The 288,358-nt window shown below is 41.1% G+C and overlaps 1 protein-coding gene and 1 pseudogene across 5 annotated transcripts; one reads left to right on the top strand and one right to left on the bottom strand.

Annotated features, from left to right (window-relative positions):
• Window positions 1–154,149: 154,149 nt before the first annotated feature.
• On the bottom strand, window positions 154,150–180,021 carry LOC148037492 (uncharacterized; annotated as a pseudogene).
• Window positions 156,520–275,570, top strand: LOC148037491 (uncharacterized). Of its 5 annotated transcripts, XM_087676440.1 has the most exons (10): window positions 156,520–156,821; window positions 253,722–253,841; window positions 270,311–270,351; window positions 270,448–270,655; window positions 270,738–270,883; window positions 271,035–272,677; window positions 272,945–273,195; window positions 273,306–273,396; window positions 274,037–274,279; window positions 274,378–275,570. In XM_087676440.1, the coding sequence occupies exons 3-10, from the start codon at window positions 270,330–270,332 to the stop codon at window positions 274,966–274,968; spliced, it is 3,195 nt and encodes a 1,064-aa protein (XP_087532566.1). In that variant the 5' UTR covers window positions 156,520–156,821; window positions 253,722–253,841; window positions 270,311–270,329; the 3' UTR covers window positions 274,969–275,570. The 5 variants fall into 5 exon arrangements, with proteins under 5 accessions (XP_087532566.1, XP_087532567.1, XP_087532565.1 ...); XM_087676441.1 differs by lacking the exon at window positions 253,722–253,841; XM_087676439.1 differs by lacking the exon at window positions 270,311–270,351.
• Window positions 275,571–288,358: the final 12,788 nt, after the last annotated feature.

Below are 288,358 nucleotides of genomic sequence, written 5' to 3'. Positions count from 1 at the left end.
AAAGTACAAAGTACAATAGCATTGCATTCAAATGGTTATTAAGTACACTCTTTGTAGTTGTAGGATGGTACCACTTTTCTCCAGAGTGCCTATGGGATAAAGGAAACTATTCCTAGATTGAGTTGCATGTTCCTTGCTTAGCTATTCCATACAAAGAGGCACATATGGGTGTGATTTCATATTTCTTAACAAGAGCAAGTACCTAAAAGGATGTGGACACAACCTAGGGAGGATTTTACTTTGACGTTTTAATAGCGTGTCATTGCTTTACATGGGTCATGATTTGATAACCCTCTCTTTCCCATTGTGCCTCGTAGAGTAAACCACTCCTGCAAGAATAAGGAATTCATATGTGTAAGGTGATTGATGTTGGCTAGTTCATCAAGTGCGAGCACAACATAGATTTGTTTGAGGACTTGATTAATTTTCCTGTCAAGGCCTACTCCTGTGAAACCTAAGTTGCAAGAAGCTCCTTTATGATTAAAGCAGCATTGGTGAAAATGAGTTCATATTCTTGCCATGAGCATGGTAGAGACCTCACATCGTCGGTGATGTTTTCATCAAGGAGGCCTGAGTCAAGCCATTTGTAGTTGCAACGAAAGAGCAAAGCTATTATCAAGTAGTCAAATACATGTACATGACTATGTCCTTGCCAGTATTTGCAATCATGTTGGTAGCTAGTTCTAAGAGAGACTATCTCTCATAAGAAGATCTGAGGCTGAGAGGGGCATCTGTCTTTATGTGGCTGATTTGATCAAGTGGTGTGAGCACTTGGCTTTGGCTTGTCATAGGCATTGAATTGAGGGTACTTCTAGGCAATGGTGGGAGTCTACCATCCACTAAGTGGTTTTGGTCTAATGAATGAGATTGGGCATATGAGTGATCTTGTGTTTCCTCGCAGGTAGGGACAATCAGTCCGATGGGGTTTCAACAACTCATTGGACTATGATTCTTTGCAAGTTAGTGGTTTGATTTTAGAGACTTGACTCTATATAGCTTAGCTTGAGGACTATGATTGGGTAAAGGTGGTTGTGGTGCTTATTTGCTCAGTTGTGGGGGCTTGACTGTGCATGAACTTCGGCACCAAATGAGATTGTTGCCAGTGTAGTAGACTTGTGCTTTGAGCAAGGCTTTAGAAACCCACCGAGTTGGATTTGGGGCACATAATCTGTGTTGCCGCTGTGCTTGGTTAGGGGTTGGTCCATGCTGAGGATGAGAGTGGGTGAGTGGGCATCTTTCCTTTTCTTATTCAGTGTCGGCACCCAACATTAACCGATGTATATATCTCAATGGCTGAAATATCATGGGCTACCTAACTTTGAGCAACTCATTGAGGAGAGCATCATTGCTCTTTTTAAGGTGTGAATTGGGGTATGTGGAGAGTGTTGGTGGTACTATACTACCTTCTCCATTGAGGCATTAGTACCCTTGCTAAACGTCGTGATAATCTTGATGTTGGGCAGCTCCAAATAGATACATTGTAGTTTGAGATTGATTACACACTTGGTCACTGTCATTTAAACACGTATCAAAAGTACTTCCTTACCAACTCCTTTGGTGTTAGGTAGCACACACAAGAAGGCGGGTAGACTTGTAGTCTCGACAGTTAAGGCAATCTGACATTTTCCTAATAATGCATAAGGAGATCCCCCGTATGGATTTACTTTTGCCGTCTCTCCTAGACATAAGTGTTCTATGTCAGGATGTCACAATCAACACCTTTGTCGATTAGGGAAGTGACATGGTGAGATGTCCTTATAGTTAGGGTAGGTATGGGGCTTTTCTCCTTAGGTTTGAGTTCAGTAATTCTGACAACCTATATAGCAATGGGTGGTGGTGCCATTGGGGCTTCATGTAGAGGGTGCACTTGGGGATAATAATTTGTGATTCAACTGCCATTAAAAAAGACTAAGCCTTCATTGTCGAGCATCTTGAATTCAACATTGCTAAATCTGTTGTGGCACGCACATAGAATGGACCTAGACCTTTGAATTTCACTTTTATACTTGTGATTCCTAATGGAGTACAATAGCACAAGGTCAGTCTTGTCGTTGCTCAACATGTTTGTCAAACCAAGCCTTTCCACACACTTTTTCACAAATGAGCACATGGGTAGCTAGTAATCGTGTTTCAAAAAGTCACTCTAGCTCAAGCAAGTAGTTAGTCCATGCTACTCATCCCTTGCATCTTTCCTGAACAACTATCCTTAGACTTGGAATAAAGAATTCTATAGCCATGATTGTGTCTATGATGTATGTCAATCTAAAGGGCATTTGATCAGCCACCACCATTTTGTAGGCTATCCCATTAGGGGAGTTTTGAGGTCTTGAAAATGCCTGGTAAGTGATCTTAGAGAGAGAAAAAAGTTAGAAAATAAAATTATTTTTTAGATTTTTAAAAAAAATTATATTTTGGTAAGTAAATATATAAAAAATTGTTAATAAGTCATTGTCATGATATTCTCGTGGTCACATCAAACCTAGAAATCTAGGCCACCATAAAGGTGACAAAGGTTGTCATAATGAAGATCTTACTCATCCTCATTAAAGTGAAAACTAATATTCAATTTGAATTTTGTTCGACGTTTAATTGCTTTCCTCCATTCTCACTCTCTTCTTTCTTTCCCATCCTTAATAGTTTCTTCTTCGTTTTCCTTCTTGTTTCTAATTCACATAGTCTTTCAATCCAATCTTCTAATCACATCCTTAGCTATGGATAGGTCATCCAATGATCTCTGTAGCTCTAGTAAAAGAGCTCTCTATCATCTTCATATTGAGTTGGATAGTAAGTATGAAGCAATAAGGAAGATAACAAAACCCATTACTGTTACAGAGTCTACAAAACATATACTCATGTTTGAAGGAAAGAAGAATCTTGATCTTTGGTTAGATGGCAGGTTATATCCCAAAGATCCTAGCAAAAATAGCACTCCACCTTTCTATAATAGCTCTTCATTGTTGAGGTTCATTGGTTGTGGTTATAATGGGTTTCTAGGTTATACACTTTTTGCAGAAAATGACGTCCTCAGATTGGAGAACCATCTTTTATCAAAACATAACAATGAGTTGCTGCAAAAGCTAGAGGGCTCTCAACAGAGGATTCATTTGTTGGAGAAACGCATCAGATCTTATCAATGAAAGTAAACTATTTTAGGCTTTTGAAATCGACAAAATGCTCTTAAAAATATTGAGAGTCTCAAATGAGGAGGAGGTGGTTGTAGTAAAAGAATCAAAGCAGCAAGGTACATTTTTTTCCATTTTAAAAATTGTATAATTAATTGTATTAATTTGTGATGTTGATTTTGTTTAGGTCTCTTCTTCAACCGAATGCAAGTGAAAGAGATTCTTTAAAAGCATATCAGTTTTATTATCATCTTCTTTCTTCAGTAGTTTCAAAAGATATTTTGGAGAAGAAGAAATTTAAAAAGGCAAAGAAACAATGCTTGGAGTCATTTATAAAGGATCATACTTTGGATACTGAGTTAGTGTAGAAGACACTAGATAATATTGGTATCAGTTGAGATGCCAATATATAACTTTTCCAGCTCTTACAACCAAATATGAAGCAAGGACAAGGACACAATTGCATACTTCTAAGGCCATCTGTGGTTAGAACTATTAGACAGAAAGTGAATAACAAAGTGATGGAGATTCTGGGTTAGCCTTTCCATATCAAGGCTAGCTTCAAGGGTAAGAAAAAAGAAGTTGTATTCAATGAATTTAACAATATTTTCTGTGACTTACCCACCCTACAATGTTTAATGATTAGATTCTATGACTTTTCACTAGAAGAGGCACAAGGAGTGGCTAGATTTGTGGTCCAACTTGATGAAAGTGAGATTCTAAAATGCACAAAACTAGAGAGGGTCTCTATTACCTGATGAATAGAGCACTTTCATCATATCATTGCAATCACTCAATGTCATTTAGTATTCAATCAGAACACAACATCTGGTGGCTAGGAGCATTCAAAGTAGATACCCGGGGGGTTCACTATAGATGTTGTATGGTATCACGTGAGTATAAGAGGGAGGGGGGTTTTTGGAAGGGGACACTTAAGCATATACATTAGAGGTAGACCCCTCTTAACTATATTGAACTTAAATTTAAGGAGGGGATAGAGGAAAAAAAGAAGAGGGGGGGATGCATTTGATCACCTCTCTCCATAGATTGGTTTCTCCATGGCATACAAGAGACCTTGACAAATAAGGTTAAAACCCTAAACCCTCACATAGTAGGGTTATTGAAACTAAGGTTTCTAACAAAAAAAAACATTAGCAAACTATGAATAAGTATCGACTATTGTTTCTCCTCCCGCCGCAACTTTGGATCATTGTCCTTCGTAGCTATGAACCTAAGGTTTCTAACAAAAAAAAACATTAGCAAACTATGAATAAGTATCGACTATTGTTTTTCCTTCCGCCATAACTTTGGATCATCGTCCTTCGCAGCTCTAGGTTCTTTTCCTTCATTTGCCAGCTTGAGCGTGAGTACTTTAGACTTGCAAAAAAAGAATGCCTCACTTTAGACTTTGTGATATGACCATTTTGATACTTTTAATTGCTTAGGATAATTTCAACTTTTAAAAAGAAAGTTAGTATATGTTCTATGAAAACTTACATTTAAGAAAGGGGATACATAAAAAGTCATACATGTATATATCTTAGAAGCTTAAATAGGGGGATATATTAGTCTTACAAGCTTCATAAATAGGGGTTTCTTTAGAAGTCCTTGCACGCAGGTGACATGTTTTCTTTACTATAAGTGAATCCCCCGTGAGTAGATATAGAGGATTTTGATATATTGTATTGGGTTTTTCATCGAACACCAATACCTGATGTTATTAAGAGATAACAAGTAGGAAAAGAGCTATTTTTTGAAGGATTTGGGTACTATAAGATTGAGTGGGACATAGCTGGTGACTTAAAGACACTCAAATGTATGTACAATGTATCAAAGGGAGCAAACTCAAGATCTCCTTGCCTTTATTGCAAGTCCCTAGCCATAGAGTTGAACTCAAGCAATTGGAATAGAGCTCCCTCTAGGTACAATAAGGATCCGCAATTTAAGCCAGTCCTAGATTTAGTGAATCCCCATATTTGTATACTTCATGTGCTTTGTAAGACAATTGAAAAGCTTGTTCATCTTTATATAGGATTTGCATGGAAGCTGAAGCCATTATTAGCTAAAACAAATGCTATAACAAAGATTGAAAAAGTTTTATTTGCAATTGGTCTGCATGGTGGTAAGTTGTTATTGAACCAAATCTTTAAAAGTCTAAGGATGCCAATTGTGTCCCCAAAAAGCCATCTATTGGTGGAGTGAAGGCTCGAAGGTTCCTAGGCTTTCATGGGATGCTTGGTAAGATATATCTAAGAATGGTGGCTCAACTATTAGATATAATCAGTGGAAGTCCCTACATAATGCAGTTAAGGATCATGCTGATAATAGACAAGCTTGGAATAGAAAATCTAATGTTTGGGAAACACTAGACAAAGTATTATTTTATTGTGATAAAACTGAGTGGAATGATAATGATCTCAATGACTTCAAAAACCAATTGAGCCTTTTTAAAAAGGCAATGACAGAAGCTTAGGGCAATCAACACTTCACTTAGTATATGGTAAGAAGTTTGCATATGTATGTCTCTTTATTGTGTGACTCATATAAGATTTTTTAATTGACTTTATTTATTTATTAAATATGCATCATATTTTATACAACTATGCTCCATATTTTATCAAGAAATTTGGATCTATATCTATCAAGTCAACCCAAGGTATGGAAAAATCACATTATCAAGCAAGAACAAAATACTTTAGACACACAAGACATGGAGGTGGAAGATACAAAGCAAATAGTTTATTAGAGGTCTTTCAATGGTTCTATAGACAAATTCGACACAAATTCAAGCTCAAAGACACAGTTGCATCATGTAATACACCATCTTTGGTAAGGACTATATCCACTATTACCCAAAGAAGAAAAGAGGGATATTTAAACTCTTGATCATTTTAGGTAAAAGTAAAGTGGTGAATTGTGTGCAAGAAATTGTGGAACCATTGTTTCAAGTGGAGAACCTAAGCTAAAGCACCGCAAATAGATAACGGAGAGCCAAGAAGAGGAATTTTTAGAGTCGATTGAAGGGTTAGAGAAGAGGGATATCAAGGCTTTTTCTATCATGTCCAATCATGACCCTTTCTTCGGAGGTAGCATCCATTATTCATGAGCCTTACTTCAAAGGTAAACATCCATTGTTCAATTTGGAAATAGCTTACAAGATTTGGGGATTGCTATAGTAGATTTATGAATGGAGTTCTTCTTCTTCTAACAATTACTCTGTTAGATTGGCCAAAATACAATAGCAGTGCCTTTAAAAAGTGAATTCGCCCTTTGAACAACAGAGGAAGCATGCAATTTTGTGTCTCATTGATCAAATTTTGTTTTACATTCAAGACTCATGATACGTGACAATAATGATCCAAACCACTTCGCAGTTGATAAAATCGTGTTTCATACATCCAAAAGATTTGTTTAAGATAATGCATCTAGAACATCAAAACCACATCATTTAACATATGTACAAGATTAGACCAAGATTGATAGAAAAATTTAGTTAAACCCTTTATAGAATTTCTAACTTCCTGATGTATCTTTCTCCTCTTAAACCAACAAACGCATAACATGTCCAAAAATGTCACCTTATTTCATTCATCTTGCATGTCCAAATCCCTAAGATATCACATATTAAATTGATCAAAATACAATAGCAGTGCCTTTTAAAAAGTGAGTTGACTATTTGAGCAACAGAGGAGGCATTGTAACATGTCCGCTTGACTACTTGTGGGACACGTCTTAGCAGCCCATCGCGGGAGGGGAGTCTAGAAAGCGCCACCTAGCACTCGCAAGGAATGTCACAGGGTTTGTGATCTAGGTCTTCCGGAGTCTGCCCCGAAGCGGAAGTATCCGGCCGTTCCCACTTAGGACCGACCTGAAGTCAGGGTTTCTTTCCTATCAGCCAAGTCTCTAGGAAGTAGCTAGCATCGAGCTCAAGATGAACCACTTTGCGTAGGAACAACAGAGTTGAAGCGGATTTATGGTGCACTTGGTTCATGGAGAATGGGAAACGAGAGGGATGCAAAGCTCAACCTCTCTGCCCATAAGGCATAGTCCCATTCCGCTCCCCTAAAACAACATAAATCGGGATTGTAAATCTACTGACTCTAGGTCTTCACAATTTCGTTATCACGTCTTTTGAGAAAAGTTCCCAGCTAACTGGGACCACCCTTCCATAGGATGGACCCAAGTCGTGTCCACTGCACTTTCCTTGGGTTGCTTAGTTATGTAATTACCTACCACATTATGTTTGACATGCAAAGGCAGCTTTCTTAATTAATCAATTTAAACACAGGTTCCTTCACGTAACTTAGGCATTGACACAAAAACAATGTCAAGCAAGTTTCTTTTTCAAATATCTTATCTTTATTTATCATAGTCCTGGAATACATTAAGTATCTTGCTCGAAGGCTATCCCAACAATCAACAAGATTGCTACTCCAATTTTTGCCCGTGGGCTAGTACACGGGCCTCAAGATCCCATCTCGAGTCATGTTGACCTCTTGTGCAGGATCCAGAGGCAAGGAATTTATAGCCACAGCCTCCCTTGGTACCCAAGCATCCTCTCACTCCAAGCAGCACCCACGGAGAGACCTCTCACGGTGGGTTTGGTCCATGTACTCGGTGTGGCTAACAACCCCCTTGGATAGGGCCAGGTAGGCAGTCGGAGGTAACTGAACCTGCCTCTCCCTCCAGGCTATTAACCTGAAGCATTAAGTGTTTGGCCTTGAATTACTTCCTTGAGCAAAGAAGTTCAAATAATATACCTAAGTGTATAATCACGATCATTTCTGTGGTCATTCGTACAACCAACTGCTAACGTGTGATTCTTTTTTTCCGAATACTCCCAGCATTCGATCCTGGATCGTTCATGACTTGGCGAGATTCCAAGGGCTTGGCAAGCTAGGTTGTTTGTTTCCCATTTTTCTTTGGGTTAGGGATCATATCCTACCGACCCTAATTATCCTTACCTTAGGTCTCCTTGTACTATAGTCAAATAGATCTTGGACAACCCCGTCATCCTCGGTTGGTCAATTTGCTTCTTGGCAATTGGCAATTTCCCTAAGTTTGACAAATCGGTCCCCAAGAGAGAGTTGTAGCAGGGCGACTACTCGACTTCTAACTTGTAATTAGATCTCGCCTCCCTTGGCCTAAGATGTAGTGCTAGCATCTTATGGTTTAGTTGCAATAGCATCTAACCTTGCAGACTAGTTGCTTGAGATAAGTAGCAGTGCCTATCTTGAGGAATTACATCCCTTTGTTTGTCGATATTACTAGTATTTGTGTCCTAAGGCCTGGTACCTTTTCTTACTTGCAACATAGGATGATCTAAGTATGAGAACGCTAGATTAACTCTGCAAGCGCAATACTAAGCAACATTTTAACTTATCTTACCCTATCTTTCATATTGAATGTAGCTATCATTACATGCATATTGCATCCTATATGCTTTTCATCAAATGAAATATAACCCTTTTTCTTTTCATACATTTACTTATGCATGTAGGTTATGCTTATGTACAGTTACAATGATATTGAAATAAAAACATAATATTTTCCTTTCCCATGCAAGTCATGCGAAATAGAATGCAGTTGCTTATGCAAAAATATAACGCATTTATTCCTCTCCATAGCAACTACCTATTCTTTAATTAAACATCCTCCTACGAATCAACCTATTTATGGTCGTCATAAGGGATTTTTTTTTAAAATTGCACAAATGCATTGTGTACAACTTAACTCATTATTACCAACGTAAGTTACCCAATGCAAACCTTCCAATGCACGTGAGCATTGCAATATATATTTAACCTATGTGCGTGATGCGACTAGGACATTATTGCATGAGTGCATCTTTTAACACATGAACCATATATTCACGAATGCAATAGCCTTTCATCATGATGGTGTGGGAAATATAAGTACCTTGTGATGTGATCTAAAACTTTCTTGAACATTCCTATGATCTTTTTAGAACAAAGCGTTCAATTATAGTAAATTTTCAATGCAATTAAGACTACCCTATGCGAATTTATACTTATTGCACCCATATCATGCGGAAACGAAAAGGGTGCATTTGATGGAACCTGAACTTCCGTAGGAGGGGTATATCGACTTTGGCGCTTCGGGTGGGGACTCCTACATGTGCCCCTCTTACTCTCGCGTGTGCTCCTCTTGTGTGGCGCTTTGGGGCCATCGCAGTCAAAACTTGGGAATAAGTCAGCCGGGCAGATGGAGGGTATGCGGAAATTTTTTGCAAGTTGGTAACTTTCCCTTCCCGCAAGGAACTCCCTTCACAGACAAACTGTGCCCCTTTACACGATCCTGGTGAAGCACCCTTAAGAAGGCACTTTGAGGAAGCTTCTTAAGAAGCTTCTTTAGCTTCTTTCTTTCTGACAGTCGTCTGCATCTCCTCCTCCTCAACCCGTTATGATGGCGAAAATGATGGTGGCGGGGGTATGGCGGCCTGTGGCGGAGTGTTGGCTAAGTAGGGGGGGGGCATGGCACGTAGGCAGAGTAGGGGGTAGCGCTGCGTTTCAGCCCCGAGGGAGGGGGCCTCCCCTTTTATAGAGGGGGAGGAGGTGGTTTATGGGGGGGGACAGCCGTTTAACTGCCACCACCCCTCCACCTGGGGGGTGCATGCCCCCCTCTCCCTCTCTTAACTCCCTCTCTCTCTCTCTCTCTCTCCCTGAAATGCTGAGACGGTGGGGAGAGAGAGGGGGAGGTAAAAAAATTTAATTTTTTTTTAAAAAGGGGGTTTCTCATGGGGGGGAGGTACAGGAGGGATATTACATCATCTCCCCCTTAGAGGAATTGAGATGCCCTCATCTCGAGAAGACCTAGGGGTATTGTTGGTTGAGAGTATTTTCATCCATCTAGGTGGCATCCTCTTCACGATAATCTTTCCACCGGATGAGGTATTCTCTCAAGGTCCTTGATCTCAAATGCCTCTCCCTAACATCTAGGATTGTATCAAGCCGTAGCTCAAGGACTCCTTGGCTAGGCATTACAATTTGCTGATCATCAAGTATATGATTCGGATTAGGTAGATACTTTTTCAATAGGCTAATGTGGAATACATTATGAATCTTTAGAGTTGTGGGCAGCTGTAGTCTGTAAGCATTAGGCCCTAGGCACTTGATGATCTTATAAGGTCCACAATACCTCGGACTTAGCTTCTTGTACTCTCCCAAGGACAGTGAACTCTTTTTAGGGCATACACGGATAAAGACCATATCACCTTCGACGAAGGATCTGTCTTACCATTTCACGTCAGCGTAGGCCTTCTGTCTATCTTTGGCAACTTGAATGTCTTGTCTTATTGATTTGATTTGATCATCCATGTCTTCTAGCATCTGTCTTGAAGCTTCTACCCTCAAAGTTGGATCTGAGAAGTTCAAAGGGGTACGACAATCATGCCCATACAATGCTTGGAAAGGGGTCATCTGAATACTCTATTGGTAAGAAGCATTGTAAGCAAACTCAACCAATGGTAAGTATTGAATCCACTTTTTGGGTTTGCGATAGTAGTATGCCCTAAGCATATCTTCAATGATTTGATTGACTCATTCTGTTTGACCATCAGTTTGGGGATGGTAAGCTGTACTAAAACAGAGTTGAGTTCCAATAGCCTCAAAGATAGCCCTCCAGAAGTGTGATGTGAAAAGAGAGTCACAATCACTAATGATTCTTTTGGGTAACCCATGAAGTTTGAATATTTCCTTGATGAATAATCTTGCGATGTCTGAAGCTTTATAGTTTGTCTTGACAGGGATGAGATGTGTGACCTTGGTGAGCATATCTACTACAACCAAAATAGAGTTATATCCTCCCTGAACTTGGGGTAAGCCAACAATAAAGTCCATACTAATGAACTCCCATTTCATTTGTGGAATGTCAAGTGGTTGCAATTTCCCAGGCATTTTAACATGTTCTGCCTTAATGCGTTGACAAGACAAACATTCCATGACATATTTGAGTACATCTCCCTTGAGCCTTTCCCAAAAATAGCTCTTCCTGATCGTGTTAAGGGTCTTGGCATAACCAGGATGTCCTGAGAAAGGGGAGTCATGGGCTTCCCAAAGTTTCTTCTGCTTGAGAGTTTGGCTTGCAGGGATACATAATCTTGTCCTAAAGTAGACAAGTCCACTACTGATGGAGAATTCTTGATACTTCGTCTTTAGCTTCGGGTCTTGATCCTTGATGGGGATCTCCCTTCGCATTTTCTGATAGACTGGGTCATGATATGCCCCCTCTTTTGCTAGCTCAAGAATCGGGTTGTTTGGCATTGATACCTTTGTGGCTAGAGACCTTGTTGTTGATGGATCTTGCAAAATGAGAGAATTTAGAAATGCCTTGCGCGACTGAGTGCATCGGCAACTACATTCTCTTTTCCAGGCCTATATTTGATTTCAAAATCATATTCTTCCAGTACTTCGATCCATCGACGTTGCCTCATATTGAGCTCATTCTGAGTAAAAATCCATTTAAGATTCTTGCGGTCCATTACTAAGGAAAATTTGTTACCTAGCAAGTAATGTCTCCAAAGTTTAAGAGCATGGATGACAGTCAATAGCTCCAAGTCATGGACAACATAATTCCTTTCATGGTTCTTCAATTTTCTTGAAGAATATGCTACGAGATGACCTTCTTGCATAAGTACACATCCTAAAGCAAGTGCGCTAGCATCAGTTACCACTTCAAACTCCTTACTAAGATCAGGAAGTTTCAGGATGGGTGCTGATACTAAGCTTTTCTTTAGTTTGCCAAAGCTAGTCAGTAGGTGACCATACGATTGCTACTTGCTTCTTTAGTAGATCTGTCAGAGGTGCTGCAATCAAAGCATAATCTTTGACGAAAATTCTATACCACCCTGTCAACCCAAGAAAACTACATATTTATTTGATAGAAGTTGGTGTTGCCCATTCCAGAACATCTTTGACCTTAGCTAGATCTACTGAAATTCCTTCTACTGATACAATGAATCCCAGATATTCAATCTATTGCTTGAAAAATGTGCACTTCTTCTTAGCATAAAGCTTGTGTGCTCTCATTGTTTTAAGAACAATGTGAAGCTGGGGTTCATGATCCTTTCCCTATTTTGAGTAGACTAGGGTATCGTAAAAAAGGACGAGTATGAAGTCATCAAGATAGGGCCTAAAGATATCTTGCATTAACCTGTTGAAGGTAGCAGGAGCATTCGTCAACCCGAATGACATCACTAGGAATTCAAAGTGTCCATACCTTGTACTGAATGCAGTCTTTAGAATATCTTCTTCTTTGATCCTTATCTGATAATATCCAGATCTGAGATCTATGTTTGAGAAGATCTTCGCCCCTTGAAGATGGTCAAGTAATTCATCTATTCTTGGAATGGGGTATTTATTTTTTATGGTTGCTTGACTCAACCCTCTGTAGTCAATGCATAGGCGAAGCATTCCATCTTTCTTCTTTTGGAACAGCACTAGAGCTTCCCATGGAGAACTGCTAGGATGGATGTAGCCTTGATCTAACAGCTGTTTGAGTTGTCTTTCAGTTTGATAGCTTCCGGGATGGACATCTTATATGGCCTCTTTGCAATCGGTGCAGCTCCTGGCACAAGTTTGATTTTGTGGTCGACTTCCCTTTGGGGAGGAAGTTCCGTCAGATCTTCAGGGAATATGTCTGCGTATTCCTTTAACCATGAAGGTTCTTCTCCAGATTCCTGATTCTGATCTAGCTTATTCAGTTTAATCAGATAGACAGGTAGAACCTTTTGAACACCTTTTATTATCCGTGTTGCTTTTGCCAACTATATTTTTGGCTTACAGCCTTACCTTGAGATGTGACTAGTTCCCCTTCAGAATTTCGGAAGGAGACTTGGCCCTTTCCACAGTGGATGTGGGCATCATTGGGTATTAGCCAATCCATTCTGAGTAAACATTCGTGGAAACCTAGGTTCATTACCTTGAATCTCACAGAAGTTGGCTTCCCACCCACTAGGAATTTCACCTTAGCAGTTTGCCTAGTGCAAGTGACCTTATGACCATTTGCTAATTCCACAAGTAAAGTAGGAGCATCTATTGTGGCTATCCCTAATCTATTTGCACAAATTGATGAGATGAAGGAATGTGAACTACCACAGTCAATCAAGGTTTTGAAGCTTTTACCTTGATATTTTGATGGAGTTTGAATCACCGAGAATTGGCGATTTGGACCCTTCTTGTGAAGAGTGGCATGAACCGTTTCCCTCTCAATGTCAGCATCCATGGATGGATCTTCTTCATTGTCCAGCTCCTTGTTGGAAACACTGGAGGTTCTCCCTCTGGCCATAACGGTGGTTCCTTGGCCATGAGTGGCTTTGTTTTGACCTTGGAATTGCCTTTGGCGATGCCCTTTGCCAAGCTTGGGGCACTCCCTCTTGAAGTTTCTGGGTTCGTTGCAATGGAAGCAAAGCGGATTGCGATCATTGCTTTGTATTGGAACAAAGTTGTTAACAGCATTCACCCTAGCTTTCCTTCTTTGGCCCTGATTCTGACCCTGTGCTCTCTTAGTCTGAGCCTTAGTCATGCCCTTATTTTGATCTTTGTAAGGCCAAATCTTGTTGTTCATTGGTTTTGTCTGCACCTCCTGTATTATTGGAGCAGCTCGAATGAGTAAGTCTTGTAGGTTTGATGGGCGCATTGATTCCAATTGAGTGTTTATGGGTGGATTCAACCCAATACAAAATTTTGACACCTACTGTGTCATATCCATTAGGGGTGCATACTTTAGGAGTGAAACGAACTTCTAATAATATGCTTTAAGGGATAATCCTAGCTGCTTCAAGTCATAGAATTCATTCATCTTTGGTGTGCGGTAGGCAGGTGCCAGATACCTCCCTCGCACAGCTTCCTTAAGCTTATCCCAAGTGACTGTCCCCTCCGAGATCACTTGGTTACCCAATGCATGTGAGCATCGCAATATTTATTTAACCTATGTGCGTGATGCAACTAGGACATTATTGCATGAGTGCATCTTTTAACACATGAACCATATATTCACGAATGCAATAGCCTTTCATCATGATGGTGCGAGAAATATAAGTACCTTGTGATGCGATCTAAAACTTTCCTGAACATTCCTATGATCTTTTTAAAACAAAGCGTTCAATTATAGTAAATTTTCAATGCGATTAAGACTACCCTATGTGAATTTATACTTATTGCACCCATATGATGCGGAAATGAAAACGGTGAATTTGATGGAACCTGAACTTCCGCAAGAGGGGTATTATTGGCTTTCACGCTCCAAGTGGGGACTCCTACATGTGCCCCTCTTACTCCTGCGTGTGCTCCTCTCGTGTGGTGCTTTGGGGCCATTGCAGTTGGAACTTGGGAATAAGTCGGGCAGATGGAGGGTGTGCGGAAATTTTCTGCAAGTTGGCAGCTTTCCCTTCCCGCAAGGAACTCCCTTCACATACAAACTGTGCCCCTTTTTACGATCCGCGAGTGAAGCACCCTTAAGAAGGCACTTTGAGAAAGCTTCTTAGAAGCTTCTTTAGCTTCTTTCTTTTTGACAGTCGTCTGCATCTCCTCCTCCTCAACCCGTTATGATGGCGAAAATGATGGTGGCGGGGGTATGGCGGCCTAGCGGAGTGTTGGCTAAGTTGGGGGGGGGGGGGGGGGGGGGCGTGCTGCATTTCAGCCCCGAGGGATTGGGGCTCCCCTTTTATAGAGGGGGAGGAGGTGGTTTATGGGGGGAAAGACGGCTGTTTAACGGCTGCCACCCCTCCACCTAGGGGGTGCATGCCCCCCTCTCCCTCTCTCTCTCTCTCTCTCTCCCCGACATGCTATCGGTGGGGAGAGAGACGGAGAGGTCAAAAAATTTTTAAAAAAAGGGGGGGTTCTCATGGGGGGGAAGGTATGGGAGGGATATTACAAGCATGCAATTTCACATTTCATCAATTAGTTTTTTTAACATTTAGGACTCATGAAATGTGATAACAATTTTCCAACACTCTTTGCAAATGGTAAGATCGCGTTTCATATGTTAGTGAATCATTTCACAGGAAAAGTAACAATTTTGATCATCTTTAATGCCTTGAAATTCAGGATTGGAGAGAAAAAGTGACAAGAAAAAGTTTGATACCTGAGAATTGTATTCCTTGCTAAGAATAAATGGGTTTTTGTAGGAATACACCTGATTTGGCCTTGTGATGCATACGAGATAAATGTTTTGTGAAAGACAAAACAAAATGCATGGAAGAAATATTAACATAAACTTGACCATGCGTTGTTGTATATATATGCCAACGATCACTGCACATTTGTTCAAGAAGTACTGTGCACTCATTCGAAAGAGCTGCGTTTAAAATGAAAAAGAAAAAATTATAAATTATATTTTACCTTTAAAAAGTAGAGCCATAAAAGTGTTATCATGCCAAAAACATTAGTGACACATTGTTGAAGGGGTTTTTGTCGAAAGGTCGTATCCATATTGGGGATCAGAGATAGAAAGAAGTAGAGATAGGAGATGGAAGAGAAGAAAAAGAATAGAAAGAGGTAAACACGATAAAGACAAAACACAACGAATTGATTCAATATGTATTGATAGAACCTGAAATCCTTTGTCTAGCACTACTTAGAAACAATCTCCAGGCATTAGATCTCATGGAGCTTCTTCATAGCACAAAAACGTGCTTTAAAATAATAGCTCCTTCTCTACTGCTAAGAACCCAAATTTGATGGCTCCGTTGACTCCGAATGGGGGGTAAAACCCCAGGACACTTGATCAGGGATCTCTGAGTTCACTCCTTCTTCTCCTTCGAGTTCAAAGTGCAGTTTTCAGCATGTCAACAGCGATCACGACGCGCGCGATTTCGCCCATCTGTTTTTTTAATGAAAAATCCAAAACTGACTGAAAAAGCAACTTGCTTTTTGCATGCCATCCTAATCTAGAAGCTTTTCTAACTTTCTAGGATTTTTACAATAAATAATAAAAAAAATAAGCTAAAATTATCCAAAAATCTAGTATTTTTGGACCATTCATGCCACTCACACTAGTACTAATGACTCAGATCACATTGACTCTCTTGATCAATAAGAAAGTCGGATGATGATGCACTCCAGAGTTTTTCACATTGTGTCCTTATAGTGGCACAACATCTACCCCCTCTGAATCTGTACATCCTCCGGTATGTGCCAAAATCCTAGTTGCCACCTGTTTCTGAGTCCTCCTCATCCTCTGTAACTATATCCTTTGATTCTTCATCTTCCATGTCTTCCTTGCTAGCCCTTATATCATGGCCACTATTTTCTTCCAATTCTGGCAATTCATAGGCATTAGATTCCTGCCTCTTGAATAATTTGATTTCTTTCCCTACTACTACTGGAAGTTTTATGGTTGTCCCATCCACCTCACTTAATGCATACCTCTCTTACCACATAGGGTCCAAACCATCTTTTAGAAACTTTACGCATGACACTATGTTGGTTTTCTAAACTGCTATCATAAACCAATACCCAATCTCTATCTTGTATGGTTCTTGGCCTCAATCTATGTCTTTTGTTAAATCATTTCTTGTTATGTATCCTTGTTGCCCTCAACTTTGCAATTGCTGCCTCTATGTCTTCTAACTTTCTTTCCAATTGTCTAATGTGTAAGGCCAACAACTCCTCTCGATTCAACTCCTCCTCCCAAGGTAGCACACTCCATGTGATTGTCATCTCTTCTATCGGCATGATAGGTTTTTGACCATACATCAATTCTATTGGCATATATTCTGTAATAGCACTATGAGTAGTTATGTCAGTCCACAAGGTATAAGGGAGCAATCGTGGCCACTCTTTTACCTTCTCTCCACATGCTTTTGCCAATGCCTTCACAATAGGTGGGTGACCTCTTTCAAATTTGCCATTTCCTTCAGGATTATAGGCTGAAGTTAAAGCAAGCTTTATCCCCAACCATGCAAAGAAATCATGAGCTTCATCTGCATCTAGCTCACCCCTATGTGCTGTAATTTTTCCCACACAGCCATATCAACTAAAGATCTCTTCTAAGAGAAAAGCACACACTGCATTTGCTGTCTTAGTATGTAGTCTTCATGGGCAAGCACAAGATATCTCATTTGCCAAAGACCCGTAAACATCGTGACTAAATCCACCACCCACTTAAAATGAAGAGGCAATGGATATGTGGGCTACAATCCATCCCGATGTCTCATAGATGAATACATTTGGCATGCTGTACATGTTTCCACAAAGTGAGCAACATCCTTATACATACCTTGCCACCAATATCTTTCTTTGATCTTTGCAAAAGTACCCCAAACACCTCTATGACCAGCCCATAAGCTTTCATGAAATTCTTACATAACATTTACTTGTGAAGTTTTGTCATCCAAAACTCGCAATGACATACCTTGTTTCTTTTTAGCATGTTTCCATAAGTATCCATCTTTTAAGAAAAACCCATAGGATTTCCTCTTGATCTTCTTAAACTCCTCATCTGACCATTCATCTCTCTTTGTTAATGTACTTAGGTATTGACCAATTCTCAACCACTCTCCTGCATATTTGTCTTCTAGAAACACTTATACATAAGATGCAAAACATCTAAAGTGTCTTCTCTTTATTGTCCAAGCTTCTGTTAATGCTATAGCAATGCCTTGCATTGCTAAATGCACTCTTGCAACATTATTTTCAGCCGCCGCAAGAAAGTCATATTCTTCCTTCTCATCCATCATCCACTCTTCATTCTCATAGCGTGCTCAAGATAACATGTCTGTCACTTGATTATCTCTTCCTACAATATGCTAAAATTCAGGGTTCAAAGTTTTGATGTATGCAATCCAATAGAGCATAGCAATGTCTGGGTTTGCACAACGAGTAATCATACCCAATATCAGCAAACAATTGATCTCAATAACTACACGAGCACCCATAAAATACTCCTTATCACATTTAAGGGCTGTCACAATTCCCCATAATTCTCTTTTAACATGTGGATACCTTCTCTGTCATTTAGTTAATACTTTAGCACCAAAGCAAATTGCATATATTTGCCCTTCCTCATCATCTTGCCCAATTGCCCATCCAATCCCAATTGGGCTTGTATCAATAGTAATAATGATAGGCTTTCCATGTGAATAGTCAGCCTTTCTCAATGTAGGAGCAGATTTTAAGAGCTACTTCAATTTCTTCATTTCTTTCTGATGCTTCCTTTCCTAATGAAGTCTCTGACCTTTCCTCAGAAGTTGATATAGAGCATCGGCTACATGTGCAAAGTGAGGAATCCATATCAAATAGAACACACATGCACCCAAGAATCTACGTACCCCTGATACATTCGTACATACATCTTGAATTCTATCAATCCCATCTATTTTTGTTGGTGATGGTCTTCACCCATGGACCCACACATATGACTAACAATCAAAACCTCTTCAACTCTAAAGACAGACTTTTGTCTAGAAAGAGTTAAATGCACCTCTTCTGGACACGTCAAAATCCTCTCACAATCCACAATATGGTCTGCAACAAACTGTTTGCACCCATGAGCATCCATCTCTTCATTCTTTTCATCCACTGCACACCCTTTGATTGGAACATCATCCAAGAAGGGCATTGCCAATTGTGGTATAAAATCCGTGAGTACCCTATTCATATCATTTGTCATGTGTGTCACTGAGTTTGTTGCACCCTGCGGGAGAGTACACATCCGTACTAACCCCAAGGGAGTCTTCATGGTTGTGATATATTTGTTTTCAATTGCAAGGTGAAACTGATCATATCCTAAGTAAAGATCAAAAGCCATTGCAAATTCATCAACCACAGTACCTGCACCCACATTTCTTATGGTCACTTTATTGACCGGTTTCATATCTTGAATAAATCTCAAAGCCCCATTCTTTTTGGGCATAATAAACCAACAATTTGAGTACGGGGCTGAAGAGGGCTCCAATATCTTCATGTGAATCTTTTCATTTAGCAAATCCATCAGCTTTGGAAAGTAAGCTTTAGGCACTAGAATAGGCCTCAAGCTCCATGGTACATGTGGCACAGTAAATATTACCGTAGGAGAGACAACATTTAGATCCACACAACCTATTTCAATTGGCTGAAATGAAAATGCCTTTCTATGCCTAGCCAATATCCACATAAAACAGTCTCTTTCAATAGGCAAAAGAAACCCTTCTGCACCAACTTTCAATTCATGTAATGTTTTAGATGTAAATTGATTACCTATATCTTTAGGATCTCGTAAGCTTGGCTACCTTGACACTTTTTCATACAAACCCTCACTTTCTGGTGGAAGTGGCAAAGCAATTGGTTTCACCTTTTTATCAACTATCTTATACTTTGTCTCCACAAGTGCATCAGCCCATTGTAATCCTTCCTATTGAGCAAACAATGCTATAATATCATACATGTCCAAAGAACATACTAACAACACTCTCTTTTCAACCTCATTTTCTGCATGTATAGTTGCTAAAATTTCAGCCATAGTGTCGTTAATATTCAGCCCATAAAATATGCCTGAAATGCCTTCATTTTCAGCTAACAGCCCCAATGCTCTCAGTTCCTTAGTAGCCCGTTTCATAGATATGCATTCAGCCTTGCACATAGCTTCCATAGGCTTAAACCAACATGAACTGTTTTTTGTAAACTGAGAATAATCAATAGTAAATACATGCTTCATTCCATCAAGAGGCGAGTACATCCTCTAATCAGTACTACTGTAGCCCCGCATTATAACAGTGCTTAGTGAAAATCCAAGTCTTTGAATTCCCTTTTATTTGGAACCAAAGGAGACTCTCGAAGCGTATCCCGATTTCTAGGATGGTTAACACAAACAGTAAGAAATTGGACTACTTTCCTCCCATCCTTGCTTCTGACTCTTGCATAAGAAAAACTATCATCAAGCATCTTTGTTTCCATATGCACTCTTGTAATATAGGGTTGTCCCAAAATCACTACATATGAGGAATTATCTTACACAAATAAGTGTTGCTCTTCTTGTACATCACCAATCACCACTTTCACATTAGGACATGTAGCATAGAGCTCTCCCGAGGAATTATTTGCAGTCCTCATACATGTATATATCTTATAAGATTAAATAGGGGGACATATTAGTCTTACAAGCTTCATAAATAGGGGTTTTTTTAGAAGCCCTTGCACGTAAGTGACATGTCTTCTTTACTATGAGTGAGCCCCCTGTGTTTTTGATTGAGTTTTTTCAAGATTCTTATATCTGTGTTGCTCATGCACATAGGCTTACACTTATGGATAAAGACACAATAATTCTTAGGAGGTTGAGATACAGATTTTCAAAGGTCCTTGAGCTAGTCCCCCTTTCTGATGTAAAGGCTTTCAATATTTTAAATGTGCCTCCATATAGAAAAAGGAAAGGTGATCTAGGTCTTAAGGTTGAAGATGTCACCCATGAAAAGAACACAAGACTACATGAGAAAGAAGAAAAGGCCACAGAAGAGCAGGCATATAAATGGAGGGAGTATAAAAGAAAGAAGGAAGAATAATAATTCCCATCTTTGAAGAATAGCTATCTACCCTTCTTGAAAGGGCTGACCCTAAGGACTTCAATGTCTGTTGCTTTTTACATGGTGATATTAACAAAAGTTCTAATATAGTATATTTTGACTTTGATTGTGTTCAAATTCTCAAGAATAAAATGAGAAAAGTAAATGACTCTATTCTTCTTGTTCGGATGAGATATAGTATACCAAAATTTGTTTTACTCACTATATTTTTCTAGCAATAGACTTTCATGTTGATGCTTACTATCTCCATTCCTTTACTAGGTGTGTAATGCATGAGCTCCCCTTTGATATACAACAAAAAATTGAGATTCTTGATCCATCTATCTCATATTATATGAGGAGTAAGCTTGATGCAAGTGCATTTGATCATTGGTTCAATCCAATTGACTTTGAAACTCTGGAGGTTCTTCTAATTCCATACAATGAAAAGTAAGTAATTTGATATTTTGTTAGATTTTACGAGATCTTGTTTTGCTAGATTATTAAAATATGTTTGTTTTCAGTTTTCTCATTAGAGTCTAATTGGAATAGACTATGTGGAGAGGCAATGTTTCCTCATCAATTCTATGAAAGGAAGCCATGGAAATACCAAGTTGTAAACTATATAATCTAGGGTCTCCTTAATATTTTGATATTTTTTTGCAAGTACTCTATATATTTTGATCTTTTTTTTTACATTTTAAATTTTATTTCCTTTTTGGTACAGAGCTATAAAAAGATTGATTGAAGTGCTAGAGAAAAAGCCTCCCATGCCTTCTGATTTACTTGCAAAAATGCAATATAGACAAGTTGTGGTAAGGTCTTGATTAAGAAAATTTATTCTATAAACTACCATAAACAAGTTTCATAGTTTTACTTTATATTGTTGATTACAGTGTCCTCATCAGGATGATAGTCACTCTTATGGACTGGAGAGTAATTGCAAATGCAAAAAGATTGGTTAAGTTTATTTATCTCAATGATGGTGAACTTATAAAGGTAATGTGAAAGATACTAAACTTTAACATAGAGGTTTATTGTAAAATAGTCCATTGATGATAATAATATTGTCCACTGTAAAAAATAACAATAAACTAAAAATCTTTTCTTACAAATGTATGATAGTTTACAAGGGATTGCTATACAAGTGAGCATGTTTGGTATATAAGAGCAAAGGTCATGAAGTACATAATGGTTAATTGTATGCAACAATCGACAAGAATGGACAATAGTGGGGGACTTGGAAATTGAAGGAGAGGGGGTGTATGTAACTATAGTAGGTGAAGCTATGCCTTCAACACCCAAGGCAACCAAAGCATCAAAGAAAGACAAAAGGACTCCTAGAAATGATGTCCCTTCTCCTAAGAAAAGTTCTTCAAAAAAGAAGTAGCTGTGCCTCATTGCTTGTAAGCCCTTATGTGTATAAGTCATGGAAACAACTAACAAAAATTTGACATAAATTTATACATGTATTTTATATTGAAAGAGATATTTTCTTTAATATCCTTCCATTGTATATTCTTCTCTCTCCTCATTGATATCTATGAAAAAAACATGTTACAAATGTTTATTAATCAAGAAGTGAAATCAGATATACACCTAAGTGGATATAATATGATATAAAAACTTACTCATTTGTTATTAAGTTGGGACACAAATGAGTATGGTAGTTCAATATCTTCATTTTGTAAATCCATCCTCACTTGATGTAGTGTACATGATGATCTAACCTTTAGGATTGCAATAATATCCTCATTGTACCAAACATCAAGATCCATTATAGGGTCTTTGCTAAAATTATCAAGATTTTGGTCTAAAAAGTAACTAGACTTCCATTAACATAATGTCATCTACTATAATAAAAGCTAGAGAGAGAGAGAGAGAGAGAGAGAGAGAGAGAGAGAGAGAGAGAGAGAGAGAGAGAGAGAGAGAGAGAGAGAGTACTAAGCTACCACAAAAGAGGGAAAAACACGAGAGGGATAAAAGAAAGGAGGGAAAAAAATACGTGCCAAGCTCTTTACTAATTTGAATTTAGATTAAACATGTCATTATCATTAATCCAGATATATCATTAAATAAAAGTGGCCGATACTGTATATCATTAATGCAAAGAATGTCATAATCATGAATATAAGAGGCTAAAAATAAATATTGATAATACAAAATCGTATTATTATTATATATATATCTTTTTGTAAAATGATTTTTTGTATTTTTCAAAAGAAAACTTATGTTATGGAGGCTCTGCTCCTATTGGTCTAGATCACTCTCTCTCTATCTCCTAAAAGGCATTTGAGACCTCAAAACTCCCCTAATGGCTATGCCCATAGAGTGGCCATGAGTTTTTTGTTCCAATTGCTCCTAGAAGCCGAGACAAATTTGGCCAACATTTTGTTTGTGGACTCTACCTGGCTATTAGCTTGGGGACAAAGGAGAACATATTTTCTATGAATGATCATAAAGGTGGACAATCAATGTGCAATCACCTCATTAATAAAGTGGGTGCCTTGGTTGCTTACTATCTCAATTGGACAACTAAATTGAGAGAACACCTATTCTCACAAGAATTTAGTTGTGGTCATTGTGTCATTATTTCTGGTAGCTCTAGCTTCCATCCACTTGGTTAGATAATCTATGGAAAAGATGATGTATGTTGTGTTGAGATATCGAGCTCCACTCGTGATACGCCAGGGTGACTGTTGTGTATTTATGTCACCAACTTGTCAGTTGCAGACACGGTTGGTACACCGCCCATGAATAATAGCTACATGATAGCTATCCTTATCTACTCTAGTTCGTGGCTCAGTTAGTATGCCACCTTAGTTAGTTGAGTTTGGTTTGAGACCCATATATAGGGTTCTTCTATTTCTTTGTATGAGAGTTCTTTTGGCTTACACAACTAAGAAGAGGAAAACTGTTTTCAGCCTCCACCCGTGTGTGTATTCCCCCATTGTGCAAGCAAGAAAGCTTCAAGTGAGACTCCTTCCTTCTCTCCCACAATCTTGACATGGTATCAGAGCCTTGTTCGTGGTAAGGAGCTCAAGAAAGCAAGCCAAGCTCGCGGTGTTCTGGTAAGAGGAGCAGTGTTGCTTTCATTTTCTGTTTTGGGAGCAGATCTCTGCAGGTAGCACAGCCGGAAATTGCAAGAGTGCATTGTCTCAGGTTGAGACGCCCTTCGCGGTGAAGTAAGAGGGCAGTATATGCTGCGGGCGAGGGCTTTAGCCCTCAACGACCTTGTTTTTTTTATTTGAGGCCATTTCGGGGCTTGTTTTGGAGACGGAAGTTTTCTGCACGCACTCAGGAAAAAGCCCTGTTTTATGCAGTGCGACCACTGTTCTACAGGTCGATGAACAGTTACCACAGAAATTGCATCGTATGCTTGTGTGCAGAGACATTGGGAGTTACAGAATCATCCCTGTTGCCTGTTGATGCAATATCGTCACTAGGAAGTGACTGTGTGGTCAAATACCACTTTCGCCAGTTTTGCAAATTTTCCCTTGTGAGGATGAAGCTGTGTTTTTGCAGTGATAGAATTTTTTGCAGTGTTCTGTAATGGCATCTGATTCTCTTTCACAGATTGTCACTGAAAAGCTTGACAAGAACAACTTCCAAGCATGGAAGTTTAGAATGACAAATTTCCTTATGGGAAAAGGATATTGGGAATTTGTTGCAGGAAATGAAGAAGAACCAGTTCTTCCTGATGTTCCCAATCAACAGCAAATGTAGGCATTTAAAGCATGGCGTGAGAGAGCCAGGAAAGTTATGTATTGGCTGTCTATCAGCATTTCAGACTCTATGATTGTTCATATTCAGGATGCAAGTACGCCAAAGGAGGCATGGGATACTTTGTCAAAAATATATAGCACAAATACACAAGCCAGGAAAATGCAGCTCAAGCAAGAGTTGCATAATGTGCAAAGAGAAAATATGAGCATCAATGACTACCACATGAAGGTGAAGAAGATTGCAGATGCACTTGCTTCCATTGGGTCGCCAGTGGAAGATGATGATTTAGTTTATGTGACCTTGAATGGTCTAGGAAAGGATTATGCACAGTTTCGGACATCCATTTCAGTTCGTGAAAGATTTCCTGATTTTGAGGAGCTGATTGCTCTTCTAATTTCTGAGGAGCAAAGAAATGGTGGTGCATCTTCTTTAGGAGGAACTTCAAAAGAAGATGTCTTCTACTCAAATGCTGGAAGAGGTAGAGGCAGAGGTAGAGGAGGCCGATATGGAGGCCGTGGTAGAAATCAGAATATGCAAGAAACTCAAGAAAACCAGTCCTATGGAGGAGGACATGGTAACTCTAGAGGTAGGGGGAGCCAAAGAGGTCGTGGTGGATGGCAAAGAGGCCAAAATGCAAACAGTAATGTTGAATGCTACTACTGTGGTAAAATGGGTCATATAGCTAAAGACTGCTATAAAAAGCAGAATGACATCATGAATGGAAAACTGCAACAAGGGAATTATGCATCTTCTAGTAGACAGGGTGATGACAGAAATGAGGACTTGTTTATGGTGTAGCACATGAACAATTCTGTGACAAGTGCAGAAGAAAGCAATGATGTATGGTATGTTGACTCAGGTGCATCAAACCACATGACAGGTCATACAGAATGGATGGAGGATGCAAGAAAAATGGAAAAACCAGGATTTGTGGAGACTGGTGATGATACTGCACATCCTATTGTGCAGATTGGAAAAATTCATTTGTCTATGCAGGATGGGAAAAAGAAATACCTGTCCGATGTATTTCATGTCCCGAATATCACCAAGAATCTGGTTTCTATTGGTCAAATGGTTGAGCAGGGCTTGCAGGTCAGATTTAATCCTCATGGATGCTTTGTTGAGGATATGAAAAATAAAGGTCGCTTGATAGCAAAAGGAAAGAAGAAGGGCAGAATGTTTACATTGGATGCAGACATGTCTGAATTGAGTGTAGCAATGTTTGCACATGGGACCGGTGTAGTTGCAGATATTGATATCTGGCATAAACGCATTGGTCACGTTAATGTACAGCGACTTAAATCAATGCAAGCCCAAAATATTATTGCAAGTTTGCCGAAATTCAAGGTTGTAGAAATGCATAAGGTATGTGAAGCCTGTCAGTTTGGAAAACAGGCAAGGAAACCATTTCCTAGACATGTTCAAGAGAGTAAGAAGCCATTGGAATTAATCCACTCTGATGTGTGGACAACTAAAGCTGCATCTCTTGGAGGCTGTCATTATTTTGTCAGTTTTATTGATGACTATAGCAGAAAAGTTTGGGTGTATTTTATGAAAAAGAAAAGTGAAGTTTTTGGGCATTTCAAAACTCTTAAAGCGATGGTTGAAAAAGAAACATGCCTGCAAATAAAATGCCTAAGGTTAGATGGAGGGGGAGAGTACCTCTCAAATGAGTTTGCAAGGTTCCTGCAGGAGCATGGCATAAAGCAGCAATATTCATGCAGTCATACCCCACAACAAAATGGAGTTGCAGAAAGAAAAAACAGGCATATTGGAGAGGTATCTCGTGCCATGCTCAACGAAAAAGACTTGCCAGATTTTTATTGGGCTGAAGCAGTTGCTACAGCAATCTACATAATGAACAGGACTCCCACTGCAACAATACATGGAATGACTCCAGAGGAGAGGTATACTGGTAGGAAACCAGATATTTCTCATTTGAAAATTTTTGGTTGCATTGCCTATGTACATGTGCCAGATGAGTTGAGATCAAAGTTGGATCCAAAAGCTGAGAAGTGCATCTTTATTGGTTACTCTCTGCAACAAAAAGGGTATAGATGCTATAACCCTTCTACTCGTAAGTTTACAGTGAGCAGAGATGTTGTTTTTGATGAGATGAGTAGCTGGTATAAACCAGTAAATGTGATTGATGATGTAGATGCACAAAATGGTAATGCTGCATAGAATTCACAGCAGTAGTCACAAAATATTAGTGGACCTAGAGCATCCTCTAGCAGTGGTTCACATTCTTCGCCATGGATAGGCAGATTGAGATCAAGAGAATCTTCTCAAAGCAATGCAGATAGTGGTATGCAGGTATCACGAAAAGGAAAAGAGAAGGTTGATCAGCCCATGTTTGATGTGAATGCAGATCACTCTTATGTGGATGGTGAATCCAGTGGCTCAGAACAGAGCATTGATGATGAGTTGGGTATTCCTTCTATTGTTACACCTGGAGTAAGGAAGACCAGGGATGTTTTGAGAGCACCTGGGAGTGAACCTACTTTGTGCAGGTCTACCAGAGCTAGGTATCCTGTGGATAGGCTGAAATATGATGGATTTATAGCCATTCATTATGCATATATGGTCAAAGTGATACAGGAACCAGAACCCACTTCTTTTGAGCAAGCCATGGGAAAAGAAAAATGGGAGAAAGCCATGGATGAAGAAATGGATGCCTTGGAAGAAAATGCTACATGGGAATTGGTACCTTTGCCTAAAGGTAAAAATGCAATTGGTTGTAAGTGGGTTTATAAGGTGAAGCACAATGCAGATGGTTCTGTGAACAGATACAAGGCAAGATTAGTCGTCAAGGGGTATGCACAAATATATGGCATTAACTATGAAGAAACATTCAGTCCGGTTGCAAGGATGGCAACCGTAAGAGTAGTCATTGCTATGGCTGCATCAAAGGGATGGTCTTTACATCAAATGGATGTAAAGAATACCTTCTTGCATGGTGATTTGCAAGAAGAGGTCTATATGGAGCAGCCACTAGGTTCTGTGCATGTTGTTCATCCTGAGTTTGTTTGCAGGTTGAAGAAAGCCTTGTATGGCTTGAAGCAAGCACCTAGAGCATGGTCTGACAAGATAGGACAGTATCTTGTCACTATTGGCTTTCAGATTTCCAAGGCAGATTTCTCACTTTATGTGAGAAAAACAGAGAAAGGTATTATGCTACTTGTCATTTATGTTGATGATTTGATTATGACAGGTGATAGTGATGAAGATATCCTTCATGTGAAAATGCTATTGAAGCAGAAGTTTGAGATGAAGGATTTGGGAGAGCTACGTTATTTCTTGGGCATTGAGGTGATTAGATCACCAAGTGGGATACAGCTCTTGCAAAGGCAGTATGGATTGGACATGCTGTCCAAATATGGGATGACAGGCTGTAAGCCTATTTCAGTTCCTTTGGAGCAAAATGTGAAGCTGAGCACAGATGCAGGTGAGCTTCTAGAAGACCCTACTATGTACAGACGCATAGTAGGAAGTTTGATTTATATGACTATTACCAGGCCAGATTTGAGCTATGCTGTTGGATTGGTAAGTCAGTTTATGCAGGCTCCAAGGAAGCCACATTTGGATGTGGCTAGACGCATACTCAGGTATGTGAAGTCCACATTGCAGTATGGACTATTTTATGAGACTGGGGTTCAGATACAGTTGCATGGATACACTGATGCTGATTGGGCTGGTAGTATTTCTGATAGAGGATCTACCAGTGGATATGTGTTCTCTTTTGGGAGTGTTGCAGTCACTTGGAGCAGCAAGAAACAGCCTACAGTTGCCTTGTTGAGCACAGAGGCTGAGTACAGGGGTGCAGCAATGGCTGCATGTGAGGTAGCTTGGTTGCATAAGCTACTTTATGATATGCATCAATCTATAGATGGGCCAATTGTCATTTATTGTGACAACATGAGTAGTATACACTTGGCAAATAACCCAGTCTATCATGCTAGAACAAAGCACATTGAGGTGCATTATCACTATGTGCGAGAGAGGGTTTTACTAGGTCTTATTGATCTAGGTTATGTCAGCACAGAGGATCAGGTAGCTGGCATATTCACGAAGGCATTGGGCGCAGAGAAGCTGCGCAAGTTTAGAGACCTGCTTGGTGTGCAGGAATTGGGATTGAGCTCGAGGGGGAGTGTTGAGATATCGAGCTCCACTTGTGATACGCCAGGGTGACCGTTGTGTATTTATGTCACCGACTTGTCAGTTGCAGACGCGGTTGGTACATCGCCCATAAATAATAGCTACATGATAGCTATCCTTATCTACTCTAGTTCGTGGCTCAGTTAGTATGCCACCTTAGTTAGTTGAGTTTGGTTTGAGACCCATATATAGGGTTCTTCTATTTCTTTGTATGAGAGTTCTTTTGGCTTACACAACTAAGAAGAGGAAAACTGTTTTCAGCCTCCACCCGTGTGTGTATTCCCCCATTGTGCAAGCAAGAAAGCTTCAAGTGAGACTCCTTCCTTCTCTCCCACAATCTTGACATGTTGCCCACGAGTATTGCATTGTAGGGCTTATGGGCATGGCAAAATCAATTCCCTATTTTTCAAAAGTCTGCTTTACTATTACTAGGTTAAGCTCCATTCGATCCTTTCTTATTGGAGTTTTGGTGTGTTAGCACTCGTCACAATGCTTCACAAACCTTGCAATGTTGCGAAACAAGCTAGGCCACCACAACTAGGATTGCAAGATTTTTTGAGTGATGGAATCTCCATCAAAATGGCTTCCCATAATTCTTACATGTGCTTATGTTAAGACTTCATGCATCTCATGTTCACAAACACAACATCTTAGCAACCCATCCTAGTCTAAGCAATACAATTGTCTTGCAATCAATTGATTATGGCCGTGCTTTGATCATGAGGCAATATAGCCTAGATTTTTCTATCGATCTATTTGGTATTCATTTTTCTAATATTTGTTGAACAATGTCATTTGTCTAGCAAGGAGTGATATTAGCCTCCTTAAAAAGGTCTTCATCTTTCAAAATCCCAAATAGATGAGGTTATCCACAATGCCCTCTTCAACTGACTTTCCATTAGGAATGCGAGAAAGATGATTAGCCATGTAATGCTATTTTTCCTTTTGCACAACTATTGACAAGTTAAATTCAAGGAGAAGTAATAGCCATCTAGCTATGCATCATGTAGCACAAGGCTTATTTACAAGGTATAATAGAGCTTGATGGTCCACATAGAAAATAAAAGGGGTCATTAATAAATAGTGTTAAAACATTTTCACATCAAACACCATAGCTAATACTTCCCTCTCAGTGGTGGAATAATTCATTTTTGTATCCATGAGTTGGTGGCTAGTGGAACTCACAGGATAATCCAAATGATGTTCTCTAGGTTAGCACAAAACTGCTCCCATAGAAAATTTTGAAGTGTCAGTGTGCACATAGAAGGTTATGCTCCAATTTGGGCCTTATAAGATTAGTGTGGTAGTTAGAGCCTTTTTTAGTTCTTCATAGGCACGTTGGCATTCCTCAATCCACTCAGATATACAAGCAATAGTTTGTAAAGTGGTTGTGCAATGAGTGTATAGTTTAACATGAACCATTGATAATATCATGTGTGTCTAAGGAAGCACTGCACTCCCTTGTAGTTTATTGGTGAGATTAGGGCTTTTACGACCCAAAGGAAACTAGAAATGTGCCAAATTTTGTCAATTGGAAGTGGAAATTAAAGCTTGATGGAAGGGGCGGATGCGGATTCGACAATTTTTAGCAGCCGTAGAAGGTGGGATTTAAAATCATTTTGGAAGACAGATCTCATAGTAGTTTGAGATTTTTAATAGTTTTTTCAAGTTCCTAAATAAAATGGAACAAGTTTAAGGTAGTGTGGGACTCCAAGACGGTCAGGTAGTAATTTTCAAATCGAGAATCGACTACAAGAATGGAATCGCCAAAGGCATCAGGTAGGGTGAAAGTGAATGTAAAGAAGCTTTAACATAGAAGACTTGTAACCTTTAGGGGCTCAAAGGCCCCAAAAATTTTCACATGGGGGGCGAAGCATTTCTTTTGACTGAAAAAAAAACATGAAGATCCTGCACGACAACATCAAGATTTGAGGGGGGGGGGGGGGGGGGGGGGGTATGGAGGCAACAAACAAGCCTATACTCTGATCATAGCACCATGATCCTCAAAATTTTCGCTCTATTTCACTGGTCTCGGATTCAAAGATGGTGGCATGAGCATGCAGTTGCAAAATCAGTCTTTCTCTCTCCTCCCTCCCTCTCCTCTTGAGGGGCGATTTATGTGGGAATTGATTAGAGAAGATCAGGATGAAGATCGGTTGGCCCGGCTTGAATCGGATTGATGTGGGATCATGCCAACACTGAGGATTGATGAGCATCGCTATTTGGAGATCAATGGCAAATCCATCGTTGTCCGTAAAATCAAATCTTGAGACTCGAAACATGAAAATTTGTGGTAAGCCTCTTTTTAATAGAAATTTGGATTATTTTTGACATTTCATGGTGTAAATCTTGTTCATATGTGATGCAAACTTGTTGAAGCTTGGTTGTGATGTGTTTGAGGGCTATGAATCATAAAATACAGAATCTGTGAGTTATTAATTTTTGAAAACCCGAAATGCGTGTTTTAAGTGAAAATTGATGTTTTCCTTGATTTTGGGTGATCAAATCATGTTCATATGGAATAAAATTAAACGTGATGATGGACCAGAGTATGATTTAATTTCTTGAATTTGAGAAATTGAAAAATAGAGCATTTATAATAAAAAATAAGAAAAAAAAATTAAAAATACGATTTAAGCCAAAGAAAATAGGAAAAAATAGGTTTTGTGTCCAAAAAAGTATAAAAATTTAGAGGTATATTTGTGCAAGTATAATGGAAGTAAAGCATAAGGATTCTCCTCAGTTTACTACCATTTGTATGTCATAGTGTGTATTTATCACTTTCTACATAAAGAAACTTTACATGAAAGATCATTTGAACCTACCCATCGAACGCAAAATTTTAAACAGTAGGGGAAAGGAGATTATGGGAGTTAAGTATCATTTAAATTTTGATTTATGCATATTCTAGCATATAGGATTCGTTTGATTTAAGTCCTAAAAAGGGTAGTAGCACGTGTTGTTCCTGTGCTGCCTTAGCAACAAAACAATATGCTAGAGTGAAATCATGAAAGGACTATTTATGCACATGCACACAGGTTGATTTATAAGTTTACTTGTTTGAACACATATGTCATTCACCTTGCATCCACATTTTCATACATGGTATCAAGAGAACTATCTCGTGGATGTATAGCACTTGATTTTGAGCTATTGACCCATGATGAGTGTGAGGCTCCCCATACTATAGGTTTAGTTTAATCATTTCCTTTGGGGATTGATGTGGTAAGGATTACATTATCCCCTAAAACGAATAATGCGAAGAGAGGACTATGTTCCATATGTGTTTTATATTAAAACAATGCATCTTGGGGCTAATCCATGGGGTATAGGAGAGCCGTAGTGGGGCATAGCAATAAGCTGGGGGGGTGCTCCCTTTGTTTGTATTACAAGGTGCCAGCCACTAATATGTTTGGATACTCCGTGTGCTTGGAGTGGCAAAGGGCATCACATTGGACTACAATCTAGAGATAGTATCTACAAACGCGTTCTTTGGACAAATCAATTCATACTATCTAAATGTTCCTGGGGCCGCGAGGCCATGGGATTGTTTAGGTGAGTATAGGAGGCCGACTAGAGACTTGGAGCTAGTGTCGGACATATTATTGGTCCCAATTGGTGGTGTGTTTGTAGATAATCGCTAATAAGTGGCAGTTTTTGAAACTTGGTTAATTAGGGGACTAGTTAGTCAGTTTATGCCAAAGAGCATCAAGATAGACCCATTATTTTGGATAATATTGTCAAGACGAGATTGAAAAACAAGAAAGAGCTGAAAGGGCTAGATGGCATGCAAAAATACTTAAGAGGCATTCCCCTCAACATACCAATCCGATACCCCTATGAGGGAGAGGTCTTAGTGACCCTAATGAGACCCTAGTGCCACAAATTGTCCATTAGGAGGAGGAGGAAGCTCTAATATAGTAAGTCAATCCTCTTCAAGTGGAGTTGTAGTCACATTGTTACAAACTTCTATAGCAAATCTGATTGTTATTATGGCACAATCTATTGCAATTCCTATAGGTGCACAGGATTTGCCAGCTTTAGGTTTTTGTCTACCCATCTTTAATATGTTAGCAGAGGAGGATGCAAAGCTTCATATTAGTGAGTTCCAAAAACTCATGTTTAGTTGTCGAATTCAGGCTGGAGGATATCTTATGATGTTTTTTAACATGACCCTAAAAGGGAGGGCTGCAACGTGGTATCATGACTTAGAAGCCAATACCATAATCACAATCAATTTATTCTTTATAGCTTTTTAAAGGAAAATTTTTCCTAAGAGAGGTGGACAATATTGGCTATGTGTTCTAAATGCGACATGTCAAGAGCCCCATGAAAATGCCTGAGCATATACCAAGAAGATGAAAGAGGTCTTTCACAAGTTGCAAGCCTCTATCCCTATTAGACTTGTTGCCCAACTGTAATATTTCTTGCATGGATTGAAATTCAATATCCAAGTGTAGTTGAGTAAGAAAAACTCTACTTCCTCTACTCAAGTTATAGCAATATCCAAGTTTTGCTTACAAGTGGCCTATGCATCGAGGGAAAAATTAAATTTGAGCCTTAGTCTTGGAAATAATTTGGGATTGGTTAGTGGAGATCAAGGTGCTATCAGTATCCCTATGACCAACCCGAATGGTAGAGGAAGCATGATGCAAAATGTACTTGTGTTGCCAGCTCCTCTAAATGTCATGAAGCCGACAACTAGCCAAAGAGCTCCTTTTGTAAACGAAGGTTCAGTACAAATAGCATCCCTTTGCAAGTTGTACAACCTAGTGAGAGGGTAGCTCTTGAAGCCACTGTTTATGAGTCCTTTGCATCAAATATTGTAGAGAAAGTAAAAGATATCATGAAACATTACATGGATATGATCATTGAGCAATACTGCAAGATCGTTATAGATGTTACTTTTTTAAAGTGTCAGTAAAATCTGATGGGTACTAGAAAGCTCGATGATGGGAGCCCATCACAATTCAACTATAAGTGGTGTGGTGGGTAGCTTTTTCCTCATAATTGTCCTAATGTCAAATGCAATATATGCAGGAAGTATGGTCACTTAGCCACTAGTTGTTGGAGTAGGGTTAGTTCTCTCTAGCAAGGTAGTTAGCAACGTGGGCTTGTGAAACATCATGTGAATAACAAGAACACTAAAGGAAAGGACCCTAAGAAAATTTTGCAATGGTAAGTTTTGTTGAAACTTTACCAATTAGTGAGATTTTATCTCTTAACAATGCTAGGGTAGTAATTAGGGGTTAGAAACTCAAAGATGCTTAGAAAGATGACCTTAGTACAAGCAAAGTTAGCCCTAAACCTAGCAGGGATGATAAGAAGGTGTTGGATGCCTAAGTGGAGCCTCTTAAAATGATGGTATTTTAGAGGAGCTTGTGATCAAAAGAAAACAAAAATTGAAAGAAAAGAAGGTTATTAAGATTATCAAGAAGCCAAAAGAGTGGTTGATGTGGAAAGAGAAGAGAGTAGTGGCACACTTTCGTGAGTTTGACCTAGCAAACATGCTATGTGAAGTCAAAATGGATGTGAATCTGCTATAACTAATCCAACTATCACCAAAAGTTTGTAAGGAGTTTAAGAAAATCCCATGAATGGGTTTCGTCGTAGAACCTTTTGATGTCCATCGAGTGGATAGTGAATGGTGGGATCATGTAGAGAAGCACTACGCTAAGGTGCATGCATATGTTGATGGAATCTTGATAGACAATGCAGTGGTGGATCCCGTCTCATCCATAAATATTATGAGTATGGATTTCTTGGAGAGGCTAGGTCTACCAATCCAAAAGGATGTCACAATGATTTTAAAGATGGCTGAATAGCATAAGACAACAAGAAGGAATGGTAGTGCGAGTACATGTGACGATTACTAATATTAAGTGCATCCTTGACTTCTGTGTTGTCCGAATTGCTGGGAGACCAAGCTATCAATTATTGTTTGAACATCCATGGATATTACATTTTGATTTTTTGGTGGACATCCCAGTTGATCAATTGATTTTTGGGCATGGGTTGAAGAGAATAATTTTGGATGCAAGGAACCTCAACTATTGGAACCTCAAGTTCTAGTGATTCTGAAGAGGGTTCTACCACTGAGGAGGTTTATCAAGTATATTTAAATGAGCTAATAGAGGAAAATGGCAGGATTCCACAGGAGACATGACCAAAATGGCTACTTTGTCAAAGGATACCCTCCTTTACCCTCAGTTTATAGAGTCTTAGAGACAGATAAGAAACCCCCTTACTTTGTAAATGTACCATTACATGAAGTCCATGATTGATCTCCATTGTATTTCTTCTTTTGATAAATAAAGATTATCTTATTTTCTAAAGTTGACTAAGAGAGAGTAGGTAATTTAACTCTTAGAAAATCAAATCTAACATTCAGCTTGTGTGGTAATCAAAATTGCCAACTAGTGCAAATTGACGAAACATAGAAGGAACTATAAGAGAAGAAGTTTCTTCTCAAGTAGACACCACCACCTAGGTTTAGCAGTGAAGGACCCAAGGTGGAGCAAGATGCAAAAGCTTGGATTGAGGCTATGGATGGCTATTTCCTAGCTAGTGAATCTGCTGCTGCAAATCAGTCCATGACTGCTCAACTTTGTCTTACTGGCAAAGCTAAGCTTTGGTGGAAACAATTTTGCCAAGATAAAGGGGTAACAAAAGCTCCCCAAACTTGGGAGCAAATCAAAGAAGCTGTGAAAGGACATTATCTTTTCCCATCTTTTGAATCAATCAAGATGAATCAATTCTACAACTTACACTAATTAAACCTAACCTTGGAAGGATACCATTCTAAGTTTGTGAGTCTGCGCAAATATGCACCCCCAATGACAGTGTCTCAATAGATTGCAATGTTCTGCCCAAGGACTAAATCCACCCATGGACACTCACCTTGAATCAATGAGACCAATGACTCTCGAAAATGCTCTTATGCAAGCAAAGCCTATGGCTAAGGAAATCGCTTGAAATGGCCAAAGGAACTGCCTAATAAATAACTATGGAAGGGGCTACCCAAACCGTGGTATCAGCATGGCCAATGCCAGAGGGAATGGTAGAGCTAATGCAATCACCCAAGAACCAAATGGGATAGGCAACAGGCAATGATACCAGTGTGGAAGGAATGGACACCTAAGGGAAAATTGTCCTAACCATCCTCAAAATCCTAACCCAAATCAGGTTGATGGAAGAGGCCGAGGGAACGACAACAACAACCCAGGCCATGGATGTGGAAGAATAGCTTGGTACCCGGGTAAATACCATGATAGGACAGCTTGAGGAATGCACATTAGGTGAAGAAATTGAAAGAGGATCCATTCATGCTGCCATGGAAAGGAAAGAAGTGGACTACCAATGTTTAGTAATTCAATCTCCAGCTACTTACAAGGGTACGTCGTTTATAATCTTGATTGATTGTGGTAGCATTCATTCTTTTCTTACATCCAAAACAGTTAAAAGATTGCTTTTAGAATCCAGGAGGACAAGGAAAATGATAGTGGAATTGGCTAGTGGGAAGGAAATCCCCTCAACTGAAACTATAGGGAAACTTCAATTTGAGTTAGATAGCCATACAACAGAAGCAAAATTCCGAATCCTACCACTAGGATGCTACAATTGCATTCTAGGAATGGTTTGGCTCAAGAAGAACAAAGCCCAGATTCTATGTGCTGAAGAGGAAATAATCTTTCAAGACTTGGAAGGAGAAACTGTAAAGGAACCAATCTACATGATCCAATTGAATAAGGTCAAAAAGACTAATGAAGGCACTCTACCTTCCTGGATCAATGACTTTGAGGATGAATTTCCAAAAGAATTGACTCAACTACCTCCAAATCATGAGGTTGATCATGAAATAGAATTGGTTGGAGCCAAACCAATATCAAAACGACCATAAAAAACATCTATTCCTGAAGTTATTGAGCTTAAGGAGAAATTGAGGCAACTGATAGAGCAAGGATTTATCCACCCAATTAATTCTCCTTGGGGAGCACCTGTACTCTTCCAGAAAAAGAAGGATGGAACACTTAGACTCTGCATTGACTTCAGAGGACTAAACCAGGTTATGGTCAAGAACAAGTATCCCATACCCAGGATAGATGAACTTTTAGATCGCTTACATGGAGCTAAGGTTTTTTTCAAGATTGATCTAAGGTTTGGATACTATCAAATCCGAATCAAGGAACAAGATATCCCAAAGACTGCCTTTAGCACTAGGTATGGCCATTATGAATTTTTAGTCATGCCATTCCGATTGACTAATGCCCCAGTCACATTCAACCATCTAATGCAAGACATCTTTCGACCATATCTAGATGATTTTGTGCTAGTATTCTTTGACGATATGCTAGTGTACTCCAAATCAATAGAGGAACATGAAGGTCACTTAAAGATCTCCCTAGTAACACCATGAAAATCAGCTCTATGCCAAGATGAGTAAATGCATATTTCTCACTAATAGGATTGAATATCTTGGATACATTGTTTTTGCTAATGGAATCTCAGTAGATCCTACCAAAGTAAAAGATATCCTAGAATGGCCAATACCTAAGATAGTAAAAGAAATCCGAGGATTTTTGGGACTGATAGGATGGTACCGAATCTTCATCAAAGATTATTCCCTCATTGTTGCACCCTTGACAAATATTTTGAAGAATTATACAGTAATCATCAGGATCATTAAGCATCAAGAAAGCTTTGATAAGCTTAAAGAAGCTGTAACCACTGCAGCTATGCTAAAACTCCCTGACTTCACAATCAACCATCTAAGGTGATCACTGATGCAAGTGGACTTGCAATCGGTGGGGTGCTAGTACAAGAAGGAAGACCAGTGGCCTATACTTCCAGAAAATTGAATCCATACAAGTCTAACTGTGCCACTCGTGAGCTTGAGTTACTCACAGTAATCCATGCCTTGAAACTATGGAGACACTATCTATTAGGAAGGAAATTCACTTTAGTGATAGATCATAAAAGTCTTAAGTGGATCTTCACCCAATTGCTGACCTAAACATGAGGCAAAGAAGATGGATAGAGATACTACAAGAGTTTGATTTTGAAATCAAATATCGTCTAGGGAAGGATAATGTTGTTGCAGATGCCTTAAGCCAAAAAGCCTTTCTTAACAGCATTGTCAAAGTTTGAAGCTTAAGAACCGTATCCATACCTGATAACCATATACTTGAGCTTGTATGCCAAGCTATTTCTCAAGATAAGGAATATGAAGGACTCATGGCTAAGGTACTTCAAGGAGGAAGCTCTGACAAAGAAAGGTCTAAGATTAAGGATTATCATGCTAGCAATGTTTGTCTATATTACCATGATCACCTTTGTGTTCCAAAAGGACCAGAAGTGAAGGCCAAGATCTTATGGGAGGCACATGCTGATAGCCCCATTGTAGGAAATTCAGGGTGTTCCAAGACACTCAACACAGTTCGTAAGAGCTATCACTGGCCAGGATTGAAAAGGGATATATTAAAGTATGTAACTCAGTGCTTGACTTGTCAAAGAGTCCAGGCAGAAAGGATCAAGATGCCTGGAGAGTTACAACCCTTGGACATTCCACAAATGAAATGGGAGTCAATAAGTTGCCTACTACTACTAGTGGATATGATTCCATCATGGTAGTGGTTGATAGATTGACAAAAATTGCACACTTGATCCTAGTCAAAACAATCTATAAGTCATCTAACATTGCTCGAGTCTTTATCAAAGAAGTATTTAGGTTACATGGATTGCCAAAGAGAAAAATCAGTGTGACTGAGACTCCAAGTTCACCTCTAAGTTTTGGACTTGCCTATTCCAAGCAATTGGAACGCAGCTATGCTTCAATATTGCTTATCATCCTCAAACTGATGGCCAAACTGAGAGGGTGAACCAAACCATTGAAGATATTCTAAGGTCTTATTGTGGCAAAGAACCGAGACAGTAAATTGAACATCTACCTTTGGTGGAGTTTGCTTATAACACTGTCTTTCAACAAACTAACAAGATGTCGCCATTTCAAGCCTTGTATAAGCAAGAATGTCGTACACCTCTAAACTTCTCAGATCCCACTCTCAAGGTAGATGCTTCTAAGGCTATGCTTGAAGAGATGGACTAACAAATCCAATTGATCCGACATGACATTCAAGCAGCTCAAGATCGGAAAAAGTCCTATGCTAGTCTTGAAAGATCCATAAGAACATTCAAGGAAGGTGACATGGTATTTCTAAGGGTAAGGCCCGAAAAGCGCTCATTATCCTTGAGGAAATACAACAAGCTTAGTCCAAGGTACTGTGGACTATATGAAGTAATCAAAGTAATGGGAAGGCAAGCCTACAAGCTTAAATTGCCACCCCATGTCAAGATTCATAATGTATTTCATGTAAGCCTACTAAAATACATAAATTGAATGTTTCTTCATAGTCCAAACCATAAGTTTGTGCATATCCTTTTGTAACCAGCCTTGCTTTATACCTCTCAAGAGAACCATCTGACTTACATTTGACCTTATAAACCCATTTACATCCAATGGATTTTTTCCATGATGTAATTTCACCAAATCCCAAGTCTTGTTTTTCCTTAGGGCATCCATCTCTTCATCCATTGCTTATCTCCACTCTTTGCTCTCTACTGCTTCTTCAAAGCAAGTAGGCTCAACATGTTGTACATAAGAAACCATGTATGCATAATGGATCTTCATGAACCCATTATAAGTCAATCTATCAACTGGATACCTTAACCTTTTTTGCCTTCTCAATTGAGGTACACTACCATGTGTCTCATCTGATGTAGCATGTGGTGGAACATACTTTCGTGCACTTCTAGTTCCAGGTGTTTTAAAATGCAGAATGCCATACTCGTCATCTATAGATTCATCTTCTGAACTTTAAGTCATAGGTCTCTTTCCTTCTGCAACTTTTGCACTCCTTTGTGCATTTCTCAATCTACCACTCCATAGACTGTAGCTGCCACTGCTTTCCACATTCCCTTGAGGTCCTGAAGCATCTTCCACATGCTGATTTTCAGCCTTCTTGTTTGCTGAAATTTTCCTTCCATAGCCATCATCATCATTGCTTTCATAGGAATCAACATCCACTGCAATTTTGGGCTTGTACCATGATTCATATTCACTGAATCTAACATCCCTGCTTATGTATACTTCCTTACTCACTGGATCATAGCATTAGTATCCCTTCTTCTCATCAGGATATCCAAGAAAAATGGATTTTGCAGCCTTTGGTTCCATCTTCTTTCTCAAATCATCCAGAACATGAACATAACAAACACATCCAAAGACTCTAAGGTATGCAACAGTGGATGTCCTGCCATACATTCTCTCATATGGTGACATATTATGAGTCAAGGTTGTAGGTGTTCTATTCATAATGTGAACTGCAGTATGCACTGCTTCTGCCCAATATGGCAATGGCATGTTCATTTGGTTCATCATTGCCCTTGCAACCTATGCAATAATCCGATTCTTCCTTTCAGCCACGCCATTTTGCTGAGGTGTGTACCTGCATGTTAATTGTCTTTTGATACCACGATCTCTCAAGAAGTCAGAAAACTCATATGACATGTACTCTCCACCATTATTTGATTCAAGCATTTTATGTAGCATCCAAACTGCTTTTCAGCCATAGATTTAAATTCCAAGAACTTTTCAAATGCTTCACTTTTATGCTGCATAAAGTACACCCAAGTCATTCTGCTAAAGTCATCAATGAAAGTGATATAGAATCTACATCTTCTACTCATGGAAACATTCTGACGTGGGCCCCAAATATATGAGTGTATTATTTCTGAAGGATAGCTGCTTATTCTCCCCCTCTTTGGAAATGGCAATCTAGACTACTTGCCAAATTGACAAGCCCCTCACATACATGATCGAAATTCACATATCCAAAATGCGGTAGACCACAGATTATTTGTTTCGATTGCATTTGCTTCAATCTTTGCAAATTGACATGACCAATCCTTCTATGCCATAATTCCACATCCTTATCTTGCCCATGTCCTCTCTCAACATACATAGAGTTTTGAATCACTGGGGTACCTGCATCTAAAGCAAATAATCTCCCTTTCTTTCTACCATGAGAAATCACCCTGCCAGTTCTCCCATTATGGAACTCTTCAATGAAACATCCAAACTTATTGAATCCCACCTGCAATCCTTGATCTGTCATTTGACCAAGCGATGCTAAGTTCTTAGTTATTGTGGGCACATAAAGTACATCACCAAGCTTGTTCTCAATCCCATCTTTAGTAACAAGTGGCACACTACCAATATGAGTAATTTTATGTAAAGTATCATCACCAATGGCAACAGATTCCTCATTCTGCATTTTCTTCTTGCTATCAAACCACTCAGCATGATGAGTCATGTGGTTTATAGCTCCTGAATCCAAAAACCAGTCATTCTCATGAAGAGGGTGAGTCATGCTCCCAAGCACATGCTCCATAGCAAATAGGTGACCTCTAGGCGATCCACCTCTAGGTCCATAACCTGTACCACCATAAGTGCCTGCATAATGGCCATATTGGGTCCTTCCATGACCCCTAGACATGGCATTCTATTTCTGATAACAATTCCTCTGAAAGGGACCAAATTGCCCACAATAATGACAAGTGCCATCTCTCTATGAAGAAGGACTAGACCATCCTCTACCTCTAGGGAAAGATCTCCCCCTACCTCTATACATGAAGTCACAACGACCAAAGTTACCTCTTCCACAAGAAAAACCATAATTAATATGACCAAGTGAAGAGCCTCTAGCTCTAGATGAGCTGCCACGACCTCTCTGGTGATAGAAAACACTATCTTCACCTACATTTTTTCCACTGCTACATGCATTCAATCCCAACTTGATTTCTTCTATAAGTAGCAATCCAATAAGCTCCTCAAAGTCAGGCATAGAGCCTCCTCTAACTAAAATAGACGTATCCAAAGATTTGAAAGCTGGTCTAAGTCCATTTAGTGTCACTGACACTAAATCATCATCATCAATAGGTGCATTAATGGATGCAAGGTCTTCTGCAATTTGCTTGATTTCCACCACATAGTCACTGATACTGCAATTGCCTCTCCATGCACCATGTAATCTCTGCTTGAGTTGTATCTTACGAGCCTCTATACATGTTCCATACATTTTTTCTATGATTTCCCATGCCTCCTTACAAGTGCTTGCCTTTTTTATATGAGGAATCAATGTTTCTGAAATATATATGGAGATCCAATGCAAAAATTTTATGTTCTTCCCTGTCCAATCCTTGTACGCTTTCTTTTGCTCTTCAATTGGATGTTTAGGAACTTCTGGACATTCATCATCACCTATTATGAGGTCCCATAGACCTCTACCCAGCCATTAAAAATTTATCCATCCTGTAAGACCAAACACTATAATTGTCATTGGTCAATTTGTCTCCCACAATCTCAGTGATCTGTGTCGTGTCAGACATTATGGCTACTGCAAATTCAGAAAAAAATAGCAATACAAACTTTCCACAAATTATATTCAATAGTATGCCCCAATCCGGAACATCAATGGTCCAATTTAAAACCAAAAAGCATAAAAAATAGTCCAAAAATGCATGTGAAAATAGCTTCCAGCAATATGATTGTCATACATGTGTCCAAAATCTATCATATACATCCATCCATGATGCCAACATGTCACACATTCAGTTCCAAACAAGAAACATCCAATTCGGACCCCAAACGATGTCTGTATGACCCAAAATGCATCATGGCATCATGACCCAAAATTACAAGTAAATCATTCATTGTGGGTGTAGCAGAATGCTGTCCTTCTTGAATCTCTAGGATTGCTGTTATTGGTGATGACAATATTGGCTCAGCTAAGCTGTAAGCATGTCCAAACAAAGCCAAAGATTTTCCTCAGTTTACTGTGTTAAAGCTCTGCTCTTGTCCCTGCTCTTGCGTTCACGATGTAACAGACGATAGTCAGGCCAAACCTATCATTAGTTACTCTGTTAGACTTCTGGACCTGCCTCTAGGTTATGGTAGAGTGCAGAAAAGTGAGGACTCGATTCAGTCCTTTTACTACCTACGGCACAGAACAGACTGGTTGTTCTTCTTGACTCCCAAGATAAAGCATCAAATTGAAAGTCCTTGCTCTTTGCAGGAATCAAAGCACTCTCTTTGCAGCATTTTGAAGAGAAGATATTGCTAACAGAAGGCAAAACTATCCGCCGCCAAAAGGACAAAACTAATGCTTTGCTACGCACGAAAATATTGCGTCGGCCTAGTTACAGAATCCCCTCACAAGCAACTTGCTCGAAACCAAACAGAAAAAGATCGTCAGCCGGGAGGCTGCAAACCTGGCACTCACCACATGGTACAGTTGGCAAGAAAGGACGGTGTTGCCCAATAAGCAGGCCTTGGATGATGACGACGACGACCTGTGAGTCAAACGAAAGCTCTCTCTCTCTCTCTCTCTCTCTCTCTCTCTCTCTCTCTCTCTCTCTCTCTCTCTTCTCTCTCTCTCTCTCTCTCTCTCTCCTATGTCATTAGGCAAAAATTTGACCAATCATGATGATCAGTCCTCTTCAATCCTCAAATTCTGCTCTGATACCAAATGATAAACTAAAGTGGAGAGAGCTCGTGAGATAGATCGGATCAGAGGTCAGGAGCTCCATGTTATCTTCTCCTCCATTATTCTTCTTCCATTCTCTAAGTCAACTACAGCAAGTGGTATCCTCAAAAGATAGATACCCCCAACTTAAGGACACTTTACATATGCTTCTATTTTAGATACATACATCCATAGGGTATGGCTTAGGATATGTCATATTTATCAACATTGCACTTGTTGGAACTGATCAGATCTATATGACAGAACCTTCAATGTGCCAGAACTAGTGAGAAAATGAAGTGGAAAATAGCTTGAAGAGTACTTGGCTATGGAGTCTTTGTTTAGGGTTTTTCACACATATGGTTTTTTGCCTCTAGCAGGAACTGTAGTACATCATTTGAATTACCCTCTATAGGTGAGAGAGCTCATACAATGGAATTCAAATAACCTATACTTGCATAGAATGTATCATGACACACAGAGGTAGATCAGGCTATACAATAGTAAACAGATGGTAGATATGACAGTGAAGAAAAAATCACACAATGTTAGCTGGTTTGTGCATCAATCAACTCAATTTTTGTGATGGGATGAAGCAGCATGGATTGTAGAGAAATTATCTAGAAAAAATTGAGTTGAGATAGGGCATGTAGAGAGAGTTATGAAAACTCCAAGTGCTACTAGTCCAGTCTGGCTATGGTAGATAAGAAGGTAAAGTGGAGATGGAGGTGAGAAGAAATTAAATCATGAGCTAACAATGAACTGACTAGAGGTAAAGAGAGGCTGGAGGAGCAAAATAGAGCTAAGCCATGCTTAGTTGAGCTTTGATACCATGTCAAAAAGATGGATCTAGAGCATGGCAGGAGCTATGGAGGTTGGAAGATGAATACAAGAATCATGATGACATAGACAATGGACTAACTATTACACAAGTGAATTAGGTTCCAAAATGGAAGCTTGGACTCATAAACACAATCTTGTGTAAGACATTGACAATGAACTAATTGAAAGAAGAAAGCATCATGATATATTGCATTCAACTCTTTGAAATTGACAGTCAAGTACAATGCTTTATCATCCGAAGATGATTCTTCCGTCCTTAAGTATAAGGGTAGCTCTTGGGACATGTTCATAGTGGACTACCTTTTCACTTGATGATAAAGTGGAGAACTTGCCTTCTCCTCCTTCGATGTATGCGGTTGCTCCTTAAACACCACATCACTACTCACTATGATCTTCTTTGACTCTTGGCCATACAAATTTTAAGCCTTTTGGTCATCACTATAACCCAAGTAGATACATTTTCAGCTTTTTGGCTTGAACTTGTTTCTTTTCTTATCAGGAACATGTGCATAGCATTCACATCCAAAAGTTCTAAAATGTGAGACAGATGGTTTCTTAGTAGTGTAAGCCTTATCAGATGTTTTATCCTAAGAGCCTTTGTGTAGCTCCAATTGAGAATGTAGACTTCAGTATTTAAAGTATCGGCCCAAAATTGGTTTGGTAATCCCTTGCCTTTTAGTATGCACCTTGCCATCTCCACAATGGTGTGATTCCTATATTCCACAATACTATTCTATTGAGGTGTATGAGGTGTCATCAATTGATTCTTGATCTCTTTGCTCTTCAAGTTTAGCCATTCTTTAAACTTACCAAAATCTTAAGCCTTATTATGAAGGAAGTACACCCACATCTTCCTACTATAGTCGTGGATGATCAACATGAAATATGAAGATCCTCCCAAGGCTTGTGTAGGCATCTTACTGCACAAGTCAACATGTATCAGCTCCACAATAGGAGAATTTTCTCTATTCTTGATTTCTTGTGGAAATGCATTTCTTCATTACTTCCCCATCATACAAGCTTCACATGGATCCTTCAATTTAGTAAAATTGCAAGTAGGTGAGCAACCATACATTGCTTATGCATCTCCTTCAAAATTGCAAATCTAATGCATCCAAGCCTTTCATGCCAAAGCTTACTTGTGCCCACTTCAACGGTGGCTATGAGAGCACTTAGCTCATACAGGTTGTTCCTCCTTTCTCCTTTGCTAATAAATTTGCAAGCACTATCAAGAATTTTTAGACATGTCTTGTTGAATCTCACTTCATGACCAAGATCAGTTATGGCAGCAACTAATAAGATATTTCTCCTAATTTTTAAAACATACAATACATTTGAAAGCTTTTTGACTTCACCATTTGTAGCAACAAAGGAAGTAGTACATGTGCCCATAGTAGGGCATTTCACATCATTTCCAACCGTCATAGTGATGGATTCTTGTAGAGGCTACATAGAACTATATAGACCTTACTTGTTGGCCATGTGATGGGATGCACCACTATCCAACACCCATGAATCAGTGGTGGATTCTTCTTGTGTCAAGGAACACACTTCCTTGATGATTTCCATGAATAACTCTAGCCCTGCTTCAGTCGTGTTGGCTGTCTCCTTTCCCTTACTTTTAAGGGTACTATTCTTTTCATTTTCCTTCTTGACATGACAATCTACAGTTGCATGTCCTTTCTTCTTGTAGTAAAAACACTCTCCTTAAAACTTCTTCTTACTACCCTTCTTCTTTTGGTCACCATCATTTTTGGTGGAGGAGCCACCTTTACCTTTTGCATTGGTGGACAATGTAGCATCTCCATTGCTGCTTTCTTCTTAGGCTTTCATCCTCAACTCCTCCTCTATTAATAATGCACAAAACTCCTCAAAAGTCAAAGCTTGAGATCTCACTTGAGTATTAAGGGCAGTTACCAATCCATCAAACTTAGGTAGACAAATTCAAAGAAGACACCTCTGAGCTACCTCCTCGTCACTAGTCTTTTGTAGCCTAGCGCCAGCCATTTGGTCATGCAGATTCTTAATTCGAGTGACGAATTCTTTAGCCATCTCTCCTTCAGAAAAATTCTCTGTTGCTAATTGTTTTTCTAGATTTTGAATCCTTGTTTGATTTCTTGTTTCGTATTGACTTCTTAATACAGTCTATGCTTTTGATGCCTCGTTTGTGCTAAATCAAGGTCAAAATAGTATCAGAATAGCTTGTAACTAAGGTAAGCAATGCATTTGTGTTCCTTCCTTTCCAAGCTTGTAGAAGATTTGCATTTTGAGGAATCATCACACTCAAATTTGATGGGTTGGGGATCGGTTGTGGTTTTGGGTCAATCCCAAGCACCGTCTTTAGGAGCTCATAAGAATCAAGGATTGTAGTGATTTTAAACTTCCACAAAGTATAGTTTGTACCATCAACTTGCCTTTGCTGAAGATTGGTGGACAAATCTTCAATGTTGGAATAGCCAGTACAGTAGCACCACCTCTAGAATTACTTTTCCTGATGCACCAGAATTGCTTGTGGAAGTCAACATTGCTCCTCCTTATTATTGAAGCTTTTGCCTCTCAAGGAATATTTGATCCCTAGAGCCCCTTGGGCTCTAATAGCATGTAAAAATTACACAGTGCAGTGAATAGAATTTGACCAAGAGATATAGAAAGAGATTACACAGTAGACAAGAGGAGAAAAAGAAATTCTTTAACTCTAAATAAGTTGATACGAAGATAGCTCTATTCACATGTGTGCTTCCAATGTGAAGCTTAGATGGCGATCTAGATAGAAGATAGGTGAAGAGCTTAAGGCTAGTTGGAATAACTTTGATTGGGTGAAAGGATGGATCATGAAAGCTATGAAGGGATCTACCTTTTATAGCCTATGAAGGGGGTCATGATGGATAACCTTCCATATGCACATATTTCTATTGACTTTCCATGTGCACATGTGTTTGTTGACCTTCCATATGCACCCCCATTAGTTGGCCAAGGGATATTCCCTATCCCTAGTCAAGGGCTACTTCCGCAGCCCTCGGACCCAAAATAGGGGTCCTTGATAACTTCCTTACCTTGAAACTCGATGCGTGTACCTTGAGTTGCTACCATCTTTAACTACTATATCTAACCCAAAGGCTAGACCCACAATGGTCACCTTTTGGACATCCATTCATATACACCTCATTTGACATAAAAGTAAAGACCCACCAATGTCTAGGCTCCACACATGGCTTCTCCTCATAATGGGGACCTTACAACTTTGGGCACCATGGATCATTGATGGCACCTTACGAGGGCAGGGCATTGAGAATATCTAACACATATCACCCATAGTCCATGTTGCTTGCCTCCTTTTCCTACAAGTAATCTTTATAGGGGACTAGTGAGGAGGTGGGAGAGACAATACATGAGACTCATTGGGCTAGTTGCCACGTGTTGGAGTGGATGGACCACTTTTCTTCTTTGATGGTTTAGGAGGATGTGTTCTTTTGTAATGCAAACAAGTTGGTTTGGGTGGAGCTATTGGTGTGCAATTGTGTGGTCTACAAACCACCTTATTGAGCTACCTTTGTATATTCGGTCTCTTGGTCGGCATATTGTAGAGGGATCAGACAATAGGACGTGGTTATAAAAATACAATAGAGGAGTAAATGTCGAGAAATTGATGTTAAAAAACACAGTAGTAAACAAGAGAAGTATGTGCTAAAAAACACTTGGGAGATTCCCAAATTCTCTAATACGGTATTTAATGCTTTTATTTAAGCCTTCTGTCCGAATGGCCAAGACCAAGTCACCTTGGCAAATCAACATCCACCTGAATGTCAGTGAGGCATTAAGCTTTTGTCCTCTAAATTTGTTCAAATGAAGGCTCAATTGAGCTTTTGATTCATCCAACTTGGGCTAATCCTTGACTTGTGTGCCTCAAGCTACATGCCACAAAGTCCTCTCAAAATCCCACAAGAAGGCCACCCTAGTTGCCCCACTCAAACTTATGCAACAATCAAGGGAACATAACTCTAATGAAGATACATAGAGTTGAGGTAGAGAATGCATTGAAATGCCACTTGATTTACTTACACTAAGCAAAGACCTTGCACTTGGGCCTGCAACTACTAGCTCACAACTCATTAGGTAAGAGGGCCTTGCAATGGGGCCCGAAAAAAAACAAGGCAACTATTGCATGATGTCCAAGAGGACACATCTAGGGGTACTCTCTAGTCATTTCTCTTTTCTCATACCAATTCGTGCTCTTTGTCATCATTGCTCTTCTAGAAGGCAGCATATGATCATATCTTGCATGTTCTCACATGAAAGGTCATATTGATAGTTTGTGAATTGGCTCACAAGATATGGCTCACATGAAAGGTCATATTGATAGTTTGTGAATTGGCTCACAAGATATGCAATGAGCTGGAATACAAGTCTCAACATTCTTAGTCTCATTGCAACTGCTTGTCCTTTCTACCTATGAAACCCTGTAACTCAACATCATAGTCTTGTTTCAAGACTAAAGGAGCCCTATTTATCACTCTAAATCAACAAGAAGGCCATTCTAGCTTGATATTGACATGAACAATGCCTTGAGCATAGGTGTGCTTTGTACCATAGTTTCACATGCAACCTTATCTCTCAACCCTGACACTATCATAAGAACTAGTGCTATTTGAGCCAAGAAGGAAGCTACAATCTTTACGGTAGTTGCTTTGAGAGATAGTGTCAAAACCATCAAGCGTACTCAATGGAGTATCACCACACCTAGGACATCCACCTATGAATGACAACTCTGTAAGATCCCATGCACAAGTGGCATGTCGTGTCACTTCACATGAGTAACCTAGCTAAAACCTAGAGTAGCAACCTTGATCTAGCCAAGATAAAGACCACAATGGCTTGATTTGCAATCACTCAAGATATTTATTAAGGCATATTTGGAAGCGTGTTGTATCTTTCCCTACATTTCCTTGGAATCTTGATCCCACACCATTTGGAAGATCTTACAATAGAAAATCTCATCATACTAGCATCATAAGAGCATTGTGTTGGACTAAAGACTTTATACTTGGAAAGGTCATACACTCTTAAGTTCAAGCCATCAATAAGTTAGCATTGGGAACACTTGAAGGGTTACCATAAATGACTTCTCATTGCCAGAAGATCCCATTCTTGCCTTGATGAGTTGGTACTCATGCAATTGGAATACATCACATTCCTAGGAGTGACATAACTTGTTCAAGCTTGGAAGGAGATGTCACAATATGGGCACTAGCACAAGCTTAAGTTGTTTCCATCACATCAATTGGCTCTAGTCCCCAAATTGTTATTTCAATGGTACCCAATTAATTGAGCCAATAGTCACAAGACCTTTATATCAAGGGGCCTAATTCACATTGAAAGTCAAAGTATGAATCCACTACATGAGGAACTTGGTTGTCATAACACTTAACACCTCAACCTCTTAGACTATGGCCTTTGTGAAAAGTACTGTGAAATTGAATGCACCCATGACCCATGTAGACTGATCAAAAGATCCAACCTAGGACCACAAGTCATTGAAGACATAAATGCAATAGTAACTGAAATACACGAGACTCTCAAGAGGCCATACATACCTTAGGCTAGCATGCCTATGAAGGGTTGAATAGGCATCATCATATCAACAGTATGCATCTAAAAGTTGTGATTTCTCTAGACTCATGCATTAGGAGAACATCCTACATAAGACTCAAGCATGCCAATGCTCCCACAAAAGAGCTACCAATTCTTAGAGTTAGGCCACACAAAATATTGTTAAGGATACTTGAAAGCTTATAGCACACCACCCCTTAAATTTCAAATTTTCCTAGAAAAATTTGGTGCAAGAAGTATTGGGTGGCATATCCCATTAAGAGAGGCCAAGTGCCCTTGAATACATATGCTCAATACATCGTAAAGTCAAGGCCTTTAATAATATGCAAGGCATCAGCTTCGGTTACCTTTACCATTGACCAATATATAAGCAGAGTTCTAGGGACACCTAGCTAATTTAGGCCTTGCTACACCATCTTGGTCATAAGAAGCCATACCTATCCAACATATAGTGAGAATCCTCAAAGCCAAGACTCTAGTGATATCATCATAGCATTTTGTCCATGCATCTAAGTGATATTCAAAACCAACTCACACTTGAGCTAGTATGTAGCACTGGAAGCATCATCACCCTAGCATGATTGGACAATCTAGTGCTTAGCAAGGGCCAATCCTCAAGGTGTAAAACCAACTTTCAAATCAAAGGGGATTAGCAATCCCTAGATTTTTAATAAGATCAAGTGCCTTGATTTTGGAAGCCGATAGCAAGTTCTGAGTGTCACTTTACACCTTCTTGAGCTACTTTGATGATTGGACGAAGTTTTGAATGAAAATGAAATTGCACAAAAATTAATTGAAAATTTTCATTGAGCATCCCTAAAAGGAAAAAATCACATTATATTCATTCACTTTCCTTGAGAAAGAATTAAAATCCTATTTGTGCACTATTCATAGTTAATTACACTTGATAAGAAAGGGATTGTTTGCTATGAAAAGAAGCATGTGTAGGTGTTAATGTCAAGATTGTGGGAGAGAAGGAAGGAGTCTCACTTGTAGCTTTCTTGCTTGCACAATGGGGGAATACACACAGAGGTGGAGGCTGAAAACAGTTTTCCTCTTCTTAGTTGTGTAAGCCAAAAAGAACTCAAGTACATAGAAATAGAAGAACCCTATATATAGGTCTCAAAACCAAACTCAACTAACTAAGGTGCCATATTAGATAAGGATAGCTGTCATCTAGCTATTATTCATGGGCGGTGTACCAACCGCATCTGCAACTAACAAGTCAGTGACATAAATGCACAACGGTCACCCTGGCATATCACGAGTGGAGCTCGATATCTCAACACTGCCCCTCGAGCTCAATCCGAATTCCTGCACACCAAGCAGGTCTCTGAACTTGCGCAGCTTCTCTGCGCCCAATGCCTTCGTAAATATGTCAGCTACCTGATCCTCTGTGCTGACATAAACTAGATCAATAAGACCTAGTAAAACCCTCTCCCACACATAGTGATGATGCACCTCAATGTGCTTTGTTCTAGCATGATATATTGGGTTATTTGCCAAGTGTATACTACTCACGTTGTCATAATAAATGACAACTGGCCCATCTATAGACTGATGCATATCATAAAGTAGCTTATGCAACCAAGCTACCTCACATGCAGCCATTGCTGCGCCCCTGTACTCAGCCTCTGTGCTCGATAAGGCAACTGTAGGCTGTTTCTTGCTGCTCCAAGTGACTGTAGCACTCCCAAAAGAGAACACATATCCACTGGTAGATCCTCTATAAGAAATACTACAAGCCCAATCAGCATCAGTGTATCCATGCAACTGTATCTGAACCCCAGTCTCATAAAATAGTCCATACTGCAATGTGGACTTCACAAATCTGAGTATGCGTCTAGCTGCATCCAAATGTGATTTCCTTGGAGCCTGCATAAACTGACTTACTAATCCAACAACATAGCTCAAATCTGGCCTGGTAGTAGTCATATAAATCAAACTTCCTACTATGCGTCTGTACATAGTAGGGTCTTCCAGAAGCTCACCTGCATCTGTGCTCAGCTTCACATTCTGCTCCAAAGGAACTGAAATAGGCTTACAGCCTGTCATCCCATATTTGGACAGCATGTCCAATCCATACTGCCTCTGTAAGAGCCATATCCCACTTGGTGATCTAATCACCTCAATGCCCAAGAAATAACACAGCTCTCCCAAATCCTTCATCTCAAACTTCTGCTTCAATCGCATTTTCACATGAAGGATATCTTCATCACTATCACCTGTGATAATCAAATCATCAACATGAATGACAAGCAGCATAATACATTTCTCTGTTTTTCTCACATAAAGTGAGAAATCTGCCTTGGAAATCTGAAAGCCAATAGTGACAAGATACTGTCCTATCTTGTCAGACCATGCTCTAGGTGCTTACTTCAAGCCATACAATGCTTTCTTCAACCTGCAAACAAACTCAGGATGAACAGCATGCACATAACCTAGTGGCTGCTCCATATATACCTCTTCTTGCAAATCACCATGCAAGAAGGCATTCTTTACATCCATCTGATGTAAAGACCATTCCTTTGATGCAGCCATAGCAATGACTGCTCTTACGGTTGCCATCCTTGCAACCAGACTGAATGTTTCTTCATAATCATTGCCATATGTTTGTGCATACCCCTTGACTACTAATCTTGCCTTGTATCTGTTCACAGAACCATCTGCATTGTGCTTCACCTTATAAACCCACTTACAACCAATTGCATTCTTACCTTTAGGCAAAGGTAACAATTTCCATGTAGCATTTGCTTCCAAGGCATCCATTTCTTCATCCATGGCTTTCTCCCATTTTTCTTTTCCCGTGGCTTGCTCAAAAGAAGTGGGTTCTGGTTCCTGTATCAGTTTGACCATATATGCATAGTGAATGGCTGTAATTCCATCATATTTCAGCCTATCCACAGGATACCTAGCTCCACTAGACCTGCGCAAAGTAGGTTCACTCCTAGGTGCTCTCAAAACATCCCTGGTCTTCCTTACTCCAGGTGTAACAATAGAAGGAATACCCAACTCATCATCAATGCTATGTTCTAAGCCACTGGATTCACCATCCACATAAGAATGACCTGCATTCACATCAAACATCGGCTGATCTACCTTCTCTTTTCCTTTTCGTGATACTTGAATACCACTATCTGCATTGCTTTGAGAAGATTCTCCTTATCTCAATCTGCTTGTCCATGGCAAAGAATGTGAACCACTGCTAGAGGACACTCCATGTCCACTAATATTTTGTGACTGCTGCTGTGAATTCTGTGCAGCATTACCATTTTGTGCATCTACATTATCAATCACATTTACTGGTTTATACCAGCTACTCATCTCATCAAAAACAACATCTCTGCTCACTGTAAACTTACGAGTAGAAGGGTTATAGCATCTATACCCTTTCTGCTATTGCAGAGAGTAACCAATAAAGATGCACTTCTCAGCTTTTGGATCCAACTTGGATCTCAACTCATCTGGCACATGAACACAGGCAATGCAACCAAAAATTTTCAAATGAGAAATATCTGGTTTCCTACCAGTATACCTCTCCTCTGGAGTCATCCCATGTATTGCTGCAGTGGGAGTCCTGTTCATTATGTAGACTGGCTGTAGCAACTGCCTCAGCCCAATAAAAATCTGGCAGGTCTTTTTCATTGAGCATGGCATGAGATACCTCTCCAATATGCCTGTTTTTTCTTTCTGCAATTCCATTTTGTTGTGGGGTATGACTACATGAATATTGTTGTTTTATGCCATGCTCCTGCAAGAACCTTGCAAACTCATTTGAGAGGTACTCTCCCCCTCCATCTGACCTTAGGCATTTTATTTGCAGGTCTGTTTCTTTTTCAACCATAGCTTTAAGAGTTTTGAAATGCCCAAAAACTTCACTTTTCTTTTTCATAAAATACACCCAAACTTTTCTGCTATAGTCATCAATAAAAGTGACAAAATAATGACAGCCTCCAAGAGATGCAGCTTTAGTAGTCTACACATCAGAGTGGATTAATTCCAATGGCTTCTTACTCTCTTGAACATGTCTATGAAATGGTTTACTTGCCTGTTTTCCAAACTGACAAGCTTCACATACCTTATACATTTATGCAACCTTGAATTTAGGCAATCCTGCAACAATATTTTGGGCTTGCATTGATTTAAGTCGTTGTACATTAACATGACCAATGCGTTTATGCCAGATATCAATATCTGCAACTACCCCGGTCCCATGTGCAAACATTGCTGCACTCAATTCAAGCATGTCTGCATCCAACGTAAACATTCTGCCCTTCTTCTTTCCTTTTGCTATCAAGCGACCTTTATTTTTCATATCCTCAACAAAGCATCCATGAGAATTAAATCTGACCTGCAAGCCCTGCTCAACCATTTGATCGACAGAAACCAGGTTCTTGGTGATATTTGGGACATGAAATATATCAGACAGGTATTTCTTTTTTCCATCCTGCATAGACAAAGGAATTTTTCCAATTTGCACAATAGGATTTGCAGTAGTATCACCAGTCTCCACAAATCCTGGTTTTTCCATTTTTCTTGCATCCTGCATCCATTCTGCATGACCTGTCATGTGGTTTGATGCACCTGAGTCAACATACCACACATCATTGCTTTCTTCTGCACTTGTCACAGAATTGGTCACGTGCTGCACCATAAACAAATGCTCATTTCTATCATCACCCTGAAGATGCATAATTCCCTTGTTGCAATTTTCCATTCATGATGTCATTCTGCTTTTTATAGCAGTCTTTAGCTATATGACCCATTTTACCACAGTAGTAGCATTCAACATTACTGTTTGCATTTTGGCCTCTTTGCAATCCATCACGACCTCTTTGGCTCCCCTTGCCTCTAGAGTTACCACGTCCTCCTCCATAGGACTGGTTTTCTTGAGTTTGCTGCGTATTCTGATTTCTACCACGGCCTCCAGATCGGCCTCCTCTACCTCTGCCTCTACCTCTTCCATCATTTGAGTAGAAGACAACTTCTTTTGAAGTTCCTCCTGAAGAAGATGCACCACCATTTCTCTGCTCCTCAGAAATTAGAAGAGCAATCAACTCCTCAAAATCAAGAAATCTTTCACGGAAGGAAATCGATGTTCAGAACTGTGCATAATCCTTTCCTAGACCATTCAAGGTCACAGAAACTAAATCATCATCTTCCACTAGCGACCCAATGGAAACAAGTGCATTTGTAATCTTCTTCACCTTCATGTGGTAGTCATTGATGCTCATATTTTCTCTTTGCACATTATGCAACTCTTGCTTGAGCTGCATTTTCCTGGCTTGCATATTTGTGCTATACATTTTTGACAAAGTATCACATGCCTCCTTCGGCGTACTTGCATCTTGAATATGCACAATCATAGAGTCTGAAATGCTGATAGACAGCCAGTACATAACTTTCTTGGCTCTCTCATGCCATGCTTTAAATGCTTGCATTTGCTGTTGATAGGGAACATCAGGAAGAACTGGTTCTTCTTGTTGAGATATCGAGCTCCACTCGTGATACGCCAGGGTGACCGTTGTGTATTTATGTCACCGACTTGTCAGTTTGCAGACGCGGTTGGTACACCGCCCATGAATAATAGCTACATGATAGCTATCCTTATCTACTCTAGTTCGTGGCTCAGTTAGTATGCCACCTTAGCTAGTTGAGTTTGGTTTGAGACCCATATATGGGGTTCTTCTATTTCTTTGTAAGTGAGTTCTTTTGGCTTACACAACTAAGAAGAGGAAAACTGTTTTCAGCCTCCATCTTTGTGTGTATTCCCCCATTGTGCAAGCAAGAAAGCTACAAGTGAGACTCCTTCCTTCTCTCCCACAATCTTGACACTTCTTCATTTCTTGCAACAAATTCCCAATATTCTTTTCCCATAAGAAAATTCGTCATTCTAAACTTCCATGCTTGGAAGTTGTTCTTGTCAAGCTTTTCAATGGCAATCTATGAAAGAGAATCAGATGCCATTATAGAACACTACAAAAAATTCTGTCACTGCAAAGAACACAACTTCAGCCTCACAAAGGCAAATCTGCAAAACTGACGAAAGTGGTATTCGACCACACAGTCACTTCCTAGTGACAAATTTGCATCAATAGGCAACAAGGATGATTCTGTAACTCCCAATGTCTCTGCACACAGGCATACGATGCAATTTCTACAGTAACTTTTCACCAACCTGTAGAACAGTAGTCGCACAGCATAAAACTGAGCCTTTTCCTGAGTGCGTGCAAAAAACTTCCGCCTCCAAAACAGGCCCCGAAATGGCCTCAAATCAAAAAAACAAAGAAACCGAGGGCTAAAGCATGTTCCCACAGCATATCTTGCCCTCTTGCTACACCGTGAAGGGCGTCTCAATCTGAGACAATGCACTCTTGCACTTTCCGGCTGTGCTACCTGCAGAGGCTTGCTCTCAAAACAGAAAATGAAAGTAACACTGGTCCTCTTACCAGAACACTGCGAACTTGGTTTGCTTTCTTGAGCTCCTTACCACGAACAAGGCTCCAATACCATGTCAAGATTGTGGGAGAGAAGGAAGGAGTCTCACTTGTAGCTTTCTTGCTTGCACAATGGGGGAATACACACAGAGGTGGAGGGTGAAAACAATTTTCCTCTTCTTAGTTGTGTAAGCCAAAAAGAAATCAAGTACATTGAAATAGAAGAACCCTATATATGTGTCTCAAAACCAAACTCAACTAACTAAGGTGGCATACTAACTGAGCCATGAACTAGAGTAGATAAGGATAGATGTCATCTAGCCATTATTCATGGGCGGTGTACCAACTGCATCTGCAACTAACAAGTCAGTGACATAAATGCACAATGGTCACCCTGGCATATCACAAGTGGAGCTCGATATCTCAACAGTTAAGTCATTCAAAAAGTGGGGGGGGGGGGGGGGGGGAAGAATCAATTGACCACTAGAAACTAGACAAGAAAACAAAATCTAGAAACCATAGGAAGTTGAACCATAGCAATGTTGGCACAAGGGGGGAAAGGTGACAAAAATTAGACTCGTTAAGTACATAAGTCAAGGGAATCCTATTGCAATAAGCATCTAGATGAAGTGTCTCTTAGAAGAGAAACTGTTGTTCTACCAAACCTCATCAACATCATTGAAACCTTAGTTTCATAAAAATGAAAATTAACCATGTTAGCATTAGAATTAAATGCTAGCAACCTAGATTGACCTTGAGAGTTTTCAGCTAAAATCCAATAGCTCCTAGCATAGTATGAGCAAAAGGAATAGGTACTGCATGCGGATAGACCAACGCACTAGGTCATCATTGAGATAGAAGACGAAAGAAGGCTAGGTTGCAATAGGTCATGCGATTCATGCAAGCGCAATGAGTCAATAGGCAAAGAAAGGAGGCTGAACTTAACCAAATACAATGCACCTTGGCATTAGCAAAGGGTGCATGGGATCAAGGGTTAATGCTGAAATAGAACAATCGCTCGAAGCAAACCTTACTTCGACTGAACTCCTAATCAATAAGTGACTAATGGACAATTTAGCAATTCAATCCAATGGGTGGAATAGTGCTAGACTAATTGCCTCGATCCTAGCTAGATTGGGGGTTATGCCAATTCCAAAAACTAGACTAAAATCTCAATAGTCACAAAACAAGTTGAGAAATACATAGTAGGAGATGACCCATATGGTTTCATGGAACAATTCAAGCAGGTCTGCAAAGCCAATAACCTCCAAGATCCCAATCAATATGCACAGCTGTGGATTATGGCTAGGGAAAAAGGGTTGCCGAACTTGGTTCACCAACCTACCAGACAATGTCGAGCACAATAACTTGACACATTGAAAGACCTTTTCATCAAGAGGTTTTCTGAAGCAAGGTATACAGATAACTTGACTGTGAAATTGATGGACTTCAATCAAAAGCACTAGGAAGAGATTCACAATTATGTCACTCATGTTAGGAGCTTCTATAAGAGAATTCCAATGACTGAGCATTCGAATGAGAAGGCAGTATCCACCCACAATGTTTATTAATAAAATACAAAATGAGCAGCTCTATAAAGCCCAAGCGGCTAACAAAAGTCTACAAGGGACGTGTTAGCAAGGGTCTTTAAAGAAGCAATATGCATGGATAACTTGTTGAAAGAAAGAAGCTCAAAGGCCATTCAACTAGCAAGTGCCACTTCTAGCTATGGTGAGAGAACCACTTTTTGCAGTGAATGAACTATACTTGATGCTTAGGGGAGAGGGAAAGTATTGACCAATCACAAGAAATAGTAGGCATAAAACTAGAACTAGCTAAGCCTTAAGAGGCAATCCAATACTTGCATCATCTCATATGCAATGCATCCATTGTGAGAAAAACCACCTTCCAGTTGAATGCCTTGACCCTAGGCCACACACTTGCACAACCTATGGTAGGTGTAGGTATGAAGTAATACATTGTCGCTTTTGTTGCTACTGAGGAGGTTGTCTTATCAATAAGCCCGCCCACTACCATTCTATCTAGGAACATGCAATTTAATTTTGGAAGAGGAGCTCTGTTACACCCTCGGAAGACCAAGATGAAAAAGTTGAAAAATAAAAAATGGAAGACAATCCCAAGGCAAGAGGAAAATTGAGGAGAAAGGTGCACTTAGAAAAATCTGAAGACACGAAGTGTATGAAAAAGTCTCAAATGTAAAAGGAAGTACACAATAATAAGCGCACCTTAATATGCTAGCAAGAAAAGCATCGAGCGCATTGCAATCCATCTTGTAAAAGAATGTCGGCCGTGCAAGCTGTAAAGAATGAGAGGTGTGGGTTGAGGCCTATATTGATAGTAGGAAGGAGAAGAAAAGAGAGTAGAGGAATGGACAAAGGCCTGACAAAGGCCTGACCAAAAAGGGGATGGCCACCCAAGGAAGGGATTTGGACATGTATAAAAGTCAAGAAATGAATAAAGAAGCTCATTTTTGTGTATGGCCAAACTTGCTCTTCTCTTACTTCTTGCTCTTACTTCCTTCTTGTGCATGAGAGAGGGAGTGTGAGAGAGGGAGAGAGAGTGTGTGTAGGAGTGAGGGACCATGGAGAACCTCTTCTTCTCCTCTCTTCATCTTCATCTTCTCTCTTCCCCCTTCTTGTGCACATGGCTATGGAGGTCAAAGCTTGGAGCTTGGAGACGGAGCTTGCTTGAGGGTGCATCTTGAATCGTAGAGCTATCAGCGGATTGGTGGGAAGAGGTACTTGATTGGATTTGAAGGTAAGCTCACTACATTGGTGTGTGGAAGAGTGTGCATGGCTATGTGAGAGGTAGCCATAGCTCTCAGCTTGAAACTCTTGAAGCAATAAGGGGTCCATGTGTCTTAATGGTTTGGTTGCAAGAATGATGACATTTTGGTTTCATTTTTCCGAGACCAATAGATTCAAGCTTACGTGCTTGTGTGCTCCAAACCACGTGAGAAAGTGAAAGTTCATCTCCAAAATGGCACTTGGTTTTAGGTAGGAAGCAAGGGAGTCAGAGGCCATTTGATCTCTCTTGTGGATTAGTTTAGATTTAGGAAACTTTTTATGCATTGGTTAGAGTAGGAGAAGTGTATTTTAATCAGATTTGAGACTTTAAGGTTTGAAAAATAAGGAAAAACAAGGAAATGATAACTCTCTATGTAACCAGGAAATAAGGGAATAGGGGAAGAAAGAAAAAATATTTTTTATATCCAAGAAGGAAAAGGAGAACACAAAAGGTAAAAAAGGGGAAGAGACAACTCATTTGCACTCTGTGAGATTGAGAGAGAGACAAGGAGTGACAAGTCCATAGGTAGTAGGAGCACCTACAATCTTTGCCATTGACAAATTCAGGCCTTCCGAGTATGCTCTAAGTCCTTATTTTGCTGATTAGTACATTGCTTCAGAACCCTCGATGCATTGGGTATTGATTATCAAGTCATTAAAGTTGATATTTATGCCCTTTGGTGTGTTTCCATGTGCCGCTTGGATGGCGACTCCATAGGCCGTGAACGGATCGGGCTCGAACATCCGAGCCACTTAAGTTGACATACTTGGATGGATTGGGCTTGGACGTTTGAGCCACTTTAGTTGACATACTCAAACATGCAACTCGTAGTCGAATCTTGGGCCTTAGAAGGCACTCACATGCTCGACGAGCACCCCTCATCAGAGTCCGAGTTTGATCACTTAGATAGCCATTTACCTTTAGGAGCTTCCTCAGATGGCCAAATATGGAACTCTGACAAGGGACTCAGAAAATCAAGTCTAGGACTCAAACAAGCTATCCAAATCCTTATTTTTTGACTATCTTCTCTCACTTTGAGACATATTAGGGCCTATTGCCAGAGCTTATCAGTAGCCAAGTTGAAATCTGGACGAGTAGGTGAAACCATAGAACTATTTGCACTCAAAAACCTTAACCTAGCAGTCTGGGAGTGACTGAAAGAATTGACCATTGGCTGCTACCATGGATAGAGACCTAAGTTGACCCATTTGGCTGAATGCCCATCAAACTAGCTGTCACAACCCATGAAAGACCCAATTTCAACTGTTAGGAGTGATCAAAACCCACTCAAAAAAGTAGCAATGGCATGAAATTGAATAGATGCACTGGACTTCATCAAAGGTTACACCTTGCATTGTAGACATTAAAGCACATGTGAAAGCTAGAAAGCTGGATTTCGCATAGCTCATGTTGAGTCGTACTACTAGCGTATAAGTATTGTACATTGGCAAACTATCGGATTAACAAGGAATACGCTAAGGGGGATTAAGCTAAAAATGAACCCACCAATAGGAGTGTAACCTTGAGAATTAGATGAGTGACCCAAGACACTAAATACAAACACCTAGAGAAGCATCTTTAGCCGGCCTAGTTGACCTCATAGAAGCACTGGTGGATTAGGAGACAACCACCATGGTAGGCACCAGCTCGAATGAGAACAATCTCAACCTTGAGATTGACCTTAACGTTGTCATGTCGCTATGAAAACACAGCGTGAAAAACCTTGGAGTGCACCATCATCTAGCTTTCTTACTGATCTAGAGAGTCAATGCCATATTAGTCATTAGCATTAGTGTCCATAGTATGAATAGTTCCAAAATACATGATTTTTTGGACAAGTTTAGCCTATTTTTGATATTTTGGATATTATTTCTTATAAATATCCTTAAAATATGAAAAAAACTTCTAGAATAGAGTGACATGCAAAAAGCAAGTGACTTTTCACCCAATTTTAGGAGATCTCGTGCAAAAAGAAGGGGCTTCCAAATTCACACAGCGCTCGATCGCAGTTTACAGGTAGCAAAGAGCACTCCAAATAGGGAGAAGAAGGAGTGATCTGGGAGAATTTTGATAAGGTATCATTGGGTTTTATCCCCCTTTTGGAGCCATGGAACCATCGGATTTACCGTCTACGTAGCAGAGAATAAGCTAGTTTTTGGTGCGTGTTTTTGGTCTACCATGGAGCTCTAGGAGATCTAATGCTTGGAGATTTCTTTCAAGTAGTCCCAAATAAGGATTTTGTTTATCTTCTCAATTTCTATCAATACATAGTGCTTTGATTTATTGAGCTTTATCTTTATCCTCTGTACCTCTTGTCTATTCATTTTCTTCTCTTCTATCTCCTATTCTCTACTTCCTTCTCTCTCTAATCCTCGGTGGATATGACCTTTTGATTAAAACCCTTCCAACATCGATGAACGTGATGTGAAAGGTCATGGAAGGAAAGACATGATGGGAGAACTTTCAAGCATAATTTCTAGTAATGTTTTGCAGCAGTTAGTACAAAATATGAACATGCTTATGCATGTACAATAACAACAACAGGTGATATAGGCTTCTGCTCAAACAAAAATTGTTGTGATGAATGCTCTACAAGCAGTAGAGTGTGAGATGAAGTTGTTTAATGGTAGGAATGTATCTACATATTTGCATACCTATGCTCAAAAGATAGAAATCTTTGGGGTGGCTCAACTTCCATGGAGCCAATATTTTTTACAGGTCACTATACATGAATTGAAAGCCTGAGTTACTAAATTGTACATGCAGGATGCTAATTGGGTAGCTTTTAAGAAAACACTCTGGGAAGAATTTTACATTGAAGACATTCATTTGATTACCCGCAAGACTTTCCAGGAGTAGGTTCTAAAACCCAATAAGGGTCTTGTGGCTTACAGAGTTATTAAGAGAATTTGAAAGTCAAATTGAGCAGTTAGATCTTATAGAAGAGCAAACTCTTCCAAGTCAAAAATTGAATTGTTTCTACAAGTAGTAGATCCTGAGCTTCAAGAGAAACTTGATGATTTGTTAGAGGATCTGACTACAGAGACATGGCTTAAAACAAAGTGGAGGCATGTTAAGGAAGTTGTTACTGCATTGGTGAAAAAGCATAGAAGGAGAGAAAGATTGCATGTATCTAGCTTGCCTACTGTTATGGGAAAAATAGTTGATGTATCCAATAAGCCACCCATTCTGTGGCTAACCATATGGCTGCACCTATTGTTCCCACTGTTAGGGAAGATGTATTAGATGAATTGGTTAAAAGCATGCGCGATCTTCAGTTGAAGGTTGCAAAATTGGATGAAAAAGGACAAGAGGAAAGGGGACAGGCAGAGCCCCTAAACCAGGAAAAAGATGTATGTGGTGTGATAGTTTGCAGCATGAAAGGAAGGATTATGCTACTTATCAGGAAGCCTTGGCATGATAGCTCATCTTTTGGAAAGATGGCAAGATCCATGCACGAGAAATGGGATTGCCTCTCTTGCTTTGAATTTTGGAAAGGGAGATATGCAAAAGTTATTGGAAGACTTGGCTGTTCGAAATGCTTATGCAGCTATACATGCTTCTACTTTTGGTCTATACTTGAATAAAATGCCTAGCCAAAGTGATGGTTGGTCTGAAGAGCTGCAATATGGACACATGCTTTGCAAGCAGCTGAAAAGAGGAAAGTTACATAGTGAAATGTCCCATGCAGGGCAAGACATTCGTGACATAACTGGCTTGGAATCACTAGTAGATGCATATTCAGTGTACGCATATTTAACAAAGGTGCAAAACACGGATGTACTTGTGAAAGAGAAACAAAAGAGAGATGAAGATAATGTAGGGATATCTAAGAGAGTGACAAGAAGAAGTGTTGATCTGCCTAAAGTTGCAAATCAGCCACCTCCTGAGTATGTTATGGAAGAGGTTGGTTAAGAGCAAAAACAAGACAGCAAGCAAGAGAGCAAAATGAAGGGAAACCAGCCGAGATATAAGTTGCAATTTGATATTGAGAGCCACTGATGCCTTAGAAGATCCTATAATGGAAGAGTCAACCATTGCATCTATATATTTTCTTAATACATCTGAAGAGGTTTATGAAGCTCATATTTTACTTGATGCAAGGACTAAGAGGGAGATTGGTAAAGTATTGAATGCACATGATTTGCAGGATACAATTATTGTTTTTCTGAGACAATTCATGAGCTCAAGGATATGCCTTTAGAGGATGTTAGATGTAATGCTCCATAACTAGAAACTATTTCAGATGCTTTGTCAAAGGCCTGGATATGCAATTCAAAGATACATCAAGATATAGTTTGCTTCACTATTTTCGGTGATGGTTAGCATGTGTTGGATGCAAGTGAGGCTCAGTTTATATTTGATGTGGTACACAATTGTCAATATAAGTAGATTTTCATGTGCTACACTCTGAAAGAGCATGCATTTTGCTATGCCTTTGTTGATTGGTGCATTAATAGCTTGTATATGGAGATTCAACAACCTCTAGTATATGATGCACACCTAAGGCTTAATGACCTTGGAGTGGATGCTTGGTCTCGTATTAGAGTTATGCAACTACTAATCATTCGGGTCTATGATCAAGGGGGATGCCTTCTTATATGCATGATGGGCAACAAGTTGATGCTGTGGGTGTTTGACCTGGGTGGTGCATCGGTGGCACATATAAGAGGATGTGTAGGTTCAAAGGGGGTGGATGCCATGTCGCTACGCAAATACAGTGTGAAAAACCTTGGAGTGCATCATCATCCGACTTTCTTGACAACACCTAGAAACATGTTAATAATTGCTTAAAAAATTAACAAAAGTGTATACAGCTAAGATACTATTACCATCTTTTTACATTAATTTAATGCAGATGCAGTGTTCAAGTTGTTGTCTCTTCAGAGGATGGTTCAGCAGTCCAACAAGAGGAAAAAGAAGTATGTTGCATTAAGCATAGTGTTTTAGGGCTTGTAGTGGGGAGAAAGGGGGGCTATCACTAATCTTCGTAGTAATGATAAGTTGCAAGGCAAGTTAACGGAAGAGAGAGGGATTAGAGCTTTTCTAAGGATGGTTGCTAGTACATTTAGGGAGTTGATACAAGTATCTAAAGACTGTTCTTGAGAGGACATAAGAAGTCTGGTTAAAAGAACTCTTAGTGCAAGTTCTATCTATCAATCATGATTAAGAAAATTACATCTTGATTATGAGTAAAATGCTTGAGCAATTGTTTAATACCTCTGCTTTACCGCTTTACCACATTTTACATGCACTACATGATTGGCACATAAGTTGCTAAGATTGAATGGGGATTTTAAGTATTAATAGGTGCTCAGGTCCTCTTGAAGATTGGCTATTTGCTTGGCCCTCATGAGGTGAGTAAAACCCTTTGAAAGAAGTTCCAACGTTCAAATTTGAGGGCATTGTATATAGAGTGACTTAAGATTTACAACTTTGACCAACAAGAGTTTTAAATATGAGCACAACCAACTAACCCATCGGTACTTTAGCTTCTCAAGCTAAATGTTTATCTTCCCTATGGCAAAGATTTGTAGCTACCATATTCTGAAGACTTACATGTTGAAGATAGTGGTGGCCTTACGAATGAGAGGTTAGAGTACATACATGAAGATTTGTAAGGTTTATCATAGTTCAAAGGCAGGCTCAGAGAATTTGAATTAGAACTTTGTTGTAAATTTTGTGTCAGTCTAAAATGAAAGGCTATGATATCAATTACCAGATCATTTGCAATTTTGAACTAGAAAATCTAGCTTCAATTGTGGGGAGGGCCAAAAAGTAAACAATAAAGTGTAAGATAGTAATTGTCATACTTTTCTTTGAAAGTAATGTGTCCTTTAATTAAGGGGGGTAAGTAAGAAAAAGATAAATACATCAGCCAACTAGTGGTAGCACGTCAACTAGGACTCAGTTGGATGACTCTATAGCTAGACCTCCTCTTACCAAGTTCACTAAAGATCTATCCTCAATTCCCCCTCGCACTTTTCAGATGTGGATGAGATCTGATGGGATGGAATGCCATTGGTGAGCATCCCCATATCTCTATAGGAATTTTTGAAGGTCTTTTCTAGGTCATTCCAGCACCTTGCACTAAATCCAAGGATCCCTAGTACACAAATTGTCCAAGCCACCAACATGTAGTTAAATGTTAGGAGCCTACCCTGCAATGTTGCCTTCTCCTCGGCCCAAGCATGAAATTTGTTTGGCTTTGTGAAGGAACCAGTCAAACCTCTGCTGATGTGTGAGGCCTGGCCCTATTGGGTAGCTTAGGTATCAAAAGAATTCTCCCTTCTTGATTATTTTGAAGCCATAGTCAGCCAGCCAATTAGGGGAATCATCCAACCTCAAGTAGAGTATCTCTGTTTTGTACCAAATTACCATGGATCTTGACCCCTCAAAGAAGAGCTAGTAGACATCAAGTAGTTCATCCAGTTGTTCCTTCTTCGCATCCACCATGTTGGAGTTGTCATCTGCAAAGAAGTGTGTGATAAAATGCTCATGCTTGGGCAGGCTTAGAGGCCTATGAGTGCCCCTATGGGCTAGCCATTCTATGCGGTGTATTAATGGGTCTATTGCCATGGCAAAAAGGAGTGGGGTTAGGGGGTAGCCTTGCCTTATTGACCTCTATAGAGAGAAATTGATGCACACCTAGGCCGATGAGTTGAAGAATAAATTCATGACCATTCCCACACATTGGTGCCCGAAGCCTAGAGCTTCCATGGTTGACAAGATAAAATGCTAGTTGACATGATCATGTGCCTTGTTGAAGTCCATGTTCACCAGAATTGCCCTCTGACCGCTTGCAATTGTCTAATCCATTGAGGTTGCTAAGTTTAGTGTGGCATCTTGGATTTTTATCTTGTTAATGAAGCCGTATTGCCTCGAATGGATGATCCTGACAAAATGTATTTGAATCTTAGTTCTATTGTCTTAGCCATCAACTTATATGCCATGTTGAGCAAGATGAGCAGTCTCCATTGGTTCATGGTAAGCCGTCCATGACTTGGGGATTGGCTTGATCAGTCTAGCATTTATTTCCATGGCACACTACCTTTTTTCCACAGAGACATGAAATTTTTCAGATGCTTTAAACTTACTAGTAACATTCATTAATGTAATAATCAAATGTGCAAAGTTGTCACGCACATGTGATGCACATGGCAGTTATTTTATCTCAGGGCGGCCTAGCCAATTTAACTGTGATGGGCACATTTATTTTTGGGTGGGGTCAAAAGGGATAAAATTAATTATCAAAAGTAATTAATTCTAAAAATGAATTAATTGACTAAAAATTGCTGAAAATGGGATTGGAAGGCTGCCACTTGGCAAAAATACCCATACAATGGGAGAGAAGGTTGTTTAGCGATGGTGGAGAGCCATTCAGTGTATGCAGGCTGTGGGGGAGAGAGAGAGAGAGAGAGAGAGAGAGAGAGAGAGAGAGAAGGCTGTAGGTTTGATTTCTTATTGTGGGAGACCCTTTGGAGGTTGGTGACAATACCAAATACCCCATCTAGAGCAAGCAACAACATATTTGGTGTCCATAAGAGCCGGCGACAACCTTATTGATCAAGTGACAACATTTTGCGGCCTTAGGATAGCATGCAACTGCATTTAATGCAGGCTAAAGCAAGTAGCATGCAGATCATAGGATTTTCTTATGAAGAATCTATGATTTCTCTCTCATCTCAACATTTTCTCTCACCTTCTCCAGCTTGTACTTAGCAATTCTCTGCCATTTGGGACAAATCTCTGCCAAATTTGGTGGATAGCTATGAGAATTCTTTTGTAAATCCTAAATTTTCGAATCAGACAAAGGCATTGTACCACTGAAATCAGCACTTGGAAGTCAAGGGATTATCAAGGATTTCAAGTGCAAGCACATCCATTTGATTTGGGATATCATTTGGCCAGTTTGTGGTTCCGTTTGTACAAGTCTTGGGTGAAAGTCAAGGGGCAATTGGCCCAAATTGTTTGCTGATAGGTTATACACCAAAGGGATTTTGGATCAACAAAGGAGATTGTGAAATCTCAAATTGTACTCCATCCATTATCAATACAAGTTAAAGAAATACCACAAGGGACACCAATTTTGGGCCCAATAGGGTGTCCAATTGTAACGTGCCCACCCATCGACTGTCCAAGCACACTTTTAGCCGTCTATCGAGAAACAAATCTAAGTGTCGTTGTCTCGCACTCCCATGAAATGTTTCGGGTTTTGTCACCTAGGGTTTTTCGAATCTACCTTGGAATGGAATGTTCACGGTCGAATCCACTAGGATCGACTTGAAATTTGGGCTCCTAGTGGCCAAGGTCACCTAACAGCATTCTAGCATCGGAACTTGGACATTCTACTTTATGCAGAGATATCCAAACCTAAGCAGAACCATGCCACACTTGGCTCAAAGAGAATGGGAAATGAGAGGGATGCGTTGCTCAACCTCTCTACCCATAGGGCATAGTCCCATTCTGGTCCCCTAAAATGGCATGAATCGGGGTTCTATCAGAAAAATTCCTAATGTCAAAGATGGTAAAACCTTGCGAGAAGCCTCCCAGTTCTCTGGGACCACCCTGCCGTAGGACGGACCCGTCGAGGATTCCCCCCACCTGCTTTCCTTGATAGCTTTAGTTTTCTAATTAAGTCCTACCACATTTATGTGCGACACTTAAAATCATCTTCTTTAATTAATCCTTTTAGGGAACATGGTTCGTTCACGTAATTTATAGCACAAACATGAATACAGAGCAAGCAATCTATTGACAAACAAGTTCCTTTTTATGTTCCAAGTGATGCCTACTGTGTGTAGACTGCGATCGCGGTGTGCACAATTTCGCAAATCCCTCTCTTTTTTTTTCTTTTTAAAAAATCTACAAACTAACTAAAACATCACTTGTCTTTTTCTTTTAAATGACATTCAGTTCTAGAAATATCCATATCTTTTTAGGATAATATCTAAAATATACTAGTCTTGTCTAAAAATCTAATATTTATGATCCAAGCCTCTTGTAGCGATAACCATGATCCCCTTGGAGTAGGGTCTCGCCGCTAGTTTGGGGGTAGCCTAGCATGATCCTTCCTTAATTAAATCCTTTAAGAATCAAGCACAAACAAGGCATTGAGTGCTAGTATCATTTTCCAAGAAAACATTCCTTTATCCCCATGGCAACTTGTCATCATAGACCCTTGCCATGCATTTACCATAAATCACCAGCACCTGGAATAATCATCCAAACAACAAACTAACAACTAGTTGAATGTAAAAGCATTTAGGATGTTGTTTGTGTTCTTCCCAAACAATGCAGAATAGTGGCGATAACATTTCCATTGCATATTTGCTCTCCCCCTTGGGATCAACGAGCAATTCTATATAAAATTTACTTAACACTTGTATGCAAAATTTTTAATGACATGATTATGCCATTCATAACCCTTGACCAATTCTTCCTTGTAATTGCTCTATCAACGAATAAGCCATATGCACGTAGGTGCAATTAACTTTCCTTGATATATGCACTTCGCAAGCTCCATCTTACGAATATGTGAGATGAAACGATCTATACTCGTGCATCATAGTATAGGCCTAACACATCTCATACGAGAATCAAAACAAGAATCTACCAATTTTGAAATAAATTACTTACGGCTGGTACCACAATTGGATTGATAGTGATGCCTTCATCTGAAGCTTCGTTGTTGGTAATGGGATTGCCATCCACACGTGACATTCTTCGCCATCGTCCACAAGTAGACTCAAGGGATTAAGAAGGTGGAATAGATTCGAGATGGGAGAGCGTAAGAGAAGGTGGCTAAGTCGAGGATCAAAATAGAGATATTTGAGCTAACTCTCTCTCTCTCTCTGTCTCTCTCTCAAGCTCTCTCTCACAATCTCTTGGAGGGTTATCCTTCTCTCTACATCTCTCTTGTAGTCTCTCGGAGCCTCTCGGGGTCTCCTTATGCTTCTTGTGCCTCCCCATGCCTCATATTTATACCGAATTAGAGAAGAGGGCTTGTGGCTGAGAAGTGGAGCTCTTTGTGGAGAGGGATCTTGGAAAGATCAATAAAATATTTTTAATTAAATAAAAATTATTAGTTATTAATGTTAGTTAGTTTTTACCTTTAGTTAGTCTTTAGTTAGTAACCTTACTAACTTATTAATTGACTAACTAACTTTCGAACTAACCAACTAACTTTTAATTACGTGGAGACATTACATCCTCCTCCCCTTAGAGAAATCGAGATGTCCTCATCTTGAGAGAAACCGAGGGTATCATTTTGGAACCTGTGGGTTATGGGCCCATCACGCTTTCGCTACGCTACTCTGATCACTCATAGGCATGTGATCTTTTGAAACAACAACCTATTATATTTGATACATCCAAGTTTGGTCAACTAACTTAAGTTTGGCTATCATTGCTTGATTGGTAGAGGCAATTCTCGAAGCAAAAAAATATTCATCCATCAACTCAATCCATATCTTTGCCTCTGCTATGACGTATATCCCTTCTCCATCAAACTCGGGTGTCTTAATTTACTTGAGAAAGAATTCCTTTTCTTGCATCAACATTCGTGGGTGTAGAAGGTGCCTAACAATCAAGCCATACTGCTTAGGTTATTTTGTTTAGGATATGTCTACAAACCATACATTAATCAATCACGTATCATTACGAAGTTTTGCTCTGATACCAACTGTAACGTGCCTGCCCATCGGCTGTCCAGGCACGCTTTTAGCGGTCTATCGAGAAACAAATCTAAGCGTCACTGCCCCACACACCCACGAAATGTTTCGGGTTTTTTCGCCTAGGGTTTCTCAAAACCGCCTCGCAACGGAATGTTCACGGCCGAACCCACTAGGATCGACCTGAAATTTGGGCTCCTAATGGCACGGGGGGTTCACTATAGATGTTGTATGGTATCACGTGAGTGTAAGGGGGGGGTTGGAAGGGGACACTTAAGCGAATACATTAGAGGTAGACCCCTCTTAATTTTCTATATTTAACTACAATTTAAGGAGGGGATAGAGGGGAAAAAGAAGGGGGGATGCATTTGATCACCTCTCTCCATAGATTGGTTTCTCCATGGCATACAAGGGACCTTGACAAGCAAGGTAAAAATCCTAAACCCTCACATAGTAGGGTTATTGAACCTAAGGTTTCTAACAAAAAAAAAACATTAGCAAACTATGAATAAGCATCGACTCTTGTTTCTCCTCCCGCTACAACTTTGGATCATCATCCTTCGCAGCTCTAGGTTCTTTTCCTTTATCTGCCAGCTTGAGCGTGACCACTTTAGACTTGCAAAAATAGAATGCCTCACTTTAGACTTTGTGATATGGCCATTTTGATACTTTTAATTACTTAGGATAATTTCAACTTTTAAAAAGAAAGTTAGTATATTTTCTATGAAGAATTACATTTAAGAAAGGGGATACATAAAAGTTCATACATGTATATATCTTATAAGCTTAAATAGGGGGATATATTAGTCTTACAAGCTTCATAAATAGGGGTTTTTTTAGAAGTCCTTGCACGCAAGTGACATGTCTTCTTTACTATGAGTGAACCTCCCGTACCTAGTGGCCAAGGTCTCCTAACAGCATTTTAGCATCAGATCTTGGATATTCTACTTTATGCAGAGATATCCAAACCTAAGCAAACCCATGCCCCACTTGGTTCAAAGAGAGTGGGAAATGAGAGGGATGCACCGCTCAACCTCTCTGCCCATAGGGCATAGTCCCATTCCGCTCCCCTAAAACGACATGAATCAGGGTTCTATCCTAACAATTTCTAAGGTCAAAGATAGTAAAACCTTGCGAGAAGCCTCCCAGTTCTCTGGGACCACCTTGTCGTAGGACGAACCCGTCGACCCTCTTCCTTTGATAGCTTTAGTTTTCTAATTAGATCCTACCACATTTATGTGCGACACTTAAAATCGGCTTCTTTAATTAATCCTTTTAGGGAACAGGGTTCGTTCGCGTAATTTGTAGCACAGAAACAAATACAGAGCAAGTAATCTATTGACAAACAAGTTCAAACAAGTTCCTTAACTTATCTTTAGGTTAATCTTTGTCTCCTGCCCATACAGGAGAAATTATGTATCCCTTCTATCCAACAGAAGTAACTGGTCCAAATCACATGGCACCGCAAATTCCATATCTTTCCGACCCACCGGAAGATACACAAAATTCCACGAGTTTATTTTGCCCACCAAGATTCCACCCTTGTAACTAGTATTTAGGGTTCCAGGATCCCATCCAAGGTCACAAAGGGGCTCGTGAGATTCTAGGAATAATGCAGGATTTACAGCCAGATCCACACCCACATTTCCTACTCCTCGAGACTATCCCTACTGACAGACCTTTCGCCTATGGAGTTGGTCCAAGCCTCTCGTAGCGATAACCATGACCCCCTTGGAGTAGGGTCTCACCGCTAGCTTGGGGGTAGCCTAGTGCGATCCTTCCTTAATTAAATCTTGTAAGAATCAAGCACAAACAAGGCATTCAGCGCTAATATCATTTTCCAAGAAAACATTCCTTTATCCCCATGGCAACTTGTCATCATAGACCCTTGCCATGCATTTACCATAAATCACCAACACTTAGAATAATCATCCAAACAACAAACTAACAACTATTTTAATGTAAAAGCATTTAGGATGTTGTTTGATCAACCAACAAAACTAATTATGTTATTCCCAAACAATGCAAGAATAGTCGCGATAACATTTCCATCGCATATATGATCTCCCCCTTGGGATCAACGAGTGATTCTATATAAAATTTACTTAACGCTTGTATGCACAATTTTTAATGTCATGATTATGCCATTCATAACCCTTGACCAATTCTTCCTTGTAATTGCTCTATCAACGAATAAGCCATATGCAACTAGGTGCAATTAACTTTCCTTGATATATGCACTTCGCAAGCTTCATCTTACGAATATGTGAGATGAAATGATCTTTACTCGTACATCATAGTATAGGCCTAACGTATCTCATACGAGAATCAAAACAAGCATCTATCAATTTGGAAATACATTACTTACGACCGGTGCCACAGTTGGATTGACAGTGATGCCTTCGTCTAAAGCTTCGTTGTTGGTAATGGGATTGCCATCCACACGTGACATTCTTCGCTTGGGGCCATCGTCCGCAAGTAGACTCAAGGGATTAAGAAGACGGAATAGATTCGAGATGGGAGAGCATAAGAGAAAGTGGCTAAGTCGAGGATCGAGATAGAGGGAATTGAGCTCTCTCTCTCTCTCTCTCTCTCTCTCTCTCTCTCTCTCTCTCTCTCTCTCTCTCTCTCTCTCTCTCTCTCTCTCTCTCTCAAGCTCTCTCTCACAATCTCTTAGAGTGTTATCCTTCTCTCTACCTCTCTCTTGTAGCCTTTCGGGGTCTCCTTATGCTTCTTGTGCCTCCCCATGCCTCATATTTATACTAAATTAGAGAAGAGGGCTAGTGACTGAGAAGTGGAGCTCTTTGTGGAGGGGGATCTTGGAAAGATCAATGTTCTAATGCTCAGATCATAAATTCGATGGTTCCATTGGCTCCAAAAGGGGGGTAAAACCCTAAGACACTTGGTTGGAAAGCTTTCAGTTCACTCCTTCTTCTTTTTTTCTGTTCCAAGTGTTGTCTACTACCTGTAGAGTGTGACCGTGGTGCATACAATTTTGCAAATCCCTCTCTTTATTTTTTTATTTTATAAAATCTCCAAACTAACTAAAACATCACTTGTCTTTTTCTTTTAAAAATGACATCCAGTTCTAGAAATTTTCATCTTTTTAGGATAATATCTAAAATATATTAGTATTGTCCAAAAATCTAATATTTTTGGACCATCCATACTATACATATTAACACTAGTAATTAATATAGCTCATAACTCTCGTTCACGTTGTAACTTTCGTGAAGGGTGGCTAATGTCCTTGTCAATCCAAGAAAAGTATCAGATTTACGACTCTCAATTTTTCTAAATAAAATATTTTTAATTAAATAAAAATTGTTACTTGTTAATATTAGTTAGTTTTTACCTTATTTAGTCTTTAGTTAGTAACCTTACTAACTTATTAATTGACTAACTAACTTTCGAACTAACTAACTAACTTTTAATTACGTGGAGAAATTACACCAACGTCCAAGATTATGATAGTAATGTATGAATTTCAATTTATGTTCTATTATTAATTTCTATAATTAAGTGCTTGATCAGGTTCTACCACCCTCTTTGAGAAAGAAGGCTAGTTTCATTGTTCCATTGCCAGGATACCACTCAATCCTTTCATTTGGTGGGCCTGAGGCACCTAATTGCAAGCCAAAGCTTTGTGCTAATGTTGATTTTTGTGCTCAGCTAAGTAATTATAGCAAAATGTCCTCATACAATGAGATGGAATCAAGTAATGATGATGCCTCTCAGTATGAACATTCACTGCAATGCCTAATCTTGGAAAGACTCACGTGATGCACATCAAGCCAAAAATGTTGTTGTTGGGCAAGATGTAGGGCCTTCAAGGCAAAATAATACTAATGACTAGCAAGAGGAAGATGAATTTTATTATCAGTTCAAGAATCAAATGAGGACAACAACAAATCTCTTTGTTGAATTGGCAAAGGATCCTTAGTTTCCTCGATATTTGAATGCTTCTACTAAGGACAGCAAGGGAAAAAAGAAGAAGTCATTTTCTACACCTTCAAGTTAGCAAGATGCACTGAAGAGAATGCCGAAGCCTTCACTTGAAGCACCCAAAGAGGCCAATGAAGAGAAGCAGTTGGTAACTACATGGCAAGGTGTGCAAATGCAAGGCCATCATGGAAGTGCCAATCCAATAGATTTTGGATAGCCAAGCATGCATACAATGATGGGTAGCTCGGATACTTTGATGGTAGCATGATTTTTCATGCAATGATTGGTCAAGGACAACATACGGGAATGTATGGTATAACTCCCTATGGTATACAATAGCCAATGCATGGTATGGAAGGTCCAATGTGTTTGGGTATGGCTGAAAATGTGCATAATCCTATGTATGCCAACATTGGCTTGATGCCTAGGGCACAAAGTGGCATGTTTGGTAATGCAACTGTATCCCGAAATGCTTATGGGGCTCAAGGAATGAGTGTTGGTCATACAAATCATTCTTTTGGACTTGGTCATGATGTAAATATAGCAAATGGACCCTTTTTTCAATAGTCAATGTATGATAACTTGACTCCCAAAGGGGTAGCAAAAGACTACGATGAGGGTGGAAAAGAGGTGAGTTTGAGTCCTTCAATGGTGCACAAGATTGGCCAAAAGCTTTAACCTTCATTCAGCAGTTTGATGTAGCCTTTTCAGGGGGAAACTTCACCGAATCCTCTAAGATTCGAAAGGCAACCACTTTCTTAAAGGGGAATGTATTGAAGGGGTGGTCCACACTGTTGATGCAAGGTAGAGCACTGTCAACATGGGTGCAATTCAAGCAAATGTTTGCATCAAATTGGTTGACAAGTACTTTTGAGGTGGACATCATGATGGCTTGGAATAAGCTTGATACAAAGAAATGCAAGAATTTAGAGCAACACAATAAGAAGTTTTGGGATACATTGCTACCAATCACTTCTTCTCGTCCTGCCCAAAGGAATTTGGGATTTTTGGATAAAATCCACCGTGTCTAGCATGTCTCAACTCATAGAGACTACTACTACAGCCAATGCTATGATGCATGGGAAGGATTCAGGCTTTCAAGAGAGTGGGGAGAAGCATAATAAAAAGTTTTCAAAAGCTGAGAAAAGAGAAATATCTAAAAATCAGCCTAAAAAGAGGTTAAAACAACAAAGAAAGGGCTGAAAATCATTGGCACAGCAACATAGGGAATTAATGGCTGCAAATGAATGTTTCATTTGTGAATATGAGAGTCACATTGCAGAGGACTGTCCCAATAAGTAGCAAGCTGGAAAATCAAAAAATCATGGAGGTCCTAAGGGAAAAAAGCCCACAACATCAATGGGATTGGTGCTCAATGTTGTTAGTGACTAGTAAGATATGTAGAGCATGGGGCAAAATCAAGGATTAGCATGCATTGATATTCTTTGATAACAATGCACGATCCAACTTCATCTCTACATACATGGCAGCGCATCTAGGCATCAGAGAGGATGAGATGGGACCCATGGGGGAAATTCGAATGGCATACAAAAGCTATGGAGATCCTATCTCACCACTCATTGAAAAGCTTCGGTTGCACATTCAAGGATATATAGACAGCGATGAAGAGTTCTTTATTGCTTCACTTGAGGGTTGTGATGTCTTGCTTGTTGGTATGCCATAGTTCGTATGCATGTATTGATTGATTCACATGCGAAAGTGATCACTATTCCGCCAAGGGCAAGACCCATAGACTTAATGTAAAGTTGAAAGGGTAATGTAATGAAAAATCACCTTTCACTATACTTGGTTTTTACTAAGGATAAGGTTGATAATGTTAAAGAGAGGGGTTGCATTTCATTTCTGAAAATGTATATTGATTGCTTCTTTGTCACTTCTAGGGTAGCTACTGCCTAAAAGACCTAAAGCCTAAAAGACCTAAAGATCATAGCATAGATCTTTTTTATGGAAGTATCCTACCTAAGGTGCCACCCTCGTACAAAGTCTGTGTAGCCTATGGTTTCCTACCAGTATACTTCTCCTCTGGAGTCATGCCATGTATTGCTGCAGTGAGATTCCTGTTCATTATGTAGACTGCTGTAGCAACTGCCTCAGCCTATTAAAAATCTCACATGTCTTTTTCATTGAGCATGGCACGAGATACCTCTCCAATATGCCTGTTTTTTCTTTCTGCAATTCCATTTTGTTGTGGGGTATGACTACATGAATATTACTGCTTTATGCCATACTCTTGCAAGAACCTTGCAAACTCATTTGAGAGGTACTCTCCCCCTCCATCTGACCTTAGGCATTTTATTTGCAAGCCTCTTTCTTTTTCAACCATAGCTTTAAGAGTTTTGAAATGCCCAAAAACTTCACTTTTCTTTTTCATAAAATACACCCAAACTTTTCTGCTATAATCATCAATAAAAGTGACAAAATAATGATAGCCTCCAAGAGATGCAACTTTAGTAGTCTACACATTAGAGTGGATTAATTCCAATGGCTTCTTACTCTCTTGAACATGTCTAGGAAATGGTTTCCTTGCCTGTTTTCCAAATTGACAGGCTTCACATACCTTATGCATTTCTATAACCTTGAATTTAGGCAATCTTGCAACAACATTTTGGGCTTGCATTGATTTAAGTCGCTATACATTAGCATGACCAATGCGTTTATGCCAGATATCAATATCTACAACTACACCGGTCCCATGTGCAAACATTGCTGCACTCAATTCAGGCATGTTTGCATCCAGCGTAAACATTCTACCCTTCTTCTTTCCTTTTGCTATCAAGCAACCTTTATTTTTCATATCCTCAACAAAGCATCCATAAGGATTAAATCTGACCTACAAGCCCTGCTCAACCATTTGACCAATAGAAACCAAGTTCTTGGTGATATTTGGGACATGAAATACATCCGATAGGTATTTCTTTTTCCCATCCTACATTGACAAATGAATTTTTCCAATCTGCACAATAGGATGTGCAGTATCATCACCAGTCTTCACAAATCCTGGTTTTTCCATTTTCCTTGCATCATGCATCCATTCTACATGACCTGTCATGTGGTTTGATGCACCTGAGTCAACATACCACACATCATTGCTTTCTTCTGCACTTGTCACAGAATTGGTCATGTGCTATACCATAAACAAATGCTCATTTCTGTCATCACTCTGTCTACTAGAAGATGCATAATTCCCTTGTTGCAATTTTCCATTCATGATGTCATTCTGCTTTTTATAGCAGTCTTTAGCCATATGACCCATTTTACGACAGTAATAGCATTCAACATTGTTGTTTGCATTTTGGTCTCTTTTCCATCCACCACGACCTCTTTGGCTCCCCCTGCCTCTAGAGTTACCACATCCTCCTCCATAGGACTGGTTTTCTTGAATTTGCTACATATTCTGATTTCTACCACGGCCTCCAGATTGGCCTCTTCTACCTCTGCCTTTACCTCTTCCAGCATTTGAGTAGAAGACATTTTCTTTTGAAGTTCCTCCTGAAGATGATGCACCACCATTTCTCTACTCCTCAGAAATTAGAAGAGCAATCAACTCCTCAAAACCAGGAAATCTTTCACGGATGGAAATGGATGTTTGAAACTGTGCATAATCCTTTCCTAGACCATTCAAGGTCACAGAAACTAAATCATCATCTTCCACTAGCTACCCAATGGAAGCAAGTGCATCTGCAATCTTATTCATCTTCATGTGGTAGTCATTGATGCTCATACTTTCTCTTTGCACATTGTGCAACTCTTGCTTGAGCTGCATTTTCCTGGCTTGCGTATTTGTGTTATATATTTTTGACAAAGTATCCCATGCCTCCTTTGGCGTACTTGCATCTTGAATATGCACAATCATAGAGTTTGAAATACTCATAGACAGCCAATACATAACTTTTATGGCTCTCTCATGCCATCCTTTAAATGCCTGTATTTACTGTTGATTTGGAACATCAAGAAGAACTAGTTCTTCTTCATTTCCTGCAACGAATTCCCAATATCCTTTTCCCATAAGGAAATTTGTAATTCTAAACTTCCATGCTTGGAAGTTGTTCTTGTCAAGCTTTTTAGTGACAATCTGTGAAAGAGAATCAGACGCCATTACAGAACACTGCAAAAAACATAGCTTCAGCCTCACAGGGGAAATCTGCAAAACTGACGAAAGTGGTATTTGACCACACAGTCACTTTCTAGTGACGATTTTGCATCAACATGCAACAAGGATGATTCTGTAACTCCCAATGTCTTTGCGCATAGGCATATGATGCAAATTCTACAGTAACTTTTCACTGAACTGTAGAACAGTGGTCGCACAGCAAAAACAGGGCCTTTTCCTGAGTGTCTGCGGAAAACTTCCGCCTCCAAAACACGCCCCGAAATGGCCTCGAATCAAAAAAAAAACAGGGCAACCAAGGGCTAAAGCCCTCTCCTACAGCATATAGTGCCCTCTTGCTACACCGTGAAGGGCGTCTCAATCAGAGACAATGCACTCTTGCACTTTCCGGCAGTGCTACCTGCAGAGACTTGCTCTCAAAACAGAAAAATGAAAGCAACACTGGTCCTCTTACCAGAACACCGCGAACTTGGTTTGCTTTCTTGAGCTCCTTACCACGAACCAGGCTCTGATACCATGTCAAGATTGTGGGAGAGAAGGAAGGAGTCTCACTTGTAGCTTTCTCACTTACACAATAGGGAAATACACACAAAGGTGGAGGGTGAAAATAGTTTTTCTCTTCTTAGTTGTGTAAGCCAAAAAGAACTCAAGTACAAAGAAATAGAAGAACCCTATATATGGGTCTCAAACCAAACTCAACTAATTAAGCTGGCATACTAACTGAACCACGAACTAGAATAGATAAGGATAGCTATCATCTAGCTATTATTCATGGGCGGTGTACCAACCGCATCTACAACTAACAAGTCGATGACATAAATGCACAATGGTCACCCTGGCATATCACGAGTGGAGCTCGATATCTCAACACAACTATCCAAGTGTGTTTTCATCTAGCGAATTGGGGTATGGCATTGGGCTTAGGGTTTATATCTTTCAATTCATAGCATTGGGTATTTCATACAACTTTAGAGTTTGAACAACTATCTAAGCAATGATTCAAGGAATGATCAAGATACAAAAGATCTATATTTTTAAGATATTGATTAGCCTAGAAAAGTTCCATGCACACATTCTCATAAAATACCCAATCCTTGTGCTTTGTTTGCACATTTGGTGGGGAGAGCTATGCATATTGGTAGCTCCCAATCAATGACATTGAAACACTAAATGCGCATGATGAAAGGGGATTATTTCATCTTAAGAAGCAGAGGAGGGTAAAGTGGAATCTTTGCTTTATCCAACTTAATAATGGGACCATGTCCATTTACTTGAAAGAAACTCCAACAATCTCCATTGCATGCATGGAAGATCAATGTTTTTTGTTTCAAGAACCTACTTTAAAAGGTGGACATAACCAATCTAGTGAAAAGATGTTGCTAATATATAAAAGATGCATTGCTTGATTGTTGAATCAATCGTTCTATCTTGGATTTATTCCATCCGCTTTTTATGGGGAATTTTACATTAGGATTCAAGGAAAGGGTGGGATGGGGGCATCAAAGTCATTCAAAAAAGGAAAGAGATCGATATATTCCATAACATCAAAACCTCTCCTTTTTCCAAACCAAATGTGGAGCTTACTTCAATAAATGAAATGATTGGGTTGCAAGTAACTCAAGGGATTTATAGCATCCATAGGTCAAGCAAAGCATAGACCAAAATTTTGGCATAGGGGGACCAAATTTTTAAAGAATATTAGGTTTATCATTTCTCTATTGACATCTTAAATTACTCTAGCTTATTCTTTGAAGTGCATAGCACCTAAAGCCAAAGCACATGGTATCATCTTAGTACACAATCTACCTATTATGATTGCCCAAATTGAACAAAACATACAATCACTTGTCTAGCCTGCAATTGAGACTTTAAAAGCACTTCACACAATTCAGTATTAATTAATTCATGTTTGAAATGTGTCTACCTTCTAGTCCACTCCAAATATCGTAAACAATATTCACATAGTTGTCATGTCCCCTTAAATCAAGTGGAACCACATTGAGCATGTATGTACTTCTTTTTTTTCTATAGTGAATCAAACTCTAACTACATGGCCCTTTTTCAAGAGGGACTATCACCACTACATATAACCTTCCCTCATAAGCAAGAGACTTACTAGAAATTGTCACCATAACATAGTCCAAAGACAGCACAAATCAATCCCTAGTAGATCATCACAAAGAAGGATGTGGGACTTGTACATCTTGTCTAACATCATGACCATGGACTATGCAACTTGTCTAGCTAGTTATGTGGTAACATGAGGCTCCTCCTGAAACATCACCTTGCGAACCTCAACTACCTGCTTAGGCTGCTTATGCATCTTCTCCTCATGTAGAAAGATGCATTTCGCTAACTTAGAATCCATCTTATTATATTTTTCCTTGGAAACATGGCAAAAAGCCTCAGATCCAAAGATATACAAATGTGTATATGATGGAGGTTTTCCAAAGCATACCTCATCTATAACATGACAATCAATAATAGTACATGGAGATTTATTTATCAAGTGTATAGCATTAGTAGCTATCTAAACCCGAAAATGCTACAATAAGCCTGCCTAACTAAGCATACTATGAACTTTCTCTTAAATTGTCATGCTTATGTGCTCTGCAACCCCATTCTGGGATGGGATGTAGGGGGTGATCAACTGACCCTTAATACACCTCTCATTGCGAAAATATTTTGTCTCCTTAATCTTTACACTGGACTTATTAGGGACAATGTTGCGACCACTAGATTTTTCTTATACTTTGCCCTTGCCACTTATCATCACGCATCTTATGGCGCTATGGTCAAATATGACCTTGCTTCCCGTAATAATGATGTGTAAGAGAGGCCTTGTGATCAAAAGACATACTACAAGAATGCCCGCAAGACTAAGACCTCTGTGAGTCTCTAGCATGGTCTCATTACCACTCTTACCATCATGTCTACCCCTTATAGTCAATGCATGAGAAATATGGGTTGCATCCATATTCTTTCTATTTATATCCTCTATAAGTAAGACACCCTCAATATCCTGTAGTTTGAAATTATCTCTACGCATATTAGTACACATGTCAGTATGAAAAGTGTCCCATGACTTAAGAAATGTTACAAGCAAGAACAAGGGAGGGAGATTATTCTTAAACTCAATGCCCTACGAAGTCAACTAGCTAAAAATTAAATGAAACCCATTCAAATGCATGGACACACTAGTCCCTTCCTTCATGCCAAGGTCTATGAGTTGTTTCAACTATACATCTATGAAGCAAGACTTTGCTTATCATAATAATTGCATATCTTCTCCCATAACTACCAAGCACTATCTTCAGGTGCCACTACATTGAAATAAACATGATTTGACAATGACAAAATAAGAGTGTATTTACATAGCTCATCCAACTCATCCCAAGTATCATGATCAATGCCTTCGGGCTTTACACTCTTGGTTTTCAAAGGTCAACCCTGCTTCTTTTGAACCAGTACCTCAATACTTGCATCTTCCAATAGGTGAAATTAGTGCCATCAAGATTTACAATATTGAAAACAGCACTATCATTTGAAAAACCAGTCATAATGACAAATACCAATGCAAAACACAAGAGTACATGCTATTATAAATGACTACAGAACAACCCAAAACTCAACTAAAGCAAGGGAAAAATAGAAATAATCAAAATAGAGAGTTGTCCATGAATTGCAAGTAATAGACTATTAAATCCAAGTATGTACTCTCATAAAGAATGTTGAGAAATGTAATTACAACACTATTGTAATAAATACACCAATAAGGCAAGAACCAACTATGGTAATAGACTGTCAAATCCAAGTATCTACTCTCATAAAGAATGTTGAAAAAATGTAATTACAACACTATTGTAACAAATACAATAATAAGCCAAGAACCAACTATGGGCAACCGATACAAGAAATCCAAGCTTCCACTACCAGCAATATTCGGGAACAATGGGGATATATAAAAGAAACCAGCATTGAATGGGCATACAACCACTACCAAGATCTGTCACCACCTCAATGTGTCAATAAACCATATATCCAATAATCATAGATGTCATGCATGTAGTAGGTCTCGAGAGTAACAGAAGAGAACTACCAAACATGACTAAGCAAGGGTAACGAGGCATCCGAAATCCAGAATACATCTAGCATATAGTGAGGAGTATAAAACCTCAATGAATCTTCATGCTTGTAATGTCAATGACTAAAGTAAGTGAAGTATAAAGCCAAAGTTCCAAAGCATCAAATGTAGTTCAAACCAAAGTGTCAAATGTCACTGTAGAAATGTCCAAGTTCGTACATCGATGCCAAGCTTTCACATAACCATATGTCATACCCAAGAAGCATGTAAGCCTTCAATACATAAGTCTTTCCAAGTTAAAAGCTTGTTTCCCAATATGTATATAGCAAAGAACCCTACTTAAAATTGAGCTAAGAAAGCTCAAACCAATCCAAGAAGCATCTCAATACATGTATCAAGCACCCTAACATCAATACATAGATGTATGAGTATCAATGGAGCTCAAACAACGAAGCAATGGCTATTCTTGTTTGTATTACAACAAATTGTCTTATGTATACAGTCAATGTGAAGTACGCACTTGCAAAGAATGCTCAAATAGGTCCCAAAAAATTTTGAGAGAGTTGCTAAAGCTTTGTCAAGTGGTACAAGAGCTACAAGAACTACTGATGTCTGCAATAGTGCTAGGTCTAAGGGTTGAAAAAGTAGCACAAATCACGTTGATCTACTACTATTGTTTGCTAGTGTTGCTGCTCAGTATTGAGCCCTAGGCAATGGTAAACAACGTGTCTTGGACCCTTGGAAAAAGCCTAATGGGTGGAAGCAAGCAAGGAAGAAGAGGGCTCAGTTTCCATGGAACCTTCAAGCTAAAGCTTTATCACAGGCTGAAGTGAATGATGGAGAAGCTCCTTGAATGGTTGGCTCTGTACCAATTGAGAAGGGAGAAGCTTAAGAAACAAATAGATATAATTGATCAAGTGAGAAGCTAGGTGAAGGAGGCTCATGTGCATTTCCAAGATGCCAAACTTAGTGGAAGAGAAGTTACATGACTTGTCAACAATGAGTCTACCTACTTCTCCTACACATCTCCTCTAGAGGCAAGTGGTACTATAGTTGAACATCAGCCATAGCATGACCACTCAAAACAAAATATAAATGGATATCAACACAAGAAAGTGAGTACTAGCTTGTTGGCTACTTTGACCTCAATGCTAATCTCCCTATTGCTTAGGACAATTATTAAAGCAGAGCCCTTTTACTATGAAATACATTGAAAAAGTGGATAGAATAACCAATGTAGCCAGATATACTAAGCCCATAAGTCCACAATGATGATAGACACATACACACTCTAACCCTAAACCCCACAATCGAGAATCTTCAAGTAAATACCTTTTGGAAGGGAACAAAGATATACACAGTCCTTTGTGTCATTGCACTAGGAGATTCCACTAAAAAGGGAATGGTGGACAAAGAAGTAGGGATTACTATCCTTAACCATGCAATTTTGCAAGTGATGGATGAGAAATGCACGAGCAATCAATAATTGGGGTAATGGCTTAATGTGCTTCAAAAATTGCATAGAAGCTGTTAGGATTGAGATGATGGATACCTAGAAGATGTCACCAATTGACCTAGACAACATCTTTGCCTTGTTGAAGGGCAACTCATGTTGCTTTACTCCATCAAAGTGCATAAAAAGAAGATGAATTCAAAGGCCTAATCCTTTTCATGTGCATACAATTAGTAAAACTAGCGATGTCGAGCTCAAACCCCTAATGGTACTACTATGTATTGCCATAAGGTCTATTAGAATCATTGAGCTTGACCTCAAATATGAAAACCCCATACTTGCTACTTAGTTGGGAGTCACACTAATTGCAAATAAATCCCACACAATCAATGCCCTAATCCATGAAGGTCCTAATTGTAATAACTCTGATAACAACAAGAGTGAATCCATACAAAGGAAGTCTTTATGCGCACTATTGGAAAAAGTCAAATTGATCATCGAGACTAAAAGTATACCAATTATCTTCTATGTACTACACACCAAAGGAGTTGGAAATGAAGTACTGTTAGGACACCCATTTAAACTACTAACCAAATGTGTAGTCAATTTCAAAATATGATGCATTTGCCTAGAGTTACCCACTGTCAAGATTATCATAACTTTCAATGAGGATACTAGCACTTCAACCACAAAAACAATGCTGTCGATGCCTTCAATATCTTCCAATTCACCTCCTAAAGGAGAATAGCAACAATCTCCTCAAGGATGTGCTCAAAGATCAAGTAGACCATAGCAGGCCAGTTGATAGTCATATACTTAAGCCAAACATGAACCACCAAAATTGGATTATAAAAACATCATGTAAAAAGGTACATGTCCCCTCAAGTGCTAGCAGCTTGTGAAAATCAATCCCCACACAAGCATGGTGACAACACGTGCATTTAACTCTCACATAATGCTCCCACAATATCCTAGCCACCCAACATCACCAAGTTCCAATTTCCATGACCAGAAAGATAAGCTCCACAATCACCAACATCGACTATTATGCCTCAATAGGTCTATAAAAGGAAAGAACCACAATCATTACTAATCATCCCAAGAAGAGTCTAGACTTGGAACATTTTTAAACAAATCGAAATAATTAGTAGACCACTGAGCTGTCAAAGTCAAACTACCCATTATCACACTAATGACCCCTAACTATGAGACAAAGCCAATGGTTGTTAGCATTTTGGCCCACTCTAATTCTCAAGCTTGAAACCAACCAACAAAAAACCCATTTGACATTTTTTCTCATAACATTGCTTCCTTCTTATCAACTTCCTCAGACTTTGCCTGAAGTGCAATCTCCTTTTCTCTCATCTTTCTCTAGAACTCTTGAGCTTTCTTCTTTGCCTAAATGATGAAGTTTCTGAACTCCTCCCGAGTCTCTTCTATCTTCTCTTGCAGCTCTTGTTTTTCTTTGTGCACCTCAACTTTACCTCTTTTTAGCTCCTTACACTTATTTTCCAAGGCGACTGGTCCACCTGCTCTGTTGTGCCACTCTGGATGATAATGAGTGCTCTTGGTGGACTCAACCTACTATTTCTTTTCTTTTTACAGTTCAATGGTGGTTTGCTATGAAGATTGGCGCTTTGTAAGCTCACAAACACAAGAATGTAGCTACTCCATTTGCTTAATTTAGGCCTACATTTACTACGTCTGCTTTTGTATGTCAAGCCTAGAGAGTTGGAGTAACATGCACTTTTGCTTTTTCCTTACCTTTCCTAGAATTTCTTTCCTTTCTTTCATCCAAGATAGTGTCTATTTGATTATGCATCAAGGATTCAATGGACTCCCTGATAACCTTCATATAGTCTTCTTTTTCCTATCTTGAAAGTTACTCTTTTTTAGCTTTACACTTGTCAAACTCCATCTTAGACAACTTTGAGATATTTTCTATTAGTCTCCCATCTTCTTCATCCTCATCCCCTCCTTTGTGGAATTTTTGTCTTTCTAGTTGAACTTTTGATTCATTTTCTTGTTCTTCTAGGCTTTCTCTTTTGGGTACTAGTAGTGGATTGTGGCTTCACATGTTGTGAAATGGATGGGGTTGCATGAGGCTTTGACATTGGTGCCCAGTTTACATTTTTCTATCAATTCTCCGAGTGACTGGTGATGTGCTATTAGATTATCTAATATGCATGTACATTGGAATCGAATGTATCCCTCTTTGTACATACTCACTTTGATGCCAAAATTGGTTTGCTACAAGATCAAGAATATATTCTTGTATTCATTAAGAGAGTCTTTGACGAGGATGGGCTTGTTCCCAAATTTGGGCTATTCGAATTTTTGCAAAGCCATGAAAGTATTCATGATTTACTCATAAAATCCCAAATCATGCTTCCATATTTATATAATAATAATGCTACACCAATATTCTATACATGCATATCATTGCGTAATTCAAATTCACAACTTACCCACCTCTTACCATCTTATTACAATAATTGTTACTTGTTTGGCGGCCTTGGTTGGTCAGTTTTGACCATTTGCTTATCAATCATTTGTCAACATGGTCATTAGCGTGGTCATTGTCATCAATCACATCATTGGTCTCCCTCTCTCTCCTACAAAAGTGAGTCAAGCTTCTCGGCTAGGGAGAGGAGGTCAAGTGTGTATGGTAAGATTTTTTTAAGTTTTCGATTGTTACAGCATTATTGTTAATCCAAACCATTTCTTGTTTATATAAACATTTAGTCTACTTTAGCTCGTTTGAGTCACTTCTTTTCAACTATACAAAAGAATGAGTGGTTTTTATTTATGTATAGTAGGGGAAGGGTCAAGAATCCACTAGTCATAGAAGTTCAGATTATACTCTAGTTTTGCTAGAGAGTCCAAGTCAATAGGCTGAACAACTAGCTTGCAAAGGTATGATGTGAGATCATGTCTATGAGTGATGGTCCATTGAAATAGCTTTTGATGTGGAGCTCTTCCTCAATCAGCAACACATGAGACTTGATGATTGCACAAAGGGATGTTGTCTCATAATATGTTGTTCATACTTTAAGATGCTAACTATCTTTCGATGCTTGCATGTGGTGATGATTTTGCATCCAAGAGTCATAGCTTCATGGTGAAGTGTGTACCATTTGTTTAGGAAACAAGTAGTAGAGCGGCATAGTTGGTGCAAGTTTTCAACAACATAAGAGTCCTTAAGGATTGCATTTTTCACATATATGGTAGGTAAAGTGCTAGTCTCTCCCCTCCTTTTGCACCAACCCATGCCTAACATGGGTTGGTGGAGCTACAATACACTCTTGCATGGGCATGGTGGATGAAGTGCTAGTCTCTCCCCTCATTTTTGCACCTATAACCAAAGAAAACCACAATGTAGAGTAAATATCATTATATTACAATTAACAAAGGTAGTATACAACTAACAAACATCATTAGATTCCATGCACATGAGAAAATAGAAATACCTAAATTGACATTCTTGGATACTTTGTAGGAGCAATATGACCTTGATATATGATGACAAAACAACAAAAGTCCTTACTTTTATGCTTTTTTCAATTGATGGGTATCTTATTTGTAAGAGATCTTTATACTTGTGGTTTTGGTTAGGCAAAACCAAGTGAGCATGAAAACATTGAATGTAACAACCTACATGTGAGATCTCAATAAATAGGGAAAATATAATTTCTATATTGTCATCAAAATCTAGGCACTAAATGACTTTGGCCAGGATCCTTCTTATAATAACATGCTTAGTGACAACACATAGAGTACGTTGTAGTTTCTTTTAATACTCAAAATCTAGATGATAGATATAACTTAGAGTATAGCTAAGAAAATACTTAAGAAAGAGAGAGGTCTATAATTAAAAAATATTTTTCAAAAATGTCATAAAGAATAACTAAAAAATGCATGATGCAAGTGATCTTGTGATTATATCAACAAGTAGATCTCTTAGAAAAAGTATTTCATACCATTATACTTTCTGGCATACATCCTTACACATGATGTTTATTGTGGCATTTGTAGCCTCTACACTTTCTTCCAACAAGACTTTCACACACTAGATGATGATTTTAGCTTGAAAAATGCTACATATAACTAACCATGATTGAACACTAGTGCTTTCAAATAAAGGCCACAAATAGACAAATTTTGGCCTTACGACTTGTTGATTGTGATAGAAGATGCCAATTGAATAAAAAATTCCCTTCATTTAACCTCTCCTTATATCTGTCCTTATTATTATTTTTCATCTATTAGCTTTCTATTAAAATCCTTCCATATCAATCTTGTGCCATTACATAAATTGTTTCCTAGATTCAAGTTTCTAAGGAGAATTATACGTGCATTGATCTTTAGAGAAGGGGGGCATCACCTTTAAGATCCAATATATTTAAGTTCTCTGCATAGTCAAAAAATGAGTTATCATCCATGCCTACATTTGAATTCGGACTATAATAATGTGCAACCTCCCCTAGCATCAATTGCAATGCATCATGATTTAAAGCGGCAACCTTTGTAGTCCACAATGCAAGTATGGCATGCTCTCTAAAATATACTCTAAAGTTACTCACCAAGTGTCCATTTTGATATCCATTATTAGCAAGACTTCAATAAACCACCTTTCAAATACCATGTTGATGGAATTTGCAACTTGTAACAATAATCTATAATGCCCACCCCATCCCCTATCTCTTGAGTCAAACTAAAGCCATAATCTTGTATGCTACCATTTGTAGACACACACATATTCTCATAGTTTTAAAACACCTTAAATATGGCCATAAATGAAAGTAGCATAGAGTCCCATTGATAATATCCTCATGGGAGCCCTTGATCACAACTAGCAAGATTTGTCTAAAATCTCCTATAAACAAAGTAATCTTTCCACCAAATGGTTTATCTCATCTCATAATATCCTCAAAGTTCTATCAACTACCTTAAAGCATATTGACACATCATAGCAGCCTCATACCACAAAAGAAGACTTGATTATCTCAAAAAAACTGGGTGAGACTGACTATCTAGTTTCAAAGTTATTTTGAACCTCGAGTGAGTAGTGTGACCACCTAGTAGAAGTAAGGCGCAATGATGCCAAATGCTACACATCCATCTCTTCACAAATTAGCAAGTAAACACTAATAAAGAAAAGTATTTCTTGACCCACCAAGACCATCAAAAAAGAATTATCCCTAGAGTTAGAATCCATAATTACACAATAGACAACTCTCTATCCATTATTTAGCATTGTCTCCATAGAAACATAACCTCTTTGTTCTCCATAATATCATATGTATATTCATATTGTAAAAGTGGGTTGATTTGTAAAATTGAGCATTTGGTCTGTGAGGAATAGCAACTTGGGAAGGTTAAACAATCATAAAAGACCAAAATTGCAACATATAAAGTATGGAATTGAGTTCCAACTTGCCTAGATGTAGCTTTTTTAAGGCACAAAGTCCATTCATAATCACTCTTTAGCATTTCATTTGTAATTGAAGCCTCCTTAAAAGTATACTAGTATGCAAATCCTCAAAAGGAGTACATCCTCAATATATAGTCAAAAGCATTTGTAAGTAGTCAAGCTCACCATACATAGGTGCCTCAAAGTATATCTGACCAACAACATCTACATGTTTTCTCTTGGTCCAATCTTTTGTTGTGCATCCCATACCTACTACCCCCTTGATGGTCACTATGTTTCCATCATCTCCCCTTCTATAGATAAGATAGCCAGTATCATCAACAACTGTCATATAAGTGGAATTTTGAGGAAATATCTTAGTATATCAACCATCATACATGCAAGAACTCTTGGGATTCATTGCATTGCAAGAACCATGAATGTTGTATCTTTTAATTGTCTCAAATAAATCCAGAGTCTATTGGTACTCGAACCATTTGAGTCCTAAGCCTAATAGTTTGACTCTATCTATACCTTGTACCATACGCCTATGAACAAGTTGTTGGGGAGCAATGCCCTCAATGGTTGGCTGGAAGACACATGGTCTCGTGAAGCAGGCATGGCAAGCTGTAGGGAGCTGGTTCCTGTGAAACATAAGATAGGAAAGCTAAAAAAAGCACTAGTGAAAACACACTGTTTTAGATCATTTAAACCCAAATCTCATTCTCATACGAGAACACCATAAAAATCACACTTGATTGTTAGCCCTCCACTTCATCCAAGAAAACTATTGCTTAGGAGTGGTCACAGCTAATTCGAAACTTTGCTTAGCCTCCACTTTAATGTCCAAGTAAACTATTGATCAAGAGTGATCGTAACTAAGCCGTCAAAATGCAATCTTGATCAAAGATGATGGGACCTGAAATGGTCCGGCATTGGCTATGGCACTAGCCGGACCTCATGCTCATGACTGACAAACACACCCTCAAGGCCTCGCGGACCAGGAGCGTTTATCTACTGCTAAAGGACAAACTGCCCTAAAGCCTAATTCATGTGTTTATAGTTTCATCGTTTTGTAGTCCAACGTTTCCCTTTCTATAAACTACTCCTCAAAGGGAGAACCCATACACATTGGCAATGCCACGATCACACACATGGAGGCAACCTCTCGGTAGAAACATCGTGGCCCCACTGCAGCTCTCCTACATCGCAGGGATTAGCCCCTTGAAGCGCTGCTAAACATATAACACAAACAAACACAAACTCCTCTCCTTTATATTTCTCGTATTTCCAAGAGATATACCATGTGTCCTTACTTAACAGTCCCTTAGGAAACCGACCCTCTATCCTACGGCAAGGGATAACCTTACACTCTCAATCATGGGTCAGAGTCCTAAGAAAACAATTGCTATGCAGTCCAGGAGCTTTTTCGTTGATACCATGAACCATTCATAGTGCATAACGTGAATCCTTTAGTGCACAAACAAAAGAAAATCAGCATTGTGCATCGTGCGAAACCAATCTTTTCATGATTTTCATGCTAACGTTTATGTAATGCAAAGAGAAAAGACATTGAGCCTTACGCTCATGTTGCCTTTTCCTTTATTTTAAAACAACGTCCTATCGGCATGATGCAACACATAATCAGATTTTAGTTTATATTTTGACGCTCAACCTCCCCTCTCACCCTACCGTTTAATGTTTTGCATTCGTTGATAGGTGAAAGGGTCATTTTGTGTATATTTCCTTATAAAGAAAGCGATAAACATGAACGAAAATATTAAAACGAGGGTAAACCGAGGCCAACCTCATGCTTTACCTTCATTATACATTGCACAAATGCACGTGTAATTTTTTGAAATTTTTCTTTTACCGTTTCCTATTTTTCTCCCATTTAAAATCTATTTTTCACCATTTTTTATATTTTTCCTCTATTTTATTCAATAAAAAATGACTAAAATTTAAGATTGATTGTGGGTTGTGGCCCTTAAGTTCCTTGACAGTAAAATTTCAGGTTTTGTTGACATTATATCTCATATTTCCCATTTATTTTGCAAAAACCCGGTTTTTACCCCCTAAACGCGTGTTTTACGGGTTTTATGACATTAATTTCAGCCATATCACTTATGATTTTCTGATTTTCAAATTATAAACTGTTGAAACTCATAGAAAACACCATCATAATGCATAATCAACCCATGAGAACAATGTTTCATCAATCAAATAGCATAAAAACTCATTTTTTTCTTCATAAAAATTGAATTACCGCTTAGGCTCCGTGTCTCGAGATCTCAGTGTTGGTGCGGGACTATGGGTCAGCCCACATTCAATGTCCAGCATCTTCACAATCAGCAATCTTCATGTCTTCATCGATCTGGAAGCAATCTGGTCCCAACCAGACAAGCTTTCCTTCACCATTTTTCATTTTTCTCTTACATGCGAGAACAGCCGGTCATGTGATCTGTGTAGACATTTTCTATGTAGTAGTGATATCTTGCCATGATTGTACCAATCGCTTTCATTATGCGATCATGTATTTATTTTATATATCAATGTTCACACTTGGTTCGTTATCACACCCTTAGTTTTACGAACAATAATTCATTTAAAAACAAGCGTTCTTGAATTTTATTCTCATATATAGAATTGTACTAAGAGATAATCAACCCAAAATTGAGTTACCACCCTTGCCCTAGGAGAGAGAAAGACTAGAATTGGCTCTCTTCATTCAAGCCACCATTGGACGGGCGAAGGACGGCGATAAGACCAGCAAGGCAGGAGAAGTTGCCCCCCATTGTCAGTTGGGTAGGTTGTCTGCAGCCTACATCATCATCTCCATGGCATCATGGCGCAAAATGTGGCCGTTTGCAGACGATGTGCTCCTCCATTTCCTCACAATTGTTTTCATCCTAAATGTCATGTGGCATAAAATTTCCCAACTCCCCAAAGGTCACTTCCCACTTGGCCAAAAACAAGTCCACCTTTTCAAATCTTGCCCATCTTGTGGCCATTTCCTCGTCTAGCATCCGATTTGAGTGCTGTAAATTTCTACACGTCCGGCTTGACATCTCACATTGACTGGAAACTCTTGACAACCCACACGGCAGTCGAAAAATTTATCAAAAATCCACAAGTGTCACTTGGGCGCCTTTTAAAAGTTGTATTTCACTTTGTGCTTAAAATCGTCATAGCTGGAGCCACCGCCTTCAATGTTAAATATTTTTTCCCTAAATTCTGGATTTTTTGGCAAATTTTAGGCACATACCCGGGCTCAAAACTCCGCTCTCATTGGCAACCACGGGATAGGGCGACTCAGCCCGTCGAATCCCACAACAGATCTGCACAAAAACAACCAAAGGAAGCATCAAGCTGATACAAAAGAGATATATATTGAAACACAGCACAATGCTCACCCTACCCCCTGACAAAACCAAGGCATGGCATCCACAAGGAGTAGGCCTTAGCATAATCTGATAGAAGGTCCCAAGCTAGTCACTAACCGACTGCTCCAACACGGCCAAACTAAAAAGAACTATCAAAGAGGTCGCCCTAAGTGGTGGTCTGAACTACCTATCTAACTAAGGACAATACAACCAGGAGCTCCTACTAGGCGATGACTCCTATAGCCTGATCAAGAAGTATTTCCGTTTTAGCACATTTTTTCTTTTAGGTTTTTTTTTTAGTTTTCCATACTTGGGCATGTAAAAAGGAGGGAGCTGAGCGTAGTGACCCAAGGAGAACAGGGCATCGGCCTCAGGTCCTGTCTCGGTACCCAAGAACCTACCAAGCCCTCGCAAGGCGACACTTAATCCTTTTCTAACGCTTACTTTTATTTTCGCTCCAACCTTCCTTACTTTCTTTTATTTCAGTGAGATCCACCCCTAGGAAGACAAGGCATCGGCCCCGGGTCTAACTCGTCCCCAAGAACCTACCAGGCCTTCGCAAGGCGATGATCAACTACTTATAAATTTTCATTTCTTTTTTTTTCTATTTTTTATAGGGGTTAGAACCCCTTTTTACACACCTTTGTATATATTTATTGTCCTTTGAGATATTCAGGATTATTTTTTTTTCCCTTTCTATCATCATCATTTGTTCCTTTGGCAGGCTTCTCTAACTGCCTCACAACTAACAAGAACTCCTAAAATGGCTGCCCAACAAACTAGCAGAACAGGGTCACTAGGACTACTGGCGAAAATAGGTCTTTCAATGCCTAGCAATGTCTTTACAGGAGGCAACGACTACTCAGACCTCCCCTCAAACATACCTAACCTAAACCTGGAACTTCATGCCTTGGACTTCGGTCCCCAACAAGAAAAGAAAATCCCCTACAAGTACACAGACACATAGAGCAGAAAAACATGGTACTCGAAAAGGAAAGATATCACCTGGATAGGGCCATGACAAGCTTCCACGCAACAAAAGGCTCCTTCCAGGCTCTTCTTTGAACCTGTCTAGCACAGAACTAAAACAAGAAACCATTAATCGCACCTGTACTACATAGACAACTGGCCCTCGTGACCTAATGAAATAAATCACTTCACTACAAAACTGATCGGCCCTCTTGGCCTAATGAAACAAAACATTCAAAACCTGTGCAAGACTGGCCCTCTTGGCCTAACGAAATAAAACAGAATAGCACCTACACATCCCTCCCCAAAATAGTATAGATATACAATAATATGCTCCTTTCCAAGGAGGAGAAACCAGGGCTCGCAGCCCTAAACTAAATGCATAAGGTTATGACCATCCCTCCTGTATATATAGCAAGAGGTGTACGTATAACATGTTGTCTAATCAACCTATGGGTCCTAGATAACAACGGTAGATTGGTCTCGGCTACTCTTTGCATCACCCATATCAACCATCATCTACCATATATTGCATGCTCTGATAACATTCCCCACAAGCAGATGGGTCATGTCTCATCATTGATAACAATATCCAAACTAGGGCCACAATTGAAGAAAATGTATTCTTCATAAGCAAGATTTGCCAGTGAATCCGCAAACTAATTCCAATAACGTGGAATCAGCTGAAAAGACACTCTCTCAAACTCCTCAAGTAGGGTCATAGCAGTTTAATGATACATACAAAGGATGGGATTCCGCACTATGTATGTCCCATCTAGCTGATTCAGAATCAACTAGGAATCCTCTTTTACTAACAACCGCTAAATACCACCTTGTTTGGCAATATGCAGTCCCATAATCAAGGCTTTATACTCCGCCATATTGTTAGTGAATCCTACCCCAAGATAAGCAACTAACTTCATCGTAACTCGGTGTTGGGATCTCGGATTACTACTCCAACACTCCCTTTTCCATTAGGGTCCCTGGACGCTCCGTCAAAATATAATGTATACGTCCACAATGGGTTTACACAGCCTGCCATCACGAACTCCTCTATTCGTAATGATGATAATCACAATTTAACATGTTTAGAGGATGAACTGATGGGTAAACTTGTTACCTAGCAAGTAGTGCCTCCAAAGCTTGAGAGCATGGATGACAACTAACAGTTCTAGATCATGGGTAGCATAATTCTTCTCATGGCTCTTCAGTTTCCTTGAAGAGTATGCTACAGTATGACCTTCTTGCATAAGCACACATCCTAAGGCAAGCGTGCTAGCATCAGTTACTACTTCAAACTCCTTACTGAGGTCCGGAAGTTTCAGGATAGGTGCTGATACCAAACTTTGCTTTAATCTATCAAAGCTAGATTGTTCGGAAATTGACCATGTAATGGATGTTTGCTTCTTCAATAGATCCATCAGAGGTGCTGCAATTAAAGCATAGTTTTTTATAAAGACCCTGCACCATCCTATCAATCCAAGGAAACTGCGTATTTCTTTGACAATTGTTGGTACTAGCCATTCTAGCCGGATCCACTGAGATTCCTTCCGCTGATACAATGAATCCCAGATATTCAATCTGACGTTTGAAGAATACACACTTCTTCATCTTGGCATAGAGCTTATGTGCCCTCATTGTCTCAAGGACAATCCGAAGCTGGGGTTCATGATCTTCTTCCTGTTTGGAATAGACTAAGGTGTCGTCGAAGAAGATGAGTACGAAGTCATCAAGATATGGCCTAAAGATATCCTGCATTAACCTGTTGAAGGTGGCAGGTGCATTTGTAAGCCCGAATGACATGACTAGGAACTCAAAGTGTCCATATCTTGTGTTGAAGGCCGCCTTTGGGATATCTTCTTCCTTGATCCTTATCTGATAGTAACCAGACCTGAGATCAATCTTGGAGAAAATCTTCGCACCCTGAAGATGGTCAAGAAGCTCATCTATTCTAGGAACAGGATACTTGTTCTTAACGGTTGATTGATTCAACCCTCTATAATCAATGCACAGTCGAAGCATTCCATCTTTCTTCTTCTAGAATAGCACTGGAGCTCCCCATGGTAAACTGCTAGGACGGATGTAGCCCTGATCTAACAGTTGCTTGAGTTGCTCCTTCAGCTTAATTGCTTCCGGGATGGACATTCTATAAGGCCACTTTGCAATCGGCGCAGCTCCTAGCACTGGCTTGATCTCATGATCCACTTTCCTTTGAGGCGGGAGTTCTGTCAGCTCTTCAAAGAATACGTCCGCATACTCCCTTAGCCATGAAGGTCCTTGATTAGACTCTTGCTTCTGATCTAGCTTATTGAGCTTAATCAAGTAGACAGGTAATCCCTTTCTAACTCCCTTCACAATCCGAGATGCTTTAGCCAATTGAATTTTTGGCTTACCAGCCTCTCCTTGAGTTGTGACCAATTCCCCTTCAGAGTTTCGAAAGAAAACTTGGCCCTTTCCACAATGAATGTGGGCGTCATTAGGTTTAAGCCAATCCATTCCGAGCAAACACTCATGGATACCTAGGTTCATAACCCTGAATTTGACTGAAGTCGAATTCCACATTACATTACATTTTATGCCCAACTCAGCTTTCAGCCAAGAACCCTAATCACTTAACTTTTTATCAATACTCATATACAAGACAATCATTGATAAAAAGAAGTCTTATTTTAGTCATATGGGCATAGCCCTTTCAAGTACAATCATTCTTAGGGAGATGGAACAAGCTGATTAATTCGAGGAGAATAAGATGTTGTTGCATTTAGCTATGGGAACTGTGTAATAGTACGGATTGGGGTCATCGATTTTCGGGAATCGATAGGTCATTGGAAGATTAGAGTATCTTTTCCTTTGATATCCATTCTTCTCATGACGTCCCAACACCTTAATTCGGTCGGTAGGGATTACTCAAGTCACTTCCTCATACACATACTTATTTTGATTAACCCTTTGACCTCTGACATGTAGAGTCGCGTTTGCATGAGCCTCAACAAAGACGAACAGCTTCACGATCTTTAAGTCCTCCATCCACTTGATTCTCTTCAAGTTGATTTCAAGGTACGCAAGTCGATGGGGGCAGCTATGTAATAGATCCCTGAAACACCCATCCATCTCCGCTCCACGTACAGAGGCAATGGATTGTAAATACAGTCTAGGATGTTCATCATATCAATCCTTTGTCGATAATCTGAGGCATGCATCACGGTCATAAACATGACCTGGAACACCATGAACTTGTTCCATGCTTCATGACTCTACAAGACAGCATCGAAAGTAAGCAAATGTTCTTACAGTAACATTTGCTTTACTTCTTCTTATTAAGATTTCTTATAAAGACAAATCCTTTGTTGGTCGGCTCTGATACCAATTGTAATGTGTCCACCTGTTCCCTTTCACGACACATCTTAGCAGTCCATCGAAAAGAGAGTCTAGAAAGCTCCGCCCCCGACACTCCCATGGAATGTTACGGGGTTTGTGATCTAGGACTTTCCACGTCTGCCACATAGCGGAAGTATTCCGACCGTTCCCACTTAGGACCGACCTGAATCAGGGTTTCCCCTAATGATCATTTTCCTAAACGGCAACTAGTGTCGAACCCCAAGCGAACTACTTTACGCAGAAGAGCTAGGGACGAAGCGGATTCACGCTGCACTTGGTTCAAGGAGAATGGGAAATGAGAGGGATGCAAGGCTCAACCTCTCTGCCCATAAGGCATAGTCCCATTCTGTTCCCCCTAAAGCAGCATAAATCGAGATTTTGGTAACCTAAACTCCAGGTCAGCACCATTGCTATTCATTTCCTTTGAGAAGATCCCCTTGCTGTCCAGTATGATTGAGAAAAGTTCCCGCCAACTGGGACCACCCATCCGTAGGATGGACCCATGGCCACATCCACTGCACTTTCCTCAGGTTTGCTTTAGTTGTCTAATTACCTACCACATTTAATTGGACATGCATCAAGTAGCTTCATTAATTATCTAGTTAGACACTGGTTGCTTCATGTAATCTTGGCACTTGACGTAGAAAAGCAATGTTCAAACAAGTTCCTTTACAACAGGTTATCTTATTTATCTTTGGAATACATCCATAAAGTCCAGCCAACAGGCTAATCCATAATCCGCCCGAAGGCTATCCAGCAATCCACAGGGATTACTAATCCAAGATTCCGCCCGTAGACTAGTACGGGCCTCGAGATCCAATCCCGAGTCTCATTGGCCTCTTGTGCAGGGCCCGAAAGGCAAGGGATTTATGGCCAGAGCCCCCCCTGGCACCCAAGCATCCTCCTGCTCCAAGTAGCGCTCAACGGAGAGACCTCACGCGGCGGGTTCGATCCATGTTCCCAGTGCGGCTAATAACCCCCTTGGTTAGGGTCAGGCAGACAGTCAAGGGTAACTGATGCTGCCTCTCCCTTCAGGCCTTCAACCTGAAGCATTAATTATCTTTCCATTTTTAGTTCATTGAGCAAACAATCCATACAGTGTTCCTAAACTGTTACAAGCACAATCAAACTAGTGGTCATTTATTTTTGGCCAACTACTAAGGAGTGAATCCTTCTCTCCGAATGCGTCCAGCATTCGATCCGGGATCAATTGCGACTCGGCAAGATCCCCAAGGGTTTGTTTGTTAACCCTTTTTGTCCTTGGGTTAGGGCCATACCCTATTAACCCAACTTAACCAATACCTTAGGTTTCATACATTAACAGTAAATCCTAGCGACCATGTCGCTCTAAATTGTCAACTCATCCTTTGCTTTCAAGCACATACCTAATTTCCCTTAACTTGGCAAATTTTTCCCAAGAAAGGTGTTATAACTTGATGACTACTCACCCTCTTGCAAGTTAAACTTGCAAAAGAACATGCCAACCTCATTCCAAGGAATGGCAACTCTCTTGTGATCAAACCACAAGACCATGCGACGTTGCAACTTGTTGCACGAGTGTCGCATCTATTTCATAGGATCATTTTCACCCATTGAACGGTGTTTTCTAGTCAAGAAATTATGATTAGATAAGAAACAGGGTTTAGGGTGTCATCTTACCCAACCCATTCCTAATTGTACTAGGCCAACAACGTTTGGTCCTAGGGATTCCAACTCAATCCGAGTTTCATCATTTAAACAAGTGATCCTTGGGGTAGAAACCCTAGATCGTTTCTCGCAAGGGCATCCAATTGTCCCTACATTCCGTGAATGTGGGTAGGACCTTTGGGTATGAGGGTTTCGACTTGGCAACAAGTGCAAAACTAGGTCAAGTCTTTATCGTACTAAAACCTAGTTAGCACTTGGGGTATTTATCGTATCAATTGAACCATCCTATGTGAATTCCTTGCAGTTTAGTAGATCCAATTTACTTGTCTTGCGACAAGGATGAACCATTCCTGGAGATGTTAACTTGATCTAAAGGGGAAAACTAGTTGCATTATGACACAATTCACGTAAGCACACGATTCATTGCCTCTACGTACGATTAGATTCACAATCTCTAACATTTCTTGTTAAGACCAAAGCGCATGTTAAATTTCGGCATAACTTCCATTGATCCTACTAGGACATGCATTCACGATTCATCCCACTAAGCTTTTAAGATTTTATGCTTAAATGAACCATGCAGCCTTTCCCTAACTACATCTCTTGATAATGAAATTCTTCGTACAATGAATGTGCATTATGCAACCTTTCCTAGCTACTACGTAGTTAAATGAGATTCATGCCAATTGAAGCTAGAGTTAACCTATTTCATGCAACCCTTAGAATCTTTTCCATGCTTTGTTATTTCCTACAGTTGATAACGACTTCCTTAATGAATCATTACAAAGGAAATTTATCTAAAATTGTGACATGCGATTTAATCTTTCCATGCCTAATCAAAGGTGTACTTTAATAATTTCGACCTTGTAAAGATAGGCAATAGGTGTTCTAGACCATCACTTTGAAATGCACAAAAGGCAACTTGCTAATAAGGTCCTAAAATGCATAGACACCTCATGTTTTTTTCGTTCATTCCATTGAAAGTACCAATGACCAATTTCGTATCATGAGTTAATTCTAGTAAATTATAAATAGCTAATTTATTTCCAATTGCATTTAACTAGGTGGATGTGACATGCATAGGTGTATCCTAGTTCATGAAATTATCGTGCAATGCAATACTTTTGCGTGAAATTAAAATAGAAAAAACCTAGACTTGTGGGCTTGGTGAAATATCCACATGAATACTAGGAGATGATCCTCCTGCAGGCGTGCCTTGTGACTTTTTAGGGGCCATCGTAGACGTGATATCGACTTCTGGTTTGCCTTCGCAGTTTACGAATTTACTCACCTTGGAACGCAACCTTAAGATCTTTGCTCGTCTCCCTCGTATGCGGAGATCCCCTTTGAAGTACGAATCCTTGAAGAAGTACCGCCTTACAGGATTTGGCTTATGGAAGGCCTTAGGGTTTGGAGCTTGGGCCTTTTGCGGGAGGGCTGCAAAAATGGAACTTAATGAGTGCTTGCGGGAATTAGGGTTTCCACGAGCAAACTTGTGGGAATCGAAGCTTGTTGCGGGAAGGAGCTCTTGCGAATGGGGGTGCGAAAAAGGGCTTTATGAGCTTCTTTTGGAAAAATCGGGGTGGCTAGAAATGGGTTTACGGATGGCTTGTGGGCTTTGAAGCCTATTAGCGAAAAGGCTCTTACGATGGGTCCTGAGGGAAGGGGGCTTTATAAGCTTCTTCTTCTTCTCTTCAAAAACCCAGGCCTAGGAATGGGCTTACGCGGGATTAGTGGGAAGGGGGCTTAGGAAAGCCCCCTTACAAGCTTCTAAGAAGCTTCTTACTACAAACAGAGACCACGTGGAAGAGAGGAGGGGGTAGTAATGGGTGGAAGATGACGTCTTGAAGGTGGCCCAGAGTCAGCACACTGCAACGGCGGCCGATCGTCAGATGAGATGGCGGCAATGAGCTTAGCCTGACAGCTGGCGGCATCTTGGCAATGGTAGCAGCGGCGCAACTTCTCTCTCTCTCTACACAGCACCGCCCGTCCCTCAGCACAATGACCTCCAGACCCTCTCTTCCTTCCTCCACGTAGCCTCTCTGCTTCCTCCTTCTAGCCCCCCCTCCACTAAGGGGGGTTTTTATAGGTCAAGGGGGGGAGGGGACCTCCCCCACGTCAACTATGCATGCAGCCCACGACTCCCTCTTGTAACCACCTCTCCCATCTAGCCATCCCCTTCCCTCAGCCACGCATCTTCTGGGGGAAAATTAGAAAAAAAAATTGCAATAAATTGCACCTTATCCAGTTAACCTCCTCCCAAGAGAGTGTTTCCCCACGGCTATGCGAGTTAGAATCCCCGACCTTGCTTTGCCAAGACGGAGGTCTCAATTTCTCGCGTACAGGTTACATATTAACTTCCGGCACTCAAGATAACCTTTGCATGAGTTTTACACGGTGCGGGGGAGGTCGAGCTTAGTAATATTTTTCGAACAAGAATATTACACTCAAGCTTCGATGCTTTCTAACAATGGGACCCCAATCCTGTTCATCAATGCGTTGTACCTTTGGCCCGAGAAGGTGATGATGGTGAAGATGATGATAAACGAACGTGTGAGGATGAAGAAGATGATGGCGATGGCAGTAGCCTGGCGATGATGGCGGTAGTCTGGCGGCGTGGACAGCAGCAGCTGACGGCACTGGCAGCAGCTGGACGGCGTGGCGGAAGGCCCAGACGATGCCCCCCCTTCAAGTTTGGGAGGGGGGTCATATAAGGTGAAGAGGGGGGTGTGGGGGTGGCCACACAGGTGGCAGTCGCATGCTCTCCTCCCCATGCCCCTCCATAAGCTCATACACACTCTATCTCCCTACCATGCAACGGGTGAAGGAGAGGGAGTTTATTAAAAAAAAATTGCAATTATTCATTATCCTTTTTCTGGGGGGGAGTTCCTACCGTGGTTTGCGGTTTTGTGAGCCATGGTTTCATATGCACAACGCAGGGGGTGGTATTGTTAATACACGAGGATGGAGCACTTAGGCCAAAGTTTCTTGTTGCGGGAGATTACTTCAAATTGCTTTTGCGCGGGATCTAGGGTCTTCTAATATTTTGTTGTAGAAATATTACACACTGCCTTTACAGAAGCCAACAACTACTCAAACCTCCCCCAGACATACCTAACCTAAACCTGGGACTTCATGCCTTGATTGCCGGTCCCCAACAAGAAAGAAAACCCCCTTCAAGTACGTAGATACATATAATGTGAAAGAACAGGCACTCGTAAAGGAGAGATATCACCTGGACAGAGCCACGAGAAGCTTCCATTCGACAAAGGCTCCTTCCAAGTGCTTCTTTGAACCTGTCTAGCATAGAACTAAAACAAGAAACCATTAATTGCACCTGTACTAAACAAACAACTGGCCCTCTTGGCCTAAAGAAAAAAAGCATTTCACTGCAAACTAACTGGCTCTCTTGGCCTAAAATGGATAGTTCATTCTAATCCATGCAATATATGATCTCCTTGGCATATGCAGCACATCCTATCAAACTAATCAGGATAGCATAAAATAGGAGGACTAGCCTCATGCTACTCATGCGAGTCAACTAAAAGCTTGATCTACACTCTTTGTAGATTCACTTGCCCAAGCCTTTCTACTGATATCTCAGTAATAATGGCCATCTCTTCTTGGGTACTATGAGCTGAATGAATGACATCATTAGGTTGATATATCTCATCCCCTTGGTCGTCATTCAAACGGATCGCTTGTCCCAACTTTCCAGTAACTCCTCCTACAGGGAGAATCATGGATTTATGATCATTCAACTCTTCTCTAATTGGACCATTCCATATGTCAATGATACGATCCAAACTAGACAGAGCTTCAAGCCTAGACCCATCACATGGATGCATCTCAAGGCGGTGGTCCCTATTGTCAGATCTCGCATTATGGCCTTTAGTCGTATCCTCTTGGGAATCCATCAAAGCATGTCCACATGCAATTCCTGGCCCTTCATCTGACACACTAACAGTATTTTTAGGGATTTTGGGCCTCCAAACCCATCTCATATTCCTTTTCATATTCTTAGATTGCCTCATCTGCCCACATTGGTCCAATGGACTCACTCTGGATTTATCACCATTACTAGATGGCCTCACAGCCTTATGGCTTCTTTTTAGTACAGGTGGACCTTTGACATGCTGCATCTTCTCTACACGAGATGTCTTTACTTGCCTTTGTCCACTCTGCAAAACAACTTCTTAGCCATAGGAACCATGCTTTTACTAAAAGGAATAGCATCTACTCAAAAGCATGATTCATCTATGAATTGGAAAGCTCTCTCAAGAGCCTTACTAGGAGCACAACTAGAACCACTCATAGAATGCTCATCTAAGCTAATAGACCTAATGGTTCTATCAATTCCACTGTCACAACTACCTCTCATGGAAGTGTTGTAAGCCTTGATGGGACTTACTGGGCTTGGAATCTTTTTATCCCCAAGCGGTATATTATCCCTACTATTGCCATTTTCTGCTTGGAGATTTTGGCTACCAAGGTTCCTCTCATAGGCTATCTTGGTATCAACAAGTGAGCTATCTCCTTGTAGAAATGGTTGGAAGCTAGGATGCACTTGTACTAAGCGGGGAAAACTCCAAAAGTTTTCCCAACATCTCTGAATATGTCTCTCATAATCAATGGCATGCATCTTTTCTTCCCTTAACGACTTAGGATTCCTCAGTCCCACTTGGATTTGCATGTTAATCTCTAAGCCACTCAAAAAGAGCTCACGTAGCACATCACCTGGCAATGCAATAGCTCTTCTTGGCCAAAGCCTCAGAATACCATCAAAGGCTCTAGCGTATTCTTTAATAGAAGGATAGGACTCTTGTCTAATCTGCATCAGCTACCCTAAAAGTTGGGTCATAGGCACCTTCTTCTCATATTGATCTAAAAATCGATCACTCAACTCCTCAAAGGATTTAATAGACCCCCTTGCGAGACTCCAATACCATTTCTAGCCTCTCTGTTTAGGGTACTTGGGAATACGAGCATCCGATGAATATCATTGAACCCACTTGCAAGGCAAGTTAGGCCGTATTCTTGTAAATGCACCATCGGATCCTCATTAACCAGCCCATGAAACATTGGGAGATCCCTATAAGGAGGGCATTCAGTCCTTTTCTTCGGGATCAACACTAGGCCATTAAAATCCTCATAATCATGGACTAACCCTAGTCTCTTAGGATCTCCAACCTCTTCCATTTTTACCTTTACTGGTGTAGGGAGGTTAATATTATCCTTAATGTCCCTTTCTGCCAACTCATAAAGTGGTCTAGGGAGACCTATAGCTCTTAGCATGTCATTCCGATCCTTTCTTAGAGGATCTTCCATATCTTGCCCCTTCCTAGGCAATTCCATGATGGCTTTATCTAGAAGCTTCTGCCCCTCATCAAAAGCAAACTTATCCTTAGCACTTAGGACTTGGGGGGTGTGTCTTTTCAGCAATGGTTTTCCCTTTACATCTAGGGCTTCTAACATCCTTGTGATACTTAAAATTTTGGCACGATGCCCCACCACATGGGATGTTTCAGCCAAAATTGCACTCCACTATGTGTCGACTTTTTTTCCCATGTCACTACGCCTTTAGCATAATCACTTGTTGATGCCATGACTACCATAGCTTCCAACATACGTATTCCATACCCTCTAGGTTGATGGATGGTTATACATGATTTCTCTTGGGTAGAGACCACACCAAGGTAAACCTCGATCCATGCCATCACATTAGAGGATGGGGTAACCACTAACTGGTTACTCTTCTCATCACCTAAATTATCTTCTGTAGAGGACTCATGCTCTACATAACTAACTAAGTCCATCAATAAGTTTTGTATAGGGAAAGCCAAGGTTTTCCATCCTTGAACAAACCCCATTTTATGGTTAGCATAGCATTCTCTTAATGGAAATTATAAACTTACGTCCCTTTACAACCTAGATTCAGAGACCGCCACTTATAGACAGCTTCTGGCAGCAGACACACCACTGATGGGACCTAAAATGGGCCGGCACTGGCTATGGCACTAGCCGGACCTTATGCATACGACAGACAACCCCACCACACGGCCTCGCGGGCCAAGAGTGTCTAAGACTCACTTTGCACTAAATGCTTATGGCAATTTTGTGTTTGTATCCAATATGTAGTCCAATGTTCACCTTCCCTTCTCCTCATATGTTATGGGATCTTCTCAAAGGGAGATCCCATAACATATAGGCATAATGCCTCGTAATACACACATAGGGAAGCACCTCTCGCCTGATTGCCACAGCTCCACTGCGACTCTCCTACACCTCAAGGATTGGCCCCAAGATGCGTCGCTAACACATATAACATTCACACAAACTCCACTCTTTCATAATTCAGTGTTCTAGGAGATTTTGATTTGCCTCACAAAACTTTTCCCAACGGAAGCGCCCATCTAACCTACAACTTAGGTTTCCTGTCCTCTCAACATTGGTCAAATTTTATCAATCAATCGCAATGCATTCTAGGAGATACCACGTGGCATGCTTGATGCAAGGTGTATGACAATTGTGCACAACCATTTGATGATAAAAAAACCAACCACATGAGGTGCAAAAAATAGCCCTTTCATGAATTTTAACTAAGCATTATGTGTTGTGCTGCTTTAGGAACTAGCACCGGAATTTCTGTGCTACTAGTCGCCTATATTTAATTATGGAACGATCCCTAAATGCTATGCACAAAGAGGAAAATAAAAATTTGTATCTTTTCAATAATTAGATCATCGTACAAACTTCCTCCCCCCCTCACCGTTTAGGTGTTGTTGCAATGCATAGGTGTAAATGGTTGTTTTGTATCATTTTTGTATGAAAAAAAGAATGAACACGTTCTATAACACAAAGGACAAGGCCAAAATGAGACTTAACCTCATGCTTTAACCTTGCCAAACATTCAGGCACATAAATCTTATTTTTCCATACTTTTTAAGCGCCAAAACCCCAATTTTTTCTATTTTTCACTTATTTTTTCTATTTATTATTCATGAAAAATGGGTATTTTTTTATTTATTTTTGTTGACTTATTATTTTGATTGAAACTTAACATTTTCTCTAAGTTTATCCCATTTTCACTCCTTTTTTTCAACTCAAAATCGAAAAAACCACTAATTTCCATTGAAAATGACATTTTGTCGGTTTTAAAGAATTAATAACGGCTCTAAATCATTAAGGATTCTGCATTTTTGTAGTTGCAGCCCTCAAACATGATGCAAACAAGATTCAAACAAAAATTCATCGCATATAAACAACATTTGGACCATGAAACAACAAAAACAAGTAAATTTCTTCATGAAATTGGAGCATACCGCGTATCTTGCATGTTGCGGGTTTTTTAATAATTATTCTGGGCAGCCCACAGACCGATCAGCAACCATTCTTCAGTGTTGAACCTCTTTCCTCAGCCTCCTCTTCATCTTGAAGCAATCCGATCACAGCCGAATAAGTATTCTTCAGCCCCTCTTTTTCTTGATTTCTTGCACATGAATTGCCTCTATGCAGGAGAGAGAGGGAGGAGAGAGAGAGACTAGTTTTTTATCTCTTTGCTCATTGCATCATTCCTTGATCTATTTGTGGCGATGGAGGGTAAAGGATAGATGCATCTCAGGGCCAGGAGGATTCCTCCTACCTCCACCGATCAGAAAATGATGAAGATTGGGGGAAAAAATGGGGCCCAAAAAACCAACACCCCCCCAAGTTTCATTTCATGAGCATTTTGGGTGCTAAGCTCTTTCTTAAGAGCTTTAAAGCTCTTAATCAACTTATCTAGTTCATGCATTTTGCTTTCACACTTCTAGCAAGTGGTTTTTTTGCTTTTGGAGGGGCAAACGACATCGGATTTGAGATCCGTCTGGACGGGTGGTTCCCTGGCATTGAAATCTACAAAGTTGGACCCCGTCATGCTCTTCTTGACTTCTAGATCCAGTAGCTGCTTCATAACCTCGAACTTTGCGAGGATTAAATGGGGGATCAAACAACCTCGGAATTGAGATCTGACACTTGTGTTGGATTCCTGACATCGTTTTTCATCTAGGAAAACTCCAGCTTGGCCATCCACCACCGTTTGATTTCCCATGAAAATTAGCACTAGCACTTTAGAGACTTGCTGCTTAAAATCATACTGATTGCCACCGCTACCTTCGATAAAGTCTATTTTCTCCCTGATATTCGTAATTTTTGGCTATTTTTAAGCACTTCTCGGCATTAAAAATCATCTGTCAATATCCGCAAAATTATCACTGTAAGGCACAAACTTTAGGTGAATAGTGCCTAGCTCAACCTGCTCTTTAGTAAAGTGGAAGTGTACTCCGATGTTCCTCGTCCACAGATGATAATGCGGTTATGAGCTAGTGTAATTGCACTATTGTTGCCACAATAGATGATAGTTAGAGTAGTGCACGGGAATTGAAGCGCCACTAGTAAGCTCCTTAGGTAGATGGCCTCAGTGGTACCATCGTAGAACACCCTATACTCAACCTCGGCTATGGAAGTTGCCACCCTCTCTTGCTTACAGCTTGGCTAAGAGATGGAAGCCGTGCCCAAGGAACAACGGTAGTTGCCTTGGGAACACGGAGTGTTGGGATCTCCTACCCAGTTAGAATCTATATAGTTCTACAAGCATAAACGATGACCAAAAGTCAAGCCATAAGAATAGGTACACCTAAGATATCTCAAAACACACAAACCATAGTTGTCACATACAAAAAGTACGGTACGATAAAATACGGTACTAAATGGTACCTTAAGATTTTATAAGCTACGATGCGATATTAGTACGAAAAAAAATTAACTTCATTATTTTGAACTATAGATGATGGAACAGATGTTTAAAGTCTAAATAGCCATGCTATTGGAGTATATATGATGAATACTTCAGGGTAACACACCAAAACCTCTATGGCATATGCCGCATGCGCAACATGCATTATAACTAACAAGTACATGCATAGGAGTGGATACATCATACGTGAATGATCATACAAATAAGAGGCATATATGGTTGAGAGAGAGAAGGTTGAGAGAGAGAGAGAGAGACAGAGAGAGAGAGATGAAATGACATGAGATACTTTATTAACATCTATAATAGGCCAAAATGACCTGTGAGACCAACAGTTACCAAACAAACCACCAAAGGTTTTGGTAAAAGATTTATGAATTTTGTTATGGTTTTGTTTAGCATTGCTAAGGCTAAACTAGCTATCGATGGTACATTCACTAATCTGTGTACTCTCAGAAGGTACATTAGGCCAAGCTATCATCCGGCCAAGCTATCATCTAGCCTAGTTTTATTAGCAATGTGTACTAATGCTTTGGGTTGGGTGGTGCAAAATGAGCTGTGAACAAATGTAAAATCAATAGGATTAAGCTACTTGATGATTCTCAAATGGTGCTGAATTTATTTATTGATGACTCTAACCTATTGTAAAAAATGATGGGATATCAATTAGAAACGTTTGGAACTGCTTGAATACCTTATGTATGGCCTTTGGCTCTAGGATAAATCATAACAAAACATGTATGAGGAATCTAATCAAGCTTCCACCCCCTTTCTTGGTAAATCAATCAAGGCTACAAAATCACCACCACCACCACAACAACAGTCAACAACCCAAACCAACAACAACAACAACAACCACGCGCCACCAAAAAAAAAAAAAGTTGCTTGTTTTTTTTGTATGAATTCGTATGGTGCGGTACAGTACAAACCGTATAGTACGAACCAATTCGTACTACATACGAGTGTAGCTATGACACAAACGTGAAGTCCAATGCGACATCCTAGGTGCAATGAAATACTGACTAAGCAAACAAACTGAGTATGCTAAATTTGACCTAGTGTGAATCAATCAAAGAAGCTTTCCTACTACAGATCTATACATCCCATTGATGGGATGATCGAGATTATCCTTAGATAAGTGGATACTAGGATCAAGAAGCATGGCCACAGGCTGTATCTGATTAGTGCAATATTGTCAACCAACTAAAGAGCGTACTTTTGCCGTGACACAAAAATACAACCCTGGGAATAAGCAACCTCCATCCCCAAAAAAAAAGACAACTTACCAAGGTCAGTCATCTCAAATGTGGAACTAAGGTGGGCCTTAATTTTTGCTATGGCAGTAGAATCTGAGCTAGTGAGATGTAAATGGTGTATGTATAGAAGGATATAGTTGACCTCCTCTAAAGTGATACAGACATATACGTTCAATTCATAAGGGGTAGAATGGTATCATGAGTCTAAAAAAACTTGTACATCATCTTGGACCAAGACCGTGGTGTTTACTTAGCTCATAAAGAGCATTCCACGAATAAAAGACCTTACCTTTCCAATTAGCAGAAGAAAATCTGGGTGGCTACTCCACATAGACTTCCTCCTACAAATAAACATTCAGAAAGGTCTTTTTGACATCCGTCTAATAAATTAGCCAACCGTGACGAGCGGCTAGTGCAACGAACAAACAAAAAGATATCAACCACACAGTAGGAGCAAAGGTCTCTTCATAGTCAATGCCTTGCTTCTATCGAAACCCTTGCACTGCAAAGCAAGCCTTGTGCTTGTACAATTTCCATCAACTTTTAGCTTGGTCCTAAAAATCCACTTGGTCCTGATAACTTTCTTATGACTTGGATGATCCACCAAGGTCTAAGTTTCATTCTAGTCAATACTCTCTAGCTCCTTTTTCATGGCCTCTAGCCATGGGGCTATTGAAGAGCCTCCTACCAACTTTTTAGCTTGAAATACGCTATATAATCAACTATAAACAATGACACAAATGCAACCTAAGGGGCAAGCCATGTAGATCTTCTAGGACCCTACTGAGTGGAATCCGATGGAAGGATCCCCAAATTCTGCGTAGTCTGTTGGTTATCGGTGAGGTACGAGGTCTCGCAAAGGGGGCTTGGGATTTGAAGAATCTATAGGAAGGCCAGGAGTGGGTAGTAGAATCAGCTCTGAAGGTACAACCTGCAATGGGGAATCATGGAGAATCTACTTAGATTGTGATGTAGAAGACTACACAATGTCCCTCTCATTAAAAAAATGCATCTCTTCGTATGATCAACTTGTTTGTTTAAGGATCAAGCAAACAATAGGCTTTCACCTCAGAGGAGTGTCCTACAAAAATCACGACCATCTTATAGGGAGTGAGATTTTCTATTCTATCATTAGGATTGTGCATGTAAGCACGACACTCGAAGGATCTAAAGGTGAAAAACTACAGATCAAAAGTCAAAGAATGTGTAATACCGTGTCATCTAAGAGATCACCATAGTGGGGCACTGATTGAGGATGTACATTGAACTACTAAGAGCTTTGACCCAAAGACGCTCAGGGAGCTCTCTTGCAAACAACATAGAGTGTGCCATGTTCATGACTATCTAGTTTCTATGCTCTTTGACTCCATTTTGAGAAGGGGAGTTGGTAAAGGTGAGTTAGCGAGAGATGCCATGATCCTGTAGACATTCAAAAAACTCATGGGAGATGAACTCACCACCACAATCATTCCTCATGTAACCTACACAATGACCAGTCTCGTTATGCACCAACAACATCCATGCAGAGAAGTAGGTGAATACGTTAGATTTATACTTTAAGAAATACACCCAGATATACCTTGAAAAAAAATCTACAATCAAAAAGAAGTACAATGTGCCCTTTATTTTAAGGCAGCAATGGATGTCAGCCTACAAAGAACAACATGAATCAACCTAAGGGGAGCTTCAGCTCTATATGTAGACTCATGAGGGAATGGAATATGGTACTATTTTTCTAGTTGATAGGCTTTACAAACATCTCGAGATAGTTTTAGGTGTGGAAGGGCTTCAACCATCCCAAAACGACACAAATCATAAAGAGAGTTGTACTTGAGATGCCCAAACAATTAATGCCAAAGATGCTCATTGTTCGTAGGCTCCCGTGTGGTGGACAAAGCCTAGTAGTGGTGGAACTTTGAGCCCTCAACTATCGGCTTGGAAAGAAACTAAGTCATGTAGTATAGGCCATTAGGTTGTGCCTCACCGCAAGCAATCACTAAACTAGTTTGAGAGTCAAGGGCATCAATTGTGGTCACTGTAAAGAAGACCACTCGCCCCAACTGGCAAAGTTGCTAAACAAATAACAATTTAAACCCAAGCTGGGGAATATGATAGACATCGTCTAGCATAGTAATATTTAGACCTTGTTCGGTAGCAAAATCGATACGACCCTAAGCTTAAATCTTGACCAAGGAGTTATTTGCGATCCAGACGCGCTCTACTAAAAGGGCTCAAGTAAGAAAAATGTCCAGGATAGAGATAATGTGATGTGCAACTCTATTGTCCACAATCCAAGGAGTAGACGTGCTCGACTGCAAAGAATAGGTCTTTGCAATCACTTGGTCGAGAGAGAACTCATAGATGTGAACAAGACTCGAATCACCGAATGTTCATAAAGAGAAGAGTTGAGCCTCAGCAGACCATGGATGTGAATGAGACTCGAATCCTTGAATTTTTGTAAAGAGAAGAGTTGAGCCTCAGCAGACTAGTCAGACAAGCCCTTTGGTGTCGAGAAGGAAGTCGATTGTGGTGGCTAGCCAGTGGCAGTGTGGATCTGCCCATGCAACTGCCCCTGATTTTGGTTGCCACCACCCTGCCTTCATTGCTTGGGATTGCCCAACTGAGGGATGGGGGTCTAAATCTTTGATTTTGGCTCTGTGACTCTTGCCTTTGATTGACACTCATTAAAATGGCCCTCCTTTTTTACAATGTTAACAATACTTTTTCTTTTTAGGTACATTCTGTTACTCTGGTTTGAGAGATGATTGGGAGGTTCCTTGATACTTATTGGCTTGGTTTCGATGTTGTTTTTTATTTTGACTTTGATTTGAAGTTTGGTTTGGAGTTTGCTTTCCAGTGGTAGTAAGGGCCCCCTCTAGAGATAAAGGGCTATGAAACTAATCAAACAACCAAGCATAACATAGTAGTTGACACTCGGGTGGGCATGGTAGGCTGTTAGATCACATGCTACACAAAATGAAAGTATTTCCTTGGTAGTTTGTTTTGAGACAGTGTGACATGGTCACATCAAAGGACTTAGGAGCCCCTTGTGGTAGAGAACTTGGCGAGACTTACACATCAAAGAGTATGGCTTTGGCTTTGAGGATAGTAGCTTGGCTCATAGAGAGAGACCCAGGATGTAGATATGAGGATTTGTAGCGAAGCCATTGTTTCCTTGCAACATTTGAAGAAGATTCCTACTCTAAGCTACTTGCAAGTAGAGTGTATTTAGGGACACTGTCATAGATGGAAGTTGTTAAAGCCATGTAGCTCCCAAGTTGACATATATATGTGCATACCAACATGAAGTATCTCCCTCTCAGGCAATTTTTCAAGAGGACTCAAGAACCAATCCCACATATCTATGTTTGTGTCTGGGTAGATCCCATACCTTGTGTATAAATGAAACTAGTTTCGTAAGGGCCTCTACTACAATCTGTGTAGCCCCTAGCTCAGCTGTGATGATATCGTGTGTGACACAAGGCTTCCATCTAATTGTCCTGGAGATCATAGATACCAAGGGCCTCTCCATTAATCTCCATCCATTGTATGTGCAGCTTGATTGGCTACAGAGATCAAGACTAGTCCCCCATATCTGCACTTTGTAAAGTCAAATAGCCATAGCTTCTAGTATCTGTTGTCTCTCATAGAGAAAGTGGGACCTATAAATAGGACTCCCAAGCATGTATAAGAATCTACAGACTCTATCTCCTCCTATCCATACCTAAACACAGGTGCTGATCTCTGACCTTCTATGATGCGGTGTTAAAGCTTGGTTTTAATAAGGCTCACTGAAAGTCCACTATCTAATGCATAAGAATGAAATGCATTCAAATGTCTTTGCAGCCTTTGTAGAGAGTCAACTATCAACACAATGTCATCTAGATATAATAATAGAGGTATCCAAGTGCCACCTAGTGGAGCTCCTCTATCCTCTCCTTGGGTGATATAATCAAAGATCTCATCAATGTATAGCCCAAATAGTGTTAAAGAGAGGGAATATCCCTGCTTCACCCTAGTGGTGGAATGAATACTTGCTGAAAGACCCTCAAATATCTATACTCTACCAATGACTCTTTGATACATTGCAGAAATCCTCCAAATGAGCTCCCTAGGTGCTACCATATTATGTAGCATGTGTAATAGTTTGGCTCTCGATATTGTATCAAAGGCTTTGCAAGAGTCCGCAAAGCAGTACTAGATTCGCCTACCATGAGCTCTACCCTCCTCAATAATTGGTCTAGGTGTTCGCAAAGAAAGCACAACCTATTATGCTATAAGATGCAGGTATATGGAAGATGATGGCGACGACTGATGGTGATGAAAAGAAGGCAGCACAAGGCAAAGCTCCAAGGAAGGGATGGTGGAAATGATGACCAGCTGGCTTGTGTGTGATGAGCTATCATTAATGGGGATGATAATGAGAGAGGATGATGGTGAGGTGGTGAAGCAAAGTGGGGACAAGGCATAGGTAGGAATTTATGATCCCATGGTCGTAGCATAATCTGGACTTTTGTATGTAATAATTTAGTTATTTTTGGGGCTATTTTAAGTGCCAAAAAATGATAGAAAATTATGATTAATTAGTGCAAGTTTTAGGTAGCTGAATATCCCCTCTCATGCCTAAAAAGGGTGATCAAAGAGAGTGAGAAGCAGATTTTGAGTCGTGACCCAAAAGGTCCCACCCTAAAGAAACTAAGGCATTGGATCAAGGGCATAATGAAAAACTGCTGAGGATTTATCCACTGGAGTGTGTGCAACATCCACTTTTCTAATTGGGCATACAGCAGTTTGAGCTGCCATTAAAGCTTCAAATGAAGCTTTGTGTTTCTTAACAACCTTTTCAAGTTAGTAGTGATTGTAATCACTTTTATTCATATTTTCAAAAGCATTTTACGAGTCGTGAGACTCATGTTAAGGACCTAAATCAGCTTTGAATGTTGTCATTAAACATCTTTCTTGAGCATTTCTTCAGCCCCCTTGTCTTAGCAAAGTTTCACTAGCCTTGCTTAAGAGTACTTATTGTTGGCACTAAGGTGTGTGTACACACCAAAGTAGAACTTAAAATACTCAAGATAGTATCTTTTGACACTGAAGAGGATCTCTTTCGTCAGAAAGGTGGGCATGTCACCTAAGTGCCTCTTTGAAGCCTATCATTGTCATTATCTTGCCTTATCTCACCTTTGGAATCTTGTACATTGCAAAAGTGCTTTATTCTCTATGTTATAAGACAAAGGATGGTTTGAATGCCAAGTGCTTTCCTATCTATGTTATAAGCCAAAGGATGATTTGTATGCTAGTCACATACCACTCACATATTTACTAATGAACAACAAGCATTTCCTGTAGATTGTGTCTTCTTGTCTCTCTTTCGTCTATCCCTGCTTGTTCTTGGCATCCATGGTGCATCTCGCAACATCTGCAAGAGGTCATAAGAACCTTTGCTACATTTCCACACAACACAGCATCACAAGGCAAGCCTTTGCACAATATGGTCCCTCAAAATAGCTTGACCATGAAGAGTGCTGTAATATATGAGTCCAATTAAATCAGGAGGTCTAACTTGGAATTATTTTTTTCCAAGAAATGATAATTCTATTAATAACACCTCAGAGAAAGCCCTCTAAGGTAAATACAAAGTACAAGAAACTCTATGAAGAGTAGCTAAGTACATCAAAGATACAATGGCTGTGTAAACAACTAGTTTGGTGGGCTAAAGTGCCAGATCATCTGAGGGGTAGTATGAAAGAAGGTGTCTGAATCCCAAATCCACAAGAAAGCCTCTCTTTTCTTTCTCATCCTCTTAGAGCTGCCCTGCAACCTCTCCCATCGGAGAGTGTGGACTATCTCTGTCCAAATCCTCAATAAAGATTCCCCATTGGGTATATCTTGAAGATCAATGACCTTGGCTAAATCTCACAGTCCATATATACCAAGCTATAATGCTGGAAATCAGCTCCCGTCTGTGACAATGTCCCTGAGTCCACTTTGTCTATGAGTACTCTAGGGTAGGGATCCTGCTCAAATGTTGTCCCATGATGAGAAAAGAAATGCTCCCTTGAGTGTCCTCATAGTCGCATGCTGGACCTCTGTCTGTGACCCAAGCTATAGTCCCCCCATGTCGCCACCATGGACTCCACTGTACCATGGAATACTATCCTAAGAGCTCTCCTCCAAATCTCTTGGGCTCTCAGGCAGTCCCATAGGAAATTTCTCTGTGTCTCCTCTGGCTCACCACATCGGTGCCAACTACTAAGCTCCCATGGGCTAGAAGCCATAGAAAGAGAGATATCTTCTTGGGCTTGAAGCTGTCATGTAGCCACCTCCAAAAGTTGTATAGGAACTCATCTGAGACTCCCTCTCTATGCCAATGAGGGGTGGTTGCAGGCTGTGCTCTAATCTTGCTCATTTGTATCCTCCGTCCCAATCTAGTAGCGTGGCCAAAGAAGGGGATGTCAGATGGCCTATCAAGGAAGGGATCCCTCCACACCCACTCTCCTAGATCCCACTGAAGTCTCTCTAGAGGCCTCCTCTAGTACACCCAATATCTCCATCCATCTATAAGACAAGTGGTTGGGTCTGGGTCTATGTGCCATTTCCTTTCAAAGTGTGCCACTACTCTGATTCTCTGCCTGGAGCAGCCATTGAGTGCTGTAAGGTCAAGGTCCTCTCGCTGGAGGTGGCCATCCTCTTCAAGTGTGAAAGTGAATGTCTTGTCTTTGCTAGATGCAATGACTGCCAGAAGGATATCCCCTTTAGAGAAAAGACCAATCCAGGTTTGAGAGGAAGTTATTTCAGTTTACCAATCTGGTGGAACCCCTTCCATCATGGCCTCAATCATAGCCCTAGCTCCCCTAAGACCACATAATCTTTGCCTTTCGGTCTCAAGTGATAACTCCTAAAATGCAAACCACTCCCCCCTTGATGTGGCGACCTCTAAAGAATCTCCCGTGTCCACTGCCCAATGGTGTGGCCTAACTCTAATCTCAAATAATGATTAAAGAGAAGAGGTTGCCTCCTCTTCTCTTCAATAGTAGTCGGGGGGAGCTGGTGGAGCCTTGGAGATACAGATCTCCAAGCTCTAATAATGGCCGTTGCAAATCTGACCTTCAAGCTCCTCCAAAAATCTCTAGTGCTGATCTTGTGAAATATCCAGTGAATGTTGGGCTGCCATGGTCCTCCATGTGTAGGTGTTAATTCCTCTAGCCTCCCCATCAGAAGTTTCTTCCAAGGCTCCTCACCTGGAAGCAAACCCCTAACAATGAGCTTGACCAATAAGTCTTTCCTCTGACTATCTGGGTCTATGATCCCCAATCCTCCTCTCCATCTAGGCTGTATGATGACATCCCAAGCCACCTTTGCTCTGGCTAGACTCCCATCTCCTCCTGACCAAATGAAGTTCTTGATGAGACGCTTCACCTAGCCGATACACAACCTAGAGAGAATGCCCAACAAGAAGTGATATACCACATGGTTGCTAGAAGTACTTGGTTGGCAACCACTGCTCTCCCTACCAATGAGAGTCTCGTTGAGCTCCAATACAAAAGCTTCTCTCTTATGCTCAAAAGGAGGGGTGCCACCTACTGCTCTGAGGTAATGTCAATCCCCACATGGCATCCGAGATACCTCATAGCGGTCCCATGGGGAACCCATGTGAAATCCTCATGTGGTCACCACTCTGGCTGTCTAGTGTCGCATACCCACAATCCATAGGATTTGTGCCAGTTAATTAGTGCTCCTGATGCTCTACAAAATGTCTCCATGGTTGTTACAAAGGCTCTAAAGTTTCCCTCATTCCCATCCAAGTAAATTGTTGTATCGTCAGCAAACTCTACATCAAGAAGCTCCTCAAATTCAAGGATGGGCAGCCTGATGCCTCTAATACCTCTAGATCTGTCTCTCAAGAAGGAACCCATGGCCTCTGCTACAAATAGAAACAAGAATGGAGCAAGTGGACATCCCTGTCTAACTAATCTATTGATGTTGAATCTATCTCCTCTTGCCCCTCCAGTCATGACCTAGCTATGTACTGAAGAATAGAGAGCTACTACACCCTTGACCCACTGCTTTGGACAGCCCATCCTCAGCATTGTGCCCTCCAAGAACTCCCAATCCACACGATCATATGCCTTCTCAAAGTCGAGAAGGAGCACAATAAGTTCTTGCCTTCTAGATCTAGCCAAAGTTGTGGTCTCCTTGAAGGTGAAGATGTTGTCCAAGATGTTGTGCTCTCGAACGAAGCCTGTTTGAATGGGGTGTATAATATCTGCATCAATGGTGCCAACCTGAGACTAATCACCTTTGTGAGGATCTTATAAGCACTTCCAAGCAAGGTGATCAGTCTCCACTGAGTGATCTCCAATCTATCTCCACTTCCTTTCGGGATAAGATGAATTAGCCCCTCAGAGAGTCTCTCTAGCATAGTCCCTGATGCCATAATCTCTTGAAAGGCTAAGTGAAGGCCTTTTTTGATAAGACCCCAATAGCTCACAAAGAAAGATTTATCTAGTCCATCTTCCCCTAGACACTTGCCTGAGTGTAGTGCCCGAAGTGCCTCCTCCAACTCCTCCTCTATAAAATGGGCCATCAGATGTCCGCTCATCCTATCTGTAACCACCCTCTACGTGCTCTGCCAAACTGCTTCTCTATCTCTCTCATATCCAGGGGGTCTAGTAATCTCCTATATGCTCTCATCCAAATCACTAGCTACCCGTCCAACTGAGAAGGGTCTAGATCTCCAACATTGTGTGATTGTGTCTCTAAGATCATCCTCATAAAACAAGTGCTCTGGAATCCTGACACTGGAATGGGGTCCCCCTACTGTCTCAAAAAGAAGTATGTGAATCTGTGAGTGGTCCGAGAGGGTTGTGCCAAGTATGATGCCTGTAAGGCAGCCTCTGTCATAGGCCCAACCATCCACACAAAATCGATCAATCCTAGAGAAAGCCCTAGCTCCTATTGCCATACTACTCATGTTGTCACAATAAATGACAACTGGCCAATCTGTAGACTGATGCATATCATAAAGTAGCTTATGCAACCAAGCTACCTCACATGCAGCCATTGCTGCACCCCTATACTCAGCCTCTGTGCTTGACAAGGTACCTGTAGGCTGTTTCTTGCTGCTCCAAGTGACTGCAGCACTCCCAAAAGAGAACACATATCCACTGGTAGATCGTCTATCAGAAATACTACCAGCCCAATCAGCATCAGTGTATCCATGCAATTGTATCTGAACCCCAGTCTCATAAAATAGTCCATACTGCGATGTGGACTTCACATACATGAGTATGCGTCTAGCCGCATCCAAATGTGGTTTCCTTGGAGCCTGCATAAACTGACTTACCAATCCAACAACATAGCTCAAATCTGGCCTGGTAATAGTCATATAAATCAAACTTCCTACTATGCGTCTGTACATAGTAGGGTCTTCTAGAAGCTCACCTGCATCTGTGCTCAGCTTCACATTCTGCTCCAAAGGAACTGAAATAGGCTTACAGTCTGTCATCCCATATTTGGACAGCATGTCCAATCCATACTGCCTCTGCAAGAGCTCTATCCCACTTGGCGATCTAATCACCTCAATGCCCAAGAAATAACGCAGCTCTCCCAAATCCTTCATCTCAAACTTCTGCTTCAATAGCATTTTCACATGAAGGATATCTTCATCATTGTCACCTGTCATAATCAAATCATTAACATAAATGACAAGTAGCATAATACATTTCTCTATTTTTCTCACATAAAGTGAGAAATCTGCCTTGGAAATCTGAAAGCCAATAGTGACAAGATACTGTCCTATCTTGTCAAACCATGCTCTAGGTGCTTGCTTCAAGCCATACAAGGCTTTCTTCAACCTGCAAACAAACTCAGGATGAACAGCATGCACATAACCTGATGGCTGCTCCATATAGACCTCTTCTTGCAAATCACCATGCAAGAAGGCATTCTTTACATCCATCTGATGTAAAGACCATCCCTTTGATGCAGCCATAGCAATGACTGCTCTTACAATTGCCATCCTTGCAACCGGACTGAATGTTTCTTCATAGTCAATGCCATATGTTTGTGCATACCCCTTGACTACTAATCTTGCCTTGTATCTGTTCACAGAACCATCTGCATTGTGCTTCACCTTATAAACCCACTTACAGCCAATTGCATTTTTACCTTTAGGCAAAGGTACCAATTCCCATGTAGCATTTGCTTCCAAGGCATCCATTTCTTCATCCATGGCTTTCTCCCATTTTTCTTTTCCCATGACTTGCTCAAAAGAAGTGGGTTCTGGCTCCTGTATCACTTTGACCATATATGCATAGTGAATGGCTGTAAATCCATCATATTTCAGCCTATCCACAGGATACCTAGCTCTCGTAGACCTGCGCAAAGTAGATTCACTCCCAGGTGCTCTCAAAACATCCCTGTTCTTCCTTACTCCAGGTGTAACAATAGAAGGAATACCCAACTCATCATCAATGCTCTGTTTTGAGCCACTGGATTCACCATCCACATAAGAGTGACCTGCATTCACATCAAACATGGGTTGATCAACCTTCTCTTTTCCTTTTCGTGATACCTGCATACCACTATCTGCATTACTTTGAGAAGATTCTCCTGATCTCAATCTTCCTGTCCATGGCGAAGAATGTGAACCACTGCTAGAGGACGCTCCAGGTCCACTAATATTTTGTGACTGCTGCTGTGAATTCTGTGCAGCATTACCATTTTGTGCATCTACATCATCAATCACATTTACTGGTTTATACCAGCTACTCATCTCATAAAAAACAACATCTCTGCTCACTGTAAACTTACGAGTAGAAGGGTTATAGCATCTATACCCTTTTTGCTGCAGAGAGTAACCAATAAAGATGCACTTCTCAGCTTTTGGATCCAACTTGGATCTCAACTCATCTTGCACATGTACATAGGCAATGCAACCAAAATTTTTCAAATGAGAAATATCTGGTTTCCTACCAGTATACCTCTTCTCTAGAGTCATTCCATTTATAATTCCCTTGTCTACTAGAAGATGCATAATTCCCTTGTTGCAGCTTTCCATTCATGATGTCATTCTGCTTTTTATAGCAGTCTTTAGCCATATGACCCATTTTACCACAGTAGTAGCATTCAACATTACTGTTTGCATTTTGGCCTCTTTGCCATCCACCACGACCTCTTTGGCTCCCCCTGCCTCTAGAGTTACCACGTCCTCCTCCATATGACTGGTTTTCTTGAGTTTGCCGCATATTCTGATTTCTACCACGGCCTCCATATCGGCCTCCTCTACCTCTGCCTCTACCTCTTCCAGCATTTGAGTAGAAGACAGCTTCTTTTGAAGTTCCTCCTGAAGAAGATGCACCACCATTTCTCTGTTCCTCAGAAATTAGAAGAGCAATCAACTCCTCAAAATCAGGAAATCTTTCACGAACTGAAATGGATGTCCGAAACTGTGCATAATCCTTTCCTAGACCATTCAAGGTCACAGAAACTAAATCATCATCTTCCACTGGTGACCCAATGGAAGCAAGTGCATCTGCAATCTTCTTCACCTTCATGTGGTAATCGTTGATGCTCATGTTTTCTCTTTGCACATTGTGCAACTCTTGCTTGAGCTGCATTTTCCTGGCTTGTGTATTTGTGCTATACATTTTTGACAAAGTATCCCATGCCTCCTTTGGCGTACTTGCATCCTGAATATGCACAATCGTAGAGTCTGAAATGCTGATAGACAGCCAATACATAACTTTCATGGCTCTCTCATGCCATGCTTTAAATGCCTGCATTTGCTGTTGATTGGGAACATTAGGAAGAACTGGTTCTTCTTCATTTCTTGCAACAAATTCCCAATATCCTTTTCCCATGAGGAAATTCGTCATTCTAAACTTCCATGCTTGGAAGTTGTTCTTGTCAAGCTTTTCAGTGAGAATCTGTGAAAGAGAATCAGACGCAATTACAGAATACTGCAAAAATTTCTGTCACTGCAAAAAACACAGCTTCACCCTCACAAGGGCAAATCTGCAAAACTGGCAAAAGTGGTATTTGACCACACAGTCACTTCCTAGTGACAATTTTGCATAAACAGGAACCAAGGATGATTCTGTAACTCCCAATGTCTCTGCGCACAAGCATACGATGCAATTTCTACAGTAACTTTTCACCGACCTGTAGAATAGTGGCTGCACAGCATAAAACTGGGCCTTTTCCTGAGTGCGTGCAGAAAACTTCCGCCTCCAAAACAGGCCCCGAAATGGCCTCAAATAAAAAAAACAAGGTCGCCAAAGGGCTAAAGCCCTTTTTTCGTAGCATATACTGCCCTCTTGCTTCACTGCGAAGGGCGTCTCAACCTAAGACAATGCACTCCTGCACTTTCCGGCTGTGCTACCTGTAGAGATCTGCTCCCAAAATAGAAAATGAAAGCAACACTGCTCCTCTTACCAGAACACCGCGAGCTTGGCTTGCTTTCTTGAGCTCCTTACCACGAACAAGGCTCTGATACCATGTCAAGATTGTGGGAGAGAAGGAAGGAGTCTCACTTGTAGCTTTCTTGCTTGCACAATGGGGGAATACACACAAGGGTGGAGGCTGAAAACAGTTTTCCTCTTCTTAGTTGTGGAAGCCAAAAGAACTCAAGTACAAAGAAATAGAAGAACCCTATATATGGGTCTCAACCAAACTCAACTAACTAAGGTGGCATACTAACTGAGCCACGAACTAGAGTAGATAAGGATAGCTATCATGTAGCTATTATTCATGGGCGGTGTACCAACCGCGTCTGCAACTGACAAGTCGGTGACATAAATACACAACGGTCACCCTGGCGTATCATGAGTGGAGCTCGATATCTCAACACCTCCTACTAGGGCCTATGTGAATCCTATCACATGAGGGTCCGGCTCTGCCTAAAGTGACGACCTCCGAAGCCTCATACATTCCATGAGAGTATCCTCACGGAGTGTGTCTCAACCTCTCGGACCAGCATGGTTGTATAGCCCATGCCTGCATCTGCTGCCTCCTAGTTGGCATTGGCTTGTCCTGGGGAATTCAGCTATGAGATGTCCAATCATGCTACAAGCAAAGCACTGACCAGGGAGGCCTGTATAAGAGACTGGATAGATAAGAAAGCCCTCGTGAATGGAGGGAATCCTAATAGTCTGGGGAAGGTGGTGCAAAGACTCTATGGGTATTATCACTCGGACCGAAGGGTATCTATGTGGGCCTTCTGAGACTACGTCCATAAAAGTCCTATCCCTAATCTCAGAAAGGTATGGCGTAAAATACACATCAAGGCCAGGAAAAGAGATGGTGATGGCAGTGCCATCTCCAAGCAAGGAATAATCTCGACCCTCAATCCATCTGTCAAAGTATGCTATTGAGGTTCTGACATCAAGCGGGTTGGTAGCGAGCGCTGCCTCCATCTGCTTGGGTGAGCTAGACTGGAGTCTAAAGCATCAAATTCCAAGAGGCACCACTCACACAATCCTAGCTAGGGTGCCGGTAAGAGCAAACTGGATGGATTCCTGAAGACTGTGGATAGACGGACAATCTCCAACCATTCTACAGGCCAAGGATGATGCTTCTAGGGCTGACACTCTCTCCCTGAGTACCAAATCTGTGTCATCCGGAGCAAAGCGGATCGGTGGGAAGGCATCGGCCGAGTGTATGGGGGGACTGCACTGGAACCCCCTGAGGATGGTGGAGGACCGGCTGCAATCTTGGGCAATACATGAGCTCCATGTGTCGAGGTGCGGGTGCTTTGCGGTCTATTGGCACAGGGTATAGCTGTTGGTCTGCCTGTTGAGGTTGTGCAGCGAAAGAGAAGATGGAGGTTGCTTGTGCAAGGAATCTTACAAAGGCTGCAAGGGTGGATGAGGAGGCTGAGGAAGTGTCCACGACTACAAAGCGAGGAGAGAGTGTGAGCAAAGCATGTTGAGGCGTGGTAGGCAGGTCGATTGCTGCGAGCCAAGGAGGCAGCTGTGGTGAGATAGAGGAGGCGGCTATGATAGAAGGCAGCAGGAATGCTCTTCGGATGCTTGATGTGTAAGAAGCATACCTATTCGGCTACACTTGACACACAAATCTACTAGTTGTTCTTGGCAAAATACCTCAAGAGAGCTTGGAGGATGTTCCAAGGGAGAGGACCACCCACCCCAATCATTGCACCTAAGATGTGGCATGACTATGGTAGAGCTCTTTTATGATGTACTAGGACAAACATAAGTGCCTTTCCCAATGGCATGCAGGCCGAGAAGTAGTGCCCTTTTCACATGCAGAATGCTCACAAATGCCATTGATGGACTACAGAGAAGGAGAGCCCAAGATCATAATGGTTAAGAGGGCCTTACATAGGTTAAGAGGGCCTACTCTTGATACACATGGTTAAGAGGTTTCTAGACAATTGAACAAGTCGCACCATTGTGCCACTTTTTAAGAATAGAGAGCCTATCATCCATAGCAACTATTGAACCATAATGATTGGTCACTATCTAGACAAGCTCTATGGCTTCATTGTTGAGCATGAGTTGAGTAGTTGGGCAGAAATACATGGCACAAAGCTATAGGGCAAGCTGGTTTCAAAAAGGGGTACACAACACTTGATCACATACTCACACTTAGGAATACCCTAGAGGAGGGATATGCAACGGGGGAGGACATATTGCTGCTTTGTAGAATTCTGTAAAGCCTTCAATAGTGTCTTAGGTACTAGGCTTATGAGGAGGCTATATGATATTAGAGTGCTAGAGGAGTTACAATGGGGAATTTATATGTTGTATGGGTCAGTAATAGGTGGAGTATGTACACCAAGAGAACTATCCAATGAAGTTACCAAAACCATTGATTTGAAATAGGAATGCCCATCATCATTGAATCTTGGTATTTAAATTGATGATATATCACACTTTATAGATACATCAAGAGGTCTAGTGCATGGCTCGTGGAGGTGATGATACCCATTCTATGGTATTGGGATGATGTTGTGGTTAATCATGACTCCCTTGAGTGCTTACAAAAGCATTTGAATGCTCTATAGACCTTTGCATGAATAGAGAACTTTCAAAGACCTTGGGAAGACCAAGGTTATGGTGTTTAACACCGCATTAGCATGGGTGACCTATTAATAACACCTTGGAGAAATTCCCTTGAGATAAAATACAAAGTACAAGAAACTCTACACAAAGTAGCTATGCACAACACATATAAAAAGGTTGTGTGAACAACCAATTTGGTGGACTATAATGCTAGATTAGTCCAACATTACTAGGATTGTCACATTTTATGTATACTTGGGTGTGACCTTCAAGGGACCGCAATTTTCCATGCAAGAGGCAACAGACTAGCACGAGGCTTTTGTAGTACTAGGCGCACTTTAGAGACAATGTTGTGGGGATATGCTAGGGTTTGGACTTAGGAAACATAGAAAGTATGACCACAATTGAAACACAAAGACTCAAATTGTAACATGCAAAACTCAAACCCTAAATGCAAAATGCTAAACTCAAAACTCAAAACACAATAAACACAAACACAAACAAAGAAAGAAGAGAACTCTGAAGTGAATGAATCAATGTAGTAAATGAATGTAAGAGTGTACATAATGCTCAAGGGCAAAGCAATGAGTGTTGGAGTGTGATGACCACTAAAGGCAAATCCCGAGTGCTGAAAACAACAATCGCGAATACTGAAAAGTGATGAAACCACCAGTTGGGGATACTAGAGTGCTGAAAAGTAACGGTTGCTAATCCCCAGATATTGCAAACATCTATGCAACAGTAGAGGAGGTGAATGATGATGCAAGTGGCCTGTTGGATAGCAAAACACAAGGCTACAAAAATTGCCAGAAGGGGCAGACACCTGTTGCTTGGCTCTAGGAGCTGAAAACACAAGGCACGCAGCTGAAATGACAACCTGGATTGCTGACAGCAAACATAGCAGGATGAAGGTTGCAAGTAGCAAGGGGGAAGCTGTAGACAGGTGACCAAGTGCTAGAGGAGGAAGGGCCGCAATCGGTAGGGGCTATAGAGCTGGTAGATGGGAGTAAATATGCACATAGATGCGAGAAACCTACACACAAGGATGGGGCTGAATGCTGGGCAATGTGTCTATTTATAGATGTAAAATTAGGGTTTTACATGTGGGACACCAAAACTCTCTAGAATCGCTCCTCATTTAATGAAACTTTTGGTAATTTACTATTTTGAGGCTGTTTTAAAGAGCTAATTAGTGGATAATTAATTTTTAGCTTAACATCCCCTCTCATGCCCAAAACTAGAACCAAGAAGGGACTGGAAGAAAATCTCAAGCCCATTTTTACCCCAAGGCCTCCCACCCCAAAGCAGTCTGACAAAGGGTGCACGTCGAACAACAAGTGACTACACAAGGAGAAGCAAAAAAACCGAAGATTCAATTAGCGAAAGCTTCTCAAATCACTAAAGGTTTAAGAAAAGGCTCACCTGTATACCTAATCAAATTAAATAAAACTGAACAGGATAAAGAAGCCAAAGATAAGCTGTCGTGGCTTAAGGAATATGCTGACATATTCCCTGAAGAATTAACTGAACTTCCACCACAAAGAGAAGTTGACCACGAAATCAAGCTAGTACCAGGAGCTGCAGCAATTGCAAAATGACCATATCGAATGTCCATCCCAGAAGCCATAGAACTAAAGGAACAACTCAAACAGCTCTTAGATTAGGGATACATTAGACCCAATAACTCACCTTGGGGAGCTTCGGTGTTATTTCAGAAAAAGAAGGATGGGACTCTCCGTCTCTACATTGATTATCGAGGGCTAAATCAGGTAACAATGAAAAATTAGTATCCGATTCCAAGGATCGATGAACTACTTGATCGATTACAAGGAGCGAAGATTTTCTCCAAGATTGATCTCAGATCAAGGTATTGCCAGATCAGAATCAAGCAAGAAGATATTCCAAAAACTGCTTTTAGCACAAGGTCCAATCATTATGAGTTTATCATAATGTCATTTGGATTAACCAACGCCCCCGCTACCTTCAACAGATTAATGCAAGATATATTCAGACCTTATCTTGATAATTTTGTCCTTGTATTCTTTGATGACATCTTAACGTATTCCAAGGATGAAGGAAGTCATGAGTCACAACTGCGGACAATTCTTGAGACAATGCGGATGCGGATAGTTCTTGAGACTCGCAAGTTGTATGCTAAGAAGAAGAAGTGTGCATTCTTCAAGAAGAAAATCAAGTATTTAGGATTTATAGTTTTCAGCAAAGGAAATTTCAGTAGATTCGGCCAAGGTCAAGGATGTACAAGACTGGCCACCTCCAACCAATGTAAGTGAAGTTCATAGCTTTTTGGGTTTAACAAGATGGTATCGGGTCTTTATCAAGAATTATGCCTTAATTGCTACACCCCTCACCGACCTACTCAAGAAGCAAGTTGCCATTAAATGGACCCAAGTTGAACAGTCTAGCTTTGACAGGCTCAAGCTAAGTTTAGTCACAGCCTCGATCCTCAAACTACCTGATCTTAGTAAAGAATTCGAAGTGGTGATCGATGCGAGCTCTCTTGCTTTGGAATGCCTACTCAAGCAAGAAGGACATCTAATAGCATATTCCTCCAGAAAATTAAAGACTCATGAGATAAATTATGATACCCATGACTTGGAATTACTTGCAATTATCCACACTCTTAAGTTATGGAGACATCATCTACTCGGGAAGAAATTCTCACTGGTAACCGACCATAAAAGTTTTAAATGGATCTTCACTCAACCAGATCTAAATATGAGGCAGCATCAGTGGATTGAAGTCTTGCAAGAGTATGATATTGAGATCAAGTATAGACCAGGCAAAGAGAATGTAATTGTAGATACTTTAAGCCACAAATCGTTTCTCAATGCACTTATCTCAAAAGAACCTCTTAGAGCTCAAACACTCACTACAATGATATCAATGCCTAGCAATCCTATCATCGAGCTAGCCAAGGAGAAGGCGAATAATGATCCCAAATATCAACAAATGCTGAAGGAAATTCAGAATAAAGAACAAGACTCTAAGCTTAAGACAAAGTATCTTAACTTCTCCGTTGATGAAGGGCTTGCCTATTTCAGGACAAGCTTATGTATTCCTTCGAGTCAAGATCTTAAGAAGAAGATACTATGGGAAGCTCATGATTCCCCATTTTCAGGACATATTGGCTATGCCAAAACTCTCAATGCAGTTAGAAAAAGCTATCATTGGGAAAAGCTCAAAAGTAACGTACTTAAATACATAATCAAATGCTTGAGTTGCCAACGAATAAAAGCCAAACAAGTTAAGCTGCCAGGAAAGCTACAACCTCTTGATATTCCTCACATGAAATGGAAATTCATTAGTATGGATTTTGTAGTTGGATTACCCTCAGTTCAAGGTGGATACAACTCGATCATGGTAATTGTGGACATATTGACTAAGGTTACCCACCTTATTTCAGTCAAAACCAGCTATAAAGCCTCAGATATTGCCAGGTTATTTGTCAAAGAAATCTTTAGACTTCATGGACTACCAAAGAGAATTATCAGCGATCGTGATTCTCTATTCACTTCACATTTTTGGAAGGGATTATTTAAAGCTCTCGATACATAGCTTTGTTTTAGTACAGCTTATCACCCTCAAACTGATGGATAGCTTATCACCCTCAAACTGACGAACAAATAGAGCATGTAAATCAGTTCATTGAAGACATACTTAGGGCATATTGTAGCAAAGAACCTAGATGGTGGATACAATATCTACCTTTGGTGGAATTTGCTTACAATGCATCCTATCATCAGAGCATCCAAATGACCCCATTTCAAGCTCTATATGGGCAAGAATGCCTAACCCCGCTAAACTTCTCCGACCCTACCTTGAAGGTTGAAGCTTCTAAAAAGATGCTTGAAGAAATGGACGAACAAGTCCAAACCATCAAGCAAGACATACAAGCTGCCAAGGATCAGCAGAAAGCCTATGCTGACCTAGGGAGAAAAGAGCAAATCTTCCAAGAAGGGAACAAGGTTTTTATCCGTGTATGCCCAAAGAGGAGTTCCTTATCCTTGGGAAAATTCAAGAAGCTAAGCCCAAGATACTGTGGACCTTACAAAATCATAAATACTCTTGGACCAAATGCTTATAAGCTACAACTTCTTGAAACCCTAAAAGTTCATGATGTATTCCATGTCAATCTCTTGAAGCCCTATGTACCTAGTCCTGATCATATTCTTGATGATCAGCAAGTTGTTATGCCAAGCCAAGGTCTACTTGAACTTCAACCTGATAGAATCTTGGATGTAAAAGAAAAAATCCTTAAGAATAGGATCCTTAGAGAATATCTCATCCAGTGGAAGGATTATTCTGAAGAGGATGTCACTTGGGTCAATGAGGTAATCCTTATGAAAGAATACCCCCAGTTTCTCTCAAGATGAGGACATCTCGATTTCTCTGAGGGAAGACTGTAATATCCCCATTACTTAGTTTATTTGAAGGTGCGTATATGTGGTGTTGCACATCCACACATAGAAAAAAAAAACTGCAGAATCTCTACAGGATTTACAAGAAGCAGGACTAGAATAGTCTGAAATCTCTAGTATCATGTTTAGATGACTTAATTTCTACTTTAGATGGATTCAAATATATACTCTGACTTATTTTGAAGGGAATAAGTCATCCAAGACAAAAGATGGATAAAAATAACGTGATTTATAAAAATAGTTATTTTCACCTAATTTTGATGGATTTTTGTAATTCTACCCACTTGTGCTTATCAACTAGATGCGTTTCGACTGTTTTAAGTACCCGAACGTCTATATTTAGAGTTCATACAACGAAGTTATGATCCAAAAAAAGTTGCAAGACAGGAAAAAAAATGAAATCTTGTCATTGATGATGTCATCAAAAACGCCCAAAAGCATGCGCCCTCTCTTTACCCCACCCCCCCCCTTCCAAAAACTATAAATTGAGGGCTTGGGGATGACCACAGAGAGCAACAAAAGCAATGTTCACGAGGGCAAGACGCTGATCAAGAAGGAGGAGCAACAAGAGCAATCTTGATGAGGGCAAGACGCTGATCGAGAATGAGAAGCAACAAGAGCAATCTTGACGAGGACAAGACGTTGATCGAGAAGGAGGAGACTCTGTCCGAGATATGCTGAAGGTCTCTCATCCTCTTCTACTCTGATCCGAGAAGAGAAGACACTGAAGAACTCTATCCTATTTTATCATACCTCTACTCTCACCTCTATTCTATCATGGCCCCAAAGAAAAAGAATTCAGAAGCGAAAATTGCAAATAACCCTACTAATGTAGAAATAATAGTTGGAGTTGCGAGCATGGGAGTCTCATCTCTGCCACAATCTACCAAGTGACATCCGCGGCTGCCCTTCCTGCGACCTCTACTGACAAACAACAACTGTTCCTACCCATATGCGAAGACCTACGACTGCCCTATGCATAGGGCGCCACCCTCAAACCACTGTGGTTGCCTCGGCCATGACCTGGAGCCCCCTGCCCTCCCTATCTGATCGAGGTAGCAATTCTTGTGAAATGTGCAGGTGTCCTCATCCTACCTACCCCATACTAGGTCTAGGCCACGTGCCTTGAGCCCCTGCCTTCTATTGTACTTTTGCCTTGCTCTTTGGAAGCCTTGCAACACCTTATCGGTTTAGGGCTGATGCCTAGTCATGGACTGTGTTGACTTGCCTCTAGTGAGTGGAGCCCCAACCATGGATATTGAAGTTGACACAGCCAACGTAGATATGGTCCCTTGAATTGATGAGACGACTTTCTCACCCTGTGATGATCGGCCTTGTATCAAACGCAGTAAGCATGATGAATTTTCTGTTGCCCCTAAGGCCCTTGATCTGGGCGATTCTCTACTAAGCACATATGCACAGGTGGCCTCTCCCTTTCTGGATTTGCTAGGTCCAAATTGGGAGCAACTATTAGAGTTTACTAACTCTCTTTTGGAGGAATATGTCGAGTATAATCATAGAGATATTCCTACTTGCGTAGAGGGAGAGATTTTGGATATACAGGTAAATACCCAAGAGGTCCTTCACTACTTTTTTGCCTTTCATGAGTGAGGTATCATTCTCTTCTTCATAGGTCGGATTCTTGTCCTCACCAAGATCCGTCAATGGTCAGTATCACTTCTTCAAGAAAATGGTGTGGAGGAGATCTTCGTTGGTCCATGAGGCTTCTATAAGGTTGTCCTTTGCTCTCCCTCAGAACATGACTTTCTTCTTCATAAGCAACCCCTCTTTTTTTATAAACAGTTGGTGCATATTATTTCTTGGTGTCCAATGGGAGATTTTTAATGCCTACTCAAGCAAGCATGTCCAGTATGGGTGGAGGTGGTGGAGCATTGCCCAGCTATTTATTGGTTCCTCCTCAAGGATGCTATGGTTGCTGTGGGCCATGTGTTGGTGCCCCCTAGTCTATAGGTAGCCAATAGAAAACAGGTTTTGCATGCTTTTGGAATATAGCTAGAAAGTCGCCTAATTGATTGTGCCTTAATTACAATGATATGCGGTGTCGAAGGGGTTTTTGTCGAAAGGTCATATCCACCGGGAATCAAAGATAGAAGGAAGTAGAGGATAGAATATGGAAGAGAAGAAAAAGAATAGAGAAGAGGTAAACACGATAAAGACAAAGCACAATGAAGCGAAACAATATGTATTGACAAAACCTGAAATCCCTTGCCTGGCACTACTCAGAAGCAATCTCCAAGCATTAGATCTCCTAGAGCTCCCTTGTAGGCCAAAAACGTGCATCAAAACAACAACTTCCTCTCTGCTGCTCGGAACCCAAATCTGATGGCTGTGTTGGCTTCGAAAGGGGGGTAAAACCCTAGGACACCTGATCAAGAATCTCCCAGATCACTCCTTCTCCTTCTTCTAGTTCAAAGTGTTGTTTGCTGCTTGTCAAATGTGATTGCAACACGCGCGATTTCACCCATCTTTCTTTTTCATGAAAAATCCAAAAACTGGCTAAAAAAGTAACTTGTTTTTTGCATGATGCTCTATTCTAGAAGTTTTCCTAGCTTTTTAGGATATTTACAGTAAATAATATCAAAAATAGGCTAAAATTGTTCAAAAATCTAGTATTTTTGAACCATCCATGCCGTGAACACTAGCACTAATGAGTCAGATGACATTGACACTCTAGATCAATAAGAAAGTCGGATGATGATGCACTCTAGAGTTTGTCACACCGTGTCCGCGTAGTGGCACAACATCCACCCCCTCTAAACCTACACATCCTCCGGTATGTGCCACCGATGCACCACCCGAGTCAAACACCCATAGCGTCAACTTGTCGCTTATCATGCATATAAGAAAGCATCCCCCTGGATCATAGATCAAAATACTTAGCATCTGCATAACTCTTGAGCCATACCTAGTACCCCCTCTAAGATCATAAGGCCTTGCGTGCATATCATATACTAGAGACTGTTGAATCTCCATATATATGCTATCAATGATCCCATCAACAAGTGCATAGCAATATGACTGCTCTTTCAAAGTTGAGTGCATAGAAATCTGCTTATACTGGCAATTGTGTACCATATCAAACATAAACCAGGCCTCACTTGCATCCAACACATTCTCACCATCACCAAAAATAGTGAAGCAATCCATATCTTGAAGCATCTTAGAATTGCCTATCAAGGCCTTTGATAAAGCAACTAAAACAATTTCCATTTGTGGAGCATCACATCTAACATTCTCTAAAGGCATATCCTTGAGCTCATGAACTGTCTCAAAAATGATAACTATATCCTGCAAATCATGTGCATCCAACACTTCATCAATCTCCCTTTTGGTCCTTGCATCAAGTAAAACATGATCTTCGTAAACCTCTTTAGATACATTAAGAAAATCTGTAGGTGCGACTAAATCTTCCAGTACAGGATGTTCCAAGACATCCGTGGTTGTCTCAATATCAGATTGCAGCTTGTATCCCAGTTGTTTGCCTTCTTGCTTGCTATCCTCTTTTTGCTCCTATCCCGTCTCTTCCATAACATGCTCGTGAGGTGGCTGATTTGCAGCTTTAGACAAATCCACACTTCTTCTAGTCACTTCCTTAGATATCCCTGCATTATCTTCATCTCTCTTCTATTTCTCTTTCACAAGTACATCCGTGTTTTGCCCTTCTTCTAAATATGCATCCACTGAATATGCATCTACCAGTGATTCCCAATCAATTATGTCACCAACTTCTTGCCCTGCATGAGATATTTCACTATCAGTAACTTTTCTCTTTTCAGCTACATGCAAAGCATGTGTCCATATTGTAGCCTTCAAACCAACCATCAGTTAGCCATGCATTCTATCCAAATATATACCAAAAGTAGAAGCATGTTCAATTGCATAAGCATTTCGGACAGCCAAGTCTTCCAACAACTTCTGCATACCTCCCTTTCCAAAATTCAAAGCAAGAGGCAATCTCGTTTCTTGTATATGGATCTTGCCATCTTTCCAAAAGATGAGTTGTCGTGTCAAGGCCTCCTGATAGACAGAACAATCATTTCTCTCATGTTGCAAACTATCACACCACATATATCTTTTTCTTGGCTTAGAGGCTGTTGCCCGTCCTCTTTCCTCTTGTCCTTTCTCATCCGATTTTACGACCTTCAACTGAAGATCCTGCATGCCTTTGACCAATTCATCTAATATATCTTTCTCCCTAACATTGGGAAAAATAGCAGGTATAGCCATAGGGTTAGCCACAGAAGTGGGTGGCTTACTGGATACATCAATTGTTTTGCCTATAACAATGAGCAAGCTAGAGACATACAATCTTTCTTTTCTTCTATGCTTTTTCACAAGTGCAGTAACACCTTCCTTGACATGTCTCCACTCTATTTTAAGACATGTCTCTGTAGTCTAATCCTCCAACAAATCATCAAGTTTCTCTTGAAGCTCAGGATCTGCTGCTTGTAGAAACAATTCAATTTTATGACTTACAAGAGCTTGTTGTTCTACAAGATCTAACTGCTCAAATCAACTTTCAAATTCTCGTAACAATTATGTAGCCACAAGACTCTTATTGGGTTGTAAAATCCACTCTTGAAAAGTCTTTCGTGTAATCAAACTGGTATCTTCAATGTAAAATTCTTCCCCGAATGTCTTCTTGAAAGCTACCCAGTCAACATCCTGCATATACAATTCAGTAATTCACGCTTTCAATTCATGTACAGTGATGTGAACAAAATATAGGCTCCATGCAAGTTGAGCCATCCCAAAGAATTCCATCTTTTGAGCATAGGTATATACATATGCAGATATATTCATGCCATTGAACAACTGCTCAACTGCTTGCAAAGCATTCATCACAATAGTTTCTGTTTGAGTAGAAGCCAGAATCACCTGTTGTTGTTGTTGTTGTATCAGCATAAGCATATTTATATTTTGCACAAGCTGTTGCAAAACATCACTGGAAATTGTGTTCGAAGATTCCCCCATCTTGTCTTTCCTTTTGATGACCTTTCACGTCAGGTTCACCGATGTCGAAGAGGTTTTTGTCGAAAGGCCATATCCACCGGGGATCAACATAGAAGGAAATAGAGGATAGGATATGGAAGAGAAGAAAAAGAATAGACAAGAGGTAAACACGATAAAGAGAAAGCACAATGAATCGAATCAATATGTATTGATGGAACCTCAAATCCCTTATCAGGCACTACTCAGAAGCAATCTCCAAGCATTAGATCTCCTGGACCTCCCTCGTAGACCAAAAACGTGCATCAAAACAACAGCTTCCTCTATGCTGCTCGAAACCCAAATCTGATGGCTCCGTTGGCTTCGAAAGGGGGGTAAAACCCTAGGACACATGTTCAAGATTCTCCCAAATCACTCCTTCTCCTTCTTCTAGTTCAAAGTGTTGTTTGCTATCTGTCAATTGCGATTGCAACGCGCGCGATTTTGCCCATCTTTCTTTTTCATGAAAAATCCAAAAACTGGCTGAAAAAGTAACTTGCTTTTTGCATGCTACCCTATTCTAGAATTTTTCCTAGCTTTAGAGGATATTTACAATAAATAATATCAAAAAATGCTAAAATTGTTCAAAAATCTAGTATTTTTGAACCATCCATGCCATGGACACTAGCACTAATGACTCAGATGACATTGACTCTCTAGATCAATAAGAAAGTCGGATAATGCACTCCAGAATTTTTCACATTGTGTCCACATAGTGGCATGACAGCGGTCTCTTTGGTTTCGCCTCAAGTGGGGTGCTTTTGCAAGGCACTGTTTCTCTTGTGGTCAACTAGATCACTTCCTTACTGGTCCTTCATCATTAGATCCTCTTTACACCTATTCGCCTCATTTGCTTCAATCCCTACCACTCTCAAGGAACCCTAGCCCCCCCAAAGAGCCACAACAACACAAGCCCGCACGTGATCCACCAACACTCTTGGCTTTTGATGTTGATGGTTGGGTGATCACTCCATGGGATTGCAAGTACCTAGGTTCCACCTCTCACACTGTAGATCGACCCTCTTCCTCATGGGCTGATCCTCAAAGACTTAATCCTTTTGCAGTATTGGGAGACTTCTTTGAAGATGGTGTATTGGAGACATTGGCAGCGAAGGCCCAGGCCCATCCGGCGAATTCTCATCAACCCTCTTGATCTCGTGTGTCTACTAGGTCCCGGGGTGCCTCTTGCACACTCCTCCCTATGTCTTTGTTGAATCCATTATAACCAATTTATATATGATGGCCTAGAGCCACCCTGAACTTTGTAATCCTGTTATCTTGTATTTTTTTTCGTAATTAATATAAATAACCTATTATGAAAAAAAGAGAGTTAGCACAACCATTCATGGTTTGTGGTGGCAAGTTCTTAATGTTGATGCCCCTTTTTCCTTATCCTCTTCCTTCTTGCTCATCCAGATCGTTTGCTCGTGAAAGTTGGTCCTTCAAAAGGCTGAGTGGCACCCTGCAGAGGATTGTTTGGCAACTCACTCTTTCCAAATGGAATTGCTAGCAATGTCCAGGCTGATTTTGTGGGATGGGAAGCAAGAGGCTCAACCTAAATTTAATCACATGGCACAACTAGACTCATCTTGAGTTTTTTGTGCCACTTTGGTGACTCACCAGGTTGATGTCTTTCTACACTACCAAGAGGCTTTTTTGCATCCCTCAAGGTTATAGGAACTCGTGGGACCAACTTTCAATGACACTACATCCTAGATAGCCCTTCCTTGCCTTGTTCCTAATTGACCTTTGTAGAATTGGAACCTTGCATGTTGACTCCAATTGGAAAAGGCTTCGGCTAATCAAGTATACCATCTTATGATTAAGGACAACCATTGGCTGGTCACTAAGGCCAATACTGTCTAAGGTGTCCATAAATCTCGGCATTAGGGGAAAATCGCTATCATGGAGGGTTGGTTCAATAAGATACCATACAAAAGTAAAGTTTAGGGCTTGTTTTTTCTGCCTTACACACTACACGGAGACTTCTCGCCACCATTTTCTTTTGTGCCCTTTGGCACAAAAAATATGGTCCTTGCTATCTACTATTTGATGAGATGTGGTTGGCACATCACTACGTCCCTTTCCGCCGAAATACCCTTCTCTAGCACAACAACGTATGAAGATTCTATTTCCATTCCTCTGTTTCTAGGGTTGTTGGCACAATGGGACAACTTGAAATGCTTTTGTTTTTTATTCCACATCTGAGGTGCAAACTCACCTCACCAAGTTGAAAGGTCTTCTACATTGGCAACTTGACCTTATTCAACACGTTGATCTCCTTTCTAGGGAGGACTTAGTCCCTTGGTATACGGCAATCTTTGTTCCTTCTTTGCCATGACTTTTGTACTCTTTTAATTATCTAATCTTATGTACAATGAGTTTATGCATGATGGCCTAGAGCCATCTTGCATCTTGTAATCATGTAATCATGTACTTTTTGTGTAATTAAACAATTATTAATGACAAGAAAAAAAAGAGAGAGTTAGCATGGATGCCTCTTCGTGGATCATGTTGAATGGTGGGGTCATTGAGCCATTCACTCTTATATGCTCGGTCAGATAGGTTTTCCCTTTGAGACCCTTGTTCTTTGCCTTGGCAACCCATCTGGTCCTCTCCATGCTCTCTCATTTGGTGGACATGAGACAATTGACTAGTCTCTCTCTTTCCTTTGGCAAACATGTTGTGGGCCAATTGTTGGTAGATGATACTTTGATAGCAGAACGAGAGAACCTCCACAAGGCATCGAATGTATGGAAGCTTTTTGGAAATCCTCTATTAGTTGTACTCAACTTGATTTGCAGTCTTTACCATGGAAAGGTATGGTGATTCCCCTTTGGAATGTTACATGGCATTTGGGCTACCCCCTAGCCGTTGATATTCAGCCTAAGCAATTGTTGCAATGGATTTCCCAGAAATTGGATACAAAGTTTATTTATCGGAAATTACAGGCATGGCTTTTTCATCTCCACCTTAAAGTGGCACAGTCTATCATGCTCCCCATGCTCATTTTTTGCTGCTCTTGCCTTGGACTGCCTCTACCTTGAGGGTTCTTATTGAATACATTCACTTTATGCTATGAAAAAGGGACATTTTTCATGCGGTATCTTGTGGATCTCTTGGAGCCATGCTTGCACTCATAAAATTATGGGTGGGGGGGTTATTCTAGATCCGCACATTCACATGGTTGCTCTTCGAAGGTCTCTCTTTTGTGCCATGTGCACCAATCGACACCCTTGGGTCTTTGTTGCCCATTCCTTTATGGAAGAGGGGTGTGTGGTTCATGGAAATACGACAATTCATTGTCCTTGGTGGCAGGTTCTTGATACTGATGTTCCCTTTTCCTTATCTTCCTCCTTCCTGGTGACTCAATTGGTCTACCCATGGAAGTTGGTTCTTCAAATGCCCCAATGGCGCCCTATGAAGGATCATTTCGCCACTAGCTCTTTTCAGATGGAATTGTTGGTAGGGTCCAAGCCGATTTTGTGGGATCAGAAGCAAGAGGCTCATGGTAGGGTCCAAGCTGATTTTGTGGGATCAGAAGCAAGAGGCTCATCCTAAATTTAATCATATGGCATGACTGGGTTTATCTTCTATTTCTGATGCCACTTTGGTGAGTCGCTAGGGTCAATGTCTTTCCAAAATACCTAGGAGGCTTTTCCGGATCCCTCAAGGTTATAGGCACTTGTGGGACCAGCTTTGGCACTGCAGCCCACAGAGCCCTTCCCTGTTGTCAATTCTAATCACCCCTAGCAGGATTAGAACCTTACAAGTCGACTCCATTTGGAAAAGACTTCGACTAATCAAGTGTATAACTTTATGATTAAGAACCACCATTGGCTAGTTGCTAAGGCCAATATTATTTAGGGCTTGCATAAATCTCAAGATTGGTGGAAAATGGTTGTCATGAAGGGTTGGTTCAATAAGACTTTAGTCTTTCTTTGGCATGTCATGGTTGGTGGGTTGCCTCTAGCTGTGGCACTTGCAAAATGCCACATTTCCAATGGAAACTATTTTTTCTATCTCACCAATGTGGAATCTTCTCACCATCTTTTTCTTTCATGCCTTTGGTACGGAAAATTTGGAGCCTATTGTTTGATATTTGGAGGGTTGTGGTTGGCACGTCATTGCATCCCTTTGATCAGGACTCAATCTAAATACTCTACTCCAACACAATCACATATAAGATTATATTTCCTTTTCTCTGTTTTTGGGGTTGTTGGCATAATTGGACAACTTGGAATGCTTTTGTTTTTTATTCTACATTTGGTGTGCAGATACACCTTGCTAAGTTTGAAAGGTCTCCTACATTGACAATCAGACTTTATTAAACATACTCATCTCCTTTTTCCAAGGAGGACTTAGTCCCTTGGCATACAACAATTTCTGTTGCTTCTTTGCTGTGACTTTCGTGCTCTTTTAGCCATCTAAGTTTCTGTACTCTTGTAGTCATTTGACATAATACAAATTACTCATTTTATAAACAAAAAGAGACATTACAGGCAAAGGCCCAAGCTCATGCAACAAAATATTGTCAAAACTTTTGATCTAACCCTTGCATACTTGCCCTTTTGTATTTGTTGAATGTGTTGTATCTTGTCTATGCATGATGGCCTAGAACCACATTGCATCTTGTAATCTTGTACTATTTTCATAATTAATATAATTGCCTATTACAAAAAGAAAAAGAGAGAGAGTTAGAGAGAGAGAGAGAGGTGGACCAAACGGGTGTAGTTGAATTGGTTAAGTTGAGAGGGTGGTAACTAGGTCTTTGATTCAACTCCTACATCCTCCATGGTCATTTAGTATCAGTATTACAAAAGGGAGAATTGAGCCCAGGTCAATGGGTTAATAAAAACAAGTGGCTTACCAGTGACCACTAGGGTAGGCACTTGATAACGGAAAAGAGAGAGAGAGAGATAGGTGATTGTGAGGAAAGAGAGGTACTTAGATAGGTGCTTTGGAGAGAAAAAAGTGTGAGGGACAAGATAAAGAATAGGTGTATGTGAGGGCAGCATTTTGGAGAGAGAAAATGTTAGGGGGAGGAGAGAGAATAGGTCGTTGCATAAACTGATAAGTACTTGGGGGAGAGAGAATGGGAGATAGGAAGCGAGAGAATAGGTGAATGCAAGGGTAGTAGCTTGGAGAGAGAGAGAGAGCATGAGGAGAGAAGGTGAAGATGAAGAAGAGAGGTACTTGATATGTTGGGAGACATGTTGAATTGGATTTCAACGCCATTGCACCATCAAAGAACATATCAATGAATTCTATGGTCCTTCCCATCCTAGAACTATTTAAGGCATCCAAGTAGTTGGCATTGCAAACTAAAGCAAGACCTCCCATTTGGAAGCTTGGCTATCAAAGGTGTCAATCATGCCATGCTTTTTTTGTTGTTGAATGACCTTGAGAGCTTGCTCGGTGTGGATGTGCATCTCCATGAGAAAATGCAAGTGTATTGAGGACTCAGAAAGCTAGGCCATGGCAGCACAATGTTGCAAAAAATGAGGTGCAAGAGCAGCAAATTCAAATAGAATAACCACTTCTATACGAAATGCTAAGTAAAAAGGTGTGTGGCCCATCATTGTCTTATGACCTTTGTCGTATGCACATAAAATGCCAAGCAAACCATCGTCCCAATGCTATGGTTTGAAAGTGACAGTGTGAAGTAGGAGCTGATACAAGGTTTTGTTAGTGCTTTTAGCTTGGCTGTTGGCACAAGGATAATAGACACAAGATTACGAATGGAAGCCTTTGTAGTGGCCAAGAAGTTTTCGATGAGCTCCTCTCCTTTCTTTTTACCTTTTGGTTGTGCTATAAAAATAATAAATGAGGATTGTGGGGGTGGTGATGATGATGATGGCCTTGTTAATTAATAACAGAGTTTTGATAGCTCTTTGAAGGTTTGAGATCATTGGTTCAGTCATACACATATTTTCATGATTTCCCCTAGTTTTCTATTCATTTTTTGTTGTGAGAGGGCTACTTTCATTTTGGTGTGTAGCCCTGTGAAGGGGCTAGTCTCAAGGATTGTAGGAATTGGAAATAGATGTGCTAGCATTAAGGTTTTGGAAGATCAATGCATCTCATGTTCTCTGATTCAAGGCATCCTCCGTGTTGTGGGGAGGGCTCTAGTTGTCATTGCAAGACAAGGAAGAGAGAGAAGATCAGAACTCCAAGAAGAGCATATGTGGGTTGTAGCAAGGATTATTGTGCCTCTTCATCCCCATCACCCAAAAGTTGCATGGTTTCCCTATTCTTCAGTGCACCAATGCATGGCCTACCACTCTTGACAACCATCTGAATCTGGCTGAAGTGGCTCATAATACAATATAAGAGCTGAAGAAAAGATAGGAAACAAGTTTGAGATAGGGACACAACCAGCATGCAGTTGTGCCCAAGAGAGCCCAAAACCCTCAAGACAAAACTACAAGACCCTTAACATAGAGATGCATAGCAATATTAGTCATAATATTCAGATTTAGATTGGTCTCAATGGAGCCTTAAATTTTGGGCACTACACCTAATAATGATCTTTTTGGATCCTTCTTCTCAAGACAACAAAAGAAACAGTAAGGAGAGGAAGAAGGAGAATGAGTAGTAGAATGGAACAATCAAGATCTTGTCTCTATAGTTGCTCTTCATGGCACATCAGATTTTGAGAGAAAGAAGACAAGTTTCTCCTTGTGGAGCAGAGGCCCTGGAGTAGGTGTAAATATTTATTTTGATAAAGTACAAACTTTTGCAAAACAACATAAATCCAAGCACCTTCTTGTAGTGGACAAGTAAATGTAGAAGTTCTTTAAGGGAACACCATTTGACCAAGAATTGAAGAGAGGAATGGGAAGAATAACTGCCAGCACACACCTGATGTTCTATTCTAATATCTTTCTTTCCTTTCATACATCTGCGATGCTACCACCTTCCCCTGCTACTTCATCTCCTCCTCTTCCCCTATCAAGGCAACTACTAATCTTGCCTAACCTAGAATTTTGAAACCTTATCCTTATGATTCACCCATCCCTCCTTTTCCCCTCTATCATGCCTCTTCCCTCTCCTTTTGGCAGACTTCCCTCTTCTCCACCAATAGCTTTGCGTCACTACCCCTTATTGTCAACTAACCTCCTCCTCCCGGTAGGTACCTTCAACCGTACAGTTAGCAACCTTCAAATGATAGGTACCAAAAAGAAGAAGAAGAAGAAGAAGAAGCAGCAGCAGCAGCAACATTAACAGCTTATTGGGGAAGGTGGTCTTCCTTTCTATCATGGAAATCAAGAAAAAGGAGAAAACAAATAGGAGCTAATGTTTCTCAAGAGGTAAAAGCAAAAGCGTGTGCACAAGACAAACAACTATTGAAACTTGATCCAGCAACTATACTGGGAGAGATGGAAAAGAAAAAATCCCCTTTTTAAGATTCACATCAGACATCTGCATGCTCTGCATCTTCTGTGCACCCTGCATTGTGTTGGTTCAGGCAACCCAACCCCTCTTGTCTAACCCTTTTTTTTCTTCTCCCTAGCTCATCCCTCATCACATCTTCCCCCCCCCCCCCCCCCCCCCCAAGAAAAGAGAATTATATTAATAACACCTCGAAGGAAAACTCCACAGAGGTAAATACAAGTACAAGGAACTCTGCGAAGAGTAATTGAGTACATAATAAATACAACAATTGTGTGAACCACCAATCTGGTGGCCTAAAATGCCAGACCATCTGAGGATGGCATGAAAGGAGGTGTTTGAATCCCAAATCTGTAGGAAAGCCTCTCTTTTATTCCTCATCCTCTTAGAGCTTCCATGCATCCTCTCCCATCCCCCATGGAGAGTGTGGACTATCTCTATCCCAATCCTCAATACAGAGTCCCCAATGGATATATCTTGAAGATCAATGACCTAACTATGTATCATACTCCATATGAACCAAGCTATAATGCTGAAATCATCTCCCATCCATGACAATGCCCCTAATTCCATTGTGTCTATGAGTATTCTAGGGTAAAGATCCTACTCAAACGTTGGACCTCTATCACCCGATGGTGCACAGATCGGATGCTATATGCTCGCATAGTGAATGCCTGAAGGTCCCCAAGAACAAAAGAACTCTACTTTTTGCACAAAACTCAAGGTAAAAAGCATGCACGATATGAACAAGAGACCAATTGGGTGCAATCTCCCCCCATGCCTTGTGTGAGCCCTCCACAAAGCATGTATTTTATGTATTAATCATCTTCAAGCTCAAATAATAGCCCAAATTACAAAATAGCACACTTTTGGCTTTTGAGTTTGCTTTAGCACAAAATAGAAATAAAGCTAATGGGTAGGCGCCCAAAGAGTCAAGCATACCCAATACAATGTTCAAATACAAATATCATAATCGTGCGCCCATGTGCATACAAAATAATAAATAAATATCCAACGCCTTAATAAATATGCACGATAAAATATAGGCGCCATGCCTAAGGTATGCGCCCATCAAAATATAAGTGATAACTCAAATACACGCTATCCTCAATGCTTTCCTCCGCCACTACTGCTATCTCTACACATCAACTGAAGCATTCACAATCCTTAGTAAAATAATACAATTAAACTGACAAAAGTGAATACCTAGCAATCTTCAGCTACATAAATAAATCAACTTGTTAGAAATCAATCCTAACCTTAATTTATCACGAGTGTGCACTCTAAACTCATAAACGTTTATTAATTTAATATGTATTTTGCGGAATCACCTGCTATGGAATCACCCATGTACACACTAAATTAATGAAACACCCGAAAAGGATAGGCGTCCCCATCAACTTCTCGCACAAAGAATCCACTTTGTGTATGAGCCCCGGTCAACACAGTTTACGGAATCCACCGTAAAACCTCACGGAATCCACCGTGGCACGGAATCCATCGTGAAATATGCCTCCTGGCATCATACCCCCGGGGTGGAATAGCAATTGTCCTCAATTGCTATTAGCTCAATGTGGAGCTAACAGAGTGGGGAAAGCATTTAAGTCGTTAGCGTGCATCCATTGGGCCTCTTCAACAAGATGGTTTTTAAACTTGACCAAATATCTAGAATATCTACAGCCAGTTCTAGTGGTCATAAAATCAGTATCTATGATAGCTTCAGGTTCAAGTATTTCAGTCTCTTCATCTAACGAAGGTGGGTTTTCATAAACAGGGTGTACAGGTAATTGGCCTCTAAAGGGTCGTAATAAACTAATGTAAAATGTGTTGTGAATTTTCCAGTGAGGTGGTAGTTCGAACTTGAATGCATTGTCATTGATTTTGTGAATGATCTTAAATGGTCCATAGAATCTAGGTGCTAATTTCACAACTGGGTGTTTATCTACACTTTGTAATCTATGTTTTTTCTATTCTCAACCAAACATAGTCATCAACTTTGAAATTCATGGCATGTCTTTTCTTATTGGCTTGTTTTGTATACGATTGCTGGGCTTTGGCAATCATATCTTTAACCTCATCAAAAATAGTAGCATGCATGTTAGCAATATCATCAACACTCTGAATTCTATTTGATAAAGATGCAACAGGTGTAGACAATCTATAACCATAAATCGCTTCAAACGGTGCTTTCTTTGTCGATGTGTGTGGTGTATTGTTATATGCAAACTGCAATAAATGTAAATGTGTGTCCCATGTCTGTGGTTTAGAAATAGTGTAAGCACGTAAAAGATCTAAAATAGTACTATTAGTGGCTTCTGTTTGTCCATTAGTTTTAGGATGAAATGCAGATGACAAATCAATCTTTGTTCCTAGGTTAGCAAACAAAGTAATCCAAAAGTTGTTATAAAATCTTGAATCACGGTCAGAAATAATAACTTTTGGTAATCCATGATTAGTGAAAACAATTTTCAAAAACAATTGTGGTGCCTGAGATGTTGTTAAAGTTTTCTTACATGGAATGAAATATGCTTGTTTACTAAACCTATCTACTACAGTCCAAATCATGTCATGGTTAGCTTTAGTATTGGGTAAACTAGTAATAAAATCCATAGAAATATGTTCCCATGGTCTTGATGGAATAGATAAAGGCATAAGTAATCCATACTGTTTACCATGATGTCTCTTAACTCTTTGACAAACCAAACATTTAGAAACAAAGTTAGATACATCAGTGTCCATATATGGCCAATAAAAATCTTCAGTCAATGCACGTAAAGTAGATATGATACCTCTATGACCTTGATATGGAGGACAATGAATCTCATTCAAAACAAAAGATCTAAATGGAATTGTAACACATAATCTCTTTTCATAAAACATGAATCCATCATTATAAGACAGTGAATCAATAGGAATCCAGTTATTTCCAACTAATTTATTCCAATTAGCATGAAAAGTAATGTCCTAATGATATGTATCTTTCATAGGAGTTAGAGAATCAAATGATATAATAGAGATATTATGAATAGTCGGTCTTCTACTTAATACATCGGCCACTACATTTTCTTTACCTGCTTGATATTGGATAAGGGAATGAAAACTCTGAATAAAAGCTGCCCATTTGATATGTCGGTCAGATATTTGAGGTTGACTAAGTAAATGTCTAATACTTTGTTGATCAGTCTTAATAATAAACTCAGAACCCATTAAGTAATGTTTCCATTGTCTTAAAGCTTGTACAACAGCTAATAATTATTTATCATATGTGGAATATTTAAGTTCGGAGGGTTTCAATTTACAGCTAGAATAGGCTATGGGATGATTATCTTGCATAAGTACGGCTTCTATTCCAGATCCGCTAGCATCAATAACTACTAAAAAGAATGGTCTATTGAAATCAGGTAGTTGTAATACATGAGCATGGGTTAATGCATGTTTCAATAAATCAAAAGATTTTTGTTGATTATCAGACCAATGATAAACAATACCTTTCTTTAAAAGTTTAGTCAAAGGCAAAGCAAGTAATGAAAAATTTCGCACAAATTTGTTATAAAAACTAGCAAGACCTAGAAAAGAACGTAACTCATGCACATTTTTAGGTATTGGCCAGTTTAATATTGCTTCTATCTTCTTAGGGTCAACTTTAATACCATTTGATGACACAATATGACCTAAATATTCAATTTCTGTTTGAAAGAACTCACTCTTTTCTGAATTAGCATACAATTGATTATCTTCAACAACTTGAAAATGAAAGACAGATGTTCATAATGTTCTTTCTCATTTTTACTGAATACCAAGATATCATCAAAAAATACTATAACATAATGCTGATATTTCAAAAATATACGATTCATCATTCTACTAAATATCGCAGGTGCATTAGTCAATCCAAAAGGCATCACTAAAAATTCATAATGACCAAATTGTGTTCTAAATGCAGTCTTGAATATGTCAGATTTATTTAATCTCACCTGATGATAACCAGATTTAAGACCTATTTTACTAAATATGGCAGGAACCTTGTAGTTTATCCATAAGATCATCGACCCTAGGAATTGGATATCTATTCTTTACAATAATCTTATTTAGGACACGATAATCAATGCACATACTTAAGTATTATTATTCTTCTTTACCAACAAAACAGGTGCACCAAATGGAGAACTACTAGGTCTAATCAATCCTCTATTTAATAATTCCTCAACTTGATTTTGAATTTCTTTCTGCTCTATCTGGTTATGCCTATATGGTGCTTTACAAGGTGGTTGTGTACCAGGAATTAAATCTATTTTGTGGTCTTCAGGACGTGAAGGAGGTAGTCCAGGTGGTAGATCTTCAGCAAAACAATCTTTAAATTGTGCAAGGAATTCTTTATGCCTAGGGTGCATATGTTTTTCTTTAGCTTGCAGTTCATTCACCCAAATTAGATAAGATTTACTACTTTTGCGTAATGCACGTTTAGCTTGAGTATGAGTAAGCAGTGGAAAAGCATTAGATGCGTGCATACTATACAATGTAATGTGTTTTCATTGAAAATGAATTTTAATTGAATGTGTGAAATAATCTATGTCAGGATTATGCTGATGACGCCAAGCCATACCTAGGATAATATCACTGGACTGTAATGGTATAACTAGAAAATTCCTTCTTTCAGTGTATTCACCAATTTGAATTTCTAAATCATGCACCATTTGTGTTCCATTATACCTTGTGCCTAAGAATGCTGCTTTAATGCGATAATGCGTAGGAACACTTTGTAATTTCAATTCTTTCACTAACTTTGCAGAAATAAAATCATGTGTACTACCATCATCGTGCAAAATAATCTTTTCTTTTCCATGCACTAAACATTTCATTGTCAACAAAGAATGTGGAGTTGGCATACCTGGTAAAGTATCCGAAGGAGTAGTAATGTCGTCGTCATCTTCCGTAAAGTCAAGCATTTCCTCATGTTCTTCATCTTCCATTGTTCCAAGATAGTTGATATGAACAGGTGGCTCCTTCGATTGGCAATTGGCTGCTAGATGTCCAGGTTGATGGCATTTGTAACACACTATAGGTTTGGCTTTCGATACATTGTTTGCAATGGCAAGAAGTCTAGGAATATTAGGATTTGGTTGTAAAGATGGCTTAGGGTTTTGATTGGTATTTGATGGCAAAGCAGGTGTTTTTGTCCAAGACTTATGGAAAGATGATGAAGGAAATCGACTTTGGTTGAATCTTCTAAAATTTGAATTGAATTGCTTAGAACCATAGTTACCATTTGCTTGAAATTGTTGTGGACACTTGTCTCTTCCTCGAAGCTTGTCTTTAGTGTCATGAGCTAAAGAAATTGCATCTTCAAGAGTTGCGGGCTTGAACATATTGACTTCAGCGTAGTAATGCCCAAGTAATCCAGACATATACTTGCGCTTGTGAGTCGCTTCAAGTACGTCTTCAAGCATGCGTAATTGGAGTAAGGCATACCAAAAGCGTTCGGTGTGCTGAGAAATAGGCTCACGATCTCTTTGCTGAAGAAGGTCCCATTGCTTTATGGCTTTTTCATGGAATTGTGGAGGAAGGAAATTCTGCATAAACTTCTTCTTGAAACTCTCCCAGGTAGTGGGACAATCTATGCTCTTATGAACCATGGTCCACCAAAGAGATGCTCTATCCACTAAATGATTAGTGACACACTTGATTTTATCTTTTTCAGCGTATGTCTCTTCATGAAAATAATCATCAAACTGACTGATGAATGCAAGAATAGTTTTTTCATCTCGAGTGCCATTGAAAGTACGGAATTTGAATTTTCTTTTACTTATCTTTGTTTCTTTGTGGATGGATTGAGCTTCGAGTGTCACATCAATGGTACGTCGGATAAGATCTTCGAGTTGTGGTTCCTCTTTGTTGGTAGTCGATCTTTGTAAATTGGCCAATTGAACTTGCAAGGCTTGTCGGGCTCTTTATTCTTCGTCCAACTACATCATAATTAAATCCAACTTTTGTTCCACCATAGGTTCAGGAAGATCGCCTTTAGCCATTAAATCATCCATATTTTGTTCCGTCATCCTGTAAAACTTCAAAAGACCTCACACTCTCAAAATCCAATTAGCGGGATGAGAGTAGCTCAAGCTTGGGTGTACAAGGCTTATATATTTTTGTTTGGCTTTCACGGTCTTCGTCTTTGGCAATTGTGGGATTTTAAATCTTTGTAAAATTTGTGTTTGTCCTTCTGCATGTGCTGAAAATGGTTTAGCAAGTCTGCATATGCAAACAGAGTCTTCCAGGGAACAACTTTGCAGTTCGGTGCTTCTGCCGCAGGAACAGTCCTTATGGGAGTTTTGGGCACAAGTTAGTTCTAACTTCTAGTGATTTGATTGACTCGTAGAGTTGCAAACTTACGAAACTTGATCAACTTGGAAGATTTATGTGACTGATGAATTGCTTGACTAAGCCTAAGCTTAGTATAACTGAAAATGACGATTTTTTTGGGGGGGGGAGGGGGGTTTCTGACGCCATAAATTTCGGGATGCTGCCGCCGTTTTTTTAACGAATTGAATTGCTGAAGCTTTTTTTAAGCTTCTAACTAAGCTTTTTACTAAATCTTTATTAACTTTGAAGTGAAACTTAGAGATATGGAAACTTATCTCTTCTCTGTTGAAAAACGACTTGAATGGAGAGATATTGACGTGGTTCTTCGCCGTTACAGGCCGGTCCTTTGCGATCAGAGGCTGTAAACAGAGGTTCTTGACTGCCAGGAATCCACCCGTATCGACCCTTCGCAATGAGACTGACCGTAGAGCTCGATCGTTCCAGGAGCTCAGCCTTCACACAAGATGGGTAGAGATTGGAAGCTCTCGATCTCAACTTGGCTCTGATACCACTGGTGCACAGATCGGATGCTATATGCTCGCATAGTGAATGCCGAAAGGTCCCTAAGAACAAAAGAACTCTACTTTTTGCACAAAACTCAAGGTAAAAAGCATGGATGACATGAACAAGAGACCAATTGGGTGCAATCTCCCCCCATGCCTTGTGTGAGCACTCCACAAAGCATTTATTTTATGTATTAATCATCTTCAAGCTCAAATAATAGCCCAAATTACAAAATAGCACGCTTTTGGCTTTTGAGTTTGCTTTAGCACAAAATAGAAATAAAGCTAATGGGCGGGCGCCCAAAGAGTCAGGCATACCCAATACAATGTTCAAATACAAATATCATAATCGTGCGTCCATGTGCATACAAAATAATAAATAAATATCCAACGCCTTAATAAATATGCATGATAAAATATAGGCGCCATGCCTAAGGTATGCGCCCATCAAAATATAAGTGATAACTCGAATATACACTATCCTCAATGCTTTCCTCCGCCACTACTGCTATCTCTACACATCAACTGAAGCATTCACAATCCTTAGTAAAATAATACAATTAAACTGACAAAAGTGAATACCTAGCAGTCTTCAGCTACATAAATAAATCAATTGGTTAGAAATCAATCCTAACCTTAATTTATCACGAGTGTGCACTCTAAACTCATAAACGTTTATTGATTTAATATGTATTTTGCGGAATCACCCATGTACATACTAAATTAATGAAACGCCCGAAAAGGATAGGCATCCCCATCAACTTCTCGCACAAAGAATCCACTTTGTGTATGAGCCCCGGTCAACACAGTTTATGGAATCCATCGTAAAACCTCATGGAATCCACCGTAGCACGGAATCCATCATGAAATATGCCTCCTGGCATCACCCAAGCTACAGCCTCCTATGTCACCATGATGGACCCTTATGTGCCATGGATACTATTCTGAGAGGTCTCCTCATCTCCTATCATGAGGGCATGTATCTTAATGCTTAGCTTTGGTATTACTAAGTTGAACACATGTGAGGCACATGTGTGAAATGCAAGTTAGTTAAGGCATGACGACAATCTAAAACCCTAAGCATGCACTGGGTGACAATGGAAAAAGTTGTTATAAGTTGTGTTGGACAAATACTTGTGGATGCTTGTGTGAAGATATGCCAAGGTTTGCATCGAGAAAACATAGAATGCATGAAAAAGACTAAAACAAAATAACTCAAATATAGTAACACAATAAACAAAAACCCTAAATGCAAAACATAAACTCAAAACTCAAAACGCAAAAAGCACAAACACAAACAAAGAGAGAAGAAAACTTTGAAGTGAATAAATAAATGCAGTAAATGAATGTAAGAGTGAAAACAATGATCAAGAGTAGAGCAATGAATGATGTCAAAGGGTGATGTCCACTATATAGACAGATCCCGAGTACTATAAACACTAGTCAAAGTTGAAAGGGTGCTAAATAATGAAGAGCAACAAGTTGATCATCAAAGCATAGTAGTCTAGAGGTTGAAATTTGGTAAACACAGCAATGTACCACTGAAAAAAGTCTGGAAACTGTGCACTAGAGCTGTGGATAGCAGGGTGACAACTGTAGGAGAGGTATCAAGGGTTGAACAAGCCTGCAATGTTGAAAACAAAGATAAGCTGATGCAGTTGATGTTGCTGATCAGCAAGACAGCAGGTTGGGACAGCAAACACAGCAGTTTGGAGTATTTGTTACTAGCTGGGAGCTATTGCCAATAGCAACGGCATGCTGATGATGACATGGTAGCAACAGTTGCAAATGCCACTAAGTAAAGGCTGATGACTGAAATCTGCAAATAGAAGTGAGAAACCTGCACAAAAGGATAGGCCGACAACCTATCTATCTATAGATGTAGAAGGATTCTCCCAAATTAGGGTTTTGCAAGTGGGACACAGAAATCTCTAGAACGCTCCCCATTTAATGACACTTTTGGTAATTTGCATGTTTTGGGGTTGCTTTAAAGAGTTTATTAGTATGTAATAAATTTTTAGCTCAACATCCCCTCTCACACCCAAAATCAGAACCAGAAATGGATTAGAAGAAAAGCTCAAGCACATTTTTACCCCAAAGTAGCCAAGGCATCAGATAAAGGGTGAATGGCAGTTGCCCATGGCCAACTAAGACTACAAAGGCAATGGTTATCCTACCAAGGGAGTCTGAGTGATCACCCCAGAGAGGCCAAGGTGTCAGACAAAGGGTGCTCATCGACTGCCCAATGGCCTATTAGGAACTACAAAGGTGGATGGGACTAGAGTGAGTTTTTTTATTTTTCAAAGAATAGAATGAAAAGGTATGGGTTGATCCAACACATCACAGAACAAACAAGCTATCCCAACCACTCATGGGTGTCAATGACAACATAAAGGATGATGAAGTATGGTGAGGTGTGTTAAGCTAACATAAGCAATACATGCTGAATTAGCCACTTAGATAGCCCCCAAAATGCTTAATTAATGAAAACCCTAAATTGGTGCACAGTTCAAGAGGGTCTTAAAATGGTAGATAGTATGAGGTCCAAAAACTTTCTATAAACAAGCAACTTACCCTCCATTCAGTCTCAATCTCGTTTTTGCAAGTTTTAGGAGCTGTATCTCTATTGCCCACACCCTGTTTGCAGAGGATATCTCAGTTAGAGCTTCCCCTTGCTGTCTACTATCATCCGACGCCTAGTTCCATCCCCCATCTCCATCTTCTGGCTGTCGCCCATTAGCTTGGCATTTGTATTTGTATTTGTTGAGTTTCTCTCTTCTAATTGTCTCTATCACCTCCTGCATAGTCACTTTCAGTCTCCAACTTTCGCCCAAATGTTTTCTCTCCTCAAGTACTTGCATTTTGTCTTTCTCTCTCCTCATTGCATGTCTGCATTAGATCCAACTTCCACAACTGCGTTTGCTGGTATTCAACTCTCAAAGGCCGCCTTTGCTGCATTTTGAGATCCATCAAGAGTACAACACACTCTCCCACTCAACACCTCTGCCTCGGTTCTCAAAATATGAGAGTTCGGGATACATGCATTGTATATTCCATATTAAGTCATTCATTCAAATTCCACTATGTTCAGTTTATGCTTTGTCGTATGCTTTCATTTATGTTTCTGTGTTAGGTTATTTCTTCACATGGTATCCGAGTAAGATTCTCTTCCATGAAATCTTGGCCTTTGATTTCAAAGCCCTTTACAAGAAGCAAGAATAATAGGAGGACAAGATGACTTTGAGCACGTCTTCAACACATCATCATGATGCTCGTGAGCCTAGCACATCAAGACACGTGACAAAGTGGGCTTCACAACTTATTCCTCCATCCAACATGGCCAGAGAGTCTTTGGATTACCATGGAGTCCACAGACCATACGAGATCTCATGAGCCAAATACGATCTCATCCTTATGTATTGAGCTCAGCAACACATAGAAGGTCAATTTGAGTTTTCCCCGTTAGATTTGGTGCACCGGTCTAATGATTTTGCAAGAAGGATGGACGCTCCACAAAGGACTGGCCATCCTCACATGGAAATTGGCATGGAGTATAAGCCATTTTTCTCTCTACCACCATCATCTTCATCTTTACCTTTTTCATCTTTTCCACACACCTTCGTTCACTCTCATGTCAAGTATGTATGCTACTACTTTTGATTTTACTTCCTCTTTTTTGTAAGATATCAGAGATGCTCATGATGAAGGAACTCTTCAAACTAAGTATTGGTTCATTAACCCTAAAGAGGATAGGTTTTTCCACTTGCACTGAAGAAAAGGTAAACAAAAAATTGCACAAATGTATCGTTTGTGCTCCATCTTTTCCTTCAGCTTTTACATCTCATGGTCAATATGATCTTGGTGATTCATCTTTTTTATAATTTGCATTTAATGGACAAAAGGAACCTAACACAATACCCACATGTACACACATGACAAATCCATTTAATTTCCCACCCGCTAGTTCCGCTACACCCTCCTTTCAACCTTCATTAAGTGCACCTTACATGTCTTCCCACATCACACTGGGAGGTCCTTCAACCTTACGCATGCCTTTTAGAACCTCATCATTTCCTCAATGGAGGTTCATCCTTCCATCCCCACACTTTTGGGTTTTTCACGGCTTGGGAAGGCCACTCTGCCCTCACCGAGTGTGGATCGGTTGGTACCATAGTTTGCCTCTATGGCATTACTTAGTGGGCCTTCTGGTCATTTTGTCGTGCCCCATCCGACCATTGGACAAGGCTTACATGTCCCGATGCCTCCACCTCCACTGGCACTGTATGAAAACATTCATGTTCCCATACATCCACATCAATCGGCATCCATTGGACATTATTAGCCTATTTCTACCTACCCACCTCCCCCTCCTTATCCCTCTCCACCACCTCCTTCCTATTTCACTTATCTGACACCTCATGGTTCTTCGTCCACATCAACCAAACATGCCTTTAATGATAGGACCCATTTTAATGGGTCGAACTTCGCTACTTAGTCAAATCTAATAAGAACATGTCCTTGACTCCTACAACCTATGGGATCTTGTGTATGGATTGAAATCCCAACCTAATCCCACACTAGTTCCATACGAGGTTGTTTGCTTCATGGAGGAGGCTAGAAATACCTCCGCTATTGTCGAGCCGATGTAAGGTCTCTTACCTAAATTTCATTCGTAGCTTTAGCATTTTGACTTAGCATCCAAGCATTGGGCACACTTGGTTGACCACTATGCGAATTGGGATAGGACCTGTTGTCGTGCCACTACGTAGACACAGTGTGAAAAACTCTGGAGTGCATCATCATCCGACTTTCTTATTGATCTAGAGAGTCAATATCATCATAGTCATTAGTGCTAGTGTCCATAGTATGGATGGCTCAAAAATACTAGATTTTTGAATAATTTTAGTTTATTTTTTATATTTAGGATATTATTTATTGTAAATATCCTAAAAAGCTGTAGAAAGCTTCTAGAATAGGGTGACATGCAAAAAGTAAGTGGCTTTTTCAGCCACTTTGGGGAGATTTCATGCAAAAAGAAGGATTGGTGAAATCGTACGCGTGGCGATCATAGTTTACAGGCAATAAACAACACTCTAAACTGGAAGGAGTGATCTGGGAGATTTTTTATCAAGCATCCTGGGATATTATCTCCCTCTCGCAACCAACGGAACCATCAGATTTGCTGTCTAAGCAGCAAAGAAGAAGCTAGTGTCTGATGAACATTTTTGGTCTACAAGGAAGCTCCAGGAGATTTAATGCTTGGAGATTGCTTCTGAGCAGTGCCAGACAAGGAATTTGTTTATCTTCTCAGGTTCTATCAATACATAGTGCTTTGATTCATTGTGCTTTGTCTTTATCTTGTGTACCTTTTGTCCATTCTTTTTCTTCTCTTCTGTCTCCTATTCTCTACTTCCTTCTATCTCTGATCCCCAGTGGATACGACCTTTCGACTAAAACCCCTCCGACATTGGTGAACCCAACGTGAAAGGTCATCATTAGAAGGAAAGACAAGATGGGAGAACCTTTAAGCACAATTTCTAGTGATGTTTTGCAGCATTTATTGTAGAATATGAACATACTTATTCAGGTACAACAACAACAACAGGTGATGCTTCTATTCAAATAGAAATTATTGTGATAAATGCTTTGCTGGCAATAGAGTGTGAGATGAAGTTATTTAATGGCAATAATGTATTTGCATATTTGCATACCTATGCTTAAAAGATGGAGTTCTTTGGGATGGCCCAACTTGCATGGAGTCAATATTTTGTACAGGTTATTGTACATGAATTGAAAGCCCGAGTTACTGAATTATACATGCAGGATGCTGATTGGGTACTTTTCAAGAAGACACTTAGAGAAGAAATTTACATGGAAGACACTAGTTTGATTACGTGCAAGACTTTTCAGGAGTGGGTTCTACAATCCAATAAGGGTCTTGTGGCTACAGAGTTATTAAGAGAATTTGAAAGTCAGTTTCAATAGTTAGATCTTGTAGAACAGCAAGCTCTTGAAAGTTAGAAAATTGAATTGTTTCTACAAGCAGCAGATCTTGAGCTTCAAGAGAAGCTTGATGATTTGTTAGAAGATCAGACTACAGAGACATGGCTAAAAACAGACTGGAGGCATGTTAAGGAAGTTGTTACTACATTGGTGAAAAAGTATAGAAGAAGAGAAAGATTGCATGTATCTAGCTTGCCCAGTGTTATGGGCAAAACAGTTGATGTATCCAGTAAGCCATCCACTTCTGTGGCTAATCCTATGGTTGCACTTGCTGTTCCCAATGTTAGGGAGAAAGATGTATTAGATGAATTGGTCAAAGGCATGTGCAATCTTCAATTGAAGGTCGCAAAATTGGATGAGAAAGGACAAGAGGAAAGGGAATGGGTAGTAGCCCCTAAACCAGGAAAAAAAAGTATGTGGTGTGATAGTTTACCGCATGAAAGAAAGGATTGTGCTGCTTATCAAGAGGCCTTGAAACGACAACTCAATTTTTGGAAAGATGGCAAGATCCATGCACAAGAAACGGGATTTCCTCTTGTTCTGAATTTCGGAAAGGGAGGTATGCAAAAGTTGTTGGAAGACTTGGCTGTCCGAAATGCTTATGCGGCTGTACATGCTTCTACTTTTGGTCTACAATTGGATAGAATGTCTAGCCAAGTGATGGTTGGTCCGAAGGCTGCAATATGGACACAGGCTTTGCATGCAGCTGAAAAGAGGAAAGTTACTGATAGTGAAATGTTTCATGTAGGGCAAGACATTCGTGACATAACTGGATGGGAATCGCTGGTAGATGCATATTCAGTGGATGCATATTTAGCAAAAGTGCAAAACACAGATGTACTTGTGGAAGAGAAATAGAAGAGAGATTAAGATAATGCATGGATATCTAAGAGAGTGATAAGAAGAAGTGTGGATCCGCCTAAAGCTACAAATCAACCACCTCCCGAGTATGTTATGGAAGAGGTTGGACAGGAGCAGAAACAGGATAGCAAGCAAGAGGGCAAATAGCTGGAATATAAGCTACAGTCTGATATTGTGTTAGCCATGGATGCCTTGGAAGATCCTATAATAGAAGAGTCAACCATTGCATCTATAGATTTTCTTAATGCATCTACCTGTCGAGTGAGTGATTGAGTCCAGATGCATTACAATTGGTATTAGAGCAACACTTGTTTGCAGTTTTTTTTTTTACTTGATGCAGGGACTCAGAGGTGTTGAGCTAAAAATCAATTAGCTTTACTTAAACAGCCCCAAAACTTGCTTCATTAATGAAGAAATCTAGTTTATTTAAAAGAAACGTGCCCCTAGAGAGTTTTTGTATCCCATAAGCATAAACCCACTTGGGAGGGCCCAAACTTTCTATAAATAAGTATGCTACCCTCCATTCAACCCACAATCTCGTTTTTGTATATTTCACGTGTTTTAACTTGCTACCCACAGCCCGTTCGTGAGGACATCTCAGCGGAAGCTATCCATTGCTATCTCCATCAGTTGGCACCTGATTTCCAGCCCTCTTCATGCAGTTTGGATCTGATTCCATCTGGGCAACTGCTGTCCATTGCTATCTCCATCAGTTGACGCCTGATTTCCAGCCCTCTTCATGCAGTTTGGAGCTGATTCCATCTGGGCAACTGATGTTCCTGCGCAGACCTGTTGCCATAGAGCCTGCCACATCATCACAACCGTGCATTTGCTTCCTATAGGCTATCGCCCAACCATCTTGCCTATCGACTGACAATTTTCTCTCTCCTCTAGGAGTTGCCAACTCCTATAGGTTGTTGCCAGGCTGTTCTGCTTGTGTTTGGCAAATTTCTCTCTCCTACAAGCTGTCCTGCTTGTGTTTTTAGTCTTTCTCTCTCCTGCAAGCTGTCCTGACTGCGTTTTTACTCTCTCTCTCTCTCTTAGCATGCGTTTTTAGTATTTCTCTCTCCTCACTGTCGTTTGTATCAGATCTAGCTTCTCACTATTGTGTTTACAGATTCTCTCCAATCATAAGAAAAGTTCTCTTACTCTCAACTCATCAATAGTTTGAAGCTTTAAAAAGCATTATAAACATATAACATAGTCAACATATATCAAACAATATAGTTTGAAATGCACATTGCTATGCTTTACAATCCATTAACTTAAAAAGCCCACCACATAAGCACTTATAATGATTTATAATATGGTATCTTCAAAATGTTTCCTATTACATTAGAATGCATAATGGAAATTCAACTCATATGTGAAAAAATACATATTCGTGTAAATAAATATATAAAAATTTAATATTAATTTCAAAATTTTTAACTAAATTTGATATTGAAATATTGGAATATAGTGAACAAGATTGTGTTTTGTATTTTTAATATTATACATATATTATTTGTTTATTTATTTAAAATAAAAGTTGAATTTTTTATTAAATTATAATTTGATTGAAAATACATACTTAAACTATAATTTAACACTTTGCTTTGGATCTACATTCGATCACAATAGTGAAGTTTGATGTTCTATATGCTTATAATTGATATAGCTAAAATATACACATTAGAAATTGCATGTATAATTTAAAGCATAAGATAAAAATACATGGCAACATAAAAAGAAGAGCATAGAATTGAGTATGAGCATTGTCCTTTGGGATCTTTTTTTCATCTCTAAGGTGGAGAGAGACCCTTGGAACACAAAAGCCAAAATATTACTAGAAGAGAAGATGCTACAATTTATTAATAAATGTTGAGAGTGGTAAACAAATGGTACCTTTAGTGCACTTAGGGAAATTTTATGAAGGTTGTAGTGTCATTTGGACTCGAATTGCCATATGAGAAGAGTTAAAAGTGGATAGACATGCCATCTTATTTTACATTTTTCAAAATCTCTCTCTAATCTCAATCTCTCTCCATTCTCTTACAAAATGACAATTCTATTTGGGTTTATTTTTACTTTCAAGAATTTGCAAATAAAGTCGTACTGACTTGTAGGGTTGTGATGTTAACAAATCTCCTTATCCTATGGTCCTAATAGTAGAGCCAATAAACCTATACACATTCAAGTTGAAGGTTTTTGTTATGGTCTCCTTGTTGGTTATGCGAAAGGGAATGTGTGCTTGACAATCTCTAATATTGCATTGGTAGATGATTAATCATCCAAGTTCACTTCCAACAATAGACTATATAGGAGCTATGGGAACAAGATTGATTATAAATCATTGAGAAAGGTTTGTAGCAACCTGCTTATTGGGACTTATTCCCGATGGCATCAATTAGATGCATGTGTAAATATTTTCTACTATTAATCTCAGTATGATTCACATTATTAATGTAAAAAGATATTGCATCGATAGTTCAGTGAAACCCATAGTTATAATTCCAATAGTAGAGTGGAATTTGCATAAGCATGATCTAACATCTTGAAAATGTCATGGTTGTACCCATTGGGTCAACCGGGCCAAGGGTTCAATTCCTCCAAAAGTTCCATCATGAATTGTTACCGTTGTCTATTAATTCAAAAAAATATTACGTTGAGAATTCTATGAAATGTGTGGTCATAGTTCTTATAGTAGAGTGGAATTTGTATAAGAATTAACTAATGTCTTGAAAATGTCATGGTTGTACCCATTGGGCCAACCAGGCCAAGGGTTCAATTCCGAGAAAAGTTCCATCATGAATTGTTACCATCATGTATGGTTAAGGTCCACCCAAATCTAAAGCGACAAATACCTATAATCTCAATGATCTGAGCTTAGAGGAAAGGGAGGACAATTATGATTGAGTGAAGCCTCACACGCACACACACACAGATATATGCTATATGTTATTACATATATAATTATTAAAAAAACCTAAAAATTAAATAAATAAATAAAATAAAAAAATTAATGCCCCCAACTCCGCAGAGCATGGTTTTGCGCTCAAATCGCCACAGAGCGTGAACGACGATCTTTATTTATTGATTTATTTTCCCTCTTGTTTTTGTGGGTTGCCCACACAGATAGTTTCTGTCAGGATTGCGCTGATGGGTTGTCCACGGCGGCTTCGGTGCAGCTTGGGAGACCAAATTGGCGCCCTCTCTTCTGCTCCCTGAGGAGAATTGGGATTCGGCATTGCACACGATTTCTTCCCCTGTAAACGCAAAAATGTCTGCCCATCATCCGGCAGACTCGAATCGGTTAATTTGTGAGGATTTGCACATACCTTGAGGTAACCCATTTTTGCTAACAACATTGCCAATTGCAATTTCAAGTATAAGGCTGGCTCTCAATCTGTATACTGTTGTAAAAAATAAAACGCTCAATAGCAGAGCAACACACTGTCCATAATAACATTGATAATTACAACTTCAAGGAAACATAGCATTCTATCTGACAGAGTTGCAAGTACGGAAAGGTTAGCATAGGCTCCCAGTCTCACAAACATGACCGTCCTTATACAGTTATAAGTTCCACAGGGGAGCAACATATTGTCACAAGTTGACGCCTCTCTGCCGATGCCATTGACTCTCTCTGTTCGGTCTCTTCATCTCGTTGGCTGGAAGTCCTCTGCACAAGTTCCATCTGAAAATTTGAGGCCGTAATTGAACTCAGTTACATTGTGCCAGCATCCATGACTGTTTACACACAGACACAACGCAGATCAGTTGCACTCTTACCCACCTGCACATAACCTTGAAGATGAATGCTGTGATTGGATTTCTTCTGTGGGAGTGAATTCTGTCCACCCAAAAATGGGCATTATCAAGGCACAAAGTCTTGTTGACTATTAGGTCTGAAACTGCGAAAAACAACCGAATTTTCTTCATCCGGGGTATGCTGCTTGAACTTGGGCTCGCTGATTGAATGTCTCACATACATGTGGGCCATGTGAACGAATCAGGGTGTAGACTGGAGCAAGTGTTTCTGTTGAACACTGACTACAAGTTACTAATGCATCACTAGTTGATGGATCTAAAGTTTGGCTTTGATGTCATCATGGAGCAAGCACCAACTGAAGAGAAAAGGAAGGCACCCAGTCTGGGCTGGCATGGTAGTCTTCTTGCTTCTCTTGCCAATGAATACATAGGTGCATAAGTGCATGATGATGTGATAAATGTGTGGATCAAGAGATGTTGGGGCATCCCATCTAATGCAACGGGTATAAGTGGGAAAAAGAATGTAGTGGCTGATGCATTGTCTCGTAAACCCCAGATTTCAGCTGCTAATCTTGTGTATCACATTGAGTTCCCCATGAAGAATTAGTATGTTGTTGATTTGGATTTGGGTAATGTATATGGTCAGCTTTGTAATGGCCAGAGGCATGAGCATTGTTTGTTTAGAGATGGTTATAATGCATAGATGGCTATGTGTGACAAAGGAGTTGAGGCCAAAAGATGATGACTGAGAGTCATGCTCCTCCCTGTGTAGGGCATCAGGGTATAGATGCTACAGCCTACAGTTAAGGCAATGGAGCACTTTTTCTATTGGCCTGCTTTGAGTCATGATGTTGCGGTTTGTTAGGACATGCATAATATGCCAAAAGGTTAAGTATAATAGATTGAAGATGTTGGGTTTATTGCAGTTACCTTTCTAGAATATCTATAGGGAATGATGGGATATGGACTATGATTTGCAGGTTTAATAAGTAGGCCTATTTCATTTTGGTGAGGAAGAAAATAAAGGTTGATCATATGTCATGGTTGATTATGCAACACTTATTTTCATGGCATGCTAAAGTTAATCATTAGTGATTGAAATCTTCGGATGACCAATTTGTTTTGAAAGGGACTATTTGAGAACATGGATACCATGCTGAAATTTTCTTCATGTTTTTTCATCCGCAAACAGATGTTTAGTCTAAAGAAGCTAGTTTCACAGTGTCACAAGACACAATGAGAGCAATACTTGCCTTTGGTTGAGTTTGCATATAATAATATAGTGTATAGTTCCATAGGTAAGGCGTCATTTAAAGTTGTGGAAGGTGACGAGAAAGTTCCTTTTATTTTGCACACTATGGATAAGATCTTTGAGGCTGATCACTATGTGGAGAATATGGATGTAGTCAATGAAATGTTAAGGATGTACTTCAAAGATCGTAGAAAAAACAAAAGAGGGTAGCTGACTACCATAGATGTGCTTTATAGTTTGCAGAAGGTGACTATGTATTGTTGCATTTTGAAAAGGCAAGGCTGAAAAAGATGAAAGGTAGAGAGAGATTATATCCCAACTTAAGTACTTCCAAGTGTTAGAGAAGATTAGTGATGTTGCTTACAGGCTGAAATTGCCTCCACATTGGTGGATTAATAATGCCTTTGATGTAAGCTTGTTGAGATATTTTCATGGTGATGTGCCACAGGATGTATCTGCTAAATTCAGCTTGAGGTTGGGGAGTTGTGTAGATGTTGACACATAAGGAGAGAGAGATCAGAGGTAAAGTTTCTAGGAGATACTTGGTGAAATTTTAGAATTATCTACGAATGGATGCCAAATGGATGGAAGATGATGACTTGGTAGACCATCCTCAATTGTTGCAGGCTGCAGCTTTACCTTGAGGATTTATTTATTTATTTTTATTTTCTTGGTTGTTGTTGGTTGATGGATTGCTTGTTTAGAAAATATGGGTTGTGGTTGATTAAGTATCTGACCTGACTAACAATAAAGATGGTCAGCAAGACCTTCATAAAACAAATAAGCTATCCCTACTATTATTGGGTATTGATGACGAAGAAAGGGGCTAAGGGTGGGTGAAGCAAATATGGTGCGTATGTGGAGAGGCAAAAAAGATGGGCGGAAGTAAGCTAGACAAGCCAAGCAAGCAAAGGGAGACTGCCTTGAAGAATTGCCATAGGATGTCCATGAATATGGTGGATCTAGAGTCGACCACTCAGAAGACGAGAAAGGGGTAAATGTGCACATATGCATGTTTATAAGAATAGAATGCCATGTAGGGGGTAACGTAAGGGAAATGCAATGATGGCATACTTAAGCAAAGTGCAATGAAAATGTTGCTATTGAACAATGCCTCACAGAGGAATCATTTACTTGTTGAATGTCCTTTTGCAATCACATAATCTTGATGGTGCGGATGAGAATACAAGAGTACAAAATATAGAATGTTTGAATCAAAGACTGGAAAACCATATGCTCATACTACCGAAGGAAGAAAGCCGCCCCCTCTCAAATTGGAAGGAAAAGTTGAAGGCTTGCACCCTCTCCGTGTCAAGCTAAAGAAGTAGGGGCGGTGTATCCAAGTTGATCTTAGGTAGAATATAGTGCAACATCGACTGATTGACCACTTTGGTCAATATATCAGCATAGTTGTTGGATGATGGTACAAACTCTAGGCGTATACTCCCTAGCTCAACTTGCTCTCTGGTCAAGTGGAAGTGGAGTTCCATATGTTGTGTCCATGGTGTAATGATTGGATTGCCCACAAGGGCAATGGCACTATGGTTGTCACAGAGTAGACAACAGTAGGAGAGTTGTATGGAAAATGAAATGCTCCCAATAGACACCTTAGGGAGATGGCCTCAGTGATACCATCAAACAACGCCAAATACTTAGTCTCGGCTGTGGAAGTTGCTACCATCTCTTGTATATGGCTTGACTAAGAAATGGGAGTTGTGCCCAAGGTAAAGAGGTAGTTGCTATGGGAATGCCGCGTGTTGGAGTCTCTTGCCCCATCTGAATGAGTGTAGCCATACCAACATAGACCAAAATCATATGTGAAATCATAAGCGTAGATACACCGAACACATCTCAAAACACAAATAAGTAATTCAATGTGACATGCAAGATGTAGTGAAATACTGAGTGATCAGACTGATTGAGCTAGCTAGATCTGGCCTAGTATGAATCAACTAGAGAAGTTTCCCTACTACAGATCTATAGGCGTGCTCATCAAAAGTTGTTCTATGGTATCATTAGACAACTGGACCGTGGGATCAAGTGGTATGGCTATAAGCCATGTTTGATCGGAGCAATACTATTCCTCTAGCTTAAGAGCATACTTCTACTGAGACACAAAAATACAACCCTCAAAACAAATTACCTCCATTCTCAGTTGAGCTAGCTAGATCTGGCCTAGTATAAATCAACTAGAGAAGTTTCCCTACTACAGATCGATAGATGTGCTCATCAAAAGGTTGTTCTATGGCATCTTTATAGAAGTGGACTGTGGGGTCAAGTGGTATGGCTATAAGCCATGTCTGATCGGAGCAATACTATTCCTCTAGCTTAAGAGCATACTTCTACTGAGACACAAAAATACAACTCTCAAAACAAATTACCTCCATTTCCAACAAACCAACGTTTGTCATCTCAAAACTAGCATAAAGCTTGGCCTTAGTTTCTACAATGGCAGCAAAATTTAGAGCCAGTAATCAACAAAACATCTACGTAAAGTAGGATATAACTGACCCCCTCTGAAGTGGTACGTACATATAAGTTTGGGTCATAAGGGGTAAAATGGTGCCCTTGAGTTCGAAGGAACTCATCCATCCTCTGGAACCAAGACCCCAGTGCTTGTTTCACTCCATAAAGAGATTTTTGCAAAAGGCGAAATACCTTATCTTTTTGGTTAGTAGAAGAAAACCTAGGTGGCTGCTCCACATAGACTTCCTTCTCCAAAAGATAACCGTTCATAAAGGCACTTTTGATATCCATCTGATAGATCAACTAACCACGGAGAGTGGCTAGCGCAACCGACAAATGGAATGATATCAATTGCACAGTAGGAGCAAATGTCTCTTCATAGTCAATACCTTACTTCTGTCAAAACCCTTACACTACAAAGCGAGCCTTGTATTCATCTAAAGTTCCATCAGCTTTTGGCTTAGTTTGAAAAATCCGCTTCGTCCCGATTACTTTCTTGTGAGACTGGGATGGTCCACCAAGGTCCAAGTTTCATTTTGGTCAATAGTCTCTAGCTCCTTTTTCATAGCCTCTTGCCATTGGGGGTGCCAAAGAGTCTCTTGCTAACTATTTGGTTTAGAATACATGATATAATCACCTTTAAATAGTGATGCAAATGAAGCCTAAGGTGCAAGCGGAGTAGATCTTCTAGGGCCCTCTGAAGTGGAATCTGGTGGAAGGATCCTTGAATTCTGCATGGTCTGCTAGTACTAGTGAGGTAATAGGTCCTTGGAGCTGAAGAATCTATAGGTGGATTAGGAGCGGGAAGAAGTTCTAGTTCAGTAGGCACTTTTGCTGATGGTGTAGGATGAGGAATCGGCTTCGAGTCTGGTGCAAAAGACTGCACTATATCCCTCTTGTCAAATACTATATCTCTCCTGATGATCACCATGTTTGTTTGAGGATTAAACAAATGGTTGACTTTCGCTTTGAGGGAGTGATCTACGAAGATCAAGAGATTAGCTTGGGGAGTGAGCATTCCTTTGTGATCATTAGGAGTGTGTGTGTAGGCATGATACTCTAAGACTCTAAAGTGGGAGTCCAGACACTAGAAGCCAATTGCCAAAAAAGGCCTCGTAGGGGGTATAGTATGGGGGAGTTTCATAAATGGGGGAAACGGAAATGGGAAAAACCGGAGTTTCGGAGTTTCGGCCAAATTTTGAAAAGGGGAAAACGATGTTTCGGATTGTACACTAAAAAAAATATAGTGATATGTGGGTGTGTAAATATATCAATGTCTACAACAACATGTATTCAAATTTCATACAAAACTTTGAGTCTTCATGTCATATGATTAAAATCATGATTCATTATACATTTCACAAGTCACGAGTTACGACTCACGAGTGAAAATTAAGGAGTTAAGACTGAGGACTCAATGGTTGAAACTTAAGATAGCTTAATACAATTAAGACTCAATTTTCAAAATATAAGGTAACAAAATGAATTAGAATTTATGACTCATAAATAATCTATGATCTAAACTTTAAAGAGCAGTGAAGACTGACATTAAGAACAATGGAACAAGAATCAAGATGCATAATAAGTGGGATCAAGATACAATGATAGTAACTATGTCATGTGAATAATCTATTATTTATCAAAACTTCAAAGTCCAGTGAGGCTATAAGTATCAACATCAATGAACAACCGACAACTCTAGTCTGGACTCTGCACTGCTAAACTGGCTCCTGTATATCACGAGTTATCTGGACTCTGAGGATCTGTGCACCATCTCCTTGTCTGACTCCGAGGTCCCTAATTGAGAAGTTGATGAAGCAGCCTAGTCTCATCCTCAGACTCTAGCTCAGACTCTACCTGTGATGCATGACTATGTGTGGCCCTTACTCTAACTCTCCTCTGTGCATGAGTCTCATGCACCGGTGCCGATAGCTTCTCATAGAGCATGGAGTAGATATCCCGCTCCTGTGGTATCTGCGGAATGTCACACACCTCTATATCAATCTTGTTAACATTCACCTGTAAAGGTGAACGAGACAAAGATATATCATATGAGAGGAGATTCAATATATTCAATGTTCAAACTTCATACATATCACAATTTACAATCCAACTTCCAAGCAAATTAGCAATGTCAAGTGTCAAGGACTCAAGGTTAAAAAGTTAATTATACATAATACTAATCATTACCAATTTACCTGTGAAGGCTTAGGGGACAGAGCGGTCCTCTCAAGAAGCTGGAGATTACAATGGCAAAACACTAAACGCTCCAACTGGGCAGTTGTGAGCTTGTTTCTTTTTTTGGTGTGGAAGAGGGCCCATGTGCTCTAATTCCTCTCAGCAGGTCCTGAACTACAATCTTGCGAGAGGACCCGAATGACAATGCATTTCTATTCAAATTTAAAAGGTTGAGGTTAAGTAATTGGCAATTGCTAATATGCATGCCGTAAAATCAATATTTGAGTGGGCAATAAATTACAGAACTTGTTACCCAGGTTGCGTAATGCATTAGATAATTAAGATTAAAAATATAAAAGTCACCAGTCACATACCAAAGTAGGAGCACAATTGCCGTATTTCTCCCACCAAGAGACAGGCTGAAGCTATGTCTCTTGAAGCCTAGTTGTGGGTCGGCCAAAATGAAGAGAATGATTGCGGAATGCCAGCAAATCATCCTCTACTCTTCTCATCATATCTATATCATCCCCTGTGAGGTGTCTCATGTACTCCATGAAGCCCTTCTCTAAGTCCTCGCTAGTGTACTGCTTCTCGCTACGCCAAAGGGGATGCAAGATATGTTCGACAGCATGGATTGGTTTATGGAATCAATCCCATTGTGCATTCCACACTGCACGAACACTACAAGGAAAGAGAGGTATAGCGACGGCGGGTAGCGACGCAGGGATAGCGGCTACACAAATAGTGACGCCCCACAGGGAAAAAAAAGAGGGCCAAAACCCGAGCGTGTTTCATTTCGCGCATTTTCGTGAGACATTTCGAGAGGGAGAGCGAAAGAGAGAGCGACCGTTTTGCATAGAGGGTGAGAGAGAGAGAGGGAGGAAGAAGGCTTGTTGTTGCCGCCGCTACCGTTTGCGAAGGAGAGGAGGGAGAGAAAGAGAAAGAGAGGGGGAGAGGAAATGGGAGAGAAAGAGGGAGAGGGAGAGGGAGGGAGAGAAAGAGAAAGAGAGGGGGAGAGAAAGAGAGAGAAAGAGAGGGAGAGGGAGGGGGGAGGAAATGAGAGGGAGAGGGAGGGAGAGAAAGAGAAAGAGAGGGAGAGGGATGGGGAGGAAATGAGAGAGGGAGAGGGAGGGAGAGTGCATTCTCTCTCTCTTTTACTTTTGCTTATATGATTTGTGTATATATATTGAGAGAGGGAGAGGAAATGAGAGAGAAAGAGGAGGAGAGGGAGAGGGAGGAAATGGGAGAGGGAGGGGGAGGGAGGGAGGGAGCGAGAGAAGGAGAGGGAGAGGGAGAGGGAGAGGTAGGGCGAGCGAGAGAAAGAGAGGGAGAGGAAGAGGGAGGAAATGGAAGAGGGAGGGGGATGAAATGAGAGAACGAGAGGGAGGGAGAGTGTATTCTCTCTTATTTATTTATTTTTTGTATAATTTGTGTATAATGAGAGAGAGAAGAAATGAGGGAGAGGAAGGGAGAGGGAATGAGAGGGAGAGGGGGGGGAGACGAAAACATAATAGAGAAAATATAATAGGAAAATGAGAGGGAGAGGGAGGGAGAAGAAATGAGAGGAGAGGAAGAGAGCAAAAGGAAATTAGAGAGGGAGAGGAGAGAGAAAAAAGAGAGAATGAGAGGAGAGAAAAAAGAGAGAATGAGAGGAGAGAGAAAAAGAGATAAGATGTTAAACATAATAGGCAAAGAGAGAAAGAGGGTGTGGGTGAGAGTGAGGGCGAGGAAGGGAGAGGAAATGAGAGAGGGAGAGGAAGAGAGAAAAGGAAATGAGAGAGGGAGAGGAGAGAGAAAAAAAATTGATAGAGAGAGGAGAGAAAAAAGAGAAAGATCATTAAACCTAATGGGAAAAGAGAGAGAGGGTCAGGGTGAGGGAGGGAGAGAAAATAAGAGAGGGAGAGAAAGAAAGAAAGATAAATGAGAGAGGGAGAGGAGAGAGAAAAAGAAATGAGAGAGAGGAGAGAGAAAAAGAGAAAGATCATTAAACCTAATGGGAAAAGAGAGAAAGAGGGGGTCAGGGTGAGAGAGAGAGAGGAAATGAGGGAGAGAGAAAGAAATGGATATGAGAGAGGGAGAGGAGAGAAAAAAATGAGAGGGAGAGGAGAGAGAAAAAGAGAAAAAAAATCATTAAATCTAATAGAGAAAGAGAGGGTGAGGGTGAGGGAGGGAGAGGAAATGAGAGAGGAAGAGAAAGAGAAATGTAAATGAGAGAGGGAGAGGAGAGAGAAAAAGGAATGAGAGAGAGGAGAGAGAAAGAGAAAAAATCATTAAACCTAATAGGGAAAGAGAGAAAGAGAGGGTTAGGGTGAGGGAGGAAGAGGAAATGAGAGAGGGGGAGAAAGAGATAAAGGGAAATGAGAGAGGGAGAGGAGAGAGAAAAAAATGAGAGGGAGAGGAGAGAGAAAAAGAAAAAAATCATTAAATACTAGTGTTCTATGATACCATATGCTAGGTCATAGAAAAAGAGAGAGATGGAAGGAGATGATAACAATCTAAGAAAAGAAAAGAATGATAACAAAAACAAATTGTTTGTCGTAACGTAGACAAAATGGAAAACGAAGGTCCTGTTGTTGAAGATGACGAGGCGTATCTTAATTAGCGTGTCCCATGTCCTTGCTCTCAATGCAAGCTGGCAATTAGACGAAAACGCCGATTGTCTATAGAACACGTACGACGATTTGGCGAGTTTCAATCTGAGATCATTGATCAGGCGATTGCGGATTTTCAGCAAACGGTAATTTGAAGTTAATATCAATCATGCATTGTACTCGCAAGATAATTGAATACCATATACAATAAGATTGGGTCTCGCTGGCAAATTTTCTATCCAGGAAGGTGATGTCTCATCCCAAGGAGGAGTGCACCCTTTGTGGCCAATTAGAAGAGTACGTAGGCGTGCGATGGATGGAGTGCAGGAGCCAATCCACCACTTGCAAGGCCAATCTATACTGTCAATGCCAGAGGGGATAGGCAACCTTTCAGACCTACCTACAATCTTGGAGCCTGAGATGGAGGCAATGATCGATACATTGATTCCCATGGATGTCGAGACTTTTGATCCTCTTAGAGAGGAAGCATCTATATCATTATATGATGGGTGCCGAGTATCTCAGCTGAAGACACTGCTTGCACTCTTAAGTGTGCAAGCAAAATACGGGTGGAGCGATACGAGTGTCATCGAGTTGTTCAGGTACCTTGTACATACGCTTCGTTGATTTTTTTTTCCGGCACTATTATTACAAACATTTGTGCTTTTTTAAGGTGTTTTATGATTTTTTTTAGGTTATTGAAATATCATATATTACCACTTGCAAATACCATGCCCGAGTCTCGTGATGATGCACGACATGTTTTACGAAAGCTTGGCATGGACTACAATAATATCCATGCATGTATCAGCGATTACATACTGTTTCGAGGAGAATACAAGACTATGGAGACATGTCCAAAGTGTGGTGCTCACAGGTATCGACAGGACTTGCAAGGGCAAACCATCCCTAAAAAAGTTCTCAGACACTTTTCGCTTATCCCCCTCATAAACCACATGTTTCGTACGTTTGGCATGGCGAGCTTGACAACGTGGCATGTGCAGAATAGGTCCACGGATGGAGTTCAACGAATATCAACGGATTCACACGCATTGAGCCACGTTGACTCTATCTTCCCAGGCTTTGCCCAAGAGCTAAGGAATCTTCGGCTTGGTCTTGTAATGAATGGCGTAAATCCATTCGGTCTATGCTCAACTTCTTACAGTGTGTGGCGTATAGTCCTTGTCAACTATAATATCCCTCCATGGCTTTCTACGAAGAAATGACATCTCATACTTAGCTTATTCGTTCCCGGTCGCTACAAAGTCAAAAATATGGACGTGTATCTTCGTCCATTAGTCGATGAGCTTAAGATTTTGTGGGAGGAGGGGGTCACCGTGCAAGATATGAGCATGCGTGATGGTCCGCGGTCAGCCAATATTCGAGCCATTCTCATGTGGACGATGCACGACTTTCCGGGATTCGGAGGTTGCTCAGGCCTCCGTTCTCGCTGGTAATATCTATATTTTATCTCGTTTAAGCAAGTATTCACTGGGTCGTGGTGTTGGAACAAGTCTGGTTATCTCAGGTTATCATGCATGTCCATTGTGCGGGCCACAGTTAGACTCTCGAAGGTCACGAACCATAAAGAAGATGGTATATCAAGGATACGCTGCTTTCTTGCCAGAGGATCATGAACTTAGGGAAGGTTTCCTTGGATGACCTCCAACACGTATGAACGCCGCAAGTTGGTATGAGCTGAAAATGGTCCATGCGGAATCACATCCAAACGGGATGCGGCGGCTCTCAGGTTTCTACGAGTTGCCATATTGGACCCACTTACATGTCAACCACTTGTTGGATCTCATGTATATTTTCAAGAATGTGGGCAGCTTGCTATGGGACCACATCACAGGAAAGAGAGATACTATAGGGGCACGAATGGATTTGAAGGAGGTAGATAAGATGGAGGTGCTTTGGCCGCAGTTGAGTGCTGTCACGTGCAGCTTTCCCGCGCTCCTTGGGTTTTGTCCACTAAAGAAGAGTGCATTGTGAAGCAAGCAATCAAGTCTATCTGCACTCCGACGGGTATGATGCGTTCTCTCAGGTCCGCATTTTCTAAAGACGACCAATTATCAGTGCTAAAATCCCATGACTGGTATAAGATATGCCAGGTTTGTACTATGAATGGATTGTAATTGACGTGCGCATTTTGCTATTTAGAGTATAGCCATTATTCATAATGCTTTCTCATTTGTGAAAGTTTGTACTACCGATCGCGATCGCCAGAAATACGCGGGGTCATTTACAGGTTGTCGACTTTGGTGCAATGGATCTCATAGAAGGAGATTAAGACGTCCCCTATTGAATCTGCGAGACGGGGAATAGTGGAGACGGTCTGTCTCTTTGAGAAATACCTGCCCACCAGCATGCTCACGATACAAATCCATCTTCTTGTGCATCGTGTAGGTGAAGTGGAGATTGCTGGACTTGTCCATACGTGATGGATGTTCTTCTTAGAGCGCTTTATGAAAACCCTGAAAGGCTTTGTGCGACAATAAGCTCGGCCAGAAGGTAGCATGGCTAAAGGTTGGTTGGTGTCTGAGGCGCTAATGCATATTTCACAATGGCTACCAACTGTGGATCCAGACAATGAAATGCTATGGTCGCTGAAAGACGATGAGACTGACTGGAAATGTGGTGGTTGGAAATGGGGTAGAAAAAAAAATGGATGCCTCAATGGAGGAGAAGGTGAATCGCTTTTGTATGTTGCATCATGCCTCTATGGAGACGTGGCTCGCCAAGTATCAGATCGCTAGGCGTGAATCGCTTTTGTATATTGCATCATGCCTCTATGGAGACGTGGCTCGTCAAGTACCAAATCGCTAGGCAAGATCGAGAGGAAGCGCGAGCTGAATTCTGACGTAGTACGCATTATCGACCGATTCGATATCTCGAAGGCATGGAGGAGATGTCGCGGTTCATGTCAACACGATGGTTGCATGGAGCTTTGACCGCAGCGTCTCGCGAAGAGACAGAGGTCTTAATGGAGCAGTGGGAATTCTTGAGGGGATGTAGTCCAAAGGTGATGAGGGGTTTAGAATCTGTCCTATCTAAATTTTATATGCGACATCTAATTTGAGTGTTTCAATGTACAATACAAAATATATAGTGCAATGTGGTCACGTGGATGGCATTTTCGCGTGGAGCGTATTGACAAAATGGGCTACACAATGGATTGTGGTATCATGGCAAGGTTCGAGCAAGAGGACCGGCGACGAGCAACGAATCCAAATACGGTTGTGGATGAGATTGAGCATTTTGGGAACTTGCAAAGTATTGTTACGGTGGATTACCGTAACTTCTCCATGATACTATTTGATGTGCAGTGGTTCAAAGTGGTATTTGGAGGAGCTGGAGCAACAGTTCGATGAGGTCTATCTGGATTTCTCGAAATAGATTCCGAAAAAAAAAGGACGGATTTGCACACCTTTGTGTTGCCGGCCCATTGTGAACAGGTGCATGGACTCATTTGTTTGCTAATTGCATTACGATATGGTTTATGTTACAATGGTTTGAACTCTCTTGTACGTGTTTGTGAACATGTAATCTTCTATTCAAACCCCCGACAATCTCGATGGTGGTATATTATACCTTCAACTCTCTGAAGTGCGAGAGTATATGATCAAAGCGATGTTCCGAGCATAGATGAAGATAATATGCAAATAGAGGGGTCGATATTGCAAGGGGTGGAGGTCGTCGAAAGCTTAGAGCCAACATCGGCTAACAATGATGAAAATATAGAAGTCCAAGAATTCTTTGAGAACAATGTAGACTCGTTTTGTGGTGACATGTCTATCGACCTTCTAGTGTATGCGGAGTTGTGTTAGGAGATTAACATGGGACCATGGAATACTTCATACTTGGAGCATCCACTTACTTAATTTGTTGACCAATCGCTTATAATGGTACATAAGATATGCATTTTAAGTGATCTTTTTTTAAAGGATTTATATTACTGTGTTTAGTCTGATTTAAATTGATTATTCTAATATCATTTTTTGTCTGTGTAGGTAATATTTTCAGGATGAGTGGAGGGATGAGCGATGAGGAGTTATAGGATATCTTCACACGCATGTCTCTAGACCAGATCGCGAGATTCAGAGATATGGCAGACCAAGAGCTGTCTCGGTCTTAGTCAGGGCGCTTTGCTAGATCTACTTCAATGCGATCAGATGCTTTGGCTTCGAGCAGACGATCTCGACGCTCCAGACTTGGGTCAGAGAGAGCGAGTGCTTCGGGGTCAGGGAGATGTTGCAGAGATACAGAGGCAGCGAGCCCGCGGTCGATACGGGATATAGGTGCGACTCCTCGCTCTCGTGGCCTTTCCAGGGAGCGTGGCTCAGGCTCAGGTGGATGCTGTGGAGGCACAGATGCAGTGTCTCCGTTTCATCGTTCAGCTGGAGTTGCGTCACCTCAGGGATTTGTCACACGTGTGGGGACGTCTACTCCAGTTACTCCGGCTTTTGCTCAGCCGTCAGTAGGTGGCACCTCTATGGGTGCCACTCCAAGAGATTACCCCGGTCGGTAGACCGGATGCACAGGGGTCTCTTGGATATGCCCAGGAGCGTGGACGCAGATGGGAGAGGATTCATTTTAGGCAAACTCCAGGGGGATATGGATATTTAGTCGATGGTAGGTTGGGAGCCATTATCATGAATGATGAGGGGAGGAGGGTGATGGCTCGCATGAGAGAGTTGTGTCAATAAGTTTTTCGGCACAATGTCTTGGATCATTGGAAGAACATACCGGAGGGGAGTAAGGACTATATAGTAGCATCCTTGTACGAGGAGTTTCCGGTTCTAGCCTCAGTAGATAGATTTTCTACTGGCTGGATGATGGATTGCATGCGTACATACATGTTACACAGACGGTCCCACGCACGCATGGCAATCAAGAGTGGGGTTGTAAAGCCCGAGTGGTTAGATGCAGACGGTTGGCGCCGACTGAGGGAGGATGCTACAAATTCTCCAGAACGTTGGAGTCAGCAGCGCGAGGCGGCGAGGGCACGACTCGAGGCCGGAGTGGTCCATTATCTTGGTAGTGGCGGCCTTAAGACATATTTGGAGAACTTTGTAAGTTTTTATTTTGTTTTGCTTGTTTATTTTTTTGTAATATTTTTTGCACTGACAATCATGTTTCTAACAGTTAGCATTTTGTTTTCTTTGCAACACTTCATTACAAATCGCAATCTGACTGGCTTTGAGACTCCACATGCAAAGATGCATGGTCTCACTTCATTGATCGGCCGATTGTATAGACGCGGCGGCTCTGTGACTCATCTTTCTTGTCCGTAGTTACCATGTTCAATCAGAATGCATTATTGTATGGTGGACTGATATATTGTTTCTTTTTCTGTAGAGTCCGTTCGATGCTCCTTTGTGGCGGGACGAGCTTTCGGGAGACAAGGATATGTAGCTCGCCCTTGGATCCCTGGAGCTCACATACTTTTATTTTTGAGTCCCCTGATTTATGTAGACATTATTTATGTATTAGTGATATTTTGTAATGATTGTATTAATCGCTTATTATGCGATCATGTATTTCTTTTATGTAACAGTGTTATGATTTCAGTATACATTGTTTTTGTTTGCAAGCGCATTGTACACAGTGCAGAAACTATTTTGTATGGCTCTAATAAAGCACACAGTGCTATATGTGGCAGGGCAGCAAGCCGCCCTGCCACAAATTTTTTTTTTCCCTGTTATCAGCGACGGTAACAATGTGCTTGCATAGAGATTGAACACAAATTTTTTTTTCCCTGTTATCAGCGACGGTAACAGGGATTTTTTTTTTTTTTTGGTAGTAGGGTAGACGTGCCACATATAGCACTGTGTGCTTTATTAGAGTCATAAAAAAATAGTTTCTGCACTGTATACAATGCGCTTGCAAACAAAAACAATGTATACTGAAATCATAACACTGATACATGAAATAAATACATGATCGCATAATAAGTGATTGGTACAATCATGACAAGATATCGCTAATACATAGAAAATGTCTACATAGATCAGACGACTCAAAAATAAAGGTGTGTGAGCTCCAGGCATCCAAGGACGAGCTACATATCCTCGTCCCCCGAAAGCTCATCCCGCCGCAAAGGAGCATCGAATGGACTCTGTAGAAAAAGAAATAATACATCAGTCCACCATACAATAATGCGTTCTAATTAAACATGGAAACTACAGACAAGAAAGATGAGTGACTTACAGGGCTGTCGCGTCTATACAATTGGTCGATCAATGAAGTGAGACCATGCCTCTCTGCAAATCGAGTCTCAAGGCTAGTCGGATCGCGATTTGTAATGGAGTGCTGCAAAGAAAATAAAGTGCTAACTGTTAAAAACATGATTGTCAGTACAAAGAATATTACAAAAATATAAACAAGCAAAATAAAAGAAAAACTTACAAAGTCCTCCAAATATGTCCTGTGGCCATCACTCCGAAGATGATGAATCACTCCGGTCTCGAGTCGTGTCCTTGCTGTCTTGCGCTGCTGACTTCAACGTCTTGGAGAATATGTAGCCTCCTCCCTCAGTCGGCGCCAATCGTCTGCATCTAACTACTCGGGCTTTGCAGCCCCTTTTGATTGCCTTGCGTGCGTCGGATCGTCTGTGTAACATGTATGTACGCTTGCAATCCATCATCCAGCCCATAGAGAATCTATCTATTAAGATTGGAACCGGAAACTCCTCGTGCAAGGATGCTACTATGTAGTTCTTGCTCCCCTCCGGTATGTTTTTCCAATGATCCAAGACGTACCGAAAAACTTGTTGGCACAACTCTCTCATGTGAGCCATCACTCTCCCCTCATCATTCATGATGATGGCTCCTGACCTAACATCGATTAGATATCCATATCTTCCTGTAATCTGTCTAAGATGGGTCCTCTCCCATCTGTGTTCACGCTCTTGGGCATATCTAGGAGACCTTTGTGCATCTACCAACCGGGGTAATCTCTCTCGGAGTGACACCCATAGGGGTGCCACCTGCTGACGGTTGAGCAAAAGCCGGAGTAGATGTCTTCAAAGGTGTGACAAATCCCGGAGGTGACACAACTCCAGTTGAACGATGAGATGGAGATACTGCGTCCGTGCCTCCACAGCATCCACTTGAGCCTGAGCCGCGCTCCTTGGAAGGGCCACGAGAGCGAGGAGTCGCACTTGTATCCCGTGTCGACCATGGGCTCTCTGCCTCTGTATCTTTGCAGCATCCCTCTGACCCTGAAACACTCCCTCCCTTTGGCCCAAGTCTAGGGCATCGAGATTGTCTGCTTGAAGCCGAAGCATCTGATTGCACTGAAGTAGATCTAGCAGAGCGCCGTGATAAAGACCAAGATAGCTCTTGGTCTGCCATATCTCTGAATCTCGCGATCTGGTCTGGAGACATACGTGTGAAGATATCTTATAACTCCTCATCGCTCATTCCTCGATTCATCCTGAAAATGTTACTTGTAGAGACAAAAAATGATGTTAGAATAATCAATTTAAATCATACAAAGCATAACAATATAAATCATTTAAAAAAAATAACTTAAAATGCATATCTTATGTACCCTTATAAGTGATTGGTCAACGAATTCAGTAAGTGGATGTTCCAAGTATGAAGTATCCTATGGTCCCATGTTAATCTCCTAACACAACTCCGCATACACTCAAAGGTCGATAGACATGTTACCACAAAAGAAACGAGTCTACCTCGTTTTCAAAGAATTCTTGGACTCTTGTATTTCCATCATTGTTAGCCGATGCTGGCTCCAAGCTTTCGACGGCCTCCACTCCTTGCAATATCGACCCCTCTATTTACATATTATCTTCATCTATGCTCGGAACATCGCTTTGATCATATACTCTTGCACTTCGGAGAGTTGAAGATATAACATACCACTATCGAGGTTGTCGGAGGTTTGGATAGAAGATTATCTGTTTATAAATACGTATAAGAGAGTGCAAACCATTGTGACATAAATAATGCCGTAATGCAATTAGCAAACAAATGAGTCCATGCACCTGTTCATAATGGGCCGACAACACAAAGGTGTCGCGCAAATCCGTCCATTTTTTTTCGGAATCTATTTCGAGAAATCTAGATGGACCTCGTTGAACTGTTACTCCAGCTCCTCCAAGTATCACTTTGAACCACTGCACATCGAATAGTATCATGGAGAAGTTACGGTAATCCACCGTAACAATACTTTGCAAGTTCCCAAAATACTCCATCTCATCCACAACCGTGTTTGGATCCGTTGCTCGTCGCCGGTCCTCTTGCTCGAACCTTGCCATGATACCACAGTCCATTGTGGAGTGCATTTTGTTGCACTATATATTTTGTATTGTACATTGAAACACTCAAATTAGATGTCGCATATAAAATTTAGATACGACAGATTCTAAACGCCTCATCACCTTTGGACTACATCCCCTCGAGAATTCCTACTTTTCCATTGAGAGCTTTGTCCCTTCGCGAGACGCTGCGGTCAAAGCTCCATGTAACCATCACGTTGACATGAATCGCGGTATCTTCTCCATGCCTTCGGCATATTGAATTGGTCGATGATGCGTACTACGTCGGGATTCAGCTCTCGCTTCCTCTCGATCTTGCCTAGCGATCTGGTACTTGGTGAGCCATGTCTCCATAGAGGCATGGTGCAATATATAAAAGCGATTCACCTTCTCCTCCATTGAGACATCCATTCTTTTTTCTACCCCATTTTCAACCACATCTCCAGTCAGTCTATCATCGTTCTTCAGCGACCATAGCATTTCATTATCTGGATCCACCGTTGGTAGCCATTGTGAAATATGCACTAGCGCCTCAGACACCAACCAACCTTCAGCCATACTACCTTCTGGCCGAGCTCGTTGTCGCACAAAGCCTTTCAGGGTTTTCATGAAGCGCTCCAAGAAGAACATCCATCGCGTATGGACAGGTCCAGCAATCTTCACTTCATCTATAAGATGCATAAGAAGGTGGATTTGTATCGTGAGCATGCTGGTGGACAGGTATTTCTCAAAGAGATAGGCCGTCTCCACTGCTTTCCGCCTCGCGGATTCAATAGAGGACATCTTAATCTCCTTCTATGAGATCCATTGCACCAAAGTCGACAACTTGTAAATGACCCCGCGTATTTCTAGAGTAAGACATCCTGCGATCGCGATCGGTAGTACAAACTGCCACAAATGAGAAAGCATTATGAATAATGGCTACACTTCAAATAGCAAAATACGTACGCCAATTACAATCCATTTGTTGTACAAACCTGGCATATCTTATGCCAGTCATGGGATTTTAGCACTGATAATTGGTCGTCTTTAGAAAATGCGGACCTGAGAGAACGCATCATATCCGTCGGAGTGCGGATAGACTTGATTACTTGCTTCACAATGCACTATTCTTTAGTGGACAAAACCCAAGGAGTGCGGGGAAGCTGCACGCGACCATCAGCACTCGACTGCGGCCAAAGCGCCTTCATCTTATCTACCTTCTTCAAATCCATTCGTTTCCCTATAGTCTCTCTTTCCTGTGATGTGGTCCCATAGCAAGCTGTCCACATTCTTGAAAATATGCATGGGATTCAACAAGTGGTTGATCTGTAAGTGGGTCCAATATAACAACTCGTAGAAAACTGAGAGCTGTCGCATCCCGTTTGGATGTGATTCCGCGTGGATCATTTTCAGCTCGTACCCGCTTGCGGCGTTCATATGTGTTAGAGGTTGTCCAAGGAAACCTTCCATAAGTTCATGATCCTCTGGCAAGAAAGCACCGTGTTCTTGATATACCATATTCTTCATGGTTCGTGACCTTCGACTAATTGTGGCCCGCACAATGAACATGCATGATAATCTGAGGTAACCAAACCTTTCCAATACCACGACCCAGTGAATACTTGCTTGAGCGAGATAAAATATAGATATTATCAGTGAGAACGGAGGCTTGCTCACTTGAGCACTCTCAGAATCCTGGAAAGTCATGTATCGTCCACATGAGAATGGCTCGAATATTGGCTGATCGCGGACTATCGCTCCTGCTCATATCTTGTACGGTGACCCCCTCCTCCCACAAAATCTTAAGCTCATCGACTAATGGACGAAGATACACGCCCATATTTTTGACTTTGTAGCAGCCGGGGACGAGTAAGCTAAGTATGAGATGTCCTTTCTTCGTAGAAAGCCATGGAGAGATATTATAGTTGACAAGGACTATAGGCCACACGCTGTAAGAAGTTTAGCGCAGACTGAATGGGTTTACGCCATCCATTGCAAGACCGAGCCGAAGATTCATTTGGCTCTTGGGCAAAGCCTGGGAAGGTAGAGTCAATGTGGCTTCATGCGCGTGAATCCGTTGATATTCGTTGAACTCCATCCGTGGATCTATTTTGCGCATGCCACGTTAAGCTCGCTATGCCGAACGTACGAAACATGTGGTTTATGTGGGGGATAGGTGGAAAGTGTCTGAGAACTTTTTGAGGGATGGTTTGCCTTTGCAAGTCCTGGCTCTCCCTCCCTTACCCTAACCCTCTCTTTCTCTCTTTCCCTATTAGGTTTAATGATTTTTTCTCTTTTTCTCTCCTCTCTCTCATTCCTTTCTCTCTCCTCTCCCTTTCTCATTTACCTTTCTCTCTCTTCCTCTCTCATTTCCTCTCCCTCCCTCACCGTTACCCTCTTTTTCTCTCTTTCTCTATTAGATTTAATGATTTTTTTCTCTTTTTCTCTCTCCTCTTTCCCTATTAGGTTTAATGATTTTTTTTCTTTTTCTCTCTCCTCTCTCTCTCTCTCATTCCTTTTTCTCTCTCCTCTCCCTCTCTCATTTACCTTTCTCTTTTTCTCTCCCTCTCTCATTTCCTTTCCCTCCCTCACTCTCATCCTCACCCTCTTTTTCTCTCTCTATTAGATTTAATGATTTTTTTCTCTTTTTCTCTCTTCTCTCTCTCACTCATTTTTTTCTCTCTTCTCTTCCTCTCATTTCCCTTTCTTTCTTTCTCTCCCTCTCTCATTTCCTCTCCCTCCCTTACTTGGACCCTCTCTTTTTCTCTTTTCCCATTAGGCTTAATGATTTTTCTCTCTTTTTCTCTCTCCTCTCTCTCATTTCTTTTTCTCTCTCCTCTTCCTCTCATTTTCTTTTCTCTTCCTCTTCCTCTCTCGTTTCCTCTCTCCCTCGCCCTCACCCTCTTTCTCTCTTTCCTTATTAGGTTTAATGATTTTTCTCTATTTTTCTCTATCCTCTCTCTCTCTCCAATTTTTTTCTCTCCTTTCCCTCTCTCATTTACTTTTCTCTCTTTCTCTCCCTCTCTCATTTCCTGTCCCTCCCTCACTCTCACTCTTTCTCTCTTTCTCTATTAGATTTAATGATTTTTTTCTCTTTTTCTCTCTCCTCTCTCTCCTCTCTCTCCTCTTCCTTTCATTTCCATTTCTTTCTTTCTCTTCCTCTCTCATTTCCTCTCTCTCCCTCACCCTGACCCTCTCTTTCTCTCTTTTTCCATTAGGCTTAATGATCTTTCTCTCTTTTTCCATTAGGCTTAATGATCTTTCTCTCTTTTTCTCTCCTCTCTTTCTCATTCCTTTTTCTCTCCTCTTCCTCTCATTTTCTTTTCTCTTTTCCTCTCCCTCTCTTGCCCTCTTTCTCTCTTTCCTTATTAGGTTTAATGATTTTTCTCTATTTTTCTCTCTCCTCTCTCTCTCACTCATTTTTTTTCTCTCTTCTCTCCCTCTCATTTATCTTTCTCTCCCTCTCATTTCCTGTCCCTCCCTCACCCTGACCCTCTCTTTTGTCTATTTCTCTATTAGATTTAATGATATTTTTTCTCTTTTTCTCTTTTCTTCCCTCTCTCTCCTTTCCCTCTCTCATTTTTTTCTCTCTCCTCTCTCTCTCACATTTTCCTTTCATTGTTTCTCTTCCTCTCTCATTTCCTCTCCCTCCCTCACCCTGACCCTCTCTTTTTCTCTTTTAGCATTAGGTTTAATGATCTTTCTCTCTTTTTCTCTCTCCTCTCTCTCATTTCTTTTTCTCTCTTCTCACTCTCTTTTATTTCTTTTTCTCTTCCTCTCCCTCTCTCATTTCCTCTCCCTCACCCACATCCTCTCTTTCTCTTTGCCTATTATGTTTAATATCTTATCTCTTTTTCTCTCTCCTCTCATTCTCTATTTTTTTCTCTCCTCTCCCTCTTTCATTTCCTTTTGCTCTCTTCCTTTTGCTCTCATTTCCTTCCCCCTCCCTCTCCCTCTCATTCTCTTTCTCTTTCTCTCCCTCTCTTTCTCTTTCTCTCTCTCTCCCTCTCCCTCTCCCTCTCTTTCTCTCCCATTTCCTCTCCCTCCAATATACACAAATTAAACTCTAAACAAGCAAAAGAGAGAGAGAATGGACTCACTGTAAAGATATGGCGAGGGTTTGGCGGCTCCTCTTTGCGACGGCGATTCCTCCTCTCCTTCATGAACGGCGGCGGCGGCGGCGGCAAGCCTTCTTCCTTCCTCTCCCTCTCTCACCCTCTATGCAAAACGATCGCTCTCTCTCTCTCTCTCTCTCTCTCTCTCTCTCTCTCTCTCGCTCTCCCTCTCGAAATGTCTCACGAAAATGCGCGAAATGAAACGCACTCGGGTTTCGGTCCTCTTTTTTTTCCCTGTGGGGTGTCGCTAAATGCGACGCAAATAGCGATGCAAATAGCGATGCCGCTATCCCTGCGTCGTTACCCGCCGTCGCTATACCTCTCTTTTCTTGTAGTGGAATCTCATCAACCCTATAGATAAAATATGTTAAAAACTTAGATGTTAGAATAATGATAAATCATCAAGGAGTCGTTAATACCAAATAATTACACGCGTAAAAGTTAAACAAAAACTTGTCTTTGGGCAAAAAGCTATTGCGAAGCAAGGCGTCGCCAATTTTATCCATATACTTATATAGAAGCCCCAAAGTACTTCCCTCCATATTAGTGATGCGCAATACAATGTAAATAGGAGTGAGACTTTTCACCAATGCCTCTGCCTCAACCCACCAACTCTCATTTAAAATATTGCGTCTAAAAGCAAGAGCCTTTGAAGACTCTCTCACTCCATGTGAGCCATTCTTGGCATGCAATGGTCCGTATCAAATTTGGACGGACCCGTATCAACCTCTCCAATACAGTAAACTTATAAGCAAATCGAGTGGTGGAGGGTTTCAATAGCTCAAGTGTGCTATTGGCTCGAAACATGCTTGTGACGAATGGCCTCTTCTTCACAAATCTTACCATGCTTGTTGCTGTCTTGAAAATGTCATCCACCCAAGATGTTTGTCTAACATCTTCAATAAGCAAGTCAAGTCAATGGGATGCATATGGAGTTCATACTATGCTCTGAAACTCCTCAAGCATATGTCCCATAGACACACAATTGCTTCCATTATCTGTCATCACCTGTACCATATTTTGGACTCCTATGTCCATAATGACCTGTCGCATGTGCTCCCAAGTGAAAGCTCCTATGATGGTAAGACCTGAGGTAGAGGCATTGATGGCCTTAATGAACATGGTGCCTTTACATGAAGACACCAAAACATTGTAAATATTTCTTCGGCGCATATCTGACCATCCATCGTATAATATTGTGTATCCATATTTTACCCATGTCTCCTTCAAGGGCTTCAATTGAGCCTTTATGGATGATTTTTCCTTTCGAAGCTCCCGTGTGCGTAATGCATCTGCGGATGGACCTTCCCACTCACACCCTATGCGGCTTACTGCCCTGATTGTCTTTTTCCATTGATGTGTAGTGGCCACATTAAAAGGGATAGCACACCGAATAAATAAGCGTGTGAGTTGCCTAGTTGTCTCTACAATTGCCTACCTTTGAAGTCGTGTATGGACACTTGTACCATGCAAGGAGCCCCTTTGCCCACCACCACTAGAAGATGGCAACGGGGTCCTTTTTGCACTTGGACCCGATACAGATATGGATGCACTTCTTTTTGATGGGTCACTTGCATCTCCAATTTGGCTAGCGCCACTAGGCCTACTAGCCTCTCTTTGTCCCACTTGTGTTTCATTAGCTCCATGTGGTGTTGATTCATCCTCTTTTAGCTCAATACCCATATGCTTTCGGCGCCAAAGATGGAGACTTACTGTTACTTATGCCGGCACATTTGCGCAAGGTTCGATGTCTTTCTTGGGAACGCAAGCCAAGTGGTCTTTCACACGTGTTACACTCCCCGATTTCTCCAATCCACAATAGTTGCACTGCCACTTCTTTGATTTGCCGGAGCCCTTGTATCCCTTGATTGGAGTGACGTGCCTTCAATATGGATCTGGCGCCATGATATGATTAGCCTTTAGGAGTCAGGACCTCGGTAATGGATTAAAGAAGAAGAAAAAGAAGAAGAAGAAGAAGGAGGAGAAGGAGAAGAAGAAGGAGAAGGAGAAGAAGAAGGAAAGGAGAAGAAGAAAGGAGGAGGACGAGCAGTAGTAGCAGAAGCAGGAGCAGGAGCAGGAGCAGGAGCAGCATTAGCAACAGTAGTGGTGCGCGAGCGAGACGAAGTGGAGAAGGAGAATCACGAGTGAAATTCGGCGTTGGATAACCACGCGAAACGGGGTCGGGCCGCAGGATCCCAAAACGACGTGCTCTCGTTTCCGTCCCGGTCCGAAACGGCCGGTCCATTTCGGACTTGCCGAAACGCCGTTTTGGGATACATAGGCTGCGATTCGGGATCTGTTCAGAGTATGACACACTCTCCAGCTCATTACCTCTGCCCTGATCCTTGAGATATAGGAGTTCGAGGTTCAGTATTCATTCACTGCATAGTGTGTTTGTTGCATGAGCATTGTATATTCAGCAGTTATATCACTTCAATTATTTTCTGTGTTCATTGTCTCTAAGTTACTCTAACCCTAACAATGTTCTTTTATCAGTCTGTGCTTTGTCGTACGACTGTTATTTGTGTTTCTGCGTCAGAGTATTTCTTTATAAGAAGAATATTGATGAAGTATTGGATACACATGATTTGCAAGATACAGTTATCGTTTATGAGACAATTCATGAACTCGAGGATATGCCTTTAGAGGATGTTAGATGTGATGCTCCACAAATGGAGAATGCTTTGGATGCTTTATCAGAGCCCTTGATAGGCAAATCAAAGATGCTTCAAGATATGGATTGCTTCACTATTTTTGGTAATGGTTAGCATGTGTTGAATGCAAGTGAGGCTGAGTTTATGTTTGATATGGTATACAATTGTCAGTATAAGCAGATTTCCATGCGCTCGACTTTGAAAGGTGTGGCTCAAGAGCTATGCAAATATTGAGTATTTTGATCTATGATCCAGGGGGATGCCTTTTTATGTGCATGATAAGCGACAAGTTGACGCTATGGGTGTTTGACCCGAGTGGTGCATCGGTGGCACATATCGGAGGATGTGCAGGTTTAGAGGGGGTGGATGTCATGCCACTATATGGATACATTGTGAAAAACTCTGGAGTACATAATCATTTAACTTTCTTATTGATCTAGAGAGTCAATGCCATCAGTCATTAGTGCTAGTGTCCATAGTATGGATGATTCAAAAATACTAGATTTTTGAGGAATTTTAGCATATTTTTGATATTTTGGATATTATTTCTTGTAAATATCCTAAAAAGTTGTAGAAAACTTATAGAATAGGGTGATATGCAAATAGCAAGTGGCTTTTTCAGCCAGTTTGGGGAGATTTCATGCAAAAAGGACTGGCAAAATGGAGCGTGTGGCGATCGCAGTTTACATAGTGCTTTGATTTATGAAATCTCCATGCGTTTGTAAACTGCAATCGCCACGCGCGCGATTTCGCCAATCCTTCTTTTTGCATGAAATCTCTCCAAACTAGCTGAAAAAGCCACTTGCTTTTTGCATGTCACCCTATTCTAGAAGCTTTCTACAACTTTTTAGGATATTTATAAGAAATAATATCCAAAATATCAAAAATAGGCTAAAATTGTTCAAAAATCTACTATTTTTAAACCATCCATACTATGGACACTAGCACTAATGACTATGATGACATTGATTCTCTAGATCAATAAGAAAGTCGGATGATGATGCACGCCAGAGCTTTTCACACTGTATTCACGTAGTGGCACGACACCGTCGCATCAATTTGGATTATGAGCTCTAAAACTTTAAAATCACTAATTGGGATGACTTGAAAATCAAGTTGGTTGAGTATTAGCACCTTCTCATCACGTTCTCTACCATGGGAGCTTCTAAGTCCTTGGATGATCAAGTCACATTGCTTCTAAACAAGTTGCGGAGGAAATACTTCCATTTTGTGCAGCAGATGATCTCACAGTCAACCATGCCCACATTCTATGAATTTGAGTGTAAGCTACTGCATTACGCTCGACTGTTCGAACAACGTTTGACCTCTACAAAGGCGATTCTCGTTGCTTCTTCTTAAAAGGAGCACCAAGGGAAGGGTAAACAAAATCAAAATTTCAATCAAAATAAAAAACAGAATCAAAATCAAAATCAAAACTAAACTAGTGAGACCCAAGGAAACTCCTAGACATCTCTAAAACTCGAATAACAGAATGTACCGAAGAAAAATCGGTATTGTCAACATCGTCAAAAGGTTGTCCATTTTACGACGAGTATTGATCAAAGGCATGAGGCACAATACCAAAAACTAAGACTTAGAGCCTTGCCCAAGCAACCTCTAACAGGAGAGGCAAGGTGGTGGCAACCCTCACCAGGGGCAATGGCGCGGCTAAACCCACGCTGCCACCGATCAGCCATCATAGTCAATAACGTTTTCAATGCGAGAGGGCTTGTCTGACTAGTTTGCAAACGTCCACATAATCTTCAAAGAGACATTTGAGGATGCGAGTCTCAACCATATTTGCGAGTTGGCTCCTGACGAGATGAGTGCAGAGGCCCACTATTCACAGCTGAGAACTTCCGCTACTCCTTGGATTGTGGACAGTGGAGCTACCTATCATATGACCCCCATCGTAGACATTTTTCTTTCTCGAGCCCCTACAGCGGGCAATCCGAGTTGGGGACAACTCCTCGGTCACAATTCAGACTTAGGGTCATGTTAGTTTTGCCACTGACTAGGGCTCGGATCGCTCTACGTTGGATGATGTCTACTATGTCCCCCAGCTTGGGAAACTTGTTATCCATTCAACAGCTTTGCCAGTTGGTGGAGCAGACATCTTTATGACGACCACAATCAAGGTCCTTGATGCTCTGACTTGTTTAGTGATTACTCGCAATGAGACACAGTCTAGTAGCCTATAACACATGACCCAATTTCTTACAAGCTGACAACCAAGGGCTTTGCGTTTCACTACTTTCAAGCTTTAGCCACTACACGAGAATCTACAAGTACTAAGCATCTTTGGCACTTTCGCTTAAGACATCTCGAAGACAACTATCTTTATGAGTTGCCAAGTCGATAAATAGTTGATAGTCTTCCCCGTCTAAAGCTATCACAAGATGTCTGTAGAGCTTGTTAACTCGGGAAACAACACCATATCTCACCCTCTCAATAGTCTACACATAGAGCTGCGGTGCCTCTTAGATTGATTTATGTTGATCTTTATGGGCCAACATCCATCATCGCCTTGAACGGCACACTGTACTTTTTTTTAATTGTAGATGATCATTCTCGTTACATGTGGGTATACTTTCTAAAGCATAAGTTTGATGCCTTTACATATTTTTGTGCTTGGGTGTTGCTGGCGCATAATCAAACCGGTCATCGTGTAGGATCCATAAGGAGTGACAATGGAGGTGAGTTCACCTCCCACAAGTTTTCGAGTTTCTACAGGAGCATGGTATTTCACACCAACACCCATATCAACTCCCCCTTACAGAATGGAGTCGTAGAGTGTAGGAACTAAACCATCATGAACATGGCATACTCTATGTTATTTGCAGCAGAGCTCCCTAAGCGCCTTTGGGTTGAGGCTCTTTACACTTTAGTACACATCCTCAACCAATAACCACTGATTGCCGTTGTTCCTCAAAGAACTCCGTATGAGGCATTCTTTGTCTCTCAGCCTGTAGTTTCCCACTTTAGAGTCTTTGGAAGTCGTACTTACACACACACACCCTTGATGACAAAATAGGCAAACTCACTTCCCGAGCTAATCTCTTGATTTTTGTAGGATATTCCTTCAAAGTGCAAGTCTATCATCTATTTAATTCTTAAACAAACAAGGTGATCGTTAGTAGAGATGTAGTATTTAATGATCCATTACATCGCTAGTAACAACAGACCATATAGGATTCGGGGATCCTTCCATTGAATTCCACATCGGAGGGTCCTAGAAGATCTACCTTGCTTGCACCTCAGGCTTCATTTGCATCGTTGGTTACAATTGATTACATAGCGTATTCTAAGTTGATAGTTGACAAGAGGCTCTTCAGCACCCCCAATGGCAACAGGCCATGGAAAACGAGCTAGAGAGTATTGACCAAAATGAGACTTGGACCTTGGTGGATCGTTCGAGCCACAAGAAAATCATTGGGACAAAGTTGGTTTTTAGGACAAAGCTAAAAGCTGATGGGACTTTAAACAAGTACAAGGCTCGCCTTGTGGTGCAAGGGTTTCAACAAAAGCAAGATATTCACTATGAAGAGACATTTTCTCCTACTACATGCGAGAGTGCGCTGCGGAAGAGGAAATACGAACACGGAGGGAGAGAGAGAGAGAAAGCAGAAAATAAGGAAGAGAAATCTGCACTGACTGAAATGAATGCTGAATTCACTGAAATGGACTGATCAGTCCCTGCATGCAGCCTGAAGCATCAGTGAGGGCACCAGATTAGGCTGATGATGATGGCAGCACCACCACGGGGGAGGAGTGTCGGAATCTGCAAGAAGACAAGTGATCAAGTGGGGAGGGGGGCTGCCAATAAATAGGCAACAGACAAACCCTAACCCTAACCCTAAAATGGGCGCAAACCCTAAAAATGCCCTAAAATGGGCACCCCACAACAGTGACCAAAAAGTGGCCGGGCAGCTAGTGGCTGCCCACTAAAAGAGGCCAAAAAGAAATACACATCCTAAGATAGCCAGTCAAGAGTGACTAGCCTCCCCCATTATAACACATGACAAACATATCAGAGCTCCTAATGTCCTCGTCTGACTTAGACTGAGGCTCACAGGTAGGAGATGACAAGGCATGACAAACATGACTGCTAACACCCCCTCTCAGATCCTGGATGTGGCTGAAGGCCAAGGGAGAAACGGATCCTGGGGTGGCAAGAGGAATGCCAAGGTCGATGAAGTCCGTCGATGTAGACTGTCGCTGAAGGAGCTCCTCACGATCTTGGGAATCCCCCTCTAAAACACTAGGGGCTAGGGAATCCACAGCCGCATCACCGAGATCGTCCCCCTCTGAAAGGGATGGGGGGTACGAGGGAACCACCAGAGGAGAAGGTGGGGGATGGGAAGGAACCTGTGGAATAGAAGGTGCACAAGCGGGAACGGTTGTAGCAATAGACTGCCTCGGAGGACCCTGCATCAAAGAAGGGGAATGGAGCCTGTAAAGCCCGCTCTCCTGCCAACCTGTAGATAAGACAGCTCCTGTAGAAGAATCCTCAATAACAACGGCATGCTCGGTGAAGATTACTCGTGTGCCGAGCCTCGTAAGGCCATAAACTGAGAGGAGGGGAAGGCCCAAATCCGGAACATGTAGGGCCTGTGAAAAGGAGCTCGAAGGTCGGTCGGTAAACAAAGGCAATGTGCCAACACCACTAATAGGCACCGATAAAATGTCACCAATAGTGACTGAACCCTTTGATGGACGGAGATCCTGTAACAAATCACCTCGGGGAGTCATATGACTCGAAGGACCACTGTCCACTAACCAAGGCTGCGCAGAAGACATTGTAGCCACGGAAGAAGGATCCTCCTCCAAAGCATAGATATGAAGGAACACTGACTCATGGGTAACAGCTGGTGTAGAGGTAGAAGAAGGCTCCGATGTAGATCCACCCTTCGCTCCTGGACGAAGGTGAGGGTACTTCTTCCAGCATTTCTTCTCGGGATGTGTCCCTTTCCCACAGTGTGGGCACTTCGGTCTCTCTGAATCTGAGTCAGAGCCTGAAGAACCGTCCTTCTGCTTAGCCTTTGACTTCTTCTTCTTCTTCTGTCCTCCCAAACTTGCAACAAAGGCTCTAGTGGAGTCGGATCCACTAGCACTGACCTCTCTGAGTCGCTCGTCATGCTCCAAGACAAGCGGGGATAGCTTCTCCCATAGAAGCTTCTCACGGGTCCTCGATGTAAGAAGGCTGGTGTAGAAGACATCAAATCGAGGCGATGGCAGCTGAGTCAAAAGAATCATAGCCATGTCTTCAGAAGATATCGTCCGACCGAGGGATGCAAGCTCATCCCTCATATCTTGTAATCTGTTGATGTGGTCCTCCATGGAAGGACTATCATCAATAGCGAGCATCCGCAACTTCTTTTCAAGAGATATCCGGTGGGCAAACGTCTTCTGTTGATAGAGAGACGCGAGCTTTCTCCACACGTCCGCTGCAGTCTTCAACCTGTGAACATGAACAAGGACAGAATCCTGCAAACTCAGAAAGAGGAAAGATCGGGCTCTAGAATTGAGCTGATCCCATAAGGTTGCACGATCCATAGATGTCCCATCTGCGGGATCCACTTGAGGCCGGGGAATAGGAACAGAAACAAGCTTCCAAAGATCGAAGGAGTCCAAGATAGACTCCACCTTGCAGGACCATAGAGAAAAGTTGGAGCCATCCAACCGGTCCTCTTTGGGCAGCTGAGGAAGTATAGGTACCTGTACAGGGGGTACCAAAGGCTGCATTGTCGGCCCACTGGAAGAGGCTCGCCGAGATACATGAATAGAAGGGGGACAGGAAAGAGGAATAGACTTCGGATGACGGTCCTCGTGATAGAAATCACGCCTCCATTCAGATGAGTGTCGAGACAAAAGCTCGTCATCTGAGTCATCAAAACTCGTAAACTGATGAGAAGACATCTTCGATATCTGCAAACACTAAAACACAACAAGGGAAGGTTGCCGGTGCCGAAACACAAACACCAGAAGCTCTTGAGCTGGCCGCCTTGCATAGAACGCAAGGATGATGTCAAACGCAAATGCTAACGATGCAGTCACCACAGAAAAAACAGCCTCCTGCCTCAAAACGCAGCCTGGGAATAGGTCGCCAGCAGGGAAAGAGCCGCCTGAAGATGGAACAACAGCCAGAACAGCAAGGTGCAAGTTGGAGGAGTGTCGCCTAGCTAGAGGAGGGCCGCCCAGGCTGAAAACGCAAATTTGGGGATGACGCCAACAGCAAACGCAAATAAGTGACACCAAAACAAGCCGCCTTGATCAAGGCGATAGTGCAGAAGGTGACGCCTCAGCTGTTGGAGACGTCTTGACCAGCATACGCAAAGTTGTGGGTGTTCTCCTGCGTAAAACTCAGCTCCGTGTACTCTCCTTCAGCTTTGATACCATGTGAGAGTGCGCTGCGGAAGAGGAAATACGAACACGGAGGGAGAGAGAGAGAGAGAGAAAGCAGAAAATAAGGAAGAGAAATCTTCACTGACTGAAATGAATGCTGAATTCACTGAAATGGACTGATCAGTCCCTGCACGCAGCCCGAAGCGTCAGTGAGGGCACCAGATCAGGCTGATGATGATGGCAGCACCACCACGGGGGAGGAATGTCGGAATCTGCAAGAAGACAAGTGATCAAGTGGGGAGGGGGGCTGCCAATAAATAGGCAACGGACAAACCCTAACCCTAACCCTAAAATGGGCGCAAACCCTAAAAATGCCCTAAAATGGGCGCCCCACAACAGTGACTAAAAAGTGGCCGGGCAGCTAGTGGCTGCCCACTAAAAGAGGCCAAAAAGAAATACACATCCTAAGATAGCCAGTCAAGAGTGACTAGCCTCCCCCATCATAACACATGACAGACATGTCAGAGCTCCTAATGTCCTCGTTTGACTCAGACTGAGGCTCACAGGTAGGAGATGACAAGGCATGACAAGCATGACTGCTAACACTACATAGTTGACATCCTTTTACCTATTGGTTGTACTAGCTTCTCACCACGGTTGGCCAATCTATCGGATGGACATCAAAAGTGCCTTCTTGAATGGTTATTTGGAGGAGAAAATATATGTGGAGCAACTGCTCGGATTTTCTTCTACTGACCGGAAAGATAAGATCTTTTGCTTGCGGAAAGCTCTTTACGAGCTAAAGCAAGCACGACGGTCGTGGTTTTAGAAAATGGATGAGTTTCTTAGGACTCATGGATACCATTCTATCCCTTATGATCCGAACTTATATATCCGTTGTACTTCAAATGGGATCAGCTATATCATGTTGTACATCAATGATTTACTTATCACTGGCTTAGACTGTGTGGCCATAGCATAGATAAAGATCCAAGTTTGTTCTACTTTTAAGATAACAGGCCTTGGTCTATTGTCTTATTTTTTGGGGATGGAGGTAGTTCGATCTAGGGTTAGTTGTCACGGTGACGTGAAATTTTAAGATGCTTTAATCTTGTTGATAACATTTTATTGAGTTATTAATCAAATGTGCAAGGTTGTTTAGCACATGTGATGCACATACAACAATTATTTCACGGTAACAGGCTAGGGACCTCGAGGATGCAGTTGGTGTCAAAGGCAAAAGTTGAGATAAGTTATGTCAATTGGGTTTTGGTGGTCAATTGGTGTCAGTTTTGATAAAGGATAGTTGTTTAGCCAATAAATATCAGTGGTGACACTAGGGACTAGCATTAATTAATTAATTAATACCAATCTAAGTGTCAAGATAGGTTGGGGACCACTCCAGGTTGCAAATGATGTAGCCAATTTAATTATGGATGGGCACATTTAATTTTGGGCAGGATCAGAAGGTTTAAAATTATTTTTAAAAATAATTTAATTTTGAAAATTAATTAAATGGTTGGATAATGTTGAAAAATGGGTTTAGAAGGTTGCCACTTGTAAAAAATGCCCATGCAAGATTGAAAAACGTTTTAGGAGATTAGAGAGAGAGATTCAATTGATTTAACTTGCAAGAGAGAGAAAAAGAGATGCTATTGGTCTGATCTGCAGCCATTGGAGGACCATTTGAGGCAGCCAAGAACAAGAGAAGACCAAATTGGAACAGGAAACAACAGTTCAAGCCCTTCCAGGAGCTAGCAACAATAGATTGGGGCTAGTGATAGCAATTTGGAGCCTCCTCAACAGTTAGCGACAGCATTAAATGCTGTCTGGTAACAAACAACAATCAGATTTTAGACTTTTTTTGCTTGAAAATCACAAGTTTCTCTCTCTTCTGGCATTCTCTCACCTTCTCCAACTTGTGCTCAGCCATTCTCAACATCTCTCAGCCATTTGGAGCAGATCTTAGCCATATTTGGTGGACAACAAGAGAAATTTTGCTGTAAATGCTAAATTTTTGCAGAATCTAGGATTTGATAGCTACCTTGGGACGTGTGTTGATAGGAATAGGTATCGTGCACTGAATTTAGCACCTGAAATTTGTGTAATTATTAGGGAATTCAGATGCCAACCCACCCGTTGTAAATTGGGAAACATTTGGCCAATTGGTGGTTCCATTCGTGCAAGTCCTGGGTGAAAATCAAGAGGCAATTGGCAAATTGCTTGTTGATTATATGTATAGCAAGGGGCTTTTAGATTAGCAAAGAAGATTGTGGAATCTTGACTTGTGCACTATCCATTAGTAATTAAAGATAACAAAATACTGAAAGGGGCGCCAGCTTTGGGGCCAACAGGGTGTCTATTGTCCAAGATTGTTAAGGTAATGTGTGCATTTCAGTTTATGCTCAATTATTAATTGTTGTAATTAAGTGCTTGATTAGGTTTTTACCACCCTATATGAAGAGGAAGACTAGTTTTAGTAGTGTTTTTGTATCATAGTAGAAGTACGCTCTTTAGTTAGTGGACTAGTATTGCATCGATCAGACACAGCGTGTGGCCATGTCTCTTGATTTCATTGTCTATCTTTCTAAGGATACCCTAGGTCAATCCTTTGATAAGCATACCTATAGATCTATTGTAGGGAAGCTTCTTTGGTTAATTCACACTAAAGTAGATTTAACTTACTCAGTTAGTTTGCTTAGTCAATATTTCACTACACCTAGGATGTTGCATTGGATTGCATATCTTTATATTTTGAGATATTTACTATATATCCTATTCTTATGGTCCAACTTATGGATCTAGTTTATGTTTGCAAGGGTACACTGACTCTAATTGGGCAAGAGATCCTAAGACTTAGCATTCCCATGGCAGCTATCTCATTACCTTAGGCACGGCACCCATTTCTTGGGCTAGCTATAAGTAAGAGATGGTGGCAGCTTCCACAACCAAGGCCAAGTATCGGGCTTTTTTTAATGGTATCATGCAAGCTATCTACTTGAGGAGATTATTGGTAACTTTACACTTTCCATGCGGCTCTCCCACCGTTGTTTACTACAACAACCAAAGTGCCATTGCCCTTACGGGCAATCCGATCATTACAACACGGATGCAGTATGTGGGGATCCACTTTCACTTTACCAAAGAGCAAGTTGAGCTAGGCATCATACGCCTCAAGTTTGTGCCTTCCTCCAGCAACTATACAGACATATTGACCAAGGCAGGTCAATGGGCTGGTGTTACAATATATTCTACCCAGGATTGGCTTGGATACATCCTCCCCTACTTCTGCAAATTGACGGGGAGAGATTGATTTCCTCTAGCTTTCCCTTCTAGTTTGAGAGGGATTGGCTTTCTTCTCTTGGTGGTAATAGGATTCTATTTACAATTTCTTTTTTAGATATTTTTGTATATTGTACTTTCTATCTTCATCCGCATCAGGATGACATGATTGTAAAAGGGCACTTAGGCAAGTGAATAATTTTCCTACAAGGGCACTATCCAAGTGGCATCGTTGCATAGATTTTGCATGAGCATGATTATACCTACATTGCCTCTTGTATAACTCCAATGCATTGGCATTCTATTTTTGCAAACATTTATCTGTACACATTTATCACTTTTCGGTGTTTTTGAGTGGTTAACTCTGGATCCACCATATTCGCAGCATTGCACATGGCAATCTCTGTTGCTTGCTTAGCCTTGCTAGCTTGCTTTTCACACCTCCTTTTTTGTCTCTCTATATACCCCGTATATTTGCTACATATTTCACTGGCTTATTCCTTCGTCATTGATATCCATTCATGGTAAGGATAGCCTATTTATTTTGTTAAAGCCTTTGGGTCTGACTACTAGTTTCCTATCCATTACTTAATTGACCACCACCTCCTCTTTTTGAAACAATTATTATCCAAAAAAAAAAAGTCGCTTTGGTTGCATCCACCTTTACAAGCCTTGGTAGGCCACTAGGCAACCGATATGCACCTTTTGTTTGATGCCCTGGCCTCTCTAGGGTGACCACTTGGACTCCCTTGTTAAGATAACCATTACCTCAGTAGTTTTGGTAGGCCACTAGGCAGCTATCATACACCCTTTGTTCAATGCCCTAGCTACTTTGGGGTGGGACATCTTGGGGTAAAAACACATAAAAATAAAACCACTCAAAACTTTGAGTTGGCCTTCCTTTCTAGGTCAATTTTTGGGCCTAAGAGGGGGTATTGAGGTTATATAAGCATTACATGCTGAATTAGCTACTTAAATAGCCCAAAAAATGCTTAATTGATGAAAATCCTAAATTGGTGTAGAGTTCGAGACAATTTTAAAATAGTGCGCGGTACGAGGTCCTGAAACTTTCTATAAATAGGCATGCTGCCCTCCATTCAATCCAATCTGGTTTTTGTAAAATTTAGGAGCGATATCTCTGCTGCCCACATCCCATTCCTAGAGGATATCTCAATCAAAGCTTTCCCTTGCTGTCTGCTATCATCTAACACATGATTCCAACCTTCATTACCATCTTCCGGTTGTCGCCACTATCAAGAGTTGTCGCTTGCACCTTTACAGTTTGCATTTGCTGCTATCGTCACGTTCTAGAGTTGTCGCCATCTTCAACACACTGTCGCCATCAGCCAAGCATTTGCGTTTGCTAAGTTTCTCTTTTCTCCAGGTGTCGCCATTACTTCCTGCACAGTTGCCTTCAGATTGTAGCTATCGCTCTGTTTTTCTCTCTCCTCAGGTACTTGCGTTTTTAGTCTCTCTCTCTCTCTCTCTCTCCCTCCTCACTACTCGTCTGCATCAATAGATCTTTCTTCCGTAGCTGTATTTACTGATTTTCGACTCTTGAAGGCTGTCTTTGCTGCGTTTCGGGATTTATGAGGAGTATGACACAATCTCCTGCTTAGCACCTTTGCTTCAGTTCTCAAGACACGAGAGTTTGGGGTATAATTTTCATTCCTGCATGGTTTGTTTGTTGCATGAGCATTGTATATTCAATATTCAGTCTTTCATTCAGATTCCACTATGTTCATTGTCTCTAAGTTACCCTAGCTCTAATTGTGTTCTTTTAAGTTTATACTTTCTCATACACTTTCATTTATGTTTTTGCGTTAGAGTATTTCTTCACAAGTCAAACTTGGCAAGACATGCCCTTGACTCCTAAAACCTATGGGATCTTATGCAAGGGTTGGAACCCCAACTTGATTCCGCATTTATTTCATATGAGGTTGTCCACTCATGAAAGGCTAGAAATGCTTCCGCTATTATCGAGCTGATGCAAGGTTTCTTACCTGAATTTCATTCACAGTTTTAGTATTTTGACTTAGCATCCAAGCGTTGGGTACACTTGACTAACCACTATGCAGCTTGAGATAGGACCTGTCACATCCATTTGGATCATGAGCTCCAAAACTTTAAAATCACTGACCAGGATGACTTGAAAGTCAAGTTAGCTGAGTATCGCCACCTTTGTGTGGAGTTTTCCACCATGGGGACTCCTAAGTCCTCAAATGATTAGGTTACATTGTTTCTAAACAATCTACCAAGAAAATGCTTTCATTTTGTGGAGCACATAATCTCATAGCCCACCATGCCCACATTCTATGATTTGAGCGTTAACTATTGCATTACCCTCGGCTATTCAATTGGTTTCATAGTTCGATCTCTATAGAGGGTGCTCTTGTTGCTTCTTCTCAGAAGGGGCAACAACAAGGGAAGGGTAAACAAAATAAAAATTGCAATCAAAATCAAAACCAAACTAGTGAGACCCAAGGAAACTCCTAGTTATCTCTAAAACCTAGGTGGCAGAATATACCGAAGAAATATTGATATTGTCAACATTGTTAGAAGGCTGGCTTTTTTGATACGACAACTAGTATCGATCAAAGGCACGAGAGATAGCACCAAAAGCTAAGACTAAAATCCTTGCCCCTCACTCAGACAATCCCCAATAGGGGAGGCAAAGAGGTAGTAGCCCTCATCAGGGGCAATGGTGTGGCTAGACCCACACTGTCACCAATCAACCATCACAATTAACAATGTTCTCATCGCCAGAGGGCTTGTCTCACTGGTCTATAGAGGCCCACATAATCTCTCTAGAGACATTTAAGCATATGAGTCTCGTCCACATTTGCAAATTGCTTCCTAATGAGGTGATTGCAAAGGCCCAATTGTCATAGCCAAGTACTTGAACTAATCAGATTGTGGACAATGGAGCTACCCATCATATGATCCCCATCACAGATATTTTCCTTTCCTGAGACTCTACAATTGGGTATGTCCAAGTTGGGAACAACTTCTCAGTCACAATTAAGGCTCATGGTCACATCAATTTTTCCACTGACCAAGGCTCGAATCACGCTACGCTGGATGAAGTATACTATGTCCCCCAACTTGGGGTGAACTTGTTATCCACTCTCTCTTTTCTTCTTTTCCACACGGACATATGTCTCGAATCACGCTACGCTGGATGAAGTATACTATGTCCCCCAACTTGGGGTGAACTTGTTATCCACTCCCTCTTTTCTTCTTTTCCACACGGACATATGTCTCGTACCCAAAGATGTAAAAGTGGGATACGGAAGGCTTCTTCCCAAAGAAAGTCTCATAGGGAGTCATATACTTAAATGCCAAAGCAAGAGACCTATTGCAAATATGTACTGTTGTAGCCACTAACTCAACCCAAAGGGAATGGGGGAGACGGTTGGGTCAAGCACTCTTCTTCAAAGCGACCACAGTTGAGGTCCTTGACTAATTTATTGATTGCTTACGGTGAGGCACAGCCTAGTGGCCTCTACTACATGACACAATTTCTTTCCAAGCCGACAACCAAGCCCTCTGACTTCTACCACTTCCAAGCTTTAGCCGCTACACAAGAACCTACGAGCACTAAGCATCTTTGTGGGATATCTCAGATACGACTCTCTTTATGAGGTGTCACATCAATAGATGGTTGATGGCCTTTCCTGGTGAAGCTATTGCAGGGTGTTTGTAAAGCTTGTCAACTCGGGAAACAACACCGTATCACATTTCCTCAACAGTCTACACATAGAGCTAAGACGCCTCTTAGATTGATTCATGTCGATCGTTGTGGGCTAATATCCACCACTGCCTTAAACGGCACAGTGTACCTCTTTTTAATTGTGGTTGATCATTCTCGTTACATATGCGTATACTTTCTCAAGCATAAGTCTGATACCTTTATATATTTTTCTACTTAGGTATTGCTGGTGCATACCCAAACTGGTCGTCGTGTAGGATGCATGAAGAATGATAGTGGGGTTGAATCCACCTTCCATGAGTTTTTCAGGTTTCTACGGAAGCCTAGTATTTCATGTAAGCTTACCTCTATCAACTCCCCTTCATAGAATGGAATCATAGAGCGTAGGAACGGGGCCATTACGAACATGGCACACTCTATGCTGTTCGTTGCAGCAAAGCTCCCTAAGTGCCTTTGGGTCAAGGCTATTAATAGTCCAATGTACAACCTCAACCGGTGCCCAATTGAGCCTATTCCTCAAAGGACTCGGTATGAGGCATTCTTTGACTCTCGGCCTATAGTTTTCCACTTTAGAGTCTTTGGGAGTAGTGCTTACACGCATACCCCCTAATGACAACATAGGCAAGCTCACTCCTCAAGCTGATCTCTTGATTTTTTTAGGATACTCCTCCAAAGCAAAAGCCTATCATCTGTTTGATCCTCAGACAAACAAGGTGATTACTAGAAGAGATGTAGTGTTTGATAAGAGGAACATTGTGCAGTCTTTTGTACCACATGTTGTGCCCTTTTCTCACATTTTTCCTTCAAAGATAGTGCCTTTTGAGCCAGATCTACTACGTGAATCACTATGTGCTCTTGATGCACCCACAGATTCTTCACCTCCAATAAGACCTGTTATCTCATTGGTACCTGGAGACCATGCAAGATTCAGGGATCCTTCCACTAGATTTGACTCCGGAGGATCCTAGAAGATTTTCCCAGCTTAGTGTGGAAAGTGAAGCACGATACCTAATGCAATTGACTGAAAGTGTAAGATGAAAGTACAAATTACAACCCTTAAACCTTAGGGTTGTAAGAGGGTGTTCACACTCGAAAGTGTGTGCAATGATAAGTGCCCGTAAATGTGTAACATAGGCACATAAAATAAAGAGAGTAAATCTGGGGGAAAAAACCTCTCGTACGGAGAATAAAAAGTGTCCCAGTGTCCTACTGATCAGCGACACTCCTCTATGAGTGTAGGGATGAGTGAACCCAATAAACCCCTGTAGAGTGAAGAGTGATCAAAATACAAGGGTCATCCGCCACCAAAGGAGATCAAAATTAACGTATCGCGAAATGCTTCAAATTTGTTACGAGAAAGAGTTTTGGTGAAGATGTTTGCTACATTACTGGTGGTAGGACAATAGACAAGGCTGATATCTCCTACATGTAGCCTCTCTCTGACAAAGTGATAATGTATCTCAATGTGTTTCGTGCGTGCATGAAACACTGGGTTATGTGCCACTACAATGGCACTATGACTGTCAATGAACAAAGAAGTAGGCTCCGTGACAGATACATCCAAATCAGCTAGCAAGTGTCTAAGCCATACACATTCAACTGTGGTAGTGAAAGCTGCCTTGTATTCAGCTTTACATGACGATGTGGCAACAGTGGACTGCCTCTTGCTAAGCCAAGATATGCAAATGAGCCTAGAAAGAAATAATTGCCACTAGTAGAGTGACGTGAATCGTAATCACTAGCCCAATCAGAATCACTGCAAGAATATAAGTGTAGTGGTCCCCCCTTGGCATAAAGCAATGCAAGAGATCTAGTACCCTGTAAGTAACAGAAAGCGCGCTTGGCAGCTTGCCAATGTGATGTGTGGCTGATGCATATATCTGCTCAGGGCTGAAACTGCAAACTGTATGTCCGGCCTAGTGTTGCATAGGTAAATAAGGCATCCAACTGCTGGAGCATATGTTTGTATATCAAAGAAATCACTGTCATCATGCAATGACAACTTCAGTCCAGGCTCCATTGGTGTACAGACTGGCTTGCAATCCTGTAAGCCAAACCTCTCAAGGAGTTTACCAATGTATCTTGACTGTGATAAATCAATACCTCTAGCATCATGTATGAACTGTATGCCCAAGTAATAATGCAAAGACCCCAAGTCTGACATCTCAAAAGTTTGCTGCAATTTTTGTTTAAATGCTGAAATTTGATCAGCATGTGTCCTTGCAAGCAAAAGATCATTAACATATAGACAAATGATGAGCATGGATCCCCCCTCTTTACATACGTAAAGGGTAGACTCTGATGACTTGTTTATAAACCCTTGGTTGAGTAAAAAGGCATCAATCTTTGCGTACCAAGCTCTAGGAGCTTGTTTCCAGCCATATAAAGCCTTTTTCAGCTTGCAAGCCAAGTGTTCAAATCCCTCAACTGCAAAACCAATGGGCTACTGTACATATACTTCTTCATGAAGTTTCCCATGTAAAAATGCAGTTTTAATATCTAATTGATGCATAGTCCATCCATAATGGGCAGCCAAAGCAACCATAGACCTAATGGTAGTCATACGGGAGGTAGGCTCAAATGTCTCGTCATAGTCAATGCCTTTCTTCTATGCATAGCCCTTGGCTACAAGCCTAACTTTATATTTGTCAATGAATCCATTTGCATTCCTTTTCAGCTTGTAGACCCATTTTGTTCCAATGGCTTTCTTTCCAATAGGCAAAGACACTAAATCCCATGTTTGATTCTTGATGATGGAATCAAACTCAGCTTGCATTGCTGCCATCCAATGCACACTACGTTGTGCATCCTCAAAACATTCAGGCTCCTCATCATCAACTATACTTGGTGCCATAACAAACTCCATTGTATGTGTAGTATCATGCATACAAGCTTGCCCTCTAGTACGACTTGCCATGGGAGCATCCAAATGACTATCTTTCATAGTCTGTAAATACCATCTAGGCATTTGACTTGCCTCTTGACTGTGCACAAGCTCTTCCTGAATTTTTGATTCAGCACTTTGCTGAATATTCAGATCAGCCAATGGCTGATTTTCTGCATTTCCCAATGGAGCAGTTGGCTGAACATTAAGTTCACTTGCTGAAACTCCAGCTGAATCACCAAATGAAATGGGCAGTAGCCCTTCAAATACATCACTGGCAGCCTGATATGTGTCAAAACAAGCAAGGGATAATTATGATTTTTCATCGAAAAGTACATCCCTACTGACAAATACCTTTTTAGAGACAGGATCATATAGTCTATATCCTTTGCTCTCACGGCTGTATCCCACAAAAATGCATTTGACAGCCTTGTTATCCAACTTTTTTCTAAGTACCTTGGGAATGTGTGCATATGCAAGACACTGAAAAGTACGAAAGTGCCCAACAAAAGGTTTCTGGCTGTTTGAAGCCTCAAAAGGTGTGAGATTCTTTAATGCTTTGGTGGGGCATCTGTTCAAAACATAGGAAGTACACATAATGGCTTCCATCCAAAAACTATGGCAAGCTCTTTGCTTTCAGCATATAGCTGGCCATCTCCATGAGTGACTGATGCTTCCTCTCTGCAACCCCATTCTGTTGTGGAGTATAAGCAATAGTGAACTGATGAACAATGCTTTTCTGCTTCAAATAAGAATTCAGTATAGAGGACATCAATGGCTGTGAGCATAATCTCCCCAATACCTCTAATAGGGTATGACGCATTGTTGGCACATTGTACAGACTTGCTAATTGGAGTTGCACCATCAGAAGCAAATAAGTCTCTGCGAGATGTGATGTGCCTAGAAGCACCACTGTCAAAAAACCAAGTGCCTGTATCCTCAGTAGAGCTAAATGCTCTATCGGCCCAAGAAGAGTCATAACTGCATGCATAAAAACAAGAGTCCCTGTATGCAACAAAGGACGTTGACTCAGTAGCAGTGGAAGGAGCATCAGAAACAGACATTCCTGACTCCTTTTCCTTGGCTATGCGCTTTCTACACTTAGTAATGTAGTGGCCTGGCTTCTTGCAATAATGGTATTTGCTCTTTTTGCTTGCGTGCCCCCTTGTTTCTTATTACCTTGTGAAGTGCTTGAATTTCGAGAGCTTTGCGGAACATTCTTTGCTTGGCTACCCTTGCCCTTTTGTCGTGCCATAAAAGCCTGCTTAGAGGCTGTAACATCCACATCACTGTTTCTTGTCTGCTCCTCTAAGAGCAAACTGACCAGCTAAAGAAAAGTAATCTGCTGTGGGGCAATCCTCATGGTGAGGTTCAAGGCTGTATGAAAGGCCAGGTATGAGGGCGGCAATGAGTTCAATGTAGTAGATATCAGCCATGCATCTAAGTAATACTCATTGACATTCATAAGTTGCTCATACAAGTTCTGAATTTGTTTAGGTGATCCTGTATAGAATCACCCTCATCCATCTTCAGTGTCTCAAGCTCTTTCTTTAAGAAAGAGATGTGGGTCTCATTCTTACCAGCACATATCTGCTCCAAAGTTAGCGAGGCTTCTCGTGAAGAAGCTGTAGACCGAATGGGAGGGATGATAGACCGCTGAACTGCTAATGCAATCAACGACAAAGCCTGTGCATCCCGTGTATCCCATGCCTTTTAAGCTGCTGATCTTTGGGGAAGTGGTTGAAGTGGAGTAGGTTGAACAGGCTGAGGTGCCCGTTGTCCATGTCCTCTTGGAGGAATAGCAAGAGTCACAACTCTGGGCTTGACTTCTTCTCTGCTTACGTAGGCCCAAAGATTCTGTACAATCAACACATTCTTCATCATGAAGGACCAAAGTGAATAGTTGTTACCATCCAACGTGTCCTCCTTGGATACATAGGTAAATACATCACCTCCTTGATTTGCCATGATAATCAATGCCAAAAAGAGCAAAATAAGCAATGTCCAAGCTAGACCAACCTTGAAATCTCAAAATTTTCAGAAATTACAGCAAATAGGTTGCTGCAATTCGCAAATTAAAGTTCATTTTGTCAAAACTGTCTGTAATGCATGCAGTCCAAGGTGCATTTACTGCTCAGCAACACTGTAGAAGCAAAAGCCCCAAAATTTCTTGCCCCAAAATGCTCAAAAACAGTCTATTTCAGACTGAAACTGCTGTACATTTGCCAATCTCTGAACTGACAGTAAAAGCCCCAAAATTTCACAAAATCTCTGCTTGAAATGTGTCCCAGACACTTGCAAAAACAGAGAAATGCTGCCCAGGCACAAACCTTTTCTTGTGAATGAGATTTGAAATAACAAATTGATAAATTTTTTTTTCCTTTTACCCTGATCTGGACTATCGGGCAGACTCGAACTGCAGGTGCACTGGACCAGAGTGGCGGACGGGCGGCACAGTTCTAGTGGCTGGCCACAGGTGCAGGTGCAGGTGCAGTCGTGTGCAGCAGGCATGGCAAGACAGGCTGCAATCGTGTGCAGCAGGCGTGGCGAGCTGTTGGAGCCAAGCAAAGGGCGACACAGACAGGGCAAGGGTGGCACACTCCAGGCGGCAAGCGGCAGGTGGCAGGCGGCGCCAGCGGGCACTGGGGGACGGTAGGCGGCACAGGCAGGCGGTGCCAACGGGCGCTGGGGGCGGAGACGAGCAGCACTGGCGCAGGCGGTCTTCAGCTGGTGGAGGCACTGCTAATGAGGCAACTAGTGGGGCAGCGTTTCAGCTGCATGCAGTCAGCAGTTGTAGACCTGGCGGGGTTCATGAAGATTGAGGCCAGAGAGCTAGATTGAGCCCTGATACCAAATGTGAGAAGGTGGAGAGGATCGAAGCTCAGCTGAGAGTGCAGTAGACAGTGTGGAGAGTGAAGCATGACACCCAATGCAATTGACTGAAAGTGTAAGATGAAAGTACAAAGTACAAACCTTAAACCTTAGGGTTGTAAGAGGGTGTTCACACCCGAAAGTGTGTGCGACATGATAAGTGCCCGTAAATGTGTAACATAGGCACATAAAATAAAGAGAGTAAATCTAGGGGGAAAAACCTTTCGTACAAAGAGTAAAAAGTGGCCCAGTGTGCTGATCACCGACACTCCTCTGTGAGTGTAGGCGTGAGTGAAACCCAACAAGTGCAATCTCGTGCCACATAGCAATCAATGAGATGACTCCAAAAGCTCAGATACAAGAGGAAAATGTTATAATTGAGAGCAGAACTCAAAAACCGGGTTTACACTAAGAAAACACAGAATGTACGAATACGATTAAAACACAATCACTCAGATAGTAACGCAATAAGCACAAGCCCTAAATGCAAAATGCAAACTCAAAACCCAAAATGCAAAAAACACAAACACAAACAAAGAGAGAAGAGAACTCTGAAGCGAATGAACCGATGCAGTAAATGAATGTAAGTGTATAGAATGCTAAAGGGTAGAGCAATGAATAATGTCAAAGTGTGATGTCCGCCAAAGATGGATTGCGAGTGCTGTAACCACCAACCAGAGCTAAAAGGGTGCTAAATAATGAACATAAAAAACACAAACACAAACAAAGAGAGAAGAGAACTCTGAAGTGAAGGAACCAATGTAGTAAATAAATGTAAGAGTGTATAGAATGCTGAAGGGCAAAGCAATGAATGATGTCAGAGAGTGATGTCTGCCGGAGATGGATCGCGAGTGCTGTAACCACCAGCCAGAGCTAAAAGGATGCTAAATAATGAAGGGCGACAGGCTAGTCACCAAAACGCAACAATCTAGAGGCTGAAATTTGGTAAATGCAGTAGTGTACTATCGAAAGGAAGCTCAAAACTATACATTGGAGCTATAAACAATAGGGCGACAGCTAGAGGATAGGTGTCAGGGGACTGAATAGGCATGCAATGCTGAAAATGTAGATAGGTTGATGTAGTCAATGTTGCTAATCAGCAAGGCATCAGGTTGGGACAACAAACGCAGAAATATAGAGCAATTGCCAGCAGCTAGGAGCTGTCGCTAACAACAAGGACATGCTGATGATGGCACGGCAGTAGTCGTGAAGGTTGGATAGCCTCTGAGTGAAGGTTGATAGCTGAAATTTGCACTTAGAAGCAAGAAACCTGCACAAAAGGATAATAGTGTTGAGATGTTAAGCTCAATATGTGGTGACAGTTACATACCTGGATGATCGTTTCTGCATTCATAGCACTAACGTGGTTGGTACTTGCATCGGCATATCATTCCAATGGTACTTTACAGCTGGACATCAATTAGTCCACCTACCCCAGTTATGGAATATCTATCTAGTCATCTTTCACGATGGACCACTTGTATATTATGTATGCTGTACTCTCTCTTATTTGTAGTAGACTCATATAGTGAAGAAGAAGAAGAAGAAAGACTAGGGTTTCAGCTTTCTATGTTGTATGCATTCTCTCCGTGTGTTTTGTGTCTTGCAAGAGCTCAAGCTCCCTCTCTCCCCCATCTTTTCATGGTATCAGACTAGCGTTCAAGCAAGGAACTATGAGCCGCAAGCACAAGAGTATACAAGAAACCCTACTGGAAAGTACACTTGTGGAGATCTCTCTCATATGATCTTTGATTGACAAGCCATCTTTGCGAGCTTGAAGTGCTCAAGGGAGTGTTATAGACCGTTAGTTTGCACTTGTGTGATTGGAATTGTGTTCTGGGCACGTATTAGCCCCTATTCTGGAGTTTGAGGCTGTTCGTATGCGAATTGGTAAGATTCACGAACTCTGCAAACCTTGTCATTTGCAAGTTGCAAATATTGGGTGTGGCAGATAGTATTTGGATACTATCACACATTACAGGCGTTGCTCAGGATATACTTATATACTGAGATCAATACAGGTGACAGTTTACCTGAAGTAGTAGGTTGTTGCTAAAGGCAGATTTGTGGGCTTTGCTATACAATGTTTGAGGGATTTAATCAAATTGTCAACGATAAGCTTGACAAGCATAACTTCCATGCTTGGAAGTTCAAATTGACTAATTTTCTTATGGGTAAAGGTTATTAGGATTACATTGAAGGAGATAATGCTTAAGGCTCTGGAATTGTCGGAGGAAAATGCCATGTCTAAGCAAGCCAAGGCATTTAAGGAATGCAACCAAGGTGCTCGGAAAGCTATGTACTGGCTTTCCATTAGTGCTTTAGACAATATGTGCATATACAAGATGCAGATAGTCCTAGAGAAGCATGGAATAACTTAGTCAAACTCTTTGGTACAATTACCAAAGCTAGAAAGTTGCAATTGAAGTCTGAATTAAACAAATGTCAAGCATGACAACCTGTCTATTAATGACTATATATTGAAGATTAGGAGCATTTTTGAAGCTCTTGAATCCATTAAAGTACAGGTTGATGATGATGATATAGTGGTTGTATGTTTGGATGGCTTAGGCGAGGAGTACAAGCAGTTTTGAACCTCCATCAACACAAGAGACACCATCCTTGATTTTGCATATCTAATACCTATATTGATATTAGAAGAGAAAAATTTGGGTCATGCTACATCTTCGTCACAAAGCAAAAACAGTTCAAAACAGATGCTCTACTCTAATAGAAGTAGAGATAGAAGTGGTGGTAGAGGCTACAGTGGTGGCCATTATGGGCAAAGTCAAGGGCAGTCTCACGACTCACAAGAGCAATCATATATAGGTGGTAAAGGCTAGTCTCAAGGCAGGGGGAGCCATAGAAGACGTGGTAGATAGAATGCAAGTTATGATTACAGAGAATGCTATAATTGTGGTTAGAAAGGTTATATTTTGTACGATTGTTCAGAAAAGAAAAGAGGTGGAAATAACAAAAATGGGAGAAGAAAGCATAACAATTATGCATCTACCAATAATCAGGTTGATAATGAGAAGAAGTTTGTTATGCAACACATGATAAATGCAGTAAATACAATCTACAAATACATCAATAGTAATGACTAATGATGTATGGTTGGTGAACTTAGGTGTTTCTAACCATATGACATCTTACGGAGAATGGTTTAGAGAAATAAATAATCTTAAAATGCTAGGTTTTTGTTGAAATAGGTGACAATACAATGCATCATATTGCTCATGTTGGGAGTGTTCCATGGTCTATGGAGGATGGAAAAGTTAAGCGTTTGGTTGATGTGTTGCATGCTCCTAACATCACAAAAAACTTGGTTTCTATTGGGCATGAATTGCAAGTAGCAAGGCAAGCATGTGGAAAGGATGCTTACCTTGGATGTAAATGTACTTGAGCTGAAGACTACTATGTTTGCACAAGGTGTAAGAGCCGTGGCTCATATTGACATTTGGCATAAACATATTGGCCATGTAAATGTGTAGTGGTTGAAAAATATGCAGTCATATGAAATTGTGAGGAGCTTGTCTAAGTTCAAAGTGATTGATATGCAAAAAGTATGTGAAGCATGCCGATTTGGAAAATAGGCGAGACATGCATTTCCTCATGATAAACATTCAAGCAATCATTCACTTGATGTTGTACATTCAAATGTATAGGGTCCTGCAAATACTACATCAATGGCTGGATGTAAGTATTATGTAACCTTTATTGATGATCATATAAGGAAGGTATGGGTATATACTTCATGAAGGAGAAAAGTAAGATATTCTCACACTTTCAAAATTTTAAAAATTTAATTGAGAAACAAATATGTGTGCAAATTAAGTGCCTGAGATCAGATGGAGGGGAAGAGTATCTCTAATGAATTCAGTAATTTTTTGAAAATGCATGAAACTCAAAGACAATTTACATGCATGTACACTCTGCAACAAAATGGTATTGTTGAAAGGAAGAACACGCACATTGCAGAACTTGCACAAGCCTTGATGGCTAAAAAGAGCATGCCTCATTATTATTGGGTTGAAGCTATCTCTATAACTTTGTATATTATGAATAGGACTCCCACAACTACAGTGTATGATGTAACACCAAAGTAGAAGTTTACTGGCAAGAAACCATATTTGTCACATGTTAAGGTATTTGGATGCATTGGATATGTACATATTCATGATGAGCTAAAAAAGAAGTTGGATACGAAAGCTGAAAAGTATGTATTTGTGGGCTATTTCCTTGAGCAAAAGGATTACAGATGTTATAATCTAGTTACATGCAAGTTACAGGTGAGTAGAGATGTTGTATTTGATGAGATGAGCAGTTGGTATATTCCTGAAAAACATGTTGTAGATGATGCAAAAGAAAATGTGATCGCAGAAAATGTGGGTACACAGTCACAGACATTGAGCTTTATACTATGTTTATGCTGGCTGGAAATTTTCAGCAAATGGTAGGCATAAGAGATAGTTAGCCAGCAGTGGCCAATGTTGTGTTGACTATGATGCCTTGTGAAAATTCCAGTGCAATATTGTTTGCTTTGACACATTATTGTGTAATCGAGGACGATTGCAAGGATTTCAAGGGGGTGGTCTGTCACGAAGACGTGAAAATTTGATGCTTTGCTTATGTTTAATTGACATTTGATTAAAGGATTAATCAAATGTGCAATTAAAAGATGCACATGTGTTGCACATGTGAGGTGCAAGCTACTTTTTCATAGTTGAAGATCGAAGGACCTTGTGAAAAAGATGGGTGTCAAAGGCAAAATTTGTAACAAGTTACACTTGTTAGATTCTAGGTGAATTTTGGTGTCAGTTTGCCCTTACGACCATTAATTGGCCATTAAGTGTCAGTGGTGACACTAGGGACTAGGCATTAATTAATGGATTAATGCTTGTCCAAGGGTCAATTAATGAATGGGATCACTTTGGGTTGCAAATGGCCTAGCCAATTAATTTTTGGACGGGCAATGCCAATTTTCTGGTCATGGATTAAGGGCTGAATTTATTTTCAGAATTAATTAATGGTGAAAATTAATTAAATGGCTGAAAATTGCTGAAAATGGATTAAGAAAGCTGCCACTTGGCAAAACATTCCCATGCAAGTAGGGGAAAGGATAAATAGGGCTGAAGGGAGAGGGAAATCTCATTTTTTCATTTTGGAGTTGTTGGGAAGAGGTGTTGGATTGTTGCTACTAACTTTTAGGGCCATTTCCCAGCCATTGGAGATCATTTTGGTGATGGAGATTGCATATTCTTGACCTTGGGAAGCTGGCAATTGTTGCTGATGCACTTTCTCCTGAAGATCACAGTCTTTGATGCTCCTATTGTTGTTGGTGCATCCGTTTGGGGCTGGTACAGCAGGGAAGCTGCTGATTTTGATTAGTTCTTCGCGACAAATCTCAGAATTTTCTCTCTCTACAGCATTCTCTCATCTCCTTCAGCCTGTGCTCAGCCATTCTCGGCAATTCTCAGCCATTCAGAGGAGATCTTTTGGTGGGTTGATCTGTAATTTATGTAGTAAACCCTAATTTACAGCAAAAATTAGGGTTTAGCAGCCACCTTGGGATCCGTGCCAGAGATTGAAGGCTCAAGGGACTGAAATCAGCAGTTGATAATTAAAGATTATCAAGGGATTTCAAAAGCCAGCCCATCCCAAATTGATTTGGGGCAGCATTTGGCCAGCCAAGGGGTCAAATTGGAGAAGAAGTCCTGGGTGAATCAAGGGGCAAATCAAGGGATTTCAAAAGCCAGCCCATCCCAAATTGATTTGGGGCAGCATTTGGCCAGCCAAGGGGTCAAATTGGAGAAGAAGTCCTGGGTGAATCAAGGGGCAAATGACCCAAAAGGCTTGCTGGTGATTTATGATAGCAAGAGCAATTGGTTAGCAGGAGGAGATTGAAGAATCTCAAGTTGTACTCCTTCCAATTGAATGAAAGCTAAAGAAATACCGCAAGAGGCGCCAGTTTTGGGGCCAACAGGGAGTCTACTGTCCAAGAATGTTATGGTAAAGCGTGTATTTCATTTTATGTGCATTTACTTAATGCTGTAATTAGCTCTTAAATCAGGTTATCACCACCCATTCCAAGAAGGAAGGCTGGTTTCATATCCCGTAAACAAATTGGCATATGATGGCTATGTTGCTTGCCATTATGCATATATGGCGAAGGTTATAAAATTAGTTGAGCCTACTTGTTTTGAGAAAGCTATTGGTCATATACATTAGGAGAAAGCCATGGATAAAGAAATGGTTGCATTGGATGTAAATTAGCCGTGGGATTTGGTGGCACTACTTGAGGAGAAGAAAGCTATAGGCTACAAGTGGATTCACAAAGTAAAACATAATGCAAATGGTAGTGTGAACAAGTATAAGGCAAGATTAGTTGCCAAAGGTTATGACAAACTTATATGATTGATTATGAGGAGACATTTGCTACAGTGGCAAAGATGGCAATTGTAAAAGCTGTCATTGAAAGGGCTGTAACAAAAGGTTGGGTTTTGTATCAAATGGATATAAAAAATGCATTCTTGCATGGTGGGTTGCAAGAAGTGTACATGGAGTAGCCATAGGGTTATGAGACCATGGCTCACCCCAATTATGTGTGTAGGCTATGCAAAGCCTCGTATGGACTGAAACAGATACCAAGAGCATGGCATAACAAGATAGCACAATATCTTGTCTTTATTTATTTCCATGTTGGAAATGCAGATAACTTGCTTTGTGGCTATCAGAGTGATACGGGGATTATTGTGATTACCTTGTATGTGGATGATTTAATTATTGGGGGTGATAATGTACAGAGGTGGAGCATGTGAAGAGCCTTCTCAAGCAAAAATTTGATATGAAAGATTTGTGGGAGCTGAAGTATTTTCTTGGCATTAAGGTTATATAAACATCGAGGGGGATATGGCTCTCACAAAGGCAATACAACTTGGATATGTTGACGAAGTATGATATTGGCTGATTGAAAGCCAATCTCAGTGTCATTGGATCAAAATGTGAAACTAAGTGCTGATATGGATGAGATATTGGAGAATCCTACAATGTACAGGAAGATGGTGGAAGGTTTGATTTTCACTGCCATTACCAAGCTAGATTGTAACTAACTACATAATTGGCTTAGAGAGTCCAATTCATGTAGTTGCCTCATAAGTCTTATTTGGACAGTGTGAGAAGTACCTTGCGAGTTGCGGTACCTTAAGGCCACATTGGATTACGATATCTTTTATGAGGTTTACTTGGTAGTGTAGTTATTTGGTTACACTAATGCAGATTGGATTGGCAGTGTGTCTGACAGGAAGTCCATTAGTGGCTACGTATTTTCCTTTGGCAGTGGAGCTGTGACTTGGAGCAATACGAAACAGCCCACTATTGCATTATGAAGTACAAAGGCAAAGTATAAGGGTGCTACCATGGCAACATGTAAGGTAGCTTAGATGCAAAAGTTGTGAAGAAATACCCTAACACAGAAACACAAATAACACCATACAACAAAGCATAGACTGATAGAAGAACACAGTTAGGGTTAAGGTAACTCAGAGACAATGAACACAAAGAATGAATGAAGTGATATGACTACTGAATATACAATGCTCATGCAGCAAACACACTATGCAGTGAATGAATAGTGAGCCTCGAATTCCTATATCTCAAGGATCAGGGCAAGAGTAATGAGAGTGTATCATACTTCAAACAGATCCCAAATCGCAGCAAGGCAGCCTTCGAGTGTCGAACAACAGTAAAAGTAGCCTCTGTGTGGCTAGAACTGATGCAAATGGCAGTCTAGAGAGAGTGTGTGCTGTAAACATAGGCTAAGGAGAGAGAAATTTGCAAATGCAAGCTGAGATGATGATGGCGATAGCTGGAGGAGAGAGAAAACTGCAAAATGCAGCAAGGAGGAGAGAGAAAACAGCAGCGACAGCTGAGAGGAGAGAGAAAACTGGCAGGGCAGTAGTTGGGGTCTGCAAATGCAGCAGTATGCTGATGTGGCAGGTTGTACGACAGCTGGATGGGTGGATAGCAACAATTGCCTGGCTAGAAACAGTAGCAAAATGATGATGGAGGGCTGGAAACAGGTGCCAGATGAGTGAAGACTGCAATGGACAACTTGGACTACACGAACAGGGTGTGGGTAGCAAGCTGAAAACACTTGAAACCTGCAAAAACGAGATTAAGGATGAATAAAGGGCAGCATACCTATTTATAGAAAGCTTGGGCCCTTCTAAGTGGGATTGTGCTTATGGGATACATCTCTAGGAATTTATTTCTTTTAAATAAACAAGGTTTCTTCCTTAATTAAGTATGTTCTGAGACTATTTAAGTGAAGCTAATACATTTTTAGCTCAATATCCCTTCTCAGGCGCCAACAACAGTGCCACGAGAAGTAGGCCAACCAAGCCTTTTTTAAAAAAAATCTTTTACCCCAAGGCATCACACCCCAAACTAGCCAAAGCATCAAACAAAGGGTACGCGTCTGCTGCCCAGTGGCCTACTAAGACTACTGAGGCAATGGTTATCTTACCAAGGGAGCCCAAGTGATCACCCTAGAGAGGCCAGGGCATCAGACAAAAGGTGCACGTCGGCTGCCCAATGGCCTACCAAGTCTTGCAAAGGGGGATGGAAACAGTTGTGTACATTTTTTTAAAAGGGCTTTGTAGTTTAGATTTAACATTAAGTTAGGGTTTCAAATGAGTTTCCGTCCTATTGAGTATCCTTGCCCCAAACAGGAGAGTGATAAGGGATGGTCAGACCCAAGAGCTTCACAAAACAAGCATATTATCCCGACCATTACTGGTTGTTAGTGAGGAAAAAAAATGGTTAAGGTGTGGGTGACACAAATATAGCAAAAATATAGCAAAGATGTGAAGCAAGCAAGACAAGCAAAGCAAACAAGCAAGCTAGGAAGAACTGACTTGGAGAATGCCATATGCAATGCCACGAATAGGGTGGATCCAAAGTCAACCACTCCAAAAGACCGAAAAGGGATAAATGTGCACAAATGTGTGTTTACATGAACATAATGCTAATGCATGGGATAATGCAAAGGGAGATGCAAGATGTTGTGCTCACGTAAAATGCAATGCAATGATGCTACGTGGATAGTGCCCTCGCAATGGAATTGTTCGCTTGCCTAAGCGCCCTTTTACAATCATGTCATCCTGACAGTGCAGATGAGATTACAAATGTCCATAATTACAATACAAAAGAATAAATGAATGAATGAATGTCCAAAAATTGTAAGCGTCATCATTGTCACTATTAAGAGAAGTAGCCATCCCCTCTCAAACTAGAAGGGAAAGCAAGAGGGAAGCACCCTCTCCTCGTCAATCTAAAGAAGTAGGGGAGGGTGTATCTAAGCTGATCCTAGGTAGAAGGTATTGAAGAACCGGCCGCTTAACCGCTTTGGTGAAAATGTTTGTGAAATTGTCTAATGAAGGCACAAACTCTAGGCGGATAGTACCTAGCTTAACCTACTCTTTGGAAAAGTGGAAGTGGACATATGCCGCGTCTGTGGTGTGATGATTGGATTGCCGGCCAAGGCAATGGCACTCTGGTTGTCGCAGTAGACAATAGTGAGAAAGTCACAAGGAAAGTGAAGCACCGCCAATAAGCTTCTTAGGTAGACGGTCTTCGTGATGCCATCGAAGAGAGCCGTATACTCAGTCTCGGCCATGAAGCCGCCACCGTCTCTTGCTGACGACTGGACCAAGAAATGGGAGCTGTGCCCAAGGTAAAGAGGTAGCCACCATGAGAACGCCGGGTGTCAAGATCTCCTGCCCAATCAGAACCAATGTGCCCCTACAAACATAAACCAAAATCATAAATGAGGCCATAAGAATAAATACACCATAAATAACACAACACACGAAGACATACAATCCAATGTGACATCCTAGGTGCTGTGAAATACTAACTGAGAATGTTGACTAAGTAAGCTAAGTCTAGCCTAGTATGAATTAACCAAAGAAGTTTCCCTACAACAAACCTACAAGTATGCGCATCAAAGGGCTGACCTAGGGTATCCTTTGACAAGTGGCAGGTAGGATCGAGAAGAGTGGCCACTCGCCGTGTCTGATTCGTAGTAAACTGTTCCACGAGAAGAAGTGCCTATTTCTGCTGTGACAAAAAATACAACCCCCAGATCGAACTATCTCCATCCCCAAGAAGTAAGACAATAAACCAAGGTTTGTTATCTCAAACGTGGCACTAAGCTTTGCCTTGATTTCTACTATGGCAATAGAATTTGAGCCTGTGATAAGTAAGTTATCAACGTACAGGAGGGTGTAACTAACCTTCTCTGCAATAAATCGAATATATAAGTTTGAGTCATAAGGGATAGAATGGTATCCATGAGTCTGTAAGAACTCATCCATCCTATAGAACCAAGACCACACTGCTTGCTTCAATCATAAAGAGCTTTCTGCAAGCGGAATAACTTATCCCTCAAGTTTGCAGAAGGAAATCTTGGTGCCTGCTCCACATAGACTTCCTCCTCCAGATAACCATTCAAGAAGGTACTCTTGACATCCATCTAATGTATTGGCCAACTGTGGTGAGCAACTAGCACGAGTAATTACCGAAAAGATGTCAAATACGTAGTAGGTGCAAAGGTTTCTTCATAATCAATGCCATGCATCTGTCAAAACCCTTGCACGACATGGCAAGTCTTGTACTTGTCCAAAGTCCCATTAGCCTTTAGCTTGGTTCTAAAAATCCACTTTATCCTGATGACTTTCTTATGGCTCGAACGATCCACCAATGTCCAAGTCTCATTTTGGTCAATACTCTCTAGCTCCTTCTCCATTGCCTCTCGCAATTGAGGGTGCTGAAGTCTCTTGCCATGTATCTGGCTCAGAATACACTACATTATCAGCTGTAAACTGCAATGTAGATGATGCCCTGAGATGCGAACCGGGCAGATCTTCGAGGTCTCTCCCGAGTGGAAGCGGGTGGTAAGATCTCTGAATCCTGTATGGTTTACTAGTACTAGTGAGGTAATGGGTCTTGCGGAGGGGGCCTGGGAGCCGAAGAATCTGTAGGTAGGTCGGGAGCAAGTAGTAGACGGGACTCAATAGGCACGATCTCCAATGATGTAGAAGGAGAAATTGGATCTGAATCCAGTGCAAGAGGATTGCACGATATCCTTCTCATCAAAGATGACGTTCCTCCTAACGATCACCTTGTTCATCCGAGGATTAGACAAACAATAGGCTCTCGCTTCGGAGGAATATCTGACAAAGATAAGGAGATCTGCTCGAGGATTAAGCTTTCCTATTTATCATCAAGCGTGTGTGTATATGCATGACACCCAAAGACTCTGAAGTGGGATATGGCAGGCCAAGAGCCAAAGAATGCCTCATACAGGGTCTTCTGAGGAAGAGTCACAGTCGAGCACCGGTTGAGGATGTACACGCAGTGTTAGTAGCCTCAACCCAAAGGCGCTCAAGAAGCTCTACTACGAACAACATAGAGCATACCATTTCCATGACTGTCCACTGCCTACGCTCTATGACTCCATTCTGAGAGGGGGAGTTGGTAGAGGTGAGCTGGCGAGAGATGCTATGCTACTGTAGAAACTCAGAAAACTCGTGGGAGATGAACTCACCACGACTATTAGTCTTCATATAACCAACATGACGACTTGTCTAGTTATGAACTAGTAGCACCCAAGCAAAGAAATATGTGAAAGTATCGGACTTATGCTTGAGGATGTACATCCACATGTATCTCGAATGATCATCCACTATTAAAAAGTACAACAAGCCGTTCAAGGCGGCGGTGGATGTTGACCTACAATGGGATATGGTACTGCTTCCCGAGCTGACATACTTTACAAACATCTCAAGCTAGCTTCAGGCAAGAAAGGCCCTCAACCATCTCACAACGAGACAACTCATAAAGAGAATCATAGTAGCCAAGATGCCCTCGGTAGAAATGCCAAGGACGCTCATTGTTCGTAGGCTCCCGAGATGTGGCTAATGCGTGGAAGCTATGGAACATAGAGCCCTCGGCTATTGGCTCGATAAGAAAATGGGTCATGTGGTATAGGCCATTAGGCTGTGCCTCACCGCAAGCAATCACTAAACCAGTCTGACAGCCTAATGGCGAGCAATCACTAAACCAGTCTGAGAGTCAAAGACCTCGACTGTGGTCGCTCTAAAGAAAACTGCTCACCCCAACCAACAAAGCTGCTGAATAGATAACAAGTTCACTCCAAGTTGAGGGACATAGTATATAGTGTCCAACGAAGCCAGATTTGGACTCTTATCAGTGGCAAAATTGACGCAATCTTGAGCTTGGATCTTGACCGAGGAGTTATTTCCTATGTGGACCCGCCCAACTGCAGGGGCTCGGGTACGGAAGATGTCCTCTATAGGAGTCGTGTGATATATAGCTCCACTGTCCACAATCCAAAGATGTGTTGATGTGCTCGACTGTGACAAGTGGGCCTCTTTGGTAACCTCGTTGGGAGGCAACTCACAGATGTGGATGAGACTCGCATTGGATGCCTCTACGGAGATGATGTGGGCCTTTGTAGACAAATCAGACAAGCCCTCTAGAGTTAATAACATTATCGACTGAGAGACTGTTGACCAGTGACAAAGTGAGTCTAACCTTTCCATTGCTCCTTGCCATCACCCTGCCTCTTGCCTCTTGCCTTTGATTGACACTCGTCGTCAAAATGGTCAACCTTTTGACAATGTTGATAATACCTATTCTTCTCAGGTACATTCTGCTACCTGGGTTTGAGTTGAGATTAGGAGTTTCCTTGTGATTTCCCTACTTGGTTTTGATTTTAATTCGAAGTTTGATTTTGTTTACCCTTCCCTTGCTGCCCCTTTTGAGAATGAGCAACAAGAGCCCCCTCGGAGGGATTATTCATATGAAACTGATCGAACAACCGTGCATAGCACAATAGCTGACACTCAAATTCATTGAATATGGGTAAATTGGATAGAGAAACCACTTGTTGCATAAAATTAAAGTATTTATACAGCAGCTTGTTAAGAAACAATGTGACCTGATTGTCAAAGGACTCAGGAGTCCCTGTAGTGGAGAATTCGGCAAGGAGACACCAATACTCAGCCAACTTGACTTTCAAGTCATTGTTGTCAGAGATTTTGAAGTTCTGAAGCTCATGGTCAATATTTATTCGACGGTTCCTATCCCGAGCTGCATAGCGGTCAGTCAAGTGTGCCCATCGCTCTGACGCTAAGTCAAAATGCTGAAGCTGAGAATGAAACTCGGGCAATAAGCCCTACATAAACTCAACAATAGCAGAGGCATTCCGAGCCTTCCATGAACAAATGATCTCGTATGGAACAAGTGTCATATTGGATAGGGGTTCCAGTCCCTGCACAAGATCCCATAGGTTCTGTAAGTCAAGGATATGTCTCATCAAGTTTGACCAAGTTGTAAAGTTTGACCCATTAAAACGAGTCTTGTCATTGAATGCATGCTTGGCGGAAGATGAGGTAGAACCATGAGGTGTTGGGAATGTGGGGTAAGATGGATGTGGAGGATAAGATGGTGGTGGTGTTTGATAAGAAGGAGGAGGGAGAAGAGATGGGTAGGAAAAAATAGACTGTGAGTGTCCAATGAGTGCCAATTGATGCGAAGGTACTGGAACAGGAATGTTTCCATAAGGTGCCAATAGAGATGGAGGCACTGGGACACGTAAGCCCTATCCAAATGTCGGCCGAGATACAGCATAATCACTAGAGGATCCATTAGGTAATGCCATGGAGGCAAACTATGGCACCAACTGATCAATACTCAAGAGATATTGGGGGGGATACCCAAGCTGCAATGATCTCGAAAGTATGTGAGGAAAAGGTGGAACACCATCCCACTGAGGAAGAGGTGAGGTCCTAACGGCTGTGCCTAAGTTTGAAGAACTCCCCGATGTGGTGAATGAAAACACATGTGATCCTACATGAGATGCGACATATAGTGCACTTAATGGAGGTTGAAAGGACATGGCAACAGAATAAGAGGGTGGGATGGGAGGGAGATTAAATGGATTTTTGATAGGTGTAGATGTGGGAAATAATGTGGATTCCTTTTGTCCATTTAATGCATCAAATTGAAATGGTGATGATGAAGATGCACCTACTTCATTTGACCTTTGAAAACAAAATTGTTTGAAGAAAAAGAAGGGGAAGAAGTACTCACAGTTTCTTGTTTCAACTGCTTACCTAGGCTTGAGTTCATAAAGAAATATATGTCTTCCTCATTACTCATAAACCAAAAAATTGTTTTGCGTACGTCCTTCATCATGAAAATCATCCATACCAATAGGAGAAGAGAAATCAACATTAACAGAATAAGTAAATTGTTTTGCCTATGTTCTTCATCATGAAAATCATCCATACCAATAGAAGAAGGGGAAGCATCATTAACAGAAATGGTAGACATACTTGGCATCGGAGAGAATAAGTATGAAGGCAATGGAGTGTACTCTATGCCAATTTAGTGAGATGAAGTTAGGATCGAAGCTCAACACAGAAAACAGTAGATAGTGTGAGAGTGAAGCATGATACTTGCAATAGGCTGAAAGAGTGTAGACTGAAAGTACAAGGTACAACCCTTAAACCTTAGGGTTGTAGGGGGTGTTCACACACCCGAACACGATAAGTGCTCGTAGTGTGTGACATAAGCACATATGAAATAAGACCATAAGTTTGGGGAAAAAAACCTCTCGTACCGAGAGTAAAAAGTGCCCTAGTGTCCTACTGATCACCAACACTCCTATGTGAGCCTAGGCGTAAGTGAGGCGTAAGTGAAATACCCAACAAACCCCCCTGGAGTGAAGAGTGATCAAAGAGTACAAGGATCATCTGCCACCAAAGGAGATCAAATTTAAAGCATTGCGAAATGCTTCAAACTTGTCACGAGGAAGAGCTTTAGTGAAGATGTCTGCCACATTACTGGTGGTAGGACAATAGACAAGGCTGATATCACTTGCATGTAGCCTCTCTCTGACAAAGTGATAATGTATCTCAATGCCTTTCGTGCGTGCATGAAACATTGGGTTTCGTGCCACTGCAATGGCACTCTGATTGTTAGTGAATAAAGGAGTAGGCTCCGTAATAGATACATCCAAATCAGCTAGCAATCATCTAATCCATACGCATTCAAGTGTGGTAGTGAAAGCTCCCTTGTATTCAGCTTCACATGACGATGTGGCAATAGTGCATTGTTTCTTGCTAAGCCAAGATATGTAAGATGAGCCAAGAAAGAAACAATTGCCACTAGTGGAGTGACGTGAATCATAATCACCAGCCCAATTAGAATCATTGTAAGCATGTAACTGCAGTGGTCTCCCCTTGGCATAAAGCAATCCAAGAGATCTAGTATCCTGCAAGTAACGGAAGACACGCTTAATAGCTTGCCAATGTGACGTGCGTGGCTGATGCATATATCTGCTCAGGGCTGAAACTGCAAACTGTATGTCCGGCCTAGTGTTGCATAGGTAAATAAGGCATCCAATTGTTGGAGCATATGTCTGTATATTAAAGAAATCACTGTCATCATGCAATGATAGCTTCAGTCCAGGTTCCATTGGTGTACAGACTGGCTTGCAATCCTATAAGCCAAACCTCTCAAGGAGTTTACCAATGTATTTTGACTGTGATAAACCGATACCTCTAGCATCATGTATGAACTGTATGCCCAAGTAATAATGCAAAGACCCGAAGTCTCACATCTCAAAAGTTTGCCACAAATTTTATTTAAATGTTGAAATCTGATCAGCATGTGTCCTTGTAAGCAAAAGGTTGTCAACATATAGACAAATGATCAGCACGAATCCCCCCTCTTTACATATGTAAAGGGTAGACTCAGATGAGCTGTTTATGAACCCTTGGCTAAGCAAGAAAGCATTTATCTTTGCATACCAAGCTCTAGGAGTTTGTTTCAAACCATATAAAGCTTTTTTCACCTTGCAAACCAAGTGTTTTGATTCCTCAATTGCAAAACCAATGGGTTGTTGTGCATATACTTCCTCATGAAGTTCCCCATGTAAAAATGCAGTTTTAATATCCAACTGATACACAATCCATCCATAATGGGCAGCCAAAGCAACCATAGACCTGATGGTTGTCATGCGGGAAGTAGGAGCAAATGTCTCCTCATAGTCAATGCCTTTCTTCTGTGCATAGCCTTTAGCTACAAGCCTTGCCTTATATTTGTCAATGGATCCATCTACATTTCGTTTTAGCTTGTAGACCCATTTTGTTCCAATGGCCTTCTTCCCAAAGGGCAAATACACTAAATCCCATGTTTGATTCTTAGTTATAGAATCCAATTCAGCTTGCATTGCTGCCATCCAATGCACACTCTGTTGTGCATCCTCAAAACATTTAGGCTCCTCATCATCAAGGGTGCTTATTGCCATAACAAACTCTATGGTATGTGCAGTATTATGCATATGAGCTTGCCTTCTAGTACGACCAATCATGGGTGCATCCAGATGACTATCTTTCATAGTCTGTAAATACCATCTAGGCATTGAGTCTTGCCTCCTGACTGTGCATAAGCTCTTCCTGAATTTCAGTTTCATCACTTTGCTGCATATTCAGATCAGCCAATGGCTGATTTTTTGCATTTTCCAAAGGAGCAGCTGGCTGAACATTGAGTTCACTTGGTGAAACTCTGGCTGAATCACCAAATGTAATGGGCAGCAGCCCTTCAAATACATCATAGGCAGCCTGATATGTATCTAAACCAGCAAGGGACAATTTTGATTTTTCATCAAATAATGCATCCCTACTGACAAACACCTTTTTAGAGACAGGATCATAGAGTCTATAGCCTTTGCTCTCACTACTATATCCCACAAAAATGCATTTGATAGCCTTGTTATCCAACTTTTTCCTAAGTACCTGTGGAATGTGTGCATATGCAAGGCACCCAAAGGTACGAAAGTGTCCAACAGAAGGTTTCCAGCTTGTTCCAAGTCTCAAAAGGTGTAATTTTCTTCAATGCTTTGGTGGGGCATCTATTCAAAACATGGCAAGCATACATGACGGCTTCCATCCAAAAACTGTGTGGCAAGCTCTTTGCTTTCAGCATACATCTGGCCATCTCCATGAGTGACCGATTCTTTCTCTCTGCAACTCCATTCTGCTGTGGAGTATAAGCAGTAGTGTACTGATGGACAATGCCCTTCTGCTTTAAAAAAGAATTCAGCATAGAGGACATGTATTTCCCTCCTCGGTCCGAATGGAGAGTCTTAATTTTACAACTAGATTGGTTTTCAGTAAGTGCAACAAAAGCCAAGAATGCATCAGACACTTCTCACTTTTTGACCAAATAGTAGACCTAGCAAAATCGAGTAAAGTCATGAATAAAAGTCACAGAATAGTAACATCCTCGGAGTGACTTTGTCTACATAGGCCCACATACATCTGAATGCACTAACTGCAACCTAGCTGTTGCTCTAAAAGCAACATCACGGGGAAACGAAAAACGATGCATTTTTTCCAAAATACATCCTTTACACAAGTGCTTAGGAGGTCTCTCCAGTAGAGGTAATCCACCTAGCATTTGTGTATACTGTAAGAGCATCAAGCTGCTGAAGTTCAAATGCCCCATCCTAGCATGCGATAATTTTGCTTGTATCATAGTAGGAGTAAGAGTGGATGCCAAGTACGCTGACTGATCAACTAAAAGAGCATCCAACTCGTATAACCCATGACATAAAGTGCTTGTCAAGACCAAAGTTATGTGTTCTTTGTCTCTCACCATGCATCTGTCATCATCAAATGTGAGCTGCAATCCACAACGTGCCAAAGAAGAAATAGAGAGCAGATTCTTCTTTATGCCTGGCACAAACAAACCATCTTGTAGGTGGAGAATAGAGCCATCAACGGTTGTGAGTACAATCTCCCCAATACCTCTAACAGGGTATGATGCATTGTTGACACATTGTACAGACTTGCCAATTGGAGTTGGAGCAATAAATAATAGATCGGTGAACTGAATCTAAAGGGTGAAATTCAAACTTCTATATGTTGTTGGGCTCTATGCATCAAAATGAGATCGTACTCAATTGTAGCGATCTCGTAAGATCGTGGAACTCCATGGTAGTCCAATGTCTGTCTGGCCCTATGAGGAGCTTGTGAAGCAAGCTGTGAGAACTAGTGCAAAAGTAGTGTTCGAAGTCATCTACCCTTCTGTTGTTCCTACTTCTTGTGTAGAGCTTTTAGATCAAGGCCTAGGTTTCTCTCAAAGAACTCAGCTCTGATACCATGTGAAGAAATACCCTAACACAAAAACACAAACAACACTTTACGACAAAGCACAGATTGATAAAAGAACACAGTTAGGGTTAGGGTAACTCAGAGACACTAAAAACAGAGAATGAAGTGATATGACTGTAGAATATACAATGTTCATGCAGCAAACACACTATACAATGAATGAACACTGAACCTCGAACTCCTGTATCTCAAGGATTAAGGCAGGGGTAATGAGCTAGAGAGTGTGTCATACTCTGCACGGATCCCAAATCGCAACAAGGCAGCCTCTGAGTATCGAACATCAATAAACGCAGCCTGTATGATTGGTTGTGATGTAGACGGTAGTCTAGAGAGAGTATGTGCTATAAACGCAAGCTGAGGAGAGAGAAAATATGCAAATGCAGGAGATGATGATGGCAATAGTTGGAAGAGAGAGAAAACTGCAAAATGCAGCAGGGAGTTGAGAGAAAATAGCAGCGATGCTGAGAGGAGAGAGAAAATTGATAGAGTGGCAGTTGGGGCCTGCAAACACAGCAATATGCTGATGTGGCAGGATGTACAACAACTGGATGGGTGGTCAGCAGCAGTCGCATGGCTAGAAACAGCAGCAAAATGATGATAGAGGGTTGGAAATAGGTGCCAGATAAGTGAAGACTGCAATGGACAGCTTGGACTGCGATGTCCTCTGCGAACGGGGTGTGGGCAGCAAGCTGAAAACACCTGAAACTTGCAAAAACGAGATTAAGGCTGAATGGAGGGTAGCAAACCAATTTATAGAAAGTTTGAGCCCTCCCAAGTAGGTTTGTGCTTATGGGATACAGACGCTCTCTAGGAATGCATTTCTTTTAAATAAACAAGGTTTCTTCCTTAATTAAATATGTTTTGGGGTTGTTCAAGTGAAGCTAATGCATTTTTAGCCCAACAAAAGCTACTTGATGATTTGGGGATACAAATAGAAAAGAAAGTTGTCATTTATTGTGACAACATGAGCAGTATACAGTTGGCTCGGAACCCAATGTTTCATGCACACACAAAACACATTGAGGTTCATTACCATTTCATTAGAGAGTAGGTCTTGGCAGATGACATTGATCTCATATATGTAAGCATAGAGGAGCAGGTTGCAAATATTTTCACCAAGGCCTTGGGAGTAGAAAAGCTTCAACGTTTTCGAAGCTTACTTGGAGTATAGGTCATGCAATTGAGCTTCAAGGGAAGTGTTGAGATGTCAAGCTTAACACAAGCTGACACTCACATACGTGGATGACTGTTTCCACATTCATATCACTAACGTGGTTGGTACTTGCATCGGCATATCATTTTGGTGATACTTTACAACTAGGCATCAATTAGTCCTCCTACCTAAGTTACGGGATATCTATCTAGTCATCTTTCTACTTAGTGTGTTCATACTATGGACCACTTGTATATTATGTATGTTGTACTCCCTCTTATTTGTAGTAAATTCATATAGTGAAGAAGAAGAAAGACTAGAGTTTCAACTTTCTATCTTGTGTGCATTCTCTTTTTGTGTGTTTTGTGTCTTGCAAAAGCTCAAGCTCCCTCTCTTTCTCCCCCATGTTTTCAAACAACTTGGTATCAATTTGACCCTAGAGCATTAATTAGGCCCTAGAAATGTCCTGTTGTGACAATTGGTAAAATATTCCCCTAGTATCCAACCTACACATGAAACACAACACGAGCCATATACACAAATAAAAGGGACTAGACATCAAACTCACCTCCCAGTCATAGAGACAAACGGGCTCACTTCCCAGTCTAGGAGCTAGTATCACTTTGAGTCATGATCATATTCCAAGGGTTGGCATCCCATACCACCAGCCCACACCATCCTGGTGTACGGATGCATCAGCCAACAGCTAAGAGTCCAAGAGTAGTGATCACACAATGATGTGCACAATAGGCCTTGAGTCCTATAAATAGGACTTCGATGCCAAAACCCAAAGTGCCCTTAGTGCATTGGCACTAAGTCACTTCATGACCACTCTGACCCAATCTACTAGCATCCATCTGGATATCCAAGAATATAATGCTTCCCCCCTTATGAATGATTGTTGTCCTCAGCGATGTTCTCAAGATTAATGTGGAGAAAACAACTCTTTAATGAACATACAAACTTACAAGTAGTCTCCATCTCCCAACAAATTTTCGTCTTGATCAAATACTCGCGATAAATGGTCCCAACGAGATCGTTTAGTCGCTTCTTTAGTCTTTCATTACATTTACTCATACACACACCCTCATTTCAATGTTCTTTCATTTCGCTTTACTTTCTGTTTTGTTTTCCTTTGAAGCATCCACCACCTAAGAGGGAGGTCGACTTGGTTCCTAATACTAAGCCCATAAATAAACGTCCTTTACAGATTGTCAAAGTTTGAGCATGAAGAGGTTAAAAGATAGGTTAAAGAGTTACTCATGCAAATGGGTTTGATATAGCCTAGTTAGTCACCTTTTATGTCTCTAGTGTTTTTAGTGAAGAAAAAATATGAGATATTTCACATGTGCATTGATTACAATGAGTTAAATAAGTCTAATATTAAAAAGATGTATCCTACTCCTCACATTGACAATCTTCTAGATGAACTCAAGAATGCCAATGTCTTTATGAAGATCGATCTACATTCAGGATACCATCACATTCATATGAAAGCGGGGGATGAGTACAAGACCTCATTTAGAACTAAGAGGGGATTGTATCAGTTTCTTGTGATGTCATTGTAGCCCATTGACACTAATCAATCATCATTGACCAACAATCAGGCACAAATAAAGAGCTTACACACACTCGGCCCCATTAAGACTATCGTGAAGCTAATATAGCCCATTGAGACTATGGTGAAGCTAAGATAGCTTGTTGTGTCAGATCTAGCCTTGGTGCCCATTGAGAGTTGAGATCACATGGACATTATGTAGCCCTAATGCCCATTGATAATGCCAGCCGCAAGCCCGTGAATTGCCACCCTAGGGTAGAGACGCTAGCATCAAGTAGAGACCAAGTTTGCACAAGTCCTTCCTGGGCTAGAGACATGGGATGCGCACCATTCCTTTCGTGGTTTCATCTTCTAGGCCATTTGCTCTTCTATTAGCATGGCGGCTTTCCTTTCTGACGTGGATCTTGCAACATTTCTCTTGATGCTATCATGGCAGTGACTTCTACCTTGCTCCTCCAATCGGGGTGCTTCATCTTCATTTTCACGTTCATCGTAATCATCATGTTTATTCTTGGAACCACACCAAGACTACCAAGACCAACATCAGGCTCCTCTTTCTCCTTCAGCATTGACATCCAGGGTTGAGAGGAGGTTCCTACCCTTCTTGGTATTCTACAAGTTCGGCACTTGTCTTCGACATCAGCCTCCCTTCCTTGTTGTACCTTCTCCCTTGCATTGCATGATTTCATCATCTTTGTAAAGGGCACTTGGGCAAGTGAACAATTTGTCCATGAGGGATACTATGCAAGTGGTACCTACTACATGTGCATTCTCATCATGTGGCACACTACTCTATGCATCTCTTTGTGCAGAGCACACCTCAGTGGATCCTAAGCTGTCTTCACCTGCAGTTTTTTCACCACCTTACTCCTCCATCACCCTTTTCCTCATCATTGACACCCTCGAGTGGTTGGGTTAGCTTGTTTATTTTGTGATGTGTTGAATCTAACCGTCCCTTTTCATTCTCCCCATGGGGCACAAATGCTTGAAAGGCTGCAAACTATATTTTTTCTTCAAAAAAAAAAGTTCAATGTAGTTCTATCTACCTTTGTAGGATTTGATAGGCTACGAACACTCTTTTTCCAATGTCATGTCCTCTCTGGGGTGACTACTTGGACTCCCTTGGTAAGATAACCTTTGTTTGATGCCCTGGCCACATTGGGGTGGGACACCTTGGGATAAAAATGGGCTTTAGCTTTCCTTGTAGTCCCTTCTTGGTTCCAGTTTTGGGCCTAAAATGGGGTGTTCAGCTAAAAATTCATTACATCTTGATTAGCTCTTTAAAATAGGCCCAGAACAGCAAACTACCAAAAGTTTCATTAAATGGGGAGTGGTTCTAAAGAGTTTATATGTCCCACATGCAAAACCCTAATTTGGGAGGATCCTTCCATATCTGTAAATAGATGGGTTGCCCACCATTCAGCCCAATCTTGTTTTTGCAAGTTTTAGGTGCTAGAACTTCGCTATCCGTACCTCGTTCGTGGAGGACATCTCAGCCAAAGCTGCCCCACACTTTCTTCATCCATCTGGTGCCTACTGCTTCCAGACTCTGCCTCACAGCTTGTGCCACTTCTTGCCGTTTACCACTGCATTTTAGTGCTCCATTCGCTATCATAGATCCAACATCTACTATTGTGTTTGCTGCTGCCAGACATCTTCAGAGGCTGCCTTGCTGCATTTCGAGATCCGTCTTCAATGGATGTCACACTCCGACACTCGCTGCTTTGCCTTTGAGCATTCTACACACTCTTACATTCATTTATTGCATTGATCCATTCCCTTCAGAGTTCTCTTATTTGTTTGTCTATATTTGTGTTTTTTCATTTTGATTTTTGCATTTTGTGTTCCGCTAGTGGCTACCTGCCCGCCTAGGAGGTGACCAACATCCTCTCTTAGATCCTAGACACAACATGAGACTCAAGGATCTGGAGTGCTCACATAGAGTGATCTAAGGAAGAGCTTTGGTGAGATGTGCAAAATTGTTCTTCCGCCTTGTAGTACTTTACAGTGGTAGTACCATCCAAGATCTCCTCTTGAATGAAAGGTATTGGATCTATATATACTTAATACGTGCATGGAACACCAAGTTCCACACAATGGCTATGCAAGTCTCATTGCCACATAGGAAAGGGGGTAGCATGGCTCTAAGAATAGCCAAGCTCTCCCAACAATCCCCGTAACACCAAGGTGGTGTCACCTAAACCTATGGAATAGAAAATGCCAAGGTCAAGGGTACTCCTAAAAATTTGAAGGATCCTCAAAACAACCTGCCAATGATTTTTCTTGGGCTCATAAACCATTTAAGCAAAGCTACCGGAAAACAAAGAGCAATCTGAGTATTGAGTAACCAATTCAAGGTTCCGATCAATTGCTGGTAGGTGGAAGCATCAACAACCAGCGAATCTGCATAGGAGTAGTATCCACATGAGTAGAGATGGGATGGCATGCGATTATCTCAAAAGGGGTCAAGAGCTCTTGCTCATACCACTACTGAGAGAGAAATTTCACCCTTTCTGTCTTCCATATTTCATGACCTAGAAAGAAATGCAAAAGACCTATGTTGGTCATTTCAAACTTCTCATTTAAGGTATCCTTTGTCTCATTCACCATTTGTATGTGGTCCCCAATAAGCAAGAGGTCATCTACATACAACAAACACCTTGTGTTGTATACTAGCTAAGGTGTGAACATACAATTTCCGATCAAGTTCGACCTTAAAAGCCCAACCTCTCCCAAGAAAAGGTATCTAACTTTGCATTGCAGGCTCAAGGAACCTACTTAAGGCCATAAAAAGCCTTCTTTAACCTATACACATTGAGCTAGATAATCCAGGAGGTTGCTCCACAAATATCTCCTCCTTTAAGTCTCCATTCAAGAATGCAAACTTGACATCCAACTAGTAAACCGGCCATCTCCTATGGTTGGCAATGGCAAGCGCAATGTGAATGGTGGCCATATGCATGGTAGGAGCAAACATATCATCAAAGTCTACACCTAGCTTTTGAGTGAAGCGGGCCTTGTGTTAGTCCAACAAGCCATCACTAGGATATTTGGTCTTGAGTATCCACTCACTCCTATCACCTTGCAATGAATGGGCCTAAGCACCAACTCCCAAGTTTGAAGCGACATTCCTTCTATAGCCCCCAATTCTTATTCCATGGCCTTATACCAATGATCAAACTTCAATGCCTCTTCAACGGACATGGATTCCCTATTCGCCATGGCACAAACTATCAACCCATGATTAGTGTATAGAAGCTCTCATGTATTTTCTTGATTTTGACAAGAATATCATGGCCCTTCTTGTGACTCCTACTCCTTGTGATACCCTCAGTGCTTGCATCACAATGGATCTAGCGAGCTCATCGAGGAGAAGAATGAAACTCCCCCTACTCCTCAATCACAAGTTGGAAATGTAGTATAAGTTGGAATATGACAACTCTTCTTGTACTAGCTATGATGATCACTTGTCACCTAGATCTCCAAGCATTGGGTACTCCTTACCCCCCTCTGTGCAGCAGCTTGAAGCTCTACAAATTGGATATCTTGGCCAATATAGATATTCTAGGAATCTTGATCATGAATATAATATGAAACATCAAGCTTCATACCAAAGTATGCTCAAACAGGATCATGCCTCAAACTTGTTATGTAGATGACCTATTGAGAAGGCACCTTCCAATGTTCCAACATAGTCCTTGCCATCTCAACCATGATCCTGTTCATTCACTCCAATACAATATTTTCTTGGGGAATATTGGTATTTGCAAACTCTTGATGAATCCTTCACTCCCCACAAAAGTAGGTGCACTACCTGCCACCTTTATACACTCAAATTGTCTTTAGCTTCCACCTAGACTAAGTCTCCTTGAAGATTAGCCACTCTCAAAAGTTCGAGAAGGCTTGTGACTTTAGCTGCAAGAAATACACCCAAGTCATCCTATTGTAATCACCCACAACAATCACGAAATATTTGCTCCTCTTTATGGACCCTTGATACATCAATCCACATAAGCCAGTGAAAACAAGCTCCAAGGAGGCCTTGGCCGCCCCAGAAGCCTTGTTTGGGATTGCATCACACTATTGTTTGCATTTTATGCGAGACACAAGAGGTATGGCTCACCCCAACATCTGGTAAGCCACAAACATTTCATTCACGAGCCACCTTCCGGAGGTACTTGTGGTTGAGGTAACCAAACTGAGCATGTAACAACTTGATCTATGACTAAGAAGAAAGAAGATAGAAGGTAAGAGCTGTTGTATTGTTGAGCTTGTAAACACCATGTTCCTCCCTCCCATGGCACACAAGTTTCTGCATCTACCCATCTAGAATCCGAAAGGACCTAGCATCAAACGCCACAATGAGGCCAGTCCATATATCTTGCTCACTGCAAATGGTAGCCAAAAACTAGGACTTGTAAGACCTCTAATGTAAAGGCTTCTCCTCTACCATTGGGGATGATATGAATCTCAGCGATGTCATGAATAAGGACAGAAAAGCTAATCTCCAATGTAGAGTTGACCTTGCATTGAACGTAAACAATCAATGCCTTCTTTGGATAGATTCATGTGGTGGGAAGCGCCACTATCCACGATCCACTCACAAGCCTAAGGGGCCATCAATGCAACATGAAATGAAAAATGTGTCTCCAACACCTCCAAACAGAGAAATGTGGATGATATAGGAGTACCAACTGCTCCAAACAGTTTAGAATTCTTCTTAGTTTTCTCCTTCTTGTCTTCCTTCTTGTCCTTTTCAAAGCAATCCTTCTTCCAATAACCTGTCTTGCCACATTTGTGATAGGTGATACCCTTCTTCTTGGACTTGTTATCCTTCTCCTTCTCCTTACCCTTCTTCTTGTCTTTTGCATTTTGGCATGTAAGAGCCTCCAAGTTCCTTTTTGGAGGAGTTGGTGGAAAACCATGGGAACTAGCTCTTCCCACTTAACGGTGTCAACCTGCCCCAATCTCGAATGGGGATCCTGTTCAAATGTTGTCCAATGAGGAGGAAAGAAAGGCTCCCTAAACATCCTCATAGCCACACATTGGGCCTCTAACTATGAACCCAAGCTACAGGCCCCCAGGTCATGACCATGGTCTCTGCTGTGCTGTGGAATATCAGCCTGAGGGCTCTCCTGCATACCTCGTAAGCTCTAGGGCAATCACGTAGGTATTGTCTCAGTGTCTCCTCTCAGTCGCCAAATCTCACGCATGCCACTGAGTTCTTGCCATATCCAAGCCAAGTGCCAACCACTAAACTCACCTGAGCTAATAGCCACAGGAAGAGATATATCTTCCTAGGCCTAAAGCTATGATGTAGCTCCTGCAAAAGTCTGATAAGAACTTGTCAAGAGCATGATCTTATCATTCGTAAACACACACAGTCTCTCATGATTTTTGGGATGGACAGCATGATTTTGTGTCATACAGTATAACACAGTTTGTCAAGCAGATTGCACAGATTGCAAGAGGCTGTACGACAGACAAAACAGCACTTCATAACATTACAATATGCAAAACTATGACGTTGATGGCTTTTACGATTTGCCGGAGGGAATTATATTTTTATGATTGCGTTGGAAAAGAATCGTAAACCTGATCTTCATCTCCCTCGCTGTGCATCTTCTCCATATTTCGATCTCAATGTTGCTAACGCCACAGATTGGGCCCTATCGACAGAGGCGGTAGGGGTACTGATTTCATGGAATGCAAGCGGCTGAGGATACTGGGATGGGAAAAATGGTGGAACAAGACCGGAATGAAACGATCATGCGGATAATTGTCATGGTTGCCGTCGAGGATCTTTCCCGTTTTGCTGACCTGCCATAGCCGGATAGATTCTTCGATGTCCTGAAGATTTTTCCTGTCTGTCTGTTGGCCAGGATTTCCTGTCTGCTGGCCTGCCGTAGGATGTGTGATGGCCTTGGCTTCATGAGAGAGGTACATTGCACGATGTTTGTTTAGCTACGTTCACACTAAGGTGGCGGAATAATAATAAGAGAGGTTTCCCACTGGGAGTTTCATCACTCCAAAACCATGGTTTTCCTCCTTCCCAGAGAGCACTCCTTTAAATTTAGGAAAACCATGTGTTTTAGGGAACTTTTTTAAAAATGCAAAAGTTACGAAACTTATCTTCCCGTTTCATCTCCATGATAGCCTATTATAGGTTGAATAGCCTTTTTTAAGGTAACATTTACGGCTCGTTGATCTAGAATTAGCAATTCGACCTGTTCATAATTTGAATACCTTACAGCATAGGAAGGCAACATCAAAACGAAGGTGTCATTTCCAAACAAAACTACATTAGTCATAGAACACCCCATGGGAAGACAATTTAAACTTTAAAGCCTTGTCCAAAGGCTAAAAACTCTTATAGCCCCGCAACATGGCCAAGTATACCAATTTGCAAGTGCACCATGAGAATTTTAGGTCTATAGAGTCACTCACGTGCAAGTCCAAATGACTGAGATAGAATATCAAATGAAATACAGAGAACCCATAAAGGAGGAGAGTGAAGGTCTTATGGACCAATCTCCAATTGGCCACTCCTATATACTCAAGCAAGTTCATGGAGTCCCCTTATTTCAATACATGTTTCAATAGTTAAAGTGTGTTAGTCACGCATGTTGTAACCTCTACTCTATTGGCTTATGCAAGTAGAATCTACCTATGCATAATGGCCTAAGGGCTGTGCCATGCCTAGGCAAAGAACTAAACTAGGCATGGTTCACAGATTTCGATAGATGCTACCACAAATAAGTTTCACTTACAAGTCAATCACCATTTTATGGCCAATTGTCTCATCCCATTGTGTTCTCTCTCTCTCTCTCTCTCTCTCTCTCTCTCTCTCTCTCTCTCGTCAAAGCTCACTTCACATCCTGGCAAGTGGATATCGAATCTTCTCTCCAAGAGAGGAACCGAGCCGTTGCAGAACTCCAACAAGAAATTACCAGCTACAAGAGCTAGCTCGACCTCATTAGGAAGGAAGAAGGGGAGATCACAGAATCAATGCCTGAGAAGGTCAAGTCAGAAATCAACGAGATGAAGACCCAAATGACGAAGAAGATCAACACATGGGCAGCGGTCGTGAAACAGGCACAAGCTGACTCAGCGGAACACTTTGAATGGATCGAAGTAGCAAAAAAGACCCCCATGAAGGAGGAGTTCATCAATGCAGCCATCGAGGAAGGGAAAAGGAGGGAAATCAGAGCCCTCCATGTTAGGGTGGTCGGTGGGTGGAAAGAGGGAAACAGCCCTATGGAGGATGCCAAAGGCATTTGTGAGAAAATGGGGGTGGAGGACCCCTCCCCCGTGGAAAAGGCGTGGAGGGTAGGCAAGGAGTCAGACAAAGGACGGCACGTCATCCTAAAATTTAATGACTTAGAGTCAAGACACGCCTTCCTCTCCAAAAGAACAACCCTCAAAAGATAGAAAATATATCTAGAAGACGACCTCACCCCAACCCAAGTGGCCCATAGATGGGAATGTATGCCACAGATCATGGAGGCACGCAAGGCACGCAAATGGGCAGTCTATAGGGATGAGCGCATCATCATCATGGAGAAACGCCAATGATGGGGCGCGGTCTATGAGACACAATTGAGATTTGCAGTGTGGAACTGTAATGGATCCATGAGAACAGATGTTGGGCTCTTTCATGAAACCTTCATGGGCAGGGATATAGTCATATATACAGAGACACACTAGAGTCTCGACACGCATCTACCAAAAGTGAGAGGCTACAAATGGGAGTCAATGTGCCACCCCTGGGCGAGATCTCGAGGGGGGACCAGAGGGTCGGGGGGAGTGGCAGTACTCTATAGGGAGGAGCTATAGCACATCCTACAAGTCATGAAGAGGGATGATGAAGCCCGTTTCATGTGGATCAAGATACATACAAACCGCCCATGGGACATATATGTCGCAGTATGCTACTTCGCCTCGGCAAATTCCCTGTATGCGACACCAGGAGGGCTGTCCCCGTACCTACCCCTATATGAGGATATCATGCGTTACTCGAGCATAGGAGATGTCCTGTTGACAGGGGACTTCAACGCCCGCATAGCGTAGAGCCAAGTCCGCTTCTTTGAGAGCGAAGACCACATGTACAGAGAGTTGGCACCATAAGAGCTGGAGATGAGTTGGACATCACAGGACACAGTTGAGTGCACAGAGTATGGAGACTATTTACTAGCACTAGGAGGGGCACACGGACTAGCCATCCTTAACGGCCTGTTTAGATGGTCTAGGTCTGATGCACTCACATGCTTTCCACATAAGCATGCATCTAGAGGCTCGGGTGGAGGCAGCACAGTGGACAACCTGTTAGGGCCCTCTGCCCTGATCCCGGACATACAGGCCTTCAACATCTCACCACGCCTACTGGCGACAGCTGCAGACCACGCATACCTCCAATTTAGCATCACATGTAAGTACGAGGGGACCCCCCGAGTGAGCAACCCTCAAAGATTCCCTAGATACCACTTCACCAGGAGGACGACGAGTGCCTACTTAGATCATCTGTACTGGAGCCTACAGATGATGGACCCACACACACCCCTGGAGGAGTTCATGACACAATTGGCCAGGACCATTCACACATCAACCACCGTGTACTTTTCCCACACACACACCCCCACTCCACCCCTTGTAGCAAGAATGCCCTGCAGAATAGCTGGTACGAAGAGGAATGCAAGGAAACCCGCCTCTGTCTCCAACAAGGGGAAGTCGAAGGGAAATACACACACCACCAAGCTCGCACGATCTTTCGTTGCCTAGTGCGAAGGAAGAAGTGGGCATACCTATCCAGGCTAGAGCACGAGTTTTATTAGCTATTTCTAAGGAAAGATAGCAAGGAGGTGTGGAAGGCGTTCCAAACACCCCGAGTAGAGACACACATTACCTCCCCACAGACGTGGCATAGCTATGCCACCTCACTGTACCACATGCCAGGACAACCCCCCCTACCTCAGCCACCAGAGGACAGGCCAACTGCCTCCACCCTCTTCAAGACTGAAACGGTTCGTGATGCCATTGACAGACTCCAGAATGGTCGGGCCTAAGACCACACGGGACTAGTAGCAAAACCCCTCTCATTTGCTAGAGATACCATTGCCCCCCTCTTAGCCCACCTATTCAATAGGGCACTACGTGAAGGCTTCCTAGCCAGTTGGTCAACTAATAGAATAGTACCAATTCTAACGGCTGGAGACCCCATGGTCCCCACAAACTATTGGACGGTCTGGTCGGCCATGTGTTGGCTAAGCTCTATGGATCCATCCTAGAGCATGAGCTAAGAAAATGGGCGGAGACACACCAACACCGGGCACAGGGGCAAGCCGTCTTTAGGAGAGGCTACTCTACACTTGATCAAATCCTCACACTCCGAGCCATCATTGAAGAGAACAAGGCATAGGGAAAGCAGGTGTACTGCTGCTTTGTGGAGTTCCGCAAGGCCTTTGATACAGTTCCTCGAGCCAGATCATGTAGAGATTGTAGGCGCTCGCAGTCCCGACAGAGATGAGATGGGGAATCCTGGCTTTGGACGGGTCCGAGCATTGGGAGGGCTGTCAGAGGAGATTATTAGTACTATTGGGGTAAAGCAGGGATGCCCCCTCTCCCCCACCCTGTTCGGGCTCTACATTGACGAGATATCAGATTATGTGGATAGACTTGGAGGGGAGGGGTCTTGCCTGGGGGGAACACTGATACCCATGCTACTATATGCAGATGATATAGTTCTCCTCTCTAGCACGCCGGAGGGACTGCAGCGCCACCTAAATGCATTACGGACCTTCTCCCAAGACAGGAACCTCACAGCGAACCTGGAGAAAACCAAGATCATGGTATTCAACACATCCACCCAATGGATGCTGATCCGTGTCCCAATTCAAATACAGAGAGGATATAGTTGAGGTGGTCCAAAAATATGTTTACCTGGGGATCACATTCTCAGGGCCGAGATTCACCTTAAGGAAGGCTGCGGTGGACAAACTGATACGCGGCTACGCTTCCTTGGGATCTATGGAAAGCCAATGTGCACGTCTACAATTTCAGGAACCTCGGACGAAGCTATGGCTCTACACAAGATCAGCCATTGCCCAAAGGGGAGGGGAGATACGAAGGATGGGAGGAGATGGAACGCCCCCTAGTGATGATGATCTCCCAGCTGATCAGGAGTAAACCATCAATACCACACGAGATCGTGATGGCCAAATTGGGAGCACCACCTATAGTGGTAGAGGTCCTATCCCAAACGGTGACCTTCCTACACAGGCTTTGGAGCCTACCGCAACACAGATACTCTCGTCTCACACTAGAATCATCCAAACAACTCGCATTGCAAGGGGATATTGAATGCTGGTATGCCCATACTCGGGCCTGGCTACAGCTGCATGGGCTACACATGGACCACCTCCCACCCCTACAATATAGTCTGGACTGCCCACACGTGGAGATTAGCAGGGAGGAGCTGAGAACCGCGTCATCATGGCGGATATTATTCAGCTACACACAACCAGGACATGGGTGTTACTGGCTGAGGATCTGGGGAAGAAGATGGCCTTCTATCGAGAGCACCTCCTACGCCTCACACCTGACGGCTTCATTATACGCCCGAGATACATGGATGTACACCTATCCCATGGGGTCCGAAGTGCCATCGGGCAACTCCGTACATCATCACACCAGTTACGGATTGAGATAGGTAGATACGGAGTGGACTCTCTCCCACCAGAGGACAAGATCTGCCAACTCTGCTAGCTGAAGCCAGAGACAAAAGAACACTACATATGTAGATGCCCGATGTACTACGAGATCAGAGGCTGCTTCCACTATCTCTTCAAGGAGGGATTCAGACCACTCTCCCAAATACTAGACTTCCCTGACTAGAAATGCCTCGGGCTCTTCCTCCTAGAGCTACGCCAACATAGAGACCACCTTCTACGGGTTCGGGACCAAACAGTCGGGAACACGCAGCAACGCACCCTCCAAGAGTTCTATCGACCCTTGGACACCCCCTCTACAATGAGGACTGCAGCCAACCGACCAGTGGGCCCACCTTGAGGAGTCACCTTGGATAGAGCTACAAAGAGAGGCAAAGCTCACCACCCACACCTAGCAGGCCCACCCCCCGGCTGAAGACACCACCTACAGATACAACACGGATACTACAGTGCCACTGAGAAACCATACCCCGGCGCTTCAGCCTCTCCATGCTAGACAGGCCCATGCGGGACATCTTAAGATGACCCACTCCATGAGCAGTTCCACACTACACTTGAAGTGCATCTAGATTGTATCGAGTCTGTATACCATTTTGTATCTACTCACCTAGTTCACCATAACACCAGATAGTAGCTTTATTGGAACTTGGAAAACTTTCCAGACATTTTGTATGTAACCTTTTGGTCTCATAGGTCAACTTGGCCTTTGTAGGGATTAACGCAATCCCCATAGAGCATTAGCTTTAGTAACCAGCCATTGATGATCTTTAATGAGAAGATGAAAGACGTGGTTAGCAGAAGCTTTGCCTAAACTCAGCCAGCCTTCAAAGTCCCAATCCTGCCAGGGACGATCTGAAGCAAGGGCAGGAAAGGGTTGTCTGCTCTGGAGCACCATCAAAAGCTGTTCCCATGAATGCATGTATCCACGAGGGATCCTGAAAATCCTCGTGGCTGTACGAAACGATATTAACACATTGCGACTGGCAAGGCTGGCATCCACGACTGAAGTTAAGCCCAAACGTGCCATACGGTTAAATTGTGGTTGAAGCTTTTGTTTACCTTCCCATGAAAGTAACCGCGAGAGTGCCAGCAATTCCAATTGAAAAGAATTAGCAGCTAAGCGATCCTCCGCCGGATGCCACTGAGCCTTCCGGAGGACCAGTTTCCAGGAACATACCAAATGGGCAAGCAGTGATGAAGAACTGGAGAACCGAGAATCGGCATTAAGAACATGCCACCAAGAACTCCGGATTTGGGTATTACCATGCCGAAGCCCATGCTCCTCAAGGAAATAACGGGCTATAACGACCCACGGATGATGATTCGAGCACAGGGCGGAAAAGAGACCAACGGAGTGCCAGCATGTGAGTTTGGGCATCCAAAATAGCTCCTCCATCCATGCATTTGGGGGTGAACGCATGCGACCAAGAAATCCAGGAAATGCCTGCATGCAAGGAATCCTTCTTCCATAGCATGAAACGAATAGACTGAGTCAGAGCATTCAGAGTAGTAGTAGTCCAGGGCAGCAAGGGCAAGAAATATGTGAGCATTGGCAACATAATTTTGTGGGCTACTTTGAGGCGAACATGGAAGGGCCAGGCCTGAGACTTCCAATACAGAAACTTAGCCGCCAGTTTCTGAGAAATCCACTGTAGAAGCTACTTTGGGGGATATCAACGCCCAAGGGGTACCCAAGATGCCTGACAATGGAGCCACGAGGCACAACCATACCCTGCTAGTTTAATGACTGCAAATCCGACTCTGTACAGCTGAAAATGGCTGATTTCAACGCATTGATGTGAAGACCGGAAGCCTGACCAAAGAGAGCCCAAACATCCAATGCTTTGCGAAGGTTATCCTTGTCCGCACGCAGAATCATGAAGCTATCATCAGCCAAGGATTGATTAATGAAATGTTGTCCAGAAGGAAACGACAATCCAGCCAGCTGAGTAGAAGCTGCCATATGAGATAACATTGAAAGAACTGGATGAGTCGCAAGGGCAAAGAAGAGAGGGCTCAAAGGGCACCCTTGTCTGACAGAGCGGGCAAGGACAAATGGCTTGGTAACGTCTCCATTTAGCATGACTCGCAAAGACGCCGCAGCACTGATGATGTAGATCAGACGAGACATCCGAGTACCAAAGCCCATGCAAACATAAGCTCTGTAACAAAAGACCAGTCCAGATAGTTAAAAGCCTTTTCCAGATCCAATTGAATCAGTACGACCTCTTGACTAAAGTGCCTTGTATAATCAATTGCCAGTTGCGTATTTAATACATTGTGCAGAATGTTTCGGCCCTTAATGAAACCATATTGAAGAGGATGCACAATGGCAGGGAGATGCTTGTGGAGCCGATTCGCCATTACTTTGGAAAAGATTTTATCCATAGAACCCATCAAAGAAATTGGGCGCCAATGTTTCAACATAGACGGCGAAGGAACCTTTGGAAGCAGTTTAATATGTCCTTCTTTCCATGAGGGAGGCATGATCCCCGTTTCCCACACTTGCTGAAACAAAGCCTTCAATGGTTTCGCCAGTTGTGTAGCAAAAATCTCAAAGAACTCATTGGTGAGACCATCCCAGCCAAGACTTTTATCATTGGGCAAGTGTAACAAAACATCCATAACCTCCGCCTCACAAATGTCTAACTCCATAGTAGCTTGCATGTCCTGCGGAACCTGATTGCGGACCAGGTCATAAAAAACTGAACGGGCCTGAGTAGTTTGGGCTGAAGGTGGAGAAGTGGAACCAAGAAGGTCGAGGAAATAATTCCTACACATATGCACAATAGTCTGCGGATCAATGACCAGGTGGTTTTTTGCATCCAGGAGTCTAGTCATATTCTCTCGAGCACGAGAGGCATGGAGAGCTCGAAAGAACTTATGAGTTTGACACGCACCATCTTGCAAAGTCTCCGTTAGATGCTGCAATTTGGCCTGCTGATACGATTTCAACTGAAACTCTTTAATAAGATCAGCCACACGCATTGCCAGTGCTAGTAGAAATGCATCATCTGGAGTGTCCACCAGCAGAGAACGGACCAAAGTCAGCAGGTCCTCCGCTGCTTGTCGACGTTGCCGACAAAGAGAGGCATGATGGATCCCATACTGCCGAGCAACCCGCTGCACATTAGAGAGCAATCGTTCAAACGAAGCAATGTCCTGAGAGGAGAAGTCCAATAAGAATCTATCAATCAATTGTTGCATATAGCCCTCAAAGATTGCATGCTTCAAATAAGAGGAGTTGAAACGCAAAGGGAGTCTCTCCAGAAATTGCTTAAAAGATGCAATGGGTTGTGCAAGCAGCTCAAGCTGAAGAGGAAAATGGTCCGACAAGGCATATTGCTGCAACACTTTCATTTCGAGCATCTCAGGAAGGAAATCATCATTCTGCATGATGTATATGCGGTCCAGCTGCCTGCGACCATGTTGTTGCATACTGAGCGGAATGGAAAGTAAACCCTGTAGAAGACGGGTGTAGCCAGGACCAGAGATCTTGCTTAAAGAACAGCAAGAGCCAACTCATACCACTTACGACTTTCCGGCGCGTCCATGACCGAATGCTCCGATGTGGACTGCGAAGAATCAACACACATATTGAAATCCCCCATCAAGAAGCTCTGTATGCCAAGTGACAAGGAAGTCTGCAAAGTATACCAAAGCTCTCGGTGAGACAAAGGATCATTCGGAGCATAGAGGCTAAGTAACCATAAGATCTCTCCTTGGAATAAAATTTCAATCACCACAAAGTGGCCATGTACATCATTTTTAATAAGAAGAGGCTGATATTTTTCATGTACAATCATGAGCACACCAGAATAATGCATGGCTTGTGTCCCTACATAAAACAAACGAAATCCATGACAATCCACAACTTTTCCGACTTCACCGTGACTCTTGTGTTCAACAGCACACAAGACATCCCACTGATTCTCATACAATACAGTCCACATGGCATGTTGCTTGTGGCGAGAACAAATTCCTTGCACATTCCACATGGCTATTTTCATGTGTATTCACAAGAAAATCAGGTACGAGGCACAACTTGCCTCGATTTAACCTTTTCTATGAGAATGTCCAGAACTCCCTTATCCAAGAAATCAGCCAACATGGCAAAAGAGTTTTGAGGACCAGATTTGGAGGTAGACGGCATATTTGCTGGCTTGGGGATGGAATGGGGATAATGATGATCCCATGGGGTAATGACGTTGCCTCTGGTATCAAAAGCCAGCTTAGCAGGTGGACCCTTTGGACGATCCGAAAACACTCTCCTAGTGGGCTGAGAACGGGGGCCAGAGGCAACCATAGGAGGAGCAGTGTGCTCTGAAGACAACATTTCTTTCCTGCGCATATAAGTACGCATGGAATCTTGTGATGCAGTAGGCACAGTATTCTCCATGCCAGCAACAACCCTGGTGCCTTTTTTTGCGCGTACTTCAACCCAGTTGGTGCAACGGGAATCCAACCCTGAAACCTGTTGTTTACCTTTATCCAGAACTTTAGATGGGTGAATAGCATCTTGCGACGGAACATTACACACCATATCTTCCATGGGCAGCGCAACATGCCTAGCATCTGAAGTGTGTTGCTACTCTGGGCATTCGGCCATAAAATGCTCCAATTTTCCACAGGAAAAGCAATGTTCTGCAAAATTGCCCCATTTCAAGCGAAAGTGTAAAGGATGCATGCCAGAGCAATTGAGACGTAACCATGCAAGCCTTTTCCTAGCAGTGTTCCATAGCATACACAACTGGTTACGATTCACAGCCCTTAGACTTGGAGGGACCAAAACAGTGCCCACCGCGGCCATGGCGTCCTTCAACAGTGGCCAATAGACAGCCGGACAATTTTCCACTTCAACCCACACAGGGCATTCACGTTGCAGCAGGCGCTGAAAATCTGCCATTGGGCGCCATGGTACAATATGGACCAAACGGCGATAAAAAAACAAAGGCAGTTTAGACAGGAGAGCAGCACGGTGCGTCTCAGATTTTAACAGCATCTCAAAAAAACCTCGGGGCCCAACAAAAATCTCTTCAGCGCATTCCCCTTGTAGCAGATTGTGCAGCCACTGCCGAATATGGGAAAGCTGGGGGATTCTACCAGTGAAGAAGAGTATCACAACGCGATCATAAAATACTGAAAAGGAGCGCAAGACAGATTTTGGGTCCACAGTGGCTTCTAGAACATCTTCTGGTGCAGAGTCAGAAAAGGCTTCCTGATTATGTTGAATATATTCGCCAAGCAGAGTGTTGGCAAACTCCAGCAAATGCTCCCAGTCAACATCCTGAGAGTCCGCAGAATCCGAAGCAACCTGAGCATAGGAACGATCCTGATGATCCATGGTCTCTTCCGAAGTATACTTGGTGCGTTTGCCTGCAGGCTGAAAGTCAGGACCAGGGGGCATCTCTTCAGGGCACGGAACCTTATCCTCGGGTTCGTCGGTATCAGAATCCGGTCCAAGCGCTGCCACTGTTTGGTCTATAAAATCCAGATCCAGACCAGCCATATTGTATCATTGCGTATGCCGGTCAGAGGCCGAGTGAAGATCTCACGGGGGGTAGGAATGCACAGTCCGCTCTCCCTCTTTCTTAGGCAAAACAAACCCGGCACTGACTGACAAAGGGGCTTGGGAAGCGCGTGCGCAAAAATAGGCGGCCGTTGTGCAGAGAAGGCACAACCACAGGCAGAAAAGGGCTCATTCCCTTTGCTGGCTCAAAAACACGCTGTCACGCGCTCTGTGTGACAACCTGGGTGCGACGGGCTGCTTCCCCTTGTTGGCAAAACGGGCAGATCAGGGCGGGCAGCTGTGCAAGACCGAAGGTGCACCGGATGAGGATGATCAATAGGGCGACAGGCTAGGACGATGGTCGGCAGGCACAGGAGGGAAAGACTAGGGCGAAACGTATGCACGCACCAGGCAGAGGGCGCAGGCCCAGACAAGGGTAGACGACCCCACGGATAGGAAGGCCAGACGCGTCAGAGATGGGTCAGGCGGCGGGCACATGTCTGCACGCTCCTTCTTTCCTTGTCGCTCCCGCTCGTGCTCGTTCTTTCTCGCACTGACTTTGTGTGCACGTGCAGCGTCGGCGCAGCGAATTTGGGCTGAGGCGCTGCCCTAGACGGTGAGGGGTTGTCAGAAAGGTCGCCGCCACAAGGTCGTCCCGTCACGAGTAGTCGCCATCATTCTCTCTACAAGCTACGTTAATATAACTTTCTTTCTTTCTCTCTCTCTCTCTCTCTGTGGTCTCATATTGCCTAGAGTTGAGAATTTCAATCACACGCAATTTTTAGCAAGATAAATTAGTTTTACATGTGTCTTTCTATGTGTGCATAGCTTGATACATATAATTTGTATGCATAAGGGGCATGGACATTATCATGCCACATTGTTTGGTGTTGATAATTTAAATATTAATTCTTTGACATCTACTCACCATGATCTATAGTGATAAGATACATTATTTTTATTTCATGGCTTTGAAAGATGATAAAACTTGACATTATGTTTGCAAGATGTGTTTTTTTGTTTAAAGAAAATTCGAGGAAGGTCCTTGGCCAAAGTTTGGAGTCTAGGGCCATTCCTAGCAAGAAAGTAGCCCCCTAGGTTCCAAGCTTTAATCAAGGGTCTTCCTTGTATTTTTTTGACATAAAATATGCACGCTTCATATGCCCTTACAAACATTTGTGTCAAGTCTCATTGCATTTTGATGCCAATATATTGGTCATGGAATTTTCTTGTTATATATGCACGTGACATTAGTTTAAACCGGTTTTAGGTTTTAAAGGGTTAAATTGACCGCTCCTCCTCATCCTCACATCATTCTTGCACTCCTCTTGTTTATCATAGTCATCCATACCATGAATTAAGAAAGCTAAAAGGCACTATCCACCTAATGATCATTGTGAGACCCTAATTGGAGCACAAGGAGAAAAGAGTGTTTCCATGCCATCACATGGAGGTGCGAGCAAATGGTAGAGACTTACATGCACAAGTTGGCCCAAAGACACGGATGGCACCACAAAAGGAGAGGAGATGGAGACCAAACATTGTGGGGAGATTCAACACATTTAGAGGGGAGATTCATCCCTATAGCCAACTTCTAGAGAGTGGTCCCTTTTTCATAGCATAAAGTGAATGTATCCAATAAGAACCCTCAAGGTAGAGGCAGTCCAAGGCAAGAGCAGCAAAAAATGAGCATGGGGAGCAGGATGGACTGTGCCACTTTAAGGTGGATATGAAAAAGCCAGGCCTGTAATTTCCGATAAATAAACTTTGTATCCAATTTCTGGGAAATCCATTGCAACAGTTCCTTGGGCTGAACATCAACGACAAAGGTTCTCGTGACCTCTTGTAGATGTTGCAAGATGCACCATGGATGTCAAGAACAAGCAGGGATAGACAAAAGAGAGACAAGAAGACACAATCTACAGGAATTGTTTGTTGTTCATTAGTATATATGTGAGTGGTATGTGACTAGCATACAAATCATCCTTTGGCTTATAACATAGATAGGAAAGCACTTGGCATTCAAACCATCCTTTGTCTTATAACATAGATAATAAAGCACTTTTGCAATGTACAAGATTCCAAAGGTGAGATAAGGCAAGATAAATGACAATGGTAGGCTTCAGAGAGGCACTTAGGTGACATGCCCACCTTTCTGATGAAAGAGATCCTCTTCAGTGTCAAAAGATACTATCTTGAGTATTTTAAGTCCTACTTTGGTGTGTACGCATACCTTAGTGCCAACAATAAGTACTCTTAAGCAAGGCTAGTGAAACTTTGCTAAGACACGGGCTGAAGAAATGGTCAAGAAAGATGTTTAATGACAACATTCAGAGCTGATTTAGGCCCTTAACATGAGTCTCAAGACTTGTAAAACACTAATATGAATAAAAGTGATTACAATCACTACTAACTTGAAAAGGTTGTTAAGAAACACAAAGCTTCATTTGAAGCTTTAATGGCAGTTCAAACTGCTGTATGCCCAGTCAGAAAAGTGCATGTTGCACACACTCCAGTGGATAAACCATCAGCAGTCTTTCATTATGCCCTTGATCCAATGCCTTAGTTTCTTTAGGGTGGGAGCTTTTGGGTCACGACTCAAAACCTGCTTCTCACTCTCTTTGATCACCCTTTTTAGGCATGAGGGGATATTTAGCTGCCTAAAACTTGCACTAATTAATCATAATTTTCTGTCATTTTTTGGCACTTAAAACAGTCCCAAAAATAACTAAATTATTACATACAAAAGTCCAGATTATGGTACGACAATGGGCTCATAAATTCCTACAAAAGGGATTGTTCACTCTCACTCTTTAGTGCCAGCCATCTTACCTATGCCTTGTCCCCACTTTGCTTCACCACCTCTCCATCATCCTCTCTCATTATCATCCCCATCAATGATAGCTCATCACACGCAGGCCAGCTGGTCATCATTTCCACCATCCCTTCCTTGGAGCTTTGCCTTGTGCTGCCTTGTTTTCATCACCATCAGGCGTCGCCATCATCTTCCACATACCTACATCTTATAGCGTAGTAGGTTGTGCTTTCTTTGCGGACACCTAGAGCAATTATTGAGGAGGGTAGAGCTGATGGTAGGCGGATCTAGTGCTGCTTTGCGGACTCTTGCAAAGCCTTCGATACAATACCGAGAGCCAAACTATTACACATGCTACATAATATGGCAGCACCTAGGGAGCTCATTTGGGGGATTTTGGCAAGGTATCAAAGAGTCATTGGTAGAGTATAGATATTTGAGGGTCTTTCAGCAAGTATTCATTCCACCACTAGGGTGAAGCAGGGATATCCCCTCTCTTTGACACTATTTGGGCTATACATCGATGGGATCTTTGATTATATCACCCAAGGAGAGGATAGAGGAGCTCCACTAGGTGGCACTTGGATACCTCTATTATTATATCTAGATGACATTGTGTTGATAGCTGACTCTCTACAAAGGCTACAAAGACATTTGGATGCATTGCATTCTTATGCATTAGATAGTGGATTTTCAGTGAGCCTTGGTAAAACCAAGCTTTAACACTGCATCATAGTGGGTCAGAGATCAGCACTTGTGTTTACGTATGGGTAGGAGGAGATAGAGTTTGTGGATTCTTATACATGCTTGGGAGTCCTATTTATAGGTCCCACTTTCTCTATGAGAGACAGCAAATACTAGAAGCTATGGCTATTTGACTTAACAAAGTGCAGATATGGGGGCTAGTCTTGATCACCGTAGCCAATCAAGCTGCACATACAATGGATGGAGATTAATGGAGAGGCCCTTGGTATCTATGATCTCCACGACAATCAGATGGAAGGTTTGTGTCACACCTGAGATCATCACAGCTGAGCTAGGGGCTACACAGATTGTAGTAGAGGCCCTTACGAAACTAGTTTCATTTATACACAACGTATGGGATCTACCCAGACACAAACATAGATATATGGGATTGGTTCTTGAGTCCTCTTGACAACTTGCCAGAGAGGGAGATACTTCATGTTGGTATGCACATATGTCAACTTGGTTTGAGCTACATGGCTTTAGCAACTTCCATCTATGACAGTGTCCCTAAATACACTCTACTTGCAAGTAACCTAGAGTAGGAATCTTGTTCAAATGCTGCAAGGAAACAATGGCTTCCCTAAAAATCCTCATATCTGCATCTTGGGTGTCTCTCTATGAGCCAAGCTATTATCCTCAAAGCCAAAGCCATACTCTTTGATGTGTAAATCTTGCCAAGTTCTCTACCACAAGGGGCTTCTAAGTCCTTTGATGTGACCAGGTCACACTGTCTCGAAACTAACTACCAAGGAAATGCTTTCATTTTGTGTAGCATGTGATCTAACAGCCTACCATACCCACCTTGAGTGTCAACTACTATGTTATGCTTGGTTGTTCGATCAGCTTCATAGCCCTATATCTCTAGAGGGGGCCCTTACTACCACTGGAAAGCAAACTCCAAACCAAACTTCGAATCAAAGTCAAAATAAAAAATAACATCGAAACCAAGCCAATAAGTCACAAGGAACCTCCCAATCATCTCTCAAACTAGAGTAATAGAATGTATCTAAAAAGAACAAGTATTGTTAACATTGTCAAAAAGGAGGGCCATTTTAATGAGTGTCAATCAAAGGCAAGAGTCACAGAGCCAAAATCAAAGATTCAGACCCCCACCCCTCAGTCGGGCAATCCCAAGCAATGAAGGCAGGGTGGTGGCAACCAAAATTAGGGGTTGTTTCATGGGTAGACCCACACTGCCACCGGCTAGCCACCACAATCGGCTTCCTTCTCGTCACCAAAGGGCTTGTCTGACTAGTCTACTGAGGCTCAACTCTTCTCTTTACAAACATTCGAGGATTCGAGTCTCATTCACATCTGTGGTTTGCTGAGGCTCAACTCTTCTCTTTACGAACATTCGGCGATTCGAGTCTTGTTCACATCTATGAGTTCTCTCTTGACCAAGTGATTGCAAAGACCTACTCTTTGCAGTCGAGCATGTCTACTCCTTGGATTGTGGACAATAGAGTTGCACATCACATTATCCCTATCTTGGACATTTTTCTTACCCGAGCCTTTTTAGTAGAGCGTGTCTGGATCGCAAATAACTCCTTGGTCAAGATTTAAGCTCAGGGTTGCATCGATTTTGCTACTGAACAAGGTCTAAATATTACTACGCTAGATGATGTCTATCATATCCCCCAGCTTGGGTTTAAATTGTTATTTGTTTATCAACTTTGCGAGTTGGGGCGAGTGGCCTTCTTTACAGTGACCACAATTGAGGCCCTTGACTCTCAAACTAGTTTAGTGATTGCTTGCGGTGAGGCACAATCTAATGACCTATACTACATGACTTAGTTTCTTTCCAAGCCGATAGTTGAGGGCTCAAAGTTCCACCATTTGTAGGCTTTGTCCACCACACGGGAGCCTACGAACAATGAGCATCTTTGGCATTATTGCTTTGGGCATCTCAAGTACAACTCTCTTTATGAGTTGTGTTGTTTATGGATGGTTGAAGCCCTTCCACACCTAAAACTATCTTGAGATGTTTGTAAAGCCTATTAACTAGGAAAATAGTACCATATTCACTTTCCTCAGGAGTCTACACATAGAGCTGAATTTCCCCTTAAGTTGATTCATGTTGTTCTTTGCGGGCTGACATCCATTGCTTCCTTAAAATAAAGGGCACGTTGTACTTCTTTTTTATTGTAGATTTTTTTTCTAGGTATATCTGGGTGTATTTCTTAAAGCATAAATCTAACGTATTCACCTACTTCTCTGCATGGATGTTGTTGGTGCATAACGAGACTGGTCATCGTGTAGGTTACATGAGGAGTGATAGTGGTGGTGAGTTCATCTTCCATGAGTTTTTCGAATGTCTACAAGATCATGGCATCTCTCGCTAACTCACCTCTACAAACTCCCCTTCTCAAAATGGAGTCATAGAGCGTAGAAACTAGATAGTCATGAACATGGCACACTCAATGTTGTTTGCAAGAGAGCTCCCTGAGCGTCTTTGGGTCGAGGCTCTTAGTAGTTCAATGTACATCCTCAATTAGTGCCCCACTATGGCGATCTCTCAGATGACCCCGTATTACACATTCTTTGGCTTTTGGTTTGTAGTTTTTCACCTTTAGATCCTTCGAGTGTCGTGCTTACACGCACACTCCTAGTGATAGAATAGAAAAGCTCACTTCCTATAAGATGGTCGTGATTTTTGTAGGACACTCCTCTAAGGTGAAAGCCTATTGTTTGCTCGATCCTTAAACAAACAAGGTGATCGTACAAAGAGATGTATTTTTTTATGAGAGGGATATTGTGTAGTCTTCTACATCACAATCTGAGCAAGTTCTCCATGATTCCCCATTGCAGGTTGTACCTTCGGAGCTGATTCTACTACCCACTCCTGACCTTCCTATAGATTCTTCAACTCCCAAGCCCCCTTTGCGAGACCCCGTAGCTCACCGATACCAGCACACTATGCAGAATTTGGGGATCCTTCCATTGGATTCCACTCAGTAGGGTCCTACAAGATCTACATGGCTTGCCCCTTAGGCTTCATTTGTGTTATTGTTTATAGCTGATTATATAGTGTATTTCGAGGTGAATAGTTGGTAGGAGGCTCTTCAACAGCCCCATGGCGAGAGACCATGAAAAAAGAGCTAGAGAGTATTGACTAGAATGAAACTTAGACCTTGGTGGATCATTCAAGTCTTAAGAAAGTTATCAGGACCAAGTGGATTTTTAGGACCAAGCTAAAAGCTGATGGGACTTATATAAGCACAAGGCTTGCTTTGTAGTGCAAGGGTTTCGATAGAAGCAAGGCATTGACTATGAAGAGACCTTTGCTCCTACTGTGCCATTGATATCTTTTTGTTTGTTCGTTGCACTAGTTGCTCATCATGGTTGGCTAATTTATTAGATGGATTTCAAAAAGACATTTTTGAACGATTATCTATAGGAGGAAGTCTATGTGGAGTAGCCACCTAGATTTTCTTCTGTTAATTGGAAAGATAAGGTCTTTCATTCGTGTAAGGCTCTTTATGGGCTAAGTAAACACCATGGTCTTGGTCCAAGAGGATGGAAAAGTTTTTTTAGACTCATGATACCATTCTACCCCTTATGATTTGAACGTATATGTCCATATCACTTTAGAGGAGGTCAACTATATCTTGCTATACATACACCATTTACATCTCACTAGCTAAGATTCTACTACCATAGAGCAAAAATTAAGGCCCAACTTAGTTCCACATTTGAGATGACTGACCTTGGTCAGTTGTCTTACTTTTTGGGGATGGAGGTTGCTTATTCCCAGGGTTGTAATTTTGTGTCACGGCAAAAGTATGCTCTTTAGTTGGTTGACAATATTGCACTAATTAGATACAGCATGTTGCTATGCTTCTTGATCCCAGTATCCACTTATCTAAGGATACTCTCGATCAGCCCTTCAATGAGACGTATAGATCTGTAGTAGGGCTTATTTGGTTGATTCACACTAGGTCAAATTTAGCATACTCAGTTTGTTTGCTTAGTCCGTATTGGGCCTAAGAGGGGTTGTTGAGCTAAAATATCATTAGCCTTATTTAACAGCCATAAAACTCAAATTAATTAATGAATTTAACCTTTTATTTAAAAAGAAATGTTGTCCTAGAGAGTTTCCCACGTGCAAACCCTAATTTGGGAGGTCCCAAATTTTCTATAAATAGACAAGCCGCCCTCCCACTTAGGCTAATCTCATTTTCGCAAATTGTAGGTACTAGAGCTTTGCTATCCACATCCCGTTCATGGAGGATATCTCATCCGGAGCTGTTCTAGACTAGTGTTCACCTAATGCCGTTTTCTGCTCAACCTTTTGCTGCTGTTTTGGAGCTGTCGACTGCTGGCGACTACTATTCTGGTCTGGAACAGCCTGCATTCACTGGTTTCTACCCTTTTGCACTACCATAGAGCCTGTTGTCACTATTTCCCAGCTGGCCATGACCTATAGGCTGCTGCATTTTGCTGCTGTCTGCTCTGGTCTACCTGCCACGTCATTTACAAATTTGCATTTTTCTGTCTGCAGGTAAAAAATCATAGATGCACAATGATCAACTAGACAATCTTGCCATGGCAAGTATAATGGGTGACACAACCACACTGTACAACAAAAGATATAAGATATATCATTTCAAACTCTAACCCAAGACCCAAAGATTAAGTTCACCTACACACTAAAATGCAACAAAAGATATAAGATATATCATTTCAAACTCTAACCCAAGACCCAAAGATTAAGTTCACCTACACACTAAAATGCGGTGATTGGGCTATCCCTCCCCCAAAATCTAGGAGGTGATAGAAAGAGTCCAAATTGATAAAAAGGAATGTTTGAAGAGATACATAGATTGATACGAGTTAAAGTACACATAATGCACCATAGACAAACCTAACCCCCCTGCTCAAAGCAACCCCCTTGCCTCAAGCAGGCCCCCTGTCTAACAAGTCAATGAACTTCTTTGATGATTGAAGGAGCCTGATGCGACCTGTGGAAAACACCGACTATTTACGCATGTTTCGACTGACCCGACAGCCCTACAACCTGCACAGCGTCATGCTTGACCTACCCACCACTTCACCCTCCCATCACCACAGATTTACCATCCCGTCACCTTCACCTATGCAATCGCACCTGACCTATGTAACCACCACAAAGTCCTACTTGCCTTCCACCAAACCACCCGACAACTCGCCACCATCCTTGCCTACCACCATCTCAATCTAGTTAGCCCTCCCTCGACCACCATGCCACACGCTACACATGGATGCATCTTCAGCTTCTTCATGCACCCTCGTAGCTTTCATCCGGTTCCTCACTTAAGCTGCATTTGTCTCCCCCACTTCGGCACATCCCCCTCAGACGCCAAAGTCATTATCCTTGGACATGCAAACAGGCACTAGTAGCATTGGTCACAGTGGTCATAGAGTGACCTAGTGTGAATGCACTAGGGACACTTTAGGATTAGGGTAGGTCCTCTTTAGAGGACTCAAGGCCCTATTATGCCACCACTCTTGGACACTTGGCTTGTAGGCTGACATGTCTACACACTGGGATGGTGTGGGCTGGTACATGATGCCAACTCTTGGGATGTGGTCGTGACCCAGTTGCTACTAGCTCCCAAGCTTGGGGGATGAGCTCGCTTGGCTCCATGGTTGAGAGGTAAGTCTAATGTCTATTCCTTTTATGTTCTTTGTTGTGGTATGGCTCATGCCATTTCTTGTGTATAAGTTGAATCCTAAGGGCACATTTTAGTTAGCATTGTTGGTCTGAAGGATATCAAAGTTGATTGATCATGTGGTGATGTGTTTGAAGTGGAAGCGATAATTGTGAGAGGGTGAGAGGATCGAGAAGCTTAGCTGAGAGTGCAGTAGACAGTGTGGAGAGTAAAGCACGACACCCAATGCAATAGACTAAAAGAGTGTAAGCTGAAAGTACAAAGTACAACCCTTAAATCTTAGGGTTGTAGGGAGTGTTCACACCCGAACACGATAAGTATCCATAAGTGTATAACATAAGCACATACAAAAGAAGACAATAAGTCTGGGGGAAAAAACCTCTCGTACTGAGAGTAAAAAGTGCCTCAGTGTCCTACTGATCACCGATACTCCTCTGTGAGCGTAGGCGTGAGTGAAACCCAACAAACCCCCCTGGAGTGAAGAGTGATAAAAAATACAAGGATCATCTGCCACCAAAGGAGATCAAATTTAAAGCATTGAGAAATGCTTCAAATTTGTCACGAGGAAGAGCTTTGGTGAAGATGTTTGCCACATTATTGGTGGTAGGACAATAGATAAGGCTGATATCACCTGCTTTGTGTGTGCATGAAACACTGGGTTCCGTGCCATTGCAATGGCACTTTGACTGTCAGTGAACAAAGGAGTAGGCTCCGTAACAGAAACATCTAGATCAGCTAGCAAATGCCTAATCTATACGCATTCAACTATGGTAGTGAAAGTTGCCTTGTATTCAGCTTCACATGACGATGTGGCAACAACGGATTGTTTCTTGCTAAGCCAAGATATGCAAGATGAGCCAAGAAAGAAACAATGGCCACTAGTGGAGTGACGTGAATCATAATTACCAGCCCAATCAGAATCACTATAAGCATGTAATTGCAGTGGTCCCTCCTTGGCATAAAGCAATCCAAGAGATCTAGTACCCTACAAGTAACGAAAGACACGCTTAACAGCTTGCCAATGTGGCATTTGTGGCTGATGCATATATCTGCTCAGGGCTGAAATTGCAAACTGTATGTCCAGCCTAGTGTTGCATAGGTAAATAAGACATCCGACTGCTGGAGCATATGTGTGTATATCAAACAAATCATTGTCATCATGTAATGATAGCTTTAGTCTAGGTTCCATTGGTGTACACACTGGCTTGCAATCCTGTAAGCCAAACTTCTCAAGAAGTTTACCAATGTATCTTGACTGTGATAAACCAATACCTCTAGCATCATGTAAGAACTAAATCCCAAGTAATAATGCAAAGATCCCAAGTCTGACATCTCAAAGGTTTGCTGCAAATTTTGTTTAAATGCTGAATTCTAATTAGCATGTGTCCTTGTAAGCAAAAGATCATCAACATATAGACAAATGATCGGCATGGATCCCCCCTCTTTACATATGTAAAGGGTAGACTCAGATGAGCTGTTTATAAAACCTTGGCTGAGTAAAAAAGCATCAATCTTTGCATATCAAGCTCTAGGAGCTTGTTTCAAGCAATATAAACCCTTTTTCAGCTTGCAAACCAAGTGTTTGGATCCCTCAATTGCAAAACCTATGGGCTGCTATACATATACTTTCTCATGAAGTTCCCCATGTAAAAATACAGTTTTAATATCTAACTGAGGCACAGTCCATTCATAATGGGCAGCCAAAGCAACCATAGACATGATGGTAGTCATTCGGGAGGTAGGAGAAAATGTCTCCTCATAGTCAATGCCTTCTGTGCATAGCCTTTAGCTACAAGCCTTGCCTTATATTTGTCAATGGATCCATCTGCATTCCGTTTCAGCTTGTAGACCCATTTTGTTCCAATGGCTTTATTTCCAAAGGGCAAAGACACTAAATCCCATGTTTGATTCTTAATGATAAATCAAATTCAGCTTGCATTGCTGCCATCCAATGCACACTTTGTTGTGCATCCTCAAAACATTCAAGTTGCTCATCATCAATTGTACTTGCTGCCATAACAAACTCCATGGTATATGTAGTATTATGCATACGAGCTTTCCTTCTCGTACGACCAGCCATGGGTGCATCCAGATGACTATCTTTCATAGTTTGTAAATACCATCTAGGCATTTGTCTTGCCTCCTGATTGTGCACAAGCTCTTACTGAATTTCAGTTTCAGCACTTTGCTGAATATTTAGATAAGCCAATGGCTGATTTTCTGCATTTTTCAAAGGAGTAGCTGGCTGAACATTGAGTTCACTTGCTGAAACTCTAGCTGAATCACCAAATGTAATGGCAGCAGCCCTTTAAATACATCACGGGCAGCGTGATATGTATCTAAACCAGCAAGGGACAATTTTGATTTTTCATTAAATAATGCATCTCTACTGACAAACACCATTTTAGAGACAGGATCATAGAGTTTGTAGCCTTTGCTCTCACTACTATATCCCACAAAAATGCATTTGACAGCCTTGTTATCCAACTTTTTTCTGAGTACCTGGGGGATGTGTGCATATGTAAGACACCCAAAGGTACGAAAGTGCCCAACAGAAGGTTTTCGATTGTTCCAAGCCTTAAAAGGTGTAACATTTTTTAATGCTTTTGTGAGGCATCTGTTCAAAACATGGTAAGCATACATAACGACTTCCATCCAAAAACTGTGGGGCAAGCTCTTTGCTTTCAGTATACATCTAGCCATCTCCATTAGTGACCGATTCTTTTTCTTTGCAACCCCATTCTTCTGTGGTGTATAAGCAGTAGTGAATTGATGAACAATGCCCCTTCTACTTCAAAAAAGAATTCAGCATGGAGGACATATATTCCCCCTCTTGGTCTGAATGGAGAGTCTTTATTTTATAGCCAGATTGGTTCTCAAACAAGTGCTGCAAAAGCCAAAAATGCATCATACACTTTTGACTTTTTAACCATAGAATAGACCCAGCAGAAGCGAGTAAAGTCATCAATAAAAGTCACAAAATAGTAACATCCTCCCAATGACTTTGTCTGCATAGGCCCACATATATCTGAATGCACTAACTGTAACCTGGCTGTGGTTCTAAAAGCAACATCACGAGGAAACGAAAACCGATGCATTTTTTCCAAAATACATCCTTCGCACAAGTACTCAGAAGGTCTCTCCAGAAGAGGTAATCCATCTAGCATGTGTGTACGTTGTAAGAGTATCAAGCTACCATAGTTCATATCCCCCATCTGAGTATGCCATAACTCTGTCTATATCATAGCAGGAGTAAGAGTGGATGCCAAGTACGCTAACCGATCAACTAAAAGAGCATCCAACTCATATAACCCATGACATAAAGTACCAGTCAAGACCAAAGTCACGTGTTCCTTGTCTCTCACCATGCACTTGTCATTATTAAAGGTGATCTGCAATCCACAACATGCCAAAGAAGAAATAGAGAGCAAATTCTTCTTGATACCTGGCACAAATAAAGCATCTTGTAGGTGGAGAATAGAGCCATTAATGGCTGTGAGCACAATCTCCCCAATACCTCTAACAGGGTGTAATGCATTGTTGGTACACTGTACAGACTTGCCAACTGGAGTTGCACCAACAGAAGCAAATAAATCTTTGCGAGATGTGATGTGCCTAGAAGGACCACTGTCAAAAAACCAAGTGTCTGCATTAGTAGAGCTAAATGCTCTATCAGCCCAAGAAGTGTCATAACTGCATGTGTAAAAGCAATAGTCTCTATTTGCAAGACAAAGGATGCTAACTCAGTAGCAATGGAAGAAGCATAAAAAACAGATATCCTTGACTCCTTTTTTTTCTCCTTGGCGATGCGCTTTCTATACTCAGTGATGTAGTGGCCTAGCTTCTTGTAATAATGGCATTTTTCCTTCTTGCCTTGCATGTCCCCTTGTTTTTTATTCCATGTGAAGTGCCTGAAGTCCCAGAGCTCTGCGGAGCATTCTTTAGTTGGCTGCTTTTGCCCTTCTGTCTAGCCATAAAAGCTTGCTTAGAGGCTATGACATCCATACCACTATTTCTTCTTGTTTGCTCCTCCTCTAGAAGCAAACTGACTAACTGAAGAAAGGAAATAGGTTGTGGGGTAATCCTCATGGTGAGGTTTAGGGCCGTATGAAAAGCCAAGTAAGAAGGAGGTAATGAGTTCAATGTAGTAGATATCAGCTGTGCATGTGAATAGTACTCATCGACATTCATAAGTTGCTTACGAAAGTCTTGACTTTTATTCAAGTGATCCTGCGTAGAATCACCCACATCCATTTTCAATGTTTTAAGCTCTTTCTTTAAGAAAGAGATGCGAGTCTCATTCTTACGAGCAAACATCAGCTCCAAAGTTAGCCAAGCTTCTCGTGAAGAAGTTGTCAATGCAATCAGCGACAAAGCTTGTGCATCCCATGTATCCCATGCTTTCTGAGCTGCCGATGTTTGGGGAAGTGGCTGAAGTGGAGCAGGCTGAACAAGCTAAGGTGCCCATTGTCCACGTCCTCCTGGAGGAGGAGTAGCAGGAGCCACAACTCCGGGCTCAACTTCTTCTCCACTGACGTAGTCCAAAAGATTTTTTGCAACAAGCACATTCTTCATCATGAAGGACCAAAGTGAGTAGTTGTTACCATCCAATTTGTCCTTCTTGGATACATAGGTAAATACATCTCCTCCCTGATTTGCGATGATAATCAATACCATGCATGCTGTCCAAGGTGCATTCAATGTTCAGCAACTCTGTATGAGTAAAAACCCCAAAATTTCTTGCCCCAAAATTGTCCAAAACAGTCTATCTCTGAGACTGAGACTGCAGTATATGTGCCAATGTCTTCAAAAAGATCAAAAGCCCTAAAATTTCAAAAAATCTCTGCGTGAAATGTGTCCCAGACACTTACAAATGCAGAGTTATGCTGCCCAAGCACAATGCTTTCCTGCGAATAAGTTTTGAAATAAAAAATTGAATTTTAAAAAATGTCTTTTTATCCTGATTTTTTGGAGCTGGAGGTTCAGCTGGACTATCAGACAGTACGAGCAGACGGACTGCACACTAGATCAGGTGGTGCTGCAGGCGTGTGCTGCAGAGAACCATGTAAGGGCGGCACATGTAGTCCAGGGGCAAGCGTGGCAGGTGCAGGTGAGCTAGAGGCAGGCATGGCGAGCTACCAAATGTGAGAGGGTAAGAGGATCGAAGCTTAGCTGAGAGTGCAATAGACAGTATGGGAAGTGAAGCACAACACCCAATGCAATAGACTGAAAGAGTGTAAGCTGAAAGTACAAAGTACAACCCTTAAACCTTAGGGTTGTAGGGGGTGTTCACACCCGAACACGATAAGTGCCCATAAGTGTGTAACATAAGCACATACGAAAGAAGAAGTGTGGGGGGAAAAACCTCTCGTACTGGGAGTAAGAAGTGCCCTAGTGTCCTACTAATCACGACACTCCTCTGTGAGCATAGGTGTGAGTGAAACCCAACAATAATGCAGGACGGCTGGTGCCACTGCAGATTGCTGTAAACACAGGCAGCAAAATGCAAGTATGTGAAAGAGGATGGTGACACCTAATGACAAGGACATCATTGCAACATTGAATATGGCTCCAACCAAGAATGTTGGCAATGATGAGCAGGTGGGTTGCATGTGATGGGCTGAGATATCACTTACATCAAGGATGATGAGGGAGGAGGATGGGGAACTGGCAAACCAAAGTAGGGACAAGGGATAGGTACAATGGCTGGCACTAAAGAGTGAGACTGAGGGATGAAAGTAGCAGTGATCCCTTTGTATATAACATTGTGAACCAGTTTTCCTACTATAATTCGAGATTCTCATATTCAATGATTTGATTCTCAAAGCTGATCTAGAGTGTCCATCAACTTGGATAATGGTCCAAATCCCTCTCAAAATAGACAATAAGATCACCTTCTAATCTCATAATTTATTGGGCACTTACATTTGTAGTGCTCCTCAGTCTCTAACTCAAGTTAGCAAAGCTCACAAATCCTCAAGGGGGAGAGAATTTTCTCCATATATAGATGCAGAAGTTGCTTTTGATAGAAAGCCATCTCTTTGTCTCTGGTGGTTGTTGAACCATGTGTAGTTGAGCATAGCAACATTGTGTCACCTTGCAATGCTAGCTATTTGGATAACTTTAGAGAAAGTCTAGAGTATCTCAAGAATTACAAATTCTATGTATAGGTGAGTATCTAGAAAAGGGCTTTAGCCACAGGAGATGCTACTCCCATCTCATGCAGCACTGATGACTTACTCCTGAGCATTTGAGAGATCATCACTAGGGGCCTCTCCATCTATTGCTACAACCCATTATAAACCTCCCATTTTTCTGGTGGCAGATATTTTTGTTTTAGGACTCCTCCTGTGGTGGAGGCTTGGTCCCTGAAAAGGAGCTCTATATAGGTGTGCTATAATAATCAATGTGTCGAAAAGCCAAAGCTTCATCTTGGAGCTCCTAGAACTTTGTGTGAGCACTAGTTCTCCATGACTCCTTATGTAGCATAGCCTTAGGTCAACTTGTCCTCTGCTAGTCTCCAAGCCTCATATATTCATTTGATGCACTGACTCTCCTCTATTTGTAAATAATATCCCACATCTCCCATTACGTTATGAGGAGGTATTGAGAGCTATTGCCTAGATGGTGGTATAGCCTCTTTGATGTGTTTGACATAGGGAAAATGTCATTTGTATAGAGCAAGGTGGATATCAACACTTGCTAGTGGTGCACCTGACCCTCCAAGTTTGTCCACATTATCTGACACCTCATCAACATGCATAGTTATAAAGGCTAGACCTGCTTCACTCCTGTGTTGCTCGATGTCTTCTCTAGGAGACCCAGTGCAACCACCAACTATCTTTTTATGCAAATTTCTAGTTTCATAAGTGATGTTTAAAGGTTCGCTCAAAATATCATAAAGGTCAGACAAGAAGAATATGCATGCTACAACACTATCACATATGACTCTCTAGTATGCTCGCTTATGTGTTTTGTATCAATGCAGATGGTGCTATTATAGAAGCAAATCAGTTTGGTACATATTTTTTTGTTGTTTTGTTTTGTCTTTTCCTTTTTTTAAAGCACTGTGCATTAAACAATGACATAGCTTGATCTCTCTAAAATCAAAAGAGGACAAGGATTGATGAGCGACTCTAAAATTTTAAGCTCAGATACTGATATCATTTCTCAAGAATGCATCTCTTTCATCTTAATTTAAATTTGAATGGGGTTGTGTTGATTGTACACATGTAGACAACTTTGTGCATTTTGAAGTCCTCAATATTAATTAGCATATGCAATAATGGTGTACTAACGTCCTTGTACACATGTAGACAACTTTGTGCATTTTGAAGTCCTCAATATTAATTAGCATATGCAATAATGGTGTACTAATGTCCTTGTAGAGGGTATGTGATGAATCTTTGTTTTGGCTGCTTTTCCTAGGTACGATACAACTTGTTATGGATCCATACATTATGGTGAACGTAGCAGTTACACATCTGAAGAAACTGAATGGCTCTTTGCTTAGAGGTCCTCTATATCCATATTTTGTTACCATATTAGGTAGGTTACTTTTCATTATTTGGTGGCTCTTTATTAATATCCATTTTTCACTCCTTTGAAAACGTAGAACTGTAAACATCAAAGGCTTCTATGTAGTCCTTTTTAATGCCTATGTACAACAAAGGAGTTGCAATTTGTGGGCGTGGGCATCTCTCTTTCATGCAAAGAAACATGAGGGGATGGAAATGAAAATGGTAATTAATGGGGAGAAAAGAAAAAGCAAAAAGAAGAGCAAGTGGGCAGGGGGCTTTCAGATTGTATCCAGAAAAAATGCAATTTGTATCTATTACTCAATATATTGAGTTGGCTGAATAGAGGGTGGAGAAGCAAGAACAGGTTGGCGATCACGATGGGGGTGAGAATTGGTGATATCGATGGAGTTGCAGAAATTAAGGTGGGAAGCAAGATCAAAGGCAGTCCTTTTTGAGCTACTAAGATCTTATCAACACAAGCCTCATCTCAGCTTTCAAGGAGATCATGGCATTAGAGGATATGCCAGCAGAGGGACTTTCTGAGGGACTGATTCAACTCATTCCCAAGGGAACTGGAGAGGGGTTGGAGATCACACAGTTAAGGCTGATCACTTTGCTTAGACTACCTACAAGATCCTAGCAAAAGCGGTCGGTCTCAAATTAGCCCCATTGATGCTAGACATTATATACCCCGCCCAAACAAGTTTTGTCTAAGAGCGCAACAACTTGGACAACATCTTCACCTTTTGGGAGTTCACTACTCTTTCTTGCTCCAAGAACCAAGATGCTATTGTGCTTCTTCTCGACTTCAAGAAGGCATATCACCATGTGGTTTGGGAGTTCTTGGAGGGCATGTTGCTGAGGGTTGGATTTCCAAAGCAATGAGTTAAGGGAGTTATAGCTCTTTATTCCTTAGCACACAGCTAGATCAAGCCAGAGGAGAGAGATTCACCATCCAAAGTTCAGTGGGACAAGGCTGTCCACCATTAGCCTCCTTCTTGTTCATATTTGTAGTAGAGGCTACAAGCTCCTTCTTGAGAGACAGATGCACTAGTAGTAGAGGCATTAGGTTACCAATCCTTGAGTTCGAGGAGCTACTTGACGTGGAGTTTGCTGATGATTTTCATCTAGACGGGGATGAAAGTATCTTTAGGACCTTTCTAATGGCCATGGAGATATTTTATAGAGTAGCATGTACATTAATTAATTGGTACAAGTCCTTTGAATCTTTAGTTTGTCACACTGAACAACCGAAATGGCGACCACACAAGGATTTCACTTGGGTCCCATGTGGGGACTGTGGTGAGATATCTTGGATGCTATGTGGGGATTGATGTAACTTCAAAGTAGCATTTGGCCCCTCTTCTTCTAAGCATCGAATAGAAGCTCCTTTGTTTGGACTTGGTGAGGCTTTCACTAGCAAGGAGAGTAGTGGTTGCCAACTTGATTCTTCTCGTGACCATGTGGTGCATCATTTCCTGCTGGGCAGTCATGCATTGGCTAGGTAAAGTGCCTCGATAGGAACTTATCTGTTCGGAGACTGCCGACCAGAGCAAAGGTAGCTTGGGATGTCATCATATATCCCAAATCTAGAGGAAGCATGGGGATCACAGACCTAGATAGCTAGAGCAATGCCTTATTGACTAAGCTCATTGTCAAGGGTCTTTTTCCATGTGGGGAGCCTTGGGAGAAACTTTTGATAGGGAGGCATCAGTCTATTACACCTACACATAAAGGATTGCCTCAGCCTATCATTCACACTGTTTTTAAGAGACCGGAATGTGAGACTTAGGGAGGAGTTTTTAGGTTAGATTTGCATATGCTATTATCAGAGCATAGAGACTTGTTCAGGTGGCTGCCACTAGCTACCACCACCTATAGCTGAAGAGAAGAGGAGGCAGCCTCTTCTCTTCAATCACTATTGTGATTAGAGTCAGATCACACTCTTGGACAATGGACTTACCTATCTTGGAGGAGGTTCTCTATACATGTTATTACCTTAGTGGGAGACCAATTTGCATTTTAGAAGCTATTGCAAGAGATTCATAGGCAAAGACTATAAGGTCTTAGGAGAGCTAGGTCTATGATTGACATAGATATAGAGGGAGTACCTCTTAACTAGAGGATGTATACAAATACTTCTTAGATGTGGGTTAGTCTCTCTCCAAAGGGGTCGTCCTTCTCACAGTCATTACAATTAGCGGAGATGGGACATTTACTTTTAAGGTTGAGGAGGATGGTTGTCTCTAGCGTGAGAACTTGGAGTAGATAGAGAGAGGGGATCAAAGGTTGTCTCAAGTGTAAGAACTTCGAGCAAACAAAGAGCGAGGATCAGAGTGATGGCACATTGCAGGAGGAAGTGGTACATTGGGACCCAAGCACATGCCCTTTAGATGGATGGAGACACTGATTTATCATAGGAGGTCTCTCAATCACAGTTGGATCCAAAAGAGTGGGTGTGAAAGGATCCATTCCTTTGTAGTCCATGCGACATGGCCTTCTTGGCTAAGCACTGCCAACAGCCACCTCCCATTGGCAGAGACAGGACATCTCAAAACATTGCTTATCAAGTTCTTAGAGGAGACTAGATGACAACTTTAGGCCTAGGAAGATATCTCTCTTTCTACAGGTATTAGCTCATAGGAGCTTAGCACTTTGTGCTTAGCTTGGATATGGCAAAGACCCATGACATGTGTGAGTTGTGGTAAGCTAGAGAAGACACAGAGACACTGCATATGGGATTATCCCAAAGCTCAGGACATACGGAGTAAAGCCCTCATGATGATCTTCCAAGGCACGACAAAGACTGTCGTCGCAACATGGGGTTGTGTAGCTTTGATCACAGACAGAGGCCCAACATGTGGATATGAGGATGTTGAGGGAAGCTTTCTTTCATTATCATTGGACAAGCAAGTTCCCCACTCCAGATTACTCACAGGCATAGCAATCAAGGATACAGTCATAGATGGGAGTTGATTGTTAGTATTATTTGCTGATACACTTGGAGCACGAGGTCCATCCATAATGTAGACATTTAAGATGTATTCACAATAGAGATAGTTTTGAGGATTTGGACGAAGTTTGTCTCTCTCCTTAGAAGATGCGAGAGGATACAGAGTGGCTCTAAGAGGAAGAGAGGCCTTCCTATGGACATATGACTATGGCACCTCTTTCTATATTGCCCCTCAAATGGTCTAGCATTATAGCCCATCAAGGTGGTTATTCACATAACCATTGTATTTGTGTTGTACTTGGCTACTCTCTATAGAGTTTCTTGTACTTTATATTTTACCTAAGAGGGATTTTCTCTAAGGTGTTATTAATAGAATTTCTTTTCTCTGGTAGAAAGGACTTGGTTTTAGTTTGTCCCAAGACATGTCCCATATGGGGTGATGGGGGAGAGCAAATGATATGGCACCTAAAGGGACATTTTGAAGCTATAAATCCATTAACAAATGCAACTACTAATCTTGTGGAGAGTTTGATTTTGGCTCAGATGATAACATACCTAACACATGCAAGTTAGACATGGGTAGCATTGGCTTGAGGATTAGCACCTACACATGGAGACAGCCATTCATTTGTTGGGGAGAGACCATGAGATGCCACATCCAGTTGGGGATGTTTCTTGCAGTAGAACATGCCTCAAGACAAAATCCAAAGTCTAAAGGATGGCCATCTCTATCACTCTTTTCAAGAGTGCTTGAAATGTTTCCTTGGGAATGAAGAAACCAAGAGGAAATAAAAAAAACTACTCTTCATATGCATCCACATGGAAGCTCTAGCTTCCACCTCTTGGGAGACCTAAAGGTAGCTATCTCAACTCGCTAGGGCTCCTTTGGCAGCTTCATCTCATAATGTTACTTTTGTGACACTCAACAATTTGTTAGTAAAAGTACATGAACTCCATTAAACTGCAGCTTTAAAATTTCGTTTGGTTTCAGCCATATTGGCGGAGTTGGATGGTCCTTTTTGTGACAAGTAGGATCTATAATATCTGTAGTGTGGTCCTTTGAGAGGTGGCTACTCCATGGATGGAGATTATTGTTTCGACTCCACTTGTGGTTCTTGCATAATTTCTATGGACTTGATCCAGCCTTTCTATGTCTAGGAAGGGGCTTCACTAGGTTCTACTTTCTTGCTAGTAGTCATGTGGTTTTTGCATTGGTTGGCTGGCTATACATAATCCATATGGCTTTGTTTGTTGGCCAAATGGTCGCCTGTAGAATTAGATTTTTGGGGGGGGGAGAAGAGAGACGAATGCTATATTAGCATCTTTAAAAGACCAAAATGATGTACAACTCCCAAAACAACATGTACACCATATCTAAGGTCCTTTCAACCATAAAAACATGGAATGGCCAGTTTTGGTTCCCCGTTCCCCGTTCCCTGTCCCTATTCTTTGTTCTACGCCTATTCCATGTGACTATATAGCCACATGGAATGGCAAATCGTGGCGTTTTCTGTTCCCGTTTCCCGTTCCATGTTGCTATGCTTTCAATATATCCCCATCATGTGGTATAGAATAAAAATGGAAAATGAAAAAGAGAGCTAATGCTTATGACTATGGTACAACCACAAGAGGGAACACTATTCTTGTGTTAGATGCATGTCATCCCATAATGTCCCACATTGGATGCTGCAACAATGTCCTTATGTAGAATCGAGTCATCCAAACTCGATTATATGGTGTAAGTGAAGTTTTCCTCTCCTAATCGAGAGTAGGGAGCAATATCTCATCTGTGCACATAGGTTGAGGTACTCATTCACACTAAATAGGGTAGTTCTCCCATCAAGAGTTGATCCCTTCCACTTATTGGCATTCTGGAATAGGTTTCACTCACACACATTGATCCTAGATCACCACAGCCACTAATAGCTTAGTACAAGGTTAGAGATCACCACACGCATTAATTTTAGATCAAGGAAGAATTGACGAGCCTAGAGATTCAAGAGAGAAGAAGAACATACATAAGACCATGCCACACAAGTTATTGACATTGCAAGAAGATTTGAAGAGTTTTTCATCTAGCTATTGAGAGCCTAATACTCAATTGTCCTACTTACATAGTGGACTAAGCCTTAGGTCAACGAATTCATGAAACCTTATAAGTAACAAAGAAAGAACATTCCCATCCAACTATCCATTCACAAGATGCCAGAGCTAGCAAAACAAGAGCTAAGGCCACGTCTAGCAGACTAGATGGAGACCAACATATTTACAAAGGCTAACCTAAGATACAGTGAGTGCAACATTACTCACATGTATTGTGATTGTCCTGAACATAAGGCATCCAATAGTACCCCACCTAGGACTACAAGACCTAGCATCCAAAAGGTCAAATTCACAAACATTGACCTAAAAGCCAAAGAGCTGAGACCATAGTTTTTTCATAAGTCATATGCAGACGGGTACGAAAGTATGATTGAAGTATGATTCACACCTTGGGTCTAAATCATACATTGCCCTAATTTTAATCCTTAAAAACAATAAAAAGTATCTAAGTCTACTATTTTATACTAAATTGAGTAAGTAAGCTAACAATTTGAATGAAAACTAGAACCCCAAGTGTGTTGACACCACTTGTACGTGCACGTAAATTGCCCCTTTCCACATTCCTTCACCATTGTTACAAATTCCCGTTTCACTTTTTTCTTTCTTCCCATCTCTATCAACCTAAAGCAAAACAATGGGAATGAAGCTTTGTCAAATGAAGACATTACAACTAATTTAGCTTGCTGAAATGTCAATTTTAGCTGTAAAATCAGAAATTTCAGAGGTTTTAAAGCCAATACTAAAGGAGAAAAGAGTGTTTCTCAAGAATTTGAGAGTTTAGTGGCTGTTAATGTCAAAAATCTCTGAAAATTTCAGAAATTTCCAACTTCTAATCAGAGGTTTCAGGTATCCTGAAGCTAGTACTAAAAGGAAAAAAAAAAATCTCAACAATTTGAGAGTTAAACAGCTGTTAATGTATCTGAAATTTTTAAAAACTTCAGAAATTTCAGACTTCAGTTCAAGAAATTTGCAACAGTAATTAGTCAGTCAGACTTGATAGTCAAGACATGCAAGAGAAAAGAAAGAAAGAAAGAAAGATCTATTAACGTCTCTAGAAGGCCAGAATGGCCTACGAGACCATAACTAATACAACTGGCATCATCATCTCTCATCAAAGGATAAAACAGAATTATATCTAGGCCTACATGATAAGTTGAAATGAAAAATGAAGAATATAGAAAATTGAGAAACTGAAAAGAGTATAGAATAGCTCCCTCTCAATGTATGGAATCTACCAAGACTTTGCAAGCTACCCCCGCCTAACTAACTCGACATGGTAATCTTCATTTGTAACGAGCAATCGTGACGCGAATGTGTGGCATATAAGCATGCCTATGTTTCTGAGTAGGTACCCTAGGGCTTCGTGCTCTGCGTAAGGATATAGCTCTGTCTACTGTGATGCCACTTGATGATGTCCCTCGATGGTACCGGTTAGTAGGAGATGTAGTATCTAAGGTGGCAGTGGCGGAGGGGTCAGCTATACTGAAAAAGTTTGTAACTGCTCTCTAGAGGGATGGATGTGACTGGGGTTGCCTCCGATCCCGTAACAATGCTACTCTGTGCCGTGGGAGCTCCAATAAGAAAAGGCCCAGACATCTTTGGTCCTCATAGTCCATCACTCATCTCAATGGTCCAAAGCCCTCCTTAAAGAGGCAATGGTAGTACCCTTGGATATCATAGTATATAGTGCATCTACAAATGTAGTGTTCCTCTATCTCTGCCTCCCATCCACAAAGTTGGCACATCCTCTCATTTGTTGCAACATAGCTCCATCGACCTGTCTCAATCATTAGCTGATGTGATGAGGTGCAGATCTGTCCAATAGCAACTCAAAGCCCGTAAGAAAGTTAAGCATCCATATATTTCAGCCTCACTATGAAACCATCATGGGAAAGCTAAGAGAGAGAGAGAGAGAGAGAGAGAGAGAGAGAGAGAGAGAGAGAGAAACTGAAGCAATTGTACTATCATCCTCTGCCGTTAAGAAGCCGGCATATTTGTAGACTCAACCTAGGTGTCAAAATCGAAAGTGGCTTAGTGTTGATTTTATAGTGATGGTGTCACAACTCTATAGAAACAGAATTTGTATCCTTTTTCATTTAATTTATCTATATAATGATTCATTAAATTTGTTTCCTTTGCACTAATTAGATATAAAGAAAAGTGCATTGGAGCTGGCCATTGATAAGTGGTCACAGGTTATGGTGGACCCACCCGGTGGGTTAGAGAAAAGATAGTTCACAGTTCCACCTATATGGCCAATTGGGCGCCTGTGACCAAAACTCACGTTTATCAGGGTTAGACTCACACACAGAAAGGATTGATGCCTTGAAGTATGAGCTAGATCCGCCAGAACAGATGGTTACAATCAACAAGATGGCATGATCATGAAATGACTGTACAATGTGCATGTGTGGGTTGAAAGCTTGAAATGCACATTTCTTTGCATAGGAAAGTCACATAAAGATTCTGATACCATTTTTGCGATGTACACGGAAAAAGCTTTCATATGACATCCATATTGGGGGGTCCCTAAATTTTAGGAGCCTCGAATTAGCCTGAAAATGCTAGTCCTAAAAAATAGGGATGCCATTCTAAAAATAGTAAATTCTGTACTCTGACTGTGCTTACTAAATTTGGTTGTTTCTATTCTTGACAGTATTCAGCCCAAAAAGGAAGGCCATAGAGAAGAGTCAAGTGTCAAGACACTTGTCACACAAGTTTTCAAGTGTCCCTACCACTTGTCACATCTCATGACATGTGCCTAGACACTTGTCTTGTGCTACTCCACTTTCCCTTTTTGTACTAGCTCTTCGCTCTTCTATAAATAAGAGCTCGTTTTTCTTCATTCAGCATCATTTTTCTTTGCGGCAAACTCATAAACAACACCCACAGATAGCCATAAACTGGCCCCATCCATCCCCATCATCATCACCCACTTCTCCATTATTAAATTCCTCCATATTTCCTCTTCTATCATTGCTGTTTTACAGGACAGCAAACCTGTAAATTCATTACAGCACCTCCTTCTCGAGCTCTTTCTTCCATTTTAGCATCAAGAAGCAAGTCCTATCCATGTACTGCTGATCAACGATGGAGAAAGGCTGATTTCTCCTCTTTTTTCTCTCATACTGTAAAGAAATCAGTTCTTATCATTGCATAATAGATAATGCATGTGTGTTTGTACATCTTTGCATGATCTTGTGAGAGTGAGAATTACTTCTCCTCACTCTCAGGTTGATTGTAACCGAGCTCTTCCTTAAGGGACTTGGGTTGAGCAGAAATACATTCCTTCGGGGGGGGGGGGGGGGGGCGAAGGGGTTGCCCATCTTCAACCCTCAATCTTGTCTCCATTACTTTTACATTTTCATGGCTGTAATTTTGTGAGTAATTTTTATTTTCAGCTTTAAGTGTTCATTCTCTTTTATATTAAATCTCGAAAACAAGCGAATATCATAATTGTTAAAGCATACTACGTTGTTCGGGGCATTTACAGATGGCCATCGAGACCAACAACCAACATGTCTAAACCCAAAGCTGAATCTAAGGAGAAGAAGCCCTAGGCCAAGCATACAAGGAGAAGATTGAAGTCGGAACTGCAGTACCCTCTTCACTGTTGAGAGCTATAATCTTCCACTATAGCTCATTGAGGGCAAGACGTGAGAGTGTTTACTGGTAGTCTGATGCCGAGTGCAGTCTGAAATTTCACAAAGAAAAAAACAGCACATGTAAAAGATGAGAGAGAAAAAAACAATAAGAAAAAACTACAAGGCAACACCTTCTTGGGTTAAATCATCTTGTGTTTTTTATATTTGTTGCCAGCTTATAGCCTTTTTGGCAAAATCGTGATGTTTATCATACATTTTTTATACGTTTTCCAAACGTCTAATTGGTCAATCGGATGCATCTAATGAAAACTATGGTTGAGACCTCCTACATATCTTAGGGTCAAACTAGCCACCAAGCGAGAGCTCATCATTGATACTCCCATTGACAAAGGTTCAAATCACAACATCTTGGCTTACAATATATGGACTGAGATCAAACGACCTAGACTCGTCCCAAAAAATGTGGCCATCCAACCTTATGGAGGATCTCAATATTCCCTTCTAGGTAAATGTAAAACCCTTATGACCGTAGAAACTAAAGCCTTGCCCATTGTGTTCTACATGTTTTCCAAATAAGAAGATATGGAAAAGGAAGTCCTACTTGGAAGATCTTTCAAGCATGCAACTAACTATGAAGTTGATTGTCAAGCACGTCTAATACACTTGAGCTCACCAAGCATCAAGATAGTCATAGCTTTTAGCAATGGCAACATCGTCTCTTCTCCAGGGAAAGGCAAGTTGCATGTCTCAGAATCAAACAAGTGCCATAGTAAGGACAACCAAGTAATACTGAAAGGAACTACTCAAGACACAAGTAGAAAAAAGGGAACCACTCAATAGGAATCCTCTCAGAAGGGAAGGAAAGACTAAAGCTGCTAGGAACAACACAATAAGAGGACGATGAGTTGATGCTTGAGAGAGTGAGGCTGGCTCTTGACGTGTTCTGTTCTGCAGCGAGAGAGAAAATCAACTGGCGAAAGTCGGTTGGTTTTCTCATAGACCCGGACTCTAGCACAGAGTGGGGCGCCCACCTGGGATTTAGATGGGTGAGCAGAGGGCAGGCTGTCAGGTACCTAGGGTTCGAGGTGGGACTCGACATCACTCTTGCCCAGCAGTTTCTTATTGTCCTTGATTCTATTCGGAGGAAACTGACCTACTGGAGCACGGCTCGCCTCTCACTAGCCGGTCGAGCCCTGGTGGTGAACTAGGTACTCCTAGCGACGGCCTGGTATATCGCCTCGTGTTGGTGCTTCTCCTCGTCATGCGTACTGCAGCTCCGCCGCCTAGCACGGAACTTCCTTTGGTCAGGGTCAGATGGTTCCAGGTACTCTAGGGCCAAGGTGGTGTGGGCGACCATCATACGGCATTGGTCAGAGAGAGGGCTTGGGATCATAGACCCAAAGTATCAGAGTATGGCCCTCTTGGGCAAGCTAGTAGTCCGCGGCCTCACATCAGGAGGGCAAACCTGGAAGGTCCTATTGCAGGAGGGTCTTCAGGACTATAGACCAAGAATTGGCGGTGAGTGGAGGCCATCCCTGAGATGGATCTTCACATCAGTCCAAATCATACCCCCTAGATCACCTTTCCTACGCAGCTTACTCCGTGTGTGACAGGGCCTTTGTAAGGCCCTAATCGAGAGCCCCCCAGGCTGCCAGGAGAAGATAGACCGTCAGCCGGTGATCTGGAACCCCTAGGTCAAAGATAGGGAAGGGGCACAGATCAGCGAGCGCCTCCACATTCAGTGGGCTGGTTGGGAGGCCGGCCCGACTCGTAACATTAGGACATGGTGGGAGGTGTACAGGATGGCGAACGAGGAGGTGCTGTAGCGTGTATCAGGTTGCTAGAGAGGAGTGGAGTTGAGGAGAAGGGAGATAGACGCAACAATATCTCTGGAGTGGCTTGTTCCCCCGATACGAGAGCTGATTGAGCTCGAGGAGCTATGGGCAGCTAGGTTTTCACCATCAAGCATCCCCCTACAGGTGGCAAGTAGAGTGGGCGGCGCCCCACAGGGGACTTTGTTCGCCGTTCAGGAGGGGGGGCGTTTGGCCCTTGACAGAGGTTAGCAGGATGAGGGGATAGCTGCCCTTTCATGGAGGAGGATTCGAGTGGTGGGCCTTCAAGGGAAGACATGGCGATTGGACCCCTATGTTTTCTTGAAGGAGCTCACGAAGTGGTGCCTTTGGATTTGGGAGGGTAGACCACTTGATGAGTGGGAGTGGGATCCAGGAGAGTGGCTATGGCCGGCCACTACAAGCGCCAAGAAGCCATCCAGGATCCTAGAGTACACTGCCAGGATCGGCAAACATGTACTGATGCAGGAGGATATGGATTGAGTGCCGTTACGAGCAGGCACTGGGCAGAGCACAGCATCACCGAGCCTTTCCGACGGACCTTCTGGCGCCGCCTATGGGATAGCTAGAGGCCGAGGAGGGTGTCGTATTTCTTATGGCTAGTGGCACATGAAGGCTTGGCGGTGGGAAGTTGGCTTGCCGAGATACAGGAGGGAGGTTATAAGCGCTGCACACAACAGCCTTTGGAAACCCCAAAGCACTGCCTTTGGTCTTGTGAGGAGGCGCAACTACCTTTCTCTGTTTTTCTTACATAAAGTGAGAAATCTGCCTTGGGAATCTGAAAGCCAATAGTGACCTTGGATGTATCTCATGGGGAGCTTTCTGTTGGCAGGCAATTAGCTAGGGCTGTCACCTTCTGTATGAGGCCGGGATGCAGGACACGATATTCATTATCAAGGCAGGGTCATGCACAGTGGTGGGTTTGGAGGCTCTATCCATCCGCCAGGTACTGGAGCCTACAGCAAACTGCTCGGAGGTATGGGAGATCATAAGGAATCTTATTGAATGGCATATCTGGAAGGCGCAGTGTCAAGAGGCTTTCGACAGAGAGAGACTTTCAGCACAGGCGACATTAGCAGAGCTTTGGACCTCCATCATCCACTTCATCTGTGGCCTATGGGATCAGGTGCAGGGCGAGTCCAGGGCTTATCAGGAGCTTCGCTGTCATTTCATGCGCACTTAGGGCGGCCAGGACCTATTTTTCGTATGCAGGCAAGCAGCCCCAGTTGGCGATATACCCCCCCTTTCCCCCCTCCCCCCCCCCCCCCCCCCCCCCCCCCCCCCATGGCTTCTTGCCCCCATCCCCCCCAGACCACCTTGAGAGGCTTGTATACATGATGTATTTGTTATTTTGCATTAGCTCCAGCTAGTCTGTTGAGCATGAGCACTTCGATGTAATCAGTTTTTTGAGTAATATAATCAGCCACATTTTACTTGCAAAAAAAAGGAACAACACAATAGATTCTATGGCTACAAGGACGAAACCTTTATCTAGAAGGAAGAGGAGACCAAGGACATGTAAAACTAAAGCATTGACGGAGAGTTAGCACAAAGCCACAACAAGTTTCCAAAACACTACTACATGCTCAAGGGTATTAAGTGGAGAATCAATGGATCTTGTTGTTGGATAGCCAGATTTAGCAATGGCATAGATCTATTGGCCATATCCATTGCAGAGACCCTACTGTAGAATAGGAACTGCTTATACTCTCCAAAGGAGATAGGATAGAATATAGGGTGGTTGGGAGACTATGAGGAGGAGAGAATTTTCTCAAGACTAGGGATTTTGACACTTTCTTTCATTGTTAGTCACAATGGTTTGGCACTATGGACTAATTTTAGTCTATATAACAATGGGAGGTCTCAATTGTAACCATCCTTGTTGATGCATCCATGTTGCAGAAGCTCTATCAATGCAACTATTGAGCGTTCATTCACTTCTTCTGTTCTATCATCTTTTGTCACCATTATTGAGAATGAGGGAGAGAGCGTGAGTGAGAGTTTGTGTTGAGTGAGTAACTTGGAATACTAAATCTATTCACCATCTTCTTGCTTTTCTTCTTTTTCTTCCCATTCAAGGTAAAATGCTTGAGTTTAAAGTTATGTGTGAGGTTGTGAGATTGTGAGAGGGTGAAGAACTGGGCAAGATAAAGCTCTTCTCCATCTTCTTCTCGCAACGTGGTCTTGTTTCATGGTGGATGTGAAGAAGAGACGGTGTTGGATTGTAGTGCTTGGTTCGTGGAACCCTCTTCGAGCCTTTGAGATGGAGTACCATTCTTGTTCGAAAGTGCTACAACTTCCTACTTTCTATTCTCGCTCTTCCACTTCATTCGGGCTCTTTTGGAAATGCTCGATATAAGATGGAATCCACTGTTGATGCTTAGTAGTAGGTTTGGGAAAAAACTGTAGAAGTGCATCCATAATCAAAGGGTATTGGATGTAGATGTGTTCATGTCCTTTCCATGTCACAAGTAATGCAAAAAGCAGCTCACGCCTTGCTTGCAAAAGACCCATGTATGCTTGATCGATCTAGTGACATCTAATCCTCGATCCCCTTAATCTATATAGTCACAAGTTGATTCTCTTTGTATGCGATGTCTTGTACTAGCTTCATGATAGATCTAGTTATCAAAGTTTTCAGGCTGTTGGAGGTTCTAGTGGAAAAGAGGAGAACTTGTGAATCCTTGGATTCATTGTACTCTTTATTGCAGAGCTCATATCCATTTGTGATGTTGTATAACTATATGGTTTTCAAGAGAGACACATTAGTTTTCTTGTACTTTTTGGCAGTGGAAATGCAATATCTTTACCAATATTTCAAATCTGATGCTATCATAATGCTTTTGGGACTCCTAATTGGCGCTATTTTAGGCAGATCTTTTTGGAGACCTTTATTTTTAGCCAAAAAAGAAAAATCACCCAAAAGACAACTTTTAATAGTGGAGTATGCTGCTGTCTTTTTTTTTTCCCAAGAAAATAGAACTCTATTAATAACACCTCGGAGAAAGTCCTCCCTAATTACGAAAAAAAAGAAAGTCCTCCCTAAGGTAAATACAAAGTACAAGAAACTCTGTGAAGAGTAACTAAGTACATCAAAGATACAATGGTTGTGTAAACAACCAATCTAGTGGGCTAAAGTGCCAGACCATTTGAGGGGTAGTGTGAAAGAAGGTGTTTGAATCCCAAATCCTTAGGAAAGCCTCTCTTTTCTTCCTCCTCCTCTCAAAGCTGCCCTGCAACCTCTCCCATCTCCCATAAAGAGTATGGACTATCTCTGTCCAAATCCTCGATAAAGATTCCCCAGTGGGTATATCTTAAAGATTAATGACCTGGCTGCATCTCACAGTCCATATGTACCAAGCTATAATGCTGGAAATCAGCTCCCATCTGTGACAATGTCTCTGAGTCCATTGTGTTTGTGAGTAGTCTAGGGTAGGGATCTTGCTCACATGTTGTCCAATGATGAGAAAAGAAATGCTCCCCTGAGTGTCCTCGTAGCCGCAAGCTGGACCTCTGTTTGTGACCCAAGCTGCAGCCCCCCCATGTCGCCACCATGGACTCAGTTGTACCATGGAATACTATCCTAAGAGCTCTCCTCCAAATCTCTTGGGCTCTAGGACAGTCCCAGAGGCAATGTCTCTGTGTCTCCTTTGGCTCACCACATCGCGCGCAAGCCACTGGGTCCCTACCATATCCAAGCCAAGTGCCAACTGCTAAACTCCTATGGGCTAGAAGCCATAGAAAGAGAGATATCTTCCTGGGTCTGAACCTGTCATGTGGCCACCTCCAAAAGTCGTATAGGAACTCATCTGAGACTCCCTCTCTATGCCAATGAGGGATGCCTGCAGGCTGTGCTCTAATCTTGCTCATCTGTATCCTCTGTCCCAATCTAGTAGTGTAGCCAAAGAAGGGGATGTCAGATGGGCTATCAAGGAGGGGATCCCTCCACACCCACTCTCCTGGATCCCACTGAAGTCTCTGTAGAGGCCTCCTCTAGTATCCCAATGGTGTGGCTTGACTCTAATCTCAAATAATGATTAAAGAGAAGAAGTTGTCTCCTCTTCTCTTCAATAGTAGTCAGGGGGAGATGGTGGAGCCCTGGAGATACAAATCTCCAAGCTCTAATAATGGCAGCTGCAAATCTGACCTCGAAGCTCCTCCCTAATTCTCTAGTGTTGATCTCCTGAAATATCGAATGAATGCTAGGTTGCCATGGTCATGTATAGGTGTCAAGTCCTCTAGCCTCCCCATTAGAAGTTTCTTCGAGGGCTCCTCTCCTGGAAGCAGACCCCTAACAATGAGCTTGACCAATAAGGCTTTGCTCTGACTATCTGGGTCTATGATCCCCAATCCTCCTCTGGATCTAGGCTGTATGATAACATCCCAAGCCACCTTTGCTCTGGATGGACTCCCATCTCCCCCTGACCAAATGAAGTTCTTGATGAGGCGTTTCACCTGGCCTATACACGACCTAGAGAATGCCCAACAAGAAGTGATGTGCCACATGGTTGCAAGAAGAACTTGGTTGGCAACCACTACACTTCCTGCCAACGAGAGTCTCGCCGAGCTCCAATACAAAAACTTCAGTCTAATGCTCAAAAGGAGGGGTGCCAACTGTTGCTTTGAGGTAATGTCAATCCCCACATGGCATCCGAGATATCTCAGAGCAGTCCCATAGGGAACCCATGTGAAATCCTCATGTGGTCACCACTTTGGCTGTCTAGTGTCGCATATCCAAAATCCAAAGGATTTGTGCCAATTAATTAGTGCCCCTGATGCTCTGCAAAATGTCTCCATGGCTGTTACAAAGGCTCTAAAGTTGCCCTCATTCCCATCCAAGTAAATTGCTATATCATCAGCAAACTCCACATCAAGAAGCTCCTCAAATTCAAGGATGGGTAGTTTGATGCCTTTGATACCTGTAGATCTGTCTCTCAAGAAGGAACTCATGGCCTCTGCTACAAATAGAAACAAGAATGGAGCAAGTGGACATCCCTGTCTAACTGATCTATGGATGCTGAATCTATCTCCTCTTGCCCCTCCAGTCATGACCTGGCTATGTGCTGAAGAATAGAGAGCCGCTACACCCTTGACCCACTGCTTTGGAAAGCCCATCCTCAGTATTGTGCCCTCTAGGAACTCCCAATCCACGCGATCATATGCCTTCTCAAAGTCGAGAAGGAGCACAATAAGGTCTTGCGTCCTGGATCTAGCCAAAGCTGTGGTCTCCCAGAAGGTGAAGATGTTGTCCAAGACTATCCTCAAATCTAGCCTTGCTATTTTGTCAAATTTGTTGTGCAACAGACTGTTATTTGGCCAATGCAGCAATCTACAAGTAGCCAACATTTCAGCTCAAAAGGAATCTTGTCTAGATTGTGGAGGATGCCAGTAGTGGATAATAAGAATTCCTACCAAGACCAATCAAGTGAGAGAGCAAAAAAGAATGGGGAGTTTAAACCCCTATCGCTAGTGTTCAAGACATGCTAGCAAGATGCCTGTAGTGGATAATAAGAATTCCTACCAAGACCAATCAAGTGAGAGAGCGAAAAAGAATGGGGAGTTTAAACCCCTATCGCTAGTGTTCAAGACATGCTAGCAAGATGCCTGAATTCACACTTGCAGTGCGAAATCCCAATCTTCTCAGTAGCAATATCTATCCAGCGGTACTCCACACACACAGTCTGCAGTAGGGCCAAGCATAAAGCTGTAGTAGGGCACTTCATTCCAATGTGCTTTGGGGTTGTCACATATTGCCCAAAAACCCAAAATGTTCCCCTGATTCTTTCTTAAATAGGCTGTACCAGCTCTTTCAGAGACTTCAAAAGCATATGGACCATAAGATAAGTTTTTGGAACCAAAATAGAGTAGCTGGACCAACCAAGATCGTTCTCTGTCCTGCTAGGCTGTGCCTCACAATTTGCTTCAACCATCTAGTTTCTATTTTGTCTGCGCTAATAATTCAATTTGCGTGTGCTTATGTTTCTAGGTTTTCTACCTTGAAGGGCATGTCTCAATGTGGGCATACTGGTATATTTCAGATTCCATGGGACAAACGTGTAGTCTTTTTCACCTTGTTACTTCATAAAATAGTGCTACCCTAACTTTCTTGTGCCCTTTTTGCAGAGAACACAAATGTCGACTGTCAGCTTTATGTTATGCGGATTCTCATCCATTGCTTACCAGATAGCGATTACAGAATTTTAAGAGACCTTTCTTTACTTTTGCGGAAACAATCAGACTTTGGTAACAATTTGGCACATATTTTGAAGGTAGGATCATATTTTGGGCCATTACTTGCCAACCCAGGAAACAACTTTGCAATTCTGCATAGGTTAGTGCCAGCTTTCACAGGATTTCCATTTTATAAGCACAACTCTTGTCAGAGGCTGGACCTTGATTTTGTATTTTATCAGGCAATTGACAGATGTGGAAGTTGCCATTCGACTTATAATCTTGCTGGTGAAACAATGGAGTTATTTGTTTCTGAATGGACCACCATCATACACAATTCTTGAATATCCTGAGCTTATGTTAAGCAAACAGATTATGATATCTGAAGGTGATATAAAAGTTAAATGATTGTTGTTCTGCAAAACACATTTGACATAGTAGTCAGAATCAACATAAATCCAGGTTGTCTGAGAAAGTTTTGAGCCAACTTCATTATCATCACGTTTACACATGATCATCTGAAAATTTCATAAATCTAGGTGGAAGAACTTGTACTGTAGAGAGTTTGAGTACTCCTTTGGCAAATGCTTCTTGTTCTGGTGATATCTCTTTGAGATGCAAATGTTGCTCACACAATAAACACCCATATTACAAGCATCCATATAGTAGCTCACATATTCAGGCAGGCAAGGATGATGTGAAGAAGAGTCTACAAGAGTGTGTGAGCCATGAATACAAAGATCATGGAGGAAGGTCTGTTTTACAAAGACTTTTTGATAGTACTACTGTTTCGGCATTGGTCTCAACTAATAAACCACTGAAAGTAAAGAGTGGTAAGTTTCATATGAAAGTAAAGCGATCCTGCATTGGCATGCAAAAGATGCTTATAGATCGATTGGAGCAGAAGTCACTCAATGAAGGGAATAAAATGTACCTGCATGTTAACAAGTACAAGTCCTCAAGGAAAAGGAGTAGGGTGTACCTAACAAAGACTGAGAATGAAACACACAGAAGGACAGACAATGTTGTGTCTGGAAGTGTCCCAGGAGTGCCAAAAAGGGAGGATCTAAACATAGCTGAGGAGAGACATGTTACATATGAGACACACAGAATTACAAGCAAGGTAGCACAACCTGTGTGTGAAAATTCTCCTGGAGCATCACAGAGGCCTCTAGGGGTGTTACATGAGGACCTAAAGGTAGCTGATAAGACAAAGGCCACATGCAACATCAAGGAAGATCTTGCTATTTATTCTTACCCTGAAAAGGAAGAAGCTGAATTGACATCTGACTCTGAAGGAGCACAAAAGACGGTGTTTGAAAGTCCTGCATTTAGAAACTGTGAACTGCTAGGATCAATTGACTTTCCCTTCGCCCCTCTAACTTCAAGTTTGATTTTAAATCAATCTCCTGCCATGTCTTTACAAACTGCTGATTCTCCAATGGTGATGACACATGTATCCATAGAACCGTGCCAATCTGGTCAAACTATCCAGAACGTTAAAGGTCTAGAGGAACTTGGGGTTAGTTACTTGGCTATATCAAGAAGAGAGTCAAAAACTGCCGACCAACGAATGCAACTGACTATGGGCACTGACAACAAATTACTTTGGATAGAAGCAAATTCGTCACCAACACAAAGCTCAACAGATGACCTTTGTCCTTCACCATTGCTACTACAACCAAAATCACAGGCACCAGCACTACCGCCACCACCACAACCACCACCGCCATGTTCTTCTCAGCTTCCACAACAACTCCCACCAACACCAACCCCACCACTGCATCACCCACCTCCACCGCCACCACCACCACCTCCACGTTGTTATCAGCTGCCACCATCACGGCCGCCAACACCACCACCCCCACCACTGCCACCGCCACCACCACCAAAAGTATCCCCAAATAGCGGCCCACCACCTCCACAAGTATCTTATAGACTAATGGAGATGTCCACCATTCCTTCCTCATTACAACATGGCCTTGAAAAGAGTACTTCAGTAACTATCTCAAAACCAGTAAAGCCAAAAATGAAACAGCTGATTTGGAATAAGATAACTGGGACAATGACAGACAAAACTGTTTGGAAGAACACTGCTGCAGAGTCACTTAGCATGGATCTCAAGCAACTTGAATCACTCTTTGCAGCCGCTCCTCCATCTTTGCAAGCAAATGCCACAAAGGTATGGAAATCTTTCTATTGAGAGTGGTTGAGAAGCCACTAGACCAAAAACTTACTAAACCCAAAACATGTAAGCTCTAATATCTTGAAGGAGGCTTTAAGTGAAAATGGTAAAGCAGAGCATTCTTTTGCTTCACTAATTCATTACTAAACAAATCTTGTGCTCATTGATGTTAGTAATTGGAATTTAACCTATACCATGGATGAAATGCACAAAGAACGATTCAAGAACTATCTTTGATTTACTTTTTATTGCTAATTCTAGCAGAATCTATCAATGAAAACAAAGCCTCAAGGAATTCATCTCATTGACATGAAGAGGGCACACAACATAAGTATACAACTATCAAGTTTGCGCAAGCCTTTTCCCGACCTTTGCAAGGCTCTGCATGAAATTGATCAGAGCATTCTCACAAGTGAAGCTCTCAATGTGCTCCTTCGTACTCTGCCAACTAAAGATGATATTGGTGTTTTGAAAGAGTACAAAGGAAATATGTCTCAGTTGGCTGAAGTCGAAAAGTGAGGACTCAGTCATCTGTTATAATGACTTCTGTTCTCGTTGTTTAGCATAAACTGTTTTGGTAGACTGCTGGCTTCTCCTCACCATTTTCATATTTTCTACATAAAAGGTACTACTTTGAAATAATGCTAATTCCACGGTTGGGACAACGAATCCAAGTTCTCAATTTCAAATACCAGTGTTCTCATCTTGCTGTTCAAGTATGTGCCTCATCTTGGATCTCCATTTAATGCTCATCTGAAGTTCTTTTATGAGGGCTCAGAGTAAGTTAATGTGAATATTTTGCTGGTTATGACAATTGAAAAGAACTTAAGTTTTATAAAAGTTATGTGCACATCTCATGCGGAGAGGCTTTGCTTGAGGTGATGGATGTATTTTGAATGATGAACAGACTCTGTAAACACATTTGCTTTGTTTAAATTTTGTCATCACTCACTCTCACACACACTCTCTCATCCTTTCCAATCGCTCGGCGTAGATAGCCATAAAGTCATAACAATGATCTAACTTTTCTAAATGCACACATGCTCCTTGCAATAATGTAGGCATAAGGGAATCTCCTATTCTCTTTGCATGCTCCATTGACTAATTCCTTGATTAACTTTGGACTGAATATTCTGTATCGGCGTGCTCTGGGGACAATATGATGGTATATTACTAGTGATGATGATTGCTACTACCTTCTACATCTATTTTCCCTCTTCTTCCTTGTTGTCTTTCAGCTTCTTGTTCAATGTTGCAGAAGTTCCTCTCTTGTAATAATCACAATGAAAAAGACAAGATTCATTTGATGTAATCATGAGCTTACTTACACTGAACTTCTGTCCATTCTTTTTCTAGTTAAAACAAGATTTGTTACTGCTGCAACGCGCCTGTGATCAACTCAAATGCAGCAAACATTTTGTTAGAGTGCTAGAAGCTGTTTTAGCTGTAGGGAACTATTTAAATGGTGACAGCAGCCGAGGAGATGCAAAAGGTTTCAAACTGGATGCATTGTTAAAGTTGATGGATGTTAGGGGTTCCAACAGGCAGACAACCCTTTTGCATTTTGTTGTGGCAGAACTTGTGAAGATCGATGACAAGGTACGAGGTCCCTCATTTAAGTCATCAAGATGATATTTAACCTTCTTTGTTTTTCTCCATGATATGTGAGAGACGAACCAAGTTTCTTTGAGATGCAGATCCTAGACCTTCCAGATGAACTTAAGGACATCAAGCCTGCATCAACTTTGAAGCTGGATAGTATAACTTCAAGTGTTAAGGATTTAGAGTGTGGTTTGGAACTAACCAAACAAGAGATAGAGCATGCAAAGGATGATTCAAATGACACATCAACATTCAAGAAATGTTTTCTAAATTCAGTACTCCCTTTCTATGAACAGTCCTACAGTGACTTGATCAGCCTCAGGGAAATCCTTAATGAATCCCTTGAGAAGCTTAGGAATGTGTCTGAATACTTTGGTGAGAGTGTTGAACAGCAGAGACAAATGGATCTATTCAGAACCATGCATCAGTTTCTGCACATGTTCAATCATGTCAGTAAAGAGTTAGAAGAAGGCAGGACTCAATTCAAATTGGAACAAAGAAAAAGAAGAGCTTCATCTCCATGCAAAAAGGGATGCAACAATGAAGCGAAAGCCATTTCTAGCAAGGAAGCATTCCTGACAAATAAAATCGATGATGCCAACATGAAGGATCTGTCTGGAGATGTCATGGCTAAAATGGGAAAAGATGACCAGAAGCCTTATGATTCAGATTGGTCAACTGGCTGACTTGCCCAACCAGCATGTTTTGACTTCTGGTAACCTGTTGATGAAACATATCTTACTCCTTTGCAGAGTTAAGTCGCTTCAGATTCAATGGCCCCATTAACTAAAGGTGTCTAAAGGCATTCATGCCAGCAGGGGGGGTGGCACTGCTGGTCTATGTGCAATATTTCTCCACCACAAGCAGGATTGATCATCATCCAACTTAACTTATCAGGAAGTGAGGAAATGTATTCAAAATCAAGCTCTTATTGTAGGGCAATTGTTGGGAGAAGCTTGAAACAACATTCCTCTGCTATTGAAACTTGGATAGGCAAAGGTGGAGCTCCATGAGAATCAGTGGCTGTATGAAAGGAGCTCAACTAGATGCTGTGTTTAATTCCTTGTCAACTGAGGTGGTATCAAGTTCATAGACCTTTTCCTCGTGAAGTGGCAGTATGAAAGGAGTTCAAACATGGTGTGTTCTTTTTCCCTGTCAACCCTCACACAACCATTGTATTGGTGATGTACTTGGCTACTTTTTAGGGAGTTCCTTGTACTTTGTATCTTTGCCTTGGGGGTTTTTCTCTGAGGTGTTATTAATAGAATTCTTTTTCCTCAGAAACTAATGTGTTGCAATCAAGTCAATTCCACCCTTCTATTGCATTGCCCATAGCAACTTCCATGGCATGAAATATATTTTGTCAGCAGTTTCTCTACCATCTGGAAGTGCCTTATCCTTTGGGCCATTGGAAATGACAAAACCTTATAGTGATAAGCTAAGTAAGTAGAAAAAAAAGAAGATATAAAAGAAAAGAAAGAATGAAAGGTCGTTGTATGCCGTGGGGAAGGACAGAGGGTGTGTGATCTTGGGGGACGCCTTCTTGCAGAGAAGAGAGAGAGAGAGAGAATGATAATCGATGATGGATGCCTGCATGAATAGGAGACAATATGGATAGATTTTCAACAAGACTCTAATCATAAGCAATTAAAAAGAGAACTAAAAACAAAACTCAACGCCATCAGGAGAAGAGGGCGCCTTCAAGGAATTGATGATTGGCTTAGAGAGGAACAAATAGAGTTCTAGAGAGCTTAGACAAGGCAAAGAAATAATGCTAGATATGGTTGTAATGCCAATCTCTCTTTTTCTCCTTCATCACTCTCTCTCTTGGCTATGATCATCAACATGGAGCTTCAATATACTTGGGCAAACTGAAGTTGTAGGCTAGTGGAGGAAATTTCTAGCTCCCAATTGCTTGGCTTCGCAAGCAGTTTGGTGCAGAGATGGCCAAGATCTCCAATTAGTCTCCTCTCCCTTCATTCATCGTCGCCAAAGAAGCCATGATTATTTCTATTAAGCTTTTAATTAAAGCTTAATCTTTAAAGTCATAAGGAGCATTCATATCGCAATAAGTCAATTAAAAAGTGGAGAGTCTTTAGATGAGGAAAGTGGAGAGACTAAATTTCTTGATTGGACTGCGGGACATGCGTTTTCAAAGACGTGATCATTGCTTGCATATTATCAAGTGTCTCATTTTGCTTAACAAAAATTAATGGTGTAACGTAAACATTCTTTCAGTTTAACATTTTTATACAATGCCTCAAGGTCTTATTTTCCACTTTGAATGGTTACTAATATTTTTTAATGCCTGATTTAATTTTTAAAATTTGAAAAATGATTAAAAAAATACTTGAAAATTGCTCTAAAACTGTATACGAAAATACTTGAAAAAGTGTGGACTCATGATGGAGAAGACAAAGACACTGTTTGTTACACAAGTGAATTAGGTTCCAAGATTGAGACTTGGACTCATAAACACAATCTTGTGTATGTGGTCAATGACACTAACACTTCACTGAAAAGAAAAAAGTACTATCATTGCATAAAGAAAAGGAAGCAAGTACAATGCCTTATAGGAAAGTAGGAAACTGCAGTAGGCACCACTGTGCATATGGGATAGGTTAGCCTGCATGTCCTTGGCCCTGAAGCTCCATACAAAGAGGCTGTCAATGAGTGTGATTGCTGAATCTCAACAATGACCCACATATTATCAAGTGTCTCATTTTTTTAAACAAAAATAAATGGTGTAACGTAGATATTTTTTCAGGTTCAATTTTTTATACAATCCCTCAAAGCTAATTTTCCACTTTGAATGGTTATTTATTAAAAAATTATGTTTTATTTAATTTTTAAAAAGTAAAAATTGATAAAATTTACTTAAAATTTACTCTAAATTATATTTATATGAAAGTTTTAATTAAAAATTATGAGTTAATATTTATTAATTTGAACATTTTTTGGTTAATTTTTATACCTTGAAAAGTTTGTTGAATTTTTTGAAGAATTTTTAGATATGGTTTAATATGTTTCAAAATTCAAAAAGTTATTATTTTGAGCAAAAATAAAAGTTTTATTGATAAGAAATTGTGTTTCCACATCAACAAATCATGATATTTCATGGAGAAGTTAAAACTACCATTTTTTAAAGTGAATTTTCTAAAATTTTAGAGAAAAATCAATTTAATGGTATTTTCTAAAAAAATACTCACATGAAACATTATGTTTATGAATTTATACAAAACAAGAATATATGCACTGCGTTAACTTATATCAGACAGGACAAGAGAAGTGTACAGGTACATGATGGATTAAAAAATGATTAAAAAAATACTTGAAAAAGTGTGGACTCATGATGGAGAAGACAAAGACACTGTTTGTTACACAAGTGAATTAGGTTCCAAGATTGAGACTTAGACTCATAAACACAATCTTGTGTATGTGGTCAATGACACTGACACTTCACTGAAAAGAAAAAAGTACTATCATTGCATAAAGAAAAGGAAGCAAGTACAATGCCTTATAGGAAAGTAGGAAACTGCAGTAGGCACCACTGTGCATATGGGATAGGTTAGCTTGCATGTCCTTGGCCCTGAAGCTCCATACAAAGAGGCTGTCAATGAGTGTGATTGCTGAATCTCAACAATGACCCACATATTATCAAGTGTCTCATTTTTTTAAACAAAAATAAATGGTGTAACGTAGATATTTTTTCAGCTTAAATTTTTTATACAATCCCTCAAAGCTAATTTTCCACTTTGAATGGTTATTTATTAAAAAATTATGTCTTATTTAATTTTTAAAAAGTAAAAATTGATAAAAGTTACTTAAAATTTACTCTAAATCATATTTATATGAAAGTTTTAATTAAAAAATTATGAGTTAATATTTATTAATTTGAACATTTTTTGGTTAATTTTTATACCTTGAAAAGTTTGTTGAATTTTTTGAAGAATTTTTAGATATGGTTTAATATGTTTCAAAATTCAAAAAGTTATTATTTTGAGCAAAAATAAGAGTTTTATTGATAAAAAATTGTGTTTCCACATCAACAAATCATGATATTTCATGGAGAAGTTAAAACTACCATTTTTTAAAGTGAATTTTCTAAAATTTTAGAGAAAAATTAATTTAATGATATTTTCTAAAAAAATACTCACATGAAACATTATGTTTATGAATTTATACAAAACAAGAATATATGCACTGCGTTAACTTATATCAGACAGGGACAAGAGAAGTGTACATGTACTCTTAATCAACATTAATGTTGGTAAATTTGCTATGATTTATCAAAAATAATTAATAAAAAATCATTACTATTGAAAGATTAAATATAAAAATTCTTAAACAACACTGAAATTCACATTTGGTTAAATTGATGGTATGAGAGAAAGCCTCAACATCTATGCTAGAATTTTACATGTTATTCATATAAACATTGCTTGAGCGATCGTCGAGAAAGTAAAGAGTGGAGGTCCACTAGAGTAATTTATTAATTAAGGGAAGATATTGGGTTTAAAATGAATTGTGTATAGGGATGTGTAAGCATGTAGAAGAAACTTGTTGTTTTATCATGATTGATGTTTAGTTGGCTTGGCAACCCAGTTAAAATTGGCTTTTTGGCCGGTCATTTCTTATTGATCTAGAGAGACAATGCCATATTAGTCATTAGTGTTAGTATCCATAGTATGGATAGTTTCAAAATATGAGATTTTTGGACAAGTTTAGCCTATTTTTGATATTTTGGATATTATTTATTGTAATTGTCCTTAAAAGATGGAAAAAATTTATAGAATAGAGTGACATGCAAATAGCAAATGGCTTTTCAGTCAATTTTGGGAGATCTCATGTAAAAAGAAGGGGCTTCCAAATTCACATGGTGCACGATCGCAGTTTATAGGCAACAAACAACACTCTGAGAATGGGAAGAAGAAGGTGTGATTTGGGAGAATTCTGATTAGGTGTCATGGGGTTTTATCCCACCCCCCCTTTTCAGAGCCAACAAAACTATCAGATTAGCCGTCTAAGAGCAATAGAGAGGAAGCTAGTTTTGGTACATGTTTTTGGTCTACCAAGGAGCTCTAGGAGATCTAATGCTTGGAGATTACTTTGGAGTAGTCCCATACAAGGATTTTGTTTATCTTCTCAGGTTCTATCAATACATAGTGCTTTGATTCATTGAGCTTTATCTTTATCTTGTGTACCTCTTGTCTATTCTTTTTTTTCTCTTCTATCTTCTATTCTCTACTTCCTTCTCTCTTTGATCCCTAGTGGATACGACCTTTCAACTAAAACCCCTTCGACAACATGGCAGAGTACCTGAACAACATTTGGCAACTTGTTAACAGTATGACTAGCAGACAAGGATAGTGCACTATGGAAGACCAGCTGAAGCTGATATCATAGCCGACCTTGAGGAGGAGAGGAGATCGGCATGGAATGCATTGTAGCACATTGCAAGTTATAGCCGATAGTAAAGGACTTAGAGGTTGCACCAAGTGAGAGAGCTCCATGAGGTTCACATGATCCTAGCCATCTCATGTAGAAATAGAATGGGAGACAATGCCGATAGGGAGAGAGCCTTAGAGGCTGACCTTCCAATGAGTGAGCTACTCACAAAAGGATTGCTAGACAATACTTACACGCAAAGTGAGGCAGCCTCCTTAGCACATCATTGCTAGCTGGGCTAGGAGTCACCCCAAATACTAGGAGCCTAACAAAAATGCCCATAGTTGCAACGATCCCTATAGCTTCATTGAGCAATTTGAGCAAGTGTGTGAGGCTAACAACTCATGGACCCTACTCAATAAGCACAAGCTTTCGTTCTTTGCTTGGGAGACAAGGAATGTCTTGATCCTAGATCATGGCCTTGTGCCAACTTTGGAAGATTCGGGCATGACACCATGCACTATCGATTGCCAAGATGGTTTCCTTACCAACAACCTTAATCTCAACTATACTATCCAGGAGTTAGGAAACCATACTTCGAAAGGGGAGCCCCTTTGGCTCTACTCGCACCTAACGATTCAAAGCCAATCACTTTGAGGGTAGACATCAACCCAATGAGAATCCCTAGACCACCAGGATCTATAGTGACCCATCCACCAAAGCGATGCTCCCATGCACTTAATGGAGAAACCACTGAGGAAGACTCATATGTGAACCATTATATCTCTTATGACAAAGAGAGTAATCCCATATTGATGGACTATAGACCAATGCCGGTCGTGGCCTTAGGAAGAGGGAGAGGTAGTGGCCTAAGATGATGCCAGGAGGCATATTTCACGGTGGATTCCGTGAGGTTTTACGATGGATTCCGTAAACTTTGATGACCGGGGCTCATACACAAAGTGGATTCTTGGTGCGAGAAGTTGATGGGGACGCTTATCCTTTTCGGGCGTTTCATTAATTTAGTACGTACATAGGTGATTCCATAGTGGGTGATTCCACAAAATGCATATTAAATTAATAAACGTTCATGAGTTTAGAGTGCGCACTCGTAATAAATTAAGGTTAGGATTGATTTCTAACCAGTTGATTTATTTATGTAGCTGAAGACTGCTAGGTATTCACTTTTGTCGGTTTAATTGTATTATTTTACTAACGATTGTGAATGCTTCAATTGATGTGTAGAGATAGCAACAGTGGCGGAGGAAAGCATTGGAGGATAGCGAGTATTCGATTTATCATTTATATTTTGATGGGTGTATACCTTAGGCATGGCGCCTATATTTTGTCATACCTATTTATTGAGGCGTTGGATATTTATTTATTATTTTATATGTACTTGGGTGCACGATTATGTTATTTATACTTGGACATTGTATTGGGCATGCCAGACTCTTTGGGCACCGCCCACTAGCTTTATTTCTATTTTGTGCTAAAGCAAACTCAAAAGCTAAAAGCTTGCTATTTTGTCATTTGGGCTATTATTTGAGCTTGAAGATGAATAATACATAAAATACATGCTTGGTGGAGCGCTCACACAAGGCATGTTAAATGATGTGGATCTAGGACATGACACAAGCTATGGTGGATCAAAGATGTAAACCAAGTTCATAATGACATGGACAAGTAGAGACAAACTATTACACAAGTGAATTAGGTTCCAAGATAGATTAGCTTGGACTCATAAACACAATCTTGTGTAGAATTAACAATGACAAGACACTTAACTGAAAGTACCAAGCATCATGATATTGTGTTCATTTCATAGTCAAGTACAATGCTTTATAGGCTTTGAGTTGTTCCACTCTCCTCATTGTGCATATGGGATTCAGGACAGCTCCTCTTGGAGCATACATCATTTGTCTATTTCTCAACACCCCCTCTCAAATGATGAGTCCCTACACTTGCTGGCTTTTGCCCCCCCCCCCCACCCCCCCCTTCATGATAACATGGCCCGGAAGACTAGCTCATAGGCAGCCTAGTCAAGTTAAAGCTTAAGACTTTACATCTTGGCAAGGGTTGTACAAATCAAATTCACTAAGGAAAAGAAAGATCCACTGTGGGAAAAACATATGAAAGATACAATGAAAGTTCTTCAAAACAATCTGTCTGAGTTGTTGATGGTAGTGGAAGCATATTCTTCTTCTTCTCTTTCTTCTATGTATTGGTTCTGGTGATGATCACTTTGCAATTGTTGGACTCTCTTCTTGTGGAAACATTCACTGGCTACATGGCCAGTCTTACCACAATAGTGACATGTAATCCGATCCTTGTTATTGTTGTTGATGAATCCTCGACCTCTTCCTTTAGGTCCAGCAGCTCCTTTGGTGTACAAAAGATTTTCCCTAGATGATGAGACATTGTCTTTTGCATTCTTGGTTTTTACTTTGCCTTCTTCATCGAGTAGTGAGTACTCAATATCTTTAAGTGTGAGGCTTGGAACATTACTCAAAGTGGACACAAGATTTTCATATGGATCCTTGTTTACACTTGCAAGCAGTACGGCTATTGCTTCATCTTCCTCAATATTCTTTTTAAGAGATGCAAGTTGAGTTTTTAAACTCTTAAACTTATTAATATGTATGGTCATAGAAGCATTGTCTTTGATATCCAGTTTATAAAACTGCATGAGAAGTTTTACCTTTGAATTCTTTGCTTGAGTACCAAATATTTTATCAAGTTCCTCCCAGGCGGTTCTAGCATTTCTAATGCCAGATATATGATGTAACACGTCATCACTTAGTCCCCAAGCAATGATGCCTAGTGCCTTATTATTCATATTCTTCCATTCTTTGGATTTGAACTGTTCTTCTTCAACGAACCCGTCTTCATAATCTTCCTTCTTGTTATCTGCATCATCTTCAAACAGGTCCCACAAGTCTTTCCGCATTAGGTGATACATGGTCTTTTCCTTCCATGCATAGAAGCCTTCTCCATTGAATTTTGCTATTTGCTCAAGTTCTGCCATGTTGAGCAGCTCCAATTTGAGAAAAGACCAGCAAGGGGGATTTGTGAAGTGTCACAAGGAGGTTAGTGTCAACTGACACTAGTTGAGTATCAATATATACTATTCTTGAGCTTAGTATTGAATGTCTGTGCTTGATCTTCTTCTTGCTTGTTGATTTGAAGTGTTAATCTTGCTGGGAACTGAGTTCAAACTCAGATAAAAGTGGTAGTGTGTGCCCTCAGTTGAAAGGAATGAGAAATTGAAGGAAAAATGAGCTTGCACCTTGATGGCTATGGCTTCCTAGATTAGGGTTTTGACCCAGGCCTGGTTTTTTCCAGATATCTAGAGCTAGAGTTGATCATTTTGGAAACTTTTTTTATGGAAATGTAGCTTACTCCATGCTCTACAAGAGCCCCATGATAACCGTCAAGATCGTGTACTGCAGTCCGCGCGCAGATCAGCGAAACATAACCAGGCGTAGATATGGCAGCGACATCAAATTTCAGCAATGCCAGGCTTGTAGGTATCCAATGTCACGCTTAGATGTGATAGGCAGAAGCTCCTTGAGTAGAAGAACCATCCTCTTGAAGAAAGCACACTGAAATATTGCGTGATTTGAGAGATATGAGAGCTCAAAGTGAGGTATGTCTTGCAGGCCACAAACTGGGGCTATGGCAGCAACTGGCATTAGTGACAATGCTGAGGTCAAGGTAGACAAATCTCATGGATTGATGTGATACAGGGAAGCTTTGTGAGGTGGAGAACAACTTTTCAGAAGGAAGATCAGAGAGATTTGGTATGTGGAGTGAGATACAAGAGCTTCAAGATGACAGGGTGCTGCTGGCTATGGCTGCCACAAGGTCCAACTGAGATTTGAAGTTGAAACTGAAGATATGAGCTGAATGTGGGCTGGTTAGAGATCACCAGAGATGAAGGGAGACTAGAGATTCAGAGTGTGAGCTGTGCCATGCCCAACTGGGTTCTGATACCATGTTAAATGATGTGGATCTAGGACATGATACAAGCTATGGTGGATCAAAGATGTAAACCAAGTTCATAATGACATGGACAAGTAGAGACAAACTATTACACAAGTGAATTAGGTTCCAAGTTATATTAGCTTGGACTCGTAAACACAATCTTGTGTAGAATTGACAATGACAAGACACTTAACTGAAAGTACCAAGCATCATGATATTGTGTTCATTTCATAGTCAAGTACAATGCTTTATAGGCTTTGAGTTGTTCCACTCTCCTCATTGTGCATATGGGATTCAGGACAGCTCCTCTTGGAGCATATATCATTTTTCTATTTCTCAACAAGGCATGGGGGGAGATTGCCCCCAATTGATCTCTTGTTCATATAGTGCATGATTTTTACCTTGAGTTTTGTGCAAAAAGTAGAGTTCTTTTGTTCTTGGGGACCTTCCGGCATTCACTACACGAGCGTACAGCATCCGATCTGCGCACCAGTGGTATCAGAGCGAAGCTGAGATCAAGAGCTTCCAATAGCTACCCATCTTGTGCGAAGGCAGAGCTCCTGGAACGATCGAGCTCTATGGTCAATCTTGTCGTGAACGGTCGATACAGGTGGATTCCTAGTGATCAAGAACCTCTGTTTCCATCATCAGATTGCGAAGGACCGGCCTGCAGCAGCAGCGGAGGACCACTCCTACATCCTCTTCTTCAAGTCGTCAAAAGCCAAAGATAAGTCTCAATTTCTATAAGCTTAAAAGCTTAAAACCTAAAGACTACAAAGCTTAGTATTAAGCTTTAATAAGCTTAATACTATAAATTTCATCTCGGGCGGCATCACTATCTTTTCGCCACGTTCAAACTCGTCGATAGCATGCCGCGTTACTTCAAAATCGATTAGGCTTATTAAAGCCTTAAACTACACTACTAAGCTAAGTCACTTAAGCCACAGGTCACACAAAAGCTCCCAAGTACTGCAAGTATTCCAAGTCTAAATCTTGCAAGTCAGATAAATCAACCAAGTTCTGCAAGTCACATAAGTCTGCAACTCTGCAAGTGAGACAAGTCACCTGAAGTGAAAACTGACTTCTGTTTAAAACTCATAGAAGGGTTGTTCCTACGCAGAAACTCCAAACTGTAAAGTTGTTCATTGGAAGGTACTCATCACATACGCAGGTTTGCTGAAGCAATTTCAGCACAAGTAGAAGGATAAGACACAGATTTTTCAAAGATTGCGAACCCCGCAATAGCCAAAGATGAAGATTGTGAAAGCCACACACGAAAATATATAAGCCTTGTACACCCGAACTTGAGCTACGCTCATCCCGCTAATTTGATTTTGAGAGTGTGAGGTCTTTAGAGTTTTGCAGGATGACGGAACCACATATGGATGATTTAATGGCTGAAGGCGATCTAACTGAACCTACGATGGAGCAAAAGCTAGACTTAATTATGATGCAGTTGGATGAAGAACGACGAGCTAGGCAAGCATTGCAAGTACAATTGGCTAATTTACAAAGATCGAACTGACAAAGACGAACCTCAATCTGAAGATCTTATTCAACGTACCATCGACGCGACTCTCGAAGCTCAATCCATCCATAAGGAAACAAAGATAAGTAAAAGAAATTTCAAATTCCGTACTTTCAATGGCACTCGAGAGGGAAAAATTGTTCTTGCGTTCATTAGTCAGTTTGATGACTACTTTCATAAGGAAACATATGCAGAAAAAGATAAAATCAAGTGTGTCACTAATCATTTAGTGGATAGAGCATCTCTTTGGTGGACCGTGGTTTGTAAAAGTATAGATTGTCCCGCTATCTAAGAGAATTTCAAGAAAAAGTTTATGCAGAAATTTCTTCCTCCACAATTCCATGAAAAAGCCATAAAGCAATGGGACCTTCTTCAGCAAACGGGATCGTGAGCCTATTCCTCAGTACACCGAACGCTTTTGGAATGTATTACTCCAGTTACGCATGCTTGAAGACGTACCTGAAGCGACACACAAGTGCAAGTATATGTCTGGACTACTTGGGCATTACTACGCTGAAGTTAATATGTTCAAACCTGTAACTCTTAAAGACGCAATTTCATTAGCTCATGACACTGAAGACAAGCTGCAAGGAAGAGACAAGCGTCCACAGCAATTCCAAGCCAATGGTAACTATGGATCTAAGCAATTCAACTCAAATTTTAGAAGATTTAATCAAGGTTGTTTTCCTTCATCATCTTTTCGTAAGAATTGGGCAAAACCACCTGCTTTACCATCCAATATCAATCAAAACCCCAAGCCTATTCCACAGCCAAATCCTAATGTCCCTAGACTTCCCGCCATTGCAAACAATGAAACCAAAGCCAAGCCTATAGTGTGTTATAAATGCCACCAACCTGGACATCTAGTAGCAAATTGCCATTTAAAGAAGCCACCTGTCCATATCAACTACCTTGGAGCAATGGAAGATGACGAACATGAAGAAATGCCTGATTTCACGGAAGATGAAGACGACATTACCACTCCTTCGGATACTTTATCAAGTATGCCAACTCCACATTCTTTATTGACAATGAAATGTTTAGTGCATGGAAAGGAAAAGATTATTTTGCATGATGATGGTAGTACTCATGATTTTATTTCTGCAAAACTAGTAAAAGAATTGAAGTTACAAACTGTACCTACGTATTATTGCATCAAAGCAGCATTCTTAGGCACTAGGTACAATGAAACACAGGAAGTGCATGACTTAGAAATTCAAATTGGTGAATACACTGAAAGAAGGAATTTTCTAGTTGTACCATTACAGTCCAATGATATTATTTTAGGTATGCCTTGGCGTCATCAGCATAACCCTGATATAGATTATTCCACGCATTCAATTAATATTAAATTTCAAGGAAAACATATTACATTGTATGGTATGCATGCATCTAATGCTTTTCCACTGCTTTCGCATACTCAAGCTAAACGTGCATTACGCAAAAGTAGTAAATCTTATCTCATTTGGGTGAATGAACTGCAAGTTAAAGAAAATCATATGCATCCTAGGCACAAAGAATTTCTTGCATACTTTAAAGACTATTTTGCTGAAGATCTACCACCTAGTTTACCTCCTTCACGTCCAGAAGACCATAAAATAGATTTGATTCCTGGTACACAACCACCTTGTAAAGCACCATATAGGCATAACCAGATAGAGCAAAAAGAAATTCAAAGTCAAGTTGAAGAATTACTAAATAGAGGATTGATTAGACCTAGTAGTTCTCCATTTGGTGCACCTGTTCTGTTAGTAAAGAAAAAGAATAATACCTATTGTATGTGCATTGACTATCGTGCTTTAAATAAGATCACTGTAAAGAATAGGTATCCAATTCCTAGAGTCGATGACCTTATGGATAAACTGCAAGCTTCTGCCATATTTAGTAAAATAGACCTTAAATTTGGTTATCATCACGTGAGATTAGATAAGTCTGACATATTCAAGACTGCATTTAGGACACAGTTTGGTCATTATTAATTTTTAATGATGCCTTTCGGATTGACTAATGCACCTGCTACATTTAGTAGAATGATGAATCGTATATTTTTGAAATATCAACATTGTGTTATTGTATTCTTTGATGATATTTTGGTGTTTAGTCAAAATGAGAAAGAACATTATGAACATTTGTCATTGGTTTTCCAGTTATTAAAAGATAATCAACTGTATGCCAATCCGGAAAAGAGCGAGTTGTTTAAAACAGAAATTGAATATTTAGGTCATATTGTATCATCTGATGGAATTAAGGTTGACCCTAAGAAAATAGAAGCAATATTGAATTGGCATATACCTAAAAATGTGCATGAGTTATAATCATTCCTAGGTCTTGCTAGTTTCTATATGAAGTTTGTGCGTAATTTTTCATTACTTGCTTTACCTTTGACCAAACTTTTGAAGAAATATATTGTTTATCATTGGTCTGATAATCAACAGAAATCCTTTGACTTATTGAAACATGCATTAACCCATGCTCCTGTCTTACAATTGCCTGATTTTAATAGATCGTTCTTTTTAGTAGTGACTGATGCTAGTGGATCTGGAATAGGAGCCGTACTTATGCAAGACAATCATCCCATAGCCTATTCTAGTTGTAAGCTGAAACCCTCCGAACTTAAATATTCCACATATGATAAAGAATTATTAGCTGTAGTACAAGCTTTAAGACAATGGAAACATTATTTAATGGGTTCATAATTTATGATTAAGACCGATCAACAAAGTATTAGAAATTTACTTAGCCAACCCCAAATATCTGATCGACATATCAAATGGGCAGCCTTTATTCAGAGTTTTCATCCTATCATTCAATATCAACCCGGTAAAGAAAATGCAGTGGCCGATGCATTAAGTAGAAGACCTGCCATTCATAACATTTCTGTTATATCATTTGATTCTTTGATTGCTATGAAAGATGCTTATCATTAGGACATTACTTTTCATGCTGATTGGAATAAATTAGTTTAAAATAACTGGATTCCTATTGATTCACTGTCTTATAATGATGGATTTATGTTTTATGAAAAGAGATTATGTGTTATAGTTCCATTCAGATCTTTTGTTTTAAATGAGATTCATTGTCCTCCATATCAAGGTCATAGAGATATCATATCTACTTTACGTACATTAACTTAAAAAATTTATTGGCTGCATATGGACACTGATGTATCTAAC

The sequence above is a fragment of the Lygodium microphyllum genome, chromosome 4, assembly GCF_053477565.2.
Source record: "Lygodium microphyllum isolate KBCC chromosome 4, Lygodium_microphyllum_v1.1.10, whole genome shotgun sequence".
In the NCBI taxonomy this organism is placed as follows: domain Eukaryota; kingdom Viridiplantae; phylum Streptophyta; class Polypodiopsida; order Schizaeales; family Lygodiaceae; genus Lygodium; species Lygodium microphyllum.
Note: the sequence above shows the minus strand (reverse complement) of the source record. Positions and strands in the feature narration are given on the sequence as shown.

What these genes read in the sequence shown, in the direction of transcription:
- LOC148037491 (XM_087676439.1), top strand. Translation starts at nt 253,739, where the DNA reads ATGGATCCATACATTATGGTGAACGTAGCAGTTACACATCTGAAGAAA. An exon ending in ACAGATTATGATATCTGAAG is followed by an intron (nt 270,884 to 271,034) that starts GTGATATAAAAG and finishes TCATAAATCTAG; the next exon opens with GTGGAAGAACTTGTACTGTA. An exon ending in CAGTTGGCTGAAGTCGAAAA is followed by an intron (nt 273,196 to 273,305) that starts GTGAGGACTCAG and finishes TCTACATAAAAG; the next exon opens with GTACTACTTTGAAATAATGC.